The 241,227-nt window shown below is 42.3% G+C and overlaps 6 protein-coding genes and 1 long non-coding RNA gene across 24 annotated transcripts; 1 reads left to right on the top strand and 6 right to left on the bottom strand.

Moving 5' to 3' along the window:
- Positions 1-8,726: 8,726 nt before the first annotated feature.
- pde4ca (phosphodiesterase 4C, cAMP-specific a) lies at positions 8,727-68,629 on the bottom strand. Of its 8 annotated transcripts, none has more exons than XM_021612967.2 (16): positions 68,426-68,629; positions 65,404-65,718; positions 27,596-27,787; positions 26,859-26,900; positions 26,126-26,162; positions 23,941-24,014; positions 23,731-23,777; positions 23,307-23,428; positions 15,100-15,193; positions 14,641-14,816; positions 14,372-14,470; positions 14,013-14,177; positions 13,768-13,867; positions 13,279-13,556; positions 12,395-12,577; positions 8,727-12,254 (listed from the first exon to the last, which is right to left on the bottom strand). In XM_021612967.2, the coding sequence occupies exons 2-16, from the start codon at positions 65,643-65,645 to the stop codon at positions 11,727-11,729; spliced, it is 2,379 nt and encodes a 792-aa protein (XP_021468642.1). In that variant the 5' UTR covers positions 65,646-65,718; positions 68,426-68,629; the 3' UTR covers positions 8,727-11,726. The 8 variants fall into 8 exon arrangements, with proteins under 8 accessions (XP_021468642.1, XP_021468643.1, XP_021468645.1 ...); XM_021612968.2 differs by having other exon boundaries at positions 23,307-23,419; XM_021612970.2 differs by lacking the exon at positions 26,859-26,900 and having other exon boundaries at positions 23,307-23,419; positions 68,426-68,628.
- A 6,616-nt stretch (positions 68,630-75,245) lies between these two features.
- mpv17l2 (MPV17 mitochondrial inner membrane protein like 2) lies at positions 75,246-77,831 on the bottom strand. Its single transcript, XM_021612965.2, has 5 exons — positions 77,434-77,831; positions 76,950-77,111; positions 76,708-76,784; positions 76,450-76,576; positions 75,246-76,346 (listed from the first exon to the last, which is right to left on the bottom strand). The coding sequence occupies exons 1-5, from the start codon at positions 77,621-77,623 to the stop codon at positions 76,246-76,248; spliced, it is 657 nt and encodes a 218-aa protein (XP_021468640.2). The 5' UTR covers positions 77,624-77,831; the 3' UTR covers positions 75,246-76,245.
- Positions 77,832-79,637: 1,806 nt separating this feature from the next.
- On the bottom strand, positions 79,638-82,548 carry LOC110530130 (gamma-interferon-inducible lysosomal thiol reductase). The gene is made up of 7 exons (XM_021612964.2): positions 82,290-82,548; positions 81,703-81,891; positions 81,477-81,551; positions 81,063-81,152; positions 80,585-80,737; positions 80,381-80,449; positions 79,638-79,989 (listed from the first exon to the last, which is right to left on the bottom strand). The coding sequence occupies exons 1-7, from the start codon at positions 82,404-82,406 to the stop codon at positions 79,921-79,923; spliced, it is 762 nt and encodes a 253-aa protein (XP_021468639.2). The 5' UTR covers positions 82,407-82,548; the 3' UTR covers positions 79,638-79,920.
- Positions 82,549-85,656: 3,108 nt separating this feature from the next.
- LOC110530129 (phosphatidylinositol 3-kinase regulatory subunit gamma) lies at positions 85,657-143,838 on the bottom strand. 3 transcript variants are annotated; one of them, XM_036985685.1, is made up of 17 exons: positions 143,544-143,838; positions 134,868-135,649; positions 111,530-111,622; positions 109,507-109,584; positions 109,001-109,132; positions 108,431-108,638; positions 107,562-107,647; positions 107,139-107,238; positions 105,010-105,108; positions 102,899-103,079; positions 102,394-102,519; positions 102,152-102,238; positions 101,798-101,940; positions 101,409-101,585; positions 99,470-99,541; positions 93,912-94,085; positions 85,657-93,528 (listed from the first exon to the last, which is right to left on the bottom strand). In XM_036985685.1, the coding sequence occupies exons 2-17, from the start codon at positions 135,172-135,174 to the stop codon at positions 93,327-93,329; spliced, it is 2,265 nt and encodes a 754-aa protein (XP_036841580.1). In that variant the 5' UTR covers positions 135,175-135,649; positions 143,544-143,838; the 3' UTR covers positions 85,657-93,326. The 3 variants fall into 3 exon arrangements, with proteins under 3 accessions (XP_036841580.1, XP_036841581.1, XP_036841582.1); XM_036985686.1 differs by lacking the exon at positions 143,544-143,838 and adding an exon at positions 139,763-139,884; XM_036985687.1 differs by lacking the exon at positions 102,152-102,238 and having other exon boundaries at positions 143,544-143,837.
- A 4,083-nt stretch (positions 143,839-147,921) lies between these two features.
- LOC110530128 (microtubule-associated serine/threonine-protein kinase 3) lies at positions 147,922-199,636 on the bottom strand. 3 transcript variants are annotated; one of them, XM_036985683.1, is made up of 28 exons: positions 199,367-199,636; positions 198,216-198,247; positions 187,252-187,337; positions 186,151-186,223; positions 183,702-183,722; positions 183,476-183,554; positions 180,815-180,972; positions 175,514-175,589; positions 175,091-175,300; positions 170,188-170,289; positions 169,745-169,877; positions 169,331-169,401; positions 168,984-169,069; positions 167,467-167,675; positions 166,881-167,019; positions 166,527-166,659; positions 166,188-166,353; positions 165,671-165,772; positions 165,263-165,385; positions 164,937-165,049; positions 164,445-164,626; positions 164,003-164,148; positions 163,592-163,783; positions 163,006-163,220; positions 157,853-157,975; positions 153,441-153,574; positions 151,648-151,835; positions 147,922-151,335 (listed from the first exon to the last, which is right to left on the bottom strand). In XM_036985683.1, the coding sequence occupies exons 1-28, from the start codon at positions 199,403-199,405 to the stop codon at positions 150,533-150,535; spliced, it is 4,134 nt and encodes a 1,377-aa protein (XP_036841578.1). In that variant the 5' UTR covers positions 199,406-199,636; the 3' UTR covers positions 147,922-150,532. The 3 variants fall into 3 exon arrangements, with proteins under 3 accessions (XP_036841578.1, XP_036841577.1, XP_036841579.1); XM_036985682.1 differs by lacking the exons at positions 198,216-198,247; positions 199,367-199,636 and adding an exon at positions 191,037-191,648; XM_036985684.1 differs by lacking the exons at positions 198,216-198,247; positions 199,367-199,636 and adding an exon at positions 191,037-191,648 and having other exon boundaries at positions 164,003-164,124.
- An 870-nt stretch (positions 199,637-200,506) lies between these two features.
- LOC110530127 lies at positions 200,507-210,634 on the bottom strand. 7 transcript variants are annotated; one of them, XR_005052904.1, is made up of 5 exons: positions 210,572-210,634; positions 205,131-205,208; positions 202,190-202,471; positions 201,996-202,103; positions 200,507-201,637 (listed from the first exon to the last, which is right to left on the bottom strand). It is a non-coding gene; the product is annotated as an uncharacterized LOC110530127 (long non-coding RNA). The 7 variants fall into 7 exon arrangements; XR_005052903.1 differs by having other exon boundaries at positions 208,662-210,617; XR_002474483.2 differs by having other exon boundaries at positions 200,508-201,637; positions 202,190-202,317.
- A 13,370-nt stretch (positions 210,635-224,004) lies between these two features.
- LOC110530126 (inhibin beta C chain) lies at positions 224,005-228,676 on the top strand. The gene is made up of 2 exons (XM_021612960.2): positions 224,005-224,879; positions 227,140-228,676. Exons 1-2 carry the CDS (start codon positions 224,534-224,536, stop codon positions 227,931-227,933), a joined length of 1,140 nt encoding a protein of 379 aa, XP_021468635.2. The 5' UTR covers positions 224,005-224,533; the 3' UTR covers positions 227,934-228,676.
- Positions 228,677-241,227: the final 12,551 nt, after the last annotated feature.

The raw sequence follows: 241,227 nt of genomic DNA, 5'->3' as shown, positions 1-241,227 counted from the left end.
ATGACCCTTGTTAATGTCCAAAAGCAGAAGTCTCGTCACAGGCTCTCTTTCCATTTCCTCTGAAATCCGGAGCATCCAGGTTGTTGGGGACTTGGCCACTGAGGTATAATGCCTTGATCACACCTATTGTGTTTTGACGCAGCATCATCTAGATATGTGTGCAACAAAAGTTCAACATTCACCTTCTGCTACCATTTCGGTCAAGCCAACATACAGTTTGACGCATACACTACCGGTCAACAGTTTATTTTTATTTTATTTTTTATTTTTTCATTTTCCAATTAAGAACATTCAAAATAAAAGAAAAGTGAAATCATGTTAGACAACAATAGGACAAAGTGACAGTAACAGACGAGAGTAACAAAAAAATAAAAATAATTATAATTATATATACAAACATACAATAATTGTTTTTTTTATAATGAGACATTGGACCTGCCGTAGGCTACATATTATACATTACGTGTGAAACATTATGTGAGGATTATATAGAGATTCAATCAATGTGATGTGGAGGGAGATTCTCGTTATAGTCAATAAAAGGTTGCCAAATTCTGTAAAATGTCTTTAACTTATTCCTCAAGCAGTAAGTGATTTTCTCAATGTGGGATACAACTATTCACTTCCGATAGCCACATTGCAACTGGCAGGGAGGAATCCAATTTCCATTTCAAGGCAATACATTTCTTGGCAATCGCTAGCAATATTTCTGTTAGCTTTATAGTATGGCTTTGCTTAAGATTGGTGTTAGTAAAGTTACCCAGTAGACAGACCTCCGGGTCTAAAGGGAATGCAACCCCGTGAATTGAGGATATGGTATCACATACCCCCTGCCAGAAACTGTGTAGTTTAGAACACTGCCAAGTGGAATGGAGGAATGTTCCTTCATCTGAGCCACATCTAAAACACAGGGAGAAGATATCAGGGTTGAACTTGTGCAGTCTAGATGGGGTGATATAGAGCTGATGGAGGAAATTAAACTGGATCAGTCTGTATCTGGAGTTCAATGTGGATGTAACACCATCCCTGCATAGGTCACTCCATAGATCCTCATCAAGATCAATACCCTGATATTTTTCCCCATCTAAGTCGGGGTTTATCTAGCCCAGGCAGTGTTAGTCCTGACATAAGAGCATCGTAAACACGGGAAATGGGCTTGAACAGTGGTTGGTCTGCGTGGCAGAGTTGTTCAATAGGTGACATCTTAGGTAGGTTCCATTGTCCCTTGAGAGTTACCCTAATAAAGTTTCGTAGTTGTAGGTAGCTAAAGAAGTCCCTGTTAGGCAAGTGGTATTTCTGTTTCAGCTGATCAAAAGACATAAGAACTCCCTCCTCATAACAATGTTCCAGAAGAGTGATCCCCTTATCAGACCAGGGTCTAATGTTACTATTCTGGAAAAACCTAGGAATCAATCTATTGTTCCATAAAGGGGTTTTAGGGGAAAGGAATCCCCCTCGTCTGAACAGCTCATGCAGTTTGCACCATGCCAGGACAGAATGTATGATTAAAGGGTTGTCTGTGATGGTTTTTCTAGATTTTCTGTCCCATTTGTAAAACAATTCTGCCCCAGTGTCATCATTTACTTCAAGCGTTTCAATGTTCAACCATGAGGGAGAGGGACCATTGTCAAACCTCTGAGCCAGAAACCTAGACTGTGCAGCCCAGTAGTACATAATAAAATTGGGGAGGTTTAAGCCCCCTTGACGTAATCAAGGGTCAGTTTATCCAGGCCAACCCTAGGGGTTTTGCCGTGCCAGAAAACCGTCTGGTCAGCTTGTCGAGAGAGGAAAAGAATGCTGCGAGAACAGGGACAGGGAGAGATTGAAACAGATATAGAAATCTGGGCAGGACATTCATTTTAATTACATTGATTCTACCCAGTAGAGTGAGAGGTAAGTCCATCCATTTACAAAGGTCACTCTCCACCTTTTGCAACAAACTGGCCAGATTGAGTTTATAGAGGTTGTTCAGATTACCATCCACCATTATACCCAAATATGTGAAGACCATAGGCAACCATCTAAAAGGAAACTTGTGCTTGATGGTATGATGGTCAAACCGGTCAACAGTTTAAGACCACCTTCTCATTCAAGGGTTTTTCTTTATTTTTACTATTTTCTACATTGTAGAATAATAGTGAAGACATCAAAACTATGAAATAACACATATGGAATCATGTAGTAACCAAAAAAGTGTTAAACAAATCAAAATATATTTTATATTCTTCAAATAGCCACCCTTTGCCTTGATAACAGCTTTGCACACTCTTTGCATTCTGTCAACCAGATTCATGATATAGACACCTGGAATGCATTTCAATGAACAGGTGTGCTTTCTTAAAAGTTAATTTGTGGAATTTCTTACAGCGTTTGAGCCAATCAGTTATGTTGTGACAAGGTAGCGGGCTATACAGAAGATAGCCTTATTTGGTAAAAGACCAAGTCCATATTATGGCAAGAACAGCTCAAATAAGCAAAGGGAAACGACAGTCCATCATTACTTGAAGACATGAAGGTCAGTTAATACAGAACATTTGAAAGTTTCTTCAAGTGCAGTCGTAAAACCATCCAGCGCTATGATGAAACTGGCTCTCATGAGGACCGCCACAGGAATGGAAGACCCAGAGTTACCTCTGCTGCAGAGGATAAGTTCATTAGATTTACCAGCCTCAGAAATTGCAGCCCAAATAAATGCTTCACAGAGTTCAAGTAACAGACACATCGCAATATCAACTGTTCAGAGGAGACTGCGTGAATCAGGCCTTCATGGTTTATTTGCTGCAAAGAAACCACTATTAAAGAACATCAATAAGAAGAATAGACTTGCATGATTGTAGTGGGTCTGTAATGCGTTAGTTCTAGTAGCTATGTTGACTATGACGTTAATATGTTGACAACGATGTAGGCTGTGTGTAGAGATTAGCGGTTATTATATGAAGGTTTGGCTTGGAAAGGTTTTTTCGCTTGGTCACAGAAGCTGATGTGTTGTGCACTGAAGTCCACAAGCGAAGGGAAAAGGTGAGAGGAGGAGAGTGCGTAGATGTGAGAAGGAATTATACAACGATTAAAGGGATCGTGCTGTTTGTATGTGGCTACTATAAAAGTGAATGTGTTTGCGTGTGATCAGGGGTGTATTCATTCCGCCAATTCTGTTGAAAAAAAGTTTATTAAACATAGACAAACGGAACGAAACGGGTATAAACATATCTGAATGTGTCCAGTAGAATAGAATAAAACTTTATTGTCCATCCAGGATGCATATATTTTTTCGGCATCACCTTCCATTAAAAGGATCACATATACATATTCTCACATCACACATATTTAAACCAGCCAGTCCATCATACTGCATACACTAAAAACATAGAGAACATTGATACATTCACTCACAACTGCACTGGACTGATAAGTACATATACCAATATAATTTATGTTGAGTTTAGTAGTCCAACAGCACAAGGAACACATTGCTTTAACACGTTCTTGGCCATGGGCATTCTGAAGCGCCAGCCAGATGGAAGCCTCTCGAGCTGACAATAACAGTAACCTTCTTGTTGGTTGCCTTGTGGAACAGACTGCTCAAATGTGCCTGTGGTCGACCAATTACTTTGCTGGCTGTGTTTACTATTTTGGTCAGTTTGCTTTGGCCCCTCATGCTCAGATTACCATACCAGACTGTCATATTGAACGTGAGGATGCTCTCCACCAAGGCGCTGTACACCCTCTCCAGAACATCCTGGATGACACTAACCCCCTTCAATTTCCTGATTAAAAACAGGCGTTGGCATGCTTTTAAAAAAAAATACAGTCTTTATTCTCTGTAAAACTCAGCTTGTTATCAATTTGTGTATTTGAAACACTCAACTGCCACCACTGGTTGGTCGTTCAGAGAGAGTGATTGGGGCATTGGCAAGTTGTTGTCATTGATGATCAATTCCGTTGTCTTTTCCACATTGATATGGAGGGCACTTGACCCACAACATTCTTGAAGGTTGTTGGTCTGTTTAAAATAGCTGTCCCCATCTGAAAAAAAGTCCTACCAGAGCCATGTCATCCAAGTACTTGAAAAGGCTCACATTGTTTCCTTGGATCTTCATCTCATTATTGTAGATAGAGAACAACCACGCTGAAAGGACACACCCCTGGGGCGCCCCTGTGTTTAGGGTCAGTTCATCAGAGAGGGCCCCATTCCTGAGGACCCTCTGCGGGCGGTCAGTTAAAAGGTCCTTGATCCAACCTGCGAGGCCTCCGTTTACATTCAGGTCCAGTAGTCGTTTCAGCAGTGTGTGTATTTGCATTGTATTGAAAGATGAACTCAAATCAATAAATAAAATGTGTGCATATGATTTAGCATGTTGAAAGTGATTAGCCACCATGTTCACCAAGGTCAGGGTAGTGTCCTCCGTCCCCCTCTGCTCTGTGCCTTATAGGCAAACTGTAACGGGTCTAGTTGATCTGCTATGGACAGGGTAAGGTGCTTACTGATAACCCTTTCCATGCATTTGGCCAGAAGGGGCACGAGGGCCACAGGTCAAAAGTAATTTGGTGATCTGGACCCTGACTTCTTAGGCACTGGTACAATGATCAACACCTTCCAGGATTGTTTGGCACTGTACAGGTGCTCAGCAGGAGTCGTGTGAAGACTCCAGTCTCTTCCTAACACCACCTCTTCAGCCTCGCTTCTTAGTTTCCATTTTTGACTTTGTAGAACAGACATCAGGCAAAGCAATGCTGTTTTCAAGAGTGTGAGCTTTATCTCGAAAAGAAAGCCGAAACTCACAGGAGTAGGGGATGGTTGTTGATTTACTCACTGAATCCATACAACTTCCGGTATAGATTGTAACATTTTGCGCATATTACAGTGATTAGGATTGAGAAAGTCACACATGCCATGTACAATCCACTTTCAAATTTGATCACACATTGAGGCTTCCGGGTGGCGCAGCACAACCGGCAGTGATTGTGAGTCCCATAGGTTAGGGTTTGCCCGGGGTAGGCTGTCATTTTAAATTAGAAAATGTTCTTAACTGACTTGCCTGGTTAAATAATTACATTAAATTGCATTTTGGTGCACCAGAAGTACATTCATTTCAAATGGAACTCTGCGTTTGCCTTGCAGCATTGCTTTGCAGAGGCAGTTGCAGTGCGTTCTGTGTGGCGCATAGATTTATCTAACATATGCGAAAAATGCACAGTATGCGTAGACGGCTTGACAGAAACGGTAGCAGAAGGTGAAGGTTGAACTTTTGTTGCACACAACAGATGATGCTGCGTACCATTTTGCGCAATGACACTGTTGGTGTTCAACAAAAACAAACCAAAATTTAGCAATATAACTATGAACAAACAAACAATTCAGGCAGGTGAGCTCCTCTGGGTCTGGCAGCAGTGCTCGCCCCCACATTGCAACTTCAGTAAAACCAAGGAGCTGATTATGGACTACAGGACTCTCGTTTGCAACTATTGGACTAATGATTATGTTGGCTAGCTGGCTATGGCTATCCAACACATTCAATGAATGTGTCAATGTCTGTCACCTTGATCACTCAAATTTCTCTCGACCTGTGCACCTACTTGTAAACGTTCATTCATAGGCTAGGTTGTAGTAACCTCGTGATGGGTACAGAGAAAATGTGAGTATCATGTAGTAGCCTATACCTATCAATGTTACATTGAGCTGGGTGAATGGAATATGAATGACAGTCATCCAATATGCTGCAATAAAATCAAATTGTATTGGTCACATACACGTGTTCAGCAGATGCTATTGTGGGTATAGTGAATGCTTGTGCTTCTAGTTCAAACAGTGCAGCAATGTCAAACAAGTAATATCTAACAATTTTACAACATATACCCAATACACACAAATCTAAGTAAAGGAATGGAATTAAGAATATATAAATATTTGGACAAGCAATGTTAGAGCGGCATAGACTAAGATACAGTGGGAAGTATAGAATGCAGAATATACATATGAGATGAGTAATGTAAGATATTTAAACATTATTAAAGTGACATTTTTAAATTTAGTAGTGTTCCTTTTATTAAAGTGGCCAATGATTTCAAGTCTGTGTATAGGCAGCAGCCTCTCTGTGCTAGTGATGGCTATTTAACAGACTGATGGCCTTGAGATAGAAGCTGCTTTTCAGTCTCTCTGTCCCCGCTTTGATGCACCTGTACTGACCTCACCTTCTGGATGATAGCGGGGTGAACAGGCAGTGGCTCGGGTGATTGTTGTCCTTGATAATCTTTTTGGCATTCGTGTGACATCGGGTGCTGTAGGTGTCCTGGAGGGCAGGTAGTTTGCCCCGGTGATGCATTGTGCAGACCACACCACCCTCTGGAAAGCCCTGTTGTTGTGGGCGGTGCAGTTGCTGTACCAGGAGGTGATACAGCCAGACAGGATGCTCTCAATTGTGCATCTGTAAAAGTTTGTTAGGGTTTTAGGTTACAAGCCAAATTTCTTCAGCCTCCTGAGGTTGAAGGGGCGCTGGATAGGGGGGTGCTCCCTCTGCTGTTTCCTGAAGTCCCCGATCATGTCCTTTTGATTTGTTGACATTGAGTGGTTATTTTCCGTGCACCACACTCCCAGAGCCCTCACCTCCTCCCTGTAGGCTGTCTCGTCGTTGTTGGTAATCAAGCCTACTATTGTTGTGTTGTCTGCATGCTTGTCTGCGTGCTTTGCCACACAGTCATGGGTGAACAGGGAGTACAGGAGGGGGCGGAGCACGCACCCTTGTGGGGCCCCAGTGTTGAGGATCGGTGAAGTGGAGATGTTGTTTCCTACCTTCACCACCTGGGGATGGTCTGTCAGGAAGTCCAGGACCCAATTGCACAGGGAGGGGTTCAGAACCAGGGCCTCAAGCTTAATGATGAGCTTGGAGGGTACTATGGTGTTGAATGCTGAGCTACAGTTGAAGACAGAAGATTATATACACTTAGGTTGGAGTCCACAAATGTCTTGTTAACAAACTATAGTTTTGGCAAGTCAGTTAGGACATCTGCTTTGAGCATGACACAAGTCATTTTTCCAACAATTGTTTAGACAGATTATTTAACTTATATTTCACTGTTTCACAATTCCAGTGGGTCAGAAGTTTAAATAGACTATGTTGACTGTGCCTTTAAACAGCTTGGGAAATACCAGAAAATGATGTAATGGCTTTAGAAGCTTCTAATAGGCTAATTGACATAATTTGAGTCAATTGTAGGTGTACCTGTAGATGTATTTCAAGGCCTACCTTCAAACTCAGTGCCTCTTTGCTTGACATCATGGGAAAATCAAAAGAAATGAGCCAAGACCTCAGGCAATAAATGTAGACCTCCACAAGTCTGGTTCATCCTTGGGAGCAATTTCCAAATACCTGAAGGTACCACGTTCATCTGTACAAGCAATAGTATGCAAGTATAAACACCATGGGACCATGCAGCCATCATACCGCTCAGGAAGGAGACGCGTTCTGTCTCCTAGAGATTAACGTACTTTTGTGCAAAAAGTGCAAATCAATCCCAGAACAACAGCAAAGGCCCTTGTGAAGATGCTGGAGGAAACACGTACAAAAGTATCTATAGACCGCTCACCAAGGAAGAAGCCACTGCTCCAAAACCACCATAATAAGCCAGACTACGGTTTGCAACTGCACATGGAGACAAAGATCGTACTTTTTGGAGAAATGTCCTCTGGTCTGATGAAACAAAAATATAACTGTTTGGCCATAATGACCACCGTTATGTTTGGAGGAAAAGGGGGGTGGGGGGGGTGGGGGGGCTTGCAAGCCGAAGAACACCATCCCAACCATGATGCACGGGGGTGGCAGCATCATGTTGTAGGGGTGCTTTGCTGCAGGAGGGACTGGTGCACTTCATAACATAGATGGCATCATGAGGATGGAAAATTATGTGGATATATTGAAGCAACCTCTCAAGACATCAGTCAGGAAGTTAAAGCTTGGTCGCAAATGGGTCTTCCAAATGTACAATGACCCCAAACATACTTCCAAAGTTATGGCAAAATGGCTTAAGGACAACAAAGTCAAGGTATTGCAGTGGCCATCACAGAGCCCTGACCTCAATCCTATAGAACATGTGTGGGCATAACTGAGTCCTACAAGGAGGCCTACAAACCTGACTCAGTTACACCAGCTCTGTCAGGAGGAATGGGCCAAAATTCACCCAACTTACTGTGGGAAGCTTGTGGAAGGCTACCCGAAAAGTTTGACCCAAGTTAAACAATTTAAAGGCAATGATACCAAATATTAATTGAGTGTATGTAAACTTGTGACCCACTGGGAATGTAATGAAAGAAATAAAAGCTGAAATAAATCATTCTCTCTACTATTATTCTGACATGTCACATTCTTAAAATAAAGTGGTGCTCCTAACTGACCTAAAACAAGGATTTTTACTCAGATTAAATGTCAGGAATTGTGAAAAACTGAGTTTAAATGTATTTGGCTAAGATGTAAACTTCCGACTTCAACTGTCCATCACTGGGCCCAACCCATCGCACCACTGATAGCTCCTGATTCAATTATTTTTCCATCTATCCCTTGCTAGTATGACTGTAGTCAACATAAATATGTTTTTTATTTAGAATGATTGTTTAAACAAGCTCCTATTGAAATACACTTAGATAACCGTAATGTAATTCTTGTCGTTGGGAAAAAAACGTGTGTGTCATTGTAGCATTCCATGGTCAACATTATTTCCAATAAGCATCCATGATGTCAAAAGCATGAAGACTTTATTGAAAAGGTGGACAGGCGTACAGTAACAGTAAGCGTTTAGAAACCCGTAGTAAACAGTTGTGTTTAGATTGTCGAGACTGCAGACAGGTGTTCTGGGCCAAGTTTCCCAAAAGCATCATAACGCTAAGTTCAATTCAGCCTTGAGATGCTTTTGGGAAACTGGGACCTGTTCAGGAGAGAAACATAGAAACTGGGATCTCCCCTACTCTACTGATGTTATCCAGAAAATCCTGAAAGTTTGAGTATTTTTGCTTTCTTTAATGGCAGACATAGGGAAAACTAAAACATTTGGTTGAGTTCTGTAGTTGAAATCTGTCCCATTTTTTTTTTTCTCTCCCAAAGCTCGGAAGGTAGCTACAAATAAATACGACAAAGTCTATAGTTCTTCATTTCGGACATATATATAGAAATAATAAATAAACTGTACACAAAGCATTGTGAGGAAAGTATACAAAACAATAAATGAAATATACAAAACAATAAATGTTAGACAGTCATTGCGAGGGCTGGTGAATTTTCTTTGTTGCATGACAGCTGAGGAAGGCAGAAAGGCTTGCTTGAGTTCTTGACTGTTTGTGCTCCTTAGCTACGTTATGCATGACACTGGATTCTCTCCACCTTATATCAAATCTAGGCTGAAAGAAAACATATGCAAATATAAGGCTCCAGAAAGTGTCATTTCTAGATCTTTCGTAAAAACACAACATAAATTTACTCCAAGATGGCGGTTCAACGTTTGTGTTTCGTCCACAGATGAGTTTACCTTAGTTACTTGAAAACTCTCCTTGTGAATCTTGCAGCAACAACAAAAAAAAAAGTATATTTATCAAAATATATTGTGGTTAGTTACAAAAAGGTTAAATTCCATAACCTAACAAGTCCCCTATTTCAGCTGCAGTGGTCCAGCCTGTGCTGTGAATCAATTGTAATAATCAGGCCGTATAATACCAGAATACAGACAGAAAACCAACGTGGATGAGTCAAGTTACATTACACTCAACTGTGCTGGAAGTGCAGAGACTGGTGAAAGTACCATACAGAGTGCTTTGGTTTCTTTACAAATTCAATTCATCAAAACGTCCAACCATTCAAACATACCACTTACTTTAAGACAAGTACAGTTATCGTGGGATTAATTGTTCTGTAACCGAAAACCTATTTGGACAGAACGAGTGCACAGGGAGGGAGACGTGATCAACAATGCTGTCAGTCAGTCATTGATGGAAACTAGCCAGGGGCAAAATGGAAATTACAGTACGAATTGTGTCATGCTTGCCTGGCACTTGTACTGTCATTGGCTTTGTCCCTGTGAAGAGCAGAATATTGACCAATGACAAAGGGAAAGGGGGAGGGGGAAACATTCTGGCACAGAGAACTGGCCCATGACAGAATTTCAATATTACAACCTTTTCTTCACAAACCCAGATGACATAGTACATGCTACCAATGTATCTTATTTAGTAATTCAACTGGTGGAAAATGTGACCAGTGGTGATGTTACCTGTGGGAAACGTGAGACCTACTGTGTTGTAACAACAATAATGGACTTCAAAGGTCATTGTCCACAGACCTACTGTCAAACAGTTCTTATCTTAGTCCAGGTTCCCCCAAAAAACAACCAGTTCTCCTAATGTGCCAGGCTATGTAAGTGCTGGTTACACCGTCCTCCAATGTGTTCATGGATTGGCACAAGCCCTTTCAAGCAGGGCATTGGCTGTGAGTTCAATTGTAAAAGTGCTAAAAGTGGAGGCAGGCTGATGAAAATGGTTGCCGTAAAGAGGTTAAAGATACACACACAATTACAGCATAGAGCCGTGTGTATAATACACTTTGAGTGACGTTCAATAAATAAAATCATACAGAAAAGGGTTGAAGTTTTAACCCAAAGTGCTTTGGGTACAATAAAACCATAGCTAAACCCAATCCAATTAACATACCTATAGCCAATTTACAGTAGGCATGGGCATTTTCAATGCCTTGAATTGTATTACACGGGCTGACTTCAATTCCCGAATTTCAACACTGGGAGGCGCCAGGTGCAAACAGCATAGCTTTGTCTTACTTTTATGCCCCGACAACGACTTGCTCAGGGTTTGTTTTTGTAGGTGTACACGTAACGGGTCGGGTTAGGACTGTGTGAGGAAGAACGGACCCTAAACCAATTGTTTTAGAGTTTGTAATGCTGCTGTAGTGCTGCTGCTTCAGTCAATCTTAGCACAAGACCTCTTGCGAGGCACCTAGTAGCAGTTGCAACAGTGGTGCCCAAAAAGTATTGTTGCTGCATTTGAAACAATCTCTTCCTCAAACCATTCTGAAGGCCTGCTCTGTACTTTGTCCTTTTGTGGTACATATCTGGTAAGGTCTGCAGTTGACCAGTAAAAACCACTTCCTGCACTCTTTTGAAAGGCCTTGAATAAAATATCAAATCATCAACAGTTGTGAAGGCAGGCAAACATTGCCATTGGCCAAATTCCTGTTTATTGCGCTGTGTGGCATAAAGTCTCAAAAGACATTATGGCGTTTGTTGTTACTAAGTTCAACGCGCCGTCAATTGTTTCAAGCAGTCATAAGTAGTCAAAAGGAAGACGTGTCCCCGCAAAATTCCTCGCTCCTTCGCCGTAGACCTGGCTGTCAAAACAGGAAGGTTGGTTACCTCAGCGTCTCTTGAAAAATGTAAGCCAAACACGGTGACGCTTGTTCAACTCTGAAACATATCGGTAAAACACAAAAGACCAGCTCAAAAGCACGGTTTCCTGTTCTCTGCAACCTAACAAATAGGAATCGTGGGGCTCTCCTCTCTCCAGTGCAAGGTGACTGCTGTGTAAGTGCAGACTTCCCGAACGCACCCCCTTTACGTTCTCTACCTCAGCTTTGTCCTGCCATTCAGTCCAAGGAAGCCAAAGATGGGGGGTAAAGGGTTCAGGGGGAGGCACAGAAAATCAACAAAAAAAACGAACAAAAAAGAACATTGCACTGGTGTTATGTACCTAGCCTGAAGCGCCTCACACCGGCATTACCTTCTTGGTCATGTTCTTTGTCTTCGGCTGCCTCCTTGTCTGGGTCAGAGTCGGTGGACAAAGTCGTGCCACCGAGATTGAGGACAGAGGTGGCCATTTTGGAAAGCCCCTGATAGTGTGGGTGAGCAGTGGCAGACACGGAATGGAGTCTGCTGTCCGGGTCAGTTCTAGAAGGCTCCGCCCCAGTGCTACTGTACCCCTCCTCCTCTTCTGGGGGGCTCTCTGTGTCGGACTCGCCTTCCTCCTCTAGGGTCAGCTCAAACTGGAATTTGTCTCCGATGGAAGATCCACCCCCTCCGGACCCCATGGCTCCCCCAGGCAGGCCCACCTTGTCCTGGGCCTCGGGGGTAGGCGAGGGGCTGTGGGGGATCATGCTCTGGTACCACTCGCGGTTGTCCTCTAGCGTGTCTAGGATCTCCTGGGCGTCGGGATGGACCAGGTCGGCCCACGTCTCCCACAGAGGGTGAACGATGTAGTCTATGAAGCCCACCTGGAGGGGAAGAGGAATATATTCATTGACATAATTGCCAGAGAGGCAGACCTTTATCCCGAAACAGACAGCGTATGTCTCTATGCATGTGGACATAGTGTGTATCTGTGTCTCTGTGCTTGTGTGTGTCGTAACCGCACCTGGTTCTTCTCGATGGAGGCGTTGTGTTTGTCACACATGGGGCTGATCTCCATGCCCTTGTCCCTCTCCCTGTCCCCCTGGGTGAAGAACTCCACCATGATGCGGTCGGTCCACTGGCGGTACAGCTCCAGGGGCTTGGTGGGGTTACTGAGGTCAGCACAGTGAACCATGTTCTGGAGGACCTGGAGAAACCCAAAACCCACTTCTTATTGAGCATTGAGGAATAAAACGGCCGTAGAATCATATCAGTCAATCAATCCAATCTATTTTGTAAAGCCCTTTTTACGTCAGCAGTTGTCACAAAGTGCTTATACAGCAACACAGCCCCCCCAAAAACCCAAAGAGCAAGCAATGCAGATGTAGAAGCACGGTGGCTAGGAAAAACTCCCTAGAAAAACAGGAACCTAGAGAGGAACCAGGATCCGAGGGGTAGCCCAGTCCATTTCTGCATGTGCTGGGTGGAGATTTTGAGAGTACATGGCCATTAAGGCCAAATCGTTCTTCAAGATGTTCAAAAGTTCATAGATGACCATAAGGGTCAAATAGCAATCACAGTGAGGGTGCAACAAATCAGCACCTCAGGAGTAAATGTCTGTTGGCTTCTCATGTCCGAGCATTCAGAGGTCGAGACAGCAGGTGCGGTAAGATGACAGTAATATGTTCCCAATGGTTCAGTTGGTAGGAGCATGGTGCTGTCAGTTGAGGTAAATGTTTTGGGGTTCAATTCCTGAATATGCCAAATACACTGAATGAATGGGTTAATTGTAAGAGGCTTGGGATGAAAGTGTCAGCCAAAATGGCCATATTATCATCTAATTCACGTCAGTTATGCTGAATACGAATCCCTGCTAAGAGAATGAATGGGATTCTTTCTGAGTCTAACCTGGATGCGATCTCCATAGTTGTCCAGCAGCAGCACTCCAGAGCTGGTCACTTTCTTGGTCTCCACCATGGTCTTCAGGTCCGCCAGCAGGTTCATGTGTTTGGACATGTCTGTGGCTAACACCATGTCTATGACCATCTTGCGTAGGGACTGTCTCTGTTTCTTGCTGAGGTTCTGGAAGATGTCACAGTTGTTCTCCTGCAGCAGCTTGAAGCCCACAGCCAGGTGGTGGTTCTCCAGGACTGACACATCATTATACATCAGGGCCAGCTCTGAGTCTGAACGGACACACAGGAGAGAATGGAACAGTGTTGGACAGACAAAGACAGATATATATACGCACACACACGAAGAGAGATATTCTACAGCGGGGAGTCTCAAACTGGTGGCGTGCGGGCCAGATGTGGCCCGTGAATTGATTTTAATGTGAACACACAAAGGATTCCAAGATTTGAAACATCTACATCCTAGTGCCCCATGTGAACTCACTGGTGTTAATGAGGAACTGATTGGACACCCCCGGATGGTCCACATCATGTATAGCACTGGCAAACAAAGCAGCCAAGATCTCCAAGTCAGTGAACACAGCCTGCAGAGATGGGAGAAACACAGGGATGTTAATGCAGGTAAATACCGTATGTGTGTGGGACTCATACATAGACGTAACAACAATACGGTATTAAAAATACAGTACTGTCAGTTTCTAGCTAAAAAGTTGTATTGTATTGACGTACCTCCAGGGCGGGGGTGGAGAGAAGGACATGGGTGGACTGGACCACGTCTGCAGCATGGATGTTGTTGTGGTAGGCCACGTCGTGGTGGTAGTGGTCCTCCAGGGTCATCATGAAGGTGATAAAGGTGTCTGCAGGGATCTTGAAGGACTTCCGCAGCTCTCGCTCCTATAGAGGAAACATAGAAGGGGGGAAAAAAACGAAATTGTCATCATTAGAGAGAGACTACTTAATGAGAGATCATTCTGTGTAGAGACATGTCATTTGAATCACATGAAACACACTTTCTATCCTTCAAGACAACAGTGACATCATCTAAGTTTCCCAAACAGTATCTTTGTGGATGCAGATGGATGACATACCTGGAAAATGGAATACATCGCCACCGTCAGTGGACGATTCGCAGAATATTCAGATATTTTGAAAATATCCACACCCCATTGGTTTATCTCTTCCAACTCCTGCCAGATGGAAAAACATTTCAGTTAGAAAGAACAACAGATCCTTTACCCCCAAAATGTGCTGGGGGCTACTAGATCCTGTCATAAGTGACAACTTGTGACAGAACAGAACCCTAAAAGGGAGGTATGTTCTAGTTAAATCGTCAGGAAATAAGGGTTGTGTAGACTACCTTGGCAAGGAGGCTCTCCTGACTGGAAGGGACCCCGAAGCGGGGAATGCTGGAGGGGGCCACACTGGGGATCAGTATAGCCTTCTTTACCCCCACGATCTGGGACATGGGGCGCTTCTTCTTGTCCGTCTTCTCCTTGGTGGGCGGAGACATGATCTCCATGTCGTGTTGCTTTTCTGTGGTACGGACAGACACGGCGCGTTCTTACACATTGACACCATGACAACCATAGGTTCAGAATGGTTGTCTATTGAAACTAGGGCTGGTGCCACTTTACATTGAGTTGAAGTGCCACAGATATCATGTGGTTACATGGAATTATATTGTAATGGTGTAATGACATGTCACTATACAATACATATACATTAGTAACTATTAGGTCCACATAACAGGTCTCTACTAGCACAGTCAGTGAAGGCTTGTGGTGGGGGGGAGAGAGAGAGAGAGAGAGAGAGGTACCTAGGAAGGTGCTGGAGATGAACTCTGACACCTGGTTCCCTGATCTGCTGGTCTCTGATAGCTGAGTAAGCTCCCTGTTCAGCATCCTCTTGAACTGGGGAGACAAACCACAACACACCGTATCACTCTGACTGTACCAATATACTTTCTACTGTAGACAGTGGACATACACATGGTAGGCACATGTACAGTACACAATGAGACATTTAGTAGTATGCAGTAAATGGTGTGTCACTTGCCGTCCAACCACAGCTGAAATAATACACTCTTAGAAAAAAAGGTGCTGTCTAGAACCTAAAATTGGTTCTCCGGCTTTCCCCATAGGAGAACCCTTTGAAGATCCCTTTTTGGTTCCATAAGAACTCCTTCCACAGAGGGCTCTACATGGAACCCAAAAGGGTTCTACCTGGAACCAAAAAGGATTATCCTATGGGGACACCTGAAGAACCCTTTTGGAACACTGTAGTGCAGTAATACCACTTCACATACAGCGGTAACCTTTTCTGAGTATGTCCTTCTGCAAGACTATGTAGCTGGCATTAACTTTTCTACTGAAGTGGATGAGAATAACACCATTGTCTTTCTGAGATGCAGGGTTCTCTTCTCTATAAATATACACTATCTATACAAAAGTATGTGGACACCCCTTCAAATTAGTGGATTCGGGCTATTTCAGCCACACCCGTTGCTGAAAGGTGAATAAAATCAAGCACACAGCCATGCAATCTCCATAGACAAACATAGGCAGTAGCATGGCCTTACTGAAGAGCTCAGTGACTTTCAACATGGCACCGTCATTGGATGCCACCTTTCCAACAAGTCAACTTGTCAAATTTCTGCCCTGCTAGAGCAAGTGTTGTTATTGTGACGTGGAAACTTCTAGGAGCAACAACGGCTCAGCTGCGAATGGTAGGCCACACAAGTTCACAGGACAGGACTGCCGAGTGCTGAAGCGCGTAGCGTGTAAACATTGTCTGTCCTCGGTTGCAACACTCATCACCAAGTTCCAAACTGCCTCTGGAAGCAACGTCAGCAGACAATGACATTCTAGATGATTCTGTGCTTCCAACTTTGTGGCAACAGTTTGGGGAAGGCACTTTCCTGTTTCAGCATGACAATGCCCCCGTGCACAAAACGAGGTCCATACAGAAATGGTTTGTCGAGATCGGTGTGGAAAAACTTGACTGGCCTGCACAAAGCCCTGTCCTCAACCCCATCAAATGGGATTAATAGGATCGCCAACTGCGAGCCAGGACTAATCTCCTAACATTATTGCCCGACCTCACTAATACTCTTGTGGCTGAATGGAAGCAAGTCCCCGCAGCAATGTTCCAACATCTAGTGGAAAGCCTTCCCAGAAGAGTGGAGGCTGTTGTACCAGCAATGGGGGACCAACTCCATATTAATGCCCATGATTTTGGAATGAGATGTTCGACGGGCACGTGTCCATATACTTTTTGTACCTCAAAGTTTGTTCAAGAACGTTCTGGGGAAATGTACAAACCGTTCCGCAACGTAGCAAACGTTGAAGGGAACTGAATGCACCTCAGTATGTAGGCGATCTAGTTTGAGGCGTTTCTTTCACCCCTGCTACGTTAGGTGGGCCCTAGGTTGCTCAGCAAGCGTAAACAGTCTTGATCAGTACTCTGGACTGCCAGTCATCATCTAGCTCTAGTATGAGCCCGCCCCTCGGTGACAGTCAATCAAGTGACGCCTTAGTTTCATGTAGTGTACCTTCATTGTTCCCTGTGCTTCACTCATAGTGGCTAGAGTACAGGCTGGCTAGAATATCACCATTAGGAGGAGCTTACAGAGGCGGCTGAGTAGAGAACTCTCCCTTCATAGGTGCAGAAGATGATCAAGCAACGTATTATGTAATCATCATACACAAGGATAATAGAGATCCCCCTCTCTGAAACAGTGGCAGTCTGCTCGGAAGACGCACACCCACAGATATATATATATATACACAGTGGGCTGTAAAAGTATTGGGAGAGTGACACATTTTTTGTCCTTTAGACTCTGTACTCCAGCACTTTGGATTTGAAATGATACAATGACGATCATTTGAGAGTATTTTCATCTATATCGGTTGAAGCGCTTAGAAATTAGAGCCCCCCCCCCCCCCCATTGTGTCAGTTTGGAGTCACTTTTATTGTAAATAAGATTAGAATATGTTTCTAAATAATTATACATTCATGTGGATGCTACCATGATGAGTGAGAAAGTTAGACTCACAAATATCAAAACCCCAAGATATGCTAACTTCTCACCATTTATAATAACATGGGAGGTTAGCATTTTTGAGGGGGTGTGATATTTGTGATTCTGTAACTTTCTCACTCGTCATTATTCACGATTCTTTCAGGGCTATCCGTAATCATGGTAGCATCCCCATTTAATGTAGAAGTGTTCAGAAACATATTCAATTCTTATTTACAATTAAAGTCAATCCAAAATGACACAATACATTATTTACCATTCATTTCTATTGGGCAAAGTTGTACTACTTTAACAGTCCTAGAAAGGAATTTGTCCCAATACTTTAGGTCCCCTAAAATGGAGGGACTATGTACAAAAAAAGTGCTGTAATTTCTAAACAGTTCACCCGATATAGACAAAAATACCCTTAAATGAATGTTGACAGTCTGCACTTTAACCTCAGTCATTGTATCATTTCCAATCCAAAGTGCTGGAGTACAGAGCCAAAACAACACAACATGTGTCGCTGTCCCAATACTATTGTCTCTCACTTTATATGGGTCATTCTACAGAAGTGGTACAAATTGGGGGTTGGAAGAACATTTAAAAAATCCAATTTGTATAGTAGTTTTCCCAAACTTTCAGCACACATCTTCCAACATATGTCAGGGAGACATATAGAGTATAATCGAGGGCTTTGTACTGTATTCATTTAACAATATATTTGCTATTGCCTTGGATTAAATTAGAACATACCATGATGTAAAGAAATGTTTGGAGATTTAACAGTTTATCTTTTCTTTTTAAATAGCGTTTTTGAGATGGGACTGCAATTTGCACCACTTCTGTAGAATCAACCATATGTGAGACACGCACACTTCTAACACACACACACACAAAGATAAAGGGACACATCTGCATGCACATACCTGAATGGACGTTATGGACTCACTCTACGCTCACGCACTCCTGGATGCACACACACACTCATACACATGCCCACACACACACACACACACACACACACACACACACACACACACACACACACACACACACACACACACACACACACACACACACACACACACACACACACACACACACACACACACACACACACACACACACACACACACACACACACGCTGCAAAGACAGTATCACTTCCCAACTAACTGCAAAGAACTCTGCAAACAAGGACACCTGTACTACACATTCATTCACCGAGAAACACGTGTATCTCATCCCAGCCCAGCCCATCTTACCTCAATGTACATCCTCGACACAAAAAACAAGTAATTGACTTCGGGCATTTCAGCACCAAATAAATCATGGAGTAGAAAGAAATGAATTAAAGACCAGATTCCTTCCTCTAGCTACTGTACTGTGTTTACGGTCCCTGGTACTGTACAAGCAGAACACACTCCGTGCTCCTGTCCTGCTTGCCTGAACTCCTCAATTCCACAGCAAGCAGACAGTCCACAAGAAAGCCTTTTTCCCACACGCTACAGGAATGGGCGAAGATAAAGAGTTTGCTCGCAAAAGGCAGCGCGAAAGCCAGGCTGAGGATGCGGGGTGCTGGGGAGCATGGCCGAGAAACGACTCCTGCCTCTCTCCCTCAGCAGCACTATTCTGCCTGCTCTGTGTGTAAACTCCCAACTCCAACCCTCCCCAACCCCCTTCCATATTGCCCAAAGGAAGGAGCCGATCGGTGGCCTGCTGCATCAGAGGCTGGGACAGGGGGACAGAGCTCATTGGCCCATGGTAGAGGAGACAGGTGGGGGCTGGTTGGGTTGGAGGCGGGGGGTTGAGGCTGCACCATATGCACCAAGTTTGAAGATGATGTGAGGGAGCCCGATGCCATGAATGGCTGAGGTATTTATTTCACATATATATGAACGCATGGATGCGTTGCTAGTACTGACATGATGACGCTATGAGGAAAGAGAAAATCCTCATAGGAAAATGGGAGAATGGGATGATTTGGCATGATATGCAACACGCTGTAGTATCATTATCATATTATACATGTAAAAATCCCAGATATTTGCAGAAAGCAGAGTAGAAAATACATTATTTTAGAAGAAGATAGAAGATATTTTCAGAAATCCATTGCACATTACACACTGAACTAAAATAAAGGAATGTTGTCCCACTCCTCTTCAGTGGCTGTGCGAAGTTGCTGGATATTGGCATGAACTGGAACACGCTGTTGTACACGTCGACCCAGAGCATCTCAAACATGCTCAATGGGTGAAATGTCTGGTGTGTATGAAGGCCATGAAAGAACTGGGACATTTTCAGCGTCCAGGAATTGTGTACAGATCCTTGCGACATGGGGTCGTACAGTATCATGCTGAAACATGAGGTGATGGTGGTGGGATGAATGGCACAACAATGGGCCTCAGGATCTCGTCACGGTATCTCTGTGCATTCAAATTGCCATTGATAAAATGCAATTGTGTTGGTTGTCTGTAGTTTATGCCTGCCCATACCATAACCCCACCGCCACCATGGGGCACTCTGTTCACAAGGTTGACATCAGCAAACCGCTCGCCCACACAAGCCCATACACGCTGTCTGCCATCTGCCTGTTACAGTTGAAACTAGGATTCATCCGTGAAGAGCCCACTTCTCCAGCGTGCCAGTGGCCATCGAAGGTGAACATTTACCCACTGAAGTTGGTGACAACGCCGAACTGCAGTCAGGTCAAGACCCTGTTGAGGACGACGAGCACGCAGATGAGCTTCCCTGAGATGATTTCTAACAGTCCTTTGGTTGTGCAAACCCACAGTTACATCAGCTGTCCGGCTGGCTTGTCTCAGACCATCTCGCAGGTTAAGAAGCCAGATGTGGAGGTCCTGGTCTTGGCTGATGTGGTTACACGTGGTCTGCAATTGTGAGGCCAGTTGGACGCACTGCCAAATTCTCTAAAACGACGTTGGAGGCAGCTTATCGTAGAGATGACATTTTCTGGCAACAGACATTCCTGCAGTCAGCATGCCAATTGCATGCTTCCTCAAAACTTGAGGCATCTGTGGCATTGTGTTGTGTGACAAAACTGCACATTTTAGAGTTGCCTTTTATGTCCCCCAGCACAAGGTGCACCTGTGTAATGATCATGCTGTTTAATCAGCTTCTTGAAATGCCACACCTGTCAAGTGGATGGGATTATCTTGGCAAAGGAGAAATGCTAACTAACAGGGATGTAAACAAATTTGTGCACAAAATTTGAGAGAAATAAGCTTTTTTTTATTGAACATTTCTGGGATATTTTATTTCAGCTTATTTATTCAGTATATTTCTTGATACAATACAACGTGGTGAAGATGGTTAATATACAAACTTGGTCAAATAGACCATACAAAGATGTATGGCAAAGGGTGAAATATTCATGAAGACAAACATACTTTTCTTTTATAGGAAAAATAAAGTGATGCAGAAACATCACTGAGCCCTCTCCTGCGAGTTGTTGCAAGGTGCTAGCATGGATGATACCTCCCACTGGCTCTACCTTTTCATTGACTAATCTGCAGCACATGAAACACACCAACACGTGTGTGTGTGTGTTTGTGTGTGTGTGTGTGTGTGTGTGTGTGTGTGTGTGTGTGTGTGTGTGTGTGTGTGTGTGTGTGTGTGTGTGTGTGTGTGTGTGTGTGTGTGTGTGTGTGTGTGTGTGTGACTGGCGTGAGTGTGTTGTGTGCATCCAGACAGAGCCTGTGTGTGTTGGGTGGATGTGTGTGTACCCAGACAGAGCCTGTGTGTGTTGGGTGGATGTGTGTGTACCCAGACAGAGCCTGTGTGTGTTGGGTGGATGTGTGTGTACCCAGACAGAGCCTGTGTGTGTTGGGTGGATGTGTGTGTACCCAGACAGAGCCTGTGTGTGTTGGGTGGATGTGTGTGTACCCAGACAGAGCCTGTGTGTGTTGGGTGGATGTGTGTGTACCCAGACAGAGCCTGTGTGTGTTGGGTGGATGTGTGTGTACCCAACGCACATGGCTCTTGCGTAGGCAGGCTAATCATGGAACCACACAAGCTATTTTTTTGCTGGACATCATCATTTCTTAAAGTTTGTAGGCTACCAACAGATAGCCTATCGAATATCATTATAGAATATGCATAAAATGCCGACGCCCACACATATTGTCTCAATAAATTGTTTTGTTTTTAATACCCTCAAACACCAAGTTAGGCATGCCTAATTGCAAAATAGGCCATCATCACTGTGGATGATAATTCTTCACGTTTGCAGTGAAACATGCAAATTGCATCTGCATTGCCAATCATTTGATCTCAATCAGTTTCATGGGAATATTCATTTAGAGCTTCATGAATTACCGTTTCATGAGCGAATTAGCGCAGATGGTGTTAAACTATAAGCCTTTCTGTATTTTGATTCAATCAAAGCACGGTCTGCTCTAGTGAGTTTTGGCCGCATGCAGTTTCTTTTTGTTGACTATTCAGCTAACCATCCTAAAATGTAATAGGAAATGAGGTGGTGTTTTTGGTATTACAGTAAAGTTATTTATACTAGTATTTTAACCAAGTGGAATTGTCATTTATTTAAATATACTTAAATCATACTTCATGAATATATTTAAGTACATCGACGTATGTCCGTGATAAATATAATTTTGTATATTTAAAATTATAAAATGGTAAGTTTGGATCCTGCCTGCTGATTGGTTGATAGCTATTAGTTATTCACAATAGTTCATGCAAAATGCCATGATGCCATTATTACATTTCAAGTATCAATGTGCATCCAGAGTCCCGCAGCCCAGCCAACCATTCATAAACATCATATCCAGGTGTTAGAATGGCCAAGTCAAAGTCCAGACCTGAATCCAATCGAGAATCTGTGGAAAGAACTGAAAACTGCTGTTCACAAATGCTCTCCATCCAACCTCACTGAGCTCGAGCTGTTTTGCAAGGAGGAATGGGAAAAAATTTCAGTCTCTCTATGTGCAAAACTGATAGAGACATACCCCAAGCGACTTACAGCTGTAATCGCAGCAAAAGGTGGCGCTACAAAGTATTAACTTAAGGGGGCTGAATAATTTTACACGCCCAATTTTTCAGTTTTTGAATTGTTAAAAAAGTTTGAAATATCCAATAAATGTCGTTCCACTTCATGATTGTGTCCCACTTGTTGTTGATTATTCACAAAAAAATACAGTTTTATATCTTTATGTTTGAAGCCTGAAATGTGGCAAAAGGTCGCAAAGTTCAAGGGGGCCGAATACTTTCGCAAGGCACTGTATATTGCTCACGTTGACATAAGTGTGAAATAATATCATTTTTTCTCTGTTTTAATGGGGGGGGGGGTACGTGTTTTGGCTAAATAAGAAGGAAACTAGATTCAATCGAAGTCTGAAAGAGAGTCTTTATAGATATTGTGCAGCTACAGATACAAATGTGATACAAATTCTCTGTAGATTCATTTGGCTAGGTCACGATGCATACAGCATACAGCACTCTACATCGCAGTCATTCATGACAACTCTTCATAAAGCCAAGATGATTCTAAATCACTGGTGGGCCTTGAGCTGGTAGGATATTGCATCTTGTTTAAGTCCATCATAGCGAATTAACTCAAACTGAACCAAATCTTGATGTAGTAGCTTCAACCTTACCATTGAAGTCAAGGGTACAGGTGACTCATTAAAGCACCCAGGGTTATCTGTGTGTGTGTGTGTGTGTGTGTGTGTGTGTGCGTGCGTGCGTGGTTTTACTATCCTTGTGGGGACCAGAAGTCCTCACAAGGATGGTAAAACAAAGAAAAATTTGGGGGGGACATTCCTCCGGTCCCCAAAAGGAAAAATACTATTTTAGACTTAGGGGTTAGGTTTGCTGTTAGGGTTCCATTATGGTTAGAATTAGAGTTAGGGGTTAAGGTTAGGGTTAGGTTAAGGGTTTGATTTAGGGTAAATAGTATTTTGAATGGGAATCACTTATTTGGTCCCCATAAAGACAGTAAAACAAATGTGTGCGTGACTGTACCTTGTTGGAGGCCATCTCGCTGACAGAGTGGCGTGTCTTCAGAGTCTCCAGCTGCTCCAGACACCAGTCCAGCTCGTCCAGAGTCTCCACGGCCAGCTGCTGGAACGGCTCCTCTGTCACACCCACACAAGGACAACACACAAGGAGATGAGCCCATCGATTCAAAGTGCTTTCGACGTTCAACGTTCACTCAAGAACCAATGATTCAATCCAGAATGTTGTCCAATGACGCAAGTCCCCTTTGCGGTTTCTATGGATGGTTATATCATCAGTTCTGTTTAATCAGTCAAACAAAGATGGATAACCTAGGAGGCAACCTTGTTAAGATCTCGCTCAACTTTTGTAAAGCAAAAAAAAACAACTTTAAACTGCTGAATGAATAGTCAAACAAACTCAACCAATCACATACTTCAGAAACACTCACCTGCCAAGGTTGTCTTGCACATGGATGGTGGGTTACTGCCAGTTCTCCTATGGACACAGACATCCCAGTTTGAGTCAAGTTTATAAATATATATATATATATATATATATAATGCATATCTATATCTACTTTGTATCTCCTGTTCACTTCATTGTTAAAGGATTTGGGGGACATGCGAGTTTGGGTATGAGAGGTGTAGATTGAACGTACTTGCTGGGTTGACGATCTTGCTGGTGGGTCAAAACGGCGAAGTTGCTTCTTACCGTCCTCAAACTGGCAAGTACCTACAAGAACGGTAAAGATAAATAGGGTACGTCATCTCTACATTGTGATAGTTGAGGTCCGTCATGTATGAATAAAAACACATACAAATTGTTATTTCAACACTAGATTAGTGGGATTCATATTTACCCTGTGAGTGTTTGTATCCTATCACATTTGCCGTTGAATGTAAGGTACCTCAGTTGTTTGTGTAAAATATTTTTGTCAGAACACCAAAAGCTACACTACAAAAAAAGTACCAAAAGTATGTGGACACACATACTGCTCGTCGAACATGTCATTCCAAAATCATGGGCATTAATATGGAGTTGATCCCCCCTCTGCTGCTAAAACAGCCTCCACTCTTCTGGGAAGGCTTTCCACTAGATGTTGGAACGTTTCCGTGCGGGGACTTGCTTCCATTCAGCCACAAGAGCATTAGTGAGGTCGGGTAGTGATGTTGGGCGATTAAGCCTGGCTCACAGTCGGCGTTCCAATTCATCCCAAAGGTGTTCCGTGGGGTTGAGGGCAGGGCTCTGTGCAAGCCAGTCAAGTTCTTCCACATTAATCTCGACAAACCATTTTTGTATGGACCACGCTTTTGTGCACAGGGAAATTGTCATACTGAAACAGGAAAAGGCCTTCCCCAAACTGTTGCCACAAAGTTGGAAGCACAGAATCGTCTAGAAAGTCTTGTATTTGTACTGTAGCATTAAGATTTCCCTTCAGTGGAACTAATGGGCCTAATCCCAAACCATGAAAAACAGCCCCAGACCATTATTCCTCCTCCAACCAACTTTACAGTTGACACTATGCATTGGGGCAGGTAGCGTTCTCCTGGCATCCACCAAAACCCAGATGGTGAAGCATGTTTCCACTGCTCCAGAGTCCAATGGCAGCGAGCTTTACACCACTCCAGCCAACGCTTGGCGATCTTAGGCTTTTGTGTGGCTGCTCAGCCATGGAAACCCATTACATGAAGCTCCCGACGAACAGTTCTTGTACTGACGTTGCTTCCTGAAGCAGAAAGGAACTTGGTAGTGAGTGTTGCAACCGAGGACAGACGATTTTTACACGCTACGCGCTTCAGCACTCGGTGGTCCCATTCTGTGAGCTTGTGTGGCCTACCACTTCGCGGCAGAGCCGTTGTTACACCTAGACGTTTCCTCTTCACAATAACAGCACTTACTGTTGACTGGGAGCAGCTCTAGCAGGGCAAAAGAATTGACGAACTGACTTGTTGGAAAGGTGGCATCCTATGCCAAGTGGAAAGTCACTTAGCTCTTCAGTAAGTTCATTCTACTGTCAATGTTTGTCTATGGAGATTGCATGGCGGTGTGCTCAATTGTATACATCTGTCAGCAACGGATGTGGCTGAAATAGTCGAAACCTCTAATTTGAAGGGGTGTCCACATACTGTTGTATGTATAGTGTACCTTATAAACCCCACCCCCCACCCCATACGTCATACATGTCAGTGTCTGGGCGCCCATCGAAATCTTGAGTCAGCACATTAAAAGAGACGGTATCTGGTTTCCTGCGGGTGTCTTACCAGTCAGCAGCCATATCGAGGGAACACCGTATTAGATTCCTAGCTTGTTCAGTAAAGTGAGTCCAGCTGTGACGCACTTCCCCCGTCATAGGCCCGGCTGACGGGATGCGCCAGCCACATGCCAAAGGCTGTTCCGGTGGTCCTCTCTACTAGTGTCACCGGTGCCTAGTGACAGCTGTGACTTCACTGGGGCAATGGCAACAACCTATTTATAGGTATTCTTTTTTTTTAAGTCTTAGTTACTCAGGGTTAGTCGGTGTTCAGTCAGATTTATGAGTTATTTCCTTGTTGTGTTGGTGTGCTTAAAGAAGGTGAAGCTACATTACAGCTAAATCTCATTCCATATATCTATTATTTAAGTCTTTTGTATGTTTATTGGCTAGAGAGAGATAGAGGTAAAAGGTAGAAGAGAGACTGCTGAAAGAGCAACGGGCAGGATTCAAACCTATGCTCGCACCAATACACTGGTCATGTGCTCCAGTGGCAGCAGCCTAGACCCCTAGACCCCCCCCCCAGGTAATTTGCTGAATCATTTGTTTGGCTGAAAAACACAGGAAAGGGCACAATATTTCCAAAACTAACCTGTGCAAATGGTGTCACAATCATGTCTTCTCCATGTCTACAATGGAGAGAAAAAACGGAACAAAATGAGGTTACGTCTAGACATTGGTTTAGGCTCTGGTCTTGATGTTTTCAAAGTACAGTAATGGAATCAGTGAAAAAGTTAAACAAATTGCAACCACTTAGTGCGCATAAAATATTTAGGTTAATTAATCCAACATACCTACTGTGGTACTAATGACTACTGTGGTACTAATGACTACTGTGGTACTAATGACTACTGTGGTACTAATGACTACTGTGGTACTAATGACTACTGTGGTACTAATGAATACTGTGCACATTACACATTTGCAATAATCCTAATCCTTAATCAGGACAGTTGATCAGTGTCTGAAATAAAACTTCAACAAGCTGACATTAAAGCAAAGAAAAAAGAGAAGGGTAGACCAGGCCAGGTGAAATGCAGGTCAAACAAGGGATGCCATGCACTGTACATGTTATGAACCGTGAGGTAGGGAGACATTAAAGTGCAACTTGTAAAGTTATAGGGTTGGGGAGTTATGCTAGGGCATTTTCTTGAAGCTTCACATGCAAAACAAAAATGTCTTTCTCGGGGGTCACCTAGGGGAGGGCTTTAAGTTTTAGTCACTGGTGCCATGGGGAGGGGACAATGGCTCTGAAACCTGTAATGGAGAATGCAGGACAGGCCTTTGAGGGAACCTAAGTCAGTGTTTTGTCAAGTTCTTCTCACCGAGACAACCAGTTGACTTCCCAGTGCTTCAAGCTTTCTTCCCTTTAAAAACAGAGGCAAGAGTTGGTGACCTGCAACCGATTCATCACAAGCTAAGGTGTTCAGACACGTGGAAACTGGCTTAGGCTGACAGTAGGCTGGAAAACCAAACAGCAGAAGAAGAAGAAAGAAAATATGGAAGTGGCCAATTTTTCCGACTTTGTCTATGTCTCATCCTACCGAAGCAGAGTTGACATGCAAGCGTGCTGGGATGGAAAGAACTGCTGGTTTCAGTAATAGGGGCTTTCAAACTGGAGGACGGTAGATTTTCCAAACCCACAGAGCAATATGGTTTAATATAACATTTTGTGCTAATAAAACTGTGCGACATTTAAAAAAAAAAAAGCACAATAGAGAGCTTAAGATACAGTCCACTTAGTAGGCTCTTTCACAGAATAACTTAAGGGACCACACAAACTACTGTAGTATAAGGGAAAGATTTCAAATTGGCCTAACGTGTTCCTCGTGCTTTGCGATTGGAATTCCCTTATGGAAAGCGATCCAAGAAATGACTTGCTTTCCACATATGATTTGATCTGTTCCACAAAACCATATCTGTATATAACCTTGGAGTGGAAAACCTTGTATCATCAAGGCCTACAGTGAGACATCTCTGCCATGACACTTACCAATTGATATGAAAGGAAGGTGAAAGGTCACCGAGGGAGACATTAAGGAAGGGGGGTGGGGGCACTTACAGCTCACTGGCAGTGGAGGAGTTCCTTGAGGGGGCCTTGGGTGAGAGGTCAAAGTCAGAGTCAGAGCGGTAGAGGAAAGATTCCCGGCGCTGGCTGTGGGCGTAGTTGGCCTGGAGCACCAGGCCGGAGCCGGGACTGGCCTGGGGGTCCAGAGGGCTACGCCCCACCGACAATCCATTCTCAACATCAAAACTATGGGGGAGATAAAGAGGAAGAGAGAAGATGAGGAAATAATTCACTGTTCTCAACATCCGGTTCTCACTCATTTCTTCCTATCGTTCATCATTGTAATAATCATGCTCCAAAAATCATTGGAATTTCTTAAAAATTATGCTCTGTCACTCAATAAATTGAACGCACCTTGTGCACACAGCATGCACTTACATTTTGTTGTCGCACAATACACAAAAAAAATGGAATAATTCGCAACAAAGGACTCTTCTTTGAGACTGACATCACCAAAGGGCCTCAGGTAGTCCGGACAAAATAATCACCCCCACCACAAAGTTCATTTGAGAAAGCCCCCAACCTAAAAATATCAAAATGCCGTCAATCCTCGCACAAGCCCCTTTCAACAACGAATGTGATTTATCAAAAGCACAGGAAATGGCAGCATTTAAAAAAAGGCCCATCATTGTTCCAAGTCACACCGATAAACCTGATATGAAAGAAAACATTTGTGGTGGAGAGGGGAACAAAAACATATAATAAGGCATTGTGGAGTTGGGTACGTCAGAAAACATTTCAATGGCACTCAGGAAGAGCAGTGTGTCTGAATGGTGTTGGCTGGTCAGACTGTGGGAACTGGCTATTTGATGACGAGGGTCAGTCTGAGGTAGCTGCTACCAGGACTCCTATCAACTATAAAACCATCTTCATGGCAATTCTATAAACAATAAACCATATTTAAGGCAATTCATATACAGTAGATATGAACACATCCAATATGAATTCAGATTACTGCATCTCTGCCATGCGTAGCCAAGGTTGACATGCATGAACAGTTCTCTTTGATAATAACGCACCTCAATAGTCTAAAGGGGCTTCCTCTCCTCGTCTCCTTCCCTTCATCTGCGACAGGTCTTAAAAACACAGGTGGATCAAAGGGGACCCCCCCAAATGAGTTATACACTACATATCTGCCCCATCACATCCACCAGCAGAGCATTTTCAGATCTGTGCAGACAAAGGGAAGGAGACGAGATAAGGAAGCCACTGTAGATTATTGAGATGCGGCCAAGAGTCTGCACTGCTTATAGTAGAGGGAACTGGGATGCAGCCACCCATTGATTGGGCTACAAGATCAGACATGTGATGTAGGATTCGGTGGGGAGATAAAAATAGCCCTTCAGTATTGATGTGGTAGAATGTGAGTTGTGCTATTTATAGACTATAGACTCTTCAGGTAGAGTGGAGTGTCCCGGGCTTGGTCCGTCTCCAGCCAAATAAAGGCATTTCCACCTTGATCCACATCCACAGTCCCCCAACCTCCGCTAATATCCAAGCTTTGCTCCACTTGGTATGCGGGTTCTGAAGAACTCCAGAGCCCGAAAACCGTTTGCAGAAACCGTGGCGGTTCTTCGGACAGAGACGGGATGTAGTTCGATCCCTTTGCAAACAATTAGTGCAGAGTGATATGAGAAAAAAGAAAAGAAAAAAAACATCACGCTAAAACCGTTATGGAACACGTAATTGAAACTAACCCGAGCTAGAACTTTCCCCGTAGACGTCTCTCGTCTGATGACACGAGGCAATGAGACAATATTAACACCTGTCGTTTGTCCGATGAGCTATTAAACAGTAGAGCAAGTGGATTTCATGGCAAAAATCAACCTTTCTGTTTTGGGAACCCCACTGGAGGGATTTCTTTTGCTGGCAGTCAGGTGCATAGTTATGGTCATAGTACATTATATTGCCAAAACACCTGTTATATTGAATATATCACAGCATAAAGTACTATGTCTATTTGCAGGAACACGATTTATACAATGAATGTATTTTCTGATTGCAAAAATTGTATACAATGTAAGTTTGAAAAAATGATATCTACACAATCTATTATATTTCTATGTACATATTCTTATTCATTCCTTTACACTTGTGTGTATAAGGTAGTTGTTGTGAAATTGTTAGATTACTTGTTAGATATTACTGCATGGTCAGAACTAGAAGCACAAGCATTTCGCTACACTCGCATTAACATCTGCTAACCATGTGTATGTGACCAATAAAATTTGATTTTATTTGATTTATTATATACAGTGGCAAGAAAATGTATGTGAACCCTTTGGAATTACCTGGATTTCTGCATAAATTGGTCATCAAATTTGATCTGATCTTCATCTAAGTCACAACAATAAACAAACACAGTGTGCTTAAACTAATAACACTCAAATTATTGTATTTTTCTTGTCCATATTGAATACATCATTTAAACATTCACAGTGTAGGTTGGAAAAAGTATGTGAACCCCGAGGCTAATGACCAAAAGCTAATTGGAGTCAGGAGTCAGCTAACCTGGAGTCCAATCAATGAGACAAGATTGGAGATGTTGGTTAGAGCCCTGCCCTATTAATAACAATCACAAAGTTTGCTATTCCCAAGAAGCATTGCCTGCTGTGAACCATGCCTCGAACAAAAGAGATCTCAGAAGACGTAAGATTAAGAATTGTTGACTTGCATAAAGCTGGAAAGGGTTACAAAAGTATATCTAAAAAAGCCTTGATGTTCATCAGTCCACAGCAAATACAAATTGTCTATAAATGGAGAAAGTTCAGCACTGTTGCTACTCTCCCTAGGAGTGGCCGTCCTGCAAAAATGACTGCAAGAGCACAGTGCAGAATGCTCAATGAGGTTAAGAAGACTCCTAGAGTGTCAGCTAAACACTTACAGAAATCTCTGGAACATGTTAACATCTCTGTTGACGAGTCTACGATACGTGAAACACTAAACTGGAATGGTGTTCATGGGAGGACACCACGGAAGAAGCCACTACTGTCCAAAAAACATTGCTGCACGTCTGAAGTTTGCAGAAGTGCATGTGGATGTTCCACAGCGCTACCGGTGACATATTCTGTGGTTAGATTCAACTACAGTTGAGTTGTTTACAAGGAACACACAACACTATGTGTGGAGAAAAAAAGGCACAGAACACCAACATCAAAAACTCAACCCAACTGTAAAGTATGGTGGAGACGGAGCATCATGGTTTGGGGCAGCTTTGCTCCCTCAGGACCTGGACAGCTTTCTATCGTCGACGGAAAAAAAACGAATTCCCAAGTTCATCAAGACATTTTGCAGGAGAATGTAAGGCTATCTGTCTGCCAACTGAAGCTCAACAGAAGTTGGGTGATCCAAAAGGACAACGACCCAGGACACAGAAGTAAATCAACAACAGAATGGCTTCAACAGACGAAAACACTCCTTCTGGAGTGGCCCAGTCAGAGTCCTGACCTCAACCCGATTGAGATGCTGTGGCATGACCTCAAGAGAGTGGTTCACACCAGACATCCCAAGAATATTGCGGAACTGAAACAGTTTTGTAAAGAGGAATGGTCCAAAATTCTTCCTGACCGTTGTGTGGGTCTGATCCGCAACTACAGAAAACGTTTGGGTGAGGTTATTGCTGCCAAAGGAGGGTCAACCAGTTATTAAATCCAAGGGTTCACATACTTTTCCCACCCTGCACTGTGAATGTTTACACGGTATGTTCAATAAAGACATGAAAACGTTTAATTGTTTATGTGTTATTAGTTTAAGCAGACTGTGTTTGTCTATTGTTGTGACTATGATTAAGATCAGATCAAACGTTATGACCAATTTAGGAATCCAGGTCATTCCAAAGGGTTCACATACATATTTTCTTGCCAATGTACCTGTTTTAGGATTAAAGTCAAGACAAAAGGAGAGAACAATTGGCAAGACAAAAAAAAAAAATGGCTACAGTAGGCACTCCATTCAATTCTTCATCCACTTCATTCCCTGGGATGTTGCACGAGGACAAGACGCTGGTCTAATACAGTGTGTTATGTAATCGATGCTGAAGACCTCCTCCATTCATATGACCGAATACTATAGATACTGTAGCCACAGAGAGCGATGGGGGAGACACTGGCCGTGGCCTCACTCTCCGAGGTTGTCTCAGGGAGAGTTGGGATATGCAAGAAAAACATTTCCAATTCACGCATGCGTATTAAACACACGTGTACATGTGTGAAACAGGACACATATAAACAGCCGCATAATAATTATTTATTGCTATGGAGGAGCACAGACTGATCAGTGCTGAGACGAGCAGAGAGAGAGAAAGAGCGAGAGAGTGAGAGTGAGAGATTTCCAAACCTTCCATAACAAAGCCATCACCTACAGAGAAATAAACCTGGAGAAGAGTCCCCTAAGCAAGCTGGTCCTGGGGCTCTGTTCACAAAAAACAAACAGACCCCACAGAGCCCCAGGACAGCAACACAATTAGACCCAACCAAATCATGAGAAAACGATAATTACATGACACATTGGAAAATATGTACCAAAAAACAGAGCAAACTAGAATGCTGTTTATACCAAAACAGAGAATACACAGTGGCAGAATAGCTGACCACTGTGATTGACCCAAAAATAAGGATATGTACAGACTCAGTGAGAATAGCCTTTCTATTGAGAAAGGTCGCCATAGGCAGACCTGGCTCTCAAGAGAAGACAAGCTGAGGTGAACATGAGGTGGAAACTGAGCTGCACTTCCTAACCTCCTGCCAAAAGGATGACCATAACAGAGACACATATTTCCCTCAGATTACACAGACGCACAAAGAATTCGAAAACAAATCCAATTTTGATAAACTCCCATATCTATTGGGTGAAATACCACAGTATGCAATCACAGCAGCAAGATGTGTGACCTGTTGCCACAAGAAAAGGGCAACCAGTGAAGTACAACACCATTGTGAATACAACCTATATTTATGTTTATTTATTTTCCCTTTCGTACTTGAACTATTTGCACATCATTACAACACTGTATATGAACATAATGACATTTGAAATGTCTTTATTATTTTGGAACTTTTATAAGTGTAATGTTTACTGTTCATTTTATATGGTTTATTTCACTTGTATGTATTATCTATTTCACTTACTCTGGCAATGTAACTGCCAATAAAGCCCTTAAATTGTAATTGAATTGAGAGAGCACAGGTTGTTCAATACTGAGACACATTAGGGCATTTCGCTCGTAGTGTACATACTGAGTGTGAGGGGATTCTATACTGAACGATGTTTGCATTGCTAGGGGCGCTGTGCGTGTATATACGTGTGTGTGTGAGTGTGAGAATGTGTTGTGTTCTAAAAATACCTGTGCCATCACTCCCTCCCTCTCTCTCTCTCTCTCTCTCTTCCTCCTCTGGCTGATTCTAGACACTGACTATATGGCTATTTGTGCATCTGCAGCACGATCGCTTCTGTCTCTGCGCTGCAAAAGAAAATAGCCTCTCTGTGCTGGGAATAGAGGCAGAACATCTAAAAATAGGTTTTCAGGTGAATCGGGCTCCCACTTTCTCTCCTTCCCCCACTCCCATCGCCGAGACCACAGTCTTCCCTTCATTCATAAATATTTATGGAGGGTTTCTATTTTAATACAGATGCCGGGCTAAATTTAGTTTCCATCAAAAATGTCCGCCCACGTCTTTCCCTCGCTGGCACTCGCACACAGCTTTTCTCCTCAGCGGCTCGGTTCAAAGCCTTCTGACTTAATCATCCGTTTTTTTACTTTGTTTACCTTTCAGTTGAGTACTACACGGTGACGCCGTAGGCCACCACGGTTGATTCGCTCGTACATGTATGTTGTGCAGTGCGAGAGTATAACATTGTTTCCTAAGCACACTCTCGGGCTAATTGTTCGATATGTATTGAAAGTACAATATTTTTTTTTTTTTAAATGTGAGTATGACTACACACTTGGCACATTGGAAGTGTTACATTAGCCAATTTTGGGCATAACGACAAAAAAACATGAGTGTAGTCATACTGTGATACAACACATACTGCTGGACACATGCGATAATGTGCATGTTTGACTTAGTTTCAAATCATGTCCATACAACTTAAAGAGACACGCCACAGGTCTACATGTCCAACCTATGGGGGTTGTATATGGATGCGAGCCACCATGGAGAAATGCTGAATATGTTATCTGTATTTGTTTGGAGTTCAGGGTTTAAATTCAGAGCAGAGGAAGCTCCCATATGGCACCACTATGGCTTCTTTGTGCTTCTGTACTTAAAAAAAAAAAAACTCCATTGTCTTCTCTCATTCCCATACCTACCAGTCATACCCTCAGACACAAACAAACACAAGTGTGAACAGAAATGAAAAGAGCGGAAAGGAAAACGGTCCAAAATAATTCTGGGGGAGTGGGCTTTCAACATAAGATTGGGAACGTAGTGAGTGATCGGAGAGCTGTAGGTATTGAACATTTGAATGTGAATGTTTGTTCTGCTTGGGGTAGGGTCCCTCTACTGGGCTTTGTTGAAATCACAAGCTTTGAATTGACTAAACCGAGTGCCCTAGAACAGTGGTTCCCACTGAAGTACTCCTTCACGAGTCTTCTAGGACTAGGGGTCCTAGTACCTCTGGTTGGGAACCACTGCCCTAGAACATGGGTTCCCAAACTTTTTTGGGGCCGGGGAGCCATTTTGTGATGGCAAATTCATCAGGTACCCCCTCAAAATCAGAACACAACTCTGACTTTGGCCTGTGTAATTTTTTGTTGTTGCATACAATGAGTTTTATTATGAATGCTGCAGTACATGGCCAGACTAACCAAGTCTCAGACCCTGTGAAATAACTTTTTAATGCCCCCACCGCAACCCCTTTCAGTTTTAAAGCTAATTTCCGGCAACTCTACAAATTTTCCCATGGAGAAGAGAGACAATTTACTTTTGCAGTTTTAAAGCTTAAATTACAGTGCACTTATGTTCAAACCCCAAAATTTAGGGAATTACAAGAAGTAATGAGTTGAAAACTGGATCGTTGATGGAATACTGTGGATCCCTGTGAGTCTTCCAAGTCCTGTTGTGCATCTAAGTGTATATTGTAGATCAGGGCTGTTCAATGTCGGTCCTGGAGGGCCGAAACATTTCTGGTTTTCGTCCTTCTCCTTTTAATATGGGACTTCAGACCTGGGACACCTCCTGAGTGCAATTAACTAGTACCCGGTAGAAACAAAAAACAGTAGGACCGGAATTGAACAGCCCTATTAATAATATGACGTTGTGTTGTGTTGTATTGCACCGTCTACCTTCTTCCATAGACCCGTTGGCCAAGTATATTTCATCTCGCCACGGACTCCCTGCAGTGCCTCCGCGAACACCAGTTTGGGAACCATTGCCCTTAGAACACGAGAGGGATGCTAGTAAAAACAACTATTGAATATTTATTGTGATTTATTTTCTTCTTCGTCTTCTTCTTCTTTTTTGAAATTGGTCTAGTCGTAATGTTCTTTAGTCTCAGTGTTCTTAGCTGTTCCTGTCCATTAGTGTTCATGTTCTATGTTTTGTGTGGAACACAGGAAGAATAAATGTTGCTTCTTAAAATAATAAAAAATAAACGAAAATCAATGTTGATATTCTCATGATAAAAGCCCTTCACACATGAAGATTGCATGATAACACACATTTTCCCCTCTTGCAATCAATAAGATATCTTCATTCATTATCATAAAAAATCTAGGTAAGTTACTGTCAGGGCCGTAACTACATTTGAAGACATAGAGTAATCAAAAATAGTATATATAAGGGCCTCCCGAGTGGCGCAGCAGTCTAAGGCACTGCATCGCTTGAGGCGTCACTACAGACCCGGGTTCGATCCCAGGCTTTGTCACAACTGGCTGTTACTGGGAGTCCCATAGGGCGGCGCACAATTGGCCCAGCATTGTCCGGGCTAAGGGGAGGGTTTGGCCGGGGGTGCTTTACTTGGCTCATCGCGCTCTAGCGACTCCTTGTGGTGGGCTGGGCGCCTGCAGGCTGATTGTGGTCATCATTTGCACAGTGTTTCCTCCGACACAGCTGGCTTCCAGGTTAAGCTGGCGGGTGTTAAGAAGCGCGGTTTGGCAGTCATGTTTCGGAGGACTCGACCTTCGCATCTCCTGAGCCCATTGGGGAGTTGCAGCAATGAGACAAGATCGAAATTTGGGAGAAAAAGGGGGTTAAATACACATATATATATATACAAAAGTATGTGGACACCCCTTAAAATGAATGGATTTGTCTATTTCAGCCACACCGTTGATGACAGGCGTATAAATCGAGCACACAGCCATGAAATCTCCATAGACAAACATTGGTAGTAGAATGGCCTTACTGAAGAGCTCAGTGACTTTCAACGTGGCACCGTCAATTTGTACATTTCTGCCCTGCTAGAGTAGCCCCGGTCAACTGTAAGGGCTGTTATTGGGAAGTGGAAACATCTAGTAGCAACAACAGCTCAGCAGCGAAGTGGTAAGTCATGGGAGGGGACCGCCGAGTGCTGAAGTGCGCAGCGAGTAAAAATCATCTGTCATCGGTTGCAGCACTCACTACAGAGTTCCAAACTCCCTCTGGAAGCAACGTCAGCACAATAACTGTTAGTCAGGAGCTTCATGAAATGGGTTTCCATGACGCTACAGCATACATTCTAAACAATTCTGTGGTTCCAACACTGTGTGGCAAGAGTTTGTTGGAAGGCCCTTTCCTGTTTCAGCATGACAATGCCCCTGTGCACAAATCAAGGTCCATACAGAAATGGTTTGTCGAGATCGGTGTGGAAGAACTTGACTGGCCTGCACAGAGCCCTGACCTCAACCCCATCGAACACCTTTGGGATGAATTGGAACGCAGACTGCGAGCCTGGCCTAATCGCCCAACATCCGTGCCCGACCTCACTAATGCTCTTGTGGCTGAATGGAAGCAAGTCCCCCGCAGCAATGTTCCAACATCTAGTGGAAACCCTTTCCAGAAGAGTGGAGGCTGTTATAGCAGCAGAGGGGGGACCAGCTCCATATTAATGCCCATGATTTTGGAATGAGATGTTCGACGAGCAGGTGTCCACATACTTTTGGTAATGTAGTATATATATCAGCAGTTTTCCTCTTGTTTTATGTCACTCACTGACAGTTGCTCAACTAGCCCAAAGTTTTAAAAAATTGTTTGGTAAATTGGTGTAGTTAGTCTAGACAGCGATCTAAACTTGTAGTAATCATTGCCAGGGCACATGACCAGGTGCCCAGACCTCCAGGGGGCCCCATTGATTTTGTTAGTCACACTCACTCAGATATCATATTATCATGGCACAAGTCATGGTAAAATGTGTAGAATTGCAGGAAATTTGCTTTAAAACTGCAAAAATGTCCCCCACCCCATGGCAAAATGTGTAATTGCAGGAAATTTGCTGTAAAATTGCAACACGTTTTTTATTTTGTAAAGCGAAATGAATTTGTTTACTTTTTGTTAATAAAATACTTTTTTCTGCTAACAGATCATTATGTACGTATTAAATGATCGTTTTTGATCCCAGGGCTCTGTTCATGAGAGTTAACGTGTAGCGGCTAATTGTATAGCTAATAGGCCATGTGTTTGTAAATCGAGGTGAAGGAAGCTACAGCAGCCAGGGTGATAATGATCTGCGGTCATTTTTGCTGATTTTTGCTGTTCTCCAAACAGCATTTAGAGTTTTTAAATTGAATAGAAGAATCCCCACACCCCAGACGCCAGCTCGCTGTCCGGACCTCACTAAAACAAACCCTGGTGACTGTGCAATCCAAGAGCTTTTGTGTCTAGAACAACATTAGGCTGGGGGCCAGACAGACAGACAATGAAGACAAACCCACAGGAGCAAATACCATGTTTCTCTGAAACACACCTGATTCTCTGTTCAAAAGCTCACATTCCAGGCGGAACTTTTCCTGAAAGAAAAGGAGGCGTGTTACTTAATATACTGCCTGGTAAGTAAGCGTGATTGATGTCAGCCTGTCAGTAGGTTGGCTACCCGACACCCTGCCTGCGTCACTGTATGTCCCGGCTGCGTCAATTCCAGCTGGAGAACATTAAAGCACTGGGAGCGCCCTGCCTGCACTGCGGGAGGTCTACCTCGTCCCTCTGATGCACGGTGCGAGTGTTGGAGAGAGATTACGAGAGGCAGAGGAGAGTAAGAGTAGCTCCGGAAAAAAACAGGCCAGGCCTGTCATCCGACTCCTCATCCATCGTTCTCATCCACAGAACTCTCCAGACATACACCCCACTGTACAGTTAGTTACACCAGACTCCAGCACCGGCTGGCCAAATCATAGGGCTTTGAAATGAAGAAGCTCCCGCTAACTGCTTATAATGCTACTTGCAGAACTTGGTAGGCTATTGGTTTACTTTACAGTCCTGGTAATGGTGTTAGCCCAATCTTTACTATAAAATCATGTCGTAATAAGGGACACGATACCTTTGCTACCTAATGTTACTTGAGAGAATTCACCGCAATTGACAACTACCTACTACTAAATGATGGATAATGAATCCCAAAGAGTAATTATTTGGTAATCATCATGAAATTACTATTTGACCATTTCTATGTCCTATCTGGTCAACAGAAGCCTGTCAATTAAAGCCTAGTGTCTCACTTTTTTGAAGCGAGAAGTGCTAACTCTGACAAGGGTTCGTAAACAGAAATTAGCATTGTCTTGTTATAAACTCCATTGCACCTGCAAGGGTGGTAAAGAGCAACACCACCAATGCTATACGGGACCCTTGGGACATTCTGACCCTAACCTTAACCATAACCATAACTCTTATCTAACCCTTACCAGAACCATTTAAAATGTAAACTTCAATGGGGGTAGGGATGCCCAAAAGATCACAGATAGCAAGGACCCCTCAAAGAGGGAAGGTAGGCAGGAGGAGGCGAGATCAGCTGGGACCATTCTAGCCAATGAGAGGGAACATACGCATGTGAACAACAGGCACAACTATTGCGTGCTTATCTCACTTGGACAGATTTTGGGCGGAGTAAGCCCTCTTGAGTCGCCTCTTCCTCTCTGGCAGGACTTGTAACATGCTGACTAGACTGGGCGTGTGCATGTGTTCGCGTGCGCCATCGCGCGCTTGTTGATTTTGTGATTTTGTGTTGAAATATCAAAACAATATATTTGGGGACAGGTAAAGACAGCGTTAAACATTTATGGCATTTTAGCTTGCTAGTTTGCTGCAGCTAGCTAATTTGTCCTGGGATATAAACTTTGGGTTGTTATTTTACCTAAAATGCACAAGGTCCTCTACTCCAACAATTAATCCACAGATAAAAGGGTAAACCGTGTTTGATTCTAGGAATCTCTTCTTCAGGCCTCTTCTTCTTCTGACTTTATATGGCGGTTGGCAACCAACTTTAAGGTGCATTACCACTGCCAACTGGACTGGAGTGTGGACTTCAGTTCATCTTTCAATCTCCCACATGGGTATATGCTCCTAAAAACCAATGAGGAGATGAGAGAAGCGGGACTTGCAGCGCATCAAGCGTCACAAATAGAACCAAGTTCTATTTTAGCACCTGCCTCCGCAGACGCTCGCAAGCAGTGTGGGTGCAATGATTGAATAACATGTGTGTACATTTATTTTGCAACGCTCGCCCTCGCGATGTGGGCGGTGTGGTCAGCATGTTAGGCCAACACTCAGTGAAAGCTACCGTGAGCAGAAAAGTCTCACGCATAACTCAACTTTCTTCTATTTTTCAGTTGCGTGTAAAATAATGTTGTGGTCCTAAATCCACTGACTCCAGACAGAGGGAGAGTGTGACTAGGGTGATATGGCCTAAAAGTCATATCAAACCAATGGGCGATTCACAATATTCAGTACCAGTCAAAGGTTTGGACACGCCTACTAATTCAAGGGTTTTTCTTTATTTGTACTATTTTCTACATTGTAGAATAATAGTGAAGACATCACAACTCTGAAATAAAACATGAAATCATGTTGTAACCAAAAAGTTAATTTGTGGAATTTCTTTCCTTCTTAATGCGTTTGAGCCAATCAGTTGTGCTGTGACAAAGTAGAGTTGGCATACAGAAAATAGCCCTATTTAGTAAAAGACCAAGTCCATATTATGGCAAGAACAGCTCAAATAAGGAAAGAGAAACGACAGTCCAAAATCACTTTAAGACATGAAGGTCAGACAATACGTAAAATTTCAAGAACTTTGAAAGTTTCTTCAAGTGCAGTCGCAAAAACCATCAAGTGCTATGATGAAACTGGCTCTCATGGACCACCACAGGAAAGCAAGACCCAGAGTTACCTCTGCTGCAGAGGATGCGTTTATTAGAGTTACCAGCCTCAGAAATTGCAGCCCATATAAATGCTTCACAGAGTTTAAGTGACAGACACATCTCAACATCAACTGTTCAGAGGAGACTGCGTGAATCAGGCCTTCATGGTCGAATTGCGGCAAAGAAACCACTACTAAAGGATACCAATAAGAAGAATAGACTTGCTTGGGCCAAGAAACACGGGGAAATGGACATTACACCGGTGGAAATCTGGCCTTTGGTCTAATGAGTCCAAATTTGAGATTTTTGGTTCCAACCGCCGTGTCTTTGTTAGACGCAAAGTAGATGAACGGATGATCTCTGCATGTGTGGTTCCCTCCATGAAGCATGGAGGAGGAGGTGTGATGGTGTGGGGGTGCTTTGCTGGTGACACTGTCTGTGATTTATTTATAATTTAAGGCACACTTAAACAGCATGGCTACCACAGCATTCTGCAGCGATACGCCACCCCGTCTGGTTTGCGCTTAATGGGACTATCATTTGTTTTTCAACAGGACAATGAACCAAAACACACCTCCAGGCTGTGTAAGGGCTATTTGACCAAGGAGAGGAGAGGAGAGTGATGGAGTGCTGCATCAGATGACCTGGCCTCCATAATCACCCGACCTCAACCCAATTGAGATTTTTTGGGGATGAGTTGGACTGCCAAGTGAAGGAAAAGCAGCCAACAAGTGCTCAGCATATGTTTGAACTCCTTCAAGATGGTTGGAAAAGCATTCTTTGTGAAGCTGGTTGAGAGAATGCCAAGAGTGTGCAAAGCTGTCATGAAGGTGAAGGGTGGCTACTTTGAAGAATCTCAAATATATTTTGATTTGTTGAACACGTTTTTGGGTACTACATGATTCCATATGTGTTATTTCATGGTTTTGATGTATTCACTATTATTCTACAATGTAGAACATGGTAAAAAATAAAGAAAAACCTTTGAATGAGCCGCTGTGTCCAAACCTTAGACTGGTACTGTATATCTAGATTTCTTTTTATGTTGTCACTTATTAAAAAGCATTGTTGGACCATTAAAGGTCAAATACACTGCATTTCAAACAGTCAGCAATAATCTAATGAATTCAAGGCTTGTGAAGTTCAACCTAGTAAATATAAGCCTTCCGCAACCAGAAGACCCACTGATCATTTTATTATTTTATCAAAATAGTTTAACCAGCTTTTTTTTGTGCAATAATCACTGATCTGGCTTTCAAGTCTGTCTAAGAAAATTTGTTACAAATTTAACTGAAACCATGCACAATGCACATTAACTAATAATGACTAACTTCTTGTAGCAGGCGTTAGGCTATAGAGAATGAACAGAGGTCTCATCAACAATCTCTTAAACCCACGTGCTAGTGATTAGCCAGCTAACCTTTATATTTCACGTTTAGCCTACTTGGATCTATACTGAACAAAAATATAAATGCAACATGCAACAATTGAAAGCTTTTACTGAGTTACAGTTCATATAAGGAAATCAGTCAATTGAAAGCTTTTACTGAGTTACAGTTCATATAAGGAAATCAGTCAATTGAAATAAAGGCCCTAAATAAAGGCCCTAATTAGGCCCTAATCTATGGACTTTACATGACTGGTCAGCGGTGCAGCCATGGGTGGGCATAGGTCCACCCACTGGAGAGCCAGGCCCAGCCAATCAGAATGAGGTTTTCCCAAACAAAAGAGCTTTATAACAGAGATAAATACTCCTCATTACTGCCCACCCCCTTTTATTGTCCCCAGCATAAAGTGTGCCTGTGTAATGAGCATGCTGTTTAATCAGCTTCTTGATTTGCCACACCTGTCAGGTGGATGGATTATCTTGGCAAAGGAAAAATGCTCACTAACAGGGATGTAAACAAAATACGCTTTTTGTGTGTATGGAATATTTCTGGGATGTTTCATTTCAGCTCATGAAACATGGGACCAACACTTTACATGTTGCGTTTATATTTTTGTTCCGTGTATTTGCTAGCTACAAGGTTGAACAGTTGAATTGTTATGAACACACCCTTCTGTCATTCTCCAACTGTTTGAACAGCATGCTAGCCTGTCCAGTTTGTTCAGATGTTGAAATCAAGTGGCCTACCTTACTTCTCAGAATGAGAACGAATGCCATTTCCTTATATAAATTGTGTGTTTATGCTTATTGCACATTTATAAAACACAGACTTGACAGCTAGTATAACAGTCTTTGGCTAAAATGCTGCTAGCGGTACGTGGTTACCCCAAAGCCGTGCGTGACAAACTGAGCATTCATTTTCCATCATCAATGTTCATTGACACTCGTTTTAGTAGTGTCTGCAATGCGTGCAATTGGAGTAGTTGAGACATAAAAAGGGTATCGTTAGAAAAATATACATCTCCTCCTGTTACAGTAAAATAATGTCTCAATGTGTGTTGGTGTCCATATGACCCATTCTGTTGGACCAAGCCTCCAATATAAATGGCGAGCTGAAACCGCTGGTCAGAGAGGAAGATGTGATCTCTCGACTGTGTTGGCGTGAGATGCAGGGGGAGGGGCTTGGCATGTGTGTAGACCATAGAGAAAGAGGCGAAGCGAGAGCTATAAAAAAAAATCTGTCAAAAAATCAGGCCAATGCATTTCTTTGGGCTTATTTTGAACCTAACCTTGTCGCCTGCCTTCCCGCCTTTCGGACAACGACTCCCTTTGTTAGGGCGGAGACGTGTATCTCGTCACACAGATCTCTGGTATAAACGGCAAGGCGCACACACAGCGCAGATGGACCAAAGGAGACGAGGCCAGAAATAAAACATGAGAGCAAGCGGACATAAATGCTCCTAAAAAATGAAAAAGAACAAAACCTTGAGTATTGCGTAACATGCATTTAAACGTCGCGCAAAAACATACATTCAACACATCGCCCAAGTGGGACTTTGTTTTGTTTCCAATGTACTGCCTTTCCTGTGGCATTAGACATTAGGCCCGCAGGCAGGGTGAGGAGGGGAGGTGGGGGGAGGTTGTGAGGGGTACTGGGGTGAAACTATAGGCCTGTCGGATTAAGACACTCCCTGCCCGCTGAGGTTGAATAACCAGTCTCATGGGACACCGTTCTGGTTCAGCCTGTCTGGTGTGCGTTTGTAATGTGTCTCCATTGTTCCTAATCAGACATTAGAGAGAGGACGTGACCCTCACATGTGGAATGGGCTGGGGCCAGGAGAGAGTATCGGCTCAGAGAACATCATTCATTTGCTGACTCTTTATTTTATGATGAATGGATTATACAGTATATAATGAAAAAATTGCCCATGCCCTTAATGTATTTGTAACACTTAATTTGAAGATCTGCATATAAACTAATCATAAACATTAGTACATAGTTTGTTTACTTGTAAATCAAGTAAACACATGTATAAGGCTTGTCGTTCATGATTTGTATATGCTAATAAGTACATGAACAAAGAGCTAATTAATGGCTAATAAACTAAATGGTTTGTGAGCAGTTTACCCTCAAATAAAGCAGCGAAAAAGTATGAAAAATCACAGTCTGGGTGGTCTGTATAATCAGCACATGTGCATTTTGGCTTGCCTGCGGATTGGTTTTGCATACATTTCTGGCTGCACTCACTTTCACTGCGTTTTATTACTTTATTGGGGCGACTATACTGTAGGCTCTCTATATTGTTACACGTTTCCATGGACCATAGTCTTAATTTGGGTACATAACAGTCTAGAACTCGCTTACTTGAGGTTTACCAATGAGTTTTACTTCAATGGATCCAACTCATCAAATTTGGCATGCCAAGGACCTGAGCATTAACCGCAGGGCAAGACATTACAAGGCTTCCCAGTAAAATAGAAATATAGGCAAACAAATAGCACAACTCCAAAGACAGCTAATTAACTGTTGTGTTCGGGCTACGCACGCACGCACACACACACACCTTGCCGCTGAGTTAGCCATCTGGTGTTCTGGGACTGGTAATCCCCGGCTGTGCTAGGTCATGTTATGGGGATTCGAGGAACCCAGAGGAAGTGTGCTCCTAGTTCTCTCTGATTGGTTTAATCACCATTTCCAAGCACAAGCGCTTTCCTCAAACCCCCAAATAAAAACTATTTGTATGGCACTGGGACACCCGGAAGAGACGTATGACCCATACAGTCAGAGAGGTCTGGTGAGGACATATTACATACAGACCCCTTTGTGAATTAGTATGTAATGTGTAATGTCGGACAGTGTAACTGACCCAACACGGGCCTAGCCTCACCGACGCATTGAAACATAAATATGACATTAGGCACATAAATAAAATACTAATACTGACTAAAACAAATAGACTCCCATGTAAACAAAGTACGTAAGCACAATTCTGCTCCAATGAACACCTCTCGCACAACAGCGAATTGTAAAGAGGACGGTTGCTTAGTTCGGCAGGGCTAAAGGCTCACTATAAAAGCCGCCGAGTCGAAAACCTCCGAGTCATAATTCATAAAAGGGCCTTCTAACTACAAACAGAGCAAATGGGGCGCATCAGTCTTTCCATGCTGGAACCGTAGAACACCGGGGCTGACCTGGGCTATGAAAACAGGAGGGTCTCCTGTGGGGCAGGGACTCAATGAGGACACTCTCTCTCTGTTATCCTCCGGGATCGTTTTGCACTCAAGAGAAAACATTAGAGTGAGATGAGAGGGGAAAGGGGCTCGGGCTACTGCAGTGTGTGTTCCAGGGCTGAGGTGAAGGGAAGGGGAGGCGGTCTGGAATAAACTGATGACTGGAGTGGGGAAAAGTAGTAGAAGGAACACAGCTGGGATCGGGATATTATTACTGCAAACGTCTGCAGTGCTATGTGGCATTGTTGACGACTTTTACACAGAGCCCGTTCGCATGTGCGCTAATGGTCTAGTATTTGCGGTGGCACACATTCACGGTTTCTACGGGGTGGCTTTGAAAGCGTTTCACATCTTCTTGGATCTGGAGATCTCCTTAGTGGACAGTTAAGTCGGGGGTATTAGGAAAGCATCCAGTATGGCGAGTCAAAAGAGTTATTCAATCACGACAGAACTCTCGGTGAGCATGTAACTAATGACCCCCGCAGCACACCGTAGGAGTGCGTCCCAAATAGGCCTCTGTCTGTGAATAGATGAATGCCTGTGAGGATCTCCAAGACCCACCATTACACCCTACTCAGAAGGGATTTAAGAAAAGCTTGGAAATGCCTCTAGACACATTAATAACAACGAGTCCTCTCCTGGCTGTTACCGACACCTCCCCTGCCAGGGGAATAAGTTATAGGCTATTCTGTGGAAAAGGCTGGATGACTTTATAATCTGCGTAAATGAGCGGTTTCGGGTTCTAGATAATGGCTTGAATTATTTGATCAAGAGCACATTGATGTGACATGCCATGGAATTAATCAATTGTCAACCTTCGTTTCAAATGCAGTACATTCATCTAATCTAAGCAATTTGTCATGTTTTCTTAGAATGCGTTTCTATTTTCTGGCCCCAATTTTTTTATTTTATTAAGTTGCATTTGGCCACAAAAACAGCACCGGCCCAGGCTTCATATTGTCTACATTTGACATATCAAGCATTAATATCTTCCTTTTCCACTCACTTCAAGTTGAGTTGGATGAGGGGGTTGATGTGTTCAACTCTCTGTTCCAGGAAGTAGGCCTACTGTAGAATACTGGGGATCGTGACTAAAGCACCCTCAATTACCTCACTCACTTACCACTAGCCAAAACTGTCTGTGCCCCAAACCCTTTACTCACATGAAATTTCATAACGCATAAATCAAACCTCCGGCTTGGACACCGAGCGGACCGAGCAGACACACAAAGCTCATACATGTGTTGTGTCAATGTCTCATTTAGAAATAATCCTTAGGCCCCATTAAATGTTTCCACTCCCCCCTTCCCCCCGTGCCATTACTTGCATAAATGTCATTGCAGCTTCATTTTTTAACTTGGCCTTTTACTTGAGTGTTGAAGGAAATGAAATTAAAGGGCCTTCGACAGACAGCCTGAACGGTGGAGGAAACAGAGGATGGACGGCATGGCTAAAACAGATTTAATAAACTAATGGATTTAATCAACTGGCTTTTTCGCCTTCAATTTAAAGTGAGGATACACTGTGACTGCTCGTCTGCCTCCCTCAAGCATATTACTGCGGCTGGTAACAAGGTTTTTAAAGGGTAATGGTGTGCCTCTCTAAATCAATTTCTACCACGGTTTTGCTTATGTATGCAAATCAACCACAGGCGTAAATGTACAGCCTGTGCCTGTTGTTGTTGTTTTTTTTTTAAATAGATTTTGAAATGAATAGATTGAGGTTGATCCATGTGTCTATAAACTGGACGTTCACAGACCATGACAGTGAATCGCCAGGATTCACTCTGGAATTCCAGGAAATATCTATCTTCTTTCCTATCTTCAAAAAAAACTAGTGGTAGGCTACTAGGTTCTACGAATAACACAAAATATCTCTCCCCCCCCCCCCCCCCCCCCATCAGCTGAAGTACGCTACCACAGCTTTCTTCAGGAAACAAAAGGTGTTGTGGAGGGAAGCAGATGTACCCAACACTTATACGTCTCACCTACTCATACCTCACCTCATCATAACATCATACGGAATATAAAATATAGCATGACATGACATATCTCCACTGTAACTATTCCCCAAGTGGTTGCTGTAAATGAGAAAGTGTTCTCAGTCAACTAAATTCAGTCAACTGAATGAAAAATATAATGATAAAAAAAAAAGATGTGTCTAATTTCGGTGCAGCAGAGCGGAACGTCTCAACGGTAAATCAGAGGTAGTCGAATCTTAACCTGCCGCCGGAGGGTTGTGAGACGGGCGTCTGACGTCAGACTCATTTGTATCCATCCTCCCCTTACAGTTCCACTCCTCACAAGCCTCTCTGCTTATGTCTGAAGATGCACCCATAAGGAGACTATACATTCACTGGCCAATTTATTAAGTACGCCACCCGTTCAAGAAAATGTATCGGTCCTACAGACAAAGTTGGCATCGAGGCATTCAGTTACGGTTTTATTGAACGTTAAAATGGGCAAAACGAATCATCTAAGTGACTTTGAGCGTGTTATGATCGTCGGTAAGGGGCGCTGGATCCAGTATCTCAGAAATGGCTTCCCTCCTGGGCTTTTCACGCCCAACAGTGCCTAGGGTTTACAGAGAATGGTGCAAAAACACATCCAGTCAGCGGCAGTCCTGTAGCGAAAAGAGTTAGTTGATGAGAGAGGTCGAAGGAGAATGTTAGGATTCGTGCAAGCAAACAAGCAGACCAAAAACAGACAAGTAACGGCCCAGTGCAACAGTGGTCTGCAGAACGCCATCTCGGGAACACACAACTTCGTCGATCCTTGTCACGCATGGGCTACTGCTGGGCACGCGATCACCAACACTAGACAATTGAGGAGTGCAAAAACATTGCCTGGAACATGACAGCAAGTTCAGTTTACTTGAGTGACCTGCGCAGTCCCCAGACCTCATCCCAACAGGGCATCTTTTTCAAATGAGATGGAACGGACTGTTTGCAGCATGAATGTACTGCCGTCCAAAATATGCAGCAACTGCGTGATGCCATCGCTTCAGCATGGACCAACATCCCTGTGGAACCTTTCCGACAACTTGTAGAATGCCCCAAAGAATTCCGGATGTTCTGGAGGCAAGGGGGGGGGGGTGTATGACCCGGTACTAATTCCTAATAATCTGTCCGGTGAGTGTATGTGAGGGAGTGCCTGACCCGTAGTGTAAAACCGTGTATCTCCCTCTCCAGCTGCTTTAATAATGACACTTTGTACGCTTCTTTATGAGAATAGATTGGGCTGAGAGGGTCACTCCAAGTAAAGAGTAAAGCTCTTGGTGATTTGACATAGGCACTCTTGCAGGTGATGAGGGATTAGATTACCAGCATATAACACCCTCCATAGATGAAAGGCTTTTCAGACGTTTGACGGATTATCGTTTTTGCTCACTTAGACAGCTGGAAGGCGGGGCAAAATAACACCATTTAAATCATGTGTTCCTAGGTTCTCCAACGGGCAAATGGATTATAAAGCAGGTCCATATGCACCAACAATCACATACAGAAGGCCACACGTAAAGCCCTACTCCTCCAGAGCAGACAGCTAACAGGCAGGCGATGAACCGGTTACAACAACAACAGGAAGCTTCTTTATTTGGGTTGTGGTACCGATCGCCCTCGGCCCACTAATGATAGAGCACCAGACTGGCAGCTAGCCTCTCACAGTCTAATCTCGGTTTAACCCAGAAGTCAAATCTTGTGTAATTTGGTCCGCTGCGTGTTTAATCTTTGTGTTCATACTTGTTAGAAATGGAGAGTTCACGCAAAAAAAAAAAAAAAACGAAGTCTCCACCCTTGCAAAAGGAAACTCTTAGCCAATGCACCCCCCCCCCCCTCCTTCCGAACTGCGTGAAGTACTCGAGGCAGAGCAGTTTAAGCACCTCCTTCGACTAACCCTGATTCATCCAAACAACCAGTGAAGAAAACCCCAAAACTGGAACTAATACTGCTCTTTATCTCACCCATCTCATCCCTTCAATCTACACGCAGAATCTGCCCACGGGAGATTGCTCACAGTCAGGAAGCCATTTTGCTCTCTGGGGAGCAAGGCTGGGTCGGGGAGTTATTCAAAAGCTCGCAGGAGTCCCCTTGTTCTATAATCCCCTTCAGTGGCCCATCTTGTGGTCATACAGCACAGGAGGGTGAAACAAAACAAGTGGGCTGTTCTCACTGGTAGGAAAAGCTCTGGTACACTATAAGTGCGATTGCTTTTTCCAGTAGACTCTAAGCCTAAACCATCCAACTGAATTAAATATACAAGTACTTTCATTCCAGAATTTCACACATTTGTTGGTTATTGCATATCCTACATATATTTTTTTTTTGGGGGGGGGGGTAACAAAATACATTCTCTATCCAAATTGTGAAGAAAAATAAAAAAAATCCCTCATGATATTGTTGAGGAGATACCAGAGGCCAGTGATTTCCTTGCCTTCTGACTCCCATACTCCTAAATGTACTGCATTATATCTGATAAACATGGATCAGGCATGAGAGAAGGGTCAGAGGAATGAAAGGTAAACATGTCTTCATGTCTCGATTTCCTCACTCCCTACTGGCATTGAGGATGGATTATATGTGACACAAGAAATCTCCCAACTTCTTGAGCCCCGTGAGAAGATTCATTAGAGTCGATGGAGAGCTTTGTTGTACAGTATGTCCATAGACGTGAGTGTGTGTGTGTACTGTATATACAATATATATGTGTGTGTGAGCGTGTGCGCGTGCGTGCGTGTGCATGTGTGCGCGTGTGTGTGTGTGTGACTTGTTCTCCCACAGCCCACACAGTCTAATTGATAGCGGAGGGGAGAAGCTTCGAGACGCTTCTATGCTGCTGTGTACAGAACTGCCTGCCTGGCGATTGTTGCTGGACCTGCCTGTTCTCAAGTCTCGACTGCTATGCACAAGGCTACTGTTTTCGATGTTGAACATACATATCTAATGTAGGAGGACATCCTTGAAGCGATATCGCTGTAGGCTACAGTATTTTTTATGATCCCATGAAGCTGAACACCTATCTAATAAGTTAGACTCATAATGGAGAATACATGATAGGGTAGTTCATTTGGAAATTGTATTTAAAACATTTTTTTTACTGCTACAGTATCCCATTGATTAGCTGTGATTAGATGGATCGAGATCACAGAAAATATATGTTCTACATTTCACAAAGAAACCCCTTAATATTTCATTTTGTCTACAGTAGGACTGTGATTATAAAGAAACCTGGGATATCTGGGATATGTCTTTGTAATCACAGAAACGGCTTCTGTGGAGTCATCTCAACAGCCATTATGGTAACTTTCAACTTTGAGTCATTGTATCAATTTTAATGATACCACTCCAAATAGTGCATTCTACAGCAGCATACAAATGGCAAGGCAACAAAATGTAGATTTGTTTAGCATATTACCGCCTGCGTTTTTGTATGATGTCAATAGGCCTGTTGACGGAACAGGGCGATCCACAGACATTCCCGTTCCGCGCTTGGAAAGAGCGATCAGCGGAGAAATAGAATCCACAGTTCCTTGGCACACTCATTTTTCACCTTCCTTTTCTCTCTCTCTCTCTCTTTCGCTCTTTTCTTTTTCTCTTGGTGCTTCTTCCCAGGTTGTCATCTCAAGTTGTCATCCCTGTACAACCCAATTGTCTCTTTCTTGTTCTGTCAGGAGGGCCAACTCTTCTGCAATCACCCTTGGTTCTTATCACCTCTAACGCAGAAGCTATGCCCCGGGCTCCAAAACATAGGGAGAATAATAATGGGAGAAATGTGCATTTTATCTGCTCTTCAAGCACCTAGATTCTTCTAGTTCATTTCTTCAGCGTCGGTATGAAACATCAATGACAAAAGCACATGGATGGGTTCTTGAAGCAAAGCCAGAAAACGCAGACTCTGCCTGCTGTCACTTTCTCCATTTGTTCTCAGTGGCTCTCAGTCTCGGTACTTCTGTCCATGTTTCAGGTTTCTTCAGGTTTACAAACGGAACACCATTATCATCTTCTATCTGTTTCCCTCTGGTTGTTAGAACTTCAACTCAGCATTGACTCCTGTCCCCGTGTGGTCCTACATGACTGGAAGCAGTGGTTCCTGTGTACCAGCCTGCCACTCTAACCCTATGCTGCCTGTATGAGAGAGTGAGGGTGTGTCTCTCTCTCTCTCTCTCTGCATGTGTGTGTGTGTGTGTGTGTGTGTGTGTGTGTGTGTGTGTGTGTGTGTGTGTGTGTGTGTGTGTGTGTGTGTGTGTGTGTGTGTGTGTGCGTGCGCGCGCGCTAGACAGGGAGCAAGTTTCCCTGTGAGGTCATGGCTAAGAAAGGGGGCGTGGCCCCAAGGAGCACGGTTCCAGCCTCCTCAGAATGTCTGACACATTAACCCTTTGTTGCACTTCCACGAGACTGGAACGCGTATGGAGTGCAGTGTGAGTTAGTTTAGCTCCTAACACATCAATGTAGTAATTAATGGGAACAACATCCTGCAGGTAACATCAGAGCACAACATTCTTCGATATTCTCTCATTGGGTACAGTAAACATATTATTTCCGGAGTTATTCTTATGACCAGAAAAAGTGAAGTATTACCTCGATATTAAAATGGACATGACGAGCTGCTGATAATAATAAAAACACAGGGCTATCGATACATTGCAGCCGCAGCGTGACGGGGTGTAGGGAGCAGGACGTTTTCCGTTTTTGGCGTGATGTAGCAGAGGGTTTGGTGAGGTGGGGAAGGATGGCTGTTTTCTGGTTGCCCAAAGGATAGGTAGTGTGTCATAACAGGAAGGGAGTATCATGATGTGGTCACTTAGTACCTCCTGGGGCACTGGTCTTCCTAAGGAATGACTTGTGGTTTTGACCAGGGATGGGCAACTAGTTCAGTCGGGGTCTCAACTTACTGTTGCTAGGTAGAATAGTAAAATACACCAGGTGCAATTTTAAAATGTGATTGTGCATCAGTTTTTCTCTTATGACAAGTCACTGATAGTCAGTCAATTAGCCCATGTCAGCTAACATTATTTACATTGGTAAGTTAGTGTAGCGGCCAGCAATCTAAACTTGTAGTAATCATGGTCGAATTACCGATCGTGGGGCTCCCGTTGATTTTGTTTGTCACTCTCACTCAAATATCATATAAAAAACTGCAAACATTTGTCATCACGTCCCATGGCAAAATGTACAGAACGGCAGCACACTTGCTTTAAAACTGCCACGTTTTCTCTACCCCCTTGGTAAAATGTGTAGAATTGCACAAATTTGACTCTAAAACGTAAATGTTTTCAAAATATGAAACCTCACCCGGCTGACCCACTCTAGTCCTAATAGGAGAATTTTACAGCGGGACGTTTTTGACAACAGACCACATGTGAGCCCGAAAGTTAACTTCCATGAATGTGATACAATAATGTATGGAATCGACTATAAATGTGGTGGCAAATATAAAATAAAAAAGTGATGAAGCAGACAAAAACATCTCATTGCCTAAGTATTCGGAGATAACAAAAGCACTACTTGGAATAACGTGAAATCCGATCTGTAAAATGAAAAAATAAGTCATTATTTCTACGGCAGCCCTGTCAACAGCTCTTTTCTCCTCAGCAAGAGCGAGGCCAACAGATACGTTAAAACACATTCTGAGAATGTAAGTCTTTTGCAACAGGGTATTATTGGCAATTACCCCCCACGTGTCTTCCTCATATCTATCTATCGGGTCGCTGTATTCACATTAATCATGTAAAATGGACGCCACTATATTTACTCTGTTTGAGAGCCCTTTTGCCAATGCACTGGTTATGACTTAATCAGCACAATGACTTGTGCTTTGGCAGGTAGGCCTATTACTAGCATATTAGTGGACAAAAAAACATTACTGCCTTCTTGGGATGTGAGATGTACCAGATGGCCTTTTCGCAGAGCAATATTCTATAAATGAAAAAAATATATATATTTGGACTTATTTCACCCACAGAGCAAAAATAAAGTAATCAAAGAAGATGAATAAGGAGCTAGAAGTGCAAGGTCAAATACATTATTTCTGGCCTCTTCTTGTGGTGTGAATACACACCGCGCTCCTATCCTCTCCAATTTCTGCGTTATAAAAGGGCTTGGGGAGGACTGGCTCCACATCACAATCCTGGAAGCTGGTGGACGTCTGAGGAAAGCCAGACTCCGGTGTTTAGGTCTGGTCAACGTCTTCCCATTTGTCCCGAGACAATGGTTCTAGAACAGAACATTGGAGCTATGTTGACCGGTCTAGATTTTTTTTTTTAAATGCCGACTATTATTGTAACAAACTCTGACAAGCCGAGTCAGACCACAATAGGCATTCCACCAAGTGAAAAGTAGGGCATCAAGTGTCACATGTTGTGTCTGTCTTTTTCTGTCTTCATTTTAATATTGTCAAATCACCTGATTGCTAAAAAAGCTCAAGAGTGAACAGTAGAACTTGTCTCAGTGTTTGGTCTATAGGCATTGGTCAGTAACCTAGGGAACGCTACAGTTGGCCCCCATGAGCCAGACTCAATGGTGATGTGCCTGTCTGGGGCCGCCGCAACGCTGGCTGCGTGGGCCAACAACATCCCCATACATCAAAACTAATGGACCTGCTCAAGTTGAAAAGTAACATTTGGTGCCATGCGTAGACCCCTATTAACATAAACTGCCAAAGGAAACAATGACACAAATCGGATTATGCCAGAAAAAAAATGAGCGCAGGAGGAAACACTGAAAGGATAGAGGGAGAGTTTTGTCACAGCACCCATTATATTAGCTAAACGTGTTGGCTTTAAATAAAATTTTAAAAAGCCAAAACGGTTGTCACCCAGCTAGGAGCGAACCTGCTCGAGTATGTTATTTGCCAAAGTCTATATATATGTCTTTGGGATGTCAAATGTTATGTTATGGCATGTACTCTGGTGGGGTATCAGTGTGTCACCGTATGAATCATAAACTGCCATCTGTCAGTGATAGGGGGTCTCAGAGTGGCCTGAGGACTCGTCAGGAGTGGGCTGCACAACCTAACCCGGCCCCGCCCTGGTCTGGAGCCCTCCTCTATGTAACCCTATCTGGCCCAGGCATGCACAGTCACAGTCCCCACGTCACTGTATCGCCCCTGAAGCATGGCCAGGCAGACTAATGCACTGAGATTACACCATGGCTAGGTATGTGTGTATTTCCACGTTTATGTGTTTGTGCATGACAGTTTGCGCACTGTTTCACCCACTTTCCATGTATATATTGTATTCTAGTCATGGCTCATCCTACATAAAACATTTTTTTTTAAATCTGGATTATGTGTGTATTGTTTATACAGTATACAGTATATGTTGCTAGGTATTACTGCGCTATTAGAGCTAGAAACACAAGTATTACTGCACGGTTAGAGCTAGAAACACAAGTATTACTGCACTGTTAGAGCTAGAAACACAAGTATTACTGCACTGTTAGAGCCAGAAACACAAGTATTACTGCACTGTTAGAGCTAGAAACACAAGTATTACTGCACTGTTAGAGCTAGAAACACAAATATTACTGCACTGTTAGAGCTAGAAACACAAATATTACTGCACTGTTAGAGCTAGAAACACAAGTATTACTGCGCTATTAGAGCTAGAAACACAAGTATTACTGCACTGTTAGAGCTAGAAACACAAGTATTACTGCACTGTTAGAGCTAGAAACATAAGTATTACTGCACTGTTAGAGCTAGAAACACAAGTATTACTGCACTGTTAGAGCTAGAAACACACGTATTACTGCACTGTTAGAGCTAGAAACACAAATATTACTGCACTGTTAGAGCTAGAAATACAAGTATTACTGCACTGTTAGAGCTAGAAACACAAGTATTACTGCACTGTTGGAGCTAGAAACACAAGTATTACTGCACTGTTGGAGCTAGAAACACAATTATTACTGCACTGTTGGAGCTAGAAAGACAAGTATTACTGCACTGTTAGAGCTAGAAACACAAGTATTACTGCACTGTTGGAGCTAGAAAAACAAGTATTTTGCTGCACCTGTCAATAACATCTGCATATCTGGCTACGTGACCAACAAACGTTGATTTTATTTGATGAGTGCTTGATAGCAAAACGAGGAATAATCCTCACAGTTTGTTCCCACAACCACTGTTCCTTTGCTCAGCCAGTCTCCATGCAAAAGCTAGACACTTCCTCCCTCTAGTGGTCGCAAACAAGTCCTGGTGCCCTGATACTTGCACAACACCCAGGGCAACAACCACATGCCATGTGAGAGAACAGAACAGGCTTCAATACAGAGGCCAGGTCAGGACTGAACAGATAGGGCTTAGAGTTAATACCTTGTTAGAACACTACAAAGCAAGGCATTAGATGCTTGATCCCTCTGACACCTATCAGGACAAAATCCTACTTTAACACTACGAATCGTATCCGTTGAAGGCAATTTACTAAAATGCTCTAAATTAGTTGTAACCAATCACGCTATCGTCATCAAAACATGACCCAAAACAATTCAACTTAATAAATTCAATAATTTCTCAGTCGACATGGTGTAAATATAAACTGACATTTGCCACAATGTCTTAATGACAGGCCCAGACTGGGCCTGGTTTAATTGTGGTTCATTGATGTGACCTGGGTCTGGACAATAGGGAGGTAAACAGGGAGGGAGGCTTGGAAGCGGCGGCTTGGCGCGGTGACAGCCAGAGTTGGCCCAGGCCAGCCAACAGCCACGCTGGACTGGATCGATGTGCTTTGGGAAGGGGGGGGGGGGGGGTGATTGGGGAAATCAGTCATGCTGAAAATATGGAGCAGAGCATTGACGCACATGGACAGTGCCTAGCCACAGCAGCGCTTATCGACTATTCTGGGCTGGGGGCTATTTTGGGAACCTGTGGACACTGACACTGTTGTCCTGTAATTGCGTTACCTCGCTTGACACCCTAGATATCTCTTATTAGCACCCCTATTCAGATCCTCGCTGAAAACTAGACAGAAAGAGCAGAACAGATCATCTCTTCTACTAACTCGCCCAGACCTTGTCTGTAGCCCTTCTCATCTAGGGTACTACAGCCCTTAGGCCTAGATCATAGACGTAGAACACAGAATGGACTAAGGCAATTCATTATTAGGAATCCAAACATTCCTTTCAGACCAGAACGAATAACTGTCTCTTCCATTGCACCTCGTTAATTGTACCATCAATGTATTATTAGTTGACTTGAATGGTGTCGATCTGCAGTGAATCCCATCCATCTCTGCTAGAAAAATGATGCCAGTGATGTCTCCAAGTCGTAACGGTGTCCTGATACCAAATGTTACAGAGATGAATGGGGGCCTGGTACTACCAGAACAAGCTTATGAGCTTCTATTGTGATGGGTTGGGAACACATCTAGAATATAACAGACTGCTTTGTCTCGGCTCCGGGGAGAAAGTGTGTGTGTGTGTGTGCGTGAGTGCATGTGCGCTCATGTCTGTGTGTTCAGAGGGATTGTCACTATTGGGGGCTAAAGATTTCTGAAGCCAGCAGAATTATATTATGACATGTAGGGCAGAGAGAGGCAGGCTCCAGTGGCAAGCAAAACAAAGGATAAACCAACCCGTTATTAAGTCACCCTATATGGCGCTTTCCCTGAACATGTACACTGTAACTCCATAATCGACATGCATGACTGATTTACTATGAATAATAGTTATTCTCATGAACAACACAATGACATAGTTAAATAGAGCCATGAATAGTAGTTATTCTCATGAACAACACTATTACATAGTGAAATAGAACCATGAACAATAGTTATTCTCATGAACAACAATAAAATAATACCATGTATTGTTGCGGAATAACTCTCTGTTAACTCTGGTGTAAAACTCTGTCACAGACTACGAGAATCTTTGTAGATTGAAATGTTTCCTATCGCACCAATTTAGACTTCCCTAATCCCTACATGAACTCCACTTTGGAACGGGTTGGCGAGACATGCGGCAAGACCTGTGGCGATACTAATCTGGTCATATTATGGGCGAGTGTTCTGTTCTGTTGTCTGTGCGCTAGATCTCTGTCTTTGATCTGCTCATATGATTGTGCCACAATCACAGCTGGAGGACTGCTTGGAGGCAAAGGGGTAAGACTGAGCTCAGAAGACAGAGTTACTAAAGCTCCCCCATCGTATTTTCATGTCTCTCGTTTATTTAACTCACGGTCGAGGAGTGAAAATGCGAATTTTGGAATAATGGATTAGGCTATATGTCATTTCAACTTTGGCTTTTTATTATTTTATTATTTAGTTAATAAACCAGTATGAATACATTTTCTTGGAAAACTTGGGGATTTGACATGGGTAACCCTCATGGTGTGTGTGTGTGTGTGTGTGTGTGTGTGTGTGTGTGTGTGTGTGTGTGTGTGTGTGTGGTGAAGGGGTCTATCCTCATATGGGATCATGGCGTGTCTGATCATCGTGACTCTGCTTGGCTGCGGCCCATCGCCCCCCCAAGGAAAGACATCAATGGACACTGGCTGTGCCATCGATACCCCGGTCCCAGCGCCCTCAGGGTGGGACACCCAGAACAACAAAACGCACCACAGCCAAACTACAAAACGCGCCATAGTGAAACTACAAAACTGACCATAGCGAAAACGCACCACAGCCAAACTACAAAACTGACCATAGCGAAAACGCACCACAGCCAGACTACAAAACGCACCACAGCCAAACTACAAAACTGACCATAGCGAAAACGCACCACAGCCAGACTACAAAACGCACCACAGCCAAACTACAAAACTGACCATAGCGAAAACGCACCACAGCCAGACTACAGTGCCATCACAAAATGCTCTAGAACATAACAAAATGCTCAACACTCCAAAACACTCCATAAAAACATTGAAAACACACCACAGAAAACTGCTGAAACTAAACAACGAATAGCAACACCACCAAATTACAGATCTTTGGCTTCAACATTGGCTTCTCTTGCCACCCACTTGAGGGTGTTTTAGCACCAACTAAAATGCTGAGTATGTTACTATAAATAACAATCCCGTGGCATATCACAACTTCCCTGAAAGGCAAAGAGCACAAAGTGAGCACAAAGTGATACAACTGAAACCAAATGCAGACAAGTGCAATATGTTAGAACTGTTAGGGAGAGCACTTCTTTCTGTACAGCAGTGAAACTTTGTTAACAGATACAATGATTTGGAGGGGAGTCTACTTCTCCATAATATTCCTCGATGAGAACCTTATGAAGGTTTACGATCCACTACATAAGAAACCCTTTTGTATCACCAACCAACAGGTGGAAAAAAAAGAGGCAATGCATAACAAATCATTATTAAGGATTAATTAATGATCATTATCCTTATTTAATTATGTCTTACTGGTTACAGGGAGAAAACTGTAATAATTTGTAATGCGTAATGAATGTGAAAAACAACTTATGATAGAGAACATACAATCCAGTATTTGTTAGTGATGGGGGGGGGGGGTTGATACAGTTAAATACTGCGCTATAATTTTTGTACCATATTATATCGATACTTTGACTCCAAATATCGATTTGTAAAATGTTGTTTTGTTGGTAGGTAGCGTTAACTAGCGCTACAATATTAGAAAAGAGGGTTCCACAATAGTTATTTGGCTGTCCCCATAGGATAAGTATTTTTGGTTCCATGTAGAAGCCTATTGGGTTCCATGCAGAACCCTCTGTGGAAAGAGTCCTAAATGGAACCAAAAAGTGTTCTACCTGGACCCGAATAGGGTTCGTCAAAGGGTTCTCCTATGGGGACAGCCCAAAAAATGTTAGGTTCTAGATAGCACCCTTTTTTCTAAGAGCGCAATTGGCGGTACCTGCGCCAAAACTCCAGTATTTTTCATCCTACAGCTTGTTCTCCATCTTCATCTTAAATAGTGAGCCAACATGTTTTCAGGACTTTTATTTCCATGACTGATCAAAACTCATTTTCTCATGCTCTCTCTTGTCTCTCTGCAGCAGACATACAGTGAGCAATATGTTTGGAACATAAAATCGTGGTATCGAATTGCAATACATAATAGAATCGCAAGAATTGTGAGAATCGCAATACATATTGTATCGGCACCTACGTATTGTGATATATCGTATCTTGAGGTAATATCGTATCTTGAGGTCCCTGGCAATTTCCAGCCCTGGTATTTGTACAGTACACACACACACACAGTACAGTTGTGTCAGCAAGTAACTCATCACAACAAACAGCTTACACCACAGGACTGTACCTACCCAATGCATGAGTGCCTTCGAGAGGAGGTGTTGCTATGCACAGCTTTCCTGGGGAAGCGAGAGTCTTTGTTCATCATTGTGCCGGCTACTTCAAAGAGCCAAAGGTACCGGTGGAATTCAGAGATGCAACAGCCTTCAGATGACAGGGGATGAACAGAATGGACCGCAACATTTATGTGGCCTGTCTTGGTTGAATGTGAATGTCCAATGTCTATTGGTACTGTTCAGTTACAAACTAAACATGGTACACCTTGTGAGAACAATCGGTCCACAAAAGCAGAACCAAGTTACACCTACTGCATCTAGCAGAGACACAAGAGGGATTAATTCAAGTTCTGCACGGTCAATAACAGGTTTTCACGCAAATGTTAGGGCTGGTTTGTGTCCATGCAATTCCTGAGAAGAAGAACATGTTATGATAAAGTAGTGCCTTCATTGAAAAGCAGAAAGCTCAACTGAGCTACCAAAGTTCTACAGGATCTGGTCCCTGCAGTGGGGATATGTCCTTTTTTTTTTTTTTTACTGATAAAGTTCACCTAACTCTGTGTTAACACACCTAAAAAGGCAGAATGATGCCTGTTAGGAGCCCATCTCAGAAAGCATATGAGTTTACCAACGGGCCAAATCAAATCAATTTAAATTGTGGCTCATATCAGCTGTCAGCACAGGTCTGGAGCTAATTCCCTGCTTGTTTTCCGTTCTGCTCACCAGCAAGAAGCTGAGATAAACTTTTCACTTTTACTCCTCGCATTCCTAAATAGGTTAACAGCAAACTCAATCTTCCTAATAGCCAGAGGACTGACAGGGGGAGGGGTGCGAGAGTCCTCCAAATAGGGTCCAAAAGTCGCCTTAAAAACAAATACGGCGCTGTTCTAGAGCCCAGAAGCTGCTTCTTTCTTTGTTCAAATAAAACCTTGAAGAAATTTATAAAAATCGAGTCAGAGAGAAAATAATCCCAAAAATGCTCCCAGGAGTGTGTGGCCCCTCAACCGTTTATATCAGACTCTCCTCTCTTCTCTTCTGAAACTACTGGGACTAAACTCTGGCCTGGAACAAGAAACAACAACACTTACTCCGCCTTGGAATAACAGACAACAACACTAACTCTGCCGAGAGAGAGAGAGAGATAGAGATAGAGAGAGAGAGAGAGAGAGAGAGAGAGAGAGAGAGAGAGAGAGAGAGAGAGAGGGGAAAGAAAAGATAGAGAGAGGGTCATAAGATGAGAAGTTGGAGCAGTCTGAATGGTGCTAGGGGCCGGTTTGTACTGCTGAAGCCTACCAGGACTCTGCTAGTGAAGGGGGGAGGCAGGAGGAGAGAGGTATTTTCTAAACCCAGATGCAAGGTTCCATTGCGGTCCTCTACGGATGCCTCGTCCAGTTCCCTACAGCTCCGCTACAAGCCGCACTCATAGGACTGACCTGCTTCCAAATGAGGCAGCAGCAACTCACCCCAGTAGCTCAATAAAACTGTGTTTTTTAAAAATCCAATAGATAATGGGAGGGGGAGGTGTCATGGACATGGAGTTCTGTCTGAGTGCTTAAACTATGGAGCGGCTGCGGATCAGACTTTTTTTACGTGCACTAGTCCAGAAGCTTCTGCGCATGTGTTTATTCTATATGTATAGTCTGATCACAGGCTACTCTGGCAAATGCTGCTTGTTTAACCCTTTACACTCATGGGAATTGGCCTATATGGATAGGGTTTAAAATACATGTTTCTTACAGAAGAAATATGAAACGCATGTGCATAACCATGGTAGCAATTGAAAGGGAGCAGGTTGTCATGCTGAAACAGCAAAGGGCCTTCCCCAAATTGTTGCCACAAAGTTGGAAGCACAGAATCGTTTAGAATGTCAATGTATGCTGTAGCATTACAATTTCCATTCACTGGAACTAAGGGGCCTAGTCCGAACCATGAAAAACAGCCCTAGACCATTATTCCTCCTCCACCAAACTTTACAGTTAGCACTATGCATTCGGGCAGGAAGCGTTCTCCTGGCATCCGCCAAACTCAGATTTGTCATGCCAGATGGTGAAGCTTGATTTATCACTCCAGAGAACGCGTTTCCACTGCTCCAGACTCCAATGGCAGTGAGCTTTACATCACTCTAGACGCTTGGCATCTTAGGCTTGTGTGCAGCTGCTCGGCCATGGAAACCTATTTCATGAAGCTCCTGACGAACAGTTCTTGTGCTTACATTTCTTCCAGAGGCAGTTTGGAACTCAGTAGTGAGTGTTGCAACTGAGGACAGAAGATTTTTACATTCTACACGCTACAGCTCCTAGACATTTCCACTTCACAATAACAGCACCTACAGCACGAGCAGGGCAGAAATTTGACAAACTGACTTGTTGGAAAGGTGGCATCCTATGACGGTGCCACGTTGAAAGTCACTGAGCTCTTCAGTAAGGCCATTCTACTGTCAATGTTTGTCTATGGAGATTGCATGGCCGTGTGCTCGCTATTATACACCTGTCAGCAACGGGTGTGGCAGAAATGGCCAAATCCACTAATCTGAAGGGGTGTCCACATACTTTTGTATATATAGTGGATGTCACCTGTTAAATCCACTTCAATCAGTGTAGATGAAATGGAGGAGACAGGTGAAATAATACTTTTTAAGCCGCGAGACAATTGAGACATGGATTGTGTATGTGTGCCATTCAGAGGGTGAATGGGCAAGACAAAAGATTAAGTTGGGGGGGGTGCAACTCAATTTTAGGAAGGTCTGTTTAGTAAACTCAGCGTAGATGCATAATCGTCTTTCCCCTCTTCATATGTCCTTGAATGTGCCCTTGGTTATGAGTCCTCAAGTTATTCATATGAAAACAGACTCATATTTGTTTATGGTCATGCTTCCTCTGCAGTAAGATCATTTTTTACATGAAAGAAATATCTCCTGCTGCTGGTTTGCAGCAAAGGAGGGCAGGCATGTTGTACGGCATGTTGCACGAGGCCCCAGAGTGACTACGACATGGGTGGGCAACATACGGGATTACTGTCAAGGAAACACATCAATCCAACAGTCTGAGCATAAGCCCAGAGGCAAAAATATGTATCTGCAATACATAATATTAGCAGCCTCTGGTGGAAATTAGAGGCATTACATTGTTTAATTGTTTGTCCAATTTCAAAAAAGCGAGGGACAATTTGGATCCATAACATGATTCAAACATTGGCCCTGATGTCGTTTTTAGCGGAACACTGTGCAAAGCCTTGTAAAACCAGACCCAGAGCCTTGTAAAACCAGACCCAGAGCCTTGTAAAACCACACCCAGAGCCTTGCTTTACTATAAACAGGCTACTGTTGTGTTCAAGACAACTGTCTGGTGACCTAGACAGAGAACGAAAAGCCGTACCCCAAAACAAAAGGATTAACCTGAGCACAATCAGTGTAAAAGGACAAGGATGTGGGTTTTTGCACTATGTCATGTCATACAGAGGGTACAGCAACTGCAAGGAGAGTTGAACCACCTGGAGGCACTTGAAAGTGAATGCCGTTGGGGTCAGGCCTTGATACTTTACGCCTGCTAACGCCGGACAGCACTTAACAATCCTCAAGACCAGACAAAACAACAGGACTGAACAACATACAGTAAGTAGCATATGATTGAATTGTGTTGCTAATGAAACGAGCATCAATGCTATGAAAAAAAAGAATGCCTCACCTGACTTTGACCCAGTCAAAGGTATTTTTCTAACAATCAACTAAAAACCAGTTTGAGGTGCAGTACTTTCATTCATCGCTCAGAAATTACTTTTTTTTTTTTAAACGTTTTTTATACTGTGACTCACTTTTATTAGGGAAGTGCCTGTCAGTCCAGCCGTTTTTCTAAGGCAATCAACAAAAAGCACAATGCTTGACAACAAAACATCACATTACACCGGAAGGAACTACTGTGGTTTCCTCCAACATGGTCTCCAACATTTCCCTCAAACTTAAACATTTATCGTCTCCTGCCCTGATAAACTTAAGCTGCCTGTCTGTACGTTTTTCCAACAGACTGCTAGTTTGTTTAATTCGTCCCCTTATCCAGCCATCCTGCTATAACTCATCTCCAACAGCTTGTTTCGTTCTCGTTGTTAGGGGCACTGTACATTCTCAGGGGCTCAAGCCCTTTATAAAGCTCTGTCCCTACAGGATGGTCCCTCTTTCTAATTATAGTTTTAAAAAGTCCAAATTTCCATGAGATGGACAGATCTGAGATAAACCATAAAGATGGAGTGCCTTTCTTGGTTATTATCACACACTCACAGGCAGGACCATTAGGAGTAATGCTTAAATGCCCGAGCAAAATTATCCCACCAATAAAATGTAATAAAGATGTATGAACGTGTAAAAAAAAAACATCTGTTTATTTATATGCGAATTAGAGGCTAGCCTCCACATTGGTGACAAGGTTTTGTACCATGTCAACAGTCTCAGGGTTTTTACGTTTTTCATGGTTGCTGAAATACGTTACCTTGCTTACAACAATTCAGAGACACCTCTTTAACAGTCCTGTGTGCTTACTTCTTACTTCTTGTGAAGGTGTGTGTGATGTTGATGAGTGCAATTTTCTCCATTCTCCTAAACTGCACTTTGCACAAGCAACACATGGTGTATAAACTGGAAACACCCATCCCTCTGAGGCAGACACTGTCACAAACATATGAGAAAAAAAACCCGGTGAGTGTTTTGCTGTTTGAAAAAATATGTCCTACCCGACAAAATGTTTATTTCGCTCCTAAGCAAATAAGGTCAAGTGCTCTTTAATCGGCCCGGCTGCTTCGTCTCTTCAACACAAACACAGTAAATATTTGATTTGCATCAATATCATGGGTTATGACTTGTGGGAATGGCGTAACAGGTTCATTAAACGAATCCTACCAATAGGCTTAGTCAGAGAAGGGCTTGAACAGCGTCCCTATCAGGCAGCTGTCCTCATTAAGTCCTACTAGAATGAGCGTGGCTCTGCCTTTTCAGGGGACGTCACGCATCACGTTGCTTTCTAGTATCCGAGCAGAAGAGTTGACGAACCGCCGCGTATGACAAAAAGCCACCTAGTCAAGAAACACATCTGTACTTGACAACGCAGAAGAAATTGAGTATATTGTATGACTCCACTTCAAAGAGAGTCTTAAACTTAGGGCTGACCAGGTTATTGGAGGGGAGATTGACTTAATCACTACTTGTTTTTGTAAGAAGTGTTGACAAGCTGAATGTACCGAGATGTCCGTTTAAACTACTAGCACACAGCTCGGACACCCATGCATACTCCACAAGACATGCCACCAGAGGTCTCTTCACAGTCCCCAAGTCAAGAACAGACGATGGGAGGCGAACAGTACTACATAGAGCCATAACTACATAGAACTCTGTTCCTCATCAGGTAACTGATGCAAGCAGTAGAATCAGATTGAAAAAACGGATGAAAATACACCTTATGGAACAGCGGGGACTGTGAAGAGACACACACAGGTATAGACACACATACGCACTCTACACACATGTACACATGGATTTGTATTGTAGGTATGTGTTATTAGAGTAGTGGACTGAAGGAACACAATGTGTTTGGTAAAGTGTTGTGAAATGTAATGTCATGTAATATTTGAAATGGTATATAACTGCCTTAATAACTGCCAAATACAAATAAAAATGAAATATGGCAAGTTTGTCATTAGTGAGCCCATGTTCAAGGACTGTATATTGAACTACAAATAAAACTCCGGTCACACAATTGTAACACTTCTTCAGTAAATGTATATAGTATGTTGTAGGCTTAATGCAAATGTACATAATTGGCCTATATTTTTTTCACCTCAGCAGAGCACCCAACGAATAAGTATTTGGCAGACCAACCAAAAACGGACTAAATGCAAATTTACTTGGGAGTTGTTTTTTTTAACCTTTATTTAACTAGGCAAGTCAGTTAAGAACAAATTATTATTTACAATGACAGCGTAACCCGGCCAAACCCTAACCCGGACGACGCTGGGCCAATTGTGCACCGCCCTTTTGGTCTACCAATCACTGCCGGTTGTGACACCAGGGTCTGTAATGACGTCTCTAGCACTGAGATGCAGTACCTTCGACTGATGCGCCACTCAGGAGTCCTACTTGAAGAATATCATGGTCACCTAATCTAATTTGTTTTGTCAGTCCACAAGAAAAACAAAGACACGTGTGCAGATTAAAGAGGGGATGAGATTTTTAAAAATTTAACAAGCAAAATCCAGAGAACAAATATTTTATACTCCATAATATTGAGTGTAAATCTGTTTATTACAACAACTCTAGTGTATGAAGAGGACCTTGTAAAACCATTTCATAAAAGCTCCTAACTTTAAAGAATCCATAATATTTTTTCAAATCAACAGTTACTATGTGCAAAACACAACAAAGAAACAAGGCTCCGACTAATTTAGACCACCTCGGGCCAGAGGAAATTCTGCTCATACACAACAAAGGCATCTATTCAAGCACAGCACAAGTCAGTACTTTCAAAAGTAATTGTTAGCTGCAGTATAAAAAACCCTCACTGCTGACTTAAACTTCATATCACCTTTAGAAAGGGTCTCGAAGATTTTTCTTCTACCACCTTTGAAAGTTTGCTCTCGAAACACAACGGGGTAGTCACACAACCCTGAGGGACCCCAAGCTCAGATAAAACAGGCATGGAACACAAGGAGGTCTCTACCTGGGAGTGTGGGCCAGAGTGAAGCGTCTCTGTAGACTAATGCTCCGGTTCATCAGCAGCTTCCTGAAGAGCAGCGGGGAGTTTCGGGGTGACCCACGCGGGGAGTCACGGGGGGACATCTTGGGGGATGTGCCTGGCGATCTGGGCTTGAGTTGGATGACCGGAAGCCTGCTGACCGACACCTCCTCAGACTGTTCTTCAGACCGCTCCTCCTCAGAGCTCTCAGAGCATGCTTCACTCATGGCGTCAGCCGTTTTCACTCAGTTGTTTGATCCTGGTTCCCCCTGTCCCTTCGTCCTGGGGGTGGCAGGTAGCCTAGAGATTAAGCGTTGGGCCAAAAGGTTACTGGTTCAAATCCCTGAAAAATCTGTCAATGTGCCCTTGAGCAAGGTACTTAACACAAATTGCTCCTGTAAATTGTTCTGGATAAAAATGTCTGCTAAATTACTAAAATGCAAAAAATGGAAATGTCCTGGCTTGGTTGTGCTGTCCTGGTGAATCTGATCAACCTTGAAGCTTGGCTGTTCTAATCCTCCTCTCACAAAACTGACTGGTCAGCGCAGAGGCCAGTAAAACCTGGATTTATCGCTCCATTAGTCAGGGATACAACTAAAACTGACTCTAGAAAGTGCTCTGATAAGAGCACCTGAAAAAGCTAGACAGCGCTCTATCTGACCCTGTCCTTTATTTGTTAACAGCCCTGTCTCTCTCCAAAGATCATAGTCGTGGTTAATGGACTCAAACATTAGCGCAGTGCAATCCCTCCCCTGCCTGCCCAGGCTTTTGTTTACATAACTGCTAGGCCTTCCCTCCCTCCCTCCCTCCCTCCCGACTAAATATGGATGTCTGATTTACAGTGAACGAGAGGCATGACAGATCACCCCCTCCCCCTCCCCTTGCCAGAGCATAGCACTGGTCCACTTCAAACTATGCTCCATAATAACTTCCTCTCTCAATTTCTCTGAGTATAAACATTAACCCTGCTCAACTTAACATTACTCTGGTCTAAGTCCCAGCGCTATTGCTATCCATTTTGCCTTTCACATGCTCACAAGTCTACCAGGAAAAGTCACATGAAGGGCCCGCGACTATAAAAAAGTGAGGGTAGATAGAATTATAAAGAGCATGGGCCCTGTCACGATGGCTCTCTCTATCTGTGACTAGGGTACTCGCTTCCCTGGGGGGCTTTGTTTATCAGGAGGAAAAGAGAAAAGGTTTTCCTGCGATCTTACGACTTGCAGCTGAGCACCGCGCTCCCCAGAATAACCTAGGAGTCAGAACATCTGACGCAGGAGGAACCTATGACAGCCAGCCGGGTAGAGGCTAAGACAGTGTTGCCTTTTAAAAACAGGCTCTTTTGGTTCTCTCGCAACTGTCAATGAGTGTCCTTATTAAAGAACACCAATCCTTAACAATGGGACAGTGGTGAAAAGAGCTAATTGACCCCTTTAGGAGAGACCGACACATCACTTTCTAACAGCCACAGACAACCATCTCAGGGTAAATGATTAAATGTCTGAACCAACCTGCTGTTCTAAAGTTATTTCGTAAACAAGAGTAACGTTTCAAATTAGCCTTCAATAGATCACCAAGGTTTGTTTTAAGAAAGTATTGAATACAGCTCAATTGAAATGCTTTTTTTGCGTGAAAATAATTTTACATTTTTTTAGCTGAAGTTGATTTTGGCTTGCAATTCAGACAATGCTAAAGTGGACACAAATTAACCCAATTTTTGGGGAGGATAATCAACGCTAATATTAGCCAGTGAAAGCATCATTTTGGGTTGCAGTCACCCCTGGCCCCTGGACTACTTCCAAGAAAATATAATAACAATGTTATATTTGGGCAAACTATCCCTTTAAACACAGCTGGTTTTCAGTGTTAACCAGACCAAAATGACCTGACCATATACAGGGATATTAGCAGGACACGCATGATGGCATATTTTTGCTTTCGATAGAAAGCAGCATCTTGTAATGCTTCCCATGAGAACAAGCATGAGGACGATGACTGGAGATCTCAGCAGTTAGGTCAACATAAAGGCTATACATAGCCACAATCCATACAGTTAAGAGAAATGCACAGTGCCAACTGTTAAGAGTACTACACTCTTAACGCCCAGTTCTAAAGGTTTGACGTTAACAGGATTGATCAAGTTTTGTTTAGATTCCATTGAACTACATACTAGTTTGAGAGTTTATCGTAGCTTCCAACCCAGTCACTTCAATTCCCCTGGCACTGCATCAAAACTGCACTCGCAACTTAACATGCAAGCACATGGCCGTCTCACCAGACAATATGGTCACAGTGAGAAGCATATAAAGACTGTGAGGCATTGTTGTCAATGCTGAGTGTTTTTAATGTTTTGTATACTCAGTGTATATTATTATTATTCTTTTTATTTTGGGGCTTTGGCGGCCTCCTAGTGACCTGGGGCCCTAAGTGACCACTTATGTTGCTTATGCCTGGAGCTGGCCCTGTAATTTACATTTAATTTCTGTAGTTGCAGTTGCAGAGTTGTCATAGATCATTATTGGGAAAATGGCGTTCCATTGAATGAGGAAGTCATGTCAAGAATGAAGTTGATATTTCTATAGCTTGTTCATACCAGACTTTCAACAGAGCCAAGCAATGTCCTTAATTATTCAGTAGGGCTCTTTCCTGTGCATATTGCATCCAATAATATGCTATCGGGAGTCAGCAAGGACTTGTATTAGGACCATTTTACTATTTCAAAGTATCAAAATATTGTAATTAATTTTTTAGGTTGAGGCAAGCATAGCACGAAATATATAGAAAGCACTACTCCAACTAAGAGGAACTAAACATCTAAATATAGCCCCCCCCCCCTTCATCTGCTACCTTTCCCACTCACTCTGCACCACACCACAGGGAGAAGAGGGTTGGAAAGCCCCAGCATTCCAAACAAATAACCAGACTACGAAAGACCTATGAGGAAAGAGGTATAAATTGTTTTGGATTTGGGCCCAAGAGCAAAAAAACCCAACAACATTTCACTTACTGAGAGCCCTGGAAAAGCTGCCGGTGATGGTTTCCAGGCTCCTAGCGAACTGGAGGCCGAGCGAGGAGGACTTGGAGACGGGCTGTGCTTGTTCTGCCCTCTTTCTGACGTCCTGGGGGGAGTGTCAGCGGGACAGAAGGGGGAGTTGCAGTCTCCCAGAGAAGAGGCTTTTGACAGTACAGGGGAGGTCAGGCTTGAGTATGGGTTCCATGGAGTCCTCCTCTGAATGTTCTTCATGCAGGTAAAGCATTTTCCCACTGGCCCTGGATGGGAGTGAAAAACACATTAGAACACTAGCAGTGGCCACCTAAGGCCTGAGATTGCAACTCTGTGGACAAAACTTATATCTGACTGTTTGTTAACATTTTTGGGGTTGTTTGGTGTTTGTCCACCCGTCAAGCTCAATATGCCTACATCACAATGCCAACATTTAATATACGTTTCCTCAATGTAAAATATGACCGTCTCAGAAACTCAAATGAAATCTCTTAATTAAACGGTTTTCCATTTTCAAACGGTGCCACCACATAACAATAACAAAAAATATAATTTATATACCAAAATACCTTCAAACCAAATGTATTCCTTTACTCCGCTATTTGGAAATAAACCTAACAAATCTATAGAATCAAACACAAGACATTAAATGTCTGTATGTTGTACTTAATTTGAAGACTGGGAGAACGATGACAATAGTAGATAAGAAACTCTAAATTGGTCTACAAAGACTTTGGTGTTTTCATGAGAATGTTGGAAATGTGATGAAATCTTCAAATCTTCAAAGCCATCTAAGCTCTGTTTCTTGGAAATAGGCTCTGTTCCTTTGCCTGGCTACCTGCCAACCTGCCAACCTGGTCTCAGAGCATTTAGTATAATTCTGTATGTAAATTCGCAGTCCCTCCATTGCGTATGATATGTTACAAATTACAATTCTTATGATATGTTACGAATTTGCAAAACCAAATATGTTACGAATTTGCGAAAATCATGATATGTTACAAATTCCAATTTGTTGTGGCTAACAATAACTAGGTGACTATTTGGCTAATGCTAACGTTAGCTATCTGGCTAGCGTTAGCTAGGCTAGGAGTTAGGGGTTAGGACCCCAAGGGGTGCATGTTTTGTTTTTTGCCCTAATACTACACAGCTGATTCAAATGATCAAATCTTGATGATTAGTTGATTATTTTAATCAGCTGTGCAAAAAAACTAAAACGTGCACCCCTTGGGGTCCCGAGGACTGTTTGGGAAACCCTGGGTTATGGTTAAGGTTAGGGTTAATGTTAGGAGTTAGGTTACATGGTTAAATGGTTACGGTTAGGGTTAGGGTTAACTGAAAGGGTTACAGTTTGGGTTAGGGTTAGGTTTAGGGGAAGGGTTAGCTTACATGCTAAGTAGTTGCAAAGTTGCTGATCAGCTAAAATGCTCAAGTTGTCCGACCACCACTTTCGTTTTTGTCTTAAGTAAGCTACTGTCTTATGTAACCATAGCAAACGTGACATATCATACTAATTAGAAAGTACCGAATTTACATGTATTATGTTACGTCTTGTCTGTGAGACCAGGCTGCAACCACCCAGACTCCAGACTTGTTATGGCACGACCACTGACAGCAATGGAAGAATACATGCCGCGTTCAAAACAATTGGGTACTCGGAACTCGGAACTGGGAAATCTCCTACTTCCGACTTCAGTGAGTTCACGTCAACTGGGAACTCTGAAAAAACGAGCTCTGACTAAAAAAAAATGTTTTGAACAGTAATCCAACTGGAGCACCGACTTTTCAACCTGACGATCACTGACGTCATGATTTGATCTCAGGTTTTTTTTCAGAGTTCACAGTTGTCTTGAAAGCACCATTAGTGTGAGTCATCTGGCTGTTCCTGGGACTGTATCACCTTTAGCACAATTTTCCAGGTCACTGTTTTGAAACTAGGTCTGTCTTTCAGGCCATCTCTTAATAAAGCTTCAGAGGGTTGAAGCAAACAAAACCCCTTCAATCCCATGACTTCATTTTCCATCTATGACAGAATGTTACCTTGCCATAAACAATAACAACAATAGCAGGAAAGCTATCTATGCTAATACACTCACTATTGTCATATTTATAAGACCACTGAATACATTGCCATAAAATACCTGAAATGTTGTACTCTTGTACAAGATAAATTGTATTAAAGTGAATATACACTGAGTGTACAAAACATTACAAAACACCTGCTCTTTCCATGACATAGGCTGACCAGGAGAATCCAGGGGAAAGCTATGATCCCTTAATGATGTCACTTGTTAAGTCCACTTCAATCAGTGTAGATGAAGGGGAGGAGACAGGTTAAATAAGGATTTTTAAGCCTTAAGACAATTAAGATATGGATTGTGTATGTGTGCCATTCAGAGAGTGAATGGGCAAGACAAAAGATTTAAGTGCCTTTGAACAGTGTATGGTAGTAGGTGCCAAGTGCACCAGTTTGAGTCAAGAACTGCAACACTGCTGAGTTTTTCATGCTCGACAGTTTCCTGTGCGTTTGAAAAATAGTCCACCACCCAAAGGGCATCCAGCAAACTTGACACATCTGTGGGAAGCATTGGAGTCAACATGGGCCCGCATCCCTATGGAAAGCTTACGACCTAGTAGAGTTCATGCCCCGACGAATTGAGGCTGTTCTGAGGGCAAAATCAGGTGCGCCTCAATATTGGGTCGGCAGGGTAGCCTAGTGGTTAGAGCATTGGGCTTGTAACTAAATCCTATATCATGGTGAAATGTTTTGTTGAATTCACCGTTAGTTGACAAACTCAACCAAATATAAATGAAAACGTGACGTTGAACTGTCGTCTGTGCCCAGTGGGAACTGACTCAGTAGATGTCATTTAAAGGTATAACAATCCAATGGGAATCTCTGTTGTTAAACTGAAAAACCTTGATGAAGAGTCTTTCTTCATGCTTACCACAGGTCCTACACGATGAGCCAAGCTGTGAAACAGTCCCACAGAAATGATTTGAGTACCATGATGTCATAGATCTTTTATAATATCCATAAAGACATTGGCCTGAACTGGCCTTTTGCACTCCATTGCAACCGGTCTGTGTTCGTTCACTCTCCTTCACAAAAAGATGATTCAGAGCTCGAAATATGCATGTCAACCTGTGATGTGGCCAATAATCGGATTTGAAGTGTACAAAGGGAAGAGTTCAGAGAGCATTCCAGTTCAACTGCAGAGCAAGAGATCAGAATAGAGATGCTGGTTTGAAATAGATACTTGTCTATCTCCACAATCCCCAGCTAGACCTACTAGTTTGGCAGGCCTGGGAGGGTTAGAATTCATACGTCACATTATATTATCCACTGATTATCCACTGAGCAGATGAACTGATGAAATGTTGATGAAATGTTGACCGCATCTGAATTTGACTTTGAAAGGCTTCCAATACTGAAAAAGCTAAGAAATGACCCTCGCCAATGTTAAAAATCACCAGGTCTGCCTGCAGGATAGGCTATCCTTATGCCTATGCCAGTAGGTAGCTCAGGTTACATGTGCTACACTTTGAGGCCTTCTAAAAAAGGCTGGAAAATAATGGCATCTTGAGGATAGAACATTTTCTTCATGCAGGTTAAACATTTGCAATACTCGGTGTGTACAGTAACTGTCCAGCCTTTCCAGTTTTCTGTGAAATATAATTAATTGCAATATGAGTGGAATAGTTTTCCTTCCAAAAAATGGTAATTAGGGTGCAACTCCACCCTTAAGGAAAACATATTTTTTTCTGAGAACAAAAAAAGCTACGTTTGGTAAGATTTAGATGTGTGCATACTGGCTATCCTTAGGCAGAAAAAACTTCAGTGACTAAGAGGGCAGAATGAATTGTTTTTTGTTGTTCAATAAAAACTGAAACCGCTATTGGGACAACCCCCCCCCCCCCCCCCCCCCCCCCCCCCCCATGGGGCAAAATTAAGAATAGTGATATACATTTTCTTTGTGATTTTTTTTTTTTGTGACATTTTTTTTGTGATTTTTTGGAGTAATTGACATAAAAGCTAAAGTCCGGGTACCTTATTTTAATTAAATAAATCAAATAACGAAACAAAATCACATGCACAATTAAAATAAAATAAAAATTGTCTTTCAATTATGACTGAGCACATCTCACTCGGTCCCTCTTCATTTTCACGCTTCCTGTTCAAACCATCCTAAAGTATCTCAACATTGATAATGTAACTCAAGGAAGTTACTTGTAGATTATTCGGACATGATTTGGAAAATGTTTATATAGGTACCATTGACTTGGATTGGATTGCCCTGGGGCATTTAGCTTTTTGCCCCAAATTTACTCAAAAGAACATACACAATCCACCTCTAAATTGTTTTGTTGGACTGACTTAAAAAGTTGAGATGAGACAGATTACATTTTTAGTTGAGCAAGAGAAGTGGCAGCCAGGGAAAGTGTTGAAAAAAATGTGGTGACAGAGTGGTTTCTGTGCGAATTACAGGCAGGAGTTGTGTTTAACCCAGGGAGGCAGGGGGCGTTTAAACCCAAGCCACCCTACAAATGGATTACTTCTTGAAAAGTGTCTGTGCAAAGCATGTGCTATAGAAATACAAAATGTTTGTGGGATCATTTTGACTCACCTGTTTGCCTAATTGCGTGTCTTCTCTTCGTCATCCATAGTTCTCACACATATGAGAATTTTACCACAAACTAAATAAATTGGACCAAAATTAGGCAGGCATTCTACTGTAGTCCCTTTCCGAAAATAGTCTCAGAATGCCTAACTCTCCCACTGAATGAAGTGCTTGCAAATGACAGGAGAACTGGAGAAGTGAAAATGCTATGGACAAATCCACATCAAATGTATGTCGTAGCGGTGTCATGCCCATAGGGGGTACATTGACATGTGCCCCCTCAGATTTGTCCTGTTTTCATTTTTTTTTGCTAAACTATTATTTCTTCACATTTTAAGTGCAGTAATGTGCACACGGTGGTAGGTGTAATAATACACTGCTCAAAAAAATAAAGGGAACACTTAAACAACACAATGTAACTCCAAGTCAATCACACTTCTGTGAAATCAAACTGTCCACTTAGGAAGCAACACTGATTGACAATACATTTCACATGCTGTTGTGCAAATGGAATAGACAACAGGTGGAAATTATAGGCAATTAGCAAGACACCCCCAATAAAGGAGTGGTTCTGCAGGGGGTGACCACAGACAGCTTCTCAGTTTCTATGCTTCCTGGCTGATGTTTTGGTCACTTTTGAATGCTGGCGGTGCTTTCACTCTAGTGGTAGCATGAGACGGAGTCTACTACCCACACAAGTGGCTCAGGTAGTGCAACTCATCCAGGATGGAACATCAATGCGAGCTGTGGCAAGGTTTGCTGTGTCTGTCAGCGTAGTGTCCAGAGCATGGAGGCGCTACCAGGAGAAAGGCCAGTACATCAGGAGACGTGGAGGAGGCCGTAGGAGGGCAACAACCCAGCAGCAGGACCGCTACCTCCGCCTTTGTGCAAGGAGGAGCAGGAGGAGCACTGCCAGAGCCCTGCAAAATGACCTCCAGCAGGCCACAAATGTGCATGTGTCTGCTCAAACGGTCAGATACAGACTCCATGAGGGTGGTATGAGGGCCCGACGTCCACAGGTGGGGGTTGTGCTTACAGCCCAACACCGTGCAGGACGTTTGGCATTTGCCAGAGAACACCAAGATTGGCAAATTTGCCACTGGTGCCCTGTGCTCTTTACAGATGAAAGCAGGTTCACACTGAGCACGTGACAGACGTGACAGAGTCTGAAGACGTTGTGGAGAACGTTCTGCTGCCTGCAACATCCTCCAGCATGACCGGTTTGGCGGTGGGTCAGTCATGGTGTGGGGTGGCAGCCCTCCATGTGCTCGCCAGAGGTAGCCTGACTGCCATTAGGTACCAAGATGAGATCCTCAGACCCCTTGTGAGACCATATGCTGGTGCGGTTGGCCCTGGATTCCTCCTAATGCAAGACAATGCTAGACCTCATGTGGCTGGAGTGTGTCAGCAGTTCCTGCAAAAGGAAGGCATTGATGCTATGGACTGGCCCGCCCGTTCCCCAGACCTGAATCCAATTGAGCACATCTGGGACATCATGTCTCGCTCCATCCACCAACGCCACACCACAGACTCTCCATATATACAGTACCAGTCAAAAGTTTGGACACCTACTCTTTCTAGGGTTTTTCTTTATTTTTACAATTTTCTACATTATAGAATAATAGCGAAGACATCAAAACAATGAAATAACACATATGGAATCATGTAGTAACCAAAAAAGTGTTAAACAACAAAATATATGTTATATTTGAGATACTTCAAAGTAGCAACCCTTTGCCTTTATGACAGCTTTGCATATTCTTTAGCATTGGGTTAAATCTGGGTCACACAGAGTGTTTCTTGGTAGTCTTAAACAAATCTACTTTGAAACAAAAGTATACACCTCACTCACACACATGGTTATGAGCTTAAACAAAAGACGACACCTGTACCATGTTAGATATAGAGTTCAAATGTATTTCATTTGGAGTTTGCATCCCAATATTAAACTTAATATACATGACAGATAACTGAAATGGAACAAATCCGTTTGACATAGAAACACCATTTAAAATAAATACATTTGAAATAATTATAAAAAATATTAATAACATTCCACCTATGAGGCCACAAGAGGGCAATTTGTCCAGTGACTGCAGAAAAGGGCTACACGTGTTCAATTGCTTTCATTAGCTTATTCTCTTACTGCCCAGAGTTTTAGACAAAGGTTTAGCCATCTTGAAATTGAGAACATTTCCGAGAACAAATCCAATAACTTTATTTTCAATAATCAAATTTCTTCTTAACTTTGTGCTTAAGGAGAAACATAGGAAATAACGCAATAACATTTCAAATAACCTTTTTGAGAAAATAGCAACTTTGCTTAAGGAAATAAATGGCAGTTAAGACATTTCTTCTGAAGAAAGTTTTGTGAATCTGGGCCCTGGAGTTTATGTTGTTACAATGCAATTATAAACATACATTTTGTTTGGAGATTAACATTATCTTTGATCAGTTGCAGCTACAGTATTGGATTGACTCATTTGACATACTGTATTATAAGGCATTTATTCAACCTCAATATAAACCTAAGAAATCTACAGGCATATTAAAAATAATATTTGATATTAATACATTCAAACCATACCAGTAAAGAAATCGGTTGATATCAAAAGACATCATATAAATAAAAGATTATCAAGATTGTATAACTATTTTTAGATGCTCGAAAAAGCTATTCCTATAAATAAATTATAGGATCGTTAAATATCACCAGGGGAGTAGTGCATGTCACCTACTAGACATATATTAGCCTATGCCTATTACACAAGAATGATATGTGTAACTTTCTGCACATCAGTCATTACTTTAACAGGTTTGACTGGGTAAACAACATAGATTACATTATAGTAGTAGAAGTAAACTGTGGCACACCTGAAACAAGTCTCACTCTCATTAATAGGTTGGTAGATTAGCAACTGAGATGATGACCGGGACATTGCCTTTGTATACTAATCAACTAGACACTAAATACAACAACAACCAGACAACGCTTTAGGCTATAGTGGAAAATGCATGCACTATACAGTACATGTGGTATGCATTGTCTGGGCGCAACATTTTTCACCATAGTTTAGTATAAAACTGTTGAAATAGGTAGTGCTTTTAAGGCACACATAAGGAATGTTGCCATGGTCATGGTCAGTGACATTGACAACGAATTCAAGTCCGCCGATGCTCTCAAATGACATCAATCCAATGTTAGAGCTTCTCTTTCAACTGTTTGGTTGCTGACCCTGACACTTCCAGTTCTGGCTCATTCAACTCAGTGACATATGCAGTGTTTCCTTCAACATTGTCTCCTGGAACAACAGAGACGGTACTATTACTGTTAAAGAACATCTGAATCATTGGCGGTGTAATGTTGAATAGACAAAAACAAAATGGCGTCAGAGCAGCTCTTACGGTGTTTGAGGTAGGAGAGGTAGGTGTCCCACCCCAGGGTGATGACATTGACATAGAGGACACGGAACTTAGGAGGCAAGAAGTAGAAGTTGATCATCTGTGCCGCGGGCCAAACACACCAGTCCGCCTTGAATGAAAAGGAGCACAAACAAACTCTGAGAACTAGGAGCATCAACCGGGACAGCAATATTCAGTACAATAGGCTTGGTTTCTTAATCAAACTGTTTCTCATACTCTTAGCCAAACTGTTCCACTAACCTTGTAGAACTCCCAGAACTTTTCTTTGAATTCCTCTAACCCCTCAGATAGACTTTGGCCCTCCATCTTTCCCATACCTGGAGAAAGAAAGTGACAATAAAGACGAAATACATAAAGAAAAACACTTTATTTTTTATTTTTTTTGCCTCGAAAATTCCCGTTCTCTGCAAACTGTCCAAGTACACATTGATTTCAGTATACTGAAATGCTGACTTCTTGAAAAAAAAAAATCAATATCTCACCAATGAAATACCATGCTCCCATGGTCGGTGATGCAATCAGCTGATCAGTGAGGACTTTCTTGGTGACAGCAGGTAAAGCGTTGCCGAGAAAGAACTTATCCAGCCACTGGTACCAGTAGTGCATGAAGGGCCCCATTGAGCATCCCACTGCAAACATGCAACCTGCAGAGGGCAGCAGTAACACAGCTAAATGAAACGTTCTTTGCAGTTAAGTGAAACCCATAACTACTGTATAGGATGTTGGAAAACATAATAAGCAAAAATCATGTCCACATAAAGCATATCATTCATTATACCTACGGTTTGGAATATTATAGTTGAAGTTCATTGTGTATGCTTTGCATTTTTTTTCGGCTAGGCTACTTTATGACTATGATTGGCTCTCTTGCCCCTAGCACATGGTTCATTTCGCTTCAGAACTTATTTCATACCAAGGTGGAAACCGGGCTTCTTATCGGCTGCTGTCCTTGGTCGTGGACCTTACCTGTTCGCGTCCAGTCACGTGCCTTCTCCGGGACCCTCCGTGTCTCTCTGGTTTGCTGAATGATGTCGCCGGCGGCAAGCATACACCCACAGCTCACAGTATTGGTTACAATTAGAAACCTGCCTTTGAAAAGCGGCTTCCAGTAACCAGCAATCTTGAAGAGAAATGCTCTGCTCGACTGAGGAATCATGATTCTTATTCCAACGACGTAAATCCAATTCAACTGGTCCCCTACGGCACGATAAAAGGTTCAATATCGTATATATATATTTTTTTGCAGTACTATTGAAGACTGCTGCTATCCATACTTATATAGGCTGCTATATCAGTTTATTTCATCAGGTCCCCTGACTAAGCCTACCTGCCCTTGCCAAGCGCAATTTGGTTATGTGTCAAATGCGTAACAGGGAGGAGTTTGAGGACATCATACTCGCTAAAGCTGCGCAACAACAACAAAAAACAACTGAAGCGCGAATTCGGATTTCTCAAAAAAATGTACGTTAAATTACACATCAAATCATTTGTATGATAAAAAATACTTGACAAATTAAATCCATAAATAGACCAACATTTAACTGTTTTGACATAACTTTGTATGCCTAGCCTACTATAAAACACACCAGAAACAATGCATAGAAAATGAACAAAGGTCATATGTCTGCTTTGATTAGAAAGACATTGAGGAAGCAGAAATCCATACTTCACAGTTTTGTCACTGATTCACTAGGGATCCTAATCCGTATTGTGTAAAGGTGGTTTGTTTTAAACAACCAAATGTCTCAATAAAAATGGTGCGTCCATCTAAAACTAGGTAGGGCCTACGCAACACAAGCATCTCCAGCTTTAGATCAGTGTGTAAGGCCTGTGAGTATGCTACTCATTCTTGAACAGGTCAAATCTGATGTTTGACTTGTCAATAACTCAGCCATTTTTGGACCAATCCCTGAGCTTTTCTCAAACAAAAGTTAAGCCATTAAAATGGGCCTACATTCCAAATTTGTGTCATTTGGTCCTATGGTTCATGAGAAGAAGATTTTTGAAGTTCTTTTGCATATTGTAGCATATTAGCCTATGTCCTAATATGCATCTATTAGTAAAGTGTGGCCGTCTTTCAATGCATCAATATTATTTTCTCAAACTCTTTAGACTATTGTGATTAGTCAAAATAACACATTTGGAGTGAATCTGACTTTTAGTCCATGAGAACAAGATTTTTTAATGGATTATTTTAAGCATTAGCGTTACATAGTCAAAATGTGAATTGTTAATACTGTAGGTTCCTTTGTCTTAAATATATGAATGCCAAACTTAAAATGGTCCATCATGGTAATGGCTGATGTCCCTACAGAGTTTCAAGATGATAGGAAGTGTATTAACAGAATATTTAATTGGACATGTAAAATCTGATTGATCAATAACTCAGTCATCCCTTAACTAATCCTTTAGTTTGACAAAAGCTAAGATGCACAAACCAAGAGATGCACCATGGGCCTAACAAACATATGACATTTTTCAAAAGGTTTTTCCAAAATGTCCAAGATGGAGGAAAATCTATCCAGACGAACCTTATGGGTCCTCGAGGAAAATGTGTTCAGCATTAGGAAAGACGTCAAAAGATTGGCACTGATTGGCCTAGAAGTGGCACTGTTATAAGTAGTCTCACTTAAACCCTCCTATCCACTGCCCTGTTTAACCCAGAGACCTTGTATGTAGGTGTCTTTCCTAACAGTCAAATAATTTCACTGTGAACCCCTACTACCAACCGAAGAATAATCAAAAAGCCTGAAATCTTGTAGCCATCATACCTTTAATCTCATCTTGCATTTTTCTTTCTTACCAGTATACATTTTTAAAATTGTGCTCCAATAGACAAACCAAATGATCTTGAAGGACACAACCCTTTAGCTCATAATCAGCATTATATAGAAGAACATGGCTCTTTAACACTACTGAATGCAGCACAGGCAGTTCTATTAAACCACCAGGGAAGAGGCTTGTTATCAATGGTTTGACTGCGGTCTCTCCTAGGCAAGACTGAGGCCATGCAGAACCACGACAACCACGTCAAAGCCTTTCTACTGTAAGAGCCCTCACTCAATGAGGTATTCATCTCCATTACACCACGTCAAAAAACAAAAGATCTGCTCTCATAGGGTAAACACCTGTCACATTCAACATAAAATGCAGATTAAGTGAAGACAGAGTCATTTTAAAATAGTTAGCTTTAATTTCGTCCCTTCATTAAAAATAGATGACAGAGAGTTTATTTCACACAGCTCATTCCACAGAAGGCTCATTCACGGAGCAATGTGACACAATACACGACGTCCCTTTTCTTGAATATCGGAAGAACTATGTGATACCGACAGTCAGACCAGTTTAAAACATTATTGATAGTGTGTCAAAAAAGTTCAGATTTACCATCCCTATTTGGCAATTGAAGTTGAACACAAAGGCATACGGCGGTATTGGTAAGATGTCGATTATTTACTCGTCATAGCAGTAACTTCTGTGTCGTTTCATTGGAGCTGCACCGCAGGCTTCAGGCTTGGGCCCCTAAAGGATAGTATGACATAGTATACTTCAGAAATCAAAGGATGGCACGCTTCTCTTTCTTTTTCCTCACAGCACACTCTAGTGGAGAAAGGCGTCAACAAATTCCAACTTCAGAGGGTGACTGAATGACCTATTTTTTTTAGCACAGTATCTTGCAAAGGCTAGTCTATACTCATTCTAATCATGTGATCTTAGTCAGTGGTTTTTAATAGACAGGAAAGTATTCAGACCTCTTGACTTTTCCCACAGTAACGTTAAAAAAAAGTGGAAAAGGGAAGGGGTCTGAATACTTTCCGAATACACTGTATAGAAACAAGGAAGGAAGAAAGGACAAGATGGATAGGACATAACACTTAAAACTGGAATGGTAATTATGTTCGCCAAAACCTACCTTCCACATGCTACAGATCAGAGTGAAGAGTGAAGACGTTGCTTTCTTCTGAAGGTCATCGGTGTGTTCCTGAAAGAAGATTCCGGATATTACAAATCGAGGCAATAAACTTTGTCGAATGTGACAGACTTTACTAGAAGCCATCAGCAATACGGTAAACTTGCTGACACATACAACAAAAATATTTCGCCTCAGTGAACTAACCCCATTTATGACAATCCAAGGCACATAGTCGTGGGCTGGCTTTAAGGCACCAGTCTTCACTGCGTTCTGATGCATCAGCTGATTCCCCTGGTCTCCCTTCACACAGGTCATGATGCTGTCCCACTTGGTGTTCGGGTCATAGAGTGCCACACACTGCCAAGGGGACAGGTGGTCGGAAACATTATTATTGTCAATATTTCCAAGTATCATATTTACAATGCCATCTGGTCATTCTTGTCTTGCCCTCCAGCCATACCCTATAGACTACCACATGAGAGCAGAACTCATCATTAATCACCAAGCACAAAAAAGTGATTCGGCATTATACACTTTTGGATTTAATTTCAGCCTCTTTGTTCGTATTTCTCAGGAGCATTTGAATAAAAAAAATAAGGGGGTTGCTGTATATTGTTTGAGGCGTGGTCTTTTCATGGTCTTGTATTGAGAGAAAGAAGGTAAGAGGTAATATGTCACTCACCTTCTCCCCTGCTTTAATAACATCAGTGGAGGCCTCCATGCAGTAGACAATCTGGAATGCTTTGCTTCCTGTAGCATTCAATATGCAGGTCTGGAGAGAGAAGGAAACATTTTTATATTTTTTTAAACGGTGTAAAACAATGTCGCCCCCCCCCCCCCCCGGAACGCTTCTTGTTACAGCCCGGTTTAAGCCGGTACTTACCTGCTATTAACTAGGAAGCGATGTGGTGACACTGGATACTTTTCTGATACTTACATCAAACAATTCAGCTTACAAAGTGAAGCTTGTGTCCATGAATCGCAGAGAAACCAAAGTGTTATCACTATGCAATTATTAGAGAAGTACAGTTTTAAATCAGTAATTTACAACCTGGTAAACAGTGGGCTGTCAAATAAAGTGTTACCAAAATCTCACCTCGATCATGTTGCCGAGACACTCCTCCTCACCGTGCTGGCAGGTGAACTGATACTGCTTCCCATCAAAAGACTCCTGTAGTGAGACAAACAAAAATTATTTCAAACTAAACACAGAATCCCTCAACGCCAATCACTGCTAACTACGTTGTCTAAGCGATATCCAATAAAGTGTCATAATACATGAGACGAGCGTCATCATTTCTAGCCTACTGTATAAGACCTACGTGTGCATTTCCGTAGGGCACCAGTGTGACACTCATGATGTCCTGCAACATAGTCCATGTGGGAAAGAGCTGTGAGGTAAGGAACAACCGGCATCCTGGGCACAGACTTTCAAAATACAACTCCACCTGCACGGGCTGCACCTGTGTGTTGGGCTTGGTGGCATTGGCTTCCAGGCACTGCTTCAGAACCTGCCACAAGAAAAGTAAAACGACACACACACAGAATGAGTTAGGTTGAATGTTTAGTAGTCCTAAATGTGATATGCCAATCAGGACCTACGGAAGAGAAAAAGTTGATGGGTGTTGATGTTATATTTTAATATTATTTTTCCATGTACAAAAAGATTCACCACAAGTTTCTCATTCTCTCAGTCCATTCTCTATTAAAGAAGCAATCAGGAGTTGAAACGCACCCGTTTCAGGAAAAAGCTGAGGGATGTGGCTGGAGAAATTAAACCACACTCAAATTAATAGACATAGCTATGGATGCAAGGACTGACGATCCATGTAATCAAAATGAAAGTTTTAATGCAGTGTTACCAAAACATCCATTTAATCCCGAGAAGAAACTCGTGAATGTATCTTACCCCACATTCGATGGCTGAGTCCACAGAGATACACCACTGCGATGGAGAATATGAACACGGCGTACAATCTACATTTGACCAAATGGTCAAAAGTGTGAGCAGAATAATACCGTTCATCTTTCCTCCAGCACAAGATGACAAACTCTGCCGCCACCCACAAAAAACTAGCAAATATCTAAAGTCATTTAAATTGCGTCGCTTGCCCTCTTCCTTGTTAAAAAGATGTTCGATTATGTGATTGGCTCTCTAAGTCACGTGACCACAAACAACGTCACTAAGCACCGGCAAATTAGCACCATAAAAAAACAACGGTGGCGTAACATTGTAGCCCGGAAAAAACAGACTATCGGGACCATTTGAAAACACAGATATCTAGAGACGAGTAACATTGTGCCACATCACGAGTTGGGAATTGTCTTGAAAATGCTTACGTTGTCACGAGTTGTTATTCACCTGGAGATCATTTTGGAGCTTTGTTTCATGCAACTCTTATTGCTGTTCATAGAGATTCATTACCGTGTTGTAAAACGAGCATAACTTAACTGTTTATAATGTATTATAATAATGTAATCGTTATCCTGACTAAATATTGATACCATACCTTTTATAGCCTACTACTTATACCTAACATTCTGAGCCAGTTGAAAAGTTGATATATAGACAAAACATTTTATAAGCCTTATAATACATATTATAATGAACTGAACATTAAAGGCTCATACATGTACAGAATTATTACAAGTTAAGCATCATACCTGCAAGCTTTACCCAGATACATATACAGTTTACATACAAGTCGGAAGTTTGCATACACCTTAGCCAAATACATTTAAACTCTGTTTTTCACAATTCCTGATATTTAGTCCTAGTAAAGATTCCCTGTCTTAGGATCACCACTTTATTTTAAGAATGTGTAATGTCAGACTAGTAGAGAGAATCATTTCTTTTAGCTTTTATTTCTTTCATCACATTCCCAGTGGGTCAGAAGTTTACATACACTCAATTATTATTTGGTAGCATTGCCTTTAAATTGTTTAACTTAGGTCAAATGTTTCGGGTAGCCTTCCACAAGCTTTTCACAATAAGTTGATGAATTCTGGCCCATTCCTCCTGACAGAGCTGGTGTAACTGAGTCAGGTTTGTAGGCCTCCTTGCTCGCACACGTTTTTTCTTTTCTTCCCGCAAATGTTCTATAGGTTTGAGGTCAGGGCTTTGTGATGGCCACTCCAATACCTTGACTTTGTTGTCCTTAAGCCATTTTGTCACAACTTTGGAATTATGCTTGGGGTCATTGTCCATCTGGAAGACCCATTAGCGACCAAGCGTTAACTTCCTGACTGATGTCTTGAGATGTTGCTTCAATATATCCACATGATATATTGTACAATCTTTGTCCCCATGTGCAGTTACAAACCGTAGTCCTGCTTGTTTATTGCCGTTTTGGAACAGTGGCTTCTTCCTTGCTGAGCGGCCTTTCAGGTTGTGTCGATATAGGACTCGTTTTACTGTGGATATAGATACTTTTGTACCCGTTTCCTCCAGCATCTTCACAAGGTCCTTTGCCGTTGTTCTGGGATTGATTTGCACTGCATCAAAGTATGTTCATCTCTAGGAGACAGAACGCGTCTCCTTCCTGAGCGGTATGATGGCTGCGTGGTCCCATGTTTATACTTGCATACTATTGTTTGTACAGATGAACGTGGTACCTTCAGGCGTTTGGAAATTGCTCCCAAGGATGAACCAGAGTTGTGGAGTTAAAAAAAAAAAAAAAGATCTGAGGTCTTGGCTTATTTCTTTTGATTTTCCCATGATGTCAAGCAAAGAGGCACTGAGTTTGAAGGTAAGCCTTGAAATACATCCACAGGTACACCTCCACTTGACTCAAATGATGTAAATTAGCCTATTAGAAGCTTCTAAAGCCATGACATAATTTTCTGGAATTTTCCAAGCTGTTTAAAGGCAGTCAATTTAGTGTATGTAAACCTCTGACCCACTGGAATGGTGATATAGTGAATTAAGTGAAATAATCTGTCTAAACAATTGTTGGACAAATGACTTGTGTCATGCACAAAGTAGATGTCCTAACTGACTTGGCAAAACTATAGTTTGTTAACAAGAAATTTGTGGAGTGGTTGAAAAATGAGTTTTAATGACTCCAACCTAAGTGTATGTAAACTTCCGACTTCAACTGTATATTGTTCTAGATATTCACATCAAGGCATGCTTTACATTGCTACATCACTGTAACAGGTTGATGTGGAAAGTGAGCCGATCCTGCGATGCAGAGGCAAGAGCACTACTCCTCTGAGCCTGTCGGATCCATGGATTACAACTCACTCTTTCCAAATCAGCCTGTTACATTACTGCATTCTTCTATAGCTTTAAGGGCCTATTATTGACTGTGTGGAGCACTGACGTCTTGCAATGAACTAAGTGTCCTTTACGAAGCAAGTTTCTCACATAGCCTTAAAAACTACTTTAATCAGAATGAGGCAATATGAGGTTTATGTCAACATGTTCGTAGTAGTGTTGGGTTGCACAATCAGTCTATCAGTGGCAGTATTCAATTGTAACTTCCAACCAATCATGCCACTGTTGAGTCAGTGTTGTCTTTGCTCAAAGATCTTGGAAGTTCCTCCTTAATGATTAGAAACCCTGCTACTGTTCCTCGTACCACCTGACTGTTCTTACTCAAGAGTCATGGCCTCATGGGCAATGCACACCACAGCAAAAAAAACACTCATTTACTGTTAAAGATTAACCTAGTGTCATGGGATCCTTTTAGGGCTGTCTCATAATCTTCAGTGCGGAGACAAACAGGACAGGAGGATGACTTTATGAGGATGCTGTGACAGTTGACGGTTTACGACTGGACTACTCTTCTGTACAGTCGGTTCTCCTCTAAGGATCGATTGTTGCCTCAGTCTGTCTCTGCTCTCTTGCAAACTCCTTATGGAATTGTCTACTTAAAACCCCAGGAAATGCATGTTTCAATGTAACCCAAACAGAGTCCCCCCCACCGCAATTGAACATATAGTAATAACAAATATGCTTTTCGTTGAACATGAGATAAGTGATTCTTCTGAAATTTGGCTCAAATACAGTCACAGGTTTGATTGATTCCAACCCTTAATGTGTGTGTCGGCCCACACATGTTTAAATTCATCCAGAAAATGGCACCCTCCTGTGGTTTAAATTCAATACCAACTGCGTCACACGTCTACCATAGCCTTCAACTGACAGGGATTCAAGAAGGAATTGACTCAAAACTATCCTCAGAGTAGGAAAGGCTCCCACTCTCTGAATTCTTCCCATTTATTCTTGTCGCAGGTTTGACTGAAACGTACTGACAAAAATACACAAGACCTTTTCTTTCTTTTTCTTACATCTTTTATAGATTTTTTTTAAAAATCATTTCATCAACCTTATGAAATAACAGTACAGAAGTAAGAGTACCTGTTTGAGACAAACAACTCCAAAGCAAGCTGTACACAGAAAACAAAAGAAATAAAATGTTGCATCTGAATTAAGACAGATTGGGGAAAGAAGAGAGAATAATCATTTTACGTACATAAGGATTGTGCACATCACAACCAGTAGACTCCCACTGGTTCACAGACAGTGCTCCCTCTGAGTTCAATTGCACTTTGGTGTAGAGTAGCTTTATCAGACTGTCCCGTTAATTTCCAGTCACCGTTTTGAAAAAGGGAAAAACTTCACACCACATCTCAGAACAATAAGAATCATATCATACTGTAGTTTGTTTTCTCCAAAGAAAGGTTTGTCAAAATGTACTGTCCCGGACCTGCATTCTAATGACAGTCACATGATCACATACACAGCCACTTAGGATGAACTCTACATAGAAGGCAGTGTTGGCCAGATAACTTAAAATGTAATCAGTTATGGATTACAGTTACATGAAAAATGATCAGTAATCAGATTACATTACTCATTTTGAGTAATCAGATGACAGTTTAAAAAATATATTTTAACACCCAGATGTTTTTTTTTTAATGTTTAAAGTGCACCTAGTTGGTAGAGCATGGCGCTTGGATAAAAGCGTCTGCTAAATAGCATACATTATTAAATTTAGCAACATGACTATTTCCAAATTGGGGACCGTAATTCACAAGTTCTATATTCTAAATGTTTTAGAGCAGAGTCAATAGGCTCCATGCTAATGGTTTTAGTTGGGGCACCCACCTATGATTTGGTCACACAAGAGAGAGAATGTGTAGCCTAATTAACTTAGTCATTCAAAATGCTTAATTAAAAAGGAGGTGTATTAGTATGATTCAAGAAATACATTTATTTAATCTAACATGTCCAAGCAGGAATGCATGATTCCAGATATTTTGATGTGCAATCTAAACCAGTCATTATGATGAATTTTGAGTTTGACAATTAGGCAATTGTTATTAGTTTACAATAGGGTTCCCGAATCTTAATTATTTTTTTTTGTTCAATAGAGATTACATTTGTATACATCATTTTGGGCACTTTAGGCTAAATCATTTGGGGCTCAATCAACACCCGATGACGTGGTTAGCTAGTTGCTAAATCTACATTCTAATTATACCTGTGTAATTGATTATTAAATCAGTAAATTAATGAATAATTATAATGATGAGTAAGCCTACGCAATCACCTTGGAATTGAATCGCCGACGTGAGTGCCCTTTGTTCAATATTAAGAGTAGATCAATAAAAGTAAACCTACAGAAAGCTGGAACCCTCTTCTCGTCTAGAGTAACAACAGTGGTTGCTTTCAAGACTGTGTTTTTTTGTTTATTGCCCAGACAGCTATCAGAGAGCATCTCTCTCTCCCGCTAGGAGCACACGAAGCCAAAGTGCACTGCTACAAAGCTACACTCAACACTGTTGAGTCCAGACGACTGTCTGATTGACCAGAAAGCTAGGTGGAAAATCTTTTGGAAGCCTTACCTAGTCACTAAATTCGTTTGAATACAAAAGAAGCCACCCTTGATGGGCGATCAGCAGAACAATAGCATATTTGAGAGCATGGGAGAAGTCTTGAGGGTGTGCTAAATGATAGCAATGCTGACAAAGCTTTATCCTTTTCTTTCTCTTAATATTAGATGAAGTAATCCCAAATGTAAATCAGATGTTTTTAATAATGTAACTGTAATCTGATTACATTATTATTGTTAAAAAAAAATGTAATCCGGGCTGATTACAGTTAGGCCTACTTCATATATTTGTAATTTAATTGCGCAATGCCCGTTACATGTAATCCATTACTACCCAACCCTGATTGAAGGGTTACATAGATTAGATCAACTTTTAGAAGTAAATTAAAGCATACTTTTAAATGGAGTCAATCCATTTTACAAATAAGACTGAACAAATAAAAAAACGTTTTGAATGACAGAGAGCAAGTCACGGAACGTCTTTATCTTAGAGTGTAGTGAGACGAGAATGACTTAGTGCAAAATCGAAATACATGCCTCTTCACTTTCACACATTTCCAAATTAATTTAATAGTTGACTCAACCCAAGACTGTAGACATACATTTTTCACCAAGTAGTGTGCACCTCCCTCTCTTTCAAACTTGAAAAGCCTAAAAACTAAATCCTCCCAAATCATCTAGGGTGCAATCTACGGCCAAATCCTAACTGAGATCTGCAAGAGCAACTCAAAATGTCCCACTGACATCAAAAAACGCAAAGTTAAGCCTTTATCTAAAGTTAAGATTCAGCCGTGGATACACAAGGCTCAGTCTAAGATGAAGTAGTCGGCAGTACAGAAAGTAAAGGAACAGAGATCAAGGATTTTAAGCCACTCAGGGAAGAGGGCCCATTGCAGACCATTCTGCCCGGGGGCCATTCAAAAAATGATTTAGTCGATTCTGTTCTAAGCAGAAGACGGTAACAATTCTTTTTTTCCCTCTTTTCTCTCTTTTTTTTTTTAGAGGGAGCACTGTTTGACAAGTACAAAAATAATCAAAAACAAAAGAACAAGCAGTCATAACATTTTCAAGTTTAAAATGACAAAGGAAAAAAAGAAATCAAATCAATCTATCGGAGTCCCCTTTTCGGGACAGACAGATTGACTCTCAAACGCATACTTGCTATTTGGTTAATTAGATATCGTAAACATTTGTACTTTTCTGTATGAAGGAAAATATTCAAGCTAGCTTATTTTATAGATTCTGTAAGGTTATCATTAACAAAGATAAAACAAACAAACACTTGGACAAACAAATCAATTTGCTTAAAAAAAAAATAGATCTAATTAAAAACAAACCCTAGGCACCATAAAGGAACACTTTCCAATGACATCATTGTTCCATCTACAAACGGTTGGTTACTCACTGAAGGAGTGTTTCTGAACTCTTGACATTTGTTCCTTAACTTGTTGGCAACGTTTGGCCGGTATGAAGTTTCATGAGTTGTCTAGTGCATTTGGGGGACTTTTATCCGATTATTAAAATGCCCCTCTCTTCGAATCATACATTATTTTCATACCTCAAACACTCCCCTGGTATCACTTTCAAACTGCCTCCTCTCGCAATATAAAAAAAACAGAACCAGAATCTCCAAGCTGAGAATATATTTTCATGTAATTTTGCCAACATGATTTCAAATAAATGAAGGAGAACAAAAAAAAGTGCTTTCCCCATCCCTATGGATAAAGCATATCTGTATAGGAATCTATTTTCTGCTCAGATAATACATTTTATAAATCTTAAAATATACAGGCTGTAGTCTAGACACCAGTCAGTCCCAGTATTGGTCAACTCTGTCGTCACCGTCCTTGGTAAGGTAGCAACAATGGAGCTTTGCTGAAAGACACTTGTGTCAAGACTATTGATAATCTCTACTCAAATTTGACAGAGACACTTCTGTGTGAGTAGGTGAATGGGGCCAAGGTTGGCCAATCAGTATGTCATCATGGACAACTAGGTTCAGCGCTGCATTTTAAAACGTAGATGAGCCTGCCTCCTCTTCCTCAATCATTGCGGGTCAATTAAAACGAATAAAAGAAAGGAACGCTTGCTGGTGATAATGATAAAGCTTAGCTTATTACTTACACATCAGGGCGTTAACATGAAAACTAGAAATGACTTGGCCCACTGATGCAAAGCTGCTGTGGCACTTGTCAATAGACGTGTTTCACATCTAAGCTCATTTAGTCAGCGTCTGTTTCGGATCCATTTCCAGCATAATTAAAATCAGAATATATAACCCAAAACAATACGTCAAGATATATTTCAATATATTTCTTTCAAATATGCTTCAAACCTAAATATTCAAACGTAATAAATGTTAATTACTTGTATTCGGTAACTGATATGGTAGAAGTATGACACCACTATTTACAGGTGTTTTGTACCAAAGATAAGCAATAGTAATGGCCTGGATAATTCACCTGAACATTTGGGAGGGTGCTATAACACGTGGTTTCACGATAACTGGTTAAAAGGACAACTCAAAGCTAACCCTGCTCCAAGTCATCTCATTGGGCACAACCGCCGAAACACTATCACTGCACATGTGTTATTAATGTTAATGCAAGTGACGTTAATGTGACGCGATGACATCCATACCGTTGGAGCGTTGAGGACCGACCAAATATGCCGATTGCATATTGTCTAGCTTCCCTTTCATTTGGTTTGAAACGAGTCACCCATTTTCGAATGGGAAATGGGTGGGCCTGGCACAATCAAAACCAAACACAGATTTATAACACAGTTAAACAATTAAAATCATGAAAAACAGCAATAAAATGGACATTTGTCCTACTTGCCCCAATACTGGCTTACAATTTCAGAGTTCGTGAAGCCTCCACCAAATGTATCGAGTAAGGGGAACACTGAATGTTTTTTTCCCCCCACACACTGTTTCACAAAGAAAGTCCGATTAAAACATCCCTGACATGACACTTAATAAAACAAACAATACTATCATGGCCTACTGAGCTTCACTAATGCAGTTTAGAATGAACTCATTTTGGAGACTCAATTAAAGAAAAACTCCACCCAAAAACTCTTTTGGTATTTATTTTAGTCCCCTGTTGAAGTTTTATATATATAAAAAATATATATAGGACTAACTTGTGATATAGTCCTACATTTCTTTCCATGTCAGCAATCCAGTTTTCGAGATGGATGACTTTCAAAACACAAAAAAAACAACAACTGGGTATGAGGCATTTTGCATCAGATGATGCTACATTTTGCATCATAAGCAAATAGCAAAAGAACATTTTTGGTGGAATTTTCTTTAAGGAAAAAGTGCATTTGCAAAATGTTGGTCCGATGGACTGAGTAAATACATGAGTCAGTAAATGGGTAAACAGGATATGAATTCACAGGGAATTGACATGAAAACACCGTGAGAAGTACTGCATGCATTCACTTAAGAGCTTATTGAATGAGATTCGGCTTATTAAAAAAGGACAAACGCTACGTGTTGGGCTACGACTGTGTATTCACATTTCTATCCACTCTAGGTGTGATTCAATAAACTATACAACAAAACCCCAAAGGAAACTGCCTCGCTCACTGAAGAGCACCAAGCTATAGCCCCGTCACAAAAAAATACTTATTAAAAACGATGTAACAAAAGAGAAGCATAACTAAACTAAACTTACACAATCTCCATAACTCGGACCTCGCACACTACAAGAGAGACTACAACTACGCGCATTTGCCAGTTCTCTTCAAGGGGTTTGACATTAGATCATTGGCAAATGCTTTTTAAACAAAGCATACAGTATGCGGTAGCACGGTCTATAGGAGAGAAGCTCCTCCAACAATGACAAGAGAAGAGCTAAGGCACTTCTTAACTTTGTGAATCACTCTTTTATAGGCCTCTCACTACTGCCACTTCGATTTTAATTCTAGGCTATTCTTCTGGCCAAGAACTGTGCAAAACACATACAGTACCAAGCTATTTTTCCTTTAGATCATTATTTTTCTTCTACTAATATTTGTACCAAAAATACATTTTGAACACAAAATGCTCTCGCCAATATGCAACTTCCAATTAAAATGTGACAATTACAAACCAAATGACTCCCAATTTCCTTCAACTAGTCAACCAATCCAATAGCATGACTATTCAGTTGCAGTATCCATGTATCGTACTTAAACCAATATGGGAAAAATACATCTGCTCTGAGCAAATGATCATGTTTAAAACGACCCAAAAGGAGGGCCCAATGTGAGACATGTTTTTATGCACATTGTACAAAAAAAAAAGAACAAAACTCCTTTTCTCTGGGAAGTTTCCGCTTTCTCAAGAAATCTAAAAAGCGCCACCACGTTTAAAATCCTCAATATCCTCGGTTTCATTACATGAGGCTTCTTTTAGTAACGAATCAACGGTATAAATTTGTCTGAAGTGTCTTCACGCGAACAAAGTCTGTGCTACGCAAAAGGGATAGAAAGAGTCCGCAAGAGGAAGTCCTTTAAGCCGCACGACAAATGTACAGCTCAGTACCCGCGGAGGGAATTCACCTCGACAGTGTGTCTGTAAATCTATATGTATTCTTATTCACTTACTATTGTTTGTGCATTATACAGGTCTAGTACACAAGACGTATGCACTTAAAACAGCACAAGTACTAGAGCAAGTTGTCTAGGTACTAAACAAAAGAAGGATTTTCATGCATATGGTACTTATGGAAAATCCCCCGGACCTCCGTGGTCATGCTTACTGTCAAAAAGGATCCAATCTTTTTTTTGCTACATGACAAGACATCCTTCATTTGGGATCACGTTTAGCTGGGGGGGGGGGGGGGGGGGGGCGACGACACACACACAGTTGAAAAGAAAACCATTCAATACTTTCTGTTTGACAGTCACACTGCCTGTTACTGTCGGTAGATATATGGATCATATAAACGACAATATATATTTTTTTCATTTTGTACAACAACGTTCTACAGCTCTGTGAATCAAGCTCGTGTCAAATAAAAACAACAGTCAAGCTCAAAAGAGGAAGTACCGTGAGTAGTAGTGACGCTGCGACATAAAAGCAAGCGCTTGTGAAAAGAACACTGCATAGGCTTCCTAGAGACTAAGCCATTCACTACTGAGAGTTAAGATCTGATAGGTTGATGATCTGCGAGTGTATTAGCATAGAAATGAGAACATCTCAAGAATACTAACAGTAATACCTTAGTCCATCATGGCTATAGGCTACAGTATAAAAGAAAGCACTTGAAGAGAACATTTGAAATAAGAAACGAGCTTGCAGGGATTTCTCCACTACCCATGATTAAATGGAAACGGAAAGGGAAACCTGAATCCCTTTAGAAACTGCATTCATATATTGATCTATTGTGAATATCTATCTATTCACAATACAACAAATATACCATGTCTATTTTTAGAAAGAATGTTGATCTTACAACAAACTGGAGGAGACGAGTAAATTGAACTTTTAAAAATATATTTTTCTAAAGCTTTCTGTCATGCCCCCTCTCCCTACCCCAGCATGCCACCCTACATAGTTCCCCTCTTTCCCAACACAGGCTTGTGGTCAATCAAGGCTCTTTCTATGGTACTTAAGCAAGCTTTTAATAGAAAGTAACTGGCTTGTCCAGCCACTTCACCCCGCCTTTCCAGGACCATGTATCTGAATGCTGGATTGCCCCCCTCCGATTGCCCCCCTCCCCCTCTTAGATTTCGTTGTTGTGAAGTGCAGTGTGGTGAGCAGCCAGGTTAGCCAAGTCCTTACTGGGGATGACAGCTCAGGCCTTTGCCTAGAAGGGTAAGTGGGTGCCAAGGCAAAAAAAATAAAAAAAGCTGAGCTCCATCCAGTATCTTTAACCTCCAGTTCCCTGACTCTCTCCCCTCTACTCTCACTCCTTCTTGCTCTTCTAACTATGGTCTGAAAGCTTCCATCATAACGGTGTGCTTATGTTGTTTTCAGTCTACAAACAGGGTTTTCATCTTATGTTTACTGTGGCTGGTACTGTGGTACGTAATGAGTGTGCTCCCCCCCCCCCCATATGCTTTGGAAGTGCTGGTCACCGTTGGGGGTCGTTGTGTCACACTGCCCTTCATCTAGGGTGCTGCTGCAGGGTCTGGGTGAGGACTGGGTAGGCCAGGGTTACATTCAGCTGGTCGTTGTGTTGGACCAGGGACTCTTGCTTGTAGTGGAGCACCAGGTCCTTCAGGGAGCCGTACAGGTTGTAAGGTTCGGCGAAGCCGTAGCCTTTATCCGTCTTGTAGATGACGCAGTGTTTGGCGTCGCCGTCCACACTGGAGGAGACAGCACAACCTCATTTAATGTTTTACAGAAACAAAGTAAATGTAAAAATGTTTTCACTAATAGACATTTCATTTGTAATTAAACACTAAAAACGACATTTTAAGTGAGATGTTAGGGCTGGTCTGAAGCCCCAACACTGCCAAGGTTTTCCAGCACACAGCTTTGACCTCCCCAGAAGCTATTTTGGTCTCCCCCCTTTGGAATCCTCTTTATTAAATGGCACAGTGTACAATGGTCATTTGGGGGAAGGCCAAGAACAGGTGGGAAGTAAAACCGCATACATTTTCTTTGCCCGTTTTAAAATAGTTCAACCCATCATAGAATAATCTTAGCCCTTTTGACTGACATGTAACACACTGAAATAAACACTCACACCACGGAGCAGGCGTAGGAGCCCTTCTGCGTCTGGCTCTCTCGGATGAGGAAGGTGCCGTCACACTTGTCCCTAAGCAGCTCCTCTGCCTGGGTGCGCTTGATGTCGCCCACGTACCATGTGCACTCGTCGTGGTGGGGCGAGCCCTCATCCTCCTCCACCAGCGAGTATGAGCTGTAGGAGGGAGAGAGGGTGCTAATGACTCATCGCCTCACTGGATGTTTTACAAAATTCTTTATAAAGGTGTTAGGATTACTTTTGGGCATCTGGTGCAGAGTTTAAAGGCATTGCAGCTTTTACGGAAAGGCAACCTGGTTATTCTCAGTGGGCAGAATTGGTTCCAAGGCCATAATTGTCATTGTGTAACTGCCTTTTTACAACAAGAAGAATATGGACACACATGCTTTGTTTAATGACAGTTGCAGGTCATTGGTAAAAATAGAAAAGAGTAGAGGGTCTAGAGAGCTTCCCTGCAGTACACCACACTGTTTTAATTAATATTTTATTATTTGAATATTTGAAACATACAATATACTTGTTTTCAATAACCTTCAAATACTGGACCCTATTCCAACTAAACTACTGAAAGAGCTGCTTCCTGTGCTTGGCCCTCCTATTTTGAACATAATAAAAAGGTTCTCTATCCACCGGATGTGTACCAAACTCACTAAAAGTGGCAGTAATAAAGCCTCTCTTGAAAAAGGCAAACCTTGACCCAGAAAATATTTAAAAAACTAAAAACGGCCTATATCGAATCTTCCATTCCTCTCAAAAATGTTAGAAAAAGCTGTTGCGCAGCAACTCACTGCCTTCCTGAAGACAAACAATGTATACGAAATCCTTCAGTCTGGTTTTAGACCCCATCATAGCACTGAGACTGCACTTGTGAAGGTGGTAAATGACCTTTTAATGGCGTCAGACCGAGGCTCTGCATCTATCCTCGTGCTCCTAGACCTTAGTGCTGCTTTTGATACCATCATATCACCACATTCTTTTGGAGAGATTGGAAACCCAAATTGGTCTACACAGACAAGTTCTGGCCTGGTTTAGATCTTATCTGTCGGAAAGATATCAGTTTGTCTCTGTGAATGGTTTGTCCTCTGACAAATCAAATGTAAAGTTCGGAGTTCCTCAAGGTTCCGTTTTAGAACCACTATTGTTTCCACTATATATTTTACCTCTTGGGGATGTCATTCGAAAACATAATGTTAACTTTCACTGCTATGCGGATGACACACAGCTGTACATTTCAATGAAACATGGTGAAGCCCCAAAATTGCCCTCATTAGAAGCCTGTGTTTCAGACATAAGGAAGTGGATGGCTGCAAACTTGCTACTTATAAACTAGGACAAAACAGAGATGCTTGTTTTAGGTCCCAAGAAACAAAGAGATCTTCTGTTGAATCTGACAATTCACCTTGATGGTTGTACAGTCGTCTCAAATAAAACTGTGAAGGACCTCGGCGTTACTCTGGACCCTCATCTTTTGACGAACATATCAAGACTGTTTCAAGGACAGCTTTTTTTCCAATCTACGAAACATTGCAAAAATCAGAAACTTTCTGTCCAAAAATGATGCAGAAAAATGAATCCATGCTTTTGTTACTTCTATGTTAGACTACTGCAATGCTTTACTTTCCGGCTACCCGGATAAAGCACTAAATAAACTTCAGTTAGTGCTAGAATCCTGACTAGAACCAAACAATTTGATCATATTACCCCAGTGCTAGCCTCCCTACACTGGCTTCCTGTTAAGGCAAGGGCTGATTTCAAGGTTTTACTGCTAACCTGCAAAGCATTACATGGGCTTGTTCCTACTTATCTTTCTGATTTGGTCCTGCCGTACATACCTACACGTACGCTACAGTCACAAGACACAGGTCTCCTAATTGTTCCTAGAATTTCTAAGCAAACAGCTGGAGGCAGGGCTTTCTCATCTAGAGCTCAATTTTTATGAAATGGTCTGCCTACCCATGTGAGAGACGCAGACTCGGTCTCAACCTTTAAGTCTTTACTGAAGACTCGTCTCTTCAGTGGGTAATATGATTGAGTGTAGTTTGGCCCAGGAGTGTGAAGGTGAACGGAAAGACTCTGGAGCAACGAACCGCCCTTCCTGTCTCTGCCTGGCCGGTTCCCCTCTCTCCACTGGGATTCTCTGCCTCTAACCCTATTACAGGGGCTAAGTCACTGGCTTACTGGTGCTCTTTCATGCCGTCCCTTGGAGGGGTGCGTCACTTGAGTGGGTTGAGTCACTGACGTGATCTTCCTGTCTGGGTTGGCGCCCCCCCTTGGGTTGTGCCGTGGCAGAGATCTTTGTGGGCTATACTCGGCCTTGTCTCAGGATGGTAAGTTGGTAGTTGAAGATACCCCTCTAGTGGTGTGGGGGCTGTGCTTTGGCAAAGTGGGTGGTGTTATATCCTTCCTGTTTGGCCCGGTCCGGGGGTATCATCGGATGGGGCCACAGTGTCTCCTGACCCCTCCTGTCTCAGCCTCCAGTATTTATGCTGCAGTAGTTTATGTCGGGGGGGCTAGGGTCAGTTTGTTATATCTGGAGTACGTCTCCTGTCTTATCCGGTGTCCTGTGTGAATTTAAGTATGCTCTCTAATTCTCTATTTCTCTCTACCGGAGCACCTGAGCCCTAGGACCATGCCTCAGGACTACCTGGCATGATGACTCCTTGCTGTCCACAGTCCACCTGGTCGTGCTGCTGCTCCAGTTTCAACTGTTCTGCCTGCGGCTATGGAACCCTGACCCGTTAACCGGACGTGCTACCTGTCCCAGACCTGCTGTTTTCAACTCTTTAGAGACAGCAGGAGAGGTAGAGATACTCTTAATGATCGGCTATGAAAAGCCAACTGACAGTTACTCTTGAGGTGCTGACTTGCTGCACCCTCAACAACTACTTTGATTATTATTTGACCATGCTGGTCATTTATGAACATTTGAACATCTTGGCCATGTTCTGTTATAATCTCCACCCGGCACAGCCAGAAGAGGAATGGCCACCCCTCATAGCCTGGTTCCTCTCTAGGTTTCTTCCTAGGTTTTGGCCTTTCTAGGGAGTTTTTCCTAGCCACCGTGCTTCTACACCTGCATTGCTTGCTGTTTGGGGTTTTAGGCTGGGTTACTGTACAGCACTTTGAGATATCAGCTGATGTAAGAAGGGCTATATAAATGAATTTGATTTTATTTACTTGCAGTGAAACCGCTCAATAACTACATCATACCAGTCATCCAACAGATTCCCATTCAGAGCGACACACAGTAGCAACCAGGGTCAATGACCTGCTCAAGGGCATGTTGACCGATCTACCACCAGGCCAAAAAACGTGAACCCGAACCCTGAAAAGATCCCCCCACAGTTCCCCAATAGCTGTCTCTCAACCATTCGAGACCCCTCCCACACCCCCCCCCCCCCCCCCCCAGTACACGTTTGACATAAGAGAAGCTTCCATTAAAGAAAACCCCCGAGTTCTCTCAAATTTCTCAAATGAATAGCAAACCTGGTTTAAAAAAAACAGCTAAAGCACTACCTCACGGCACAACGCCTTCTCCCCTATTTGGCCTAGATAGTTTGTGTGTATATATATATATACAGTGCCTTGCGAAAGTATTCGGCCCCCTTGAACTTTGCGACCTTTTGCCACATTTCAGGCTTCAAACATGAAGATATAAAACTGTATTTTTTGTGAAGAATCAACAACAAGTGGGACACAATCATGAAGTGGAACGCCATTTATTGGATATTTCAAACTGTTTTAACAAATCAAAAACTGAAAAATTGGGCATGCAAAATTATTCAGCCCCCTTAAGTTAATACTTTGTAGCGCCACCTTTTGCTGCGATTACAGCTGTAAGTCGCTTGGGGTATGTCTCTATCAGTTTTGCACATCGAGAGACTGACATTTTTTCCCATTCCTCCTTGCAAAACAGCTCGAGCTCAGTGAGGTTGGATGGAGAGCATTTGTGAACAGCAGTTTTCAGTTCTTTCCACAGATTCTCGATTGGATTCAGGTCTGGACTTTGACTTGGCCATTCTAACACCTGGATATGTTTATTTTTGAACCATTCCATTGTAGATTTTGCTTTATGTTTTGGATCATTGTCTTGTTGGAAGACAAATCTCCGTCCCAGTCTCAGGTCTTTTGCAGACTCCATCAGGTTTTCTTCCAGAATGGTCCTGTATTTGGCTCCATCCATCTTCCCATCAATTTTAACCATCTTCCCTGTCCCTGCTGAAGAAAAGCAGGCCCAAACCATGATGCTGCCACCACCATGTTTGACAGTGGGGATGGTGTGTTGCTTTTACGCCAAACATAACGTTTTGCATTGTTGCCAAAAAGTTCAATGGTTTCATCTGACCAGAGCACCTTCTTCCACATGTTTGGTGTGTCTCCCAGGTGGCTTGTGGCAAACTTTAAACGGCACTTTTTATGGATATCTTTAAGAAATGGCTTTCTTCTTGCCACTCTTCCATAAAGGCCAGATTTGTGCAATATACGACTGATTGTTGTCCTATGGACAGAGTCTCCCACCTCAGCTGTAGATCTCTGCAGTTCATCCAGTGATCATGGGCCTCTTGGCTGCATCTCAGTCTTCTCCTTGTATGAGCTGAAAGTTTAGAGGGACGGCCAGGTCTTGGTAGATTTGCAGTGGTCTGATACTCCTTCCATTTCAATATTATCGCTTGCACAGTGCTCCTTGGGATGTTTAAAGCTTGGGAAATCTTTTTGTATCCAAATCCGGCTTTAAACTTCTTCACAACAGTATCTCGGACCTGCCTGGTGTGTTCCTTGTTCTTCATGATGCTCTCTGCGCTTTTAACGGACCTCTGAGACTATCACAGTGCAGGTGCATTTATACGGAGACTTGATTACACACAGGTGGATTGTATTTATCATCATTAGTCATTTAGGTCAACATTGGATCATTCAGAGATCCTCACTGAACTTCTGGAGAGAATTTACTGCACTGAAAGTAAAGGGGCTGAATAATTTTGCACGCCCAATTTTTCAGTTTTTGATTTGTTAAAAAAGTTTGAAATATCCAATAAATGTCGTTCCACTTCATGATTGTGTCCCACTTGTTTTTGATTCTTCACAAAAAAATACAGTTTTATATCTTTATGTTTGAAGCCTGAAATGTGGCAAAAGGTCGCAAAGTTCAAGGGGGCCGAATACTTTCGCAAGGCACTGTATATATGTATGTATGTATGTATGTATGTATGTATGTATGCATGCATGTATGTATGTATGTATTTTTTAGGCTACGTGTGCCTTTTTAAAAATGTATGGAGTTCTGTCCTTGAGCTGTTCTTGTCTATTAATGGTCTGTATTATGTCATGTTTCGTGTGGACCCCAGGAAGAGTAGCTGCTGCTTTCGCAACAGCTAATGGCGATCCTAATAAAATACCTCCCCCGAAAATACATCAATATGACGTCCATACAAAATACAAGGCAACAGTTTCAAATTCACATTTTACAGACACACCCAACAGGTATAGCTTTATAACATGCAATCTAAACACTTGCCAAATGTTGCAACTTTGTCACTTACTCTTCTGCCTCGTTCTTTATGCCCAGCCACTCATTTATACTCTTCTGCCTCGTCCCCTTCTGTGTCAACCATCTGCAAGACCAAAGAAACAGAATTGCACACAAGTCCACTTCAATTCAGTCAACAAATAGTAATATATATATATATATATACACACATACAGTGCCTTGCGAAAGTATTCGGCCCCCTTGAACTTTGCGACCTTTTGCCACATTTCAGGCTTCAAACATAAAGATATAAAACTGTATTTTTTTGTGAAGAATCAACAACAAGTGGGACACAATCATGAAGTGGAATGACATTTATTGGATATTTCAAACTTTTTTAACAAATCAAAAACTGAAAAATTGGGCGTGCAAAATTATTCAGCCCCCTTAAGTTAATACTTTGTAGCACCACCTTTTGCTGCGATTACAGCTGTAAGTCGCTTGGGGTATGTCTCTATCAGTTTTGCACATCGAGAGACTGACATTTTTTCCCATTCCTCCTTGCAAAACAGCTCGAGCTCAGTGAGGTTGGATGGAGAGCATTTGTGAACAGCAGTTTTCAGTTCTTTCCAGATTCTCGATTGGATTCAGGTCTGGACTTTGACTTGGCCATTCTAACACCTGGATATGTTTATTTTTTAACCATTCCATTGTAGATTTTGCTTTATGTTTTGGATCATTGTCTTGTTGAAAGACAGATCTCAGTCCCAGTCTCAGGTCTTTTGCAGACTCCATCAGGTTTTCTTCCAGAATGGTCCTGTATTTGGCTCCATCCATTTTCCCATCAATTTTAACCATCTTCCCTGTCCCTGCTGAAGAAAAGCAGGCCCAAACCATGATGCTGCCGCCACCATGTTTGACAGTGGGGATGGTGTGTTCAGCTGTGTTGCTTTTACGCCAAACATAATGTTTTGCATTGTTGCCAAAAAGTTCAATTTTGGTTTCATCTGACCAGAGCACCTTCTTCCACATGTTTGGTGTGTCTCCCAGGTGGCTTGTGGCAAACTTTAAACAACACTTTTTATGGATATCTTTAAGAAATGGCTTTCTTCTTGCCACTCTTCCATAAAGGCCAGATTTGTGCAATATACGACTGATTGTTGTCCTATGGAGAGAGTCTCCCACCTCAGCTGTAGATCTCTGCAGTTCATCCAGAGTGATCATGGGCCTCTTGGCTGCATCTCTGATCAGTCTTCTCCTTGTATGAGCTGAAAGTTTAGAGGGACGGTCAGGTCTTGGTAGATTTGCAGTGGTCTGATACTCCTTCCATTTCAATATTATCACTTGCACAGTGCTCCTTGGGATGTTTAAAGCTTGGGAAATCTTTTTGTATCCAAATCCGGCTTTAAACTTCTTCACAACAGTATCTCGGACCTGCCTGGTGTGTTCCTTGTTCTTCATGATGCTCTCTGCGCTTTTAACGGACCTCTGAGACTATCACAGTGCAGGTGCATTTATACGGAGACTTGATTACACACAGGTGGATTGTATTCATCATCATTAGTCATTTAGGTCAACATTGGATCATTCAGAGATCCTCACTGAACCTCTGGAGAGAGTTTGCTGCACTGAAAGTAAAGGGGCTGAATAATTTTGCACGCCCAATTTTTCAGTTTTTGATTTGTTAAAAAAGTTTGAAATATCCAATAAATGTCGTTCCACTTCATGATTGTGTCCCACTTGTTGTTGATTCTTCACAAAAAAATACAGTTTTATATCTTTATGTTTGAAGCCTGAAATGTGGCAAATGGTCGCAAAGTTCAAGGGGGCCGAATACTTTCGCAAGGCACTGTATATATATATATATATATATATATATATATACACATAGTCATCAGCGTTAGCTATCCTGCTACACAGCTTTGTGATGATGTCGGGATGAGTGCACGTCACTCGAAAATAATGTTTCATGGTAAACAAAAAATTCTCTATAGTATATTGCCTTCTCTTACACCAGGTACTGGTCCCTGATCTTCCTTAGCTGAACGAGGTCCGGCTTCAGGCTGTTCATCCTCTTGTCAATCTCTCGGTTGTCAGTGGCCTGCTGCTTCAGATCCTGCTCCAGCTTTCTCTTGCTGTCGTGGATCTCCGTCACCCTAGACTTCAGACGCTCTGAGTTGCTCTGGATCCTGAAGTGAGAGGGGGGGGGGGGGGGGGGGGAGCCCCATAACAAATCACCTCTGGGGTTCATTGGTAGTGGTCTGGTTTGACTGTTCTTTACAATACATTGACTGATGTTTTAAATAGTCTTAAAATACAGCCTACGTACATACAGAGGTACTAGTTTAACACAAGTTGTGGTTTAAATACCCATGTCACTATGGACAGGCAAAATGCTTACTTCTGGATCTCCTTGTCGTTGCCTTCGCGTAGGAACTTCTCGATGGACTCTTTGCTGTAGCGCTCCTGGGTCTCACACTGCTCCTCGAAGATCTTGATGGTCTCGCCAAAGGCCTCGATAGCCGTGCGCTTCATCTGGAGCTCCTGACAGAGACACACAGGGGAACACAAGTCAGCATGGCGCATGATGGGACCAATGCAATCCTCCTGTTTGTTTCCTCTCCTTTTGCGACCACTTACAGTCATGCGTGCGTACATTTTACGTATGGGTGGTCCCAGTGGGAATCGAACCCACATCCCTTGGCATTGCAAGCGCCATGCTCTACCAACTAAACCACACAGGACTTTGAAATACTTTGAAATGGAGTCTTATCTTCTTCGCTTTTCCACTCATGGCAATGGCAGTTAGGAGGGATGTGAATTTCCACCATTTTCTTTTCACCTGTCCTCTCAGATCATTGGTTAGAGAGCAAGGATAAAAGAAGGATACAAGAAAAATATCTAATTTCAGAGTATTGGGACAGAGCCTGAGACAGAAGTGTGTTCCAGAAGTATGGACCCAGTATGCCCTTTACAGTACAGGAAGCAGTATAGTACCTGTGAGGTGCGTGTGTACTCCTCGTAGAGCACGTCGTACTCCCGGCTCTTCTCCTGGTACTGCTCGTGGTACACCTTCAGCTGCTCGCCCACCGCCTCAATGCTGTCCTCTTTCACCAGCTGCTCCTGAGGAAAGCAACGTTATACAACTGTCAGTGACAATATTCACAAAGCAGCCAATCAAGCGGGAGGACAATGATGCTGCAATACAAATTGAGCAGGAATCAAACCGTTCCGTGAAAATGTCATTCTAACTTGCACTCTAACCGGCAATGTTTTGGAATTCGAGGAGTGGAGAGAAAAAAAGAAAAAAAAAACTGAATGTATACATCTCAAGAGTTGGCTGAAATATGCATCTGTGGTCCTGGCATAGACTACAGAAGATTGTGGCGGTAGTGGTAATCCTAAGGTTAGAAAGGCAGGCCAGCAATAGGACAAAGTTCAATTTCGATGCACAGTAAAGATGTCTGTCGTTGTCAATGTACATGTAGTGTAAAGTAGGTACCTGTTGGTATTTGGAGACGGGGTAGAGGAGCCGGGTGTCTAGCTTAGCGTTGTACTGGGCCAGGGAATCGTGACGGTAGTGGTTGATGAGCTCCACCACCGTGGTGAAGGTGAGCGGCTCGGAGAAGCCATAGCGACCGTCCCGGTGGCAGATCTTTATCAGCTTGTTGTTGCCTCCTTTCCTGTGGTGGAGAAACGGTGAGACATCAATGTCAATGGCGAGAAATACATTTGAAATCTCAGTGATTGCTTTTTTGAATCTAAATGTTGCTTTCATTTAGATTCATTCTGTAGATCCTTTTGAACCATTTGCTCTTTTTCCAAACGTGAACCCAAGACCCAAGTATCACAATAGCAAACTTACATTCCACATTCTAAAAGGAGATCAAAAATCACTCATTTACAGACGTTTGGTAAATGTGTAATGTTGACCGTCCTCCACTCTTTACATAAGACATACAGTGCCTTGCGAAAGTATTCGGCCCCATTGAACTTTGCGACCTTTTGCCACATTTCAGGCTTCAAACATAAATATATAAAACTGTATTTTTTTGTGAAGAATCAACAACAAGTGGGACACAATCATGAAGTGGAACGACATTTATTGGATATTTCAAACTTTAACAAATCAAAAACTGAAAAATTGGGCGTGCAAAATTATTCAGCCCCTTTACTTTCAGTGCAGCAAACTCTCTCCAGAAGTTCAGTGAGGATCTCTGAATGATCCAATGTTGACCTAAATGACTAATGATGATAAATACAATCCACCTGTGTGTAATCAAGTCTCCGTATAAATGCACCTGCACTGTGATAGTCTCAGAGGTCCGTTAAAAGCGCAGAGAGCATCATGAAGAACAAGGAACACACCAGGCAGGTCCGAGATACTGTTGTGAAGAAGTTTAAAGCCGGATTTGGATACAAAAATATTTCCCAAGCTTTAAACATCCCAAGGAGCACTGTGCAAGCGATAATATTGAAATGGAAGGAGTATCAGACCACTGCAAATCTACCAAGACCTGGCCGTCCCTCTAAACTTTCAGCTCATACAAGGAGAAGACTGATCAGAGATGCAGCCAAGAGGCCCATGATCACTCTGGATGAACTGCAGAGATCTACAGCTGAGGTGGGAGACTCTGTCCATAGGACAACAATCAGTCGTATATTGCACAAATCTGGCCTTTATGGAAGAGTGGCAAGAAGAAAGCCATTTCTTAAAGATATCCATAAAAAGTGTTGTTTAAAGTTTGCCACAAGCCACCTGGGAGACACACCAAACATGTGGAAGAAGGTGCTCTGGTCAGATTAAACCAAAATTGAACTTTTTGGCAACAATGCAAAACATTATGTTTGGCGTAAAAGCAACACAGCTTAACACACCATCCCCACTGTCAAACATGGTGGCGGCAGCATCATGGTTTGGGCCTGCTTTTCTTCAGCAGGGACAGGGAAGATGGTTAAAATTGATGGGAAGATGGATGGAGCAAAATACAGGACCATTCTGGAAGAAAACCTGATGGAGTCTGCAAAAGACTTGAGACTGGGACGGAGATTTGTCTTCCAACAAGACAATGATCCAAAACATAAAGCAAAATCTGCAATGGAATGGTTCAAAAATAAACATATCCAGGTGTTAGAATGGCCAAGTCAAAGTCCAGACCTGAATCCAATCGAGAATCTGTGGAAAGAACTGAAAACTGCTGTTCACAAATGCTCTCCATCCAACCTCACTGAGCTCGAGCTGTTTTGCAAGGAGGAATGGGAAAAAATGTCAGTCTCTCGATGTGCAAAACTGATAGAGACATACCCCAAGCGACTTACAGCTGTAATCGCAGCAAAAGGTGGTGCTACAAAGTATTAACTTAAGGGGGCTGAATAATTTTGCACGCGCAATTTTTCAGTTTTTGAGTTGTTAAAAAAGTTCGAAATATCCAATAAATGTTATTCCACTTCATGATTGTGTCCCACTTGTTGTTGATTCTTCACAAAAAAATACAGTTTCATATCTTTGTTTGAAGCCTGAAATGTGGCAAAAGGTCGCAAAGTTCAAGGGGGCCGAATACTTTCGCAAGGCACTGTATACTATATTACTTGATACTAGGAGTAGCCTCTCACCTGAGGGTCAGTGTGTACTCTCCTTCCAGTTTGCTGGAGGCGTCGCGGACCATGAACGTCCCGTCAGGGGTGTCTCTCATCTTCTCGTTCACCTCCTCCCTGGAAACAACAATGGCACAGCTGAAGGGGATTGTGAATTCATGAAAGCACCACATCCTTCACAATATAAATCTTCCGTGGGCAGATTCTACTCGTAGACCAAAGAATCTTCCGGGACTAAATGGAATGCGTGCAACAAATAGCAGCAGAAGCTCAGATTTTGGGGTTTTCGTCACTGGTTATTTGGACATATTAGGATTTGGCGAAGGAGGTGCTTAAAACTGCCTCGACTCTGGCTGAGTTTCCTTTTGAGAGGGTGGAAACTTTTGGCGGAACTCTCAATTTCTAACACGAATGAACAAAGCAGTTAATCACGCAGCTGACCAAATTACACAAGATTTTTTACTTTAACACACAATACAACTTAACGACTAGCACATGACGACAATAGGCTGTTTCATGAGAGCTGATTATCGTATACCATAATCTACAAATAGTTTTTTACTATAATCCAGTTTTAATCCACACAAAAATGTGGTTACTGGATAAATAAATTCTATAGGCCAGGGATCATCAACTACATTCAGCCACGGGACGATTTTGTCTTGAGCGGATAGTCAGGGGTCCGGAACATTATTCCAAATTGACCGCAAGAAACCCAAATAGATATAACATTTGATTAAAACATAACCACTTCAGACCTTGCTTACATTTGAATATGATCACATACAGGGCCTTCGGAAAGTATTCAGACCCTTTGACTTTCATTCAGACCATCATTCTTAAATGGAAGAAGTTTGGAACCACCAAGACTCTTCCTAGAGCTGGCCGGCCAAACTGAGCAATCGGGGGAGAAGTGCCTTGGTCATGGAGGTGACCAAGAACCCGATGGTCACTCTGACAAAGCTCTAGAGTTCCACTGTTGAGATGGAAGAAACTTCCAGAAGGACAACCATCTCTGCAACACTCCACCAAATCAGGCCTTTATGGTAGAGGGGCCAGACAGAAGCCACTCCTCAATAAAAGGCAAATGACAGCCCACTTGGTGTTTGCCAAAAGGCACCTAAAGACTCAGACCATGAGAAACAAGATTATCTGGTCTGATGAAACCAAGATTGAACTGTTTGGCTTGAATACCAAGCGTCACATCTGGAGGAAACCTGGCACGATCCCTACTGGGAAGCATGGTGGTGGCAGAATCATGCTGTGAGGATGTTTTTCAGTGGCAGGGACTTGGTGACTAGTCAGGATCAAGGCAAAGATGAACGGCGCAAAGTACAGAGAGATCCTTGATGAAAACCTGCTCCAGAGCACTCAGGACCTCAGACTGGGGCGAAGGTTCACCTTCCAACAGGACAACAACACTAAGCACAAACCCAAGACAAGGCAGGAGTGGCTTCGGGATAAGTCTCTGAATGTCCTTGAGTGGGCCAGCTAGAGCCCGGACTTAAACCTTATTGAACATCTCTGGAGAGACCTGAAAATAGCTGTGCAGTTCCCCATCCAACATGACAGAGCTTGAGAGGATCTGCAGAGAAGAAATGGGTGAAACTCCCTAAATACAGGTGTGTCAAGCTTGTAGCGTCATACCCAAGAAGACTCGAGGCTGTAATCGCTGCCAAAGATGCTTCAACAAAGTACTGAGTAAAGGGTCTGAATACTTATGTAAATATAATAGTTCAGTTGGAAACCGGATGCACCCGAGCTCATAGCATATGGTCTGAATACTTATGTAACTAAGGTATTTCTGTTTTTATTTTTAATACATTTGCAAGCATTTCTAAAAACCTGTTTTTGCTTAGTCATTATGGGGTATTGTGTGTAGATTGATGAGGGAAAAAACTATTTTAGAAGGCTGTAACCTAACAAAACGTGGAAAAAGTCAAGGGGTCTGAATAATTTCCGAAGGCAATCTGTAATTAAAATCACTTGGAGCTGATTTGCTGGAGTTTTAACACAGTTTAACAATAAAAAATAAAGTGTTTTTTTTCCCCCCTCAGAAAACTTGGGTGCCAAAACTATTTTGTTGATATAGTAAATTATTTAATTGAGGATTTAGAAATGTTATTGATACACGAGTGGCTCTTTACCTGGAGATTTCCCCCCAGTACCACTCGGAATCACTCAGTATGCGAGTCTCAGTCATGGCTGGAGTCGTGGTTTTGGCCTTCATTGGCTTGACTGGTAGAGCTATACAAAACACACGGATACAACCGAAAACCCCATTAGATTAGAATGTTTTGGACAAGAAAACATCACAAGAGATTTTCAATAGAAAAAGTCTCATTTACACATACAGACACACGAGCCAAATCATCTTTAGTTGGGGATGTTTCGTGTGTGCTTATTGGTCTGTACAAATCAGCACTAAGTTATGCACAGTAAATAGTACAATCCATTATTCTGTGCAAACCATTCAAAAAACAAAAAAAACGATTTCCATCCAGTCCAGGTTCTATATTAATTTCTATTGAGCCCTCCAAATTTAGAGCACTGCATCTACCCATCCATACCAGGGGGCGGGACTTCCTGTCCCATGGCCCTCTCCATCAGCAGCCTCTCCAGCGCTAGTGCAGGAAATTCTTCCCCCACCTCCCACCTGTCAATCAACAACAGCAGGGAGTAAGACACATAGTCATAAGATGTTCAGTCAGCGGCAGGTCATTCAAACACATGGTGCTGAGGAGGCAGGGGAAAAGTACTCAGCTACAGTCTGTAATAACAGCTTTTAGCGATAGGGATTTCCTCTTGAGTCACACGAGGGAGAGAGCACTAACAATCACATGTTCTTCCACTAAACCAGTGCCATTGGAGCCCTCACTTGTCCATCTCAGGAGGAGATCACTAGCTATGTGGTAGGATATTCACTAGCTGTGTGGTAACTATGCAATCCGACACAAAATGGCTGCTGTGCATCACAAGGGTGGGGTTTGAGTTTAGTTACTCCAATGTAAAGCAATTTGAGAACTAGTGAAAAGCAACGGTTTATACAGTATGAATTTAATCCATTATGATGTTTGCGCACTGCTAACACAATACTCCCATTCCTGACACCAAATGCTGATTGAACATGCCGAATTGGACAAAATATTACCAAACAAAATGGCAAATTAGCTAGCACAGACGAGCGGCGTACACTGACCCAACTCTGTTGTTTGTTGGCATATGTCTGGGTGGTGTGAATGTGGCTTTAGAACATTGTAAAAACAACGACCAACAAAGACTGACTTCTTGTTTTTTTTATAAGAAACAATAATGTGTTGGAAATTCCAAATTGCTGTAATTGCTGTCCAAAGGTAATTCTACAAATTATTGACTCAGGGGTGTGAATACTTAGCTAATTTGTATCCTTAGATGTTAGATCATGTATTCTCCTACTCACCCAGTAGCAGAGCTGGGCCGGATCAGCAGCGGCCCAAAGACCAGGCCCAGGGTGTGAGGGTCCAGGCCGTTGAGCTGGGAGCCCTGGCCCACCTTGCCCAGGTGTGTGAGTAGGTACTGCAGAGTGAGGCGATGGTGCAGGGGCACACTAGTGGTCCTCTCCAGGACCAGGCTCAGCTCCCTGCCTCCGCTGCTGCTTGCCACCAAGTCTGTGAGAAGAGGCAGACCACATGTTACCACAGCCCCTTACTCACACAAGCAAGTGTGAACACACAACAAGGAACTCGCTCTCAGCACACATACACACAAAGTCCCTGGCATCCCCAGGGACCAGGGTAGCTTTATAAGTTACAATATTTTTGGGATGCCTGTGACTAGCTCATCCCCAGCACTCCATTACTGGCTTATTCTCACAGGCAGGAGGGGGGCACGCGATTGACACGCCACACAATCAGCTTCATGTGATTCTGTGACTTTCTATAGCCTAGGTCTGTATCGTCTGGGATAGGGATGGGTTGGTGGGGGGCGGACAGTTGAGCACAAACAGGGGTCAGTGAAATGTGGCATGTACCCGCGGTGCCGTGCTGCAGCGCAGCCTGCAGGTCTGGGTAAACACCGGGGGGGATGACGGGGGACGGCAGCTCCCTCAGGTAGCGGACCACACACTCCGACAAGGCGCCCACGTCACTACCCGACTCCATCTCTGGGGGGAGAGAGACAGTCAGTGGGTCCGGCCAGCAGCATTTCATTCAGCCAGGTTTGCCACACGGAAAAAAGCATTGGGAGCATTTTGAATGCATTACGTGCATGATATACCTACATTTATATGCTAATAGTGTAGCAAGTCTTATCATGCACTATGGGGTTGAGAAAAGGTATACATGTATTATTTAGAGGTTGTACAAAGTAAGTGTTGTTAGCCCAAATTGGATACAAAATGGCCTTCTACTACAGTGGAAATCTATTAAGATAACTCACGTATTTAACACTCATTCAAAACACGTCACTTCACTTTGAGCATTACCATACTAATTCTAACAGAACAAATACAGCTGGAGCGTGACAGGAGTAACTCACCACCACTCCAGCTCTGTGTTGGGCTCTCCGAGTTGGAGGATGCCACAGGTGTCCTGTACAGTGTCTTGCAGTCCAGACCTGCAGACGAATCGAGACAATAGCTCATCAGCCTTCAAAAAAAAAAAAGCCCCTCTATAGTAGGCATGACTGCCTGATTTGGCATGACAGACGCAGACAGATGGTCACATTAAAATGTAAAGACCCTAGGGATTAGGGCCTGGCATTTGAACTTTTTTGACAGTTGGAGTGTGTGCATTTATCTATATGCAAACAGTACCTAATTATGATAATGTAGCTGCTATTTACAGAGCCTTTTTACAAATCAAGACACCTATTTTATAGTAAAAAAAAACAAACAAACATGTCAAATAAAATAAAAAGGGTAAAGTGGGATTCGCATCTCGTGTCTGGAAGTTATTCTCAACGAGTGCTCATTTGAAACGTGGCTCAATTTGGCAGTTGAAGTACATTTTTCAGGGTCACAAAACACAAATCGGTGTTCTTTTCGATATACAGACGTTCGATTGAGTTTATTATGCCTGTTCCTTGGAATTTTTCTACATTTAACACTGCATGGAGATGAACTATGGCCAGGATTCTGATGAAAACACGCTCTGTCTTCATCAAACTAATGTTGTTGCCTATTTTCAGTGTGGAACCAGTCTGTGTTTACCGGGGTAATAGCCGAGTCGTACCAATTCAAAATGTCACTAGCAGCTCGCAAAGTACGGTCGTCACTAACGTTAGTTACCACAGCTACAAAATCATAAACCCTGGGCTGTTTCTACAATTTCTTAGAATCCGGTTTTAAACCTAACCTTAACCACACCGGTGACCTTATGCCTAGCCCCTACCTTCAATTTAGACCAAAATGCAAATGTTGGTTTTCATGAATTTTTACGATATAGCCCATTTTGACTTTGTGGCTGGGGTAACCAGTGTCAACAGCAAAGTAGGAAAATGACAATTATTCCAAAACTGCAAGTCATTGTTGGAACACATATTTCCTCATTTAGTCAACCAGTCCATTTAGAATTGGTTTAAAAACTGTCTTTATTTGGTAAGGAATATAGCGTGTGTATCCTATCAGTAAGATACGTTTTTCTAGGCATTTATTTCTGTAGTCGCACTCAGCACGAGTGTGTAGAAGGAGCGGTCAGAACGCAATTGAGTGAGACACGAAAGAGAATTTAAGGAGCCCGCAAATGCACATGTACAAATGGAACACCAGAGTCAAAGCAAATTAACTTAGTCTTAAAGACAACATTTCGACCAAATAGTTTTACAATATTAGATTTATATTTTTTATTTAAATCTCTGGTAAAGATTGAGTTTTGACATCAGTTCGAGGACTTGATTACTCATGCCCATCCCTACTAGGGATGTGATTATGAATACACTCAGGGGAAGCTATGATGCAGGATAGAGGAAGAGACCAATCTGTGCAACCTGTGTGGAAGAAAATGTTAGAGAAAGTATTTCAGTCTGCATACCACAAGGCACCCTTTTCCTTATATAGTGCACTACTTTTGACCAGAGCCCAATGTAGGGCTGAATGTGTTCTCGAAAGAGTGGAATTGTTGAATGTAGGATGTAAATGAAAATGTGTCATTTACACTATGGCCCGAACCGTGAAATTGACACGTCTGTCTAAAATATGTATATTTCACACAATGTTGTGAAATTGGTTAGAGTGGGAGGAAGTGTGTGTGTGTGCATTTAATGTGTGAAAGAGAGAAACTGTGAATGAAGACCTCCATAATGCAGTGTGAATGTAGCCCCCTGTCCTGCAACACTGCATGGCACCATCAGCGCACAGGTGAGAATAAATCTGTCAGCAACAAATAAACACAACAGAGTAACGGTGCCGTGCAGTCTGTGGAGGTATGAGACAGTGTTCCATTACTCCAAAACCTAGGAGTAATTTATTGCATTCCCATAGTATCTCTCCTCTGAATGGCCACTACTATTTATGTTTACTGTGTATGCATGTTTATGGTGCTGTGTGTTGGTTGGTGTGTACCTTTCTTCTCAATGGCCTCCACTAGGTTCACCAGGGTGTGGGGAGCAGTTTCTGGCGGTGTGAACTGCTCGGTCAAATCCAGAAGAGAAACATCTGAAACAACACAAATGATGGTTACATTTTCTGACAAGACCTTAAAAACGGGACTCCAGGAGGCCTCCATTGACATAGGAGCACGACCAGACTATTTCTTGTCCTTTACAATGCATGTGCTTTTCATTTCATATTTGCACAAAAAATACCACATAGCCCATAAACAGCAGTTGGAGGCAGCCCACAAGACTATTGTCTTATACATTGCTTTTACAGTGTTCAAAATACAAATACTCAGAGAAGTAATTTGCCATTGAGACAAAGGGGAAGAAAGACAACACAAAACCAGAGTTGTCGACTTTTCACCCTCACCACACAGTAAACCAAATATGTTTTCAGTCACAGCGGGAGAAAGAGAGGGGGAGATAGAGAGCGAGAGGGAAAGGAGAGAGGGAGGGATAGAGGGAAAGGAGAGAGGGAGGGATAGAGGGGTTAGAGGGAAAGGAGATGGGGATAAATGAAGACCTCTCCTTTCCCTCTATCCTTGACTTGCCTAGTTTAAGGTTAAATATTTATTTTTTTACAAATATATAAAAAATAAAAGGTAAAGGAGAGAGGTAGGGAAGAGAGAGAGGGAAGGGCAACAGAGCAAGGCAAAAGAGAGAGAGAAAAAAGGATCCCATTTCCATTTTTATTTTCCCTCTCCTTTTTCCATCCCTCCAGTCATTTCTTTGCGTTTGTTTCGCCTTGGCCCTTTGCCTGAGTGGAGCACAATAAAGGATTGAATCAAAAATCCTGAACAAGCAAAAGCTCTGTGGCCGGCTGCCAGGGCCTCCTTTTCGGGCCCACCGCTCGCGAGGCCAGAGCTTGGCAGCCTTCTGCTCCTGGCAGTGCACGGCTAAACCGCACTGATTATTAATTTGGGGTGTTAAGACAAAAAAACACTGCGTCAGCACATTCCGCCCCTCTCGCTCGCTCTATCCGTTGCACATTAAACATGGAAACTTTGCCTGCTTTTCGGAGGGTGAATGGTGAGCGTTAGCCTGCGCTAGCACGCAGCAGCGCGCATTTTCAGTGGGTTGATTTTCGATTGTCAGTTCTCCCTCCCTCACCTCTCGAGAATGGGCAAGCGCATGCAGTAAGTACACGAAAGCTCTTCCTCTACTCGCTCTAACATATGCAAATTTAAAAACACCCTCAAAGAATTTGAGACACACATGCACGCATCCACAAGTCATGGTTGCAGGAGCAGACTTAGAGATTGTGTTTGTGTGCGCATATGTGAAAGCGAGAGAGGGAAAGAGAAAGGGGGCATGTACATACTTCATGCGTGTGCCCGATAAAGATATAAGGGAGGGCGTACTGACATTCAGAAATCAACACACCCCAAAAAAAATTATTAAAAAAAAGGGCAATCCGGCACGTTTCAATATACGTTGAGGGGAGCCCCCCCACCCTCAGAAAGGGACATTTTCCCACTGACATTACCTGCTGACTGATTCAAAATATCCCACAATTTAAAATATATAAACACACACACACACACACACACAGTGAGGAGAACAAGAATTTGATAACCTGCTAAATCGGCAGTGTTTCCTACTTACAAAGCATGTAGAGAGGTCTGTAATTTTTATCATAGGTACACTTCAACTGTGAGAGATGGAATCTAAAACAAAAATCCAGAAAATCACACTATGATTTCTAAGTAATTAATTTGCATTTTATTGCATGACATAAGTATTTGATCACCTACCAACCAGTAAGAATTCCAGCTCTCACAGACCTGTTAGTTTTTCTTTAAGAAGCCCTCCTGTTCTCCACTCATTAACTGCACCTGTTTGAACTCGTTACCTGTATAAAAGACACCTGTCCACACACTCAATCAAACAGACTCCAACCGCTCCACAATGGCCAAGACCAGAGAGCTGTGTAAGGACATCAGGGACAAAATTGTGGACCTGCACAAGGCTGGGATGGGCTACAGGACAATAGGCAAGCAGCTTGGTGAGAAGGCAACAACTGTTGGCACAATTATTAGAAAATGGAAGAAGTTCAAGGTGACGTCAATCACCCTCGGTCTGGGGCTCCATGCAAGATCTCACCTAGTGGGGCATCAATGATCATGAGGAAGGTGAGGGATCAGCCCAGAACTACACGGCAGGACCTGGTCAATGACCTGAAGAGAGCTGGGACCACAGTCTCAAAGAAAACCATTAGTAACACACTACGCCGTCATGGATTAAAATCCTGCTGCGCATGCAAGGTCCCCCTGATCAAGCCAGCGCATGTCCAGGCCCGTCTGAAGTTTGCCAATGACCATCTGGATGATCCAGAGGAGGAATGGGAGAAGGTCATGTGGTCTGATGAGACAAAAATAGCTTTTTGGTCTAAACTCCACTCGACATGTTTGGAGGAAGAAGAAGGATGAGTACAACCCCAAGAACACCATCCCAACCGTGAAGCATGGAGGTGGAAACATAATTCTTTGGGGATGCTTTTCTGCAGAGGGGACAGGACGACTGCACCATATTGAGGGGAGGATGGATGGGGCCATGTATCGCGAGATCTTGGCCAACAGCCTCCTTCCCTCAGTAAGAGCATTGAAGATGCGTCGTGGCTGGGTCTTCCAGCATGACAACGACCCGAAACACACAGCCAGGGAAACTAAGGAGTGGCTACATAAGAAGCATCTCAAGGTCCTGGAGTGGCCTAGCCAGTCTCCAGACCTGAACCCAATAGGAAATCTTTGGAGGGAGCTGAAAGTCCGTATTGCCCAGCGACAGCCCCAAAACCTGAAGGATCTGGAGAAGGTCTGTATGGAGAGGGAGGAGTGGGACAAAATCCCTGCTGCAGTGTGGAAACCTGGTCAAGAACTACAGGAAACGTATGATCTCTGTAATTGCGAACAAAGGTTTCTGTAACAAATATTAAGTTCTGCTTTTCTGATGTATCAAATACTTATGTCATGCAATAAAATGCAAATTAATTACTTAACAATCATACAATGTGATTTTCTGGATTTTTCTTTTTAGATTCCGTCTCTCACAGTTGAAGTGTACCTATGATAAAAATGACAGACCGCTACATGCTTTGTAAGTAGGAACACCTGCAAAATCGGCAGTGTATCAAAAACTTGTTCTCCCAACTGTATATCCACATATACATACATACACAGAATAATAAATATAAAACACAACATGTAAAGTGTTGGTCCCACGTTTAACTAGCTGAAATAAAGATCCCAGAAATGTTCCATGCGCACAAAAAGCTTTTCTCTCAAATTCTGTGCACAAATTTGTGAGCATTTCTCCTTTGCCAAGATAATCCATCCCTTGACAGGTGCAGCATATCAAGAAGCTGATTAAACAGCATGAACATTACACAGGTGCACCGTGCTAGGGAAAATAAAAAAAAGGCCACTCACTCTAAAATTTACAGTTTTGTCACAACACCGCAGATGTCTCAAGTTGAGGGAGCACGCAATTGGCATGCGGACTGCAGGAATGTCCACCAGAGCTGTTGCCAGAGAATGTAACGTTCACTTCTCTACCATAAGCGGCCTCATCTGTGTGCTCGTCATCCTCACCAGGGCTTTGACCTGACTGCAGTTCGGCGTCGTCACCGACTTCAGTGGGCAAATGCTCACCTTTGATGGCCACTGGCACGCTGGAGAAGTGTGGTCTTCATGGAAGAATCCCGATTTCAACTGTACCAGGCAGATAGCGTGTATGGTGTCATGTGGGCGAGTGGTTTGCTGACGTAACAGAGTGCCCCATGGGGGCGGTGGGGTTATGATATGGGAAGGCATAAGCTACGTACAATGAACACAATTGCATTTTATCAATGGTAATTTAAATGCACAGATATACCGTGATGAGAATCTCGAGGCCCATTGTTTTACCATTCATCCGTTGCCATCACTTTGTCAGCATGATATTACATGACCCCACGTCGCAAGGACCTGTACACAATGTATCCCAAGTCTTCTATGGCCTGCATACTCAGACATGTCACCCATTGAGCATGTTTAGGATGCTCTGGGTCAACGCGTATGACAGCTTGTTCCAGTTCCCGCCAATATCCAGCACTTTCGCGAAGCCATTGAAGAGGAGTGGGACAACATTCTGCAGGCCACATTCAACAACCTGATCAACTCTATGCGAAGGAGATACTGACCAGTTTTCTGATCCACGCCTGTACCCTTTTTATATAAAAAAAAGGTACACTACATGACACCTGCTCATCAAACGAAGGGTGGCTACTTTGAAGAATCTAAAATATATTTGGATTTGTTTAAGACTTTTTTTTGGTTACTACATGATTCCATGTGTGTTATTTCATAGTTTTGAGGTCTTCACTATTATTCTACAATGTAGAAAATAGTACAAATAAAATAAAAACCCTAGGTGTGTCCAAGCTTTTGACTGGTATTGTATATACAATATATATGTTTTTATTAGGTCTGACCACCCTTGACTGGTCAATTGTTTGGTTGATGGGCTGTTTGGTCAACAAAAGTTTCTGTAGTTGATTCGTCTCAAAACAAATTATAATAATTAATGGTGCACAAGACACCTGTCACTGGGATTGCACAGTCCATCACGCTAAAACATGCGATACTGAAATTGTATATCGTTATATGATGTACAAATAGTGGTGCAACACTAATAAATCAAATACTAACAAATGCACCCTCCCACGTTGGATATGGTCGCTGTCCATGGTTCTGAAACAATCTTCAGTGCGCTGTATAATTGGTGCCTTTCCCTATGTTATTAGCCTATAGCAAGCTAATAATTAGCTGTACTATTTGCTGTACAGTAACCACAGTTGGCTACCTAGCTGACTATGTATCAAGCTAGCCGGTGCAGTTAGCCACACACTGTAGATAATTCTGCAGCTCTGATGGCTTGCAGCGCCAGCAGCAATTTGTTATACTAGCTAGCTAAAAAACAAATAGGTGAACAAAGTTGCCTGTATGTTATCCATTCTTTCATTGCTCACACCTTGCACTTTTTTCCAACAGGGAACCCTCATCTCTGGAATCCTCGAGATGACTACATGTCGAGATGAGGACTACAAAAACAGGGACAAGTGGCTCAAATGCCTGCACAGGCTGAGCACAGAGGTGCCCTTCTCAGGTATGTAAACAGAATGTGATGATAGTTCCTAATTAGTCATGGGATATCAATTCTGGGCTCCCACTTTTCTGATCTAGGAAGTGGGTTATGTATACTGATGCAAAGTATCTAGTTCATTCAATTCATACAACAAGAATTTCAATTCCCATGTATAGTGTTTTGGTTGTATTATTACCAACACAGATATACAGCTCGCATGGTAATACATTCTTTGCGTTTGCTGTGGAAGAGCTGAAAGAACTGCAAGCACAAGATGGTCTGTGCCAAGTGATCTGGATCAGGAGCAGATGTGTATAATTCCAAATGGAAATATTACAGTCAGCTCATGTTTCGACAGGACTCTATAGAAACCAGTGTGAGTACTGACAACCCTGGTGCCAAACTTTCCCTGGCAACCCCTTCAAACCTCCAAGTCAACCCAGCAGGAAGCGAGCCAAACCGGAAGAGCGTGCAGCAGAGGCCATGGAATGTGCACACATGACGGGTAAGGGGGTTAGAGACCTGGGGAAGTTGTGCAGCGCACATGGTGCATTGGTGATGGTCACCACTTTGACCGGCTTATTAAGCCAAATGGGCTACCTGAAGACCCTAAACCGGTTTGCCAGAACTCCAAAGACATTCTCCACACACACCTCCTCACTCTGGAGAGGCGGTAGTTGTCGATCTCCTTTTCCTCATCCAGCTGTGTCCAAGGATAAAGGCTGCATGATGTAGGGCCTCAGGCCAAACGCCTCACCTGCCACCACACCACAGGACACGGGGACCTATCTTACTGACAGACTTCTTGGAGGTGGCATGTGCACTGTATTTTCCTCCAGTGTGCCGATCAGGCCGCACCTGGCCCGCACCTCGCCGACCCTGCCATCGGTACCAACATCTATATAAATGAACCGCAGATCGGCATCTGCTTGTGCCATAGGCACAATGGAGTTGGGTCCTTTTGTAATTATAATAAATGGGAACCAGCATTAGGTGGTGATGTGTTTGCCGTTTAGGGCACCAAGACACAGTGGGTAGTTCCAGCTTTCCCCAAACTTCCTTGGAATGGCCTCCCACTCCTCCACAGTCGTCAGCATTTTCATGTATTCCTGCCTGAAGATCTCACACAGGACGTTGCAGGTCTAAATAACAACTTAAAATACTGTGTTGACTCACATGGAAGGTCTATTCTAAAGCGGAGAAAGTAAACCCAGTAGCCAGGTATCTCAGGGTTACTTTTAGGCGCTACCCTGCAGGAATAGTCTCGCAGACTTGTGCGTCTCTACCTCTGGTCTGTGGCTCCACCATCCTCAACAGGAAATTGAAGGCATCCTTGTCCATCCTCAACCAGCTTCTATAGGCGGGAGAGTCCTCTTCATCCAGTTCTCTCGGCAGCTGGCTGTAGCATCTCCCCTGTCACTGTAGCAACAACCACCTGGTCCATGTCCTCTATTTTTCCAGCAACATTCCCTTTCTCGTCTTTGCTAGGAAACATGTATAAAATGATTTTAACATTGTATCCGTCACATGGATAATGAATTGGTAGAGATAAATGTAAGTAGAAGTAATACTAGTAATAATATTTACCTTAGCAAAATGAAAGCTGAAACAAGCACAAAGGGTTTCAGCATCCATCTTCACTGTCTCTGCCAACTGAATTTACTGTAGACTATGCGCCGATTGGCAGATATTAAAATGTAGATCATCCAAGATTCCATTTCAGTTGACAACACTGATGACTGCACCAGTGTCTCATCCCGTTGCTGGCAACATCCCGCTGCCAGTAATATTTCCCCCCCACTTATTTATTTTTTGCCAGTGTATCAAGGCCCTTCAGATAAAAAAAAATAAATGGCAGAGCTAAGCAAAATCCTAGAGGGAAACCTGGTTCAGTCTGCTTTCCAACAGACACTGGGAGACAAATATACACTGGAGTTGCTTACCAAGACGACATTGAATGTTCCCGAGTGACCTAGTTACAGTTGACTTAAAACTGGCTTAAATCTATGGCAAAACTTGAAAATGGCTGCCGAGCAATGGTCATCAACCAACTTGACAGCAGTTGAAGGATTTTGAAACGATGAAAATGGGCAAATATTGTACAATCCAGAGCTGTGTTCAAATACTCCTCCTAACCGCACTAACCATACTACATACCACATGTACATCACAAATAGTATGTTTATTGGTCATAGTATGGATAGAGTTCGTATGCCAAAAGTTAGCAGATGTCTTACTACATTCGCCTAAATTAAAGTTAGGGCCCATAATAACATTTGAGGGAAATGGTGGAAAATATGCAGCAGAAGTCCGACGAAAGCGGATACAAATTCATTACTTTATCTAATTAATGACAAATGTTAAGAAAATGGGCAGCAATGGAATAAAGTAATGACTTTTCAAATAAGTTACGCTACACATTATGTTGGCTGACAATTTGTTGGCTACGCTATCCTTACAAACCACATATCATTAGAGCAGTAGGTACCGGTATGTTAGCTAGCTACCTAACGTTAGTTGGCTACTAATACATTGAACTTACCAGTATATTAACTATATGATACCTAACTACCCAACCTTTGACTTGATTATTCACGCCATTCTTAGCTAAGTGCTATACTCGTTGTGCGTTCTCAATGCACATAAATTAACGCTTAACTATCTACTCCGATTTCAGAGCACTCTCGTCTGAGTGTGCCAGAGCGCAGAATAACGGATGAATTTACGAACACTCATCACCTGTTGAATATGGCCGGTGTCAGTAAACCTCGGCCAAAAAGCATAACTCATTTTACCAGGCCTCCCGAGTGGCGCAGTGGTCTAAGGCACTGCATAACAGTGCTAGCTGTGCCACTAGAGATCCTTGTTCCAGTCCAGGCTCTGTCGCAGCCGGCTGCGACCGGGAGACCCATGGGGAGGCGCACAATTGGTTCAGCGTCATCCGGGTTAGGGGAGGGTTTGGCCGGCAGGGAAGTTCTTGTCCCATCGCGCACTAGCAACTCCTGTGGCGGGCCGGGTGCAATGCAACGCTGACACGGTTGCCAGGTGCACGGTGTCTTCTCCTCCGACACATTGGTGCGGCTGGCTTCCTGGGTTAAGCGGGCATTGTGTCAAAAAGCAGTGCAGCTTGGCTGGGTTGTGTTTCGGAAGACGCACAGCTCTCGACCTTGGCGTCTCCAAAGTCCGAACGGGAGTTGCAGTGATGGGACAGGACTGTAACTACCAACTGAATAACACAAAATTGGGGAGACAAAAAAACAAAAAAAGTTTTGCACAGTTATTCACCAATGCACTGGATAACATTAGAACAGCCTAACCAACTCTGCTGGGGCGTGTAAAATGGTCCGAGTGAGGCGTTTTCTCATTTGTGTCTGGAAGTAGCTATCCAGTTAGCTTGTGTGCTTGACTGCCGTTGTGATGGTCAGAACACTCGGATCAACCCTACTCCTCGGCCAGAGTGTGTGCTCTTAACGCTCCGAGAGGGAAACGCTCAGAATTTCCGAATAGACAATTGGACAACGTTCTGAATTTACAAAAAAGGTCCAACGCGCAGACTCTGGGTGTGTTTGTAAATTCAATCTGGAGAGCTAGAGTGGTAAAATGTCTAGCTAGTAACGTAAACTCACTCCATACAAATATGCGCAACCGTGACATTCAAACGAGGCTGCAAAGAAAACGAATGGGACTGTAGCGACTGTGTTGACTTCAAAATCGGGGGTGTGAACTACGTTTCTATTCAAGCGTTGATCGTCATGGTAACGACTATAGTATTGGAGAAAAGTTGAAAAAAACGGACCCTCCGTTACATCATGACGTGTCATGCCTTAACGTACAGCTCGCATAAAGCAACTATTTCCATCTTACAATCTCTCCACCAGGTGTAGCACTTCTCTCATCCTTTAAAAACAAGAAATGGACAGTGACGGGGGTAAGGGGGGGATACCTAGTCATTTTTATTTTTTGTCATCACTGCAAGCATCATGACTCTCAAAGCCGCTGTTAACTTCTGAAGATCACTTTAGCACCGCACTAAAAACCCAATTCAAATTCGACACAAACCTTCAAATAGGTATGTAATGACACATTACTCTTTTTAGTGTTTTATTTACATTTTAGAGGCGATAAGGTGATAAGTTGGATAGATCGAGTGAAGAAAATAAGTTTTCCCACACGATATCTGTCCTTCTCACTATCACGCATTAGTTTCGCTTCCCCACCTGCCATTTTTAAAAAGACCCAACGGAGCTCATTGCCTTGTTGAATTATGCAGAAACAGGCAGCGTGGAGCTCATGCCATTGATTTTGTTGGAAAGGGGAGAAATTGTGCTTTACAAATGGTATTAACATTATAGTTGATCTGGAAGTATTATGTTTTTGGGGGCGATAAAATAAGGTAAATTGTACGGACCAAGGCGATGTACAAAAGTCAGTGAGTTTACGTTAATATGTTATGTTAACAAGCTAGCGAGAGGTTGCAACAGCATCAACTTCCGGTAGACAGGCATAGCGTTAGTATGCACAACTGAAAGGATACCGTTAGTTTACAGTATACTAAAATGAACTAATAATATGCCGTATATACTGTACACTCATTATGTAGTACACAGTATGTTAGTATGGGTATTCGAACACAGCCAAGGTGTTTGTATGTATTCATTCAACACACACACACACCAAAAATATAAAACTCAACAATTTCAAAGATTTTACTGAGTTACAGTTCATATAAGTAAAATCAGTCAATTGAAATTGTCTGCGGTTGTGAGTCCGGTTGAATGTACTGCCAAATTCTCTAAAACGACATTGAAGGCAGTTTATGGTAGAGAAGTGAACATTCAATTCTCTGGAAACAGCTCTGGTGGACATTCCTGCAATTAATTAGCTTGGCAATTGCATGCACCCTCAAAACACTTGAGACATCTGTGGCATTGTGTTGTCTGACAAAACTGCACATCTGGCCTTTTATTGTTCCCAGAACAAGGTGCACCTGTGTAATGATCATTCTGTTTTAATCAGCTTCTTGATATGCCACACCTGTCAGGTGGATGGATTATCTTGGCAAAGGAGAAACGCTCACTAACAGGGATGTAAATATGTTTGTGCACAACATTTGAGAGAAACTCTTTTTGTGCATATGAAACATTTCTGGGATTTTTTCCCCCAATTTCAGCTCATGAAACACAGGACCACTTTTCATGTTGTGTTTATATTTTGGTTTAATGTGGGGTTTTGTGTTATAATTTTTCTTCCACTGAGATTAAAATGGTATTTTGTTTAGCCCGTTGACAGAAAATGAAATCCATTTGAATCTCACTTTGTAACAACAAAATGTGGATAAATTCAAGGGGTGTGAATACCATCTGAAGGCACTGTATACAGTTTCTTCCAAATGACTTTCTATGGATTACATTTAATGTTTTTGGTTTAGTTTCGTGAGGAATCACCATTATACTCCTCCAGAATGATACCTCTCTTCCAACTCTCCCTCACACTTGGGTTTTCTTGCAGATTTAATAAAATAAAAAAAATTATCTTCTTTTTGATAAACAGCTGTGGCCCTGGAGTTTATCTGAGATTTTGGTGAGAGCACGCAGACTGCCAACAGCTTTATTCACGCTGGAATCGGTAGGCTGTGTAGAAGTTTAAAAGGTCTGTTCACAGGCTCACCAGCCGAGCCTCTCCGGCTAGCGCCTATTTTTAGACTTCTACACCAAATAAAAATCATATTGACATTCAGCCATGTTCACTTAACTACGAGATTATCAAGTGTAAATGTTGCATTTTGCTTACCATCTTCTCACAGTGGGTTTGTGGAAAGCAGGCAGTGGCACGGCCGACGCAGATTGGATAAGGCCTTGCTATTTGAAGCAAAAAATATTTGCGCTATCCCCTCCATCAGTCTGGTTATGTAAGACATGGCTAGTTCTCCCACATTCATTCCCTCCCTCCCTTTTCTGTGTCCCTCTCTTTACTCATGAGGGCTTTAGAGCCATTCAGCCCAGGATATTTCATGGAGATTCAATTCTTAAAAAGATGGAATACGAAGTAGGGGAAAACGATACCACTGGCCGCCCCCCAACACCGTTCATTTTTCAGGGGCTTATCTGACGGCTGTCGTGCAGCATGATCAAACAATTTCAGTACATATTGTGCTCTAATTGCGTGTGCTTGTTTGCAGTGACTTCTTTGTTGTTGTAATATGCCAAACGGACTTGGCCGTTTCGTCGATAAGGATTCCAGCTTTAAGATCGCATTAGTCAGGTTAAACCTTTGACAAAAATATATTTTTTTTTTAGGGACTCAAGTCGGGGCCTACTTACTGTTGAGAGTTAGATTAATGAATACACAAGGTGCAATTGAGAAATTTGGTTGTGCATCAGTAGTCGCTCAATAAGCCCATGTCAGCTAAAAATGTTTAGATTGCTAAATTGGTCTAGCAGACCAGGGTGGGGCCCATTGATCACCATGGCCCCTCATGAGTTCTGTTTTTTGTGGCTCCCCCATCCCTGCTCTAGATAGAACACTATATAGGTGGAGCCATGAAATATGCCTGGTATGAACCGCTGTCATTGTGACAGCAATGTATTACCTTGGCCTATTCCCCCATTCTCTTGGCCAGAGCAGTATTGAGTCTTTCAGTTTACTATACAAATTATCTTTATTTGTCTGGGCCACTGTCGTCGGGACAGGACTTAGTCTGTACACTAGGAGTGACGGCAACCTATTGGGCTCCCGAGTGGCGCAGGGGTATAAGGCACTGCATCTTGGTGCAAGAGGCATCACTACAGTCCCTTGTTCAAATCAAGGCTGAATCACATCCGGCTGTGATAGGGAGTTCCATAGGGCGGCGCACAATTGACCCAGTGTCATCCGGGGTAAATAAGAATTTGTTCTTAACAGACTTGCCTAGTTAAATAAATAACATATTTGACTTTTATTACCTAGCTAGAACACCAACATGCAGTACCGGCGGCAGTGGTTAGAGCGTTGGACTAGTAACCAAACGGTTGCTGGATCGAATCCCCGAACTGACAAGGTAAAAATCTCTCATTCTGCCCCTGAACAAGGCAGTTAACCCACTGCCCCCCGGGCGCCAAAGACGTGGATGTCGATTATGGCAGCCCCCCGCACCTCTCTGATTCAGAGGGGTTGGGTTAAATGCAGAAGACATGTTTCAGTTGAATGCATTCAACTGACTAGGTATCGTTCCCCTTGACACAATTCGTTGTGTTACAGCTTGAATTTAAAATGAATTAAATTTAAATTATGGGATATTGTGTGACACACAATGTCAAAGTGGAATTGTTTTTTAGAAATGTTTACAACTGATTTAGAAATGAAAAAGATGAAATGTCTTCAGAAAATAAGTATTCAACCCCTTTGTTATGGCAAGCCTATATGGGTCAAATTTAAAGAGTCAAAAATGGAATATCCCTTTGAGTGTGGTGAGGTTTTTTATTTGACTTTGGTTTGGTCTGCTAAGATACTACAGGCATCCTTCATAATTCAGTTGCTGGTGTGTAATGAAGCCGCTCAATGATGTCATAATGGTGACTTTAAAACAGAGTTTAATGACTGTGACAGAAGAAAACTGAGGATGGATCAACAACATTGTAGTTACTCCACAATACTAATCAAAATGGCAAAGTGAAAAGAAGACCGATTGTACAGAATAAAAATATTCCAAAACATGCATCCTGTTTCCAATAAGGCATTAAAGTAATACCGCAAAAAATCTGGCAAAGAAATAAACTTTCTGTTCTGAATACAAAGCGTTATGTTTGGGGCAAATGTACCATCCTTGATATTTTCAAGCATAGTGGTATCTGAATCATGTTATGGGTATGCTTGTCATCTGCAAGGATTGGAAGTTTTTTGGGATAAAAATAAATGGTATAGAGCTAAGCATAGAAAAAAAAAATCCTAGAGGAAAACTTGGTTCAGGTCTGCTTTCAAAACAGACACTAGGAGACAAATTCACCAGGACAATAACCTAAAACAAGGCCAAATATACACTGGAGTTGCTTACCAAGAAGACAGTGAATGTTCCTGAGTGACAGAACTTTCAAGCTGATTTAAGTAAAAACTATGTCAAGACCTGAAAATGGTTGTCTAGCAACAAACAAATTGACAGAGCTTGAATAATTTTGAAAATAATACTGGGCAAATGTTGCACAATCCAGGTGGTTGTGAGGCCAGTTGGACGTACTGACAAATTCTCTAAAACGACGTTGGAGGAGGCTTATGGTAGAGAAATGAACAGTCAATTCCCTGGCAACAGCTCTGGTGGACATACCTGCAATCAGCATGCCAGTTGCACGCTCCCTCAACTTGAGACATCTGTGGCTATTGTATTGTAAAAAAATAAATACAAATAATCACAATTTTGAGTGGCCTTTTAGTCTCCAGGACAAGGTGCACCTGTGTAATGATCATACTGTTAGTCAACTTCTTGATATGCCACATCTATTAGGTGGATGGATTATCTTGGCAAAAGAGAAAACGCTGACTAATAGGAACGTAAACAAATTTGTGCAAAACATGAGAGAAATAAGCTTTGTGTGTGTAAGGAACATTTCAGGGATCTTTTATTTCAGCTCATGAAACATGTGACCAACACTTTACGTTGCGTTTATATTTTGTTCAGTGTATATTCACAAAGCAATATAAAGCCTGCAAATAAAAGTGAGCACAGTTCCAGCTGGTCCCTACATCTGCTGCCTAGGACTGGATTGGCATAGCATCCCCTTCCCTTCGTTGGGTTATTTGAAAGCGGGTTCCTGGTAAGGAGAATGGAGCAGAGTAGAGAAAGGCCTCTCCTTTCTGAGAACTGGGGCGGGTGGATAGTTTATAGCTGCCTGGAGACAGTATCAGACGTGTATGTGAACCAGGGAGATGAGGAGGAGGAGTTTGCAGAAATGCCAAGCCATGGTTCACTTCAGCAGGCAGTAAAAAAAGTGAGGCCAGGGAGAGGAAGGAGGAGAAAACCCTCCTCGTTCGCAGAATTATTTTTGCAACACGAGAAACGATTCATTTAAAAAAAATGTCAAAAAAAGGACAACAGTGGGGCCTTCAGTCGGATTTTGATTTCAAATCTGATGTAATTCCCAAAGTGCCTGTGTTTCTCTGGCAAATAACACACATTTATGTGAATGGACGTATCTGTAAAAACTATCTGTAAAGAAAAGGCCTAGGCATACTTGTTTCTTAAAACAGTCAGGACCAAAGTTGAGCGAATTTGAAAAGCATTGAGTCAAGGGATTCTTTCAATTGGCCATTTTATTCAAAGTTACGTTTCCCTGTGAAAGGTGAGGAAGAAACTAGAGTGTACTCGTAACATATGCCTAGACTGTGCATTCTAGAATACAAAACCAAGTCATCTTGAAATGCATGAAGAATTCAGCCCATACAAAATAAGCCCATCAGATAAAAAGGTTCTGTTTTAACAATGCAACTAAACATTAAAATCAAGGCTAAATGCTGAATCTCTAAAAGAAAAGAAGGTACAGTGCCTTAAAACGTATACGTACCCCTCGACTTAATCCACGTTTTTGTGTAACAGCCTGAATTCAAAATTGATTCTCACCCATCTATACAAAATACCCCATAATCAGAAAGTGAAAATACATTTTTTGGAAATGTTTGCAAATGTATTGAAAATTAAATACAGAAATATCTATTTATATAAGTATTCACACCACTGAGGCAATACATGTTAGAATCACCTTTGGCTGTGATTTCAGCTGTGAGTCTTTCTGGGTAAATCAATAAGAGCTTTCCACACCTGGATTGTACAACATTTGCACATGATTATTTGTACAATTCTTCAAAATCTGTCAAATTGGTTGTTGATCATTTCTAGACAGCCATTTAAGTCTTGCTATAGATTTTCAAGATTATTTCAGTCAAAACTGTAACTAGGCATTCAAGAACATTCAACGTCATCTTGATAAGCAACTCCATGTATAGGCATGTGTTTTAGGTTATAGTCCTGCTAAAAGGTGAATTTGTCTGAGTTTACAGTGCATTCGGAAAGTATTCAGACCCCTTCTTTTTCCAAATTGTGTTACATTACAGCCTTATTCTAAAATGGATTAAATAAAACATTTTTCCACATCAATCTACACACAATACCCCATAGTGACAACGCAAAAACAGGTTTTTAGAAATACCTTATTTACATAAGTATTCAGACCATTTGCTATGAGAACCGAAAATGAGCTCAGGTGCATCCTGTTTCCATTGAACATCCTTGAGATGTTTCTACAACTTGGAGTCCACCTGGTAAATTCAATTGATTGGACATGATTTGGAAAATAACACACCTGTCTGTCTATAGAAGGTCCCACAGTTGACAGTGCATGTCAGAGCAAAAACCAAGCCATGAGGTCAAAGGAATTGTCAGTATTGCGCTGAGACAGAATTGTGTCGCAGTACAGCTCTGGGGAAGGGTACCAAAATAATTCTACAGCATTCAAGGTCCCCAAGAACACTGTGGCCTCAATCATTCTTAAATGGAAGAAGTTTGGGACCACCAAGACTCTTCCTAGAAATGCCCGGCCAAACTGAGAAATCAGGGGAAAAGGGCCTTGGTCAGGGAAGTGACCAAGAACCCGACGGTCACTCCGAGAGCTCCAGAGTACCTCTGTGGAGATGGGCGAACCTTCCAGAAAGACAACTGTCTCTGCAGCACTCCACCAATCAGGCCTTTATGGTAGAGTGACCAGATGGAAGCCACTCAGTAAAAGGCACGACAGTCCTTTTGGAGTTTGCCAAAGGGCACCTAAAGAACTCTAAACAAGATTCTCTGGTCTGATGAAACCAAGATTTAACTCTTTGGCCTGAATGCCAAGCGTCATGTCTGGAGGAAACTTGGCACCATCCCTACGAAGAAGCATGGTGGCAGCATCATGCGGTGGGGATGTTTTTCAGCGGCAGGGACCGGGAGACTAGTAAGGATCGAGGGAAAGATGAATGGAGCAAAGTACTGAGAGATCCTTAATTCAAACCTGCTCCAGAGCGCGCAGGACCTCAGACTGGGGCAAAGGTTCACCTTCCAACAGGATAACAACCCTAAGCACATAGCCAAGACAATGTCTCTGAATCTCCGTGAGTGGCCAAGCCAGAGCCTGGACTTGAACATCTCCGGAGAGACTTAAAAATAGCTGTGCAGCGATGCTCCCCATCCAACCTGACAGAGCTTGAGATGGTCTGCAGAAAAGAATGGAAGAAACTACCCAAATACAGGTGTGCCACGCTTGAAGCGTCGTACCCAGGAAGACTAGTGGCTGTAATCGCTGCCAAAGTTGCTTCCACAAAGTACTGAGTAAAGGGTCTGAATTAGGGATGCACAATATCCGAATCAGCCGATATTAGCTAAAAATGCTAACATCGGCATTGGCTCTATGTATAGTTTAACGACCGATGTGTAAAACCTATGTGCATACCTGTATAACGTAGGTAGATGAAGTAATGACACCACAAAAAAAATAAATACAGCGCTACACGTGCAACAGGGTATTCCTAACCTGGCCCACAATGTCTGCTGTGTGAATCTATTTTGAAGTTTCAAAGGAAGATAACAGAAAGGCCATATGCAACGTTTGTGCTGCCATTATTTCCCAAGGGGGAGAAAGTGAAACCTTTCAATACCACAAACCTAATTACTCATTTGAAAGTGCATCAACCCCAGACGTTCAGCGACTACTTAGAACAAAAAGCAGAAAACTAAGTGCACACTTCCAACAACTAAACAAGTTCAAGGCAAGTAGTCCTTTGAAAGAGTAAGAACATTTCAGCGAGACAACTCAAAAGGCGAAATCCATTAACACCAAGATAATTGCATTGCCCTTGACAATAAACATTTCTCTGTCGTGGATGATGTTGGCTTTCGCCGACTGGTCGAGCACCTGGAACCCCTGTACACACTACCAAGTAGGCGCTATATGTCAGTTGTTGCCCTACCAGAGTTACACAGTATTGTTGAAATACACATCCATAAGCTACTTGCTATGGGCGTCACTGCTGTTAGCGTCACGACTGACATTTGGATCAGCGATGTCATAAGCATGCCGAGTCTGACAGCACAGTGGGTCGACGAGGATGTTGTACTGAGGAAAGCAGTACTGCATGCTCAAGAATGTGCTGGTTCTCATACCGCTGCTGCCATTTCAATGTCATTTGAGAACATGTTTGAAACATGAACACTCCTTGCTCCATTCGAACAACTGACTCGAGAAATAAGCTCATCAACTGCGTTTGCAGCAGACGTAATACACTCTGTCATGGCATTGAAACGCCTGCTCAACAAAACTGCCGACACAGACCGTGGGGTTAAAACTTGCAAAAGTTATTTGAATGGACAAAAAAAATGTGCTTTACTTTTCTTTCAAAAACAAGGACATTTCTAGGTGACCCCAAATGTTTGAGCAGTAGTGTGTACACACACACGGGGTAGTCATTTAAATTTAAAAAAAAAAAAAACACTATTGCACACAGTGAGTCGATGTAACCGATGACTTTTTAAAGCACATTTTATTTAGGCTTGCCATAAGAAAAGTGTTTAACACTTATTGACAAGACATTTCAGCTTTTCACTTTTAATTAAATTTGTAAACATGTGTGAAGTCAAGGGGTATGAATACTTTCTGAAGGCATGAACACATGAGAGAAAAAAAAAAAAAAAAAAAAAGTGTACACAACGAGTAGGCTACACTCGGTCAATCTATTCACACAACAACTAGGGCCTCCATTTCTTGAGGAAGATAAAGATTATATCTGTAAAAATGTGAACCTACCCATTCCTAATCTACAATACATTGTTGGTGCTGTGCCAAGCCCTACTCCCTCTCTTCTGGCTCCACTGTCTCTGTTGGCAGAGCATTTGGCATGTTTCCCCAGCTCTACCCAAATCAGAGAAATCTCTGCTGCCCAACTGGTTTCTCTCACCGATCATCAACTCTGAGAAGGACCTCTCCCGACAACCCAGTCTGGCCTAGGCCTATACGTTTACAAGGATTGGGAAGTGCCAGGGATCTCACAGTGCGATATTATCGGGATACTTATGTATTGTGATTCCCACGATTCTATATTCAATGTGATTTGATACTGCGATTTTATTGCAATTTGATGTTCCAAACATATGGCTCACTATGCTGCCCTGCCAAGCAAAAAGGGAGTAATTGCTCATAGTGTGGAACTGAGAAAAATGGGTTTTATTTACGTTGGTTTCACAGTAACTTTATGCAGTTACTGCTAACATGACCCCCATTTTCTTCAAAACACAATAGAGGAAGGATACTTGTCCACATGATTAATCATGTATTTAATGTAACAAAAATGACTAACTCTTTTTCAACCAAATGATAAGTTACTGCCTTTTTGCTTGGTAGGGCAGGACCGGTCTGCTGTAGAGAGACGAGAGAGCACGAGAAAATTAGTTTTGATCAGTCATTGAAATAAAAGTGCTGAAAACATGTTAGCTCAGCATTTAGAAAAAGATAAAGAATAAGCTCAAGGATGAAAAAAAATACTGGATTTATGGCACAAGAATGGCTGACTAGCCCTAGATAACGCCACCTAGCAACAACAAAAAAAGTATCCAAAATGATTGACTCCCTTGATAAAGATGAGCAACAAAAAAACAGTATAAAATACAAACACTAAGCTATATTCTATGAAAAAAAAAACAGGCAAATTATATTATACAATTACTCAGAGAATTATAAACTCAGCAAAAAAAGAAACGTCCCTTTTTCAGGACCGTCTTTCAAATATTTATTTGTATTTTTTACAAATTACTTCACATATCTTCATTATAAAGGGTTTTAACACTGTTTCCCATGCATAAACAATTAATGAACATGCACCTGTGGAACGGTCGTTAAGACACTAACTGCTTACAGACGGTAGGCAATTAAGGTCACAGTCATGAAACCTTAGGACACTAAAGAGGCCTTTCTACTGACTCTGAAAAACACCAAAAGAAAGATGCCCAGGGTCCCTGCTCACCTGCGTGAACATGCCTTAAGCATGCTGCAAGGAGGCATGAGGACTGTATTCTGGAGCGGGATCGACTTGGAGGGTCCGTCATGGTCTGGGGCGGTGTGTCACAGCATCATCGGACTGAGCTTGTTGTCATTGTAGGCAATCTCAACGCTGTGCGTTACAGGGAAGACATCCTCCTCCCTCATGTGGTACCCTTCCTGCAGGCTCATCCTGACATGACTCTCCAGCATGACAATGCCACCAGCCATACTGCTCGTTCTGTGCGTGATTTCCTGGAAGACAGGAATGTCAGTGTTCTGCCATGGCCAGCGATTCCCCCCAGAAATATCTGGGAACTTGCAGGTGCCTCGGTGGAAGAGTGGGGTAACATCTCACAGCAAGAACTGGCAAATCTGGTGCAGTCCATGAGGAGGAGATGCACTGCAGTACTTAATGCAGCTGGTGGCCACACCAGATACTGACTGTTACTTTTGTTTTTGACCCCCCCTCCCCCTTTGTTCAGGGACACATCATTCAATTTCTGTTAGTCTCATGTCTGCGGAACTTGTTCAGTTTATGTCTCATTTGTTGATTCTTATATTCATACAAATATTTACACATGTTAAGTTTGATGAAAAGAAACGCCGTTGACAGTGAGAAGACGTTTCTTTTTTTGCTGAGTTTATATTTAGTTTAAACGAGTAATACAAAATAAATAAAATATTTGTGCATTATTCCCACCCCTGTTTCCAATATGTGCAGCCAAGTTTCATACTCCTGGCAGAAGCAACCAGGTTTCTGGCTAAAATGTCCAGGTACTTGGTGAAGTTCATGATGCCGCTGGCTTTAACAAGGCCCCGGGGGACCCAGTAGAATCAAAATAGCCCCATAACAAAAGATCCACCACCAGTAAGTATGAAGTACTTTTTCTGCATAAAGCCTCTGTTTTTTCCCCAACACACCAATGGGGTGCGTGGCATTAGAGCTCTAATTTCATGTCATCTGACCATAGCACCAGTTTCAATCCAGGTGACAATGCCGTTAAGCGTACTTTACCAAGTACCAGGACATTTTGGCCAGAAAACCTGGTTGCCTCTGCCAGGAGGCTGAAACCTGGCTGATCTTTCAGCAAGACAATGCACACATCAAAAACCACAAAGAAATGGTTCAATTGACCACAAATCTAACATTTTGATACAGCGATCGCAGTCTCCGGACTTGAAACTCATTTAAAACCTGTGGTTTGAATTGATCCCTCTTAAATATGTGTTCTCCAATCTCATAAAGCGTTTGAGAAAAAGTGACAATTTTGACCCCTAACTTTGAAGAAAAAAAGTATTACTATTATGTATGTATGTGCTGAACAAAAATATAAAAACGCAACAGTTTTACTGAGTTACAGTTCATATAAGGAAATCAGTCAACTGAAATAAAGAAATTAGTCCCTAATCTATGGATTTCACATGACTGGCACAGCCATGGGTGGGCATAGGCACATTTCAAGATCTTTGAAGGTTTCAAGTGGAGTCGCAAAAACCCTCAGGCACTCTGATGAAACTGGCTCTCATGAGGACCGCCACAGGAAAGGAAGACCCAGAGTTACCTCTGCTGCCGAGGATGTTCATTAGATTTACCAGCCTCAGAAATTGCAGCCCAAATAAATGCTTCAGAGAGTTCAAGTAACAGACACATCTCAACATCAACTGTTCAGAGGAGACTGTGTGAATCAGGCCTTTGTGGTCAAATTGCTGCAAAGATACCACTACTAAAAGAACACCAATAAGAAAAAGAGACTTGCTTGGGCCAAGAAACACGAGCAACAGACATTAGACCGGTGGAAATCTGTCCTTTGGTCTGATGAGTCCATATTTGAGATTTTTGGCTACAACACCATGTCTTTGTGACAGAGTAGGTGAATGGATGATCTCCGCATGTGTGGTGCCCACCATGAAGCATGGAGGAGGTGTGATGATGCTTTGCTGGTGATACGGTCTGATGTATTTACAATTCAAGGCACACTTAACAAGCAGAATACTGTGGTACGCCATCCCATCTGGTTTGAGCTTAGTGGGACTATAATTTTTTTTCCAACAGGACAATGACCCAACACACCTCCAGGCTGTGTAAGGGCTATTTGACCAAGAAGGAGAGTGATGGAGTGCTGCATCAGATGACCTGGCCTCCACAAACATCTGACCTCAACCCAATTGAGATGGTTTGGGATGAGTTGGACTGCAGAGTGAAGGAAAAGCAGCCAACAAGTGCTCAGCATATGTGGGAAATCCTTCAAGACAGTTGGAAAAGCATTCCAGATGAAGCTGGATGAGAGAATGCCAAGTGTGCAAAGCTGTCATCAAGGCAAAGGGTAGCTACTTTAACAATCTCAAATATAAATATATATTTTGATTTGTTTAACACTTTTTTTGGTTACTAAATGATTCCTTGTGTGTTATTTCATAGTTGTGATGCCTTCACTATTTTTCTACAATGTAGAACATAGACCAAATAAAGAAAAAACCTTGAATGAGTAGGTGTCCAAACATTTGACTGGTACTGTGTATATATATAACAAATCGATACTTGGAGTCAAAGTATCAATATAATATCGTCCAAAATTATACCCCCCCGACCCCTCACTAACGTTCACTCCAGCTTATCCTCAAGCTCTACCATTGCTTCTTTCCAGGTAAAACATTCACCATGTTCCTTTCCAGGTAGCATAATAAACGCCTGCAGAATTCCAGTTAAAATGTCATGCAAGACAGATGAGTTTGCAACAGGCCTGTACTTGGGCTAAATAGGCCTGCACTGGCATGCTTACCAAATGAGTGAACATGAATTACAAATGAGTCACTGTACAGCCTAAGCGATGAAAACCTAATCGCCAAAACTACAGGCAATTCAAAGTTCATTATGTGTTGGGAGATGGTGCTAAGCACATCTTTCACTAAAGGGCAGAAGGGAGCTTTGGGGAATATTCCTTTTGACAGAGAAGGAATGTGTATTTTCATCCAGACACAAAATCACGTAATTGGCCAGATATCATTTTTTAAAAATTCATTTTGGCCCAATGAACCGCTGGCATTCCTAATAAAGAATGAATGCGAGGGAGTGAGAGAGAAAACTAGGAGTGGAGAAGAACTAGTAAATGCATAAGTTGGCCTTGCCGAGGAAGGGCCAAAGCCAAGGGTATATTTGAGTTGGCCAGCACCTCAGTAAAAAAATACTTCATGAATTTATATTAAATCATCCATATATTTACGCAGTAATATAGTAGTTCAGAGATTAAATGGCCGGAGAGTTTTTCGCTTGGTGAAACAATGTGATATTATGTTCCCTGACAATTTGGCTTATTCATAAAAAATTAAACTGGAACATTCCTCTACTCAGGAGCAGCCCGTTAGAAATGCAAACTGAGTTCCTAAATTACTTAATAACCTCTCATATGTGTATAGGGAGTTTAGTCAAATCAGTGTAATGGGTATATAAAAAGTTTGCGTAGCACCATAGAGCTAGGGTTGGTGGATATAGTTAGTTGAAAAATGTTGACCATTATTGAACATCGACATACTATCCAAATAAAGTCAGTAATGGGCTCTGGGTCACAACACGGTTGACTGCAACTCAATCCTGTCCTTCGCAGGAGAGTTGAATGGAGGGTCAAGGCAAAATATACAAGACATTCTGAAGAAAAATTGACCAAGAGAGTCAGGTCAGTAACTGGATTAGGTTCAAATGAGAATTTGTTAGTTGTGTTTGGAATGAGGGAAAGGCCTATGACAGCTCTTTAGGGTAGATTAGAAGGGTCAGTGTGCGGTCAGAGTAAAATGTGAAAGCTTTCGACAACTCCCAAAACAATAAGCTAAGAGCAGGGCAAACCAACACTTTCTTCCAGACAAATAGCATTAGTAGCAAATATTAACATTTCCTAACAAATATGGGCTTTGCATTCAATGATTTATGTTCCCTTACAATCTCCAGCATTGTTTTTTGAAACAACTTCGAGAGGAAAGCACAACTCTCCATGACGTTGAAGGGCAACCTCATTGGAGTATCAATCAACATCTCAAAAATATTTTTGGGGACAGAAAATATTAATACAAACTAAAATGCTGGTCACATATCTCTGAAGAAACAATGAATCAATAAAACAGAATATGAAAAATCCAGTGAAATATGTTGGCTTCAGGCTTTACCTTGTTGTGGCTCAGGCCCCGGGGCTGCTGGGAGGGGTCTTTGGGAGCGAGGCTGACTGGGCGGCGGTGCCATCCTCACAGGGCCCACAAACTGGACATATGTCCCCGGGAAGTCCCCCCTCTGCTTAGTGCGTTCGTTGAAGCCCAGCAGCCAGCCCAGGAGCTCAGGACGCTCCTCATCCCACTCCTTGAAGCCCAGGGAGGCCTTGCTGACGGTCAGAATGTCCCCGGGCTGCAGGTCAATGTCCTCCTCCAAGTTCTTGGTGTAGATGTAGAGGGCACGATACTGGAAACCATCGACCGCCATTTTAAGAAACCGATAAAAGCTGCCGAAGACGCCGAGAGGATGCGAAAATCGGCCCAATGCTACGGCAACCAGGAAACGATGATGATGATGATGATGATGATGATGATGATTTTGCTTGGAGTAGTGGTCGTTTAGGGCCAAAGAACTATCAACTGAAGCTTAGAAGCATTGCTGAAATGGCCGAGTCTATACAGCAAGGTAGGTAGGGTGCTCCTGTCTTAGAGCTGGCCGGTGTTGGCGCAGTGGAGCACTTTCCTCAGCTTGATACCCCGGTTTAACCAAATGATGGAGCAGAGGGACAGCATTGGCAACATGCTCCTTCAAGCAGCAAAAACAAGCTAGACAGCTCGAAACCTAACTGAGGCCCAGTGTTGGTCTCTTCAGTCAACCTCTCGTCTGTGGGGGTGGAGGCAAAGTAGGACAGTCCAACAGTCGTTGATTTTCTCAGGCTCCTCACATTCTGGACAGTGACAACCTGCAGTGCACAGAGAGAAAAAAAATATACAAAAAGTGGGCTTCTAGGGAAAAATACATTGATAATGTAAAAAAGAATACATGCGTTAAATTTAAGACATTACAGTATGTATTCTACAGACACGCAGTAGCCTACAATAAGCAAAGCATCCGTGTCACCGCCGCAAAGCACAAAGCATGAAAACGCAGAGCAACGCGTTTGTGCAATCCTGTTTGGGATGGAAGGATCGGATGATGCTACTGCGTCATAACTTTCCACAGACCCCCCAAATCAGATTGCATCACATTTCCGAATCTCAATTTGAAACAACTACTTTGAAATAAGTCACATCACTATACCGCAGCGCTCTCAATAAAATTGGTGATGCTCTGAAGAGGATCATATGGATAAATATGTGTGCAATAGCAAACGTTAGAGTCAGGAAATATGACGAGCCTTACAGTTTTAAAGCATCAAAATCAAAGAAAGCAGTTTCACTTGGAACCGTTTTTAGATAGGGGAAAGTGGGCTATTATGACCCACTTAAGACTGTTCTGCTGCCTAAGAAATATTTTGTCAGCCTTCTCGAAAAGTTGCCCAATCGTGCCAAAACCCTTCAACGCAACAAGAGTGAAACAAAGACCTTTCGATGCAAGACGCGCCTTTCTCTTATAATCTGATATAATCCATTGCAGAAAAACCATCTTTCCCATGCATTCATTGATACTTGCTTCATTCCAGTCAATATGGTAAATAAGGTCCTCAACGGCTATGTAGACCCACCATTACATCACGGTTTTTCAGGTCTCACCTAGGCCTAATAAATTATTCAAGACTAGTTAAGTGTCAAAATCTTACATTTGATCAGTTAATTCAGAGCCACAGTAGGAAAATCCCATCTTAAAACATGAAGACCTAGATGACTCTATCCACAGTCAAAGACAAATGGTCAATTACCTTTGTTTATGCGTACTGTAGCTTCAGCAAGAGTGAAGCAAAAATATTTTTTTAAAGCGACCAAGTCAAAAACGGCAACTGTGCCTCAGAGAGACATTCGGCTTTCAGTCTGAGGCAAGATTAAATCTCCTTTTTCCCCCCTGGATGAATTGATGACAAAAATAAAATCCAAAGACAGGAGGGGGTGTAATGGAGGGGTTGGGCTTGTGACTCAGGAAATAAGAGCTCAGCAGCCCCCAGAGTTTTTGGGGCATCTCTCGAAAACGTCCAAATAAACTACTCTTTTTGAAGCCCGGTTTAGAGCAGTAAAGTATGTTTTGAGTGGATATGATAGGTTGCGGCTAAAACCTAAATAACAGGAAAAATTCAAACTGTACACCGCTCTCTTCATATCCGGGGGTACGCGCACTTCAACCCTCAGACAAACTTCCCATTTGATATGCAAGCAAACATTCTCGTAATAGTCTGTCCTAATGTCACCGCTATAAAACATTAAATAGTTATCATGATTACAGGACGTACCGTTGGGCAACACTACTCACCCCACTTTTGGGCAGAGAGAAACTGGAGAGACTTACCAAGGCTCTGTCTGACATCCCCGGTGTCAAAAAAAAAAAAGAAGAGTCGCCAGGGTAGACAAGTGGCACTGGCATACCCAACCACAGCCGGCAATCCCCCTCCCCTCGCGTCTCCCCCCCCCTCCCCTCGCGTCTCCCCCCCCTCCCCTCGCGTCTCCCCCCCCTCCCCTCGCGTCTCCCCCCCCTCCCCTCGCATCTCCCCCCCCTCCCCTCGCATCTCCCCCCCCTCCCCTCCCCTCTCCCCCCCCTCCCCTCGCATCTCCCCCCCCTCCCCTCGCATCTCCCCCCCCTCCCCTCGCATCTCCCCCCCTCCCCTCGCGTCTCCCCCCTGCCAAAAAAAATCCATTCCTCTGCCATTTTGTTTATTTATATTCACAATCTTGTAGAAGACAACTGCAATCATCCCGCACTCTGTGGTGGTCCACGTCAGCATTTTATTCCACAGCAACAAAAAAAAAGTGCTACAACTAATACCAGTTGAATGGAGAATCATCTCTGTTACAATCCTACACATGGAGTGCAGCCCACATTTCAAGGCAGCAGCTGGCAGGCTGGTCGTCACTGGATCCATCCCCCCCCACACTTTTATTCAGTCAAGAGATGACACACTTTGCTATCAGGAGAGCCCAAACGGCTGAGGGAGACCACAGAAAATAATGAACTAATAAAAAAAAAGGCAATAAACTCACTGTTGCTAGAGAGAGGGAAACTAAGCCTGGCCTCTCATTGGCTGCTGTTTGGCCATGTGCTCCGGAGTCAGAGAAGCTCAGGCAAATCAAGGAAATGTTCTAATATTAGAAAATGTATCTAGGCAGTGATCAAGCTCCTGACCCAAACAACTTCACCTTTTTTACACTGCACTATTTTTTGCATCCTCAAAGACACTCGGTCATTTAATGAAAATATATGCAGTATGATCAAATATATATCAATGATTGTTTTTTATTATACAGACAATTATTGTCTGGTGCAGCAATATAATGTAAGCTATATTTTACCATTACCAGTAAAGGACCACCAAAATTAACACAGGTTATTCTGGGGAAGTAGATAAAAGGGCTTCACACCCAAAATCAAGAAGTATCCCTTCGCACTTACACATTTGTCACATATTGTACAAATTGGAATTCGTAACGTTTCATAACAATTAGTGTTTAATTCGAATTAGTGTTGATACCAAAATGATTCCACGGCACACAAAAAAAGGCGTATTAGCCAAAGTCACAAAATGGCACTTGAGCCGGACAGATATTTTGAGTTCAATATCATTACATTGGACATTTTTGAACGCAATCAGCTTTATAAATCAGCAATATTTTGCATTATGTTAGCATATTATCACAAACAAGGTACTAGGGTCGTGAATTGATGCTGGCTTCAGCTGTAAGCTAGCAAGGAAAGTTAGCCTGCAAAGCTGAAAGCTACCGGACTTGCATTGAAGTGCTCTAGTCTGCACTGGACATTGTTTTGGGAGCAGTAATTAGCCGTCTCAATATTGCTACATGCCGTGTTGCATTGTTCAAGTGTGTTAACTTCTGTGCAGCATATGTGGTGATGCAGCCCACACTCCAAGTGAGTTCAATGGTTCCTCAAGGCGGGCTAAAGCTAGCAATGGGTAAGTGGAGCAGGCACAGTGCTCTCACGCTATAAGGGGACATCGGCTACGCTGACAGACTTGATCCTCTCTCAAATCAGTAGATGGCATGATACACATGACACTTTTTAAAAATTCTAGTACTGAACCGTTTTTCATGTTCTAGTATCGAAAAAGTACAAACGTTTTGGTATACCGTGCAACACCAATAAGAATTGCAACATGTTTGCAGGATGTAATATATTATACGAAATGGATGTGCACAATTTTCGGGACCCATTTTGGCTTGGGCACTACTTTCAAAACTACTTGTTTAAATGAAACAAAAGCTCTGGGACGTCAGAGGAGCTGCAAGCCAATATATTTTGGTACATATTCATTGCTACTTCTGAGCAATTTTGAAACAGTTTTCCCAAAATAAGAAAACAGTCAAACATAATACCACCGTAAAGTATGGATGGGCGTTTGAAATAATTCACTATTCGAATATCAGTTTGTTGTTGTTGTTGATTTATTTGCTTGTAAATGTATATTTGTAACTTTGCTACGTCAAAGACTAGTTAACTAGTAGCAGCCACTGTCGTTTATAATCACATATAACAGTGACTGTCTTGACTGGAGTAGCCTAGAGATGCTATCTATCTATATCTAGCTAGGTTAATCGAGGATGGTCTTCGCTATCTGGGATCCTTGGGTCATCCCTAACCTAAACCATAACCCTAACCTAACCTTAAAAATGCAATATGCTGAAATCGCTCTGCCATTTCCTGATTGGTAAAATTGGAATAGTTCACCTAATTTCAGTTTGTGACAATGCAAGCAGTCATTGCGTAGAGAATAATTTAACCATCTAAACTGCTGTATAATATATTTTCCATAACCAAAAATATAGGATTTTCAACTGGTGTACAAAACCAAAAGTAAGACAACTAAATTTAAGAACGGGAAGCATAGAACATATCTACCGCTTAGACTTTGAATGAGAATGACAAATCTATAACTCACATGTGCATTTGGTCAGCTTGTCCAAAAAGTTACATATTGTAGTTTTAACCCTTAGTTTAACAATTTAAAACGTCAACTTCAAATTGGGTCGAGACGTATCCCAGCAACATTCAGATTAAACAGCCTACCTTCAGTGGCGCTCTTCCTTTTTAGGGGAAAAGGAAGAGAGCTTGTGACGTGACCTCTGCTTTTGGTCGTGCGCCCCGCTGTTTACAGTCCCCGGTGAAATACAAAGCAGATGCCTATACCTAGTGCCAGTCTTTCTTCTAGATGAAGTTCTTGACAAAGTCGACAGACACCACATACCAATTTTGTTCGTGACAACTTTTGTCGCCATCTAATATCTGTCTAGCAGCTAGCTACAGCACGTGCTAGCTTGCTCTGAAATGGTTTCCATCCGGAATATAAACAAAGTCGACACTTCATCTTAACTCCTCCTCCAAATTTACTTGATTGGTTGAACAGTGCAGAAGAGAACCTCCTGACAATTATTTTCTCTTGTCATGACCAGAATGTGGGGCATCCCGCTCAGGCGTTTCTTTTATGCCTGCTACGTTAGTTTAGTTGGTTGCGTGTAATAGCCTAGTCTTTTTCATTTATCTACCTTTTAATTCCATTTTGCATTAGTGAACTCTCACTTTACTGCTACACATGGAACCGTGTTGACTGTAGTGCCGCTTTGGTTGGCCAACAAAAACAACAAACTACACGTGTAAAGGCTAACAGGCTTTATGAGGCGCACGTCAGAAAAAATATATTCAAAGGTAACATTTTTTTTAATGAATTATGCATTTGAAGTGTCATGGTATATCCTTATGTAACAATGTCACATGGATATTTGAATTCAATTTAGAAAAAGGCCCCTTTTCACTGTTAAAAATAGGCCTATAATTTCTCTCAATAATTGAATACTAACATCCATTCGGATATTCTAATAATCGTGCCCTTCCCATATGTAAAGTGGTCCTGAATTGATCAAATACGGGTTGCTTTGGCTCCAGCTGACTGTTTACAGTTCCCGTTAGTACTCAGCTTAACCTCAATGCTACCTCCCAGTCCCCATTCAGGCTGCTGTACAGGACCGTTACTGGGGGTGAAAAGAGACAATACCCTTATCACAGGGCCATGACATAATATTAAGCTATGATATATTAAAGATGTTATTGACATAAACATCAGTAACAAATGGGTGCAACATCTTGCATAATATTTTCTAATTACATTTCATTAAGCAAAATATCTTTGTAGCTATTCCCTTAATGTGTTTTTACTGTAAAACAATACAGACAAGGGGAAATCACAAATAGGCCTACTTAACATTAACATGCTTCATATTTCATAAAATAAAAATACACATCTCAGTGGTGTGATGTTTTAATTTCTGATCTGGAGTGTGGGCATTCATTTCATACACAGTGTACAGAACATTAGGAACACTTCCTAATATTGAGTTGCACCCCTTTTTGCCCTGAGAACAGCCTCAAATTTGTCGGGGCATGGACTCCAAAAGGTGTCGAAAGCATTCCACAGGGACGCTGGCCCATGACGACGCCAATGCTTCCCACAGTTTTTGTGAAGTTGGCTGGATGTCTGATACACACGGGAAACAGTTGAGTGATAAACCCAGCAGCGTTGCAGTTCTTGACACACTTAAACTTCCTGGCACCTACTACTATACCCCATTCAAAGGCACTTAGATTTTTTGTCTTGCCCATTCATCCTCTGAATGGCACACACACACAATCCATGTCTCAATTGTCGAGACCTAAAAATCCTCCCCTTTATCTACACTGATTGAAGATAATTTAACAGGTGACATCAATAGGGGATCATAGCTTCCACCTGGTCAGTCTATTTCATGGAAAGAGTTGGTGGTCCTAACATTCTGTACACTCAGTGTAGATGGAAATGCACTAATACTGCAATACAGTCAGACACATTAATCTTTGCATGGGGATGACGACAGACAGACAAACTGCAGTAATACTTTCCTAAAAATTACACATCAAAGCCTGAACCAACTTTCAGTGCAGGAGACAAGTTCTGTTTGTTCATCATTGATTTATCATTGATTTTCATAATGGACATTCACCCAATTCTTTGAGTGAAAATTATCATTCTGGAGACAGCCATTTCAGTGTAAGTACTTTAAAATGTCAGCCAATGCTGCAACTAATATTTAAATGCACATCTGAGCCCCAAAATGCAGCTAGTATGTAGGCCTAAACTAAAATTGACATACATTAACCTTGTGGCCATCTGTCCGCCGGTGGACACCATATGCTAGTTGTGAATGCCAACAGTCTACAACATGATATAGCCTAGTAATATCGCATAAGCATATCTGAAATCTAATCCATGTTATATTGTAGCAACATAAGGAACAGCACTAGGCCTATATGTTGCATAAGACGATTGCAGAAAACCAGCCTCTATAGCTAAATGCAGCAACAAAAGATCTGCACATTGTAAGGTAGGCCTACATAGAGCGGCGGTGCTTGCTAAGAGACAGTTGCCCTTAGGTGCACATCAGGGATCAGCTTACCTAACCCAGATCTGTAACTGTTTGTAGGTAGAATGCAAAATTGGCGTGAGCAGCAGCATTTTGGGTGCTTTTTTAATACCCTGGTTGAGAAAGGGCTTGGCCCTATCAGGGCACATATATAATGTATATCAAAAAAAGGGGGGAAAATATTTGCATAACTGGAATGCCATCAACTTGCTGTAATGGAGGAAGCTAATGATTGTTTTGACCAGTTTTTCCAGTCAAAATGAAAAAGCGACTTGGGGCTTCAGGGACTTTTCGATAATGAGTGTAAGTAGCTCCATTAAGCTGAATAAACACGGACATGCCATAACACCTCAAGGGGTTCCTATATTTTCTTTAAAAACGAGAGACGTCAGAGGATGTCCTAACTGGAACTATTCAAAATATGTCGTTATATGTAGGCTAGTTATTTCTTTATTTTTAAGTGTAATAGTTACCCATTGTTACTGTACATTAGTAACCTTTACCTTGCCCCAAGTACAGTGTAGCAATGAGTTAATACAAAACTTACATTACTGTATTTTAGCAACTATCAATTATACAGTAATACGGTCACTTTAATGTAAAGTTTGACGGACATTTGTCCAAAACTGAATAGGCATTGTTGCCACAGACATGGCTGATCCTGCAAATTCTGGAATGAATCCAATATAAATCTGGTGATGATTTGGCATAGAGACCTAAAAACAACAAATGTGCAAAACAAACTACACTTTTAACAAAAAACACCAACTATGTGAATTAACAAATAATAGAACTGTCCAAAATATGGGGTGCTGTCAGCTAGAGTAGATATTTTTTCTCGCAACAACGTAGCAAGTAAAACTAGCACATGAAACACTTTAGCTTCCAGCGATAGCTGTCGTGTTCGAGAAATTCGCAGCTGTAGCCATGTTTCGATACTGCATTAAAAAAAATGTAGCCAACAAAATAATGCAACATTCATGCACCATATGGGAACTCTGGAAAATATGGTTACAGTAGCTCGACTTGCTAGATTGAGATGTCAATAGAGGCACACTAGATGCCAATTGAGATGTCAATAGAGGCTATTATTTTAACATTTAGCGTGCTATAAAATACAGAAAACGACTTGTTGCAGTGTTCTTTGACAAGTTTATAAACATGTGCAAGTTCGTACTGCGTTGTGTGCGTAGTGCACTTCACGCTCTTCCACCATTTTCCTGTTCAGTGGCCAGCACTGAAAATGTGCAAGAACTTGGAAAAACTCACCCGCAGATATTTCTTCCAAATCTCGCTGTTGCGGCACTTTAACTGTTCAACACGTCGAAATGTAGACAGCTGATTTCCTTATCTTTCACCGTTTCTTTCCCTCAATGCTTTAAAGTCTTCCACTTGCCCGGTTCACTCCTGATCCGCTTTCTTTCTTTCTCCCTTTCTTTCTTTTGCCGCACATAACTCTCAGCTCCCTACACAGCCATTTCCAGCACAGCACCGCGCATGAAACAGGAGAATGCGTGGGAACTAATATGAACAGCTCGAAAATAAACGAACCCAGACGGAAAAGCACGAATCCCTGCAGGACAAGACGCATATGCTCATTATACATATTTCGAGATTCCTAAAATCACGCCCCTTCGATACAGACCACGACTTTTTTTCGTAGCGGGTTAGGAGAATTTGCGCAGCAGATTGGGAGAATTAACGTAGCAGGTTAGGATAATTAGGTCAATGTTAGGAAAAGGGTTAGTATTAGCAAAAATGCCCTCCTTACCTGTTACAAAGTCACTTGTATCTTGGTGGCGTTTTTTAGGGAGTCCCAAATAGTTCACCTCTCCTGAATTGAAGAATTTCAGCTAAAAATGCATCTTGACAGTACAGCCTGATCATGCTTGTTCACAACTGTGTTTTATTATAATTGTAAAATACACTGAGTGTGCAAAACAGTAGGAACACCTCTTTCTATGACAGACTGACCAGGTGAAAGCTATGATCCGTTATTGATGTCACCTGTTAAATCCACTTCAATCAGTTTAGATGATGGGGAGACAGGTTATTTTTAAGCCTTGGTACATGGATTGTCCCATGTTGTTGGGGATCGGAAGTGTCCGGTGTGAGAGAGGCAGCTTGAGGTGGCCAGAGTAGTGCAGAAGCTGAGGAAGATGAGGAGTAGTAGTAATGCAGAAGTTGAGACAGTGAAGAAAGTAGAGGAGGATGGGTGAGGGATTCTGAGGTCAACGAGTGATACTTGTATAATGTATGCTTCAGTAAGGTTGGCTTCTTCGCGTTCATAGCAATGGTGTCCTGTAATCTCAGGGCATTGGCATGGTGCAGGAGCAGATGGGATCAAAGTAGTGTAACAGGTTAGTGGGTTTTTAATGTGTAAGGTTGGTTGGAAGGGTGTTATTTAAAAAAAATGGTATCACAGTATAATGGATTTATACTATAGTCCAGTTGGAGATGGTAATGCTTGCATTAAATAACACCCTTCCAACTAACCTCCAATATGGATGCCAACTGCCGTTAAACCCCACAGAAGAAGAAATGGAATGTGTACTGTATGTGTGCCATTGAGGGTGAATGGGCAAGACAAAAGAGCCTTTGAATAGGATATGGTAGTAGGTGCCAGGCGCACCGGTGTGTGTGTCAAGAACTGCAACGCTGCTGGCTTTTTCATGCTCAACAGTTTCCCGTCTGTGTCAAGCATTTCACTACACCCGCAATAACATCTGCTAAACATGTATACAAGACCATTAAAACTAGATTTTGAACGGTCCACCCGCTAATGGACATCCAGTCAACTTGACACAACTGTGGAAAGCATTGGCATCACCATGGGCCAGCATCCCTGTGGAATGCTTTCGACCATAGCCGCGGGAAGCACTGCCTGAAAAATCTGAATGAAAGAAAATTTATTTTTATTACTAAAGTAGTGCACTGGGCCTTTACTAGTCCTAGATCACACACACACACACCCCGGGGATGAAATTCGCAGCGCCCCCACCCCAGACATCTTCCAGCAGTTAACTCAATATTAGGAAGGTGTTCCTAATGTTTTGTACACTGTTTTAGAAAGGGCCAATAACTAGGCTACTCTAAAATTAGCAGTTTTGTCACACAACACAATGCCAGATGTTTTGAGTGTGCAATTGGCATGTTGACTGCAGGGATGTCCACCAGAACTGTTGCCAGAGAATTGGTTAATTTCTCTACCTTAAGCCACCTCTGTCATTTTAGAGAATTTAGCAGTACAGTACATCCAACCAGCCTCACAACCGCAGACCACGTGTAACCACACCAGCCCAGAACTTCTACCTCAGGCTTAGTCAACAGCTGATGAAACCGGATGCTGCATGCTTGTCATCCTTACCAGGGTCTTGACCTGACTGCAGTTTGGCGTCATAACCGACTTCAGTGGGAAAACGCTCACCTTCTATGGCTAGTGGCACTCTGGAGAAATATGCTTTCACGGATAAATCCCAGTTTTAACTGTAGTGGGCAGATGGCAGACATAGCGTGGGAAAGCGGTTTGCTGATGTCAACGTTGTGAACAGAGTGCCCACTGGTAGAGGTGGGGTTATGGTATGGGCAGGCATGAGCTATGGACAACAAACAATTGCATTTTATCAATGGCAATTTGAATGCAGAGATACCGTGACGAGATCCTGATGCCCATTGTCGTGCCATTCACCCGCCGCCGTCACCATGTTTCAGCATGAGAATGCACAGCCCCATATCGCAATGATCTGTACACAGTTCTTGGAAGCTGTAAATGTCCCAGTTCTTCCACGGCCTGCATACTCACCAGACATGTCACCCATTGAGCATGTTTGGAATGCTCTGGATCGACAGTGTTCCTTTTCTGATCCATATGTATTGCCAGTCATGTGAAATACATAGATTAGGGCCTAATTAACTTTTTCAAATTGACCGATTTCCTTATGTAAACTGTAATACAGTAAAATATTTGAAAACTTTGCATGTTGCATTTATATTTTTGTTCAATGTACAGTGGGGAGAACAAGTATTTGATAACCTGCAAAATCGGCAGTGTTTCCTACTTAAAGCATGTAGAGGTCTGTAATTATCATAGGTACACTTCAACTGTGAGACGGAATCTAAAACAAAAATCCAGATAATCACATTGTATGATTTTTAATTCATTTGCATTTTATTGCATGACATAAGTATTTGATACATCAGAAAAGCAGAACTTAATATTTGGTACAGAAACCTGTTTGCAATTACAGAGATCATACGTTTCCTGTAGTTCTTGACCAGGTTTCCACACACTGCAGCAGGGATTTTGGCCCAGTCCTCCATACAGACCTTCTCCAGATCCTTCAGGTTTCGGGGCTGTCGCTGGGCAATACGGACTTTCAGCTCCCTCCAAAGATGTTCTATTGGGTTCAGGTCTGGAGACTGGCTAGGTCACTCCAGGACCTTGAGATGCTTCTTACAGAGCCACTCCTTAGTTGCCCTGGCTGTGTGTTTCGGGTCGATGTCATGCTGGAAGACCCAGCCACGACGCATCTTCAATGCTCTTACTGAGGGAAGGAGGTTGTTGGCCAAGATCTCACGATACATGGCCCCATCCATCCTCACCTCAATACGGTGCAGTCGTCCTGTCCCTGTTGCAGAAAAGCATCCCCAAAGAATGATGTTTCCACCTCCATGCTTCACGGTTGGGATGGTGTTCTTGGGGTTGTACTCATCCTTCTTCCTCCAAACACGGTGAGTGGAGTTTAGACCAAAAAGCTCAATTTTTGTCTCATCAGACCACATGACCTTCTCCCATTCCTCCTCTGGATCATCCAGATGGTCATTGGCAAACTTCAGACGGGCCTGGACATGCGCTGGCTTGAGCAAGGGGACCTTGCATGCGCAGCAGGATTTTAATCCATGACGGCGTAGTGTTACTAATGGTTTTCTTTGACTGTGGTCCCAGCTCTCTTCAGGTCATTGACCAGGTCCTGCCGTGTAGTTCTGGGCTGATCCCTCACCTTCCTCATGATCATTGATGCCCCACGAGGTGAGATCTTGCATGGAGCGTCAGACCGAGGGTGATTGACCATCACCTTGAACTTCTTCCATTTTCTAATAATTGTGCCAACAGTTGTTGCCTTCTCACCAAGCTGCTTGCCAATTGTCCTGTAGCCCATCCTAGCCTTGTACAGGTCTGCAATTTAACCCTGATGTCCTTACACAGCTCTCTGGTCTTGGCCATTGTGGAGAGGTTGGAGTCTGAGTGTGTGGACAGGTGTCTTTTATACAGGTAATGAGTGGAGAACAGGAGGACTTCTTAAAGAAAAACTAACAGGTCGGTTGATCAAATACTTATGTCATGCAATAAAATGCAAATTAATTACTTAAAAATCATAATGTGATTTTCTGGATTTTTGTTTTAGATTCCGTCTCTCACAGTTGAAGTGTACCGGTACCTATGATAAAAATTACAGACCTACATGCTTTGTGTAGGAAAACCTGAAAAATCGGCAGTGTATCAAATACTTGTTCCCCCCACTGTATATAATTGTTTTGAATGGAAAAAATATGCATTGGATCACAATGAGCCTTGAGTAGTTAGTGTTGTGAATGTGTTTATCAAAATTGTAGTTCATAAGTCCCAAAATAAATGGTCCACTTCATATTAGTCTTCTGCCATTAATTTATTTCAAAATGCTGTTAGAGCGTATAAAGCAATGGATTTCACACCAACTTTCACCAGAAACCAGTTTGAGAAATATGAAATGAAGTTGTTCGAGGGCCACCAAGGTAAAAGACAGAACAAAACAATGTGAATTATCTATATGAATTACAATTGACCACCCGTGTGACGAAATCAACATTAGATGTCCCCTTTTCCATATACAGTATCAGGAAAAATGTGAGAGTATCATCAGCTGGTTGTATACCGTGTGCACCTCATACTTTACCCCCTTTATTCTTAAGTGTTATTGAAGTCGAATTGGAAAAGAAAATGGAAAAAAAATGAATACAATTCAGTGACGTAAACAATGTACACGAACAAATTTGGGTGCCAGTGTTTTTTTTGTGTAACATTGAACAGTGTAGAAATGCAGAATGGTTATGTTCACAATCGTGGTCAGCTTAGCCATACTGTAAGAATCAGACAAATTCTCTAGCAAGCTAGACCATGGAAATATCTGACAAATTGAACATGTAGTTATTCAGTAAAAATGTCTAGTATGATTACACCGTAGCAAGATGCAGTATTTCCAACAAACGGACCACATTGACAATAATCAAGATCTGGGAAATACATTGTAAATTGAATTACTTATTTGATTATATCCTCAAGAAACACATGTTTCAAGTACTAATTAAGTAAACAATGTTGGGTAATAAAACAAGTAGATCAGTTTTAGATTTGACCTTGCGCTATCCTCTCTCGTTCAAGTATTAGTTGGTGCTAAATTATTATTTTAACCCTTGTCAATATTCCCACCGTGAAACACGTGTTCCTAACATCTGACAGAGTATGACAGTTCATCCTGATATTACAGCTTATTTGAAATAAGCGAGAGTGGAAGCATTTGTTAATTCCATAGTTGCAGAAGAAAACAATGTGCCAATGAGAGTATACAAAGTTCAGAGCAAAACCATCTTCAAATCTCTCACCAAACCACTGTCATTCTATCAAGTCTGCTGTTCACCCCCCCCCCCCAAGTCACTTTTTAATCATTTCCAACTGCCGTTTAGATTAGTTACGGTGTGTGTGTGAATAGCATAGGCGAATCAGCAATACAACAAGACTGCTTCCATGTCAAAATATACACACACAAAAAACATTTCAATTTGTCCCTCAGGGCTTCTGTTGGAATCCTGCCGTTTACCGTCATTGGTTGTAGTAATTTAACAGCAGATGGAAAAACTTCAAATACAGTACACTTGACCCCAAAAAATGTAAACATTCATATAACATGGTTAAAAACCGCAAAGAGAGCCAGTTCCTACATACACTGTACGATTCTTAAACCAGGGTTCTGAAAAATAACGAGAACTGCGTTAAGAGGAAATGCCTAACCTTTACAAACGCTCTCCTGCTAAATTAGATTGTAGGGTAGCTTGCTTCAACAAGCAGGTAAGTACGGCATTGCAGGATCGCCAACAATCTAGTATCAAAAAGGTAGTAAAGGCAGAACTTAATTTATTTTGTCAATCATTTTGTGATTTAAACCAATGAGAGAATTGGTGGAATCCATTTGATGATTTCACTGGATGATTGACAGGGCATGGCAGCAGGGCCCCATTCCTAAAGCCTCCTATGTACACTACCTCTTCTCTTTCTTTTTTAGAAGGGTTCCTATGAGAAATCCCCGCTTTGGCATGGGGGCACCATTTCAAAGCATACCGAATGTAGATACCTTTCATACTTGTGCCCAGGTCTTTTAAAACGTGACACACTTTCCCTGATTCTCTTGGATCCAGTCCAGATAGTGACTACAAATCATTACCAAACACATTGTTCTAGTGTGTTAAAAGACAGCACTGAATTAAAAAGGGCTTGGACACAGTAAGTACATAAACATTCAACATGTGTTTGAAAGGCCATATTTGATCAGACAAAAATCAGCAGCCATTTTCCAAGAAATTAAACACTTTTGGAATACTAAAATGTTACCCAACTTAAAATTTAAGAGATAATGGACAAAGAAATTGCTTCATCCTCTGTCTCCATCTAGAAACCACATCTAAAACATTTGTTCTTAATTTAGTTTCCTCAAGTCCCTATCAATTCACACAACAGAATGGCTGCACCTCATTTGTGCGATTTACACAAATAGGGCCAATAATACATGACGTCATATTCAGCCCTGAAATAAAAACAAATGAACATTAAAAAGTCATGAATAGGTTATTTCAGTTAAAAAAAAGAAAAACAAATTTAAAACATATTTACAAAGTACAAACATGTTACAGGTGCTACAGTGAACCTAAAACCAAAGGGTGAAGGAGGGGGAAACCAAAAATAGGATGTAAACCAATTTTGGCACTCAAAAGTTTGTTTAGTGTGGTAGGATGCATACTGTAACGTTAACTCGACTATGTAACAACATTATTTTTGTTCTTCTCTCCCTCCGGTTGCCTCGATTGGCACAACTTGAGTATATACTTGCGGATAAACATGCAAGCCCTTCAAATACTGTACAGTAGTCGATAAGAGTATGTAACCTTAGTCTAGAGTCTTGCTGTCTTGAGAAAGACTCTACCTTTCACCTTTTTGGAGCAACGCTAGGCTAAAACCCCTCCCTCTCTTTTGGTTTGGATTTCTGTGCTGCTGTACCCTGTGCTCCTCTCCCCGCAGCCTCCAGGCTCCAGTCGGACTGAGCCAAGTTAATCCACGATGCCTTAAACCGCGGCTGCCTGACGGGGAGGGTGGCTCTTGGCTCCTTCTCATTTGGGTCGTCAAAGCTCACCTCCTGCACCGCCTTCTGCTTCTTAAAGGAGTCCCTCCTCTCGGACAGGGCCAGTTTCCTCATCACCAACTCCTTGGAGCAGTGGTCACTGCGGTGGTCGCTGCTTGTCGACTCCCTGTGGATTCTCTGACCGCCCAGATACAGGCCCTGGCGGCCATGTTGTTCCCCCACACAGACAAACCCTCTGGCCGTATCCAGGTCCTCTAGCCCCTCCCCCTCCGACAGAGGTACCTCCATGGTGTGTCGGCGGGTGGCGTAGCCCTTCTTGTCACCGTGGTACGCCCCGGAGAGCTTCTCAGCCGACTGCACCCTCTTGAGGAGGGGAGAGCGGGGCGGCTCGGCGCTGCGCGGGCGGACAGAGTGGCGGGTAACGGTGGGAGGGGACAGGGTCTTGCCGTGGAGGCCCTTGGACAGGCCAGGGAGGGAGGACGGAGAGCACTGGGAGGAAAGGGGCTGCGGAGGGGGGATACAGGCCAGCGGGGAGGGAGGGATGCTGCTGGTGGACTTGCAGCGGCCTGCCTTGGTGTAGCGGCCTAGGACCTGGAGGGAGCTGGGACGGGCCTGGGGGACGGGGGAGTTGGGAGAGCTGGAGCAGGGAGAGGAGCTCTGGGGGGAGTTGGAGTCTGAGAAGAGATAGAACATGCTGTAGATAAGCCTTTGATTTCTTCAGTGACAAAGAATTCTCGCTGTCGTGCTGTTAAATGGTTTGATAATAATGAGAATCAACTTTTGCCTGCATTTCTGTATGACATGTACCATGAAAACCAAGAGCTTTTACATAACCCAGGTATCTTCTATTCCGATACCAATTGACTTGGTATATCATAACGGTTGAAACATGGTCACACACCCACCTTATTACATTAAAATATGTACATCACAAAATGGCCGACTATCGAACCACAGTTTCCATCCAATAGAGGCTAGCTACTCACCTCCAGACTGGTCGGGGGCGGGGGAGGGGCAGGGTGTGCTGGGTCCAGGCGAGAGGCTCTGGGTGGGGGAGCCAGACAAGCTGTCACTGGAGGATACAGAATGCTGGAAGCCGGAGGAGAAACTACGACTGCTCTGCATTGGAGGAGGGGTGTGCTTGGCCATCTTCCTCAAGACGCTACGTCGTCTACTACAGGAGAGAAATGGGATTCAATTTAAATGGATATTTTCAGCAATCCTTTTCATGTGACGTGATAATACACCAAATTCTGTGGCTATAAAAGACAGCAATATTAGCATTAGGCGGCACAGAATTCTATATTTTTCCTTGTTCTTATATATCATAGAAGTTGCTCAAATGGCCCAATGCATTATTTACAATTCCTTTCCATTGGGCACATCTGGAATACAACCAAAATAAACTGCAAATGCATCCAACAACTTTGTAGTCACATGCTTGATGCAGTGATTGTGTGCTAGGAATATGGGTCCAAATACTACACTGAACAAAAAATGTAAGGAACACGCCACAATTCTTAAGACTTTACTGAGTTACAGTTCATAGAAGTAAATTAGCCAATTTAAATAAATGCATTAGGCCCTAAGACGGATTTCACATGACAGGGAATACAGAAATGCATCGTTTGGTCACAGATACCTTTATAAAAAAATTAAGAAAATAAAGTAGTGGCGTGGATCAGAAAACCAGTCAGTATCTTGTGTGATCCCATCTTGCCTCATGCAGTGCGATACATGTCCTTTGCATAGAGTTAGTCAGGCTGTTGATTGTGGCCTGTGGAATGTTGTCCCACTCTTCAATGGCTGTGCGAAGCTGCTGGATATTGGCAGGAACTACAACATGCTGTCGAGCCAGAGCATCCCAAACATGCTCGACGGGTGACACGTTTGGTGAGTATGAAGGCCATGGCAGAACCGGGACATTTTCAGCTTCCAGGAATTCTATACAGATCCTTGCAACATGGTGCTGTGTATTATCATGCTGAAACATTAAGTGATGGCGGCGGATGAATGACACGACAATGGGCCTCAGGATCTCGTCACGGTAACTCAGTTTATTAAAATGCCATTGATAAAATCAGGATGGCTGGTCTAAGACAATATCGCATGTGAAGTAGCCGGATGTGGAATCCCTGGGTTTGTGTGGTTACACGTGGTCGGCAGTTGTGAGGCCGGTTGGACATACTGCGAAATCCTTTAAAACGATGTTGGAGGTGGGTTATGGTAGATAAATTAACATTCAATGCTCTGGCAACAGCTCTGGTGGACATTCCTCCAGTTAGTATGTAAATTTCACTACCTCAACTTGAGACATCTGTGGCATTGTGTGACCAAACTCTACATTTTAGTGGCATTTTCTCTCGAGCACAAGGTACACCTGTGTAATGATCATGCTGTTTATCAGCTTCTTGATATGCCACACTCAGGTGGATAGATTATCTTGGCAAAGGAGAAATGCTCAAACCAAATTTTCGAGAAATATTCTCTGTAGATATGGAACATTTTGTTCAGTATACTTTAAATACACATAAGTGAGCATCACTTCGGTTCCCTAAAATCGAGGAGGACCATGTACAAAAAGTGCTGTCATTTCTAAAACAGTTCACCACTACCAATATGGATGAAAATACACTCAAATGAAAGCTGACAGTCTGCACTTTAATCTAATTGGTCATTGTATGGGTCGCCTCACTGTAGGTGCTACACATTGCTCGTTGTGACTGGAGTTACTGCTCCTCATATAATGGAGAGCCTTGTAAAATGTTCTGCTCTTTACCTGTCCTGGTCATCCTTCCTCTTCTTCTTGCTGCGTCGGGCCATCTTGCTCTTGTTGCTGGTCTTCCTGGCTGGGCCCACCTTGATGGAGGTGTTCTCCAGGGCTGTGGTCTGCAGCATCACCTTGCTGCCACTCTGTGAATAGAAGGGCTATTGGTTTACTGGTCTTCAAATACAGGACAAGTGAAACTATGGTATAATTTGGCCACTTGTCAGTTTCGTGATCATATTTTGGAAGGTGGCAAGTGATAAAAGGCAACAACAAAAAAAGGCCAGAGCGAGAGAGGGAGCGAAGGAACAACCAACAGAAGGAAATTAGTGTGTTTTTTATTAACCCAATCCGCCATGTCTTCTTCGGAAGACAAATATGTTTAAAAGCTTTTCTGCTACATAAAGACATGGTACTTTTATATAAAAGGAGTCACATTGCCAAATATAACACATTGCCAAATATAAGCTCTTTAACCCTCAGCCACTCCCAGCCCACCTATCACCAAAGACCACCCTCATCTGGTTTCCATGTGCCATATATTTTTCAATGTTTTACATATTTTTTTTTACCTTTCTAAAATCGTATAATATCCACAGATTGTGAGCTCAAGATAAACACTTTTCCTACGAGTATTATTCCATTTTTTTATTGACTATGGCGTTCCAAAATCACCCAACACTGCTATTTGTAAGGTAAATTTTAAGTGCATGTTGGGATTTTTTTAACCATTCCTGAATCTGTGACCAGAAACAAGCTACATCGGGGAAATACCAGAATATATTGATTCTGTCTCTTCGTAGCAAACTCTTCAGCGCTAAGATTGTTGTATGCACATTTTTTTTTGTTGATATATATATATATATATATATATATAAATAACATACACAGTTAGTGGCAAGAATTGTATATAATCTCAATTGTTGAATTAAGTGTAGTTTTTTTAACCAGTTCATAAACCATGTGCCATGGAATCGGTACGTCGATAATCTCTCCCCATTATTTTGCAACCTGTATAGCGCAGCGGTCAACATTTTTGTCCTCAAATGAAACTGGTATATTTTTCTATTTATGCCAATTCCTTTCAGCCAATTTGTATCTTTAATATATGGCAGGCAAACAACTTCCCAACCTTCTCCCTTTTCCACTTGTCTCCTCCATTTTTGTGGAAATGCTGCAATCAGTTGGTTGTAAATCTGGATTGAGCAGCTATTCTCATATATTTTCGATAGCTGCAAATGTGACATAACTCCTCCGTTTCTATTCATAATGTCAATAATACAATTCTAAAAAAAATAATCCATAAAGAATGTTTTATTTTATTACTAGTATATTTGCGTTTAACCATTACATTTGTTATATATTTTCTGGAGGATAAAACTGAAATTGTAACCAGCTTTGTATGAAAATGTTATTATCAATTAGTCCGAAAGGAGAAGTTGTAATCTGTATAAAGGCAAAAAAGCCATTTTTGAACAAAGGATGAGCTTTTCTTAATATGAGTGAAGCTTTTAGTGAGGTCTAAAGCTTTAATATTTCATTTTAGCCCCCAAACTCACAAATAGGCACACTTAATTTTGTCTGGCTTTGTATTCCAAATCATTTAATATTTTTTGCTCATATGATAAAAAAAAAAGTAGTAGTCTGGAGTAAGTAAGTGAACTGTGATAGGACCAAAGTGTTAATCAATGTCATTTTTCCATAAAGACAAGTATTTACCTCTATGGTTGCAGAATCTTATCTATTTTTGCTAACTTTCTATTGAAATTGTGGTAAGTTCAATTATATTTATTGAGATGTGAATACCAAGTATGTCTACTTCACCATCCACCCATTTTATCAGTAAACTACAAGGTAGTGTAAACACTAACGATCCAATACATAACATTGTACACTTGTCATAATTACATTTCAGTCCATAGAGGCTAGAAAAGTGATCAAGCTCTTCAAATGAAACTGTGCAGGGATCCACATTGCGGACTTAAGGAGAAAAAAAAAATTGTCATCGGCATACAGATACTTTTGTACTTTAATCAAATGCATTTTTTCAAAATCTGCCACAAAGACCAGGCCTGGTATCTTGGATGTTTCATAATGTTCAATTGTTTCAAGTAATTGTATATTATCTCCAATATATCGTCCATGTAAAAAAAAAAACTGATCAGGATGAACAATATCTAGTTAAACCTTTTTAAATTCCATGTGCTATGCATTTCGCCAGGATTTTCATATCACAACATTGGTGTAAGAGGCCTCTATTTTTAAATGGACAGGATATTTATAATTACCACCTGGCTCCTGTTTTAGTAGTATTGAAATCAGAACTTGAGTACCTGAAAGTCGGCAATTTTTATAGGAGTAATTAAAACATGCTAATAATGGATCTTTGAGTACATAAAAAAAAAGGTCTGATTTACCATGAAGCCGTGGTGTTTTTCCAGACTGAAAAGATATTGCCTCAGAAAGTTCCTCTTCTGTAAGTTGGGCTTCACAGGTCTTTTTGGAAATTTGATCATTTTATATTATTTGGGGGGGGAAATTCCTTACAGTTAACATCATGCCGTGGAAATGGAGACTGAAAAGAAAACATTTGGTGAATAATTTATGACTCCATAATTTAACTATTTCTGTAAATTCTAAGAGAGCATTTGTATGAAAAAAGGTTGTACATTTCAACATTTTCGGTCCAATTCGCTGTATTTTTGTGAGACACTACACGTGATTGTTCTTGAATAAGTACCTCCATTTCTTTTGGTTTTTCCTCTAACCTATTTTGTGCCTGTATAGTAGTTTCCATTACCATCTACCTGCACTGTCACTTTCCTTAATTAAACTAATCTCTTTTCACCTAACCTTATTGTTTTAATGATGAGTATTGTATTGAATGGCCTCTAAAAGTACATTTAAAAGTGTCCCATACAATAAGGGGATCTGCTGTACCTATGATGTGCAAAAAAAAGTCCATTATGAATTATTTTGTCTTCGTTAAGAACAAATTGCCATCCAATAGGCTGATTCAGTTTTAAATATCCCCGTTCGCGTGGAAATTCTGTAAGAGTTATATGGTGGTCCGATCGCATTCGGTCTCCTATTAACACTTTTTATTTTATGTTTTACTTTTGATGCCAGCAAGAATGAGACTAGGAAGTAATCAAGACGGCTAGCTTGATGAAGCCTCCATGTTTTTCTCACTAGGTCAGGGTTTTTTCAGCCTCCATATACCCACTATTTCTAATGTCTAATCTCTAATGTCTAATTTCTAAAACCGTATTATAATCTCCCACCATAATAATAGATTATTTCGTTGCTTATGAGCTCAAGAGATTATTATATATATTTCTTTCTTCGTGGAACATCATTATTTGGCCCCCTTTGACCATGACAAAAGTATATTTCTCCCTCCCAGTCCTTTTTACACCCAACCTCATCTATATTTGTAGAATGAGTTTCCTGTAAACAATAGATATTATATTCTAAAAATTTATCTTTTTTTTATGATCTGCTAAACCATTACAATTATAACCGGCTATACTTACCATAATGACAACCAAGTTTCAATTATACTTACCACAACCAATGTTCGTAAACTTACCATGATAATTAAGTGTCCTCATAGCCTCCAATTGTCCCAATATTCCACCCCCCCCCCTTATCTAGGTCTGTTGTCACTAAGACCATCATACCATCTTCCTGACTCATGACACACCTTTACATCCTAAGGCAAACCCTTGGCCACCAATTGGCGTAGGCCAGAGGGAAATATGGGCCGTCCCATGGTAACATAAATATCTCTGAGTGTGCTTAAGAGAACTAACCAAATAACATGGAAAACAGACCGAAAAAAAATTATAGTAACAATAATAGATAATATTTATAGAAATAACAGCAGTCTTATAAATGCATACTCATAATTTAGCAAGGCTATAAGCATGTCAGCCCAACCTGCTCAGTTCATTGGATTCAGTTGTTCAATAAAAATAAAATAAAAACAGATAAAGAACTGGTTTTGCTATTTATCTATGTCCATTAGACGCAAGACATATTTCATTTTGTCATTATATCCTGTTTTACTCAACAGGAAGATGACTACAAATAAAGATTGGTCTTAGGCATCACACTACCCATTGGTATTCCTTTCAAGTTTAACTAACAATCGAATGACAGACATGGAACGATAGCCAAGAATACACGCTGTACTGATAATCCAGAGGGAGTAAACCTGTGAAACCAACCCTCTTCACCCACACTTTGCTTTTAATTCCAGGGTCGTTGGTCTATCACCTCAGCTGTTTTACACCTAGGCCTATATCATTAGGCTCAAGAATATTACAGGTAGCATAATTAGCAGAGATGGAGAGAGAGAAGCAAAGACCAATGGAAGGGAATGAGGAGTATTAAGACTGTCCTCTTTCAGTGGGTCTCACCTTGAGCAGCAGCGCCACCACCTCAGTGTGCACGAGCCCCTGGACCGACTCGCCATTCACGTGGGTGATGAGGTCACCGGCTCTCAGCCCTGCCTCATGAGCCGGGGTGTCCTCCTCCACACACTACAGGAACACATGAATATGAGCCAATAAGAACGTAACCCTGACTGCTTTGGCATTTGCATTTATTATGGATCCCATTAGCTGCTGCCTCTTCCTGGGGTCCAGAAAAATGTATGCAGTTTATACAATTTTAACATTACATTCACAGATTTTACAACACACTGTGTGCCCTCAGGCCCCTACTACCACATATCTACAGTACTAAATCCATGTGTCTAGTGCGTGTGTGTGTGCATGCATCTGTGCCTATGTTTGTGTTGCTTCACAGTCCTCTCTGTTCCATAATATGCTTTTTTATTTTACTGCTTGCTTCAGTTACTTGATGTGAATAGAGTTACATAGAGCCATGACTACATGTAGTGCTGTGCACCTCCCATAGACTGTTCTGGACTTGGGGACTGTGAAGAGACCTCGTGGCATGTCTTGTGGGCTATGCATGGGTTTCCGAGCTGTGTGCCAGTTGTTCAGACAGATCGGTGCATTCAACATGTCAATACCTCTCAAAAAGTCACTCTCCTCCACTTTGAGCCAGGAGAGATTGACATGCATATTATTAATATTAGCTCTCTATGTACATCCAAGGGCAAGCCGTGCTGCCCTGTTCTGAGCCAACTGCAATTTTTCTAAGTCCTTTTTTGTGGCACCTGACCACACGAACAGTAGTCAAGGTGCCACAAAACTAGGGCCTGTAGAACCTGCCTTGTTGATAGTGTTGTCAAGGCAGAGCAGTGCTTTATTATGGACATACTTCTCATTCTTAGCTACTGTTGTATCAATATGTTTTGACCATGACAGTTTACAATACAGGGTTACTCCAAGCAGTTTAGTCATCTCAATTTCCACATTATTTATTACAATATTTAGTTGAGGTTTAGTGAATGATTTGCCCCAAATACTATGCTTTTAGAAATATTTCAGGGCCAACTTATTCCTTGCCACCCATTCTGACACTAAATGCAGCTCTTTGTGTTTCAGTCGCTGTAGTAGCTGACGTGTATAGTGTTGAGTCATCTGCATACATAGACACTCTGGCTTTACTGAACGTCAGTGGCATGTCGTTAGTAAAGATTGAACAAAAATCAAGGGGCCTAAACAGCTACCCTGGGGAATTCCTGATACTACCTGGATTATGTTTGATAGGCTTCCATTAAAGAACACCCTCTGTTCTGTTAGACAAGTAACTCTTTATCCACATTATAGCTGGGGGGGTAAAGCCATAACATGTTTTTCAAGCAGCAAACTATGATCGATAATGTCAAAAGCTACACTGAAGTCTAACAAGACAGCCCCCGCAATCATTTTGTCATCAATTTCGCTCAGCCAACCATCAGTCATTCGTGTAAGTGCTGTGCTTGTTGAGTGTCCTTCCCTATAAGTTTGCTGAAAGTCTGTTGTCAATTTGTTTACCGTGTAATAGCATTGAATCCGGTCCAACAATTTTTTTCCAGAAGTTTACTAAGGGTTTGTAACAAGCTGATTGGTCGACGATTTAAGCCAGTAAATGGGGCCTTACTATTCTTTGCTAGCGGAATGACTTTAGCTTCCTTCCAGGCCTAAGGGCACACACTTTCTAGTAGGCTTAAATCAAAGGATGTGGCAAATAGGAGCGGCAATATCCTCAGTAATTTTCCATCCAGATTGTCAGACCCCGGTGGCTTGTCATTGAAAAAAAAATTATATTAACACCTCTTCCACAATGATTTTACGGAATTCAAAAGTACAAGTCGTCTTTCATAATTTGGTCCGATATACTTGGCTGTGCAGCGTCAGCGTTTGTTGCTGTCATCCCTGAGTCTGCTTATCTTGCCAATGAGGCAGGTAGCCTAGTGGTTAAAGCATTGGACTAGTAACCGGAAAGTTTCAAGATGGAATCCCCGAGCTGACAAGGTTGAAATCTGTCGTTCTGCCTCAGTTAGCCCACTGTTGCTAGGCCGTCATTGAAAATAAAAACAAATTCTTAACTGACTTGCTTAGTTAAATAAAGGTTAAAAAAATGAAAAAGTAAGTAGTTGGCAATATCAGTGGGCTTTGATGAATGAGCCATCCGAGTCAATGAATGATGTAGCAGAGTTGGCTTTTTTCCCCCAAAATGTCATTTAAAAGTGCCCCAAAGCTTTTTACTATCATTAATCTTTGTTTCATAGTATAATTCTTTTTATTTAGTCACATGATTTCTTATTTTGCAGTACGTTTGCCAATCAGTTGAGCTGCCAGACTTACTTGCTATACCTTTGGCCTCGTCCTTTCAACCATACAATGTTTCAATTCCTCATCAATCCACAGGGATTTAAGAGTTTTTACAGGAATTTTATTAAATGGGTGCATGCTTATTAGTAACTGGAATAAGCAGTTTCATAAATGTGTGAAATGCAGTGACTGGTTGCTCCTCATTACAGACCAGACCAGCAAATATTTCTTTACATCAACATATTAATCACTACAAAACTTAATGTATGACACACTAACACTATACTATACCCAGCCTTTGGAACTTTGGTTTTCCTCGATATGGCTATTATATTGTGATCACTACAGCCTATGGATTTGGATACTGCTTTAAAGCAAATTTATGCAGCATTAGTAAAGATGTGAACAATACATATTGATTTCATTCCTGTGCCGTTTGTAACTACCCTGGTAGGTCGACTGACAACTTGAACCAGGTTGCAGGCACTTTTTTGAGTGGGCAGCTTGATGAGCCAGTCAATATTTAAATCACCCAGAAAATATACTTCTCTTATCACATACATTATCAAGCATTTCACACATATTATCCTGATACTGACTGTTTGCACTTGGTCGATAGCAGCTTCCCACAAGAATAGGCTTTAGGTGAGGCTGTAGCCATTTTGCTTCAACAGTATTTAACATTAGATCGTCTAAGCTTTACTGGAGCGTGGTTCTTTATATAGACCGCAACACCATCCATGTCTTTTCGGTAGATGTTATAACCATGTATTGCTACCACTGTATCAAAAGGTATTATCTAAGTGCGTTTCAGAGATAGTCAGAACATGAATGTCATCCGTTGCAAGTTATTGACTTCATGGATCTTGTTTCTCAGGCTGCATATGTTAATACGAGCTGTTTTTAAATCACTTTTCTGGGTTGCTTGATTGTTTTTAACGCTTTACTGGGAAGCTTATCAGAAGTAGACTTGCTCATGTTATTTATATTAGAGCTGATAGTGCAGGGTGAGCGGCACAAAGTGGTCTTCCCAATAGGGCAAACCGCCTCAGTGCCAACAGTGGTGTAACTCCTGTTCATTGGCTCATGATTACTACATACAATATCTGTAGGATAAACAAAAGGTATACGGTGCAATTAGGGGCACATCAATTAAGTTAATTACAGTGCCTGGCAAAAGTATTCATCCCTCTTGGCGTTTTTCCTATTTTGTTGCATTACAACCTGTAATTTAAATGGATTATTATTTGGATTTCATGTAATTGACATACACAAAATAGTCCAGACTGGTGAGGCTTTTTTTTCAAAGGAACAGTGGTGCGTTAAGTATTCACCCCCTTTGCTATGACGCCCCTAAATAAGATATGGTGCGCCAAATTACCTTCAGAAGTCAGATAATTAGTTAAATAAAGGACCACTTTAAGCCATACATTCCAGAGCTGGGCTTTACGATAGTGGCCAGAAAAAAAGCCATTGCTTAAAGAAATAAAACAAACACGTTTGGTATTCGCCAAAAGGCATGTGGGAGACTCCCCAAACATATGGAAGGTACTCTGGTAAAATGACAAAAAAAAATAGCTTTTTGACCATCAAGAAAAACGCTATGTCTGGCGCAAACCCAACACCTCTCATCACCCCAAGAACACAATCCCCATAGTGAAGCATGGTGGGTGCAGCATCATGCTGTGGGGATGTTTTTCATCGGTAGGGACTGGGAAGAATTTTAGGAATGATGGATGGTGCTAAAAACAGGGAAATCCTTGAGGGAACCCTGTTTCAGTCTTCAAGAGATTTTACACTGGGACGGAGGTTCACCTTCCAGCAGGACAATGACCCTAAGCATACTGCGAAAGCAACACTCGAGTGGTTTAAGGGGAAACATTTAAATGTCTTGGAATGGCCTCGTGAAAGCAAAGACCTCAATCCAATTGAGAATCTGTGGTATGACTTAAAGATTACCGTACGCCAGCGGAACCCATTCAACTTGAAGGAGCTGGAGCAGTTTTGCCTTGAAGAATGGGCAAAAAATCCCAGTGGCTAGATGTGCCAAGCTTATAGAGGACATACCCCAAGAGACTTGCAGCTGTAGTTGCTGCAAACGGTGGCTCTACAAAGTATTGACATTAGGGAGGTGAATAGTAATGCATGCTCAAGTTCTGTTTTTTTGTCTAATTTCTTGTCTTACAAGAAAAAATATTTTGCATCTTCAAAGTGGTAGGCATGTTGTGTATATCAAATGATACAAACCCCCAAATATTCAATTTTATTTCCAGGTTGTAAGGCAAGATCATATGAAAAATGCCAAGGGGTGAATACTTTCGCAAGCCACTGTGCATTGTGTTTGCCAATGCCCCTTGGATCAGGTACATTTGATGCAGCATTATTTTATTTTATCTTTATTTAACTACGCAAGTCAGTTAAGAACAAATTCTTATTTATTTTCAATGATGGCCTAGGAACAGTGGGTTAACTGCCTGTTCAGGGACAGAAAGACAGATTTGTACCTTGTCAGCTCAGGGATTTGAACTTGCAACCTTTCGGTTACAAGTCCAACACTAACCACTAGGCTACCCTGCCGCCCCAATACTGACGACTCATTGTCACAATGGTAGGGATTAACTGAGTGGTCTTGGATCATTGAAAAGTCATTGTTTCAACGCAGCCTTGAAATACGTAACTAAATGTACAACAAGACAAAATAACATGTTGGCTTAAGTAGAAACTGTAAGACTAAGATTGAATAGCCCGATTTCCCTGACCAAGATGGCCGTCCTGTAGTTAAGTTGCCGGGGTGCCAAAGACCATTCTAGTGTTCTATTTCATTCTGTGGTAGGGACACTTACCCAGACCATGTGGTGCACAGTGTAGACGTCGGAGTCACCCATGTAGACACGAATGGCTCGCAGGGCGAAGCCGAACCTCTTCCCAGAGCTGTGGATGACCACGGGGGGGCGCAGGCTACTGAGGGACAGGTCCCCTCGGCTGGGGGACGAGTCCCGGGACGAGGGGTTGGAGGACAGGGATGACTTGGGGCTGGCGGGGGCACCGTCCGCAGTGTCTGGGGGGTATGGAGAGGTATGCTAGGACTGAGGAATTTCTTGGGGAATTTATCAAAGTATAGTCTGTTTATGAAGCTGTAACAAGCATATCAAATCACACAGGCTTGCAGGGCATATATACAGTACAATACTAGGTGTGTTGTTGTTGCTAGCATTTTGCTAACCTAGAGACAGTGACTATATCGCAAATGAATGGCCCATATAAAAATGCTACTTTTAGTCATAGCTCTGGACAAAAGCAATTCACAGAAATAGAATTCTATGAAGCGACACATGCACCAGGAATAAGGTACCATTTGAGACCAGACACTCTCTTAATGATGTCAGAGTGGGCTAGTACACGATAGCTAGCTCCAGTTGGTTTACCAACCTGGGGTGATGATGAGGGACAGGCCAGAGACGGAGGCAGACTTGGGGACCATGCAGCCCGCTGGTGCCCTAGGCTTCTCGGGGGTGTCCAGCTGGTGCCCAAAGCGGCGGGACCCCCCGCGCCTGTAGGAGGGCCGCGTACCCGTGCTGTTACTACGAAGACGGATACACCGCAAGTTGGACACTACGCCATCTGAGAGAGAAAGAGGGGGGGGTGGTGGGGGTTAAGTCAATGTGCTGGCTGGAGTGTGCAATCTTGTCTTTTAGAAATGTAAGCACAGTAAAAATATCCTGTGTATACACACACACACACACAAAATACCTGTGTGTATGTTTACTTTATGACAGTGTGTCTATGTCTCTAAGTATGCGTGTGTAGCCCTAAACACATTTGTGTGTAGTCTCAACTCACCCTCTTCCTCAGTTGAGATGGCGAAGCGTGGCATGGTGTCCAGGCTCTGGGTGCTGTTCATAACCAGCGGACTGGCACTCCTCTCTGACTGGGACGAACCGGAGGAGGCCCTGGGACGCAGGCTAGAGCACATGAGGGGAGGGGGACTGAATGGAAGGATACACTTAGAGAGGGGGCAGTTGCGATCTGGTTATGCTAAAATTGATGGAAGAATAAAACCTGCTGCCCACCAATTCATATTTAACTTTAAAATGTGCATGTTTTCAATAGTTATTTGGAGTTGAATACGATATCTCCCTTCTAACCATAGAAAAAGGCAAATAACGCTGTTTAGTGAATTTTGCCGCTGTTCCAACTAAAGCTAGACTACGCTCACAACTTCACACAAAACATAGTGTAGTCTGAGTGCTGTGTTATTATACCAAGGGCCTTCATCGCTCACCTTCCTCGGTGTCCCTCAGTCCTCCGGTCCCCGCTGGCCCCCTGTTTGTGTCCCTCTTCTGGGGATAGGAAACTCCTCCCCTCCCACCTCCCCACCTTCTCCTCACTGTGGCTGCGCTCTGACGACGACAGGCTATGATTGGATGGCGTGGAGGTGGACAGGTGCTCCGTGCTGCTGTACACCTGGGGGGCACAAAGAGGTCAGAGCTCAAAAAACAAGCATGACCTAATTAAAAATAATAATAATGCTTATTAACAAAAATCACACGTTATTTCAGTAGAGCTGTTTGAAGGGGAAGTCATTACAGTGAGACTTTTGCACGAAGTGAAGAGTTACTTTCCAGTTTACAAATATCTTTTGTATTTCGTCCCGACAAACTAAAACATGATGATTTTACAAGGGGCAGTGTTGCAAGGAGTATTCTTGAGTAAAATATTTCTTCGGCATACTCTAAATCTAAGCGATATGAACAAACATTGGGTCATATACCACCTTGCTAAAGCGATGTGCCACAGAGGAGAACTGCTTGAGCTCCAGGGACGTGTCTTCATCACAGGTCTCGTCATCATCATCTGAGCCCAGGTGACTGTACCGCTCAGATCGGGCTGGAGAGCAACACAGACATACATTACAGTAGTCAGTAGCCCACACACTCATCAAGCGCAGAGAAGGTTTATGTACACCGCCCTTATGACCAAGATTAGGCTGGGGGGGGGTAAGGATCATAGAGCCGTGTTTACAGGCAACTTCTACCTTCACGGTATTACACAACAACATTTAAATACTCCCAAATGAGAGTGGTAAAGGTCGCCACCTACTGTCAAAGTAGCTGGTGTCGTCCTCAGTCTCCAGTTGAGGGATAAACTCAGCTTTCTGTCGTAACAGTCCGTTCCAGTCCAGACCCACAAAGAACATGTGCATCTTGACCTCTGGTGTCCCCCCTGGGAGTACCATAGGGATAAATGATTTAAATCAAACCAAGTAATCAATATGGCCAATATAGTCAGACCCACATCACGTTAGGTGGTGCTTTTTTGATGAATCTCAGCAAACCATCTAATAAAAACAACAATCATAACATTGAAATACATTTCAGTGAAAAATACAATGATTTGTATGCATCCACGGTGACGTAGAAATGCTCTCGAAACATATTCCTAAATCTTATTTACAATAAACGTGACTCCAAAATGACAAATGAAGGAGGCAATAAAGAGGCCACCCACCAGTCCCGAGGCGGTCCAGAGGGCTTTGCCTCAGCAGCCTGGTGATCAGGTCCTGGGCATCAGCAGGCAGGGCGTCCTCCCCCTCAGGCCAGATGATGTCATCTGTGAAACACACACATTTCCTGAATACCATATCATCTGAATTACACACAATACAACATGAAAACATTTGACAATGATTCAAAACGGACTGGTAGGTGGGAACTGTGATATTGATAATGGGAACTTCATCTTGACATTGGTGACTAGATGTTTGAAAGACATCTGCCTATCCCAGAGTAAGAACAATTAGAGGGTGTGTTTGGATCAGTCTTTTTGCACCACGCAACAGAGGCAATCCATGGCAAAAGACAGGAGGTGCTTGTAGAGCCTATTCATTGAATTAACTTGACCAGTCAGAGCAATGTTAACCTAGCCTGGATAAACCAGAGCGAACGATTAAAAAACAACAGTAAACATAGCATTCAGTCTAATTTAACCAGGCTAACGTTTCCCCCATTCAGGAGATGACTCTCACCATTGACCACCTGTCCGAAGAGCTGTTCGGGTGTGTCTCCGAAGAAAGGTACGCAGCCCACCAGGAACTCATAGAGGATGATGCCCATAGCCCACCAGTCCACCGGCTTCCCATAGCCTTGCCTCAGGATCACCTCTGGAGCAATGTACTCCGGTGTACCACACACCTGGGACAGAGAACCGGAAGGGAGGATTTAAGAATGGACAAGAGAGAGAGTATAAGTCAGGTAGCTAAACCGAATGAGAAGGTATGAGACTGACAAGACAGTTGTAGAGGACATTAGAAACCAATTAAGACAAACATTTAGAGAAAGAGGACAGAGAAAAATGGAGAGCTCACCTGCTTGTCTATAAACTCCCTTGTGTCCTTTTCAATGTGTTCCTCATACAGGTTGGTGGTCATGTTCATCAGGCCAATCTTGGACAGACCAAAGTCAGTCAGCTTGATGTGGCCCATGGATGTGATCAGCAAACTACACAGGAAGAAAATGCATTAGAAAACAATAGTTTACAAAACGAACAAACAGAAGTTGATGCTGGATAGTGAACAACGCAGAACGAAGCCTTGGTGTAAAAATATATATTTTGTTAAAATCCAGAATGTATGTTATACACATGAACACAAAGTAGATTACACACTGCCATTAATGTATAATATGAGCAGGACACCTGGCTAGTCAGGTTCCAGACTCACTTGTCAGGTTTCAGGTCTCTGTGTACGATGCCGTAGTTGTGGAGGTACTCCAGTGCCAAGACAGTCTCTGCAAAGTACATCCTGGTCATGTCCACTGGCAGCGGGCCAATGTTTTTCAACAGGTTGGCACAGTCCCCACCTGAGGAGGTAGACGGCATGCCAACAGACTGTGTAAAAGGCTGGCAAGCAACGACCATGGGAACCTGATTTGATGTGTGCTGCCGAGACTTGAATTTGAACTGCAAGGCAGCAGAGTTACAGCTGCTATAACAGTTTGTGGTCTGACAATCATTTCAACTCATCTCCGCCTTGGGCTTCTTCGACACCCAAAAGAGTGAATTTGGAGTTCATTACGTTTAGAATATGTGGGTCGAGGGAGGGTAAGGTGGTGTTCTGACGTGCGGTCATGCTCCAGAACCATAAAGTAGTACCGTCTCTAAAACAATATGTAGCATCTGAGTGTGTAAAAATCAGTGTGTGTGTGTGACCGTGTGCATCTTGTATGTCATTCCAGTGGATCCTACCCTTCCATATACATTATGTCTGTGTGAGTCTGCAGGGGTGTACATCTACATTAAGAACCTACCTTCTACATACTCCATGACCATACAGAGGTGTCTGCGCGTCTCGAAGGAGCAGAACATGGAGACGACGAAGGGGTTCTCGGCGAAGGTCAGGATGTCCCGCTCCACAAATACCTGCTGGATCTGGTTCCTCAGCATCAGGTTCTGACGGTTGATCTTCTTCATGGCAAAACGCTGCCGGGTCTCCCTGTGCCTCACCAGGAACACGGCACTGCGGCCGTGGAAAAGGAGAGCGAAGGGCAGACCGAGAGAGGGAGAGAGAAAGAAAATAAGAAAAAAAGTCAGTTACTTCCATGCTTCTTATAACAGTCTTAAATGACTTCTGCACTGAAGTGAGAGTACGACCAGTAAGCATCAATCGTATTGCTTTTGCCATATTGTGTAGTGGAGATGAAAGAGGAAGCGGTCTTCTGTAAAACTATTAAAAAAGACACAGGCCCTTTTCAGAAACAGCCCCTGGTCACTTTTGGAGATCTGAGAGGATTGGACAAACAATGGTAAGCAATGCAGGGTGTACACTACACGACTTTCTAAATCCTAACGTCGCTGAGCCTCTCACATTAAAACAACTGTCTTTCCGGTCGTTTGTTGTTTTTTTTTGTCTCGCCAACGTAGCAGTGCGCACACTCAACGATGTGGCACAGACGGCGTCAGACGCCACAAGATTCCTCACTTGAGCGTGAGGATTGTCAATACCGCGCGGTCTCGCGAAAAACAATCGAATCACATCATTAAATGCAGCTAGAACGAGCGGTGGCTCGAAGCGGCCTCAAAACGTTTTCAGTCAGACATTCACGCTCGCCATACAGAGTAAATGTTTCTAGCTAATATTTCTTATTGAATAACATTTGCTTGTGAACATCAGAGCTATAACGATTTGACACTTTGGCAAAAGGCAAGTGCAGACGCACACTAGTTATAGTCGTCGCTCCTGCGTCTACGCATTCTGGGAGATGCGAAACAATACCATCATCATTTCACTGGTGAGCTCTCATTGCTATTGCTGATCACCGTTCTCAAAACTTGTCGTTGCACATCTCACCCTACAAGAACATTGCGGACTTTGTGCCGATAAATCAAACGCGTTTGAAAATAAACATCGGGAAGTCCGGGACTGCTCAAAGACGGGATTGGTAGCCCTCAGATTGGGTCTCTGACCCGCTCACAATAAACGAGCGTCTGTGACGGCCGCATGCCTCAAGTAAGCAACGACATGGGTATTTTGTCTCCAATCTCAAAAACTTGTCTGGGATAGCTATATCAGGGTCAAAATCGTAGTGTACACCCAGCTTAATATGGCGCATTTGGTCCACTGTCAACATATTTGAACAGGCATTTGGCCAGTTGGTCATAAACATTGGCGTGGTATTTGTTGAAGAAATGTCATTCTGGCATTTTAGCCAACTGTATGGCAGCACACGCATTCAAGATATCCTCTTTCTGTTTCACTTCTGCGTTCTGCACACTCAGATTTCCTCAAAAAAAGACAGACCGCTACAAACAAAGGGCTCGTACTCACCCATAGGCCCCGTTACTGATGAGCTTGAGGGTGTCAAAGTCGCTCTCAACTGGTTTCCTGCGAGAAGGAGCGCAGGCTGCCCGGTTCTGAGACACAAAATTGAAGAACAAAGCAATTTCTCCTGAACACATTTGCCAGGTCCAAACGATTAAACATGCCGTGTAATTGCCAGAGTATGTGTTATATCATTTTTCTTTTAAAGAACTTTAACTGTCTTCTATGCATCTCATCTAAAGCCAAGCTAATTCTATAATGTGCACGTTCATGCTATAGGCCTACACAGTACACTACGCTAATACATAGCTTAGCGGAACTTATCCTGCAGTGAAAGTGTTTGGTTGCCTTACCTCCCCAGTGTCGTCAGAGTCTCTGCAGGCCGCTCCGTGACCAGGGCAGGTCTGCTCCAGATGGACCATGTCTACAGTACAACATTGGGAGAGAGAGAATGGTCAGGCACCAAACAAAAGGAAACAAGACTGAAACCTGTTAAGGTTACCTGGACAATGCGAAAAACTCCTTTACTGTAGCAAATGTTTTAAAACGTTTTATCGTGCATGCCCAGATGAATATGACCCATGCCATCCTCACAAATGTCACCCTTCCGCAACTCTGTGCGATCACAAGTTGATCTATTGCACATTATATTCAGAGACAACATGGGAGAATCAAAAACAGGTAGCCACTTGGCTAGGTTTTAAAATAACCCTAAAGTGCTTCATATTAAAAGAGAGGGGGGAAGAGGAAGCCCCACGGTACTGTACCTTCCAGAGGGTCCCTGGTGAGGCCCAGCTGGCTGATGATGTAGCGGGGGATGTCTGTCTTGATGACCTGGCCCACCTTGGCATGGTCCTCTGCTGCCTCCAGACGGTGCAAGAACTCCTCTGGGTTAAACTCCTATTGGTGGTGTAAAGACCATAGGAATATTGGCTGTTACGATTCACATTACATAGGTCGATGTACACCAGGGTTTTTAGCGTTATAACCCTGTAACAAGCTAGTGAGTACACTTAGTGGCGGAGTACTTAAGTCTAGCGCTCAATGTACTTAACCTACGAAAAATCTATTAACATCAGAGGCTGGACAAAAACGCATCGTGGATGTTACGCATCATATTAGTTGTGTTGGTTAGCAATTGCTTTAGGAGCGCCACTTCCTGAAATGGGAGAGAAAAAAAATAAACTGTTTATGATTGTTGGAATCTTACCAGACACTCCAGTAGCCTGGCTGGCCTGGAGATAATGATGAGAATCTTCTTCACTAGCTTGATGATGACGGTCACTTCCTCACTGTCTGACCGCTCATACGCCTGATGACCATGACAAGAACAATACAGAACCTTATATGCCTGGTATATGCCATAGGCAGCAGGAATATCAATTCAAACTATATTTGTCACATGTAGACCTGACCATGAAACTTGCAAGCCCTTAACCAACAGTGGAGATCAAGAAAGAGTTAAGAAAATATTTACCAAATAAAAAGTGAAACAATTATTAAAAAGTAGCCTAGCGGTTAGAGCGTTGAGCCAATGGTCACTAGTTCGAATCCCTGAGAAGACAAGGTGAAAATCTGTCCCCTTGAGCAAGATACTTAACCCTAAATGCTCCAGGGTCACTGTTGATAATGTCTGACCCTGGCAGCACTATGAGGGTGTTGGGATATGCAAAAAAAAAAAAAACATAACAAATTGACACATGCGTATAATACAAACTTGTACATAAGCACCCAGCAAAACACAATAGGTTATTATGACACCACTGCGATACATTGGTATGGAACTCCATGAAGCGTTACAAAATAATCTGTTATAAATGTCAGTGGCTTAGTCTGTATAGTAACGATCATCAAATAGAACACTTACAGTATAACTCATTCTTTCATAATCAAATAACCAGACTGTTCTCGCTTAAAAAAAAGGGTCAAGCTGCAATTGCTACATTCATTTATTTCTTGACTTATAAATTAACGATATATAGCCATCGATTCTCGAAGACTAACTTGTGAATGCCTCATGAGCTTAGTTCAACTGTTGCACCCCATCAGAAGCCAAAATCTAAGTTTGTAATTGTCTTTTCTTTAAATGATGTAATTGTAAACAAAAACACTGTATAGCGTCAAAACATATTGAAAACAATTGTGAGGTCATGGCAACCATAGCTCCGTTTATGAATTTTAAAGTGGTTACATTTCTCCAGTCCCATTCCTGATCTTCGTTATTGTTTGAACCGCAGATTGACCCTTTAAAGATTTGGGTCAACAAGACTGCTCCTTATTAGTAAAATCGGTTGGTAGTTGGCTTAGTATTCACCGTTTCAAGTTATTTCAAATGTGGCAGAAATAGCTCTGAATCATGTGTAAGGCATGAGACCGGCAATCATCTTTCTGAAAAATCTAAGTTACAAAGTTGTAGTTGATGCTTTGACAAATGGTGATTGTGATAGGGGATACTGAGGAGCCTGCAACACCGTCTAACGAGAAAGTACAACAACGTGTACGAACAATGACAGGGTTGCATAATACTGTAATTCCGTCTAGGATGCGACGCCTTTTTTTTTGAAGAGAGGGTACATCCTTGGTCTTGGGACAAAAACAAACCATAAGAGGACTGAATGAACTCTGATGCGTCCTATATTTGAAAAATTAATGACATACAAGGGAAAACTCTGCCAAAAAACTAACATAGCAGAAAATAAAAGCAAGCCATTGTATGGACAGCAATGATTATTAAGCATTGGTCCTATGGAAAGTTAGGCAATGAGCCCTACTTACGCAATTACATCTAAGACCGGAGAGATCCATTTGGCAGGCGCCAACTAATGGTCTAGAATCAAAGCACAGCGAGAACCTACAGTATCAAATGACCAATTCCAAGCTATTGTTCTCAATACACAGGAGGCTTTAAAAAAGTGTAAATCAATAACCAGGATTCGAGGCAACTTTTTAATGCGCATAAAGTACATACATTTGGAAAGTATTCAGAACCCTTGACTTTTTGTTACGTGAGTCTTATTCAAAAATGTGATTTTTTAAAAAACCCATCTACACAAAATAGCCCATAATGACATTGTGAACAGGTTCAGAAATGTTGTTTGCAAATGTATTAAAAACGTTTAAAAAAGAAATAACTTCGTTAAATACGTATTGGAGTCCACCTGTCATAAATTCAATTGATTGGACATGATTTGGAAAGGCACACACCTGTCTATCTAAAAGGTCCCACGGTTGCTGGTATTTTGGCCCATTCCTCCATGCAGATCTCCTCTAGAGCAGTGCTGTTTTGGTGGCTGTTGCTGGGCAACACGGACTTTCAACTCCCTCCAAAGATTTATGGGGTTGAGATCTGAAGACTGGCTAGGCCACTCCAGGACCTTGAAATGCTTTTTACGGAGCTACTCCTTCGTTGCCCGGGCGGTGTCTTTGGGATCATTGTCATGCTGAAAGACCCAGCCACGTTTCATCTTCAATGCCCTTGCTGATGGAAGGAGGTTTTCACTCAATCTCACGATACATGGCCCCATTCATTCTTTCCTTTACACGGATCAGTCGTCCTGGTCCCTTTGCAGAAAAACATCCCAAAGCATGATGTTTCCACCCCCATGCTTCACAGTAGGTATGGTGTTCTTTGGATGCAACTCAGCATTCTTTGTCCTCCAAAACACAACGAGTTTTACCAAAAAGTTATATTTTGGTTTCATCTGACCATATGACATTCTCCCAATCTTCTTCTGGATCATCCAAATGCTCTCTAGCAAACTTCAGACGGGCCTGGACATGTACTGGCTTAAGCAGGGGGACACGTCTGGCACTGCAGGATTTGAGGCCCTAACGGCGTAGTATGTTACTGATGGTAGGCTTTGTTACTTTGGTTCCAGCTCTCTGCAGGTCATTCACTAGGTCCCCCCGTGTGGTTCTGGGATTTTTGCTCACTGTTCTTGTGATCATTTTGACCCCACGGGGTGAGATCTTGCGTGGAGCTCCAGATCGAGGGAGATTATCAGTGGTCTTGTATGTCTTCCATTTCCTAATAATTGCTCCCACAGTTGATTTCTTCAAACCAAGCTGCTTACCTATTGCAGATTCAGTCTTCCCAGCCTGGTGCAGGTCTACAATTTTGTTTCTGGTGTCCTTTGACAGCTCTTTGGTCTTGGCCATAGGGGAGTTTGGAGTGTGACAGTTGGAGGTTGTGGACAGGTGTCTTTTATACTGATAAGTTCAAACAGGTGCCATTAATACAGGTAACGAGTGGAGGACAGAGGAGCCTCTTAAAGAAGTTACAGGTCTGTGGGAGCCAGAAATCTTGCTTGTTTGTAGGTGACCAAATATGTATTTTCCACCATAATTTGCAAATAAATTCATTAAAAATCCTACAATGTGATTTTCTGGATTTTTTTTCTCATTTTGTCTGTCATAGTTGAAGTGTACCTATGATGAAAATTACAGGCCTCATCTTTTTAAGTGGGAGAACTTGCACAATTGGTGGCTGACTAAATACTTTTGCCCCACTGTACACCTTGGCCAAATATATTTAAACTCAGTTTAACAATTCCTGACATTTAATCCTAGTAAAAACTCCCTGTCCTAGGTCAGTTAGGATCACCACTTTATTTTAAGAAAGTGAAATGTCAGAATAATAGTAGATGATTCATTTCAACTTTTATTTCTTTCATCACATTCCCAGTGGGTCAGAAGTTCACATACACTCAATTAGTATTTGGTAGCATTGCCTTTAAATAGTTTAACTTGGTTCAAATGTTTCGGGTAGCTTTCCACAAGCTTCCCACAATAAGTTGGGTGAATTTTGGCCTATTCCTCCTGACCGAGCTGGTGTAACTGAGTCAGGTTTGTAGGCCTCCTTGCTCGCACATGCCTTTTCAGTTATGCCCACACATTTTCTATAGGATTGAGGTCAGGGCTTTGTAATGGCCACTCCAATACCCTGACTTTGCTGTCCTCAAGCCATTTTGCCACAACTTTGGAAGTATGCTTTTGGAAGACCCATTTGCAACAAAGCTTTAACTTCCTGACTGATGGCTTGATGTTTCAAAATGTTTCAATATATCCACAATTTTCCTCCATGATGGCATCTATTTTGTGAAGTGCGCCAGTCCCTCCTGCAACAAAGCACCCCCACAACATGATGTTGCCACCCGCGTGATTTACGGTCGGGATGGTGTTTGGCTTGCAAGCCTCCCCCTTTTCCTCCAAACATAACGATGGTCATGGCCAAACAGTTCCATTTTTGTTTCATCAGACCAGCGGATATTTCTCCAAAAAGTAAAATCTTTGTTCCCATGTGCAGTTGCAAACCGTAGTCTGGCTTGTTTATTGCCGTTTTGGAGCAGTGGCTTCAACCTTGCTGAGCGGCCTTTCAGGTTGTGTCGATATTGGACTCGTTTTACTGTGGATATACTTTTGTACCCGTTTCCTCCAGCATCTTCACAAGGTCCTTTGCTGTTGTTCTGGGATTGATTTGCACTTTTCGCACCAAAGTACGTTCATCTGTAGAAGACAGAACGCGTCTCCTTCCTGAGAGGTATGACGGCTGCATGGTCCCATGGTGTTTATACTTGCATACTATTGTTTGTACAGATGAACGTGGTACCTTCAGGCATTTGGAAATTGCTCCCAAGGATGATCCAGACTTGGAGGTCTACAATTTTTGTTCTGATGTCTTGGCTGATTTCTTTTGATTTTCCCATGATGTCAAGCAAAGAGGCACTGAGTTTGAAGGTAGGCCTTGAAATACATCCACAGGCACAGTCAACTTAGTGTATGTAAACTGAGCCTGAGTCCCATTGGCTAAACATATCCTCCATGCAACTGAATGTTGAAAGAACAGGCATTGAAGTTAATTTCTTAAAACGTGCATATCCCAAAAAAAAGGTACCCGTTTCATGGAACAGCCCGCATACTACATCAGAGTTAACTGACTCATTCAGGAGAAAGCCAATAGAAATGAGAGCAGCTCTTCAGACCACAGCAATTTGACAGTGCTAAAAAGCTCCATCCCCGAATACACTCATGTTAATCTATTTCTATGAGAGAGCCTACCTGATGCAGACATATGGCATTAGACATTTGCCAAGTCGTTCTGGAGAGAACCTCACCTCATGCAGTAGTTTCTCCAGTTTCTCCTGCAGCTCCATGAAGTAGCGAGAGGTGACCTGCCCCATCTGGGACTTGTCCAGGCAGTCTCTGGCCAGCTCCACTAGCTGGTGCTGAATGAAGCCCAACACGCCGTCAGCCAGAGGCAGGGTGCTGTCTGGGGAGCAGTCGGCGAGGACGTCCAGCAGACGCCCCTCCATCTGAGCTGTGGCCTGGAGATCACAGCAACTGTTACGATCAACTTTAAAGTGTGCACCATAAACAACAACGCACATCATAGACGATTGAAAGAGAACATCGTAAAAATGGCAAATAAAAAGCAGTTAAAAGCTACATATAAAAAAGTGGACGATGAAGGTATTTTGTGAGGAGGATGAATCTATTGATGTGCTAGGGGGGGTTAGTCAGAAAATAATAATACCTACCTTGGGAAAGCGCTCTTTGTAAACGTGATTCATCATTACAATCTCATTATCAAAGCTGCCGCATGTCCGACCAGGGCTGGAGGAAGAAGACATTTAATAAAACATTTTTACATTAAATTAAAAAAATTAAACTCAATTTCTTTATTATAGGACGATTATAAACTGACTAGTAGTTCAACGGGAAGCAGAGAAAACACATCAAACGTATCAAATGACACTTATGACAACATTGCTGTCTTGGCTTGGACTCGATTACATGGGTGTCCAGAAGTGTGGGACTCACAGCACCAACCTAACATCAACATACTGTGTTTAAAATGGCACGTTTCTATGTTTTGAGGTAAAAAAAGATAACGATACAAGTGTTCCCAATGACATCAACCAAATCAGTAGACAATGCCTACTCCCATTTGATCAAAAATCACAACGCACACTGGTGTCATTAGAAACACTTATATTCCATCCAGGCTGTATCAAAACAAGCTGTGATTGGGAGTCCCATAGGGCGGCGCACTTTCATTGTAAATAAGAATTTGTTCTTAACTGAATTGCCTAGTTCAATTTTTTTTAAAAGGTTAAAAACATGTACTATTCTACTTTACTACTACACATAGAAACGCACCATTTTCATACAGTGCATTCATAAAGTATTGAGACCACTTCCCTTTTTCTAAATACATAAAAATCCTTAATCTACACACAGTAACCCATAATGATCATGCGAAAACAGGTTTAGACATTTTGGATGAAAAAAAAAAAGTAACTTATTTACTTAAGTATTTAGACACTATGATATGAGATTCAAAATTGAGCTCATGTGCATCCTGTTTCCATTGATCATCCTTGAGATGTTTCTACAACTTGATTGTAGTCCACCTGTGGTAAATTCAATTGATTGGACATGATTTGGAAAGGCACACACCTGTCTATATAAAAAGGTCCCACAGTTGACAGTGCATGTCAGAGCAAAAACCAAGCCACGAGGTCGAAGGAATTGTCCGTATAGCTCCAAGACAGGATTGTGTCGAGGCACAGATCTGGGGAAGGGTACCAAAAAATGTCTGCAAGCATTGAAGGTCCCCAATAATACAGGGGCCGCCATCATTCTTAGAAATGGAAGAAGTTTGGAACCACCAAGACTCTACCTAGAGCTAGCCACCTGGCTAAACTGAGCAATCAGGGGAGAATAGCCTTTTGTCAGGGAGGTGACCAATGGGAGGTGACCCAATGGGCATTCTGACAGAGCTCTAGAGTTCCTCTGTGGAGATGGGAGAACCTTTCAGAAGGACAACCATCTCTGCAGCACTCCACCAAACAGGCCTCTATGGCAGAGGCTATCTGGAAGCCACTCTTCAGTAAAAAGGCACATGACAACTTGCTTAGAGTTTGCCAAAAGGCACCTAAAGTCTCTCAGACCATGAGAAACAAGATTCTCTGGTCTGACTAAACCAAGATTGAACTCTTTGGCCTGAATGCCAAGCAACACGTCTGGAGGAAACCTGGCACCATCCCAGGGTGAAGCATGGTTGTGGTAGCATCATGTTGTGGGGATGTTTTTGCAGCAGCAGGGACTGGGAGACTAGAGATCCTTGATGAAAACCTGCTCCAGAGCACTCAGGACATCAGACTGGGGCTAAGGTACACCTAACAGGACAACAACCACAAGCACACAGCCAAGACAACACAGGAGTGGCTTTGGGACAAGTCTCTGAATGTCCTTGAGAGGCCCAGCCAGAGCCTGGACCTGAACCCGTTGGAACATCTCTGGAGAGATTTAAAAATAGCTGTGCGGCGACACATCCCATCAAACCTGACAGAGCTTGAGAGGATCTGCAGAGAAGAATGGGAGAAACTCCCAAAATATAAGGTGTGCCAAGCTCGTAGAGTCATACCCAAGAAGACTCGAGGCTGTAATCGCTGGCAAAGGTGCTTAACTCAGTAGTTTATTGAAGGGTCTGAATACTTATATAAATGCGATTTTGTTTTTCTATTTTTTATAAATTTGCTAAAACTTGGAAAAACCTTTTTTGCTTTGTCATTATGGGGGGTATTGAGTAGATTGTTTTTTAACTCAATTTCATTCATTTTAGAATAAGACTATAATGTAACAATGTGGAAAAAGTCAAGGGGTCTGAATAGTTTCCGAAGGCGCTGTATGTTGATGTGGTGCTGGAGATGATGAATATGGAGTAGAGTTTTCCCTTTAATAAACCAAGACAGTCACATCAGTTAATAATAGTAAGGTTGTGGGGATCCATAACCGTTAAAAATAAACATTTGTCCAGAACACCATTTCAGAATTGCAGCTGACTGACACGTTTTGCTTTTTCAAAATCAAACTTTGTCACATGCGCCGAATACAACAAGTGCAGACTTTACTGTGAAACGCTTACTTACAAGCCCTCAACCAACAGTGCAGTTGAAGAAGAGTTAAGAAAATATTTACCAAGTCGACTAAAATAAAAAGTAACAAGGCTATATACAGAGGGGCACCAGTACCGAGTCAGTGTGCGGGGGTACAGGTTAGGTAATTTGTACATGTGTTTTATTATCACTTCACCCCCACCTACGAGTAGCAGCAGTGTACAAAAAGGGCTGGGGGGGGTCAAACGTTTTTGTAAATTGATGCAGGCAGAAACTTGTGACTACATCCAGCCATCCAATCTCAGTCGTCAATAGCTTTATGCATAGCAGATGCAAAAGCCTTCACCCCTGTGCATAGACACGAACCTAAACCTATGTGGAAGAATTGAGAGTGAGAAGCAAGTCACTAAGCAAATCATGACAATCTCAGTAACCCAGAAGTAAAATGATGTTGCGAAAGTCTGTCTTTTCTTGTTTTACGTCTTGGGGAGAATGCCGTGAACAATTGTGATGACCTTTTTGCAAAGGAAAGAAGCAAAGTCTCCTCCCTTGCAAACAGAAACTCTCAGCCAATCCCCTCCCTTCACTATATTTCACACGTGTTTATCATGGCCAAAAGCACATCGTTTTGATACATTTTTTACGATACAGCCAATTTTGACTTTGTGGCTGTGGAATCTAGTGGAAACCATTTATCATCCACACATGGGTTTGAAAATCACTGCACCAGTATAAGCACCGCCTTTGCTCAATCTTGAGTCGTCCAAATAAATAACAAAAACCCCAAACCAGAAACGACTGCTGCTCGTAATCACATAATTCTATGTGAGCCTTGACAGGATCTCGCCGTTTCGTCAGTCCACGAGAGATTAATCATAACATCCATTTTCCAGTATGTTTTCCCTCAGTAAAAAACGAAGGCTTATCGAAAAAGTGGATATCTATTTGCAAGGGCTGGGAATTGCCAGGGACCTCACAATACAATATTATAGCAATACTGATGTAAAGTATTGCGATTTCTCATGATTCTAGATCACACGCACAACTTTGGCCGACGTATCAAATTGCGTGGGGAATGTGGCATTTGGAGAGGGTTGGCACCTTGGGAAGACGTCAGTGAGACAGAATAGAGTTGTGATGTCTGGCCAACGTACAGTATAAACAATGTAGAACTTAGAATGTTGGAATTCTACATACATCTGCAAGACATCTTGAACAAACGCCGTCTAAACTGCATCTTCTCATTGAATCCTGTAGACATTGTGTCTACGTTGGGCAGATGTGTGCTATCTGGGAACATATTGCTCACTGCATGTCTGCTGCCACTCACATTTGCATACCACCACCACAGATGATGCAATCTCTATTGCACTCCACACTGCCCTTTCCCACCAGGACAAAAGGACCACCTACGTGAGAATGCTGTTCATTGACTACAGCTCGGCGTTCAACACCATAGTGCCCTCAAAGCGCATCCCTAAGCTAAGGACCCTGGGACTAAACACCTCCCTCTGCAACTGGATCCTGGACTTCCTGACGGGCCACCCCCAGGGGGTACGGGTAGGTAACAACATCTGCCATGCTGATTCTCAACACGGGGCCCCCTCAGGGGTGCGTGCTTAGTCCCCAGTCCCCTCCTGTACCCCCTGTTCACTCATGACTGCACAGCCAGGCATGACTCAAACACCATCATTAAGTTTGCCGATAACAAAGTTGAGACCTCTATATTGGCTGAGGTCAGAGACGCTACAGAGGGTAGTGCATACAGCCCAATACATCACTGGGGTCAAGCCCCAAGTCATAAGACTGCTGAAAAGCTAATCAAATGGCTACCCAGACTAGTTCGATTGACGGCTCCCCCAATTTTATTTTTGACATATTACCACATTGACTAGGTACCCCCTGTATATAGCCTCATTGTTACTCTTTTATTTAGTAAATATGTTCTTAACACTTTCTTAAAACTGCATTGTTGGTTAAGGGCTTGTAGCAAGCATTTCACAGTAAGGTCTACACCAGTTGTATTCGGCGCATGGGACAAATAAAATTAGATTTGCAGAGAAACAAGCGAAAGCATGAGAAAATGAGTCATGAAAATGTGTGTCATGTGTGTCATGAAAAAGTGCAGAAAACATGTGGCTAACTATTTAAAAATACGTTGTCGAGCAAGCTATAGGATGAACAATGCCAGAGTTTTGGCACAGGTACAGCCGGACTAGCGCAAGCTCACGGTACCTCGCAAAAAAAACACAAATTCCTATCATTTACAGTATTAAATAACATATGAGAGAACAATACTTTTGGTGAACAAATGTTTCATTTTGTAGTGATAATAAACGTTGGTAGCAACGTGAAAATCGTAGCTCAACTCCACTACAAAACCAACAATGCAATGCTCTCTTTAGGCTGGCTGGCGAGCTAGCAAGCAGACGTAGCTACACACAACAATACCAAAGTCAACATCAGCATGTGAAGTAGCTAGTTACATGATCAAGGGCTCATTCGAGAGAAGACAACCTTCTGCGTTATGACATTGGACAGTACTGGAATTTTAAATGCATGATAGACGTTTTCGATCTGAAAGTAGCATTCCTATTCATTTCCAGTGTAGTTTATCGCAACGCTACATCATACCAGATGGATTTCTGGCTGCTTGAACGGCAATGGCTCAGATACAAATGAAAACATCAAATGAGAGATGCACAAAAACAATATAACATTCAAAATAGGTGACTCTAAGTAAGCATTTCACGGCAAAGTATACACCCGTTGTATTTGGCGCATGGGACCAATACAATTTTATTTGGAAACTTTCTTTTAACACTTCAACTGTTGTGCAGATTCATAAATGCATTAGGAACATCTGAAAAACTTTTAACTGGGGGGGGCGAAGGGTTCCTTTAAATGTGTTGGTGGTCTGATTGGTGGCGTGCCTACCTAAGACTTCGGGAGCGGACCCTCACAAGGGATGAGGGCTGCCCTTCCTCGTCCGCCAAACTCTCGGTGCTCCGGAAGTGTTTAAACAGGAAATTAAGCTCATCTGCCGTGGGCTGGAAGGGCAGCTGGTGCAAGAGCTCCTGGGAGGAGGAGGAGGACTGGGGGAGGAGAGCGAGAAAGAAGGAGAGAAAGATTGAGTAAAAGAAGGAAAGGAAAGAAAGAGGTGTGAACAAGACAGCTCAGTATGTGTTTCGACAGTTGTTTTGTTTTCTCATAAGATGGGGCCCCGAGGCCTTGATACACCAACAACCAACAATATGTGTACATGCAATCAAAGCAACGCCCTTTGTGGACTCATTATCTGAGTATATATTTTTTTTAAAGTGCTGAAAAAAGTTCAGGTGAACTCAGCGCTGAAGATAAATGAGATTTGGCTGAAAAGAATTCCCTTTCCATAAGCAAGCTATAACATCGCCGTGCCACGTATTATAAGGCTATGCATAATGCTTAGCTTAGTAGCTGAATTGTCTTGGATGTTTCTATAGAGCCAACTAAATGTCTAAGCTAAATTGGATGTTGTGGGACTGCCAATGACATCCTGCATCCAGTTTGGTCTTCAAAAAGGATTCTGTGAGCTTTCAGTGTGTCACCAGAACCAGCATTTGTTTCCACAGTAGCCCGAGGCACAGATGACTGTGTATTTTCATTTAAAACCAAAAATGCGCAACACGCAGACAGTGGAATTTATTAGCGTCCAAAAGCTTGTGTTTCCCTGAAGGAGGATCATCTGACCTTTTCTCAGAGGAGAGAACCGGAGCACTACATAATGAGTTAACTGACACCGGGCAGTGAATGGGGTATTGTGTGGGAGGGGAGGGACTGACCTCACTGCCTAAGCCATGCATTTAGCCATAGAATCACAGCCCAGACATAGCGGCCTGAATAGAATGGGCCTCGTTTGTCCGCCGGCTGGGGTGTCTTTCGACAACTCCAAAAGAAGAAAACAATGCCACAAGACCTAGAGACAGACACAGCTGACATATTTAGTTGCCCTCGGTTTAACTTCCTGTATACAGTGCAGTACGAGGAAATGTGCTACGTCATCCGGTACTTGTCTGGCTGGTGATGTACTGTTTTTCCACAGGTCTAAGGTTTATTGTTAACCTGGGTTTAACCAATAGGTGACAAATTATCTTAGGCTGGGGGGGGGATATATAGCTAGGGGAAAAAAAGGGTTCCGACACACTGAAATGGTGCTGGGAGACAAGGCTAATCCAAAACTAGTCAAGAAAAAACTATTTAGTAACTGAAATAAAATAAGAAACCTGTTCGGAAAAACAAACTATAATATTGGACTCCAAAACGAATTAAAATAAAAACCTATTTAAGAAAAAAAAAAGGTTGAGGTTTTCAAGCTTTTTGGAGGATTTACTGAATGTGGTTGGTGAGTGCAACCAGGAAATGGCCTCAAGCTTTTCACACCTAGCTTGTGCATCACTATCATCAGGTATCTAACTTGATTCTTCTTACATGTACCATTAAAATTCTAAAGGATTTAGATTGATATAAACATGGATGAGGTACCTTCCACCATATGTTTTTAACTTGTCTCAGCACTCTTCCTACTAAATCTAAGACACATTGAGATTGACTTTATAAATTGTAATAATACATTGACTAAGAGACACTTTTTTTATATATATATATATATATATATATATCTCTAAAAACGGAATAAAAACTAGCAAATCAGGTCTGAAAACTAAAAATAAAATTATTTGCTAATTTTAGAAAACAAATGGGAATAAAAACAAATATAAAAATACCAAACTAACAACCTTACAGAAATAACGTTAAGCAGTGCAAAGCAAACCAACAATGCCCCGAGCAACTGAAACAATAAGTGAGGATTTCACTTCAAATGAGGTTATTTTGGGCTTTTAATCATGGGGGTTAATGAATAAATCATTGTACAAAAACGACAAAGTAGTCATTTTCCTAAGTTCCACTCTACCATATCTCCCTCAAGCCAAAACACTGACAAAAAGCTTAAGACGGAGGAGGGCTTCATCAGTATTACTGTTCTCCCGTCAGGTGACTCATGAGTCCTGCTCTTACGGCTGTCCCACAGCTGGTTTACATTAATTCACAGATGTGCTGAAAAGGCAGTGTCCCCTATAAACAGCTGAGTGTCCAACAGACAATATAGAGATGAACATTAAACCCATTCTGTGGTGAACCATTACAGTCACGTCAAGGCCAGGAGACTTAAACCCTGGAACAAGGCACACACACAGAATATCCCGGACAAGCGCCTAAAACAGAATATGCAACCCAAGGCCCAAAAGGACAGAGAATATCCCAGACGAGTGCCTCATCTTCTCTGGTTCCTGTTTCGCGGTCTTCTACTGTATAAAATGTCTTACCTGGACTTACTTTCTATTATTATCCCTAAAATACTGAATTTAACAGCCACACGTTCTATGGGTTTACTGTACAAGGTGGTGTTGCTAGATAGACATTTGATTGACAGCTATATTGGAGTACTGACGACAAGCTCCAACAAATGTTTAAAAAAATAAATACATGTAAACACTCCCTTGCTGGTCTTCGAAGAAGAAGGGCTTAAATATTTAAATGAGGAAGAGAGGGACCACTTACAGACACTGAGGAGCTGGGGGGGTTGGTGCCATAGCCAGACGAGGGGACGGAGGCCACAGACCATCTCCGCCCATCCGCTCTGGAAAGACATGGCGCTTGTGAGCGTTTCAATCTTACACTCTCAAGAGGATGTTAATCACGAAGCACTACCAAAAGTTGTTTAACATGTTTAAATGAAGTATCATCATCAGAAGGGGGAGGGGGAAGGAGACAAATGTCTTCCTACCTTTCAGTGCGGGCCAGGTGACTGGTTCATCACATTATGACAGACAGAGAGACAGACAAAAACAAACAGTCAGTCAAGTGAGACGGTGAAGCAGTCAGAAGCTCAGACTGGAGTCAAGGTTCTGAACATCAGGCAACATCTGAACAGCTGATATCAGGCAACAATGCTATGAACACATTGGCACCTGCCTAATGAGTCATTTCACACACACACACACACACTGCACTACCCCTTCAGCTCAATCACTTTGGTTTACCTCCTAGCCAAATCTCACACCTCACCACAACTCACTGAAACTTCTTAATTTACAAAATGTGACACGCCATGTTGATAGACATGTAACTTTGGGGCCCATTTCCCCTCCCCATTTCCCTGACCAGTTTAAGGATGGAGTCAATCCATAATGGTATGTGTGCCACAATATTCCTCATGCGTCAGGTTAGCGCCCTGTACAACCAGCTTGACTGCCATGTCGACAAATCAGGTCTGACTTAATGAGATTGGGGTTTCTGTGGGTATCAGGGCAAGGATTCGTCGGCTGGAATACGTCCCTCTCGCTTCATATCTCACACGGGTACACGGGTTGAAAATGGCTGATTTTGTCATTGATAAGCACCTAAATTGGAACGCAGTGGCTATACATGAAGTCAGAACTCAAGTTATCCACTTCACAGTGCTGTATGGGTTTTGACTGACAGACGTTAAACTTGAGCACCGCGTGCAACAAAAAGGTGCATTGAAATCACTTAGGAACTTTGCAGTTTGATGAGGTGTGTAGCCACACTATTACTCAAACCCCCGTCATGTTTTTTTCTGACCTTATTCTCTCCCCACTATCTCCAAAGTGTTCCCTTTCAATTGCTACCATAGTCATGCGTATGCTTTTTATAATCGTGTTGGAAACATCTCACTTCGGCTCTATTGATATTGCCCAATTTCCACAAGCGTAAGGGGTTAATAATAGTGATATTATTTCAAATTAAGGTACCATACCGCTGGAGAGGAATGGAAAGGGAGGCTGTTTTGAAGTGCTCATTATTATTATTTTAAATCAATACCCATGTACAGAGGTTTCCGGGTAAGCCAAAACAAATGGGAGAATTATGTAATTCGATTTTAAAATTTTATTTAACTAGGCAAGCCAGTTGAGTACAAATTCTTCTTTACAATGACAGCCTAGTGTACAGTTGAGAGTCCCTTCTTGTTTCACACGGTTAAACATTTGCTTTAGTACATTAAATCAAAAAACACACTTGGTTGCAGCACCTGGAAAATGTGGACATAACCTTAGGAGCTTTCCACCATAAAAGTCCCGGAAACAGCTTTGATTGACAGATACCCATGGCAACCATTTTATTGTGTGGCAGTATTACTCACATGGTGATGTTTACGTGGCCCAAATAATTGCATGCACAACAGACTGCAATCTATGAGGATGACAACAACCATCCCAGCCCAACACCTTACATAGTGCAGCCACCAGCATCTGTCCACGTCGGCATCTCGGAAACCTCAGTAAATTTATCGGTGTCATGCACGTTAACGCAAACTTGCGCGCGGCTAAAATGTTCTGTGTGATTTCCCCCACGTATCTTTAAGGCTTATGGTACGGTACAGTGATACCATACAAGGCTCTACCTCACCGTCCTCAAGCCTGACTGGGTTGCACTGTTAACCACTGAAGTGGATGATTGACTGTGAGCAAGCCCACCACTGGATACAATGTGACGCATGAGACTCGACACGAGGCTCTGCTTGTAACATATCATAATGGCAGCCACGAATAATGAGCATGGGCACTCTCCCTTTAAAATTGCACTGATAAATAACAAGTCCCATGTCCCGCGAGTGCCCCTAGAGCCAGTCGGCTGGCTTCGTTCTAAAGCAATGTCCTCGTTAATAGGAGGTTTTTGATGCATTGGCTGTGGCCATGGGATGGATGGAGGTTACCTACTAAACCATCTTGTTCCTATGCAATTATGGGAGGATCTATCCTTTTTGACACTATGATTTGCCATTTATTTCTATTGGCCACCAAATAATCTGAAACAACCAAAACAAATGGCATGAATCCAAGAAATGTTTAGAGTCAGAAGCTTGATGTAGTCATTGCATGCTGGGAACATGGGACCAAATACTTAACTTTGTACTACTTCAATACACATAAGTGAATTTGTCCCAATACCTTCGGTCCCCTAAAATGGGAGGACTATGTACAAAACGTGCTGTACTTTCTAAACGGTTCACCCGATATAATACCCTCAAATTAAAGATGACAGTCTGCACTTTAACCTCAGTCATTATATCATTTCCAATCCAAAGTGCTGGAGTACAGAGCCAAAACAACAAACCATTTGTCACGGACCCAATACTTTCAGAACTTCAATAACACAGCCAAATTAAACTAAATTGCCTCTATTAAACTGAATTTACTGAAAGGACTTCTTACCTGCGCGCAAACTGGGAGTTTGCAGAGGCACTGGCGGAGACATTTCTGGGGCTTTCTTGGGGACTACTTCCAGCTGAAACACAACAATCAGACTGTCAGAGTTTTATCACTGGGTCATCTTTTTTTTTCTTCATTCTTTTATTTAATTTATTTATTTTACCTTTATTTAACCAGGCAAGTCAGTTAAGAACAAATTCTTATTTTCAATGATGGCCTGGGAACAGTGGGTTAACTGCCTGTTCAGGGGCAGAACGACAGATCTGTACCTTGTCAGCTCGGGGGTTTGAACTCGCAACCTTCCGGTTACTAGTCCAACGCTCTAACCACTAGGCTACCCTGCCGCCCTGAAGAAATAAGACATGTTGCTTTAACTGTAGTCCGCTGTCATTCTTGGGAGCTGATGACGCACAAGTAAAGGACACAAATCGGTCTCAGGTGGAACTGAATTCAATGAACTCTAGACATATTTACGACCGTGTGGTCTGGAGAGGACAGGGTTTTTTGTGACGTTCCTAACTCACGCTCACTTGATAAGGCGCAACTCCATCCGTAGCATTGAACTTTTATTAACCGTCTGGCCATCCGGATTTGCTGGGATGCAAATAAGCTTGACTGTCCCGCTTGTTACAATGGAAGAGGATAACAAGTCTCAGATTGACTAAGTCCCCCACTGGCTCACAACCAATAACAATGAATGAAGCCTTTCTTTCATATGAAGTATATTTCATGTCCCCTAAAGCGATTACAAATACACCCACCCCCCCCCCCCCCCCCCCCGGTTTCGCAGTAGGGAGATCGTGATCTGTACGTGAACGTCTTCGGTAACTTCAGCTTCAAAACAGAAGCCAAACAGTAACTTGAACTTCGTCAGCTCAGCTGCTGCGTTTTAATTTGTCTGTCTGAGGATACCCTGAACACGTATCATGTGGTTAGCTGTGTCTGTGTGCATTGTGCTCTGCTGGCACAATGCACTGGAAAGGCCTGATTGGTCTGCTGTCTCTAATGTCACATGTTGATTGGTTTGCTATGTGTTTATCGCATGCTGGTCTGGTATCTCTATCGCGTACAGAGTGCAGTGCAGAGACGGCTCACAACGCCTACCTGTGGCAAGGGGGAGAGGTGAGAGTGGTCGGGAGAGTGAGGGCGAGGGGGTCCCGACCGCCAGACCCCTTTTGTTGTTACGGCAACTGTGTGGGGAAAAAAAGGGAGAGAATTGCTTTTTGACACATTAAAGTAGTGGAACATAAACAGTTGTGATATTGGGGCTTGAATGCAACATGCAGGTGTAATGAATATTTTTCCTGTATGATACAGTACATACTTTCACCACAAGTTAAGAACTCGTGATACAGCAGATTTACCATTCAAATTGTTTTGGAAAATAATTGGGACCTTCTGTTTTTGCCTTATAGTTCCCCATCACAATCTAGGCAGGGCAGTAACAACCATCTAATTTGGTTGAATTGAACAATTTAGATAAACACAAATTAGTGAGCTCAGCAGTCCATTGGTTAAAAACCGTCTCTGTTATTAGAGGACTACAGTGCCTGCAGGGTGTGGTAGATTTACAGAATGGAAGGAACTCATTTTCAGTTTGTTTGTTTTCGGAGATGACGGATCCCCAGCCCCCATTGTTGACGTTGGTATTGATATTAGTGGCAGCCCATCTCGCTGGCAGTGAGCTAAAATAATTGAGGAGCTCAGACGACAACGGAGTCTGACATTTCTGGGTTGGCATGGAGATCGGATTACAAAATATGCCCCTTGTAATAAAATGAATTTCATGAATCTATTAAGTCATCAAACTTTGTGGAAATCAAATCACAACCAAAACACTTAGAGGCAATGGAAATGATTTCTGTCTCAATTTATCAACAACCCGTATCGCTAGTAGGGACTTCACCCAGTTCCATGCATAAGGAAGCGAAGTTAAAAATCAAATTTAAAAAAAAATTATTTAAAAAAATTAGGCGGGTGAATGCTTGGCTGTTGACACTGCTGCTATTAGCGGTCAGGCACACCTTGAGGTTTTTCCCCATCCACCGGCAGGATTCTAAAACAAAACGTAGTAGGCTATGGTCAAACATGCCGCTTACAGACATTTACTGAATCGCCAATGTAAGCTACTGTAGTGAAATACCTTTTCTACAAAATGTTACAAAAATTATACTAAAATATTTAAGGACATTTTGAGTGCCAATACATATTTCAGTGCCAACCCTGCTTTTTCTATTAAGTTCATGTCACTAAATAGAGAACTCATGTGAATAGCATAGAACTTCCATGAATAGCCAGGGTGTTTTTTTGCTTAAAAGATGGACTCACTATGCAGAAATTGCTCTGCTTCTCCGGGATGCTAAAATTCGAATAGGTCGCCTAATTTCAGATTACGGAGACAAAACAAGCAAGTATAGCGAAGAGAATCATTGTACTATCTGAACCACTGAAATATATTCACCATAACCAATGATATTGCATTTTCAGCTGGTGTACAAAACAGAACGTTAGACACAAAAAAAAAAAAAAACTTAAGCACAGGAAGCGTAGAAAAGTCACAGAACAGATCTGTGAACTGACCTCAAAAAAGGCACTAAATCAGTCTTCAGGCTTCTTAGACTTGCTTTCAATGAGAATGACATGTCTATAACTCACATTTCTGTGAATTTGGTCAGGTCGCACCAAAAGTTACATATTGCAGCTTTAATGCACACAGCTTTTGCTCATTTGCGTAGCGAATTGTTTAATGGAACAAATTAAACATTAAAACCTCAAATCATGGTAACCTCGTAAACAATTTATTTAGACCTGGCGTTTATTTGTTGAAATGTGTGCCCTTGCCCAGCTATTAAAAGGTCAATTATACAGTTTTGCTTTATACTTCAGCCTGGTCTCAAACACTAGACGTAACATAAATGAGAATCTAGGAAATTAGTATGATATGGTTACGTAAGACAGAAGGTTACTTAAGCCAACAAAAAAAAAAGTTGGGTGGGTGGGCGTTGATCACAAACGTCTAGCAATGCAAAGGTTGTGTTTGAATCTCCTCATGGATATCTTTACCCTTTTAGCAACTACTTAGCATGTTAGCTAACCCTTAAGCTAACTCTAACCACTAGCCTAGTTAACGTTAGCCACCAAGCCAACTTTAGCCACAACAAATTTGGACTCGTAACATATCATACAGTATCAAAAATTCATATCATATTTTAAAAATTGTACCTTTATTTAACTAGGCAAGTCAGTTCAGAACAAATTCTTATTTTCAATGACGGCTTAGGAACAATGGGTTAACTGCCTTGTTCAGGGGCAGCTCGGGGATTTGAACTTGCAACCTTTCAGTTACTAGTCCAACGCTCTAACCACTAGGCTACACTGCCGCCCGAAATGGATGATGAACGTCCAAATTCTTAACATTCCATATAAAATAGATGACGTCGACAAATTAATACATACCATACCAAACTTTAACAAAGAGGGGTTTGGTTAAATGTGAAAGACATTTCAGTTGAACACATTCAGTTGTACAACTGACTAGGTATCCCCTTTCCTTTCCCTTTGTGCTGAGGTCAGTTCAGTTTACATTTTTTTTTAAATTATCCGTTTTCCCTTCCGCAATTTATTTTGAAACATTAAATGCACTATGCATTGTAGGATGAATGCTGTAACACTGAATAAAACATGACTGCCCATTACTGCTTATTATCCATCATTTATTCACATTACTTTAATAAAATCTTCATTTAATTTGGTGATTATATGATTTCATTCCAGGTCATCATCTCTATAGAGCTGTTGCCTACGCAGTCTGACAAAATCATTTTAGTAGTTCAGTATAAGGCAATAAGGCATACTTTTATGACGACTGAATACCAACTATCAAATCACTTAGATCATGTATTTTCAGGCTCACAAAGCAACTGTTTTCTATCCCTCTAGATCTTGCGTTCTCTAATTCTGTGTCTGCGCCGCACAGAACGGCAAGTTTAAGGGGGCACGCAATGGATTATGGTCATTGTAGTTAATTACCATGTTCTGTGCTAAACTACATAGAATATTTGCCTGTTGGAAACTACAACTCCCTACTACATCACACAACTCAGGCTTGATCTGATTTCTCTCTACAGAAATGGCATTCAAATAATTGATCTAAAGTTGGTCAATTAACCAAAAAAATTAAATGTTGGTTGACCGCTCAGCACTACATATACTAATTTGAGTATCCCGTATTTCCATTTACTATGTTACATCTACCCCTGAGTCCAGGTTGCATTTTTAGCTCGACTATAGTATAACCTATACCAGTTGCACTCAACTCCTACCCTCAGCTGCCTGCTGGTTTTCTGTTCTACCTGATAATTGCACCCACCTTGTGTCCCAGGTCTAAAATCTGTAGAGGGGAACAATTTGAAAAAAGCAGTGGAGCTGGCTTCGATGTCAAGATTTGAGTTTGTGGGGCCTATACTGTAATGAACAAGTTGTGAGCCTTCTGCATGAACAACACAGCTGCTGCTTCTATAAGACAATACATAGGCAACATTAACCGCATAGTCTACAATGGCCACGTTTCTCTATCGGAAAAACAACACTAGGGCGGATGTAAACCGACAAATACGGTAGTTGAGACCATAACGCGAAACCATAGTGAACAACATGAAAGCAAAGACCAATGTGTTCTATTGTCGTGAATGGGGAAAGTTATTAGAGAAAATCTTCACCATTTTTTTTTTTTTTTTTTTAAATAAGCGACATCATTTTGGTCTGCATTTCAATTGTCTTAGTCAAAGCAATAAGCTAAACTGCGCGGGTCCCATTTTAAGTCCTACACTACCACTGATTTAAATAGTTTAACAAATCAGATGATAATTTTAAAAAAAAAATCAGATTACCTTCTCGATCTTTTCATCATGGCCCCAGTCACAAAACTTGTTTTGTAGCTGGGCAAGACTGTCCAGTAGTGATTCTGATCAGACATGATGAATTAAAGCGATACAAAGTGATACTTTGAATCAAATGTCGTAAATGTCCACTATCTCTTGAGAAACATATTTGTTATTTCCTCGGAAAGCACTCGGAGTCCGTAACCAAAAACTCCGACAATGGTTAGCACTATCTGACTGCATACCCGTGGCAGTTCAGGCAAGAAAGCAACCGTAAATGATGCCGTCATCGCTTTATTTCTTCCCTGTGAATTTTCGCGCATTACATTACAAGACTTTCGTGCACATCATCAATACTTCCAAATCACCAAAACGCGTAAACTGATTTTTAAAAAACTTCCCAGAAACAGCTAATAATTGTACAGATAATTGTGTCAGCCCATCGGTTGGAGGAGGGATTGCCGCCGATGGGAGGAAGTTGTCATTTGGGGATTGTTGCGCTAACATGAAAGTTTGATCATGGGTTTTACATCGATTTGAATGTCATGGACCACGTTTACATCTATACCAATATCCAGTTATTACTCGGAATACTAAAGTATTATGTTTGAGTTGACGCGTATAAAACATCTTATCCCGTTTACAATAACCCGAAACAATCTTGAATCCCGTTTGAGAAACTCGGATAAAATGCCCGGTATAAGCTGATTTTAGACGGGATACTGTGACATGTCGACACCTTATCCCGTTTACTGTTGTTTTTCACGGTCTGCGCAGGCTCAGTTTCGCATATCATGGGTGTGGTGTGATGAGTTGTCATCGGATTGTCAAACAAATCACTAAAAAAAGTAGGCTATACATGCCGCAGTTTGATCCGCCATAATAATGTATTTTCTGATACACCGTACAGCCTACTAGCTTAGATAAATAAGGGGTGAAAGTAGCCTAAGTTTCCACTTATAATTTCCAACATTAGGTAGTCCATTTGTTTGTCAACTAGGCTATAGTTAAATACACGCAGCTTCTCTTCTGTTATAAATTGTTGTCCCAGAAGACTAAATAAAGTAGTGTTCACCAGAATAATGTCTTATATCGGTCCAGAAAGGCTTCTTAACAGCTTCTATCCTCAAGCAATAAGACTCCTGAACAGCTAATCAAATGGCTACCCAGACTACTTGCATTGTCCCTCCCCTCTTTTTTGCGCTGCTGCTACTCCGTTTATTATCTATGCATAGTCACTTTAATAACTCTACTTACATGTACATAGTACCTCAATTACCTCGACTAACCTGTGTCCCCGCACATTGTACCGGTACCCCCCTGCATATGGCCTCGCTACTGTTATTTTACCTCTGCTCTTTAATTATTTCTTATTTTTATTCTTATTTATTTTTTACTTAAGTTATTTTTCTTAAAACTGCATTGTTGGTTAAGGGCTTGTAAGTAACTATTTCACTGTTGTTTTCGGCAAATGTGACAAATACAATTTGATTTGAAAATGTGATTTGATCAGTAAACCCAAGGAAGTGTTGTCCCATGTTTCATGAACTGAAATGTTTGATTCCCAAGAAAAGATTGTGCACAAAATATGAGTAACAAATTGGTTTACATCCCTGTTAATGTGATCATTTCTCCTTTGCCAAGATAATCATCCACCTGACAGGTGTGGCATATCAATAAACTAATTAAAAAGCATGAGCATTACACAGGTGAACCTTGTGCTGTGGACAATAAAAGGCCACTGTAAAATGTGTATTTTTGTCATACAACAATGCCACAGATGTCTCAAGTTTGAGGGAGTGTACAATTGGCATACTGACTGCAGGAATGTCCACCACAGTTGTTACCAGAGAATTTAATGTTCAACCACCTCGTTTTAGAGAATTTGGCAGAAGGATTCAACCGGCCTCACAACCTCAAACCACATGTAACCACACCAGCCCAGGGCCTCCACATCTGGCTTCTTCACCTCCGGGATCGTCTAAGACCAGCCACCCGGACAGTTGATGAAACTGTGGGTTTGCACAACCTAAAAATTTCTGCACAAACTGTCTGAAACCGTCTCGGGGAAGCTCATCTGCGTTGCTTGTCATCCTCACCATGGTCTTGCACTGGCTGCAGTTCGGCGTCGTGACAGACTTCAGTGGGCAAATGCTCACCTTCAATGGCCACTGGCACGCTGGAGAAGTGGGCTCTTCATGAATTAATCCCGGTACTGTTCCAGGTAGATGGCAGACAGCATGTATGGTGTCATGTGGGAGAGCAGTTTGCCGATGTCAACGCTGTGAACAGAGTGTTGTGGTAATGGTATGGGCAGGCATAAGCTACAGACAAACACAATAGCATTTAATTGATAGCATTTTCAATGCACAGACGTCCCGTGACGAGATCCTGAAGCCCATTGTTGTGTAATTCATCCACTGCTATTACCTCATGTTTCAGCACGTTAATGAACGGCCCCATGTCGCAAGGACTTGTACACAATTCCTGGAAGTTGAACATGTCCCAGTGCTGCCATGGCCTGCATACTCACAGACATGTCACCCATTGAGCAAGTTTGGGATGCTCTGGATCGACATGTACAACAGCGTGTTCCAGTTCGTGCCAATATGCTAACAAAGCATTACATGGGCTTGCTCCTACCCATCTTTCCGATTTGGTCCTGCTGTACATATCTACACGTACGTTACGGTCACAAGACGCAGGCCTCCTAATTGTCCCTAGAATTTCTAAGCAAACAGATGGAGGCAGGGCTTTCTCCTATAGAGCTCCCTTTTTATGGAATGGTCTGCCTACCCATGTGAGAGATGCAGACTCGGTCTCAACCTTTAAGCCTTTACTGAAGACTCATCTCTTCAGTGGGTCATATGATTGAGTGTAGTCTGGCCCAGGAGTGTGAAGGTGAACCTGGCATGATGACTCCTTGCTGTCCCCAGGCCACCTGGCCGTGCTGCTGCACCAGTTCCAACTGTTCTGCCCGAGGCTATGGAACCCTGACCCGTTCACCGGACGTGCTACCTGTCCCAGACCTGTTGTTTTCAACTCTCTAGAGACAGCAGGAGTGGTAGAGATACTCTTAATGATCGGCTATGAAAAGCCAACTGACATTTACTCCTGAGGTGCTGACCTGTTGCACCCTCTACAACCACTGTGATTATTATTATTATTTTACCCTGCTGGTCATCTATGAACATTTGAACATCTTGGCCATGTTCTGTTATAATCTCCACCCGGCACAGCCAGAAGAGGACTGGCCACCCCTCATAGCCTGGTTCCTCTCTAGGTTTTGGCCTTTCTAGGAAGTTTTTCCTAGCCACTGTGCTTCTACACCTGTATTGCTTGCTGTTCAGGGTTTTTGGCTGGGTTTCTGTACAGCACTTTGAGATATCAGCTGACGTAAGAAGGGCTATATAAATACATTTGATTTAAAAAAATATATAATAATAATAATAATAATAATATCCAGCAACTTCGCACAGCCATTGAAGAGGAGTGGGACAACTTTTCACAGGCCACAATCAACAGCCTGATCAACTCGCACTGCATGAGGGAAGTGGTCACACCAGATACTGATTGTTTTTTTGATCCATGCCCCTCTTTTTTTTAACTATCTGTATTCCCAGTCATGTGAAATCCATGGATTAGGGCCTAATGAATTTATTTGGCAGATTTCCTTATTAAACTGTAATTTAGTAAAATCTTTTTATTTTTATTTTATTGTTGCGTTTATATTTTTGTTCAGTGTAGGTAAGTCCGTTTCATTTAGGGCCCGTGAGAAGATGCAATAACTCCAAAACAGTGGAATGATTGGTCCTGTCAACAGTTTGACTGTTTTTTTTTAAGGAAATTAAAAGCTGAGAAAACGATTGAACACATTTCTGATAATACGTCTGTTCGTCTTGGGTGCCTATTTTATGTGGTTGAAGTACTGTCTGCTTGCATAAGTGACAAAGATAACACATTACATGCCCATTCCCATTTTCTCAAGAAAATATATTTTTATATGTACACATTTCTCCACGACCTTTTCAAGACAAAATTAACATTTGTTGTATCCTTTTACTGCAAGAAATGCATCATTCTGCAGTAGTTAATATATTACGCTACATAAGCCTACAGTCAGTGTTCAGATTTCAGTCTTCTCATGTCAGTCAGTCACTGACAGTCACTCAATTAGCCATTTACCAATTTTAGATTGGTAAATTAGTCTAGCCAGCTATCATGGCTGAAGGCAGGTATTCGGTAACATGACCGAATACAAACAGTGCAGCTATTCCCTCCGCAAGGCTATCAAACAAGCTAAGCGTCAGTACAGAGACAAAGTAGAATCTCAATTCAACGGCTCAGACACAAGAGGCATGTGGCAGGGTCTACAGTCAATCACGGACTACAAGAAGAAATCCAGCCCAGTCACGGACCAGGATGTCTTGCTCCCAGGCAGACTAAATAACTTTTTTGCCCGCTTTGAGGACAATACAGTGCCACGGCCTGCAACGAAAACATGCGGACTCTCCTTCACTGCAGCCGAGGTGAGTAAGACATTTAAACGTGTTAACCCTCGCAAGGCTGCAGGCCCAGACGGCATCCCCAGCCGCGCCCTCAGAGCATGCGCAGACCAGCTGGCCGGTGTGTTTACGGACATATTCAATCAATCCCTATACCAGTCTGCTGTTCCCACATGCTTCAAGAGGGCCACCATTGTTCCTGTTCCCAAGAAAGCTAAGGTAACTGAGCTAAACGACTACCCCGTAGCTGCACCGTAGCACTCACTTCAGTCATCATGAAGTGCTTTGAGAGACTAGTCAAGGACCATATCACCTCCACCCTACCCGACACCCTAGACCCACTCCAATTTGCTTACCGCCCAAATAGGTCCACAGACAATGCAATCTCAACCACACTGCACACTGCCCTAACCCATCTGGACAAGAGGAATACCTATGTGAGAATGCTGTTCATCGACTACAGAAAAACAGCTTCTATCTCAAGGCCATCAGACTGTTAAACAGCCACCACTAACATTGAGTGGCTGCTGCCAACACACTGACACTGACTCAACTCCAGCCACTTTAATAATGGAATTGATGGGAAACGATGTAAATATATCACTAGCCACTTTAAACAATGCAACCTTATATAATGTTACTTACCCTACATTATTCATCTCATATGCATACGTATATACTGCACTCTATATCATCGACTGCATTCTTATGTAATACATGTATCACTAGCCACTTTAACTATGCCACTTTGTTTACATACTCATCTCATATGTATATACTGTACTCGATACCATCTACTGTATCTTGCCTATGCTGCTCTGTACCATCACTCATTCATATATCCTTATGTACATATTCTTTATCCCCTTACACTGTGTATAAGACAGTAGTTTTGGAATTGTTAGTTAGATTACTTGTTGGTTATTACTGCATTGTCGGAACTAGAGGCACAAGCATTTCGCTACACTCGCATTAACATCTGCTAACCATGTGTATGTGACAAATAACATTTGATTTGAATACAGACCAGACACATACCCAAGGGCCCAAGGACACGTACCCAAGTTTTAAAAAAAACTCCACCCCATGGCAAAATCTCATTCAGGGCCCTCAAAAGGCTAGAGCCGGCCCTGATGACACCCATTACTGTCCAACTATGTCAATAAGAAGCCCACAACAGAACAATATCTGTCTTATTGCACACCAATGGAATATGCCAGAGCTTCATCTTGGAGCTCTGCAATAGGCTATGATAGGGTCACTAGGGAAATACACTAATTCTGACTGACATGTCATTAGGAAATATGTAGAATTCATTGCAGGATATGTGAAGTTATTTATTTTGAATCACACATACAGATTTTATTTCCATACTAATTGACAAGACCTCAAAGCATTGGATGTGCATGCACGCATACTATAAACATACGTACAGTCCTTTCATAAAATGTGTGGGGGTACATTTGATTAGATGGATCTATACACAGAGTGTACAAAACATTAGGAACACCTACCTAATATTGAGTTGCACTCCCTTTTGCCCCCAGAACAGTCTCAATTTGACAGGGCATGGAATCGACAAGATGTAGAAAGTATTCCACAGGGATGCTGCCCATGTTGTGTCAAGGAGCCTGGATGTCCTTTGGGTGGTGGACCATTCTTGATACACAGAGGAAACTGTTGAGCGTGGAAAAACCCAGTAGTGTTACAGTTGACACTCAAACCGATGCACCTGGAACCTACTACCATACCCCATTCAAAGGCACTTAAATATAATGATCTCAATATCCAAATTAGTAGTTACAGTCTTGTCCCATCTCTGCAACTCCTGTACGGACTCAGGAGCGGCGAAGGCCGAGAGCCATGCATCCTCCGAAACACAACCTTGCCAAGCCGCACTGCTTCTTGACACACTGCTCCCTTAAGTCAGCCACACCAATGTGTCAGAGGAAACGCCGTAGAACTGGCGACCGTGTTAACGTGCATGCGCCTGGCCCGCCACAGAAGTCACTAGAGCACGATGGGACAAGGACATCCCGGCCGGCCAAACCCTCCCCTAACTCGGAAGATGCTGGGCCAATTGTGTGACACCTTGTAACACGCCTCAAACTCATCTTTAGTGATGCCTCGAGAAATGCGATGCAGTGCCTTAGACCGCTGCGCCACTCAGGAGGCCCCAGCGCTTAAATCTTTTGTCTTGCCCATTCACCCTCTGAATGGCACGCACACACACAATTGTCTCAAGGCTTAAAAATCCTTATTTAACCTGTCTCCTCCCCTTCATCAACACTGATTGAAGTGGATTTAACAAGTGACATCAATTAAGGATCATAGCTTTCACCTGGCCAGTCTGTCGCAGAAAGAGCAGGTGTTCCTAATGTTTGTACACTCAGGTTTATATTCTCATTCAATCTACCACTGTTTGTTAACATGTCCAAATATATTACTAACGTAAGGCCTATCTGCCACCTCAAGGCACTACCACTCACAAAACTGGTTTGGGGTGTGAAACCACATTTGCCTACAAGACAATTCACAAGCAGCTTTTTAAGAGGTGTTGCCTCCTGGAAGTTCCAAGTAAATGTCAGCTACGACAAACATCACCTCGTGACACCCTTTGGTTTTGTATCAAACGGTGTAACGAGAGCAGAGATAACAAGTGCTGATCTTTAGTGATACTTACATGTTCCCCCTTCGTGGAAGGCTCAGCTCTTTCTGGAATTGAGAGAGTGGCTCATTAAAATGGTGACAATGACAGTAAAGATAGTCTTGCAAAAAGGTAAAGGCTGTTTGATTATGAACTTAGTCTTATGACAGCTATGTCCCCTGTTGTTCATTTCCCGTGCTATATGTAAAGATAGTATAGCTCTGGCCTAGTTCTGTAGGTCTTAAATTGGTTCTCTCATTCATAGTCATTTTGTAGGTTCTGTTTGCTCAGATTCTTAAGCCCTTGTACATTATCATGCACAGTCTACAGACAGAGCATACGCATCCCGAAAATGATGTGCCTCAGTGCGCTGTATTTTCAAAGACAAAAGCGGGTCGTTTCACAACCATAATCACATTCTCATTGCAGGCTCATGTAAGATGAAGGTATCAATCAATATAATAAAATGAACACTTATTTTGGGTATGGGGGGGCAAGCACATTCACACCAACATCTTTTAGAATAGGTTTAGAGCTAACAATGCTGAAGGGATTTTAACAGCAAAGCCGCCATCTGAGTAATTGGTTGGAATTGAAAACAAGGACAAGAATTTAGTCATCTATACTGGATATGACAGCTAGGTTAACATAAAAAGGGATGTCTACCAGTCATCCACCCCTAAATGTAATTGACCTCAACGCCCATATCACCACAGAAACCTAGTGTTGACAATAATAAGACAATCTGTAGAAAACTGTATGTAGAAACAAACGACTTATTAACTACACCTTCGCATCCACAAGCTTGCCCTTGAGTGCCAACGCACGCAGCATTCATGTGTGTAGAATGGATCGATACGGTAACCTATCCATGACCATTGCAAAACAAGGTGGCACAATACATGGGAAGCGAAATTGCTTTGAGATTTCCAGAATTTGTGATCACAAGAATTGGCCATAAAACTGCGCCCAATGTAAACAGATTATTTTGTTTAGTAAAACAGCAATTGACAATCACAAAATAACCCTAGAGAAAGAGAGAAATGCATATTTGCCCTAACGTGGGTCAACAATTGTTTGTGTTGGCCTATCATTAAAATGTTCTAATGCCAGAACACAACTGCAAAGCATTATCATTTCAATCTTCAATAGCTATGCTGATGTTGTTTTATTGTTGAGTTTCTTACCTGCAGCCCACGACGTCTGAGAATGTTTGGCTCGTCCATTGTAGTATAAATTATGACTACACCGCTGACTCCCTTTTTCCAATTTCATTCAACCCATACTGCGTCCTCCTGTATTATACGCTTCACTGCGAGTGGATGTCACGGACGCGAATAGCTTCATCCCAAAACGGAGAATTTCGTTTAATTGCCAGCCGCCCGGTGACCTGCCCAGCCGTGAGAATTGGGAGTGAATGTGCAGGGAGGTACTTCTGACAAATCGCTTAAGGTGGCAGTGCGGGGACCTTATATCTCATTGATCCTACGCAACCTTTTTCCAACCCCTGTCTCACTCGTTTTTTTCAGGTAGGATATGCACTAATATCCTATTTGCAGTTCTACAATATATTTACATTCTATTTATCTGTATATATCTACCCATGTTCTGTGTTTGTGTGACGAGAAGCAACGTTTTGCTTAAAATCCCATTCAGATGTCTTTCATGTACCCCTTATTAATGTACTAATCAATACAATATCGACTTGAAGGAGGTTCGTTATACTCTTCATATGAGTGCACTGTTGTGATACATGTTGTGTAACTCTACATCATCATTGGCCCATGCATGAAATAAAATAACTTCAGATGACCATAAACAATGGTGCAACTCTTGACAGTCAAATGGTGAAATGACTTGATCGATGATGTCAGTCTCCAAGTGGCACCACAATGTTTTCGTACAACAATGGCTGTGTCTTGTCATGTGGTGTCATGTCCATTGATGTAAGCTGGTAGCATGAATCATACATTGTTCTGTTTTTGCAAATTGTGGGTTTTGTCTTTAATGCTGTGCTTAAAGAACCTTAAGGATCCGTCCGTCCCTTTTTTTCAATTTTCGCCCTAAAATGACATACCCAAATTTAACTGCCTGTAGCTCAGGACCTGAAACAAGGATGTGGATATGTGAAATGAATGTAGGAGAATATAACACATTAGATCTGGTAGAAGATGATACAAAGAAAAAAACATGCGTTTTTTTTTACCATCTTTGAAATGCAAGAGAAAGGCCATAATGTAACTATTACAGCCCAGGCACAATTTAGATTTTGGCCACTAGATGGCAGCAGTGTATGTGCAACGTTTTAGATGGATCCAATGAATCATTGCATTTCTGCTCAAACGTTTGTATCAAGACTGCTCAAATGTGGCTAATTGGTTAAATAATAACTTTAAGTTCATAACTGTCCACTCTCCTCAAACAATTGCATGGTATTCTTTCACTGTAATAGCTACTGTAAATTGGACAGTGCAGTTAGAATAACAAGAATTGAAGTTTTCTGCCAATGTAAGATATTTCTATGTCCTGGGAAATGTTCTTGTTACTTACAACCTCATGCTAATCGCATGAGCCTACGTTAGCTCAACCGTCCCGTGGGGGACCCACCAATCCTGTAGAGGTTTTAATCCAAGGTCATCTTCCTTATGTAAACATTAATATCCCCCAAACTTTTAAGGTTGGGAATAACATACACCTACAGTATATCTTATCTACAGAGGTTCAATGTCATAGTCATCCCTTTTCCTTACACACAAAAACTATTTTAATCCAGCACTGTTGGGTTACGTGAATGACCCAACATGTTGGGTTTCTTGATTTACCACAAAATGCGATTACTTTGACCCAGCAGTCGGTTGCTTTTTACTCTTTTGCTGGGTTATTTTTATTAGTGTATTTTTGACCCAGCAGTGGGTTATTTCTTACTTTATTGCTGGGTTATTTTTCTACTTCTCTATTACAGAATCTGTTAATTCTCTAAAATGTACAAAATATGTATAACCATAACAATCAATGTTACAACATTTCGACACCGTCTATGAAATTCTTAAAATGACATATGGCCAATCATGACAAATTGTAGATAAAATACAAAATTTGTATTTTGAATGATTAATTTCAGCTCCAAAGTGAAGTCATGCAAAAGATAAACAAATACGGAACACACAAATAAAAAAATAAAAATCACAGGAGCCCCAGCAATTAAAGCTGAGGAAAGGGGGTGAAGAAAAGTAAACACTTTACCCTTTACTCCCCCAAACCCCTACCAGGTATCCATTTTCCATAGGAATTCTTGTAAAACAGCTAAACATAATGTCCTCTGCTCCAGAGCCTGCTCAGTCATGATAGTGAATGCCATGGAGTAGGGGTGATTGTCCCACGAGAGTCAGAGCAAAGGGTTCGGTTCCTCTTGTCCTTTTGGTCGCCTGGCGAAGATATTCAGCCATATTGGTTGCAACCTGGGGATGATAACATATGATTATAAAAAGTTGAACAATAATCAAGGCACTCATCACACTCTTGCACAAGCCCACACACTCACACATACACAAATTGTGGCCTTTCCTTTTGCTCAGAATGTGCAGTACTCATATACAGTCCATTGGCATGTGACGGGTGTCAATCTGCATTGATTTGAGTCCAGCCACTTTGTGCGTGGTTTACTCAAGTAGAAGTAAAATGACTGACATTGAAAAATAGTGCTTTGAAGAGCTACTCAATTACAGTAACAATAATATTTGTAATTCGTTACTTCCCACATCCTGTTTTACAGTGTTGCATATTAAATCGTATTCAGTATTCCACATGTATACTTACGATACAATATGACTTTCAGGCCTCATCAAAGCTTGGGCGGGCAGTCTTCTTTCCAACTCGTTACTTGTGGTGGGAGAATCAGTCTCAGGATCAGGTCGTCTTTCGTATCTTGGGGACAAAGACATAAGCTTTAAAGAGGACAGACAACATGGATAAACATTGGAGACACTACTTTGATTTCAATATGTAGCTACCTGCACTCGGGAAACTGGTGGTGCGAGAAATACTTTCAGGGTCACGAGGTTGGTCGCACCTTATTTGGTAATAGTAATGGCTGGAACGGAATTAATGGAAAGGTATCTAAAAAGTGTTTGATTAGTATCTGGGGGACAAGAGACATAACAAGGTTTAAGGGGACAGTCAAAATGGATAAACATTTGAGAAACTATTTTAATTTCAATATGTGACATCAGCTACATGCATTTGATGCGCTGGTGGTGGGAGAAGCACTCTCAGGGTCATGCAGCTTATAGTGTCTGGGCAGTGGGGGACAAAGACATTAGCATAGTTTAAGTGGAGAGTCAAAATACATAGCCTAAACTAGGCTTGAACAATTGTGACACTCCTTTCATTTCAACATGTAGCTAGCTAGCTATAGCTACCTAAAGTAACGGTCTGCCTCTAGACAAAGCCAACTAACTACCTCACTAACTCAGAAACAATTCAGGAAAAAAAACATACAGTAACTGAACCACCATAAAAGGAGGAGTAATACGCTTGCCAACTAGCTACAACTATGTTAAATTAACTCAGAGACAGTGAATAGGCCTAGCTAGCATATACAGTGCATTCGAAAGTCTTCCGACCCCTTAACTTTTTCCACATTTTGTTACGTTACACCCATATTCTAAAACGTATTGAATAAAACATTTCTCACCAATCTACACACAATACCCCATAATGACAAAAAACATAAATACCTTATTTACAAAAGTATTCAGACCCTTTGCTATGAGACTCGAAATTGAGCTCAGGTGCATCCTATGTCCATATATCATACCTGAACTGTTTCTACAACTTCAATGGAGTCCACCTGTAGTACATTCAATTGATTGGACGTGATTTGGAAAAGCACACACCTGTCTATATAAGGTCCCACAGTTGACAGTACATGTCAGAGAAAACACAAAGCCATGAGGTTGAAGGAATTGTCTGTAGAGCTCCAAGACAGGATTGTGTCTGCACAGATCTGAGGAAGGGTACCAAAACATTTCTGCAGCATTGAAGGTCCCAAAGAACACAGTGGTCTCCATCATTCTTAAATGGAAGAAGTTTGGAACCACCAAGACTCTTCCTAGAGCTGTCCGCTAGGCCACACAGAGCAATCGGGTGAGAAGGGCCTTGGTCAGGGAGGTGACCAAGAACCAGATGGTCACTCTGACAGAGCTCCAGAGTTCCTCTGTGGAGATGGGAGAACCTTACAGAAGGACAACCATCCCTGCACCACTCCACTAATCAGGCCTTTATGGTAAGCCTTTCTTCAATAAAAGGCACATGACAGCCAGCTTGGAGTTTGCCAAAAGGCACTTAAAAGACTCAGACCATGAAAAACTAAATTCTCTGGTCTGATGGAACCAAGATCGAACTTGTTGGCCAGAATGGCTAGCGTCATGTCTGGAGGAACCCTGGCACCATCACTACGGAGAAGCATGGTGGTGGCAGCATCATGCTGTGGGGATGTTTCTCAGTGGCAGAGACTGGGAGACTAGTTAGGGTCGAGGGAAAGATGAATGAAGCAAAGTACTGAGAGATCCTTGATGAAAACCTGCTCCAGAGCACTCAGGACCTCAGACTGGGGCAAAGGTTCAACTTCCAACAGGACAACAACCCTAAGCACACAGCCAACACAATGCAGGAGTGGTTTCGGGACAAGTCTCTGAATGTCCTTGAGTGGCTCAGTCAGAGCCCACACTTGAACCCAATCAAACATCTCTGGGGAAACATGACAATTTCTGTGCAGCGACACTCCCCATCCAACCTGACAGAGCTTGAGAGGATCTGCGGAGAAGAATGGGAGAAACTTCCCAAATAGATGTGTGCCAAGCTTGTAACGTCTTACCCAAGAAGACTTGAGGCTGTTATTGCTGCCAAAAGCGCTTCAACAAAGTACTGAGTAAAGGGTCTGAAAACGCATGTAAATGTCATATATATACAGTATATAACACACACACACACACACACACACACACACACACACACACACACACACACACACACACACACACACACACATACACAAAAATGTCTAAAAACCTGTTTTTGCTTTGTCATTATGGGGAAATGTGTGTAGATTTGAGGGTGGGAAACTATTTAATCCATTTTAGAATAAGACTAATGTAACAAAATGTGAAACAAGACAAAGGGTCTGAATACTTTCCAAATACACTCCATATACTGTACTTATTTCGTTTTGTTTACACTGTTCCAAATGGTCAGAAAAAGTAATAATATTGTACTCAAACAGCAACTCTATGTCACACATAATCCACACGCAACACTTGCTCCTATACCCTCCTTTTTTCTTGATCTCCAGTAGTTTCCACGACTTCCCCTTTCCCTCCTGAGCAACCAGTAAACATTTGCCAATTTCAAGTTTCTTTTTCATGTCCTCCGCATCCATTTTGGTGTCACATGTTATTCTGTTCGGAGCTTGTGATAACCAATTTATTGATGTGATTATTATAGGCTATTGGTCAGGCCCTATTGGTCACATGCATGCAATGCTTACATGTTTCACGTAAAGAGTGCAAGGGTTGAAGGAATAGGAAATGTTTCTCCCCCCAAAAATTGATTTTGGTAACAGAACTTTTCAGTCAGAAACAAGTAATAAACTAAATGGCTGAAATGATGTTGCAGTTTCAGCATGGACAGTGCAATAAAAACTTGCTGTGCCGTGGTGCCTTTTTGCTGCAGTAGGGAGGAGAGTGAGACAACGTGCACCAGTCCTACAGGCACTCGCTAGCTAAGTAACTAGCTAGCTAATGCTCAAGCTAGTATGAATGGGGTTGTTTGCTATCTAGCGAGCAAACATTATATAAAATTGTCAACGACTGAAATAATATGTAATTAATATAGCTGGGTCTATTTAACCTGAATGGATAATAAGTAATGTTTGTTAGCTAATTTATTACTCACAGTTTTTGGTCAGCCACAACGCCTTGCCCATGTGTCAGTCGAAAAGTATTTCCAATCTTCTTCGATGGGGTTTAACAGCTGTTGGCATCCAATGTAAATGGTGTATTAACGCCACCGGACGGGGTATTGAATAAGAAACAAAAAATACATTGCAGGAAAGTGGGAAAATCATGACTCTCACCGACTCCACACTTTCCAGACTTTTCTCAAGACGTTAAACGGATTTCTCAAGTAGCATTGATCGAAAACCCTTACTCCGACTAAAAACGAGTCTAGTGGTTTCCTATTTTCCACCACAGCTTTATTTCTCAGGTTTCCCATTTTCTGTACCATTAGCTTCACCGACTCACTAGCAGTTTCAAACAAAACCTCAGTTTCCACCATCTTTTCCTGAGCAGAAGTCACTTCCCCAAAAAACCCTCAGTAATTCGACTCAGCGGGAGCTGCACTGTCTGGTAGACAAAAATAATAATATTTTTCGAGAATGGGTTGGCGGATCGCATCCAACATTTAAGATGCATACACCACCATCTACCATACTGTAGTGTGAGGCCAGTCACGGCCTACCTACATGAAATTATCTTCATTAGTCCTGTTCCTCTAAGAAAGTGAAATAGAGTCCTAGACACCACACCACTGGACAAAAGGAACACCTATGTGAGAATGCTATTCATTGACTACAGCTCAGCATTCAACACCATACTACCCTCAAAGCTCATCACTAAGCTAAGGAACCTGGGTCTAAACACCTCCCTCTGCAACTGGATCCTGGACTTCCTGACGGGCCGCCCCCAGGTGGTGAGGGTAGGTAGCAACACATCGGCCACACTGATCCTCAACACTGGAGCTCCTCAGGGTTGCGTGCTCAGTCCCCTCCTGTGCTCCATGTTCACCCACGACTGCATGGTCAGGCACAAATCCAACACCATCGACGACACAACAGTGGTAGGCCTGATCACCGACAACGACGAGACACCCTATAGGGAGGTGGTCAGAGACCTGGCCATGTGGTGCCAGAATAACAACCTATCCCTCAACATAACCAAGACTAAGGAGATTATTGTGGACTACAGGAAAAGGAGCACCAAGTACGTCCCCATTCTCATCGATGGGGCTGTGGTGGAGCAGGTTGAGAGCTTCAAGTTCCTTGGTGTCCACATCAACACCAAACTAGAATGGTTCAAACACACCAAGACAGTCTTGAAGAGGGCACGACAAAGCCTATTCCTCCTCAGGAAACTAAAAATATTTTGCATGGGTCCTGAGATCCTCAAAAGATTCTACAGCTGCAACATCGAGAGCATCCTGACTGGTTGCATCACTGCCTGGTACGGCAATTGCTCAGACTCTGACCGCAAGGCACTACAGAGGGTAGTGCGTATGGCCTAGTACATCACTGGGGCTAAGCTGCCTGCCATCCAGGACCTCTACACCAGGCGGTGTCAGAGGAAGGCCCTAAAAATGGTCAAAGACCCCAGCCACAGACTGTTCTCTCTACTACTGCATGGCAAGCAGTACCAGAGTGCCAAGTCCAGGACAAAAGAGCTTCTCAACAGTTTTTTTACCCCCAAGCCATAAGACTCCTGAACAGGTAACCAAATGGTTACCAGGACTATTTGCATTGTGTACCTCCCCCCAACCCCTCTTTTACGCTGCTGCTACTCTCTGTTCATCATATATGCATAGTCACTTTAACCAGACCCACATGTACATACTACCTCAATATCCCTGACTAACCAGTGTCTGTATATACAGTGGGGCAAAAAAGTATTTAGTCAGCTACCAATTGTGCAAGTTCTCCCACTTAAAAAGATGAGGCTTGTAATTTTCATCATAGGTACACTTCAACTATGACAGACAAAATGAGGGGAAAAAATCCAGAAAATCACATTTGTAGGATTTTTTATTTATTTATTTGCAAATGGTGGAAAATAAGCATTTGGTCACCTACAAACAAGCAAGATTTCCGTCTCTCACAGACCTGTAACTTCTTCTTTCAGAGGCTCCTCTGTCCTCCACTCGTTACCTGTATTAATGGCACCTGTTTGAACTTGTTATCAGTATAAAAGACACCTGTCCACAACCTCAAACAGTCACACTCCAAACTCTACTATGGCCAAGACCAAAGAGCTGTCAAAGGACACCAGAAACAAAATTGTAGACCTGCACCAGGCTGTCTGCAATAGGTAAGCAGCTTGGTTTGAAGAAATCAACTGTGGGAGCAATTATTAAGAAATGGAAGACATACAAGACCACTGATAATCTCCCTCGATCTGGAGCTCCACGCAAGATCTCACCCCGTGGGGTCAAAATGATCACAAGAACGGTGAGCAAAAATCCCAGAACCACACGGGGGGACCTAGTGAATGACCTGCAGAAAGCTGGGACCAAAGTAACAAAGCCTACCATCAGTAACACACTACGCCGCCAGGGACTCAAATCCTGCAGTGCCAGACGTGTCCCCCTGCTTAAGCCAGTACATGCCCGTCTGAAGTTTGCTAGAGAGCATTTGGATGATCCAGAAGAAGATTGGGAGAATGTCATATGGTCAGATGAAACCAAAATATAACTTTTTGGTAAAAACTCAACTCGTCGTGTTTGGAGGCCAGGATGACTGGTCAGTGTAAAGGAAAGAATGAATGCGGCCATGTATCGTGAGATTTTGAGTGAAAACCTCCCTCCATCAGCAAGGGCATTGAAGATGAAAGTGGCTGGGTCTTTCAGCATGACAATGATCCCAAACACAACGCCCAGGCAATGAAGGAGTGGCTTCGTAAGAAGCATTTCAAGGTCTTGGAGTGGCCTAGCCAGTCTCCAGATCTCAACCCCATAGAAAATCTTTGGAGGGAGTTGAAAGTCCGTGTTGCCCACAACAGCCACCAAAACAGCACTGCTCTAGAGGAGATATGCATGGAGGAATGGGCCAAAATAACAGCAACAGTGTGTGAAAACCTTGTGAAGACTTACAGAAAACATTTGACCTCTGTCATTGCCAACAAAGGGTATATAACAAAGTATTGAGATAAACTTTTGTTATTGACCAAATACTTATTTTCCACCATCATTTGCAAATAAATTCATTAAAAATCCTACAAATGTGATTTTCTGGATTTTTTTCTTCTCATTTTGTCTGTCATAGTTGAAGTGTACCTATGATGAAAATTACAGGCCTCTCATCTTTTTTAGTGGGAGAACTTGCACAATTGGTGGCTGACTAAATACTTTTTTGCCCCACTGTAGCCTTGCTACTTATTTTCAAATGTCTTTTTACTGTTGTTTTATTTCTTTATTTACCTACACAACTCTTATTTTTTTTGCACTATTGGTTAGAGCCTTTAAGTAAGCATTTCACTGTTGTAGTCGGCGCACGTGACAAACTTTGATTTGATTTGACTTCCCTCACAACACCACCCAAACCCCGTCCAGCCTTTCTAACCCTTTCACACAATCTCTCTCTATCTACGTCATACAGTTCACAAAATATCAACACATGCTCTACAGTTTCCTCCACTAAACACTCATCACACAGACCTGTTTCATGTCTCCTTATCATCCACAATGTGGCATTCAAACCTGGTGTGTCCAAACCGCAGTCCACTCCACACAACTTCCTCTCTCCTACATCCCATACTGCCCACCTCTTCCTTAACTGACCGGTGAATGCAATAAAATTGCCTCCCCTTACTACTAGCATCCCACTTCCTTTGACAAAGATCGAGCCCTTTTGCCCGAATGAAGGATTTGACTTCCCTACAGCCCAACGGGAACTGAATATCTAACCCCTCTCTCCTCACTGCCCTCTTAGTCATCACATCAGCCTTCTAATTACCCTCCACACCCACGTTGGCGGGAACCCAGCAAAAGCTTATCACCACTCCCATCCCATTAACAGCACCATCATTTACACAAACAAGTCTCCACTATCCGACCTGCTCGTCTTCACACTACTCAACACTGCAGTCGAATCAGAGCAGGTCACCACTCAGAGTGGTTTAACCTCCTCCACCCATCTCAAACCTATAATTATGGCCATCAACTCGGCTGCATAAACTGACACAATCAGTTAACCGCTTACATACTCAAACATTGAAATCTGGGATATACACCCCTGCCCCCACCCTACCACTGACTGGATCCTTTGAACCATCTGAATCCTTAAACAAATAAAAACTATTATCTATATATCTCTCCATACCACATCTCACGTCCTCATCCCATTCTCTCCCACCCTCAGTCATATCCACATCTATACTTTGTTTCAGAAAGAGTCACTGAGGAATGTTCCCCAATGCAATTGCAGGCCCTATCCCTCTCCCCCAGTCCATATTCTACCCAATTGTCCACCCGTATGCCCTCTGCTTGCCCACTCCTTGCTCCCAACATTCCCCAGTTGCCATGACCGCAGGATGTCCTTCTGAACTCTTTCAACCTCGACCCAGTACGCTAATGCAAGTTTGTCTGGCCTTATCCTCAGTGGCAGTTTCCCACTATCCACCTGCAATGCCTCAACAGGTGTCGGCCTGAAGGCACCCACACACAATCTCAGGACCCTTGACTGTATCCTATCTGTCACGATCGTCGAAAAGGACGGACCAAGGCTGTAAGTTGAGTTCCATATATTTTATTAAAGTGAAACTTCAAAAACAATAAATAAACAATGACCGTGAAAGCCGTGGTGCAACATGCACACACACAAAACAATATCCCACAAAGCAGGTGGTAACAAATGACAACTTAAGTATGATCCCCAATTAGAGACAACGATAAACAGCTGCCTCTAATTGGGAACCATACTCACCAACAAACATAGAAATACAAAATACTAGATAACCCCCCCTAGTCACGTCCTGACCTAAAACACCGTAGAGAACCCTGAGGGCTCTCTATGGTCAGGGCGTGACACTATCCAGGAACTATCGTACTGTTATGGCTGCTGATTCATATACAAAGCACCCATAATCCGAAGATGATCTGATCAAAGCCTGAAACATATACAACAGTGTTTGCCTATCCGACCCCCAATCATATCCTGCCACTGCCCCCATGAGGTGCGGCGCCTTGCTGCACTTAATTTCCATATACTAAACATGTCCCTTCCAATACTTAAACTCAGACACCCTACCTATATCCTGACCGTATATTTGCAGCCTAACACCTTCCTCCTAGAATACACCATAAAGCAGGACTTGGCCACAGACATCCTAAACCCCCATGTTAGAGACCAATCTTCCACAGCTCCCACAGCTTCTTGCATCTTCCTCATCACATATTTCACCTTCCCACCTCTCTTCCATATAGCCCCATCACCAGCATACAAGGCCAGACCCAGTCCCTGTCCCACCTTAAATATGTCATCTATCATCAGGGTGAACAACATCGGGCTAACCTCACTTCCCTGGGGAGTACCATTGTCCACTTCAAACCACATTGACAATTCTTACCCCACTCTCACTGGTATGACCCGAACGAAAAGGAAGTCCATGATCCAGTAATACAGACGTCCCCTTCCTCTTCTTCAAGGTTTTATTGGTGGATTACATCCAAACATTGTGTATTGCCGCCACCTACTGGGAGGGGTGAAAACTGAGAAACTTTAACGCACATATATATATATATATATATATATATATATATATATATATATATATATATATATATATATATAACAAATAAACCCTGCTCAGGCTTTGGGGTCTGAGAAGGTGGGACTGCACTAGACAGTACTCCATGCAGCTCTTCAGATGTAAAATATTTTAATTCACAGAAATAGTTCAGCTGCAGAAACAATGATATTGTCTTCCTTTCACCTTGTCCAGTTCTGTTTGTCGCCATTCCCATAAATGACACAAAGTCCACTTTCTTCACATGAAGGATTTCTGGGTCCTGCTGTGGATTCTCCAGCTGTGGTCTAGTCTCCAATGTAGGCATACCGGTCTTCACTACCACCGGACCTTCAAATATACTCACTCTTTCTACCCTTTTGACAGCCCCCACATAGGAGACTCTCAACTGCCCCGATTTTAGCAACCTCAGTCTCTTTCACCCTACACGGGCACTCCAATGATTGCGCTTCATGCTCCCCAACACAGTTGCAGCATTTTGCTCCTTGTCCATTCTCTTCTACTAAACATTTAAAATCTCCTTCATTGACGTCTTTCCCACACATCCCACATCTCGGCTTCTCTCGTCTGCAGACACTTCTTACATGTCCAAACATTTTTTTAGAAAGAACATAAAGGCAGATATATATATATATATTTAAATATAAATGGGATAGGATGTATAGACATTATGGACAGTATGTGGATATAATATTTAGTATATCTGTAGAATAAGTAGGGTAGATAGCATATATACAGCAAAAGTTGAATAGGATAGCCTTGACTAGAATACCGTATATCTATATGAAATGAGAAAAACAATACCTAATCATTATTAAAGTGACCAGTATTCCATTATTAAAGCTACCAGTGTTCAAAGTCTATGTACGTAGGGCAGCAGTCTCTAAGATGCATGGTAGAGTAACCGGGTGGTAGTCAGCTAGTGACAGTGACTAAGTTCAGGGCAGAGTACTGGGTGGAGGCCGGCCAGTGATGGCTATTTAACAGTCTGATGGCCTTGACATTAAAGCTGTTTTTCAGTCTCTCGGTCCCAGCTTTGATGCACCTGTACCGACCTCTCGCCTTCTGGATGATAGTCGAGTGAAAAGGCCGTGGCTCGGGTGGTTGATGTCTTTTATGATCTTTTTGACCTTCCTGTGACATCGGGTGCTGTAGGTGTCCTGGAGGACAAGCAGTGTGCCCCCGGTGATGTGTTGGGCAGACCACACCACCCTCTTTAGAACCCTGCGGTTGCAGGCGGTGCATGATAGATTTGAGAAAGTCACAAAAAAGTTTGTGCTCTGTTCCTTGCACTTGTTGTTCTCTCATCAAGTTATCATATTTTCCCCCATCAGACTATTATCAATTGTTTTCTTGTCTTTACTAATATGTCAAATTTGTTTCAATTTAGAATGGCTCATATTCAAATGGACAGGAAAAGGGGCAGTGGAAAAAATACATGTCAGACATATTCACTCCAATAACAAATGGCCATGAAGGTAGGCTACTCCGGTTATTTCACTCCACCCAGCAACCACTGTTTGAGGAGCACGCAGACTCTGCTGTGCTACAGGTTATATTCCGACCAAACTCTATGACATGGGCTCTCCAACCCTGTTCCTGCAAGTACCCAGTACTTAATTTGGGATACCAAGTGAAATCTGTTCGGGAACATCAACGGTAACATGTTTTCACAATGAAACATATTTCATTAAACTGTTAACAGCCCCTCTCTCTGCGCGCTTGAATTGAGGAGAGAGAGGAGGAGATGGAATCGCACAGTGGTGAGATATTCTATGGCTTAAGGTAATATGTCAGCCTTTTAATAGTGAAAATAGAAAAAATGCCCTATTGCTATTCAAAATCAAATACAAATTAACTATAATTGTAGGCTAACTCTGTAAGCCACCCTGCACAATCAATGAACCAACAGCATGGCCTAGGTCTTTAAAAAAAAAAAGGCACAATTGTTATTTTCATTGCGTTACATTTTCTGTTCATTATTTTTTCGGAAACTCAATGCTGTTACTAAGTCGAACTCGTACCCTTTGCCCGGGTTTGATGATTGACTGGACCGTGTTGGCACTGCTAACTACGTTAGCAAGTTCGATCTGCTGAAGGGATGTTGGCAGGCCCCTCTAACTGAGTGCACCAAAGAGCGGTCTGCTTTTGTCACTGCTGATGGTTTATTTTCCCACCATCGTCTTCCGTTCGGGTTACAAAATGCCGGAGCCACATTTGAAAGGCTCAAGCACATCATGTTACGGGGTTTGGAATGTTCTGAGGCATATTTGTACAATGTGGTGGTTAATTAGGTGTCTTTTCGAGCGTTTCGCAGCTGCCAACTTGACAGTTAACCTGTCAAAGAGCAACATTTCCCAAGCAACAGTGAAATATCTCGGGAAGGTGGTGGGGTACAGGAAAGTCTCACCGGTCCGGGCAAAAGTCGAGGTCATCAATAACCTTCCGGTACCAGCATTCTCCATCTGAGAATGGCTGGTTACTACCAGGCTTTTTGTAAGAACTTTGCCCAGGTTGTTGCATCACTTGCAGATTTGACCAGTCTGAAAGTATTTCTCCGAAAGAGCCCCGACTGTCAGGAGACTTTTGCGAAGACAAAGACCCGTTTGCTCTCTGCACCAGTGCTAGCTGCTCCAGATTTCTGTCGTCCTTTTGCTTTGTACACTGATGCCAGCGAAGTAGGAGCAGGGGCTGTGCTCCTACAGAGTGACGATAACAATGTTAAGCAAGCACCCTGTGGGGTACTTTTAAAAGAAAATGGTCTCATATGAAAGACATTACTCGACTATTGAGGTTTATGTATCGGACCACACCGATTGGTGTCACATCGTCAGTATGTATTACAGCTGTGCTAGCTTGTCATCTCGCTACTCAGAAGGTGTTTTATCTGTGCCGACAGGTGATATTTAAGAGCGGCTGGCCCAGTGCTCCAGTGGTCTTTAAATATTTGGAGGGTTAACACCTTTAGTTGACACTCCCTGGTTGATTATTCATATTTGAACTATCCTTTATCTGATCTTCCCTGTTTTCTTTTGCTCCACTCTTTGGTTTGTTTCCTGTCTTTAAGTTTGGTGTGGGTTTTTATTTTGTTTGCCTGTTCTTGGGCAAATTTAGTGTGCGCTCATGGTGGGTGTCTTTTAGGTGCCAGTTGTTGTTCAGTGGACACCCCCATGAGTGTCTTTCAGTACCCCTCCTAGAACCCCACCTGTTTCATTTTGGTAGTTAATGACTCTTTGTTAGTTTCCCCTTGTTTGAGCGATCATTTCCTGTTTCTTGCTTGGGAAAGTAACATTATCATGGGGCGGCATCAGTGCTCACCTTATTAATAGCCCATATGCCACTAGGTGAGAGAGGTTTTCAGTGTTTTGGGGCAGAATTATGTGAGGTGCTGTTGTAGGTGCATCTTGGTAAGTTTAGTTTAGAAAATGCCGCCCTCGTCAATCTGCCACTCTAGGCAAAGAGCAACCTTGCCAGCATACCCTTTGCATTGGGATGCAAGGCGGGTCAATTGTAAATGATCAGTAAAGAACTATTCAGGCATGAAAATGTCATAGGAAAGTTTCTCTCTTTTTCTCTCACCACCACCTCCTCTACTCTTCTTCCACTGCCATAGCAACAGAGGAGACTGAAAGTACACGAGGTCTCAGTCCCAAATGGCACCCTGTTGCCAAGGTACTACTTTTGACTGGAGCCCTATGGGAAGTAAACCGGGTTGGTTGTCCAACAGAATGAAGCCACTGATGCATGTTCAGTAGGGAGACAACAATGACATACAGTACACAACTGAGGTTTGCTACAGATCTGCTAAGTTTCAATAATTTCTAAGCACAATTAAATACTTTGAATTCCAAATGAATATCACCCAGCTATAGTCTGTCCAAAAAAATCCCAATTTTTCTTGCTATACATATACAGATGACAAGTTTATCTTCCAATCTTAATGACCTACACTGTTATGCTTGATCACATACGCTGTAGGCTACATGTTACGCTATCAATAGAAACTAAAATCAATTCAGCCCCAGGCTTCTGGTGTAGAATGAAAATGCCCCTAAACACTGACCTAAGGCCAGTTTTACAGTTTCTCTCCTAATGGTGAAGGTTGGGATTTGGGGAGGCTAAACCGATCATAGATGCATAAAGATACACTTTTATAGAACACTTACCAGTGAACTCTACTATGGACTGGATTATATTCTCATTGCCACTAGAGGGAGACATGCCATTCTACAGCATGTCCTGCCTTAGACTCCTTCACTGATAGCTTCAACCACATCCTGCCTCCTTGGCAATCTGCCCATGTGTGTGGGAGAGAGAGGATGATGTTTACACACTGCCTCCTGATGGGACGCCACACAGCTTACACACACACACACAAACATTAGACTGGTCTTTGTGAATGGACCATGAAGCTGCTACGACACTGTACGTTAGCATAGCAAGCAAACCATGCATTTCTACCGAAGTCCATCTCGCATCTTCATACAGTAGGAATTGAATGACTCATCTAAACAAAAGATGATATAGTATGGCATGGGGTCAACTTTGATGACCTTGATATGCATTTTAATGTTACAGTGGGGCAAAAAAGTATTTAGTCAGCCACCAATTGTGCAACTTCTCCCACTTAAAAAGATGAGAGAGGCCTGTAATTTTCATCATAGGTACTCTTCAACTATGACAGACATAATGAGAAAAAAATCCAGAAAATCACGTTGCAGGATTTTTAATTAATTAATTTGCAACTTATGGTGGAAAATAAGTATTTGGTCACCTTGGTTTGAAGAAATCAACTGTGGGAGCAATTATTAGGAAATGGAAGACATACAAGACCACTGATAATCTCCCTTGATCTGGGGCTCCACGCAAGATCTCACCCCGTGGGGTCAAAATGATCACAAGAACGGTGAGCAAAAATCCCAGAACCACACAGGGGGACCTAGTGAATGACCTGCAGAGAGCTGGAACCAAAGTAACAAAGCCTACCATCAGTAACACACTACGCCGCCAGGGACTCAAATCCTGCAGTGCCAGACGTGTCCCCCTGCTTAAGAAAGTACATGTCCAGGCCCGTCTGAAGTTTGCTAGAGAGCATTTGGATGATCCAGAAGAAGATTGGGAGAATGTCATATGGTCAGATGAAACCAAAATATAACTTTTTGGTAAAAACTCAACTCGTCATGTTTGGAGGACAAAGAATGCTGAGTTGCATCCAAAGAACACCATACCTACTGTGAAGCATGGGGTTGGAAACATCATGCTTTGGGGCTATTTTTCTGCAAAGGGACCAGGACGACTGATCCGTGTAAAGGAAAGAATGAATGGGGCCATGTATCGTGAGATTTTAAGTGAAAACCTCCTTCCATCAGCAAGGGCATTGAAGATGAAACGTGGCTGGGTCTTTCAGCATGACAATGATCCCAAACACACCGCCCGGGCAACGAAGGAGTAGCTCCGTAAAAAGCATTTCAAGGTCCTGGAGTGGCCTAGCCAGTCTCCAGATCTCAACCCCATAGAAAATCTTTGGAGGGAGTTGAAAGTCTGTGTTGCCCAGCAACAGCCACCAAAACATCACTGCTCTAGAGGAGATCTGCATTGAGGAATGGGCCAAAATACCAGCAACAGTGTGTGAAAACCTTGTGAAGAATTACAGAAAACGTTTGACCTCTGTCATTGCCAACAAAGGGTATATAACAAAGTATTGAGATAAACTTTTGTTATTGACCAAATACTTATTTTCCACCATAATTTGCAAATAAATTCATTAAAAATCCTACAATGTGACTTTCTCATTTTGTCTGTCATAGTTGAAGTGTACCTATGATGAAAATGACAGGCCTCTCTCATCTATTTAAGTGGGAGAACTTGCACAATTGGTGGCTGACTAAATACTTTTTTGCCCCACTGTATATAAGTAGGGCTCAGAGTTTTTCCGGTCAGGTCACACCACTGACTCTAAATACACTATTAATGGACATAGCCAACCATCACGTGACATCCGTCATTCTTATGTGAAGACTGAATAGCGCATGTGAAGCCAAGGAAGTCGGTTAAGATGGCGTCTCGTGTGGGAGATTTATGTAGACGTAACATGTGAAGTTTGAGCCACTCCAGGATGTGACGTTGCAGACTAGCTCAGTGCTGCCCCCTCTCATTGAGTATTTCAAATTGAAGGCCGACCTGGATACGGCAGGCTGCCATTAGCTATTAAATTATCCTTGCAATTTCTTCTGTGCGGGATTTTAAAATAATTGGTTCAAGGACAGAGTGCCTTCGGGAAAGTATTCAGACCCCTTGACTTTTTCCACATTTTGTTACGGTACAGCTTTATTCTAAAATGGATTAAATACATCTACACACACTACCCCATAATGACAAAGCGAAAACAGATTTTAGAAATATTTGCAAATGTAAAAAATAAATAAATAAGAAATTCCTATTCAGACCCTTTGCTATGAGACTCAAAATTGAGCTCAGGTGCATCCTGTTTCCATTGATGAACCTTGAAATGTTTCTACAACTTGACCTGTGTTAAATTCAATTGATTGGACATGATTTGGAAAGGCACACACCTGTCTATGTAAGGTCCCACAGTTGACAGTGCATGTCAAATAATAAAACAAGCCATGAGGTCGAAGGAATTGTCTATAGAGCTCCAAGACAGGATTGTGTCGAGGCACAGATCTGGGGAAGGGTACCAAAAAATGTCTGCAGCATTGAAGGTCCCCAAGAACACAGTGGCCTCCATCATTCTTAAATGGAAGAAGTTTGGAACCACCAAGACTCTTCCGTGGATGGATGGCAAAACTGAAAGAGCGATCCATCACATTTAACCATGGAAAGAGGTCTGGGAATATGTCTGAATATAAACAGTGTAGCTATTCCCTCCCCAAGGCAATCAAACAAGCGAAATGCCAGTACAGGGACAAAGTGGAGTAACAATTCAACGGCTCAGACACGAGACGTATGTGGCAGGGTCTACAGGAAATCACGGACTACAAAAATAAATCCAGCCACGTCACGGACACCGACGTCACGCTTCCAGACAAACTAAACACCTTCTTTGCCCGCTTTGAGGATAATACAGTGCCACCGTCGCAGCCCACTAAAAAGGACTGCCCCCCCCCCCCCCCCCCCCCCCCCCTCTCCTTCTTTGTGTCTGACGTGAGTAAAACATTTATACGTGTTACCCCTCGCAAGGCTGCTGGCCCAGACGGCATCCCAAGCCGCGTCCTCAAAGCATGCGCAGACCAGCTGGCTGGTGTGTTTACGGACATATTCAACTCTCACTATCCCAGTCTGTTGTCCCCACATGCTTCAAGATGGCTACCATTGTTCCTGTTCGCAAGAAGGCAAAGACAACTCCATTAAATTATTATCGCCCTGCAGCACTCACTTCTGTCATCATGAAGTGTTTTGAGAGACTAGTCAAGGATCATATCAACTCCACCTTACCGGCCACCCTAGACCCACTTCAGTTTGCATACCGCCCCAACAGGTCCACAGACGACGCAATCGCCATCACATTGCACACTGCCCTATCCCATCTGGACCAAAGGAATACCTATGTAAGAATGCTGTTCATTGACTACAGCTCAGCATTCAACACCATAGTAACCTCCAAGCTCATCATCAAGCTGGAGGCCCTGGGTCTCAACCCCACCCTGTGCAATTGGGTCCTGGACTTTCTGTCGGGATTCCCCCAGGTGGTGAAGGTAGGAAACAACATCTCCACTTCGCTGATCCTCAACACTGGGGCCCCAAAAGGGTGCGTGCTCAGCCCCCTCCTGTACTCCCTGTTCACCCACGACTGCATGGCCATGCACACCTCCAACTCAATCATAGAGTTTGCAGACAACACAACAGTAGTGGGCTTGATTACCAACAACGACGAGACAGCCTACAGGAAGGAGGTGATGGCACTTAGAATGTGGTGTCAGGAAAACAACATCTCACTCAACGTCAACAACACATAGGAGATGATCGTGGACTTCAGGAAACAGCAGAGGGAGCACCCCCCCTATCCACATCGAAGCGACAGCAGTGGAGAAGGAGGAAAGTTTTAAGTTCCTTGGCATACACATCACAGACAAACTGAAATGGTCCACTCACACAAACAGTGTGGTGAAGAAAGCGCAACAGCGCTTCTTCAAAATCAGGAGGCTGAAAAATTTGACTTGTCATCCAAAACCCTGACAAACTTTTACCCATGCACAATCGAGAGCATCCTGTCGGGCTGGTATGGCAACTGCACCACCCTCAACCGCAAGGCTCTCCAGAGGGTGGTGCGGTCTGCACAATGCATTACCGGGGGCAAACGACCTGTCCTTCATGACACCTACAGCACCCAATGTCACAGGAAGGACAACAATCACCTGAGCCACTGCCTGTTCACACCGTTATCTTCCAGAAGGCGAGGTCAGTACAGGTGCATCAAACCTGGGACCGAGAGACTGAAAAACAGCTTCTATCTCAAGGCCATCAGACTGCTAAACAGCAATCACTATCTCAGAGAGGCTGCTGCCTACATTGAGACCCAATCACTGGCCACTTTAATAAATGGATCACTAGTCATTTTATACAATGCACTCTAAATAATTCCACTTTAATAATGTTTAAAGATCTTACATTACATGTGTGTATATATATATTTTATATTATCTATTGCACCTTCGCCATTGCTCATCCATATACTTACATGTACATATTCTCATTCACCCCTTTAGATTTGTGTGTATTAGGTAGTTGTTGGGGAATTGTTAGATTACTTAGATATTACTTTTAGATATTATTGTTAGATATTACTGCACTGTCGGAACTAGAATCACAGGCATTTCGCTACACTCGCATTAACATCTGCTAACCATGTGTACGTGACAAATAAAATGAGATTTGATTTGATTTAGAGCTGGCCGCCCAGACAAACTAAGCAATCGGGGGAGAAGGGCCTTGGTCAGGGAGGTGATGGTCACTCTGACAGAGCTCTAGAGTTCCTCTGTGGAGGTGGGAGAACCTTCTAGAAGGACAACCATCCCTGCAGCACTCCACCAAACAGGCCTTTATGGTAGTGTGAGCCAAAAGGCACCTAAAGACTTTCAGACCATGAGAAACAAGATTCTCTGGTCTGATGAAACCAAGATTGAACTCTTTGGCCTGAATGCCAAGCGCCACATCTGGTGGAAACCTGGCACCATCCCTCTGGTGAAGCATGGTGGTGGCACCATCATGCTGTGGGGATGTATTTCAGCTGAAGGGATTGGAAGACTAGTCAGGATCAAGGGAAAGATGAACAGAGCAAAGTACAGAGAGATCGTTGATGAAAACCTGCTCCAGAGCACTCAGGATATCAGACTGGGGCAAAGGTTCACCTCAGGACAACGACCTTAAACACACAGCCAAGAAAATGCAGGAGTGGCTTCGGGACAAGTCTCTGAATGTCCTTGAGTGGCCCAGCCAGAGCTCGGACTTGAGCATCTCTGGAGAGACCTGAAAATAGCTGTGCAGCAACACTTCCCATCCAACCTGACCAAGCTTGAGAGGATCTGCAGAGAAGAATGGGAGAAACTCCACAAATACAGATGTGCCAAGCTTGTAGCGTCATACTCAAGAAGACTCAAGGCTGTAATCGGCAAAGGTGCTTCAACCAAGTACTGAGTAAAGGGTTTGAATAGTTATGTCAATGTGATATTTCAGTTTGGAGCAAACTGTTTTCTGCAAACAATGCCTGCAGTGCCGTGATCGGCCTTGAACTTTGTGGGTTCAATGAGAAAGGGCAGTTGTTTGCCCTGGGTCACAGTCAGGAACACTCAGGGCCTTCTTTGTAGATTGTTTACCTGACAACGTTACGAAAACAATGTGCATGCTTCTATGTGGCAGAAGTCCATGTGTTGTTGTGATTCTGGATGGCCAGATTGCTTGAAAGAATGACAAGAAAATTCCACATGGGGAATCATGTGGCTCTTTCCGGCTAGTTTAATCTTGTTCTTGATACCATGTCTTGTTTTGAGGTGTTTTGACTAATTTCATGTCAATTCTAATATGGCAAAAAAAAATTCTAGCTAGCTAAACCAAAAAATGTAACGATCTATTTGAGAGATGACAAGTGCTCATACTGCAAATTATTCTATTCCGTTTGTGGTTATTCACAAAATGAAATGATTAATTAATTGAAAACTTAATTGAAATGTAATTGAAATCTATGGCATTCATTTAATCTCAAGGAACAGAATTGACCCAATGTGACATCCTTGCTTGTCTCCACTGACATTGCTACGTTGTATTAAAATATTGTTATACAAACAATTATTATAAAATGATTGTAATAAAACATTGATACATAAAACAATTCAAGCTACTCCAGAATACACCTTCTAAATACATTTGCCAAGCAAGCTCAATGTCCACCGATTCCATTAGTTAGATGTCATCGAAAATGAAGTAAAGAATGAGTGGTCACCCATATAGACTATACAGCACTGTCAGTTCAAACGAGCCATTGTCCTTGTGGAATCCAGAATGTGATCGTAATTGGGAGTGGCAGCTCTCTATGCCTTCTGGTCTCAAAAATAACACCTTCCCTTTGTAATGCTGACAGTGGGCCTAAGGCTGATTACTCAATATCCTGTTCTGTTTGCTCACTCTGACATGAGAAAGTGAATGTCACTGTCGGTCTGTCGATGATTCATACTTGGTCACCTTTCACACACTTTTAGCCCCAAGGTTGAATTCACATTGCACATGATTGTTTAATCATGTCAGTGACTCATAGATTGGAAATTTACACACTCCAATTAAGCAATATGGTCAGAAATGTGGTTAATGTTAATGACACTTGCTTCAATAAACTAGGCCTAGTCACATACGATTTGATGACATTGAATGTATGGCTTTTTCATACAAGCCATTCTCTGCTTGTACAAGAAAAAACATTGTATTATGATAATCATTGTTCCACAACCATATCCATTCTCTAGGTTATCCTCTTCAAAACTGTTCTAAACACCTTTCCTGATTTAAAACCGGTTTTATGGACAGAAATAAAATAATTAATTGCAGGAGGCTTAACTTACAGTACACATAGCACCCTCCATTCAAGGCTGGCCCTATCCTTTTGTGGGCCCTAAGGGAGGTTTGGTCGGGGCCCCCCATCTCGCGGGCAAAACATTTGTGGCCCCCCTCTTGATGCCGGAGAGAAACATATCCGAGTACTGTAAGAGTGACTAACAAAATCAATGTGGGCTCCCTGGAGGTCAGGGCCCCATCAGTAATTTGGCCTTGATTACTACAAGTTAGATAGCTGGCTAGACTAACTTAGCAATCTACAAAATGTTAGCAGATATGGGCTAATTGAGTGACTGACATAACAGAAAAACTGCTGACGCACAACCACATTTTGAAATTGCACCTTGTGTATTCTAAAATTCTAATTCCACTCGGTTTCCCAGAAAACAAAACATCTAAAATATTTGTTTATTTGGTCAGGGGCCACCTAGGGGCTGGGGGCCCTAAGCAACCACTTATGTCATTAAAGTATAGGGCTGGCCCTGCTTCAATTACAAGGTATGAAAGGTTCATATGCTTCACGCATACATTGTGTGTCTATTTCAAGTCCACTGTGACTGCTTTATAAACCCGAAAAAGAGAAAAGCTGCCACAGTGGAGAGAATGTCAGTCACACTTGGAGACACGTCATAGGGTGGGGACGCCACCATAAACACACAATGTACTGATCCTGCGCTGATACTGGTTAAAGAAGTCTGACTGACTTCCACATCGTCTGGAGAAAAGAGATCCACCCACCATAAATGAAAAGAATCTACTGTCTATTTACAGTACAAGTGTCGTCCACAACAAACACTACAGTATCTGTAATATGTGGTCAATTGCTGTGACACTCCATTTTTCTGATAAGGCTAACAGAGTGGTCATGATGACATGGGGAAAGAGTCAATTAGAATATTACATGATAGGGATCCACAATAATTAATGCTGACATGATATACAGTGGTCGTGTATGTCATTTCCTTGATCAAATTATGCCTGAGTAGGTTAATTCTATATCATTACAATGCTTTTGGTGCAGAGGTTGCAAAATTCGTATGTGTCTTTTCTGGGGCCTGGAGTTTTTCCTGATCTCCCGAGTGGCGCAGCCTGGTTCAAATCCAGGCTGTATCACAACTGGCTGTGATTGGGAGTCCCATAGGGCGGCACACAATTGGCCCAGTGTCGTCCAGGTTTTGCTGGTGTAGGTTGTCATTGTAAATAATAATTTGACCTTAACTGGCTTGCCAAAGTTAAATAAAAAATAAAAAATAGATCTGATCAATCAAAACTCTGGGTCCCATTCGTAGGCTATAACAGGTTCCAACTTTAACTTTTCTCACTGGCTCAAGCGGGCCAGTTAGCCAAAAATCTACTGGCCAGAACAGAATTTCTACTGGCCCAGATGATGTAGTTTTTAAATGCATTAGGGTCATGCAGGCTATATTTGGTTATGATGATATGTATTAAAAAGCTGTTTAATATAATTTAGCAATGTAAGTCATTACTCCATTCTTTAGAATTGCACTGTATTAATTGTATAAATGTTTATAATTTTGAGAAGATTAGGACACTGCCCTTTTAAGACAATTGCATTCCAAAATAGATAGTATAAACTGGGTGGTTTGAGGCCTTAATGCTGATTGGTATGACAAAACATTTATGTTTACCTACAAAAAAACACTGTAGCATTTGTTTTGGCAGGCCTACTGCAGTCAGGTTGATTAAGCAATAAGGCCCGGGGGGGTGTGGTATATCGCCAATATGCCACGGCTAATGGCTGTATCCAGTCGCGCTGCGTCGTGCATAAGAACAGCTATTAGACGTGGTATAATGGCGATATACCACACCCCCCCGGGCCTTATTGCTTAATCAACCTGACTACAGTAGGCCTGCCAAGACAAATGATACAGTGTATTTTTGTAGGTTTCTTTTTGCAGACTATAAACAGTAACCAGCCTATTGCTAGTTTTACTTTGGTAAATTACTTTCCCTAAAATATATAAGCTCAGCGACTAGATTGATGGGCACTTCATTTTGCTCAGGACAGGCTCGCATGTAAACGTAGCTCGAGAGGTTGTGACTCGCTGGAGCGTAGTGGTGCTTGAATGAACAAAAGGCAAATCATATTGCTCAAATACAAATAGCACTACTTTTCTGCGTATTGTCTTCCATGGTAGACTGGGACAGAGCAGCAAAATTTGGTCCCTGGAAGGCAAAAATGTGCTGAGAAGTAGCTGGTCTGGTTCGTGCTGCTGCTTTGGAAGTGTTATGGCAGTTTGAAAAGTACTGAGGCAAACACTGTCTCACCACACATTTTACGGTGGCTCTGCTTTAGTGGAAGTCATAGATTAGGCTTAGTCATAGCTCATATCATCATAGCTTATTGTATTTACAACACATATTGATACCACTAATATGAGCGGTATTATACATGGTTATATGCAGTATTTTGTATGGAAACAATCCATTGAACTCAATCAATACATGAAAGGTTCAACTGTTTTCAGACATGAATTATATTAATTTCTTCTAAGGAGTACTATACAAAGCGTGCTTTCCCACCTTGTGGAACATGATAGATAATGCATGCTACATAATCCTCTACATAATGAAGAGTGCTCACCTGACATCAAGGAGAGGTGTGGCCATGCAGGAGCTGTATAAATGAAAGCATGTCTGGAATTTCATTCATAACATTGACAACCCCAGACAGGGTGCACCTCTGAGAACAAACCAACCATGCCTAGCTCAGTCGCACTGCGTTTTCTCTTCTCTTGGGTGGCCCTCCTCTCCAGCCTCCATCAGGGGGAGGGCCGGCCCCGCCTGGCCAAAGACAGTACACCCCACCTGGGGCAGGAGGAGAGCCAGAGGGCCCTGCTCCTGGAGGCAGTGAAGACAGGCATCTTGAGCTCCGTGGGGATGGAGAAAGAGCCCAGGCCCAGGGAATTGGCTTCAGAGGAGGAGCTGAGGAGGATGCATCAGCTCTACAAGGAAACACTGAGGCAGCTGACAGGGAACTCCAGTCAGGGGGGGGAATCCCGGCATTCCCCTTGGAGGACATCCACCCTGCTTCTCCCAGCCACAGGTGAGACCTTATTTAAAGACACATAGCTACTGTACTGGTTTTAACCACAAGGACCTGACTGTTGACATTCTAGATTTAGATCTGACTGCATGGAATTTTGCCTTTACGCATGGTGTATTTATAACCTATTGAAAAGGTCTAACTCGCCAATGGTTTGGGCTTTGTCAAAGGTGTGTACCTTGTGTCCCAATAAACATTCTCGCACGGTTGTGTCTTTAACAAGAATGATTCAAATGCGCTTTTATGACAAAACAAACGAAAAGCCTTCAAACACATTTATTTTGTTGTAATGTTAATGTACCTGTCAGTGTTCTCTCAAACCCTATCTCGTGAGAATGAGTGAGTCATACAATTTAGTCTTAGTGCTTTGTTTTTGTGTGCACTCCAACAAAAGCCTTCCATTAACATTAGCATTTAGACTTAGCAAAGGCTTGATAGAAATTCCGAGAGCAGTTATTAATTACAGTTGAAGTCGGACATTTACATACACTTAGGTTGGAGTCATTAAAACTCGTTTTTCAACCACTCCACGCATTTCTTGTTAACAAACTATAGTTTTGGCAAGTCGGTTAGGACATCTACTTTGTGCATGACACAAGTAATTTTTCCAACAATTGTTTACAGACAGATTATTTCACAATTCCAGTGGGTCAGAAGTTTACATACACTACGTTGACTGTGCCTTTTAACAGCTTGGAAAATTCCAGATAATGATGTCATGGCTTTAGAAGCTTCTGATAGGCTAATTGACATAATTTGAGTCAATCGGAGGTGTACCTGTGGATGCATTTCAAGGCCTACCTTCAAAATCAGTGACTCTTTGCTTGGCATCATGGGAAAATCAAAAGAAATTAGCAAAGACCTCAGAACAAAAATTGTCGACCTCCATAAGTCTGGTTCATCCTTGGGAGCACTTTCCAAACGCCTGAAGGTACTACGTTCATCTGTACAAACAATAGTACGCAAGTATAAACACCATGGGACCATGCAGCCGTCATACCGTTCAGGAAGGAGACATGTTCTGTCTCCTAGAGATGAACCTACTTTGGTGCGAAAAGTGCAAATCAATCCCAGAACAACAGCAAAGGACTTTGTGAAGATGCTGGAGGAAACCAGTTCAAAGTATCTATATCCACAGTAAAACAAGTCGTATATAGACATCACCTGATAGGCCGCTCAGCAAGGAAGAAGCCACTGCTCCAAAACCGCCATACAAAATCCAGACTACGGTTTGCAACTGCACATGGAGACAAAGATCGTACGTTTTGGAGAAACGTCCTCTGGTCTGATGAAAGAAAAATAGAACTGTTTGACCATAATGACCATCGTTATGTTTGTAGTAAAAATGGGGAGGCTTGCAAGCCAAAGAACACCATCCCACCCTGCACGGGGGTGGCAGCATCATGTTGTGGGGGTGCTTTGCTGCAGGAGGGACTGGTGCACTTCCCAAAATAGATGGCATCATGTGGAAAGAAAATGATGTGGATATACTGAAGCAACATCTCAAGACATCAGTCAGGAAGTTAAAGCTTGGTCGTAAATGGGTCTTCCAAATGGACAATAACCCCAAGCATACTTCCAAAGTTGTGGCAAAATGGCTTAAGGACAACAAAGTCAAGGAAATTTGAGTGGCCATCACAAAGCCCTGACCTCAATCCCATAGAAAATGTGTGGGCAGAACTGAAAAGTGTGTGTGAGCAAGGCCTACAAACCTGACTCAGTTACACCAGCTCTGTCAGGAGGAATGGGCCAAAATGCACCCAACTTATTGTGGGAAGCTTGTGAAAGGCTTCCCGAAACATTTGACCCAAGTTAAACAATTTAAAGGCAAGCTACCAAATACTAATTGAGTGTATGTAAACTTCTGACCCCCTGGGAATGTGATGAAATAAATAAAAGCTGAAATAAATCACTCTACTATTATTCTGACATTTCACATTCTTAAAACAAAAGTGGTGATCCTAACTGACTTAAGACAGGGAATTCTTATTAGGATTAAATGTCAGGAATTGTGAAAAACTGAGTTTAAATGTATTTGGCTAAGGTATATGTAAACCTCCGACTTCAACTGTACCTCTTCTCCAAAGTATATAATAATGAACCATTCTAATTTGTAAATCATTTTAATGTAATTTAGCTATTTTTTGAGGCTGTAAAGACAGATCCATTATAACTCTTAAAAGCACAGCCTATTGAGGTGATGACAGTAATTCCAAGAAGCTGAGCATTTGTCTAACAACCTTCTTTTCACCTCTTTCAGTGGAGCCTTTCAAAGTGCTTCGGACTGATGAGGAACACACATCAGATGTGCTTTGGTACAGAGCTGTCTTCCACAAGAACCCAAACATCAGGAAGGATCTCACTTTGGCCTGGGCTGAGCTGAAGCTCTACAGACAACTGTTGGATGGCTCGAAAGCTGCCGAGCCCACGATTAGTGAAGAGGTTCATGTCAAGATCTATGAGACGAAACCACTGAACTCTTCTCTATTGATTCACACAGAGACCCTTGTTCAGACGGTCGCTACAAGAACTGGAGATTTGACTTTGGACATCAGAACTGTTGTTGAAAAGTGGAGAGGGAGGACGGACGGCTCCTCTCTGGTTGTGGAAGTAGGACTGGCCATCGAAGAGGGTACTGATCCCAAGAGGACCCCTCAGATGGTCCTGGAGGTAGACCTTGTAGAGCCTAGATCAGCAGGCAGAAGGAGACGGACTCGCTCCAACAAAGAAGACAACTGCGATGAAGACGGTCGCTGCTGCCGAAAGTCTGTCAACGTGTCCTTTAAGGAGATTGGCTGGTCAGACTGGGTCGTTGCCCCCGATGGTTACAACATGCACTTCTGTGATGGCTCCTGCCCCCACAACTACAAGCCAGCTAGCATGCACGCGCAGGTGAAGTCTCGTCTTCATCACATCAACAAGGGAGCAACACCTCGGCCCTGTTGTGTGCCGGCAGCCTATGAACCTATGGTCCTCATGCACTACGACAGTCGGGGAAAGTTGAAGCTCACACCCTTCAATGACTTGATTGTCAGCAAATGCCACTGTGCTTGAGTTCTTCGGGACAAGACCAGGCAAGGACAAAAAAAGAGAGTTGGAAAAAACTTTTTCCTTTTGCCGAGCCATTAGATACAATGTGCTAGCGGTACATTCTGAAATAGAAGGGATACTGTTTTCAAATGAAGTAAGAAAATAACAGTTGTCATGCTCAATTAGTGACATTCCTAGTGTCCTTTTTGATGGTTAAACAAACAAAAATACCCAACATCCTCCATCATCCATGGATTCTGAGAGCAAAAATAGGTTCATTGTAAACAATTCAAGTTACTGTGGAGTGATGATTCTGATATGTACTATTTTATTTGGAAGATTACACTTATGTTAGTGTCATGTGGCCCGTAATGTCATATTCTTCCAAGACTATGTACAAAATTACATTATTTATTGTAATTTATTTAACAGGGTCTAAAACATATTTGTATTGTTTGTAGTTTTCCAATGTTACAATATTTAGTATGTTCCTTACATCACTGTACTTTAAATATATATTCAATTGAATTTAATGCTATGTACAGTATTATTTCCAAACATTTTGGAAGTTTGTCCAGAGAAAATATACTATTCTTTAACATTTCAATAATAGTAGTATGGATATTACTACTGTTTATGTTGGGTCGTTGTGCCTGAATGCATCTGTACACAAACTTTACAATAAATATTTTTACATACAAATTATGTTTTTACCCCATGTGTTTAATTCCTTAGCAACAGCAACAGAACTTGACATTCTGACAAGATGTGTGTGTGTGTTATTGTGTTTCGGGAAACCATCTAGTCAGATAATATTTCAAGGTTAGGGTGTGCCGTGAAATACATATATGATAGCCAATATCATGCAGCTGTAGCCTTGAAACCGTTCATACTGTGCACTCTTAGAAAAAAAGGTGCTACTTAGAACCGAAAAGAATGAACAAAACATGCTGAAAAGCTGCTGTGTTGTTCAATGAACATGTAACCCGGTCAAAAAATCCCAACCTACGGTTCACAATGCTTCCAAGTTGGGAAATAGAGACTGCGAGAAGAGCCCTGTGGCTTCAGGCTATTCGATGTGGAAGAGTAGAAAATTGTGGGCAGCTGGTGTCCAAGAAGCTGCACGTAGCTAGTTATCTGTGTGGAAAATGTTTAATCACAGGTAAGGCATCTTGTTTAGTATAGTTCATTCGTAACGCCACTCACTACTTGTAGCTGTTTGTTTGTGTTGTTGGTCTTGGCTAGCTTAATGTTCCGGTCGGTTGCTAGGTACAGTAGCACTCACTCAAGTGGCTGCAAAGGGGCATGAGGGAAGCCCTACAACAGTACATTTTTCTAAGTAGTAAGAACGCTCGGGAGCAGGCAATGTTGAAAAGTAATCTTTAGACATGTCGTACTTTTTTTAAATGTCAGTTTGTAACTGACTAAAACAAGCAGACAAGAAAATTGTGTTTGAAAAAGTCTATATTTTTCTGTTAGCCAATAGGGTAACCTAGGTAACCACAGGTTGTTTTCCCCACAGGTGGGGCGAGGCTGCGACATTCTATCTAATACCGACTGGGAGTATAGGAGAACCCTTTGAATGACCCTTTTTGGTTCCAGGTAGAACCTTTTCTGGTTCCATGTAGGACCTTTTTCACAGATGGTTCTATGGGGACAGCCGAAGAACAATTTTGGAACCCTTTATTCTAAGAGTGTAGCCTTGACCAAGGAGTGAATGACCTACGGGACAAATGAGTAGTGTTTAATTTTGCATGACAGTAAGAATAGCACACTGCACACATGATGCAATGCATTGTAAACTCAGCCCCACGAACAGATATAATATCTTTAAACAATAAATCAAATGTATTTTAGTGCATCGTAATGATAAAGGAATATGAAAGGCAATACTGTATTTTGATAACCACAATTCAATATTATAGCGATAAGTTCGGATAAAAAAACAAAACAAATCATGCTAAAGATACTGTGTGAGAATTATTAGCATCATATCTTACTTTTTATCTAAGACAAAGATAACAAAACATAAACAGGTAGCAGGCAACTAAACCCGTTGGCTTTCTATCAAACAACTTAAAAACAAACAATTATTCACACAACAACCCACACATTTAACACAACATTTTTGAGACATCACCCAACACTACTTTTGGGTGTGTACAGTAGAAGACCTATTTTGTAAATTGTGAGAGAGATGTTGATATGAAAGTCAGAGAGGATAGCCCATTTCAATATAAAATACATTTGCCAGTGTATGTACTGTATACACATACTAATATATATATATATATATATATATATATATATATATATATATATATATATATATATACAGTGGGGCAAAAAAGTATTTAGTCAGCCACCAATTGTGCAAGTTCTCCCACTTAAAAAGATGAGAGGCCTGTCATTTTCATCATAGGTACACTTCAACTATGACAGACAAAATGAGAGAGAAAAAAATCCAGAAAATCACATTGTAGGATTTTTTATGAATTTATTTGCAAATTATGGTGGAAAATAAGTATTTGGTCAATAACAAAAGTTTCTCAATACTTTGTTATATACCCTTTGTTGGCAATGACAGAGGTCAAACGTTTTCTGTAAGTCTTCACAAGGTTTTCACACACTGTTGCTGGTATTTTGGCCCATTCCTCCATGCAGATCTCCTCTAGAGCAGTGATGTATTGGGGCTGTTGCTGGGCAACACAGACTTTCAACTCCCTCCAAAGATTTTCTATGGGGTTGAGATCTGGAGACTGGCTAGGCCACTCCAGGACCTTGAAATGCTTCTTACGAAGCCACTCCTTCGTTGCCCGGGCGGTGTGTTTGGGATCATTGTCATGCTGAAAGACCCAGCCACGTTTCATCTTCAATGCCCTTGCTGATGGAAGGAGGTTCACTCAAAATCTCACGATACATGGCCCCATTCATTCTTTCCTTTACACGGATCAGTCGTCCTGGTCCCTTTGCAGAAAAACAGCCCCAAAGCATGATGTTTCCACCCCCATGCTTCACAGTAGGTATGGTGTTCTTTGGATGCAACTCAGCATTCTTTGTCCTCCAAACACGACGAGTTTTACCAAAAAGTTATATTTTGGTTTCATCTGACCATATGACATTCTCCCAATCTTCTTCTGGATCATCCAAATGCTCTCTAGCAAACTTCAGATGGGCCTGGACATGTCTGGCACTGCAGGATTTGAGGCCCTAGCGGCGTAGTGTGTTGTACTGATGGTAGGCTTTGTTACTTTGGTTCCAGCTCTCTGCAGGTCATTCACTAGGTCCCCCCGTGTGGTTCTGGGATTTTTGCTCACCGTTCTTGTGATCATTTTGACCCCACGGGGTGAGATCTTGCGTGGAGCCCCAGATCGAGGGAGATTATCAGTGGTCTTGTATGTCTTCCATTTCCTAATAATTGCTCCCACAGTTGATTTCTTCAAACCAAGGTGACCAAATACTTATTTTCCACCATAATTTGCAAATAAATTAATTAAAAATCCTGCAATGTGATTTTCTGGATTTTTTTTCTCATTTTGTCTGTCATAGTTGAAGTGTACCTATGATGAAAATTACAGGCCTTTTTAAGTGGGAGAACTTGCACAATTGGTGGCTGACTAAATACTTTTTTGCCCCACTGTATATACATATTTATTTAAAATGTTTTTATTTATTTATTTTACCTTTATTTAACCAGGCAAGTCAGTTAAGAACAAATTCTTATTTTCAATGACGGCCTGGGAACAGTGGGTTAACTGCCTGTTCAGGGGCAGAACGACAGCCTTGTCAGCTCGGGGGTTTGAACTCGCAACCTTCCGGTTACTAGTCCAACGCTCTAACCACTAGGCTACGCTGCCGCCCCAAAAATGTATATTATAACATTTCCAAATACAGTATATATTTACACCGTGTGTACATAAAATTAGTAACACCTTCCTAATATTGAGTTGCACCCCAAAACATTTGGTTGAGATTATGAAACGCTATGAAACAGCACACTATTGCAGAGACTACCCTTCGCCAGCTCAGTGCTCTCGTCTGCGTTAAAACCAGATATCGATCCAGCTTGGATATGACAGCAGAGATGAGGCGCACACTGTCGACCACGCCCTCTGATTTTGAAAATCTCAGACGCGACATGCCTCAAGCACCCCCATCTATTAGTGGTGGTGAGATAAGAGACATTATGTAAGTTCCAGTTGACTGCCCCACATTAAAAGTATGTGATGGTGAGTTGAGAAGACAATCAGAAATAATGTTTGAATGTTTTTCAATTGACTGCCATAGCCCTAAATAAAAGAGTAAACATTGGCTGTTAATTACATTTTTAAAAATTCACAAGAGTGTGGGCGCGAGAATCTTCAGATATCAAAATTGGGTTGTGGGACAAAAAAGTTTGGGAACCCCTGAACTACACTGATTTGAAGTGGTTTTAACAGGTGACATCAATACGGGGATCATAGCTTTCACCTGGATTCACCTGGTCAGTCAATATCATGGAAAGAGCAGGTGTTCCTAATGTTTTGTACACTCAGTGTATATTTGTGTGTGTTCATTTAATACATTTCGGGAAGCCTACAGTGCTATGTACACAGGTTACTTGTCCATTGCTTGAGTAGATTGATGAGGGGTGTGACGTATCAAGTGTCCGGAAAGTTGAATATAAGTAAGTAATCAATCTCCAGACATGCACAAATATTTACAAATATAGCCGTCTTCATATAGTAAAAGTACAGAGAATGTACACTAGGTAACTCGCCAAGTTCTTTGTTCATACTTACAAGAAGTCCATCCTCTAATTCTCTACAGCCAAGACCTGATATTAACATCCTCAATCTTACGTTTTGAAGGGTCTTGTTACCACCCAATGTATACAATTTGCAGGGAGTCAAAAATCTGAATCAGTCTTCATCATTGTGCAAACTTGGGTGGGTGGCGTGTGATGTTGAGTGCGGTTATTCAGGAGGCAGTGTTATAACGGGCTTCGGTATTAAGCTGTTTTTAAGAGTCTCTCTCTTTCAGATGTACTCACTGTGGCGTGATAAATCTGAAAGGTATCCCACCACAAGAGCGTGCAACTAGGTCACAGGGATATTTGCTTCCTCTCTATGTGTCTCCTTAAAACCATAAATGAAACACTACTACTACTACTCCTCCCACAAAGTTCAGTGTTGGAACCTTTCCATCGCACAGGGACACTCATTGCTTCAACCATAATTAATGTTTGTTTGGTCATTTCTTGATTTTGAGCATCACTTCCTCTTTATATCTAAAAAAAAAAAAGAAGATTTTTCAGCATTTGACCCCGCTGGACATGAACTGCATTTATCTACCTTAAGTTTGAGGTCCACATTAAATTCTATCATGGTTGAAACGTTGTTCTATTACAAATTAAGACAATGTTTGGGAATCCAAATCCAATCCCAGGAGTATCCTAGGCCCGCTCTTGTTTAGTCTCTACATTAATGACGATTCTGTTGCGTGCACTGGCGTTGAAAAACAGATGTACAGTGGCAAGAAAAAGTCTGAACTCTTTGGAATTACCTGGATTTCTGCATAAATTGGTCATAAAATTTGATCTGATCTTCATCTAAGTCCCAACAAAGGACAAACAGTCTGCTTAAACTAATAACAAACAAGCAATTACACGTTTTCATGTCTTTATTGAACACACCGTGTAAATATTCACAGTGTAGGGTGGAAAAAGTATGTGAACCCTTGGATTTAATAACTGGTTGACCCTCTTTTGGCAGCAATAATCTCAACCAAATGTTTTCTGTAGTTGCTGATCAGACCTGCACAAAGGTTTTTTGGAATTTTGGACCACTCATCTTTACAAAACTGTTTCAGTTCAGCAATATTCTTAGGATGTCTGGTGTCCGCTCTCGAGGTCGTGCCACAGCATCTCAATCGGGTTGAGGTTAGGACTCTGACTGGGCCACTCCAGAAGGCGTATTTTCGTCTGTTGAAGCCATTCTGTTGTTGATTTACTTCTGTGTTTTGGGTCATTGTCCTGTTGCATCACCCAACTTCTGGTGAGCTTCAATTGGTGGACAGATAGCCTTACATTCTCCTGCAAAATGTCTTGATAAACTTGGGAATACATTTTTCCATCGATGATAGCGAGCTGTCCAGGCCCTGATGCAGCAAAGCAGCCCCAAACCATGATGCTCCCTCCACCATACTTTACAGTTGGGATGAGTTTTTTTATGTTGGTGTGCTGTGCCTTTTTTTTCTCCACACATAGTGTTGTGTTGTGTGTTCCTTCCAAACAACTCAACTGTAGTTTCATCTGTCCACAGAATATTTTGCCAGAAGCGCTGTGGAACAACCATGTGCTCTTTTGCGAACTGTCCAAAAAAACAGTGGCTTCTTCCGTGGTGTCCTCCCCTGAACACCATTCTTGTTTAGTGTTTAACGTATCGTAGACTAGTCAGAGATGTTAGCATGTTCCAGAGATTTCTGTAAGCGTTTAGCTGACACTCTAGGAGTCTTTTTTAACCTCATTGAGCATTCTGCACTGTGCTCTTGCAGTCATCTTTGCAGGACGGCCACTCTTGGGGAGAGTAGCAACAGTGCTGAACTTTCTCCATTTATAGACAATTTGTCTTACCGTGGACTGATGAACGTTAAGGCTTTTAGATCTACTTTTGTAACCCTTTCCAGCTTTATGCAAGTCAACCATTCTTAATCTTATGACTTCTGAGATCGCTTTTGTTCGAGGCATGGTTCACATCAGGCAATGCTTCTTGTGAATAGCAAACTTAAATTTTGTGATTGTTTTTAATAGGGCAATCTCCAATCTCGTCTCATTGATTGGAATCCAGGTTAGCTGACTACTATTAACTTTTGGAAAAATCATTAGCCTAGGGGTTCAGATACTTTTTCCAACCTACACTGTGAATGTTTAAATTATGTATTCATATAGACAAGAAAAATACAATAGTTTGTGTGTTATTAGTTTAAGCACACTGTATTTGTCTATTGTTATGACTAAGATGAAGATCAGATCAAATGTTATGGCTAATTTATGCAATCATCCAGGTAATTCCAAAGGGTTCACATTTTCTTGACACTGTATGCTGATGATACTGTGATTTATGGATTTATGTGCATGCAACAGAAAACAGCAGAGGACAGAAAGCAGACATTTACTTTTATTGCTATTTCTTTTTTTGGCTGCTCTTGTCTTTTCTATCCTGAGTTCATAAGCAGGTCATTTTAATAAAAACGCATCAGCTTAGTCCCTCTTCAAATTTCCTGAACTTTGTTTTGTTTTCCCAGTAGTCAGCTGAGCGTTAGACTTAGCTGGGCAGTGTCACGTACAGAACTAGTTACTGGGTCCAGGGGTAAAACAAATAACATGCTAGAGCATGTTTGAACTATCACACTGACTAGCTTCTCTTTGTCCCTAATGACCAAAAGTCATTTCATTAATCAAGCATGCAAATAGGCATTCTCTCAGTGCAGGAGGAACGTTTTTTTCTATATCAACCCCATACACCACATCACCAGTGTGATTGATTAGGGCTATTGAACTTACATAACAGATTCGGCTCAATGGATGACTTCACTTCACACTATTTGATAACCCACGGTCGGATTCAAAAAGGGCATCCCCTTTCTTTTTGTACTGACTGTTACTATACATCTTTTATGAGAAAGGAGAAGCTAAAACCAAAAGCCATTAGCAACTCTATAACCAAAGAGTAAAAAAAATATATAGATATATTTTAGAGGTTGACCAATTAATCAGAATGGCCGATTAATTAGTGCTGATTTCAAGTTTTTATAGCAATCGGAAATCGTTTTTATCATTTTTTAAAATATTTTTTTTATATACCTTTATTTAATCTTTATTTAACTAGGCAAGTCAGTTAAGAACACATTCTTATTTTCAATGACAGACTAGGAACGGTGGGTTGACTGCCTCGTTCAGGGACAGAATGACAGATTTTTACCTTGTCAGCTCGGGGATTCAATCTTGCAACCTTACAGTTAACTAGTCCAACGCTCTAACCACCTGATTACATTGCACTCCACGAGGAGCCTGCCTGTTACGCAAATGCAGTAAGCCAAGGTAAGTTGCTAGCTATCATTAAACTTATATTATAAAAAACAATCAATCAATCATAATCACTAGTTAACTACAAATGGTTGATGATATTACTAGTTTGTCTAGCATGTCCTGCATTGCATATAATCGATGCGGTGCATATTGGTAAAAAAGGACTCTCGTTGCTCCAATGTGTACCTAACCATAAACATCCATGCCTTTCTTAAAATCAATACACAGGAGTATATATTTTGAAACCTGCATATTTAGCTAAAAGAAGGTTAGCAGGCCATATTAAAGCAGGTGAAATTGTGTCACTTCTCTTGCGTTTATTGCACGCAGAGTCTGTATATACAACAGTTTGGGCCGCCTAATTTGCCAGAATTTTACGTAATTATGACATAACATTGAAGGTTGTGCAATGTAACAGGAATATTTAGACTTATGGATGCAACCCGTTAGATAAAATACGTAGCGGTTCCGTATTTCACTGAAAGAATAAACGTCTTGTTTTCGAGATGATAGTTTCCGGAATCGACCATATTAATGACCTAAGGCTCGTATATCTGTGTGTTATTATGTTATAACTAAGTTTATGATTTGATAGAGCAGTCTGACTGGGCGGTGGTAGGCACCAGCAGGCTCGTAAGCATTCATTCAAACAGCACTTTCATGCGTCTTCGCAATGCTTCAAGCATTGCGCTGTTTATGACTTCGAGCCTAGCAACTCCCGAGATTAGGCTGGTGTAACCGATGTGAAATGGCTAGCTAGTTAGCGGGGTGCGCGCTAATAGCGTTTCAAACGTCACTCGCTCTGAGACTTGGAGTGGTTGTTCCCCTTGCTCTGCATGGGTAACGCTTCGTGGGTGGCTGTTGTCAATGTGTTCCTGGTTTGAGCCCAGGTAGGAGCGAGGAGAGGGACGGAAGCTATTACACTGGCAATACTAAAGTGCATATAAGAACATCCAATAGTCAAAGTTTAATGAAATACAAATGGTATAGAGAGAAATAGTCCTATAATTCCTATAATAACTACAACCTAAAACTTCTTACCTGGGAAAATTGCACATATTGCACTTTTACTTTCTTCTCCAACACTTTGTTTTTGCATTATTTAAACCAAATTGAACATGTTTCATTATTTATTTGAGGCTAAATTGATTTTATTGATGTATTATATTAAGTTCAAATAAGTGTTCATTCAGTATTGTTGTAATTTTCATTATTACAAATAAATAAATGAAAGGGGGGGGGGGGGGAATCGGCCGATTGATCGGTGGCGGCTTTTTTTGGTCCTCCAATAATCGGTATCAGTATCGGCGTTGAAAAATCATAATTGGTAGATCTCTAATATATATACAGTGGGGAGAACAAGTATTTGATACATTGCCGATTTTGCAGGTTTTCCTACTTACAAAGTAAGTAGAGGTCTGTAATTTTTATCATAGGTACACTTCAACTGTGAGAGACGGAAGCTAAAACAAAAATCCAGAAAATCACATTGTATGATTTAAAAAATATATATATATTTGTATTATTATTTATCTTTATTCAAAAAAATGTTTACCCCTTTTTCTCCCCAATTTCGTGGTATCCAATTGTTTAGTAGCCACTATCTTGTCTCATCGCTACAATTCCCATACGGGCGCTGGAGAGACGAAGGTTGAAAGTCATGCGTCCTCCGATACACAACCCAACCAAGCCGCACTGCTTCTTAACACAACGCCATCCAACCCGGAAGCCAGCCGCACCAATGTGTCGGAGGAAACACAGTGCACCTGGCAACCTTGGTTAGTGCGCACTGCGCCCAGCCCGCCACAGGAGTTGCTGGTGCACAATGAGACAAGGATTTCCCTACCTGCCAAACCCTCCCTAACCCGGCGACACTCCCCAATAAAGGAGTGGTTCTGCAGGTGGGGACCACAGACCACTTCTCAGTTCCTATGCTTCCGGGCTGATGTTTTGGTCACTTTTGAATGCTGGCGGTGCTTTCACTCTAGTGGTAGCATGAGACGGAGTCTACAACCCACACAAGTGGCTCAGGTAGTGCAGCTCATCCAGGATGGCACATCAATGCGAGCTGTGGCAATAAGGTTTGCTGTGTCTGTCAGCGTAGTGTCCAGAGCATGGAGGCGCTACCAGGAGACAGGCCAGTACATCAGGAGACGTGGAGGAGGCCGTAGGAGGGCAACAACCCAGCAGCAGGACCGTTACCTCCGTCTTTGTGCAAGGAGGAGCACTGCCAGAGCCCTGCAAAATGACCTCCAGCAGGCCACAAATGTGCATGTGTCTGCTCAAACGGTCAGAAACAGACTCCATGAGGGTGGTATGAGGGCCCGATGTCCACAGGTGGGGGTTGTGCTTACAGCCCAACACCGTGCAGGACGTTTGGCATTTGCCAGAGAACACCAAGATTGGCAAATTCGCCACGGGTGCCCTGTGCTCTTCACAGATGAAAGCAGGTTCACACTGAGCATGTGACAGACGTGACAGAGTCTAGAGACGCCGTGGAGAATGTTCTGCTGCCTGCAACATCGTCCAGCATGACCGGTTTGGCGGTGGGTCAGTCATGGTGTGGGGTGGCATTTCTTTGGGGGGCCGCACAGCCCTCCATGTGCTCGCCAGAGGTAGCCTGACTGCCATTAGGTACCGAGATGAGATCCTCAGACCCCTTGTGAGACTATATGCTGGTGCGGTTGGCCCTGGGTTCCTCCTAATGCAAGACAATGCTAGACCTCATGTGGCTGGAGTGTGTCAGCAGTTCCTGCAAAAGGAAGGCATTAATGCTATGGACTGGCCCGCCCGTTCCCCAGACCTGAATCCAATTGAGCACATCTGGGACATCATGTCTCGCTCCATCCACCAACGCCACGTTGCACCACAGACTGTCCAGGAGTTGGCAGATGCTTTAGTCCAGGTCTGGGAGGAGATCCCTCAGGAGACCATCCGCCACTTCATCAGGAGCATGCCCAGGCGTTGTAGGGAGGTCATACAGGCACGTGGAGGCCACACACACTACTGAGCCTCATTTTGACTTGTTTTAAGGACATAAAAGTTGGATTAGCCTGTAGTGTGATTTTCCACTTTAATTTTGAGTGTGACTCCAAATCCAGACCTCCATGGGTTGATAAATTTGATTTCCATTGATAATTTTTGTGTGATTTTGTTGTCAGCACATTCAACTATGTAAAGAAAAAAGTATTTAATAAGAATGTTTCATTCATTCAGATCTAGGATGTGTTAAAGTTGGAAGTTGACATACCACTCCACAAATTTTGTGTTCACAATCTATAGTTTTGACAATTCGGTTAGGACATCTACTTTGTGCATGAGACAAGTATTTTTCCAACAATTGTTTACAGACAGATTATTTCACTGTATCACAATTCCAATGGGTCAGAAGTTTACATACACTAAGTTGACTGTGCCTTTAAACAGCTATGAAAATACCAGAAAATTATGTCATGGCTTTAGAAGCTTCTGATAGACCAATTGACTCAAATTATGTCAATTAGAAGTGTACCTGTGGATGTATTTCAAGGACTACCTTCAAACTCAGTGCCTCTTTGCTTGACATCATGGGAAAATCAGAAGAAATCAGCTAAGACCTCAGAACAAAAATTGTAGACCTCCACAAGTCTGGTTCATCCTTGGGAGCAATTTCCAAATGCCTGAAGGTACCACGCTCATCTGTACAAACAATAGTATGCAAGTATAAACCCCATGGGACCAACCAGCTGTCATACCGCTCAGGATGAAGACACGTTCTGTCTCCTAGAGATGAACGTACTTTGGTGCAAGAAGTGCAAATCAATCCCAGAACAACAGCAAAGGACCTTGTGAAGATGCTGGAGGAAACAGGTACAGAAGTATCATATCCACAGGAAAATGAGTCCAATATCGACATAACCTGAAAGGCCACTCAGCAAGGAAGTAGCTACTGCTCCAAAACTGCCATAAACAAGCCAGACTACGGTTTGAAACTGCACATGGGGACAAAGACTTTTGGAGAAATGTCCTCTGGTCTGATGGCCATAATGACCAACGTTATGTTTGGAGGAAAAAGGGGTAGGCTTGCAAGCCAAAGAACACCATCCCAACCGTGAAGCATGGGGGTGGCAGCATCATGTTGTGGGGGTGCTTTGCTGCAGGAGGGACTGGTTCACTTCACAAAATAGATGGCGTCACGAGGAAAGAAAATGATGTGGATATATTGAAGAAACATCTCAAGACATCAGTCAGGAAGTTAAAGCTTGGTCGTAAATGGGTCTTCCAAATGGACAATGACCCCAAGCATACTTCCAAAGTTGTGTCAAAATGGCTTAAGGACAACAAAGTCAAGGTATTGGAGTGGCCATCACAAAGCCTTGACCTCAATCCTATAGACATTTTGTGGGCAGAACTGAAGAAGCGCGTGTGAGCATTGAGGCCCACAAACCTGACTCAGTTACACCAGATCTGTCTGGAGGGCAGAGCAACATGGCCCTGACAGAGATGGTCACCTCGCTTCACGTTCTTAGGAAACTATGCAGCATTTCGTTTTTTTATGTATTATTTCTTACACTGTTACCCCAGGAAATCTTAAGTCTTATTACATACAGCCGGGAAGAACTATTGGATATAAGAGCAAGGTCAATTTACCAACATTTGGACCACCACACAGGACATTGGATCGGATCACAGTAGGTGACCCAAAATAACGGCGCCGCAGAAGGGGCAGACGGAATGGTCTTCTGGTCAGGCTTCGTAGACGGGCACATCGCTCACCGCTCCCGAGTATACTACTCACCAATGTCCAGTCTCTTGACAACAAGGTATACGAAATTCGAGCGAGGGTTGCCTTCCAGAGAGACATTAGAGATTGTAACATTCTCTGTTTCACGGAAACATGGCTCACTCGGATTACGTTAGAGTCAGTACAGCCACCGGGTTTCTTTGTATATCGCGCCGACAGAAACAAACATCTCTCTGGAAAGAAGAAGTGCGGGGGCGTATGCCTTATGATTAACGAGTCGAGGTGTGATCATAACAATATACAGGAACTCAAGTCCTTTTGTTCACCTGACCTAGAATTCCTTATAATCAAATGCCAACCACATTCTCTACCAAGAGAATTCTCTTCGATTATAATCACATCAATGTAAATCCCCCCCAAACAGACACCTCAAAGGCCCTGAAAGAACCCTGGGTCTCGACAACACCCTGTGCAACTGGGTCCTGAACTTTGTCGGGCCGCCCCCAGGTGGTGAGGGTAGGAAACAA

Source organism: Oncorhynchus mykiss, chromosome 8, assembly GCF_013265735.2.
Source record: "Oncorhynchus mykiss isolate Arlee chromosome 8, USDA_OmykA_1.1, whole genome shotgun sequence".
NCBI classification, from domain to species: Eukaryota; Metazoa; Chordata; class Actinopteri; order Salmoniformes; family Salmonidae; genus Oncorhynchus; species Oncorhynchus mykiss.
Note: the sequence above shows the minus strand (reverse complement) of the source record. Positions and strands in the feature narration are given on the sequence as shown.

Coding starts and splice junctions, on each gene's coding strand:
- pde4ca (XM_021612967.2), bottom strand. CDS start 65,645: ATGAGTGAAGCATGCTCTGAGAGCTCTGAGGAGGAGCGGTCTGAAGAA. Junction 24,015..26,125: donor TTGTGACACCATTTGCACAG/GTTAGTTTTGGA, acceptor CCGTTCTTGTAG/GTACTTGCCAGTTTGAGGAC. Junction 12,255..12,394: donor CCTCCATCGAGAAGAACCAG/GTGCGGTTACGA, acceptor CTTCCCCTCCAG/GTGGGCTTCATAGACTACAT.
- mpv17l2 (XM_021612965.2), bottom strand. CDS start 77,623: ATGATTCCTCAGTCGAGCAGAGCATTTCTCTTCAAGATTGCTGGTTAC. Junction 76,577..76,707: donor AGTTCTGGGAGTTCTACAAG/GTTAGTGGAACA, acceptor TTTTCATTCAAG/GCGGACTGGTGTGTTTGGCC. Junction 76,347..76,449: donor CCTCTCCTACCTCAAACACC/GTAAGAGCTGCT, acceptor CTGTTGTTCCAG/GAGACAATGTTGAAGGAAAC.
- LOC110530130 (XM_021612964.2), bottom strand. CDS start 82,406: ATGAACGGTATTATTCTGCTCACACTTTTGACCATTTGGTCAAATGTA. Junction 81,552..81,702: donor TGCCCTACGGAAATGCACAC/GTAGGTCTTATA, acceptor GTCTCACTACAG/GAGTCTTTTGATGGGAAGCA. Junction 80,450..80,584: donor CTTGGATTGTCATAAATGGG/GTTAGTTCACTG, acceptor ATCTTCTTTCAG/GAACACACCGATGACCTTCA.
- LOC110530129 (XM_036985685.1), bottom strand. CDS start 135,174: ATGGCGGTCGATGGTTTCCAGTATCGTGCCCTCTACATCTACACCAAG. Junction 101,941..102,151: donor AGATAAGACTCCATTTCAAA/GTATTTCAAAGT, acceptor TGTCTCTGTCAG/GAGCTCCAGATGAAGCGCAC. Junction 99,542..101,408: donor ATCAGGGACCAGTACCTGGT/GTAAGAGAAGGC, acceptor TTGGTCTTGCAG/ATGGTTGACACAGAAGGGGA.
- LOC110530128 (XM_036985682.1), bottom strand. CDS start 191,122: ATGTCTGATCAGAATCACTACTGGACAGTCTTGCCCAGCTACAAAACA. Junction 183,723..186,150: donor AACTCCCAGTTTGCGCGCAG/GTAAGAAGTCCT, acceptor GTGATGAACCAG/TCACCTGGCCCGCACTGAAA. Junction 175,301..175,513: donor ACAAAGAGCGCTTTCCCAAG/GTAGGTATTATT, acceptor TGTGATCTCCAG/GCCACAGCTCAGATGGAGGG.
- LOC110530126 (XM_021612960.2), top strand. CDS start 224,534: ATGCCTAGCTCAGTCGCACTGCGTTTTCTCTTCTCTTGGGTGGCCCTC. Junction 224,880..227,139: donor CCTGCTTCTCCCAGCCACAG/GTGAGACCTTAT, acceptor CACCTCTTTCAG/TGGAGCCTTTCAAAGTGCTT.